At 40.4% G+C, this 288358-nt stretch overlaps 3 protein-coding genes and 17 non-coding genes across 23 annotated transcripts; 17 read left to right on the forward strand and 3 right to left on the reverse strand.

Annotated features, from left to right (window-relative positions):
* Positions 1-8190: 8190 nt before the first annotated feature.
* LOC131139141 (lysyl oxidase homolog 1) lies at positions 8191-240710 on the reverse strand. Of its 2 annotated transcripts, XM_078795859.1 has the most exons (10): positions 240691-240710; positions 217212-217320; positions 46436-46542; positions 31915-33420; positions 24329-24437; positions 22399-22536; positions 13413-13569; positions 11683-11778; positions 11403-11518; positions 8191-9094 (listed from the first exon to the last, which is right to left on the reverse strand). In XM_078795859.1, exons 4-10 carry the CDS (start codon positions 33005-33007, stop codon positions 9088-9090), a joined length of 1716 nt encoding a protein of 571 aa, XP_078651985.1. In that variant the 5' UTR covers positions 33008-33420; positions 46436-46542; positions 217212-217320; positions 240691-240710; the 3' UTR covers positions 8191-9087. The 2 variants fall into 2 exon arrangements, with proteins under 2 accessions (XP_078651985.1, XP_057944427.2); XM_058088444.2 differs by lacking the exons at positions 31915-33420; positions 217212-217320; positions 240691-240710 and adding an exon at positions 59983-60184.
* Positions 145842-145913, reverse strand: trnaw-cca (transfer RNA tryptophan (anticodon CCA)). Its single transcript has one exon. It is a non-coding gene; the product is annotated as a tRNA-Trp (tRNA).
* Positions 146083-146154, reverse strand: trnaw-cca (transfer RNA tryptophan (anticodon CCA)). The gene has a single exon. It is a non-coding gene; the product is annotated as a tRNA-Trp (tRNA).
* trnaw-cca (transfer RNA tryptophan (anticodon CCA)) lies at positions 146959-147030 on the forward strand. Its single transcript has one exon. It is a non-coding gene; the product is annotated as a tRNA-Trp (tRNA).
* trnaw-cca (transfer RNA tryptophan (anticodon CCA)) lies at positions 147527-147598 on the forward strand. The gene has a single exon. It is a non-coding gene; the product is annotated as a tRNA-Trp (tRNA).
* On the forward strand, positions 149174-149245 carry trnaw-cca (transfer RNA tryptophan (anticodon CCA)). The gene has a single exon. It is a non-coding gene; the product is annotated as a tRNA-Trp (tRNA).
* On the forward strand, positions 149996-150067 carry trnaw-cca (transfer RNA tryptophan (anticodon CCA)). Its single transcript has one exon. It is a non-coding gene; the product is annotated as a tRNA-Trp (tRNA).
* trnaw-cca (transfer RNA tryptophan (anticodon CCA)) lies at positions 150199-150270 on the forward strand. The gene has a single exon. It is a non-coding gene; the product is annotated as a tRNA-Trp (tRNA).
* trnaw-cca (transfer RNA tryptophan (anticodon CCA)) lies at positions 150383-150454 on the forward strand. The gene has a single exon. It is a non-coding gene; the product is annotated as a tRNA-Trp (tRNA).
* trnaw-cca (transfer RNA tryptophan (anticodon CCA)) lies at positions 151033-151104 on the forward strand. Its single transcript has one exon. It is a non-coding gene; the product is annotated as a tRNA-Trp (tRNA).
* trnaw-cca (transfer RNA tryptophan (anticodon CCA)) lies at positions 151592-151663 on the forward strand. The gene has a single exon. It is a non-coding gene; the product is annotated as a tRNA-Trp (tRNA).
* On the forward strand, positions 152414-152485 carry trnaw-cca (transfer RNA tryptophan (anticodon CCA)). The gene has a single exon. It is a non-coding gene; the product is annotated as a tRNA-Trp (tRNA).
* Positions 152617-152688, forward strand: trnaw-cca (transfer RNA tryptophan (anticodon CCA)). Its single transcript has one exon. It is a non-coding gene; the product is annotated as a tRNA-Trp (tRNA).
* Positions 152861-152932, forward strand: trnaw-cca (transfer RNA tryptophan (anticodon CCA)). The gene has a single exon. It is a non-coding gene; the product is annotated as a tRNA-Trp (tRNA).
* trnaw-cca (transfer RNA tryptophan (anticodon CCA)) lies at positions 153064-153135 on the forward strand. Its single transcript has one exon. It is a non-coding gene; the product is annotated as a tRNA-Trp (tRNA).
* Positions 154873-154944, forward strand: trnaw-cca (transfer RNA tryptophan (anticodon CCA)). Its single transcript has one exon. It is a non-coding gene; the product is annotated as a tRNA-Trp (tRNA).
* On the forward strand, positions 155074-155145 carry trnaw-cca (transfer RNA tryptophan (anticodon CCA)). Its single transcript has one exon. It is a non-coding gene; the product is annotated as a tRNA-Trp (tRNA).
* trnaw-cca (transfer RNA tryptophan (anticodon CCA)) lies at positions 155331-155402 on the forward strand. Its single transcript has one exon. It is a non-coding gene; the product is annotated as a tRNA-Trp (tRNA).
* On the forward strand, positions 157808-239451 carry insyn1 (inhibitory synaptic factor 1). Its single transcript, XM_078795862.1, has 2 exons — positions 157808-158859; positions 238081-239451. Exons 1-2 carry the CDS (start codon positions 158716-158718, stop codon positions 238885-238887), a joined length of 951 nt encoding a protein of 316 aa, XP_078651988.1. The 5' UTR covers positions 157808-158715; the 3' UTR covers positions 238888-239451.
* A 34980-nt stretch (positions 240711-275690) lies between the features above and the next one.
* On the forward strand, positions 275691-280615 carry LOC131139143 (homeodomain-interacting protein kinase 1-like). 3 transcript variants are annotated; one of them, XM_078795639.1, is made up of 8 exons: positions 275691-276505; positions 276569-276760; positions 277081-277262; positions 277495-277618; positions 278913-279023; positions 279119-279205; positions 279298-279461; positions 279536-279701. In XM_078795639.1, exons 1-8 carry the CDS (start codon positions 276179-276181, stop codon positions 279552-279554), a joined length of 1206 nt encoding a protein of 401 aa, XP_078651765.1. In that variant the 5' UTR covers positions 275691-276178; the 3' UTR covers positions 279555-279701. The 3 variants fall into 3 exon arrangements, 2 of the variants coding, with proteins under 2 accessions (XP_078651765.1, XP_057944432.2); XM_058088449.2 differs by lacking the exon at positions 279298-279461 and adding an exon at positions 279903-280615 and having other exon boundaries at positions 275692-276505; positions 279536-279729; XR_009132194.2 differs by having other exon boundaries at positions 279119-279461; positions 279536-279677.
* The last annotated feature ends 7743 nt before the right edge of the window (positions 280616-288358 follow it).

Here is a 288358-nt window from a genome sequence, read left to right on the forward strand (position 1 = left end):
CTACTTCCCAGGGGCCACATGTGGCCCACTTAGCGTTTGAATCCGGCCAGTTGCTTTTTAAGTATTTCTACTTTTAACATACATCTGGCAACATGACTTAGATGACTTGGATGTCTTATTTAGTAAAAAAAACAAACAAAACTGTAAAATTAAATGACATTTTGGCCCATTTTGGTTTGGTGACATAGCATAGCGTTGCGTTGCGACCCCAGGATGCAGGGTTGAGGACCCGAATGCAGGTAAAACTCGCTTTAATGGTGATGCAAAACGACAAAGAAATGACAATGATCCAACAACAGATGAGCACACACCTGAACTAAATAGACGGGGGTGGAATTAGGAACAGGTGCGTGAGATACGAAAAGCAGGAAACTGGAAACAAGGCAAGACAGGAAGTGAAACAAAAAATAAGAGCATAAACGGAAAACTAAATGAACTGTCACCGGTGCTAACTCTTGCATCGTGACATAGTTTGATGTCTGATGTTTAAAGTGCTCCTGAAAAAAGTAACAGTACAGTGAAATTGGAATTAATTTTATACGTATGTTTTATACGTATGTTTCAAATGTAGTTACTGCCACTTTGCGGACTCCATTTTTAAAAAAAATACATAAGGTGGTTGCCTACAGCCACAGCTGTTATTGCCAATGTTTATATGCGACTCTGCAGTATTTTTAACTGCAGAAAACCCTAAAAAATGCAAACTCCACACAGAGATGGCCGAGGGTGGGATTGAACTCGGGTCTCTTAGCTGCGAGACCAGCATGCTAACCACTCGTCCAACGTGCAGACCTCATTGTAAACAGTACAGTGAAATTGGAATTAATTTTATACCAATGTTTTATGAGTATGTTTTAAATGTAGTTACTGCCACTTTGCGGACTCCATTAAAAAAAATACATAAGGTGGTTGCCTACAGCCACAGCTGTTATTGCCAATGTTTACATGAGACTCTGTAGTATTTTTATAAAAATACTATTGGCAGTATTTTTATAAAAATACTACAGAATACCCCCAAAAATGCAAACTCCACACAGAGATGGCTGAGGGTGGAATTGAACCCGGGTCCCCTAGCTGTGAGGCCAGCATGCTAACCACTCATCCACCGAGCAGGCCTCATTGTAAACAGTACAGTGAAATTTGAATTAATGTTATATGTATGTTTTATAAGTATGTTTCAAATGTAGTTACTGCCACTTTGCGGACCCCACTTAAAAAAATACATAAGGTGGTTTACTACAGCCACAACTGTTATTGCCAATGTTTATATGAGACTGCTGTATTTTTACTGCAGAATACTGCAGAAAACCCCCAAAAAATGCAAACTCCACACAGAGATTGTCGAGGGAGGGATTGAACTCGGGTCTCCTAGCTGTGAGGCCAGCATGCTAACCACTCATCCACCGTGTAGACCTCATTGTAAACAGTACAGTGAAATTGGAATCAATGTTATACCTGTTTTATAAGTATGTTTCAAATGTAGTGACTGCCACTTTGTGGACTCCATTTTAAAAAAATACATAAGGTGGTTGACTACAGCCACAGCTGCTATTGCCAATGTTTATATGAGACTCTGTAGCATTTTTATAAAAATACTGCAGAATACTGCAGAAAACCCCCAAAAATGCAAACTCCACACAGAGATGGCCAAGGGTGGAATTGAACCCGGGTCTTTTAGCTGTGAGGCCTTTACATGTGCATACTGGTAAAAAAAAAAACCAAACAAACAAGGGTCTCCCAGCTGTCTGGAAGGGGGTTGTGATGTTTTGTCATCGACCCCCGAGGGGACGGATGGAGGTTTCTGCCGCCAGCTTGTGATATCCGATGAGCATCGTCTCGTTGTTGGCGGCACAGGAAACGATGACAGTGAGAAGATGAAATATATTACCGTGGAGGGGTTGTGGTACCAGGTTGGAGTTGACTTCTCCTTCCACCTTCTCCCATTGGTGGTGGTGGTGGTGGGAGGAGGGTAGCGAGGTTCACACTCACAACATATTATCCCGTCATAAATATCCTTTAACTGGACGGCAAGGTGTTATGAGGATTTATAGCTCGGTTGTTGCAACCATGCCGACTAGAGGACATCATTTGCATACTCCATAAAATTGGGAATTGAGTTGAAAGAAAGTGTCTTCTTCGTTATCCCTTTGCCCTGCAAGGATGAGTTTATTCCTAAAGAAAATGAAGATTCACTCTTTGCGTCTTTATTTGTATAATTGGGTCGCAAAGCAGAGCTGCATGCAGCCAGAAAGATAAATTACCTGTGGCCTTGGTACTGATCCACACAGTCTCCACACAGTGGGCTCCTGTAGAAACCAGACCTCATGTCTGGAGGTGCGCTTTTTTTTTTTTGGCAGACACTCATTTTGCATAAAATTCAATTATCCTCACATAAACCTGCTGAAGTAGAGAAACAATGGAGGGTTGAAGTTGTGTTTCGAGTCAAGCGAGAGAGAGTCTCACGCTATGGAGGACTGTTGAGATTTAAAATACACCGTTGATGCTCCAGCGTCTCTCCATTGATGCGCAGACAGGTAGACCACTTCTGGGACACTTGGGCGGGTTTTTTTTAATACTTTCAGAGAGGTCGTGTTTCCACTTCAGCATGCGTGGCGGCGCTATTGACGAGATTCAACATCACATATTTTAATGAAGTCGGCGATGAGTGCATATGAGGGAGTCTTATGATTCGAGAATCTGGAGGAGGCTTTCGTTGAGGTAGCTACACTTTCTGACCAATAAGCAAAAAAAAAACAAAAACTGGAGGTATATGACAGGACACTTGACTGTTTTCAAGGGCCTACTGCAAAAACACTATAGTCATATAGCATCCATCAGTAAATGGCAGACCTTGGTCTGGATCTGGACACATGATGGCCCTTTACGGACTTAAATATATTCATATAGGGTCAGGAAAAAGGATCTGACACATTTGTAGCTTAAATAAAACGCAAATAAAGTAAAGACACAAAAAAGTGTTTTTGTTTTTGAAAAGTACATTTCGGCTGCACGGTGTTTGAGTGGTTACCGCGCAGACCTCACAGCTAGGAGACATGAGTTCAATTCCACCCTCGGTCATCTCTGTGTGGAGTTTGCATGTTTTCTCCGAGTACTCCGGTTTCCTTATTGCCACATTCCAAAAACATGCTAATTGTCCATCGGTATGAATGTGAGTGTGAATGGTTGTTTGTCTATACCAGCCCTGTGATTGGCTAGCGACCAGTCCATGGTGTACCCTGCCTCTCGCCTGAAGACAGCTGGGATAAGTGGGAGAAAATGAATGAATGAATGAATTATCAGCGAGCAAATCGATTAAGTCATTTTTTTTTGTAATCCGGCAAACTCGCACAGTCAATTAAAAACTGCTATCTATGATAAGCAGTAGAAAATGAATGAATGAATGAAGTACATATAATGCTATTTTACTTTGTTTTTTGTTTCTTTTTCAGTGGCTGCCATGAATCGGACTGGTTAGCATCGCACTTTTATTTTAGAAACGTTTATCAAAACAAACGAATCCGTAACTGCAACACAATGAGCGTTCCGTTTGCACTTCAATCTCGGTAAACATGATCCCGTACCAGCTGGAAACAACATCTTGTTATGTGTTACCAACTTCAGAGCTACTGGATTTGCATTGAAACAGAAATCAACCGGCCGACCTCGAAAATTTTTTAAAATAAAAACACTTCTTTGCTTTATTTTACTTTTATTTAACCTAGAAATGTGTTATATCATTTTGCCTGACCCTGTATAATCATGCTTGTGGACTTATGGCAGCAACAATTTACTCAAGGTGACAGCAAACGCAAAGACGTCACTCAAAATGAAACAATTATATTTGAAGACCTCTGTCATGTTTGCTGACCTGGTAAACCTTCAAACAACTAAAATGATGCATAAAACCAACAATAACCTTCTACCCCCAAAACGGTATACCATTATGGAATAAATAAACGTTTGCTTTGTTACTTAAAGGAAGAGGAATATGGTCATTACATGTTTTTGCAGGACTACCGGTGTGGTGGGAAAAATGGCTGTTAGTAATTCCAGACTGTCCCTGTATGCACACTCTATAATGCTACACATACAACAGTATACCATTATGGAATAAATAAACTTTTGGTTTGTTACTTAAAGGAGAGGAATGTGGTCATTACATGTTTTTGCACGACTACCGGTGTGGTGGGAAAAATGGCTGTTAGTAATTCCAGACTGTCCCTGTATGCACACTCTATAATGCTACACAGACAACAGTATACCATTATGGAATAAATAAACTTTTGCTTTGTTACTTAAAGGAAGAGGAATATGGTCATTACATGTTTTTGCAGGACTACCAGTGTGGTGGGAAATGGCGGTTAGTAATTCCAGACTGTCCCTGTATGCACACTCTATAATGCTACACAGACAACAGTATACCATTATGGAATAAATAAACGTTTGCTTTGTTACTTAAAGGAAGAGGAATGTGGTCATTACATGTTTTTGCAGGACTACCAGTGTGGTGGGAAAAATGGCTGTTAGTAATTCCAGACTGTCCCTGTATGCACACTCTATAATGCTACACAGACAACAGTATACCATTATGGAATAAATAAACTTTTGCTTTGTTACTTAAAGGAAGAGGAATATGGTCATTACATGTTTTTGCAGGACTACCAGTGTGGTGGGAAATGGCTGTTAGTAATTCCAGACTGTCCCTGTATGCACACTCTATAATGCTACACAGACAACAGTAATTTGTTCCATTAAATAAACAAAATAAACACAGTTAGGACACTGATAAATTGTTTATTTTAAGGCATCGGGCTTCAGCAATTTTGTCAACTCGTCCAGCTGCATACTGGCCCATTTTTCTTTTAGAAAAATTTGAAATTAATTTTCCTCATATTTTAGCAATAAATTTAAGAAACAAAAAAAATATGGGGAGCTGGCTCTTTTTAGTGAGCCGATGCAAAAAAAAAGAACTGGCTCCTTTAAAAAAGCTGAGATTCCCGTCACTGCTGTATTTATATAAACGTACACATGACAGGAACGCTCTGCTATTTTTAAGTATACTGGGAAAAACGCTTGTCAAAGATCTTCTATATGACAGGAGCAAGCTGCACTGGGATGTTTGGTATGTAAGATTTTATGATGGCAGTTTTTTTTTTTTTGTCTGATGGTGATGTGTCAACGTCTTACATTCTCTTGCATCACCCGGGCTAAGCGTTGATTGACAGCGGATCTTTTTCCAAGTAACAGGTGTCTTCCTCTTGTTTTTTTTTTTTTTTTTTTCACCAGAATTCCCAGGCAAGATTGTGACGTCCCAGTGGCGAGGATGCTTGGAAGATCTAATCAGTCTTGCTTCACTTCTCTTGATCTGTTTTCTCGATTATGCTGCAAGCTTGCAGCTGCAAAACGCTTGTTACTTTGCTTTACGTACGGATGGTCGCCGTTGGTTATATATATATATACTCTATGTATCACGTTGGAAATATCGGGGAAACACTGACTTCCAGTGAGAGGCGTGGTACACCCTGAACTGGTGACAAGGTTGCAATGTTTTTCGAATGAAGTCATAATATGATTTGCATATGATTTTGCACTTTTTGGTGTTTTCCAGCCTGGCTGTCATATTCTTCTGGTGTATAACCATTGCACTTTTGTTCATGAAGTCTTCTATGAACAGTAGAAAGTTCTTTCTGCAACTTGGTGCTGATGACAGTAACTGTTGTTTTAGGATTATTCTTTACAGCTCTCACAGCTCCCGATGTTTTCTTTGTTCTACCACAGGGGGGTTCACACTTTTTCCACAGAGGTCCACATACTCAGAAATGAAAGGAGCCATTCTGATGTTTTGTAAAGCAACAGATATGCTAAGAAGTTGTGTGTATTTCAAGAAAAAACCCAACCCAATTTTTCCCCAAAAATGATTTAATGCTGTACATTTTCAAGCAAAATATTTCTGGTAAAGAAGCATTCATCAGTGAAATGGCAGTTGATGTTTGCAAAATACAAGGATGAAGAGTCTTGAACCAGTCATGATGTGCTATACATAAAATTAAAATTAAAATTAAAATTAAAATTAAAATTAAAATTAAAATTAAAATTAAAATTAAAATTAAAATTAAAATTAAAATTAAAATTAAAATTAAAATTAAAATTAAAATTAAAAAATAAATTAAAAAAACCTAAATTGTAATTTGGAAAGCAGGAAGTGAACAAATGTAACAGTTACTGATTGTAAAAGTACCAGATGGAGGGGTAGGATTTAATAAGCTTTGCTTCTTCCTACTCCTTTTGGACATGTGGAACTGTGAACTGATTATGGGATGCATTCAATTGTAATCTGATGCATGTTCAAATGAAATAAAACCATTACCAAATTATCACAGCAAAGAACAGAACTAGAGTTGGGCGTCCATCTGTCCCCTGCTTCGTCAATTGTTGCCTTCTCCATCGTTGCCCCCACCCTCTGGAACTCTTTGCCCCATTCACTCCGCGCTTGCCCCGACCTTCCCACCTTCAAAAAACAACTAAAAACCCTAAAAAAAACTGTTTAAATCCATTTTTAATGTCTAATCTAACCTTTTATACCTGACTGCTGTGCCCCGCTTTTAGTCTTGTTTTTAGCTCTGAATAAATGTATGGATGTTGTATTTTAATGCATCTTTTACTCAACTCTATTTTTTTTTCACTGTAAAGCGTCTTTGAGTACTCTCAAAAGTGCTATACAAATAAAATATATTATTATTATGATTTATTATCAAACTGTACTGTTTTGGAAAAGAAAACAAAAAACTTACATAGCTCGGCTACAATGAACATCCAGCAGCAACACAAATTTTTGGCATGACTACTATGTTGATGAAAAATATACTGAACCAAGTCGACCATCCACCTCGAGGGAATGTGATTTATTCAGTTTTGCACCTTTTGTTTTCATATGAAACCAGCGTATATTTATTCAGTGTGAATCTCCACAGCACATGCAGTCCTACCAGTGTCGCACATGAACACAGTAGCTACTATACTTGCTGCAAGGACACAACTGTCTATTTATTTATTGCAGTGTCTTCTTTCCATGAAAATTATGAACAGGATTGGTGACAAAGAATTGGTTGCACGGCGGTCGAGTGGTTAGCGCACAGACCTCACAGCTAGAGTTTGCATGTTCTCCCCGTGCATGCGTGGGTTTTCTGCGGGTACTCCGTTTTCCGGTTTTCTGCAGTATTTGCAGCTGTGGCTGTAGGCAACCACCTTATGTATTTTTTTTTAAATGGAGTCCGCAAAGTGTCAGTAACTACATTTGAAACATACTTATAAAACATACGTATAAAATTAATTCAAATTTCACTGTACTGTTTACAATGAGGTCTGCACGGTGTACGAGTGGTTAGCATGCTGGCCTCACAGCTAAGAGACCTGAGTTCAATTCCACCCTCAGCCATCTCTGTGTGGAGTTTGCATTTTTGGGGTTTACTGCAGTATTTTGCAGTATTTTTATAAAAATACTACAGAGTCTCATATAAACATTGGCAATAACAGCTGTGGCTGGAGGCAACCACCTTATGTATTTTTTTTTTTAAATGGAGTCTGCAAAGTGTCAGTAACTACATTTGAAACATACTTATAAAACATACGTATAAAATGATTTCCAATTTCACTGTACTGTTTACAATGAGCTCTGCACGGTGTACGAGTGGTTAGCATGCTGGCCTCACAGCTAAGAGACCCGAGTTCAATCCCACCCTCGGCCATCTCTGTGTGGAGTTTGCATGTTCTCCCCGTGCATGCGTGGGTTTTTCTCCGGGTACTCCGGTTTCCTCCCACATTCCAAAAACATGCTAGGTTAATTAGCGACTCCAAATTGTCCATAGGTATGAATGTGAGTGTGAATGGTTGTTTGTCTATATGTGCCCTGTGATTGGCTGGCCACCAGTCCAGGGTGTACCCCGCCTCCCGCCCTGAGGACAGCTGGGATAGGCTCCAGCACCCTCATGAGGATAAGCGGTAGAGAATGAATGAATGAATGAATGAATGAATGAATGGATGGATGGATGGATGAATGAATGAATGACGTGCCCCCAATCCCGTACTGAATGGCTTTTCCCAGCCTACAAACTCCATGTACTCTACATGTACCCTCCAATCTCATGAGATACACAAATTTGCATTGACAAAGATGATCCTGGATTTGGTTTTCATAGTCAACTTTTAATATAGTTACATGAATTAGGTCTAAAAATGAGCATTATTATCTTTGTAAAAGCACAACACTTTACATTGTACATATTAAATCGTCTAAACCGTCATTTGGAGAGGTAGGTGCACATCTGTGTTTGGTATTCTGCGTTTATTTCATTTCAGCCCCAACAGCACATCAATTCTGATAACCAATAAAATAATACACACAGATTAGCGCGACTTCACAAATGACATTACAACAGGCAAAAAAAAATAATCCATCATGCGTCAGTGGAATATTTGCTTATACATTCTTCAAAAAAAAGGCATAGATGACGTATGTGCCATCTGACCAGTGTTGGTAGTTGAAGAAGACAGTGTAAAGGTACAGCTTACATACTTTCATAATTAGAATAATAATAATGAGCCTGGTTTACAAGAGAGCACCTTGAGTTGAGTTTCTATTTAAAAAAAAATGGGATGTTCACATAATAACGATGAAGAGAACATTTTTAATCTGGGCTTTTTGAAAGCTTGTCAAACATTCACACAGCCTTCCCAAAAAGGAGTGAAAGCACTGCAATATGCATGCCAGGCCAGTAGTTGGCGATGCCACTTTAGAAAGAAACAATATGACTGTGCAGTTCATTCATTTTTTTTTTTTTTGGAAATAACAGCACACAAAATGCATTTGACGATACGATGCGTTCACGTTATAACCCCTATTCCCAATTGCATCAGTGCCAGTGGATCCCACTTCTTTCACCACGTGGGAATGTAAAACAGCACAATAATTTTTTTTTTTTGCAAAAGACAAACATAACAACTATTGTGAGCCAACGAGTTCCATGCACATTCCAGTGGAAGAGCAGTCAGGGTCACTCTAGTGTGGTTAGTTGGTCTTCCAGTGCTTCATCAAGACCTGTAACGTAAACAGAACAAAATAATATTAATAATGATCTTGTGACTACAATGATGGAGGGGGTGTTCTGTGAAACGAGCTGTATTGAGTGAAAAGACAGACATGTTCAGCAAAGGTTGCCGGCTCTCTTTTAAAGCAGCTGTATCGCCATGGTAACTAAGGCTAAGCTAGGACTAGGCTATGTCCAGGCTTTCATCTTCAAATGGGCTAATAGTCTCAAAAAATGCTGTCAATTATTATCGACAATAATTTGTCAGACAATTATCGTCTCGGTTGCACGGCGGTTGAGTGGTTAGCGCAGAGACTTCACAGCTGGTTTCCTCCCACATTCCAAAAACATGCTAGGTTAATTGGCGACTCCAAAATTGTCCATAGGTATGAATGTGAGTGTGAATGGTTGTTTGTCTATATGTGCCCTGTGATTGGCTGGCGACCAGTCCAGGGTGTACCCCGCCTCTCGCCCGAAGACAGCTGGGATAGGCTCCAGCACCCCCTGCGACTCTTGTGAGGAAAAAGCGGTAGAAAATGAATGAATGAATTTGTCAGACAATTATCGTCTAGGTTGCACAGCGGTCGAGTGGTTAGCGCACAGACCTCACAGCCAGAGTTTGCATGTTCTCCCCGTGCATGCGTGGGTTTTTCTCCGGGTACTCCGGTTTCCTCCCACATTCCAAAAACATGCTAGGTTAATTGGCGACTCCAAAATTGTCCATAGGTATGAATGTGAGTGTGAATGGTTGTTTGTCTATATGTGCCCTGTGATTGGCTGGCGACCAGTCCAGGGTGTACCCTGCAGGGATAGGCTCCAGCACCCCCCGCGGCCCTCGTGACTATAAGCGGTAGAAAATGAATGAATGAACGAATTATCATCTATTTTTTTTTTTTGCGTTTTTTTGTAATCCGGCAAACTCGCACAGTCAATAAAAACTGCTAACTGCTAGCAAGAAAATTGTTAGGTTTTCATGATATCGGATGCAAGGTTGCAGATTTCTGAGGTCACATCGGTGCATAACTTCAGTGGTGTTTTCTAATTAACTTTTTATTGATTTGATGGGTAATTGGTGACATGAATATTCATGATGTGAAATTATGCAAATAATTAGAAACACATTGTGTGTAGTAGCGTGGACGTGATTACGATATAGATGGGCTCGATTTAAGTGGATCGTTTGGCATAAAGAAACTGCTCAGACTGTCATAATGGAGGTCACGCCCCTGACATCTGCTTTTATAATTTTTTTAGATCTCATTTTCCCGACAAAGCGAGCATTTCGAACCATTTTTCCTTGCTGAAATCCTTTTGCGTGCATATTCCTTCTTTTTGCACGAGGCGTCTTCTCCACTTGTTAATAGAGCTTGAGGAAAGTTCAACACCTCTGCATCTCTCAAATGTGAAAAGTTTCAGAGCCCATTAATCTTAATTGAAGAATGAGAGCATAATTTGTTAAATCATCAAATAGTTTGGCCGAGAAGCCATTAAGTTCGCTAATAAGTCGTAAGTAATTTGATACACTTTGATGCTCTTCATGGAGCTGCATTTAAAAAAAAAAAAAAAGCTCCTCTGTCTGCCAATTCATTGGGAAGAACATGACGTAAAACCTAATTTTCCAGGCCACAACATTAGGTACACCTGCAAAATTGGGACGTGCATAATAAATGATTAGTTGGTGATGATCCCATCTTGTATGGTGATGTTGTAGTATAGATATTTGGAGATGTTTAAACTATTTATACTGGTTTCCGATCGCGGCTCTCATGTGTTGTGTACAATATATATATAGTTCATATTCAAACAGCTAAAATAATGCATAAGGTTAAAAATAACCAATTACCTAAAAATGTCAAAATGACAAAAATAAAATCAAATTTTTTTTTTTTTTTTTTTACAAAAATTACACACAAAAAAACCTTAAACTATATTAGGAAAGCAGGAAGTGAACAAATGTAACAGTTACTGATTGTAAAAGTACCAGATGGAGGGGTAGGATTTAATAAGCTTTGCTTCTTCCTACTCCTTTTGGACATGTGGAACTGTGAACTGATTATGGGATGTACTCAATTGTAATCTGATGCATGTTCAAATGATAATAAAACCATTACCATTAACATTACAAAATTCATGTCCGCCCAGGTGGTACCAAACGCACCGCTTGCCACTGCTGGGATTGGATTTAGCCAAATAAAAAATATGAGCTGTACAAAAAATGATGTCAATACAAACGTAATAATAAAAGTGTATGAACTATAAAACCAAATAAACAAAAAAAAAACACCAAAATGCAGGTGATCAATCCCGGGTTTGACTTACTGTGTTATCTTGCATTTGGTGGTTGTCACAAAACGTCCCGTGTAGTGAATGTTACACCTGACCACGTTGTTGGTGAAATCCGATTCCATCACCAGGAATTTGGGGTTGACCTGGAGCTGAAGACACAAAACAGAAAATGATATTTCTGATATTGATATTTGCATTATGAGCCATATTATGAGCGTAAACATTGCAATAGCAATGCTTTATTGTATCTGGCGTTGCCTCTTTTCAGCATAGCTTTGGGAAACAAACTACTATGAGCATGTTAAGTTTGTACCTTCAGTATGTAGTTTCCAGGCTGGATGTCTGTGATATCGATCCATTGGCAGTCAATATCAGCATTGTAAGTATCATAGCAGCCTGGGCTCAGACCCTGAAAAACACATATTAAGTAAATTAGTGAATTAGTACTGTTACTGTGTATATTTACTTAGGTTTTACACAGTGCAAGTACATTTTTTTATCATAGCAGCAAAAAATGGTTATGCTCAGATCAGCATCAGATATATGGCAAATGTTATGGCTGATTAAGATTACAATTAGATTGCAGCCCATGTACACACACATACACACACACACGCATGTTTACACAAACAACACACCCACAGTGAATTAAAAAACACCCGTGGGAAATCAAACTTACAATGAAAGCACAAACCTGTGACATTTAACTCATTCAATAGCAAAGATGTATTCAAACACGTTTTTATAATCCCAAATGCCCGATCCCATCAACGTATTTATACGTCTTTTATGGGTTTTTCTTGCGCAAAAGGCAAAAATAGGTAGTGTTGTAACTCTACACTAACACATTAACGCTTCAGAGCACTTTTAAAATGGCCACAAGGTGGCAGAAGTGCATTTGATAAGAGCTCCGCATGGATCATGTTAACGGAGAAAAGTCCAAAAAATGTGTTTCTAATTATTTGCATAATTTCACATCATGAATATTCATGTCACCAATTACCCATCAAATCAATACAAAGTTAATTAAAAAAACACCACTGAAGTTATGCACCGATGTGACCTCAGAAATCTGCAACCTTGCATCCGATATCATGAAAATCGAACAATTTTCTTGCTGAGCAAAGATAGCAGTTTTTATTGACTGTGCGAGTTTGCCGGATTACAAAAAAAAATGACTTAATCGATTCGCTTGATTTGCTAGACGATAATTCATTAATTCATTCATTTTCTACCGCTTATCCTCACGAGGGTGCTGGAGCCTATCTCAGCTGTCTTCAAGGTGGGAGGCGGTGACTGGTCACCAGCCAATCACAGGGCACATATAGACAAACAACCATTCACACTCACATTCATACCCATGGACAAATTGGAGTCGCCAATTAACCTAGCATGTTTTGGGAATGTGGGAGGAAACGTGTAAACTTCATACAGAGATGCCCGAGGGTGGAATCGAACTTTGGCCTCCTAGCTGTGAGGCCTGCACGCTAACCACTCGATCGTTCCAAAAGTGAAAATTGCAATTCGTTAATGATGTTATATTTGTAAATAAATTCTTATTTTGATGTAAAACAACCTGTAATTTGTGTTGTGTACATTGTTATACTTTTTTTTTGACATTTGAGCTGTCACAAAAACAATTAAATCGTGTCAAAATGAAAGTTATACTTATTATATATAATTTCACAAAAAGTTTTTCCTCACTTTTTTTTTGGCTGGGAACTGATATTTTCCTGAAATCTACCTAATTTTAATCCCCCTCAGTCAGATCGACTTGAAAATTCTCACACAGTTCTGGACTGTGCTATACATATCACTATATTGACATTGTCATATCACCTCGTACTTTGGTACGTGACAAAAAAAAAAAAAAAATATATTAGGAAAGCAGGAAGTGAACAAATGTAAGAGTATTATTAGTATCCGTGCTTTTTTTGCTCAATTTTCGCTATTTAAATATATTTCTGTTTTAACATGCTGCGGGCCAATAATAAAGGAGTCATGGGCAACAACAACAACAACAACAATAATTTTCTGTGTTACCTGAGTATGTGAGCTACATGCGTAGCGTTTCAGATGTCCAAAGTCGCACGTGGTGTCCTCCAGACAAAAACTGGCCTTGTGTCCTTCTGCGACCTTGCGTCCTGAGCTGACCTCTAACAGGTCATAGTGGCTGAACTCATCCATACTGTGATAGTGCCTGCGGGAGGACACACACACACACACATTAAAAAAAAAAGAGGTCTGACTTAGCAACAAGTCAAACAAACACTGTTGTGCATGTGAGCGAGTTAAGACGTTAAGCTTGTTCCAGCACACTCTGCGATGTTGTTCATACTGTATATTCAGCCCCATGAACTCATGTGTTAGTGTTTATGTGCGTAATGGCATGCCGTGACTGCACACATGAACGGGATCTTTCACAACCGGCGGAGGCAAATTAATGACACATTGCTGATGGAGGACATTAACACGTTAGGTACTGAATAAATCAGGTGGAGAGGTTTGCATGTGTGGGGGCTTGTGTGTTTTTTTGCGGGATTAATATGGATATGCTTGAGTGGTGCTATGGATGTATTTGCAAGGTTACTTTTTGTGTGTATTTGCACAACTCTGGCAGCTCATGATAGCTGGGATGCACGTGGCTGCTACTGACCGCTTGAACCCAACAACAGTTGGATTTCTTGCCTGGGCCTGTCTCTCTCGACCATACAGTCCCAGCAGGACATGCTAACATGCCATGGACGTTACATGTCACCATTGCGATGACACCTTATACAAGAAAACATATTCCAAATTGGCCACAATTTTTAAATTGAGTGAATTGAGGAAATCCAACAAAAGACTTGTGGAAGAGGTGCAGATTCTGGAAGATCTAGAAAGCTTTCAGTGTGAGTTATTGTGTGGAGCTGCTCTGTAGGAGTCCAGGATTCAATACAAAGTCTTGAAAATGAGTATAATAGGTCCACTTTAACTAAGAGTGCAGTATAAAAGCACAATTCCTGCCCTAGATCCGGATTTGGATCTGGATCAAACTACACGTACATACACATATTTTTTTTCCCCCAATCACATCTTTTTCGATGAATGCCAATTCTTAATTGTCCATCGGTATGAATGTAAGTATGAATGATTTTTGTCAATATGTGCCCTGTGATTGGCTGGCGACCAGTCCAGTACCCCCCACCCCATTCCAACCAAAGTCAGCTGGGATAGGCTCCAGCATAACCCCACAACCTTCAAAGTGGTTCCATGCGCCGGACAGCTGCTGCAACAATCAGTTTGGCTAACAAAATAATGTTTGCACAAACTGTCTCAGGGAAGGAAACCGTCCCAGGGAAGCTCATCTGCATGCTTAGTAAATTTTATCAAAATATGTTGCCAATGTTTAGAATTATGTCCTTGCTGATAAGGGTGAAGGTTTACGATCTAGGTCATGATCAAAGGATCATTTGTCACTTGAACTTTCATCTACATCACCATACAACCTTTTGAGTTCTGCTCATGTTAGAAAAATGATCTGATCCCAGTCCAGATTCGGGGTCTAGTTCTGGATCAAATGTTTTTCCTTCGGTCATACGGAACCTACAGTTAAATTGATTCCTTAAAATGCTCTGACGAGACAAAAGTAAACCTTTTTGGGAGGTGTGTGTCCAATTTCAGACAAAGAACATACACCAACAGTAAAATATGGTGGTGGTAGTGTAATGGTCTGGGGTTTTTATGCTGCTTCAGGACCTGGAAGACTTGCTGTGATAAATAAAACCATGAATTCTGCTGTTTACCAAAAATCCGTCCATCTTTTCCTAACCTTAGTTTTGTATGATCTGGGTTTTGACAGACCCTACAGTGGTGTGAAAAAGTGCTTGTCCCCTTCCTGATTTCTTGTTTGTTAAATTGATTCCTTAAAATGCTCTGATGAGACAAAAGTAGACCTTTTTGGAAGGTATGTGTCCAATTCCATCTGGTGTAAAAAAGTAACACTGCGTTTCAGACAAAGAACATACACCAATAGTAAAATATGGTGGTGGTAGTGTAATAGTCTGGGGCTGTTTTGCTGCTTCAGGACCTGGAAGACTTGCTGTGATAAATAGAACCATGAATTCTGCTGTTTACTAAAAATCCGTCCATCTTTTCCTAACGTAAAAAAGTAACACTGTATTTCAGACAAAGAAAATACACCAACAGTAAAATATGGTGGCGGTAGTGTAATGGTCTGAGGTTTTTATGCTTGCTGTGATAAATAGAACCATGAATTCTGCTTTTTACCAAAAATCCGTCCATCTTTTCCTAACTTCAGTTTTGTATGATCTGGTTTTTGACGGACCCTTTGGAACGGATTCAACAAAAACTGATGATCAAGGCAATTTATGTTGACAGTTAATGAGACTAATACTACTTCCTAATGTATACACAGCACATATTCACATGATGTTATACTTTATTATACTGTATATTTAGTCAAGGTCGTTTACCCAAAAACATGTTTATTACACTAAGTAGGAGCAATAAAATGTATATTTATTTGCATCCAGCAAATTAAAGTGAGGTCAGTTGTAAGGATCCTTTATAGTCGAACAAACACCCACTGTGCAAAATATTGCTTTTTATTTTACGTGAATGGTCGTTAAAGATTGACTTGGAAAAGCAAAAGTGGCTACTTTCCACTCATGGAGAAACATCAGTGGTGGCCATTTCCTACAGTCATTCTTTCCATGGCGACCAATTAGTAGCGACAAACGTGCTCTTTGTTATCGGAACATGATCAGCAAATGCATGCATCCTTTTGTTTTCTATTTGCAGCCATGTTGAATTTATGGCGCATTGCTGAAATGTATTCTATTGCATGTGTGTCACCAAACAAACATTGTACAATTCGTGTGTGTGAGAGAATGAGTGCAGGCAGCATGGGATAAAAAACATGGATTGGGACTTTGCCTGAAGGGGTCCCCTGCCTGCCTGCTCAGATTCCTGGATCTCCTCTCTCTCTCCCACTATGTAAGCTCCGGAGAATGTCGTGTTGGAAGGACACCGAGCGGATTTAGCAAGAATAGCTCGTAATCATAATATACAAATCATTCAAATCCCTCATTCTTAGTCATGAGTATTTTTTTTTTCCCATGAGTGTTGAAACTAGCGTGGCTTCACGACAGCCTCACACATCACAGCTCGGGATTGTGGAAAAAAAGCCAGAAAATACAGGAGGTGCTTTGACCGTTTGCCAGCGACCTCCATGCACTGGAAGTAGGATATGAAGACATACTGTACCGTATGTCCTAACATCTGTACTAACAACAGCATTGAACTTTGACATCGGATGTCATACAGTATATTTGCAGAATGTGATGGAAGAAAGTTACATTCAATGGGCAATAAAAAAAGAATGCAGTTTTGGTTTTTTTTTTTAGCCCCTGGGCTCACCTTACCATAGCTTTTTATTGAAAAGACTATTATTGACGTTTGTCTATATGAGCCTTGTGGCCGATTGTAGAATTGAACTCGGGTCTCCTAGCTGTGAGGCCTGCGTGCTAACCACTCGACCACCGTGCAGCCTATTTACGATCATAGTATTCATAAACATTTTGAGGATACCTACTACAGAGAAGCTAAAAGGCAACGTGTATTTTTTACAAGGTAAACCCTGACAAAGTGTTACAAAAGCAGGGGTGTCCAAAGTGCGGCCCATGGCTGGACAATGGCTGTTTTTATTGGTCCGTGGCACTTTATAGAAGTAAAATTAGCAAAAATCACAAGCACAAAATCCATAATGTAACATGAAAAAGTTAAGGAATATGATAATACGAATAACTGATAATAACACAAAGCCTTGTCTTTCTTGTGCAATCTGGGCTAGGCTTCGAACCCTTGTCCATCGATGCTTACCTACTAATTACTATCATATCAAGATACTGATCAGACGGCAGGATTATTGCAGGAGGCTGGCCACAATAAAAGGCTGCCCCAAAATGAGTAGTTTTATCACACATAACAATGCCACGGGTTTAGCAAGTGATGAAGTAGCATGCAATATAGCTCGGCAATAGCTTGGCGTTGTACTTGGGTACTTGCGTATTTGGGTAAGCGGTTTGCTGATGTCAGCGTTCCAGCGGCCCACGGGGGTGACGGGATTATGATATTTGCAGCCGTATGTTATGGTCTACAAAGACAGGTTTTTATTGATGCTATTTTGATGCTAACATGCTAACATCAATAGCTCGCAATTGCTTGGCGTTGTATGGCGTATTTGGGTAAACGGTTTGCTGATGTCAGCGTCCCAGCGGCCCACAGGGGTGATGAAATTATGGTATTTGCAGGCGAACGTTATGGTCAACAAAGAGGTTTTTATTGATACTATTTTGATGCTAACATGCTAACATCAATAGTTTGGCAATTGCTTGGCGTTGTACGGCGTATTTGGGTAAACGGTTTGCTGATGTCAGCGTTCCAGTGGCCCACGGGGGTGATGGAATTATGGTATTTGCAGGCGTATGTTATGGTAAAAAAATCGTTTTTATTGATGCTATTTTGATGCTAACATGCTAACATCAATAGCTTGGCAATAGCTTGGCGTTGTACGGCGTATTTGGGTATGCGGTTTGCTGATGTCAGCGTCCCAGCGGCCCACGGGGGTGATGGGATTATGGTATTTGCAGGCGAATGTTATGGTCAACAAAGAGGTTTTTATTGATGCTATTTTGATGCTAACATGCTAACATCAATAGCTCGCAATTGCTTGGCGTTGTATGGCGTATTTGGGTAAGCGGTTTGCTGATGTCAGCGTTCCAGCGGACCACAGGGGTGATGAAATTATGGTATTTGCAGGCGAATGTTATGGTCAACAAAGAGGTTTTTATTGATGCTATTTTGATGCTAACATGCTAACATCATTAGCTCGGCAATAGCTTGGCGTTGTACGGCGTATTTGGGTAAGCGGTTTGCTGATGTCAGCGTTCCAGCGGCCCGTGGGGGTGATGGAATTATGGCATTTGCAGGTGTATCTTATGGACAACATCAACTGTTTTTTATTGATGCTATTTTGATGCTAACATGCTAACATCAATAGCTCGCAATTGCTTGGCGTTGTATGGCGTATTTGGGTAAACGGTTTGCTGATGTCAGCGTCCCAGCGGCCCACGGGGGTGATGAAATTATGGTATTTGCAGGTGAATGTTATGGTCAACAAAGAGGTTTTTATTGATGCTATTTTGTTGCTAACATGCTAACATCATTAGCTCGGCAATAGCTTGGCGGTGTACGGCGTATTTGGGTAAGCGGTTTGCTAATGACAGCGTTCCAGTGGCCCACGTGGGTGATGGGATTTTGGTATTTGCAGGCGTATTTTATGGTCAAAAAAGACGGGTTTTTATTGATGCTAACATGCTAACATCAATAGCTCGGCAATAGCTTGGCGTTGTATGGCGTATTTGGGTAAACGGTTTGCTGATGTCAGCGTTCCAGCGGCCCACGTTGGTGATGGAATTATGGTATTTGCAGGCGTATGTTATGGTCAACAAAAACTGGATTTTATTGATGCTATTTTGATGCTAGCATGCTAACATCAATAACTCGGCAATAGCTTGGCGTTGTACGCCGTATTTGGGTAAGCGGTTTGTTTAGTGATGGGATTATGGTATTTGCAGGCGAATGTTATGGTCAACAAAGAGGTTTTTATTGATGCTATTTTGTTGCTAACATGCTAACATCATTAGCTCGGCAATAGCTTGGCGTTGTACGCCGTATTTGGGTAAGCGGTTTGTTTGGTGATGGGATTATGGTATTTGCAGGCGTATGTTATGGTCAACAAAGACAGGTTTTTATTGATGCTATTTTGATGCTAACATGCTAACATCAATAATACAAACCACTAAAGCAGTGAATGTGGGATTGCCATAGCAATAAAACCACACAAACTGCTGGTGTAGTATTAAAAAAAAAGTACTTTTAAGCTGTTACAAAAAAAAACAACCCCACCATGTGAAACTAAGACTGTATATTCATTTAAATATATAAATGTAGTATTCCGCTGGGAAAGACGTGAGCCTGTGTGGTGAAAAGCCAAGTTGTCAACCACAGAGCTTATTGAGTAGAAATGTAGGGCAGCGGAGTTGATAGTGAGAATCCAGCCTAGAGATTTTCCTCCCTTAAAGAGATTTCTTTATAAGCAAACACTTTGCCCCAGTAACCCATATTCATGGCATCGCACTTGAAGCGGTTATGTGATCGGGTGTCACGGATTGACAGCAAATAAAAAAAATAAGAAAAAAAATGGATTGATTTGTCAACTCCGAGTACACAGTCACTGGAAATGATTGCCCTGGCTTCCTGCCTTCTGGGATCTGCTGTGTCAATGTCGACTGATGTCTGAATAAAAAAAAAAACAAAACACTGCCAATCTCCTAATGGGCGCTCGCATTCCTTCTAGATGAGGATATTCAGGTGCAGAGGGGGGGGGGGCTTGGCACGCTTGGACGGTGGGCACGCTCGCTAAGACAACATCCCATCTATGTGGAATATAACGTCATAAAACAAAGAGCAATAAGACGGAGAATTCACACGGAATTCTTGAGTGACATTCAATTTGTTCCACTAGTGCCTTTTCCCCGAGCCAAGTCAAATATTTCAACAGGGAGAGAAGTAAGGATGCCAATAACATATCTTTGGAGGACACGGAATACAGGAATCTGACCTGTGCTATCCTGTTTGTACGAGACTCACCTCACTTCATACATTTCTTGTCAAAACAAGAACTCTATTGATGTTGAATCAACCTAAGATGATTGAGGTAACTGGGTTCAAAGTCTTTGAACTCTCTGGGGATGTTGCTCATTTCAAGGAAATAGTTATATTTTTGTAGAATATATATATTTATATTTTGGTAGTAAGGTAGTCACTATTCTACAATGAATACAGAGCTATTATTGAATGGGTGAAACCTATATGAGATAATAACAGAGATTGGTAGTGCAAATCTTATAATGCATCAAATATCCACCAGACGCCATGTTTGTTTATTTTTCCAATGTATATTTTGTATTAATACTGAGTAAATCAAGAAAATCCTTTGCATACAATGCATATTTAGTAGTAATTATGTCCATCTTTAGTAAGTTCTATCAATGCCTTAAGTAGCATTCGCTAGATTGCGAAACATTGAAGGGGAATGTGCTGTTTTTACATTGTGCATTTTATATTTAATACAGAGAAAAAAAATATCATCTCAGTATTTTTATGTACACTAATTCCTCATTATTACGGTTAAGTATTCCTTATTTATAAATTAAATATTTTCATAGTTCGTAGAGCAAAGAAAACCTTTAATACAGTTTTAAATATTATTAGAGCCCTCTAGATATGAAATAACAACCCTATAGTCACCTGTACACTCCAATTAACTAATAGTAGACATTGATTCATTCATTTTCTACCGCTTACCCTCACGAGGGTCGCTGGAGCCTATCCCAGCTGTCTTCGGGCGAGAGGCGGGGTACACCCTGGACTGGTGGCCAGCCAATCACAGGGCACATATAGACAAACAACCATTCACACTCACATTCATACCTATGGACAATTTGGAGTCGTCAATTAACCTAGCATGTTTTTGGAATGTGGGAGGAAACCGGACCACCCGGAGAGAAAACGGAGAAAATATGCAAACTCCACACAGAGATGGACCGAGGCTGGAATCCAACTTGGGTCACCTAGCTGTGTGGCCTAACAACTCGTCCACCGTGCAGCCCGATAGTAGACATAATACAGGAAAATAAGCTATTGCAGACATATGTAAATAAAACCGTTTGTGTATGTTGCTATAAATAGGCCAAGGCTGGAATCGAACTTGGGTCTTCTAGCTGCATGGCCTAACCACTCGAACACCGTGCAGCCCAATAGTAGACATAATACAGGAAAATAAGCTATTGCAGACATATGTAAATAAAACTGTTTGTGTATGTTGCTATAAATAGGCCGAGGCTGGAATCGAACTTGGGTCTCCTAGCTGCATGGCCTAACCACTCGAACACCGTGCAGCCCGATAGTAGACATAATACAGGAAAATAAGCTATTGCAGACATATGTAATTAAAACTGTTTGTGTATGTTGCTATAAATAGGCCGAGGATGGAATCGAACTTGGGTCTCCTCGCTGTGTGGCCTAACCACTCGACCATCGTGCAGCCCGATAGTAGACATAATACAGGAAAATAAGCTATTGCAGACATATGTAATTAAAACTGTTTGTGTATGTTGCTATAAATAGGCCGAGGCTGGAATCGAACTTGGGTCTCCTCGCTGTGTGGCCTAACTACTCGACCACTGTGCAGCCCGATAGTAGACATAATACAGGAAAATAAGCTATTGCAGACATATGTAAATAAAACTGTTTGTTATGTTGCTATAAATATCCGGTGCTAGTGGACCTGAGTTTGGTTAGCTTGTGAAGAAAGTAGCTTGTTATGAAATATTGTACCTATTGTGAGAAAAAATCCTGTTGTTTCAGCGTTCAAGTCTGGTGCTTGTGTGTCTCACCGAACATTACAGCAACATTACTGACACCTAGTGACCACAGCAGAATACTACGTATAGCCACAGCATTTTTTGAATAAATCTTCTGAATGCCTTATAGTCCTATTTTAGTTCATGTAGTCATTTTTATGGTTGAAAATGCTTAAATTTGCCCCCCAAAAATGTAAAATTTGCTTTAAAATGCATATTCTCTGACGAATTATAGGAAGTATTTAAAGAAGTGACATTACTACCGTCCTGTGTGATTCCCCAGAACCGCCATTTCCCCATTAAAGTTGCACTGCACATTTCAGAGTAAAATTAACCTAGCAAACTCCACACAGAGATGGCCGAGAGTGGGATTGAACGCGGGTTTCCAAGCTGTGAGGTCTGCGCGCTAACCACTCGGTCACCGTGCAGACCACGACAACCATGTAAAATCAAATTGTTTCTTATATTAACTTTATGAAATGACCAAGATTTGTTGTTCAATCGTTCATGTAAACAAGTGTTGTCTATGAAATGCTTACTGGTGACAGCTGTGCCACTCCCAGGTATGATGTGGCCTGTTGGGCATGAAGTCAGCAGCCCCCCTGTTCTTCACCCTCTGTGGGAAGCGCAGCAGGACTCGCGTGTCATAGTCCTTGGTCTCTGGGTCATAGGCGGAGCTGAATGGTGGACACATAAAAAAAAAAATGTTATGTTTGATTCCTATAACAATGCAGAACAAAGATTAGACGGAAAGATTTCTGGTAAATAATTCATCCGACAGATTACAACCATCTAGTTGGTGTTGAGAGGCAACCCGCCGATATACATGTGTTACGGGATTCACTTCTGTGCGAAAGAAGGAGGCGCTAACATCGAGCTAGCGCTGCTGACTGAAGATCCGAGCCATTCATCTTGCGCCGGCTTGTTGACATTGGCGTGTACGGCAAATTACAGCGGCCCATCTGGCGGTGATTGCTGCAAACTCAGACAGGATATGAAAGGGCTTTGAGGGATGGCTGTACGCTTGTGAGGAGACCATCGGGAGGGAGGAAGCAACGCCAGCGTGGGGACGACGCACTCGGTGACAAGTCAGTCAAAGGACCTCGGACCCTGGGGTTCCGAACATACAAATAAACTACAAACTCTAATGTTGAAAACTGTGTCATCTGTTTTTGTATTAGGTTAGTTTGACCAGATGGCTCTTTTTACCCATCCCTGGACAACATGGACCTCCATCGTCCTTTTGAAGGGAAACGCACCCAAAATCATGATGGCACCTCCTCTATTGTACAATATGGGAAAAAAAACTGAGCTGGGATCTCCTTGTCATGCCAGTCATAACCTTGGAAGCCATCAAGACCATAACGGTTACATTTTTTCTTTCTTCAGTCTCATGTTTGAGGCTCTTCTTCAAATTCCCAATGGACAATCTTTGTGGTGTTGTAGGGGACAAAGACTTTGAAGACGTTTTTTGTTTTAAAAACCCTTCTCTTGCTGATGTCATCTGATGGTTATTGGACTGCACTCGGCACCAGTAACAACCTTCGTTTGGCCTATGGACGGTCCTGTGTGATTTTGTTCTGTTCCATAGCTCTCAGGATCTTTGAAGACGTTTCAAATGACTACGTCCAACCTCGGCAAATTCCACGGTGCGAGAGACCTCTTCATGACCCTTTTTTTTTTGACCTATTCGATTTATAATCCTGAGCGACTTATAGCCTAAAAAACATTCTATGTTGTATGACTGATATATTCATATGTAAGCAAAGTTTACACTGAATAGAGATTCTGAGTCGTAGCAATTTTTTTTTTGTTTGGTTCAGTTCAAACAAAATTTGGGACCAACAAAAATCATCACTTCCTCGGTTTGCATGTATTTTTTCGCTGTTCTGTAGCTTGAATTTGTGCACTCATGTACTCATTCATGCACACTACATGTCAATCAGTACTACTATATGAAGACTCCTGTTGGGTCATGATGTCACGGTTGATATCAGTCATTGAACACAGCAACAAAGATTACATTCAAGTTCACGTAGATAGTCTGCATGTATTCTTCCGCTGTTCTGCGACTCGCAATTCCGTTAATTGCAGACTGTTCATGCAACCACGAGGCGGTACAACTGATTGGTTGTGATGCCATAATAAACATCCACACCAGTTTACCTATTTAGCACATAGCACCCCGTGAGTATTTATGAATTCATTAAATTTAGGTCCACACATTAGTATAATTATTTGATTTAGTCCAAAAGTTCAGAAACATGGACCTATTAAGATCGTTATCCTCCGTAATCTGTTGTTTTGGTGTTGTTGTCTTGCTAAAGGTCAACGGTGCATTAAAGTTAAATGTCAGTTTGCAATATAAATGCTTGGGCAGTCTGTGAGCATCGTTGTTTCCCCCTCCCCCACACCCAAAATCAAAACAAGTTTGACTCTTAAAAGCTTAATAAGAATTGATAACAATACCTTGAAAGGCATTTCTCCTCAGCAGCACAGCGAAGTGAGTACATGCGAGCTCTCTGGATGTACGTAGAAGCCTGGACGTAGTTTGGATCGGGAACCAGGTCTGGTAAACCTGATAAAGACAGAAAGAAATGATGTGTATACAATAATAATTATAAATACTCTATATGGTTCTACATGACAAAAACATCAAATCCATCAAATCTTGACAAAAAAAGGTCATAACGTCCTAAAATCTGAACAACCATTGAAAACTCAAGTTCAGTCAACCAAAATGTCCCCAAGAGCGCAGCAACGACTCATCCAAGGGGTCACAAAAGACCCCACAATAACATCCAAATGACCAAATTGGGTATATTTACTAATATTTATGAAACTAATATTAAGACCGGGGCTGCTCGGTGGTCATGTGGCTGTGTCTCCTCACAGCTAGGAGACCAGGGTTCAATCCCACCCTCGGTCATCTGTGTGTGGAGTTTACATGTTCTCCCCGTGCATGTGTGGGTTTTCTCCGGGTAATATTAACCATAATAATATGCTAGGCTAATTGGCGACTCTGAATTGTCCATAGGTATGAATGTGAGTGTGAATGGTTGTTTGTCTACATGTACCCCGCCTCTCGCCCGAAGACAGCACCCCCCGCAACCCTCAATTAAGTTAACATTAATATTTTCAAAGGTTTGTGTCTCCCATCCAGCGTAAAAAACGAACGCCAAAGTTAGAAAAAGAACACCATACCAATGGTACAATATGGCGGTGGTAGTGTGATGATCTGTTTTTTTCTGCTTCAGGACCTGAAAGACTTCCTGTGAGGAATTGATCCATGAATTGTCCTGTCTACCAACAAAATCCTGAAGGCGAATTAGTCTTATTTATATTGTTTAATCGGAGTGTAAACGTTAAAAATAATATGCAGAAGGTTGTAAGCAGGTTTTCTATGCTTTTCTATAAAACAGTATTTCATTCACGGATAAGGAATCCTACTTTGCGGAAATTCACTTAAATTCACAGTTGGTTCTGGAACCAATTAACCGGGATAAACGAGGGAGTACTGTATTTACATTTTTTAGTAGAATTCCAATCAAAATGGAGGTCGAACCGTTACCATATCAAAATAGGTACAACGATGTTATCTAACACTGATCATCTTTATAATATTTCTGCTATCCACCCCTACAATATCGCATCATCAATTTTTAATTCCCTGGCATTTATAGAAGCACAAATATACGACATAAGGGGCAAACCGTGACGATGTCGGCAGTTCAAAAATGGGTTGCGGTGCAGAAAGCCGTCGGCCACTAATTACTGTGCATTCCAGATGATTATCACGCTTTTCTAATGAGCTGCACCGAAGGCCTTTTTAGACTAGGAGTGACTTTAGGGTGATGGTGCCAAAGGGTCACACTTGCGTAAAAAATCGCCCAAACCAGAACAAAATATCACACACATTCAGCCTCTAACTAACTCGAGCTTGTTATTATTTTTTTATTATTAGGGAAATGCGTTATGCAGATGATGCTATGCTGTCTTGGCTAATTTGATGTTGATCTTCCCTGACTTGCATTTAAATATGAACCTGCCACTTGAGGTTAACCTTTAATAAAGTGTGCCTAGCTTGATGAGTTCTATCTTTGGGGGATACGTTTCAGCTTGGAAACATATAAGCTGTTATTGGAGGGCTTATTGGCATTCAGACGGTGTTGGTCATACTTAACTTACACAAGAGCTGAGAAGAATGGACGTGATGGAAGAAAAACAACAGCAATCTCACACTGCTGCTGTTGTGTTTTTTTTTAACTCGTTCAACACCAAAGACGTGCTTATAAACCCGAAGGGACGATCCCAACAACATATTTGTACATCGTTTATATTTTTATGCAAAGATGCATCCTCCGTGAATCACCAACTTATCGTGGTGGAGGCGTTTGAGTGCCCGAGTGATGCGAGGAGCTATGTTGTCTGGGGTTATATGATCCTGGTAGGGTCTCCCATGGCAAACAGGTCCTAGGTGACGGGCCAGACCAAGAGTAATTCCAAAGACCCTTATGAAGAAACGCAAAAGGAAAGACTGCACCTTGCCAGGACGTGGGGTACTGGGGCCTCACCCTGGAGTCAGGCTCGAGGGAGAGGCTCCCCGTGGGGACCGACCGGGTCCCAGCCCGAAGAAGCCACAAGGGATCTCCTTGTTGCATTGCATTTTGGGTGACAGTAAATGGTAATGGCAATGGTTTTATTTCATTTGAACATGCATCAGATTACAATTGAACGCATCACATTATCAGTTCACAGTTCCACATGTCCAAAAGGAGTAGGAAGAAGCAAAGCTTATCAAATCCTACCCCTCCATCTGGTACTTTTACAATCAGTAACTGTTACATTTGTTCACTTCCTGCTTTCTCAATATATTTTAATTGTTTTTTTTTAACTTTTTTTTTATCCTGTACCACAGTACAAGGTGATATGACCATCCAATGACATAATGGGTACCATAGTAAGTGTCAATATAGTGATATATATAGCACATCATGACTGGTTCAAGACTCTTTTTGTGGGTTTGTGGGTGTGTTGCTTATTTCAGGCAACTTGACCCTAGCCAGCGATTGGGCACACATTGACAAGCAACCATTCACACTCACCTTCACACCTAGTATGGAACAATTTATGGTAATGGTAATGGTTTTATTATCATTTGAACATGCATCAGATTACAATTGAATGCATCCCATAATCAGTTCACAGTTCCACATGTCCAAAAAGGAGTAGGAAGAAGCAAAGCTTATTAAATCCTACCCCTCCATTTGGTACTTTTACAATCAGTAACTGTTACATTTGTTCACTTCCTGCTATCCATAATACAGTTTAAGTTCAAGTAAAGGGCCTGGGCGACCTGGTCTTCGGCAACCAAATATGGTTCTTGGGACTAACCTCGACCCACAGTTTAGGTTCTTGAACCAAACTCCTTGATAGGGGCTGGACTTTGTTCTCCTCTGGAGTTGCTGCGAGGGAAAGGCGGCAAGATGGTATGGGAACGGGGGCCTGCTGACCTCGACTGATAATGTATCCGTACAGTGGAAGGAATACTTTGAGGCCCTCCTAATCCCTTCCATACCTTCCATAGAGGAAGCAGGATACAAACAAGGACAGTTCCATCACCTTGGCTGAGGCATCTGCGGTGGTAAAAATGCTCTTCAGTGGCAAAGCTCCAGGAGTGGACGACTTTCACCCTGAATTCCTCAAGGCTGTGTCAGGAACAGTACCTTTGGATTGGCACCCAAGGGTTTTTGGGTGTTGGTCCCCCTTTTTAAGAAGGGTGACCGGAGGGTCTTGTTTTTCTATTATTGATGATTTTCACACATTTGGAACTGGGTTGCACGGTGGTTGAGTGGTTAGCATGTTGGCCACGCAGTCAGGAGACCTGTGTTCGATTCCTTTAAACTTTTTTTTTCTCTTATCATATCAGACATGCCATGATGGACTCCACCCAGTGTGACGGTAATGTCATGTCGCGTCTCGTCAATGTAACCTTACTGATGCTGAGTGATATTATAATATTTGTGGATTTATACGTATATCACGTATACTCATGTTAGAGTGAGGGATCGATGTTTAAACCACAATTTTCAGCTATTTATTTTAAAATCTGCAAATTTGTGCGTTAAGGTTGCATTGCGGATATGCAGGGATGCATTTTACACAGAATTGCCCCAACATTGTTTATGGAAACCGTTTATGGGATGTTGAAAACGTAATGTTTGCTCAGTGTTTCACATCCAGGTGAGTCTTGCCATCATGACACAGTCTAAATAAAGGCTTTAGGTTCCTGGCTCCTATACAAACACCTCATCCCAGTGCTCCCTCTCTGAGGCAGATGTAGTAGGACAGGGCCACACTTGGGGCAGACCATGTAAACATTGTAAGAGCTGTGTGAGACCACAGCAGTTTTTTTTTTGTCTCTCTCTCTCTCGTTCTTGCTCTTCTACTCAGGAAGACTTTGTTCTCTAATCTTTTCAAATGAGAAATTGGGTCTCTCTTATAGGGATAAAGTGTTTGGAGAGACTAAAAGCTGATCGGCTCGCAACAGCATGTGACAAAGCCACATATTACGCTCTAAGTGGGACACGCTTTGGAGAACTTGGATCTCGCCGGGCGTTTTATACCAGTGAAGTAGTATAAAAAAAAAAAAAAAAAAAAAAAGGACACGCAGGCTGCCTTTAAGATAATTTCAAGCTTGAGACTGCATGAGCTGCGGAGGGAGAGACACATCCGAATATTTCACATTTATTGAGGTCAAAATAAAGACGAAGAAAAAGTGACTCGTAGTTTTAGTTCGGCTTTTTCATGATATGTCTCCGTGTTAGTTATCGTTGGTTATTGTTTATTGAGCAGTTGGCATAGGATCGGAATTTACGTACAAAAACAAATGGAACATAATTTGTTTTGGATTCTGATTAATTTTTTTTCCACTGAATATTAAGCGTAAAATAACATTTAACCTTTGTGATTATTGGAACATAATTCAAAATTAAATTATTACCACTAGGAAAAAAAATTCTATTATTATTTGTAACAGAAATTTAAATATGAATTTTGTATTATTTTTCTTTATTTTATATATATTAATTATAAACTGTATCATTTAATTTTTTACTGAAACGCAAAAATGGTGATTATTTAAACATGTAAAAAAATACTATGACCATTAAGATCCAAAATAATGTTTTATGATTTGGAAAAAAAATGCTTATTGTTGTTGTTATAGAATTGTAATTATTAATATTCGTGCAAAGGAATTTCATTTATTTGTGTGTTTTTGCACAACCTAACACAATTCAAAATGAAATTATTACCACTGTGAAAAAAATTCCATTATTATTTGTAACAGAAATTTAAATATTAATTTTGTATTATTTTCTTTATTTTATATATATTATTTATAAACTGTATCATTTAATTTTTTACTGAAACGCAAAAATGGTGATTATTTAAACATGTAAAAAAATACTATGACTATTAGGATCCAAAATAATGTTTTATTATTTGGAAACATTTTTTTTTATTATTTATATTTCTATACATTCATTGTATTTAATTGTGTTTTTGCTGTGAAAAGGAGGCATAAAAAATATCAGGAGTCAATAGCATGAAATTTTGTGATTATTTCAAATAAAAACATTACTATCATCATTACATTACAGTATAATATTGTAATGCTTATTACTTTATAGTAAATATTTACAGTAATATTTACAGTATGTAGACTGATTATGATTGTCATTAGTATTATTCCCCCGTAAAATAAACATTAACATGGTATCAGCCATGATGTAATTTAGATGATTAGTAGATAATTAGTAGTTTTCCTCTGTACTACCAGGCTACGACTAATGAGTGAAATAACTTAACACGCTTTGCAGCGGTCTTTTAATGAATTAATCAGTGCCAATTATCGTCTAATTATTCTTTTGTCATGATGGCCGGCGGCTTTGTTTATGAATATTAGAGGAAGGCCATGTTGCAGTGTGGTGCAAAGTGTGTATTTATTGTCATACACACACTTTTTAAACACGTCTTTGCCACAAGCCGTGCTTTTTTAAAAAAAATTCCATTCATAGATAAAGTAAGGCCACCAATAAACTGTCATCTACCGCTTAAATAAATGGATAAGCAGTACTCAATGCAACAATATGTTATCGTTTGACCCTAAAGTAAAATCAGATGAAAATACATTATCAGCAAATATTGCGTTGCTCTAAAATATTATAGGTAGTTGTAGGTATAGGTAGTATTTTTTGCTACAGCTATTATCATCATTGTTAATAGTTCTAATGCCCATGTCCTGTACACTATAGTCTACAGCAGGGGTCTCAAACACACGGCCCGCGGGCCAAATGTGGCCCGCAGGACACTAGTTTGAGGCCCCCGCCTTGATATGAAAGTTTAATCTGAGTGCGGCCCGCGCAAGTTTGATATGGATGCTGTATGGTATCATGTACCCAGAAAAAATTATTACGTTTGATTCATGTTCATGTTAAAGGTTAAATAACTGTTAATAGTTATCCTCCCTATCCGTGTGGAAGTGGTAAGTTTTTGGCTATTTAAGTTCAAAGGAAATAACTTGAAGGCTACCGTTTAGGTCGCTAGCTCTCTAGCTCTCATGTGTCTCAAGACCCTGCAGTTGCGCAATATGTTGTAAATAAAAAGAGTATAAATGTGACTATAGTCGTGTTTTGTCATGTCTACAGGGCTCTAATAATGCTTTGTTCATTTTAATCTGAAAAAAATAATTTTTCTACCCACCAATTATATGTGGTTTCTTAAGTTTTTATTATTTGCCGTTTTATTATTATTATTATATTTATTTATTTATTACTGATTGATTGATTTTCTTTATTCTTGATTTGTTTATTTATTTTTCATCTTATTTTGTGTAGAAAAATAAAAAGTAAGATATTTGAGAACAGTGGAATTTTTCTTGTAGAAAATCGGAACCAAAGCAAAGTTTATTCATTTTTCTGTTTTTAATAAATGCGTTTTTTTTTGTTTGTTTTTTTGTAATACCTAATGCGGCCCAGTCTCACCCAGACCCTAGCTCCAGTGGCCCCCAAGTAAATTGAGTTTGAGACCCCTGGTCTACAGTTTACGGCACACTAAAACAAAAAGTTAAACCAGCATTATTAAGTCTGAGAAGCTTGTTTTCATTGTCTTAAAACAGCCCAAAGGCAGGAAAAACATTGGAAATATTACTTTGTATGCATCAAGTGTTTTTGGTTTTTTTTTGGTAGATACGTATGTATACTCGCAGGGCTCGCTTGAGAGCTTGTGAAAAACAAGTTTATTGAAGTACTTGTTTTGGTACACATATTATATTAATTTCGACACATTTTTGACACATTTTGATAAGCTTTGTTTCGTCCTACTCCTTTTCAGACATGCTGAATGATGCTCATTGAAACTTGTGATGTACGTCAATGCGACTTGTTCAGCATGTTCGAAATAAACTCCACCATAACTCTACCTCGGAGACTCCTAAAGGGGGTACTTTCCATATTTCCCTCCCTTTACGGGAGTGCTGAATCGCTGTACAACGCTCCCCTCCTTTTTGCCTCTGCTTTCCAAGCTTGTTTACTCTTTCCAGTCCCCAAGTGCCAGAGGGAGTCCGCCCCCCGTTCCCCCCTTCTCGCCAGACCCAATGAGGTCACCCTCGCTGTTACCAAACTGCACGTGAAAAGCACAGAATCCCCCCACTCATGTGCAAAGACAGTGCTTCTTGTGTGCTGGGCTTTCTCAATGGTCCAGTTTTTTTTTTTTAAAACAGCACAAGAAGCAATTGGGTGACTTTTACATTGATTGCTCAAGACATCTGATAAACCTGCTGGATTCTGCATGCAAACTCCTACAAGGAATCATTATGATCTTCTCAAAGACAGAAATTCCCCCCAGTGGCTGCAAGTGAAGTCTTTCTGACTATGTGAAATATTTAAAAAGTCTTCTTCAAACACCCATCTCTCCCCCCGAGAGATCTATTCCAACTTCCTGAACAAAATGTGTACACTTTCCACCCGAAGCAAAAATAAAGCTTACTTTACCTCCTCTATCTTGTTGGTACACGCTCCCGACGTTGCTTTGCTCGATGGCAGAGTTGGGAGAGTTTCTTCCAGATGGGATGGGCTGAAAGAAGGGTGGCTGGGGTCTTCCAAATGGTGGGAACTGCTCATACTGAGGGCTGTGTACGGGTAGTTGACCGGCGCCTGGTCCAGACAGGTCCACGGTGGCGTCTGGTACAGAGGCAGCGGCGGCGGCGGCGGCGGACTCCTCGTTATAGAGACTGTGAGTGTATCTGCGATCAAGGCCGTCTGAGAAGGGCGGTTGTGCAGGACGGGGCGCCGCAGCAGGGTTGGACCCATAACCATAAGATTGATAGAATTGGTAGCTGTCATCTGTGAATTCAGAGGGAGAACCTGGGAGGACAGGAGCTCCACCTGGGAGTATGGCGGCACCTCCTGGGAATACAGGGGTGCCACCTGTGTAACCCCCTCCAGTGTACCCCAATCCGCCGGCATATGCTCCACCGCCGTAACTGCCACCAGGAACTGGCTGAAAGGGCGGCTCGTAACTCCGGTATGGTTCCTCTACATAACCGGGGTCAAACGGTACTGGTTGGTAGACAGGCTGCTGAGGGATGGGATACTGAGGATATGATGGGATGTTGTATGGAGATGATGGATACGAAGATGATGAGGATGTGGATTGCCTTACTCGGGTACCGGAGGATCCCTGAAAGGAGGTTCCACCTGTTCCCCCTGCGGTTCGTCTCCAGTTTTCAGGCACTTGCCCAAAACCGAAAGGATGCCTGGCCTGCCCTCGGATCGTCTCCGAGGATCCCCTCGAGGGCGCTTGCCTGCGCACGTTTCCCCCTTGAGTCCTACGGGGCGACTGAGGGCGAGTGTCCGCCACCACTATTGTGTGATCGCGGTCCTGGGCGGCGGTCCCAGCTGGAACATATTCAGATCCACTATTGAGCAGGCTGAACACACGGCCGTTGTTCTCCCATTGGATCACCTGCCTCCACGGAGTAGCCGAGCCATCCTGCCTTGGGGTCCGACGACTCTGGGTCGAGCGCTGGGCTTGTCCTGATCCGGCTAGCATGAACACGAAACTAACCACAATGACAGGCAACATAATGACTCCCCCTGAAAAAGCTTCTTCCAAGTCAAAACACCTGAAGCTCTGTCAAAAAAAACATCCCCTGGACTTCGCCTGTTGGTTGACTTGAAGTGATGCAGGGATTCTGCTCGGGTGCATCTGTAGTTCTTCCTTAGACAGCAATAGACGGTGAATCCAGTGCTACCTAAAGATGTGGTGCTCTGTTTAGCGTCGGCTGGTTGGCCTGTCAGTTCCTGTGCACTGCACTCCACTCCACTCTCCTGCAAGTTTCCTGATTGCTTACAATGAGCTGTGAAAAAAATCTCCAAAGTTTTTTTTTTTTTCTTCTTCTTAAGGCGAGGTCCCACATGGCCCTAGTGCTAGTGATGTTTCCTGGCCTGCAGCAGCCAGCCAGCCCTCTGTGAGGCCTCCAGAATCAACATTACCATCTGCAAAGGCATGCAGACATACAGTAAAATACACCTCATTGTGATACACTCACTTTTTAAACACGTCTTTGCCACAAACCGTGCTTTAAAAAAAAAATCAATTCATATAAAGATAAAGTAAGGCCACCAATAAACTGTCATCTACCGCCTAAATAAATGGATAAGCAGTACTCAAAGCAACAATATGTTATCGTTTGACCCTAAAGTAAAATCAGATGAAAATACATTATCAGCAAATATTGCGTTGCTCTAAAATAGCAACCCCAATAGTATTTTTTGCTAGCATCACAGCTATAATCATCATCGTTAATAGTTCTAATGCCCATGTCCTGTACGCTATAGTCTACAGCAGGGGTCTCAAACACGCGGCCCGCGGGCCAAATGTGGCCCGCAGGACACTAGTTTGAGGCCCCCGCCTTGATATGAAAGTTTAATGCTAGTGCCGCCCGCGCAAGTTTGATATGGATGCTGTATGGTATCATGTACCCAGAAAAAATTATTACGTTTGATTAATGTTCATGTTAAAGGTTAAATAACTGTTAATAGTTATCCTCCCTATCCGTGTGGAAGTGGTAAGTTTTTGGCTATTTGAGTTCAAAGGAAATAACTCAAAGGCTACCGTTTAGGTCGCTAGCTCTCTAGTTTGCGAGTTAGCATGTGTCTCAAGACCCTGCAGTTGCGCAATATGTTGTAAATAAAAAGAGTATAAATGTGACTATAGTCGTGTTTTGTCATGTCTACAGGGCTCTAATAATGATTTGTTCATTTTAATCTGGAAAAAATAATTTGTCTACCCACCAACTATATGTTTTTATTATTTGTTGTTTTATTATTATTATAATATTTATTTATTACTGATTGATTGATTTTCTTTATTCTTGATTTGTTTATTTATTTTTCATCTTATTTTGTGTAGAAAAATAAAAAGTAAGATGTTTGAGAACAGTGGAATTTTTATCAGAGCTTTTCTTGTAGAAAATTGGAACCAAAGCAAAGTTTATTCATTTTTCTGTTTTTAATAAATGCGTTTTTTTTTTTTTTTTTTGAAAACCTGATGCGGCCCAGTCTCACCCAGACCCTAGCTCCAGTGGCCCCCAAGTAAATTAAGTTTTTATTATTTGCCGTTTTATTATTATTATAATATTTATTTATTACTGATTGTTTATTACTGTCTTACAATGAGCTGTGAAAAAATCTCCCAAGTTTTTTTTTTTTTTCTTCTTAAGGCGAGGTCCCACATGGCCCTAGTGCTAGTGATGTTTCCTGGCCTGCAGCAGCCAGCCAGCCAGCCCTCTGTGAGGCCTCCAGAATCAACATTACCATCTGCAAAGGCATGCAGACATACTGTAAAATACACCTCACTTGTAACTTCTTAAATACTTTTCTCATGGTTCTGTACACAGATACGCCATATGTGAGCAACAGGTGTGCCTACGGATGGTTATGCTGTTGCTTTACCTTTTAAACCTTCGCAAAATGATAATAATCGCAAGCAGATGTGAAGCGTCTTAATTGGTAACAGCAGCATTCGGTCATAGAGAGTAACTATACTTACACAAGAGTTGGAACACATTGCTAACATCATGGAAACAAGGAATGAGGTAGAAGTCAAAGAATGAGTGAGGAATGAGGGTCATACATGTGCACGGAATTCTTCAAAAGGCTTGGATGCTCATGTCACATGTTCAAGGTTTTAGGATAAAGTGCTTGAAAGTGTTTGAAATTGCAACTACTCACTAACAAAGGACACATTATGGAAGCGGACACGTCAAGCATGTTTTTCATTAACTTCTTTCTTCGCAAGACACATCATAAAAAGTAAATATATATAAACACACATTTGGAAGTGACATGCATTAGTGGGGAGTTGCCTAATCACCTCTTTTTGCCTCCCGCTCAAAAAACAAACAAACCATAGACGTATGAATATATTGTTGGGATCAGCGCTTGGGATTATATAAAGTATAAATACATTTTTGGTATTGAATGTCGTAAATTTCATAAAAAAAATATATTTTTCATTTTTTATTTTATATTTTTTAAAGTAAATTTCATTTTTACATTTATTCTTAAAGTGACTTTTTCCACTTAACATGCATTAAATTCATTAATTTATTCATTTTCTACCGCTTATCCTCACGAGGGTCACAGGGGTGTTGGAGCCTATCCCAGCTGTCTTCGGGCAAGAGGCGGGGTACACCCTGGACTGGTCGCCAGCCAATCACAGGGCACATATAGACAACCATTCACACTCACATTCATACCTATGGACAATTTGGAGTCGCCAATTAACCGGAGCATCCGTAGAAAACCACATGCATTAAATATGACTTTTAATTATATTGTTTTAAATCTAAATTCATTTAAGTTTGTTTAAGTTTAAATATTTATCGGAATAAATCAACAGCCCATTTTGTGTTTTTTTTCAAATATATTTGATATTAAAATTAGATAACACATTAATGTATTAATAATTGATACCTACAAATTCTTAATGCTTAATAATCTATAAAATAAATAATAGTGTTTAGTTAATGTTGATCTCTGGCAGAAATTATGTCATAACTACATGCGTCCCGGGCAGTGCTGGAGCCTATCCCAGCTGTCTTCGAGCGAGAGGCGGGGTACACCTTGGACTGGTCGCCAGCCAATCACAGGGCACATATAGACAAACAACCATTCACACTCACATTCATACCTATGGACAATTTGGAGCCAATTAGCCTAGCATATTATTATGGTTAATATTATTATATAGAAACTAGACTATGACTAGCTCAGGCCCCACGGCTAGGAGACCTGAGTTCAATTCCACCCTCGGCCATCTCTGTGTGGAGTTTGCATGTTCTCCCCGTGCATGCGTGGGTCCCACATTCCAAAAACATGCTAGGTTAATTGGCGACTCCAAATTGTCCATAGGTATGAATGTGAGTGTGAATGGTTGTTTGTCTATATGTGCCCTGTGATTGGCTGGCGACCAGTCCAGTGTGTACCCCGCTGGGATAGGCTCCAGCACCCCCGTGACCTTTGTGAGGATAAGCGGTAGAAAATGAATGAATGAATGAATAGACTACGACTAGTTCTAGTCATAGTAGAATGTGTGGTATCAAGTTTAAATCCACTCTTAAGATGTAGTTTTATCAAAGTTAAGGATATGCAAATAGGATATAAACCACCTCCAAGAGTGTTTGAACTCAGATTAGTAGAACTTGTAGTTAAATTGATATGATATTCTTTTCTCCACCCTGATAACAATGTAGCTTATGAACATGTTAAAAATCTCCTCCCACCTCCTGACACACACACACACAATTCATTCCCTCGCCGCTTGTAGCACAAAAGACGTGCATGATCTCCTGGGCTAAGCAGCGTGCACCGTGAGAGCGCTATCAAAGCAGCGTTGCACTCCAAGAACCTTCATTTGCAATGTTCAGAGAAAGAGACAAGTCATTAGGAAACACGCTCACGTGGGAATGGAAGCCGCCTTCATGCTAAAGTGCACTACAACACACACCATCATGTACTCCACGACCCCCCAACCCCCCCTTGTGTTATCAAAATCAGCACTTTGGAAGGTGTTTTCCTTGGAAGCGGACTGCATAGCCACTGACCTCGGTGATGTCACAGCACAGCCAAGAAAGGGCAACATTCCACCAGGCCTGCAGCACTCAACGTTCTCTTTGTTTCCCGTAAAACACAACCCATAGAAACATCACCTTTAATTTATTTAGACAAACAACCATTCACACTCACATTCATACCTATGGACAATTTGGAGTCGCCAATTAACCTAGCATGTTTTTGGAATGTGGGAGGAAACCGGAGTACCCGGAGAAAACCCACGCATGCACGGGGGAGAACATGCAAACTCCACACAGAGATGGCCGAGGGTGGAATCGAACTCGGGTTGCATCATAATTACTCAACTAAATGAAAACCCAACATTTTCAACATTCATTCATTCATTAATTTTCTACCGCTTTTCCTCACGAGGGTCGCGGGGGGTGCTGGAGCCTATCCCAGCTGTCTTCGGGCGAGAGGCGGGGTACACCCTGGACTGGTCGCCAGCCAATCACAGGGCACATATAGACAAACAACCATTCACACTCACATTTGGAGTCAACTCAACAATTTGGAGTTGCCAATAAACCTAGCATGTTTTTTGGAATGTGGGAGGAAACCGGAGTACCTGGAGAAAACCCACACATGCACGGGGAGAACACGCAAACTCCACACAGAGATGGCCGAGTGTGGAATCGAACCCTAGTCTCCTAGCTGTGAGGTCTGTGCGCTAACCACTCGACCGCCGTGCCGCCCACCTTTAATTCTTGCAGCAAAAAGCATGCACGGCATCGGCATTCCTCGCTAGCAGGCCATTATCGTGCCAGTCTGAAATAATGCGACATTGAGCCAGGAGTTGACCGCCGGTAGCCAAGGGAATGAGGGATCATTATGAAGATAATGTTACCGCTAGCAGAAACACTTGTCACTTGTTGTCAAAGTATTCCATTACACCCTCCGATTGTTTTGAATTCTGAACAACAGCATTCCGAATAGTTTAGTCCAGTGTTTTTCAACGGCACATTTTTTTACATTTTGGAAAACAGTCTATAGGAGGAACGAGCTAGGTGTTGCCACACGGACCGATATTACATTGCTCTGCTAGTCTTTACGCCACAGACACTCGACAGTAGCCATGTTTTTACATGAGGAGTTTTTCTCTTTCCGAATGACTTTTCCGGAAAAAATGGTATACATGGAAAGGAATATTCCAATCTCTTGTCTACATGCGTCGCTATAATCAACCAGAATAGTCAATGGGGCATGCCCAGTAAAACGTAAACACCAACATCACGTGATACCGACTTCCCCGAGTTGTTCTTTCACTTAGAGACTTATGGACTTGTGAATGGCGTATAGAAGGGTTTAGATTCTGTTCCACAGATGGCGCTAATGCACACGAAAGCTGCTTGCCAACCGCCAATAAACAACAGAAGAAGAAAAACACCACGAAGAAGAACGCAGTCTGACAACTTTCCGCTTGAGCGGGTACAAGATACCTCAATCGAATTCGGGAAAGGAATATTCCACACCTGGGAATCCGATTATATGGTGATGGCGATGGAGATGGCGCTAATGCACACGAAAGCTGCTTGCCAACCGCCAATAAAGTACAGAAGAAGAAGAAGAACGCACCCTGACAACTTTCTGTTTGAGCAGCTACAAGATATCTCAATCGGATTGGGGAAAGGAATATTCCACCCCTGTTAATCCGATTCGGATTGGCACTATTCTTTTTCGGAATGAGGCGTATACAAAGGTTACATTCTTTCCGTTTGAGCAAATAAGCCAAATGCAATTGGAATATTTGGGTCCACGTATACATGGCTATTGACATAATATTTGCAAATGATGATTAATAAATGTTAATTATGAAAAGTGATATTGGATAATTCCTCACGGCACACCTGACAATTTCGTGCCACGGCACAGTGGTTGAAAATCACTGGTTTAGTCACGTTAAGAACGCAAAAGAGTGTCTCTAAACTTTTGACTGGCGCTATAAATATTGATGCATCGTCATTAACATTCATCAAGGTGTTTTTGAAGACTTTCCTTCAGAGGGATTTACATCAAGATTTAAGTGCATGTCAAAGCCTTGTTTTCACTTTCAGTTTGGCAGCTAATGATGCACTTTTTTTTTTGGTGATGTAGCTCAAGGCTTGTTTTGGCCCTCCACGCTTAATTACAGATTGATCCCAAAGGATTTTCTTCTGCTAAAGAAATGGCTCGAAGAGAGATTCAGATTCGTCTTGAAATGCTGTCACTGGAACATTCCAGTAAGATTAGTGCAAGGAGGTTGTGAAGAAGAGGTTGCTTGTTTTTGTGTGTTGCTGCAGTATGCGTCGTTACAATGCGTGCCCTGAAAGAAGACTTTTTTTTTAATGTGAGTGACTGTGCAGAATGGGATGTAAGCCCAGGGAGGGAACACGCTTTAGATGTACAGTCGATGGGAATGATTGGCACATCTGAAGTCCAATGAGGTTGTACAACTTGGAATTCAAAAGTCTGAAAGACTTTTAAGATGGCTTAAACGGCAATTATCGGCTTACTGTGTATCCTAAAAGGGTTCATTCTGGGAGTGGGTTTTGCCTTTTTGCATAGTTTTTTTTGTAATACTTTTTCCAAAAGTACTGTGTGTTAAAAGTAAATAAAAACAGGAAGCATCAGCACATTACTCATCATCAAAGTTAGCAGTTCTTCATTTTTTTTTTTGTAATAACTCCTCCAAAAGTATATTAGAAAATAATACTGTCCTGTTGTCCCTCGTTTAAAGTGGTTTATTTGTTCCAAGCCTGACCACAATAAATACATTTTCGCAATACAGGTCCCAATTTTAATAAATGGAATATTTGTTTTATATTTTTTAAATATTAAAAAAATCATTTTTTTAATATTTTATTGTAATAACTCCTCCAAAGGTATATTAGAAAATGATACCGTTGTCCCTCGTTTAAAGTGGTTTATTTGTTCCATGCCTGACCGCAATAAATACATTTTCGCGATACAAGTCACAATTTAATAAATTGAATATTTTTTAAATATTTTTTAAAATATTAAAAAATAATAATATGTTTTTTATATTTTATTGTAATAACTCCTCCAAAAGTGTATTATAAAATAATACCGTCGTCCCTCGTTTAAAGTGGTTTATTTGTTCCAGGCCTGACGCAATAAATACATTTTCGCGATACAGGACACAATGTTAATAAATTGAATATTTTTAAAATATTTAAAAAATATTTAAAAAATATTTTTTAAATATTTTTTAAATATTTTTTAAATATTTTTTAAATATTTTTTAAATATTTTTTAAATATATTAAATATATTAAAAAAGCAGTCATGCGACTCCAACTGAGTCGTTCAGTGTCTGCACCGCACATGTTTTACGGAACAAGTTTACGAAATAACTTCAGATACAAACTAAAACAGAGGCGAGCTAAAGAAAACTTCATAAAGTGGAGGCATTGTGACAAAGCCAGCTTCCCAACTTCTTGCTGCCACATCATGTCACCATCTGTTTCGGTTCCAGTCGGACCTTCTGTCGGACCTTCTGTCGGACCGCAAACCAAAGATCTGCTGTTATTTTTTGGTCTACAGATTAATACGCGGAATGTCGGGATCTGTTTCCGTCGCTCTGCTGCCGCCTTTCTGCTTTTCGTTGCAGTGCACTGCCCTTGCCCGCCTGTGCGGACCCACCTGCGCACACCTGCCTGCAATCACTCATCTGTGGTATTTAAGCCGGGGGCGTGGACTTGTTCGATGCCAGATCATTGCTCCATGCACATCTGTATCATTCGCTGTGCTCTTGTGTTATACGTATTGCTGGCCATTCTATTTTCTTGTATTTTTTCCACCTTACTCGGCTGTATAATTAAAACTCAACACCGCTTTTTTTTGTTTACCTTAAGATTACCACATATAATATTCTGTATTGTTATTTGATTGTATTTTCCCACCTTTTTCACTGTCACTGCGAATCACTGCATGAACACACCATCCTGTCGCACATGTCAATTTCTCTCCTACGCACACTAAAAACACACTATTAAATACTTCATAATGGAACAATGTCACTACAGTTCACACAAATGTGTGTTTTCAAACACTCAGCGTTAGTGCTTCCTCCTCATGTACAGCCAACTTTCATTGAAAGATTGCCATGGCTGAATATTCAATATTTGGGTCATGTTTCTTTCCCCATTATTAAACATTAAGTAATCCTGCGGCTTTGTTGTTGAGGTGCATTGATGTGAGCCACAATGGAGGTAATAAACAGGTCAGGTGAACCCATGGAGAAAAAATAAGACAAAATAAAAATGAGATGAAAGTTTTGTGTGGCAATGGCAGCCAAGTGTTATTATTTCATTGTTAAGCCCTTAAAGGTGAAAGAATAATGACATGATACCCTGCCTCACCTGACCTAAACACTACTGTCAATCATTCTCACTTCAACAGATGTAAATAAACAGGTAAATATTGAAAATGTTGGGATTTCATTAATTATGATGCAGCCCGAGTTCGATTCCACCCTCGGTTATCTCTGTGTGGAGTTTGCATGTTCTCCCCGTGCATGCGTGGGTTTTCTCCGGGTACTCCGGTTTACTCCCACATTCCAAAAACATGCTAGGTTAATTGGTGACTCCAAATTGTCCATAGGTATGAATGTGAGTGTGAATGGTTGTTTGTCTATATGTGCCCTGTGATTGGCTGGCAACCAGTCCAGGGTGTACCCCGCCTCTCGCCCAAAGACAGCTGGGATAGGCTCCAGCAACCCCACAACCCTCGTGAGGAAAAAGCGGTAGAAAATGAATGAATGAATGAATGTTGAAAATGTTGGGTTTTCATTTAGCTGAGTAATTGTGATGCAACCCGAGTTCGATTCCACCCTCGGTTATCTCTGTGTGGACTTTGCATGTTCTCCCCGTGCATGCATGGATTTTTTTCGGGTACTCCGGTTTCCTCCCACATTCCAAAAACATGCTAGGTTAATTGGCGACTCCAAATTGTCCATAGGTATGAATGTGAGTGTGAATGGTTGTTTGTCTATATGTGCCCTGTGCACCCCAAAATGAATGAATGAATGAATGTGTTGAGTTGTGGACTCCTATACAGAGATCTAGAAATCTTTCTAGAGCTTCCAGAATCTGCACCTACCTGCTAATAAAAACCTACCTACTAAGGTCTATTTCTGACAGAGGAGAAAAATGTCTAAACAAAGTTTGTCTATATGTGCCCTGTGATTGGCTGGCGACCAGTCCAGGGTGTTCCCCCGCCTCTCGCCCGAAGACAGCTGGGATAGGCTCCAGCACCAGATAAGCGGTAGAAAATGAATGAATGAATGGTTAATTTGATACAGGTTACATGTGCCTTACAGTTAACAATGTAATGTAAATGTAGTAATAAATGTAATAAAAAATGTAACTTTCAGCACTATGTTAAAATGCTGCTTAAACCGCTGCATCAGTTTAGCCCCGGAATGTAATATTTCCACTGCCATTAATTTCGTATGGAGAAAATTCCTTTTGAAATCCAAAAACCAGCATTCCAGAATGGATGTATTGGACCTTTGGGGTCGCATTATAATGGAAACAATGATTCCGCCTTCACAGTGAACTTTTGCCATCATAAATGTTTCAAATCGCACATAAAGCATAGTTTATTATTGTCATTATTTCCAAAAGTATGGATACGCTTTTTCATTAAATAGAATGCAAACATTTCTCCAACCTTCTGACGAGTACTGTAAATACAATGATGGTTTTATATTAAGAGCACTGTAGTGTAGGATATGGCAACAAGATGTTTAAAGTGTATATTGTGTTTAATTCCCATCTCCACTGAGTTTTCCTTCTCTTTGAGAATCCAGCTGATTCCAGTAAAAATCCGAAAGGCGCATCCAAAACAATCTCATGGGAACAATCAGGACAATCTTGGCTCAATCAGGGTGGGTCTCAGAGGCACTATTTAAATGACCCGATGTTAGGTTACTGTATAAAGCACAAAAGGTTGGGGGAGGTTGTATTTTGCAATAATGCATACTTGCAGAGTTTTTTTCTTACAGGTTCCCAGCATTCCCAGCTTTTATTTCCTTTCTGCTTTACTGGCGCTCCCCAGAGTTTGAAGTCAAACATTTACACACATCCGTAGTCCTTGCTTGAAAGCGTTTTGTGTTTATGTGTGTTCTTGTTAACTCATTCAATCCCAGCTATTTTTAAAACACCGTTCATCTCGGTACTGGACATTTTTGATGACTTTTGACTGATTTTTCAAGGCACTCTGAATATTGTGTTCCTGGGTTATATTGACATGGTATACAGCAAAACTTGTTCCCAAAGTATTCCAAAGTTAATTCATTCATTCATTCATTTTCTACCGCTTATCCTCTTGAGTGTTGCGGGGATGCTGGAGCCTATCCCAGCTGTCTTCGGACGAGAGGCGGGGTACACCCTGGACTGGTCTCCAGCCACTCACAGGGCACATATAGACAAACAACCATTCACACTCACATTTATACCTATGGACAATTTGGAGTTGCCAATTAACCTAGCATGTTTTTGGAACGTGGGAGGAAACCGGAGTATCCTCAGAAAATCCACGCATGGAGAACATGCAAACTCCACACAGAGATGGCCGAGGGTGGAATTGAACTCGGGTCTCCTAGCTGTGAGACCTGCGCGCTAACCACTCGTCGCCGTGCAGCCCTTTTCAATCATACACGAGCAAAAGAGAATTCAACCACTGTACAATAAAACTAAAATAAAGTAACATTTCGCCAGCCAATCACAGGGCACATATAGACAAACAACCATTCACACTCACATTCATACCTATGGACAATTTGGAGTCGCCAATTAACCTAGCATGTTTTTGGAAGGAAATGTTTATGGGAAGAAACCGGAGTACCGGGAGAACATGCAAATTCAACACAGAGATGGCAGAGGGTGGAATTGAACTTGGGTCTCCTAGCTGTGAGGCCTGCGCGCTAACCACTCAGCAGCCCATATTCCAAAGTATCATTGCGTATTCTCTTCAACACAAGACTCTGTGCCTTTTCACTTCCTGGTTGCTGTGCAGACTATATTTCTATGAGAAAGTTACAGGCGGAGTTTAAAACGGTACCAAACATGCTCCCTTGTATTGTGGAGTTTCATCATCACATCTTCTTGCCTCTATCCTCATGTTCATTTGGTGATTTAGTCACTTTTTGTCTCTTTTTTTCCCCTATTTTTACATTTTACAACAATATATGCAAATTAGACCATGATGTCATCAAGCAACTTCTCGTACTTTTCTTACTGAAAACTTGGCAACAGAAATGACAAATATGTAAGCGAAATGTGTTATATAAAATATAAAAACAACAGAAGTATTCATCACAGCTAACAGCCTAATCAAGTCCTTACTTTAAAGACGTATTCATTACTTCACAGCCGTTAGTTCCATGACAAAAATACCAGTTTTAACGCTAAGCCAACCACACCAAAGTTCGCACAAAGAATCTTTTTAAGTTTTTGGTCCGGCACAGCTTACCAAACCACAAGTGTGAAGGCAGCCTTAGTTATCGCAGCAGTGAGAGTGCAGGTGTCTGATGTCTCTCCTTGAATGAAAATAAAATTAATGGAAAGCAGGTGAGGACTTCAAAGAGTGTCGGACGTGAGCTGAATGGCCCAATGTGTTTGCAGTCACCACTTTTTTTGCCAGCGCCGCCGTCGTATTCGCCGCTATGGAAGTAATAACTGGCTATATCTGAGGGAAAGTGAGTAAAGCAGATGAAAGAGGAAATAACGGGTGGCGTCCGTCGGGGGTGCCAACAGACATTACAAGGTCGCAGGGCTTTGTGGTTGGTGTCATTGCCACACGTCTCCTTTTATAACAAGCTTTGTTGAGACAAATGATGACTTAATCTTTTTTTTTTTTTTTTTAAACCAGAAATTTTTTTTTGTGAGAACTCCGAATATGATGTCCTTGAATACACCATAATTGGTTATGATGTATTGCTTTATGTGTTTATAATGTAGCTATGGTGTTTTTAATGCAATAACCTAGATGTCTGGAATATTCTTCTTCTTACTTTCTTTCATTGCTTTTTAAAGGCAGATAGGGTAAAACATTCAGTATTATTAAAACCAGGCAGCCAAGACAACTATAAAGTGGTATTATTGTGAAAACAAAGTCATAATTTTAGCTGAAAAACAGCGAGAAAGCACATTAAACAAGCCAATGGTTGTTGTTAGCATATGTATATAGCATATGCAGTGTAGACCCAAACAATATATAGTATCTTGCGGAAAACAATAACGTTTTATATTATTTATACATGCAAACCCAAAGGTGCGTCCAAACAACCTCTCCCCACACGAGTCAGAGCTTTTCTTCCCATCACTCACACAGTCACATTAATATCTGATTTGTATCCACATGTTGATCTGACCAGGCAGCCAATACAACTATAAAGTGGTATTATTGTGAAAATAAAGTCACAATTTTAGCTGAAAAACAACGAGAAAGCACATTAAACAAGCCATTGGTTGTTGTTAGCATATGTATATAGCATAGCAAATATAGCATATGCAGTGTAGACCCAAACAATATATAGTATCTTTCTTGCGGAAAACAATAAAGTTTTATATTATTTATACATGCAAACCCAAATCTGCCTCCAAACAACCTCTCCCCGCACGAGTCGGAGCTTTTCTTCCCATCACTCACACAGTCACATTAATATCTGATTTGTATCCACATGTTGATCTGATTTGAGGTTTTCTGTATTTCTCCTGCTGTGATGCATATCCGAATCATCCCTCCTCGTCACGCAAAGCCCCAGATGGACCTTTCGATACGGCAACGTTCCCATCCCTGGTACATTCTCGCAGGGACATTAATTTGCTCATCTAATCTGTCAGCGTGAGCACGAGGTCACAACCCGTAACCCTTCATTCAGACGCAAACTTCAGACGCCGGGGCTAATTTGAGCTCGCCTCCATTACGACGTGAGCCCTTTGGCGCAGACGGCTCAACCTCGAGGGAAGGACAATGAGGCAACACGCAATCTAAATCGGAGATTATAATGCAAACAGCCCTGCGGGGCTCACTAATGGCTAAGGTGAACCTGAGATGCAGCTCCAACTCCGCTTTGGAATATCAATTAGGTCTCTCAGGGACACGGGCTACGGAAGGAAGCGACTGGCATATACAAGCGCCTGCCGCTCGTCTGCGGGCACCCACTTATGCACGCCACCGACTGCTGCCTGGCAGGCGCCGCGCGGAAAAGAAACAAGGGAAAGTCAAGACGGGTTCAGGTGGTGTGGGTGGGACCGAGGGAAAAAATCCATTCTTATGCGTTTCCTAAAGACAAAAAAAAAAAAAAAGCAGTCTTTTAAATTTGTCAGAGCATTTCTTTCATTTTGCTCCAGAATTCTCAAAAGCTAGTCTCTGGAGAGTCCACTCACTCCACAGATGTGTGCTGTTGTCTTGAAGTGGCCTTCCCCCTTTGTCCTCCAGTTCTCCACTCACTCCTCCCCACTTTGCAATGTTCTCCAGACAACGCAACAAGGTCCTGGTAATGAGATACAGAGCAAAGACAAAGGACAACATTGAAAAATCATCTCACACCTCCGCTTGATATTGTTCAAGGAGAAAGAGCCGTCTTACTCCATCTTCCGTATGAACACAAAAGCAGGAACAAACAAATCAGCATTCATAATATTACACACAAACACCGGAAATAAAGCGAGGATTAAATAAGATCTTCTTATTCCGACTCCTTTTTGGAGATGTTGAATTGTACAAGTGAAAAAAAAGTGATGTTCTTCAAAGTAACTTTGTTAAGTATGTTCAAAATAAACTAAAGCATTATCATTATCACTGGCCAGATGTGTGCCGTGTGTGTGTGTTGAGAGACACAACGTAATTATTCTTCTAATGTGGGCTTTGTGTTTGATCAAGGGATCTCAAAATTCAGGAAGGCTAATTTTCTGATTATAGCCTATTATGCGTGAATAGCCATCATAATGTCATTCAAATGACTCTGTTATGCACCGTAACGGATGCCCAATCATTTTTAGAGTGCTTCTCGCTTTGCATGCTAATTGAAATTACACCAAAGAGTAAACCAGTAATTGCGCAATGGGATTTCTGGGAAGGCGGGATTGTGTCTTTGATGAAAATTGGGGGTGCACTGAGCATCCAAATATCAATATTGGCTCATATTTACCTCTATGGCTGCCATCAAACTCATTAAGCAAGACAAAAATGTGCACCTCGGAAATGTTATGGAGATAACTTGAGGATTGCTAAAAGAGTGGTCAAGGCTGTTTTAGTAAAATCGAAAAAGTCGTATAAACGCTGTTCATGCATTAATTAAAGAATTTAATTCAAATTGTAATTCAGCAGTAAGATTTAGTGAGCGATGAGTATATCCACTTAGCGTTTTTCTTTGACATTCTGTTTGTTTGGACCACACATACACCCATAATAAAGACATTGGGATTTTTGGTGTCAGTGAATAGGTGCTGGTATGAGTGGTGCCGGAGTTCAATTCCACCCTCAGCCATCTCTGTGTGGAGTATGCATGTTCATGCGTGGGTTTTCTCTGCGTACTCCGGTTTCCTCCCACATTCCAAAAATACGCTAAGTTAATTGCCGACTCCAAATTGTCCATAGGTATGAATGTGAGTGTGAATGGTTGTTTGTCTATATATGCCCTGTGATTGGCTGGCCACCAGTCCAGGGTGCACCCTGCCTCTCGCCCGAAGACAGCCAGGATAGGCTCCTCCTATAGCACCCCCTGCGACCCTAGTGAGGATAAGCGGAAGAAAATGACTGACTGACTGAATAGGTGCTTTTGCAGGGCACACATCAGTTCATGCTCAAAGACTAGGTGGGACAGACACCAGTCAGACTAGGATAAATAGATTGGATCTTGCACCGGACTCTCAAACTAGAGCTATCTATCTTAGACAACTTAAACAGTCCAGTTGCGATCGATTGAATGCCCTGAGAATACACTGACCTTGATGTAAGACAATATTAAACCCACTACAGGACCTATTATGCCTTTTCCGCTTTCTGACCTATAAATATTGTTATAATGTTGTATTTTTGTGTTAAAACATGGCAAAGTTTCAGATAATGAGATTTGCGCAGTTGAAAGTGAGCCCTGAAAGAAGTTTTGGATGGCTCTGAATGCTCGGTTTCAATAAGTTTTTTCAAACACAGACTCACTGTGACATCACAGTGAGCCAGACATCCTAATATGGGCATTCCTGGATATGCTTATATATATGCTTGCCCTCCCTCCCGCTCTGCTGCACTGTTTGACTGCTCTGATTTCACTGTGTTAGCACTGAGGTAGCGCTAATGGCTTCCAGGAAATATTTGTTCAAGTTTGAAGGAAATGACCTATCAGAGCTGAGTGGGCGTGGCTGGGGCTCGGTCGTTGGTGGAATGAATTAAAACAGATTGTTTTGGAAATCTAAGGAACTACAGCTGGAATAAGTGCAGATTCTGAAAGATCTAGAAAGCGTTCTGTTCGGGTTATTGTTTGTAGCTGCTCTATAGGAGTCCACAACTCAATACAAAGGGTCAAAAAATGAACATAATTGGTTGCCATTAAGACTTTCTTTATGTCCATGACCTCAATTGACTAAAGTATAGATATTTTTATTTGAAAATCAATTTTAGATTATGAAGGCGGTATCTGAAATATCGATATTTCTGTAAGCCACACATCACTGAAGGAAATGACCAATCACAGCTGAGTGGGCGTGGCTGGGGGTGGGCTGTTGGTGGAATAAATTAAAACGGACCATTTTGGAAATCTAAGGAAATACAGTTGGAATAAGTGCAGATTCTGGAAGATCTAGAAAGTGTTCTGTTCGGGTTATTGTTTGTAGCTGCTCTATAGGAGTCCACAACTCAATACAAAGGGTCGAAAAATGAACATAATTGGTTGCCTTTAAGACTTTCTTTACGTTCATGACCTCAATTGACTGACGTATTGATATTTTGATTTGAAAATCAATTTTAGATTATGAAGGCGGTATCGGAAATATCAATATTTCAGTATCAATCCACACATCACTAATCTTGCATGCTTCTCAGCAGCCATAGTGACAATAAGAGAGGAAAGCTCACACTTTCACTCATTAGCTCTTCTGATGTGTCACATGACCGTTATTCCCCCTTACAAGACGTTCTTTATTTTCTGCCCCCCCCCATCAGAACCGCCTCCCTTCTTAGCCAGACAGAGTGATGAATCTGATACGCCAGCGAGTCAGATTACATTATGCAGTTCTCACAGATAAGAGAATAGCGAAACAACTATTTTCTTTGGCCTTATCTCCTCCGAGAGGCTGTGTTTCTAAAAGGGGAACCAGCCTCCCCGGCCAGATTTCATTAGTCATTCTGATGCGAGGCCTTCAGTGCTGATTAGACTTTATGGGCTGGGAGATTTCACACCGCCACTCCATACTTGCACCTTCTTATTCTTTCCTCAAGGTTATATATATATACACACAATAAAATATATACAAATGCACATCCAGCATATATATTACACAAAGAGCATGTTAATTGTTTGGTTCAGGTGCCGCATGTGGAGGATCTTACACTTTAAAGGGTTGAGATATTTTTGGATGGGGCTGCGACTGTGTGAATTTAAGCTCCTTTGCTGCTAACCTAACTGCACTGCCCCCCCCCCGCCCCCACCCCATAGGGGTTAGAGACCTTTCATGTTTATGACTATTGCAAAGAAGGAACAGTTCTGCTAAAAAGGGAACCATTATTCACAGTTTCCATGCACTGAAAAGAACATCTATAGAACATGTGGACTCCATGTGACTGGATGACATGATGTCTCCTTTACATATAGAGTGGGACGTCCTCAACGCTCCTATGTCAAAATATAAAATAAAGTTTTTCTATCTGAAAACGCATTTTTACCATTAAATATAAACAATCAGTTACAGTGGCTTCTGTTATAAAACCTTCACAACCATTTCAACAAACATTCTTAACTGTCTAATAATCGATGTATTATATTGATAAATACAATTCAGCCAAAGTAAAATTCCAAACCCTTCAACAACATGTAATAGAGCAAAATGCAAGCAGGAATAAGGAGAGATTTGTTTAAATATTTTAACATTTAAGAAGAAAATATTTAAAAAAATAGACAGAATAAATAAAGCTAATAAAACTAAAATAAAACCAAACTACTCACCATCATTTCAAATGTGACCCTGAAAAAATAGGGTTGGGTTATAGCAATAATAATAATAATAATAATAATAATAATAATAATAATAATAATAATAATAATAATAATAATAATAATAATAATAATAATAATAATAATAATAATAATAATAATAATAATATGTATTATTATAATGATTATATCAAATATATTTTCCCTGAAAACTATTATTATTAGTGAATTAATAATTTTTATTATTATTATTAATTAAATAGTATTATTACTAATTTGTGGAAAAAATATGATAATATACAATATTGTATTACAATACATTTAATGAAATATATATAGTATTTTATCTTAAGTAAGTATCCATATTTATGTGTGGGAAAATTCTAGCAATATTTAAAAATATATTTTAAATTGCAATTAGGTGGAAATGTGTTTTTTTTCCAATTCTGTGTGCCTTGAAAAATCAGTCAAAATCATCAAAAGTGTTAATATGGCCATTTCATTTTCTCCCTTTTTTAATTATGTGTGTGTGCTTTCTCCAGAACTAAAGGCAATAGTATTGTTTACAAATAATACCACCTTGGTTTTTACAGATGCCATTGATATACTAATTGACCAGTTTTGGTCCCGGTACTGACCCCTGGGGTACTCCACGTGTAATTTGTGTTCTTATCTTTTAAAGCAATTCAAAGCCATTCAACATAGGTACTTCCAGTGTACTGCAGCCATACGCCATACACAGTGTAAATTTTTCCATTGCTCTTACATGTGCAGCTTCACAGTCATATACTGTAGCGTCATAAAGCTAAACACCGCTTCTGTCCAAACAGTCTCCTGAGCAGCTGTATGGAATCTGGAAGCTTCATTGCCTTGCTCCAAAGCACTCCGGTAGTAAATTGAATGCACTGAGGAGGGTGATTCGCAATGTAGAGTGTCATAAATAATTCACAAACACATGCTAGCCCTGCCTCAGTGGAATGATAGTGGTGATGGTTTCTTTCTGCAATACGCTTCGATATGTGTGAGACGATAGGCAATGTAAGTTTAAACACAATACCTCAAACGCCACACGAAATGATTTGCATATTTCCTATCCTGGGGATATCGACAGGCATAATACTAATAATAGTAATAATAATAATACCAATCCATTTTATTTGTTTCGCACCTTTCAAGGTACTCAAAGACGCTTTACTGTAAAATCTAAATAACAAACAGAGCAAAAAATTACATTAACACACAACAACTAAAAACAAAGCACAGCAGTCAAATATAAAAAAAATGTCTGAATAGAAAAAAGGAGTAGAAAAAAGCAGAGTTTAATTAATCTAACCTTTTCTCCATGTCTCAGCAATTACTGGGAGTTTACATTTTTTGCATTAAAGATGCTAAAACCAATCCAGTAGGTCAATATGTGAAGTTATACAACATTACGAAGCTATAACAAAACAGCTTAGCCTTGTGTTTTAGTCAGCCAAACCAATTAGTGTTATATGTTGTAATATAGCTCATTAAAAATGGATTGTACAGTACACAGTGGTCCCTTGTTACATCCCAGTTCAAACATTCGCAAATTCACTCTCTTGCATTAAAAAAAAAAAGTATTAACTCATTAAATCCCAGACATTTTTCGAAAACCCTTCAGTTGCGGCCATTTCAGACGATTTTACCGACACCAAAAAATTGGACTTTGTTTTGACATTTTTCTCTAGACCTTAGGTAGGTTTTTATTAGCAGATACTAGGTGCAGATTCTGGAAGCTCTAGAAAGATTTCTATACAGGTGTGTATAGGAGTCCACAACTCAACACATTCATTCATTCATTTTGGGGTGCTGGAGCCTATCCCAGCTGTCTTCAGGCGAGGGGCGGGGTACACCCTGGACTGGTGGCCAGCCAATCACAGGGCACATATAGACAAACAACCATTCACACTCACATTCATACCTATGGACAATTTGGAGTCGCCAATTAACCTAGCATGTTTTTGGAATGTGGGAGGAAACCGGAGTACCCGGAGAAAACCCACGCATGTACGGGGAGAACATGCAAACTCCTCACAGAGATGGAATCGAACTCGGGTCTCCTAGCTGTGTGGCCTGTACGCTAACCACTCGACGCCAAATTAATACATTCATTCATTCATTTTCTACCGCTTTTTCCTTACAAGAGTCGTGGAGGGGTACTCAAGCCTATCCCAGCTGTCTTCAGGCGAGAGGCGGGGTACACCCAGGACTGGTGGCCAGCCAATCACAGGGCACATATAGACAAACAACCATTCACACTCACATTCATACCTATGGACAATTTGGAGTCGCCAATTAACCTAGCATGTTTTTGGAATGTGGGAGGAAACCGGAGTACCCGGAGAAAACCCTTGCATGCACGGGGAGAACATGCAAACTCCTCACAGAGATGGAATCGAACTCGGGTCTCCTAGCTGTGTGGCCTGTGCGCTAACCACTCGACCGCCAAATCAATACAAAGGACCGAAAAATTTGCATAATAGGTCCCCTTTAACACTGCATGGAGTCATGGAGTTGGCCAACATGGGTTTTCATCCCAATTTGGATGTTTTTGGCTTCTTTGTCCTTTTCCCCTCCACTTTATTTGAAACACTTTCTTAAGTTTGGAAATAAATTATAAACTAGTTTGCTTGGTAGCTCGCTACCATTTGGACATAAACCTCGGCTGGATAGAAAGCAATGTTGAATAACAAAAATAAAATAAATGAACGTTCTTTCTGCAATATTATACCCATGGCTCTTTCATCCTCTCTTAAAACACCCTAACTGACAAGACCGTCAACAAACTGCTGCCCCCATGTGGCTCTCTGTAAGGACACTCTAACAGCTTTTCATCCCCATTTTGCAGGTTTAACGACGGATTCAAAGCACAATGGAACCGAGAGTGAATAATTATAATAGCGACAATTTCTTAGTGGGGAATAAATATCATAATAATCCCTTTAAGTGTGATTCAGTTTGATGGCGTCACCTGCCATTTGGGATTATCGTAACAATCTCACAGGCAATAGAATCACTGCTATTATTCTTACTTTAAAACACAGATAATGGAAAGCCTCTTGACTGTGGCGGTTGGAAATTATAGTTAAGTCCAAATAAAACAGTGTGGCTTTCACACACATATGACATTTACCATTTAGGAATCAAACGCTGTATATCTTATAGAGAATATGTTCGTTTTCAGGAACTCAAAAATATTTGGACATTTGTCATCATTTATTTAATGTATTTTGCTTCTTTTTCTTCCCATCATTGCAATGTATGAGGGCGTTTTAGGGACAACATGAAAAAAAAATTTTGAGAATAAAGTAGTACAATTCCGAGAAAAAATTGCAAATTTCAGAGTAAAAAGTCTAAATATTACCATTGGGTCACACAAGTAGTTGTCTCAGGAAATATCTGTTACAATGAAGTATTAAAATAATCTGAAATTTCGAGAATATACTACACAAATACATACATTTACGAGAACAACTTGTAACTTTATATTACAGGCATTATCTGAGACAGCTATGAAAATGGGGGACTTATGTGACCTTTGGCCTTGGGCATGTGGAGAAGGCAGAGTCAGGAAGGAGGAAGCGAGAAGGGCTAACATGCTAATCTATTTGTGTGCCACTGCGCCGCTTTGCTGCCACGTTATAAATAAAAACTGAATTTTTTTTTACCATTATTACTATTACATTTTTTATCCTAAATTTAAGACTTTATTCACAACTTTTTTGGTCTGTTTAAATTTACGATGTCATTCTCGTAATATTATTACTTTTTGGGGGGGGACGGGGGGATTTACAGCTTTTTTCTTGTAAATGTGCAACTTTATGCTGCCACGTTATAAATAAAAACTGAAATTTTTTGACTATTATTACTATTGTAATATCACAAATTTTTTATCCTAAATTTAAGACTTTATTCACAACTTTTTTGGTCTGTTTAAATTTACGATGTAATTCTCGTAATATTGTTACCTTTTTTTGGGGGGGGGTGGGATTTACAGCTTTTCTCTTGTAAATGTGCAACTTTATTCTCAAAACCACAACATCATATTCATGCACTTTTACATCAATTTTCTACCAAATAGTGTAATATCATAATATTTGTTTAGATGTTTTCTATCACAATCTAGCTTCCTTTTTTTCCTGTGGTTTGCATTATATTGTAAATGCACAGATTTTAGTGCTAAAAATGTACTTTTACTTACAGTGTGACATTTCTGAATAATTTTGCCTCTCCAATTTTATGTGACATCTTGTAAATATATGTAAACATTCCATATGGGAGAAAGAGTTCCTGCTTCAGCATTTCTCAACAGGTTTATATTTTATTGTGTTTGAGCACGCCGCCTTGGCAAGCATAATAACACCTGGAACGCTGACTTGGGATCTGCTTTGCCAGACTTTTTCTCTCTCTAAACTATTAAGTCCTAGTGAGAATTAAAAAGTAGTTTCCTTGCATTTTTTTTTTTTTCATTAAAGCCATCAGGATAAACACACGAGCCATTCTGGCATTCGAACGGAGTTAAATAATTGGCTTTTTACTAATTTAATCAAAGCGACTGGTGCACATTAGACACTTAATGAGACTGAATCATATGATCAGCTTAGAGGAAAAAAAATGTGTTGCAAGTTGCAGCATAGTACAACACTGGTTTACTTACAAGTTGTTCTAATGTCAAAAAAATATTTACCATACATATAAGGGATATGTACAATAAAAAAATGTACAAGCAAAGCTAGCATAGCATTGTGGAGCCAGCGATTGGAAGAGTCAATGTTTAAATAGTAGTATGCCTCCTTGATAGAGTTGTCTTGTTTATTCTGCTTGGTTATTGCCAACTTGCGCCCCCGTGTGGTGTAAAGATGAATAGGAAAGCAGTTTTTTTTACTACTACTACTTACTACTGTTACTTTTTTTAAAAGTATATGCATACATCAATTTTCTACATGGCTTATCCTGTTGAAAGTATGTGTATATTCCACAGCAAATTTTCCAGGTCCCTAAGCAGCAAAACAGCCCAGACCATCACACTACCACCACCACATTTTACTGTTCTTTTACTTTTACGTTACTTTTATGTAATAATATATTATATAAAAATAATATATTATTAATATTATATTATCATTATATATACAATATATATAATATTATATATTATTATTATTATTATTATATAATAATATATTGTTAATATTATTGTTATATTATCATTATATATAATATATAATATTATATAATAATATTATTATTATATAATATAACAATAATAATAATTATATATTATTGTTATAATAATAATAATAATAATAATAATAATAATAATAATAATAATAATAATAAATTATATGTAATAATATTATATATTATGTTTTATGTATTTATGATGTAAATAAGAAATTGACTGGCATCCCTAATATAGATACACACATATACTGAGTGTTGTTGTACTAGTAATCATATTATAGTGTAACTTTATGTAACTTTTACTGAGTAGTGTTAGTGCAAGTGTACCACCTCTATGGTACTTCTGTCGCTGCATGGCGATACAGTAAGTTGCTTTCCCGGTTCTATGGTCTTCATCATACAAAAAAGCCACAGTTGTGGATTTAATCTGACAGACAGCCATTGATCGGAAGTCTCACGAGATTTGCCCAAGTCTCGTGTGAAGCCATGCATGTCTTTGGTCTTATTCCAAATTGAATGACTTCCACTTTAATGAGGACTCCAATGCGGGGATGATTAATTATTCCAGTCAGGGAGCACTACTCGGTTTCTTTATCAAGTTCCCTCCTCTGACTGCACCTCTTTCTCTCTTTCTCTCTACTACTTTGAGCCCTGAGTAGCTGGATTCTCCTTTTTTCCCTTGCAAGATAAGCAGACAGCTCTGCTAGATTACAAACTCAGGATTTGTCCACTGCACAAAAAAAAAGAAAGAAATATATAAATAAAAACACAAGGCTCCTCATGCCACTGTTGAAAATGTCACCCCGGCGCTGCAATAAATCACACAGGCTTGCTTGTGATGTGTTTACTTATTACAGTGGGCTGCATCGCTGTTTCTGTATGCGCTTATTTATTTGCACACTACTGTTTTTCCACAAGATATTCACCTTCACCCTTACCCTTTGAACAGAATAGTGTATTAAACCTTAAAAATTACTTCATAAAACCTCACTTGTCTCTCATGACAAAAATGTCGGCTTCATAAAAACGACTGTTAAAATATATTAATAATAATAATAAATAATACATCCTATTTTATGTAAATTTAAATTTTATATATTTTATGTAGGCCATTATTTCAAAAATAGCATATTTTTGTATTACTATTTTTCTTTATTATTAGCATATTAGCTCTTAAACCCGCCCACAAACGTTCAGCAAATACAAAATATGAGCAAGTGAGACGTCTCACACTAACATGTTTTTGTTTGTTTGTTAGTTTATTTACAATACTGGTCTTAAATCTGTACTTTGTATCTGTACTAAAAAAAACCTTAAACTGTATTATGGAAAGCAGGAAGTGAACAAATGTAACAGTTACTGATTGTAAAAGTACCAGATGGAGGTGTAGGATTTAATAAGCTTTGCTTCTTCCTACTCCTTTTGGACATGTGGAACTGTGAACTGATTATGGGATGCACTCAATTGTAATCTGATGCATGTTCAAATGAAATTAAACCATTACCATTAAATGTTTGTGAGTAAAAAGCCTATTTAGGAACTTTCAGAAAGGATTATTATTAAAGAATTGCCTCAATGCACCTTTCCTTCATGAAATGTACAAATGAAAATACCTAAAACATAAGGCGATAGTCATACAAAATTTCATCCAAATTGTAAACCTAATGTCATTTCATTTTTCTTTTAAAACACATTGAAATACATAGAAATTAATCATCATATTACAGTAAATATTATTTTATTACAATACTTAAACTATTTCCACAGTTTTTGAATGTTTAATGCGATTTGTCCTACTTTTTCGACGGTCATTGAACGCACCGACGCAGGGCTGTATGGATGTATTTGGATGTATTTTACCCCCTTTTTCTTTCACCTCGTACTTGCTCCCGGATGCTGATACTATGTGGGAATGCATAAAGGTAAGATTTGATGACTTTGAAAAAAACCTCACTTGTTTGTCTTTCATGAAAAAAATGTCGGCTTCCTAAAAACTACAGTTTATATATAATAATAATAATAATACATTATATTTGTATAGCACTTTTCAAAATACTCAAAGACACTTTACAGAAGAATGGAGTCAGATCGTGGAGGGCTTTGTAGGTGATGAGAAAAATTTTGAAGTGAATGCGTTGGGGAATGGGAAGCCAGTGGAGGTTTTGGAGGATTATATATATGATTATATGAGTATTTATATATGATTATATAGTAATATTTTCATTCTGTTAAAACCTTAAATATACGGTATTCCCTCGCTGTTGCAGTTCGAACATCGCTACATCACTCTATTGCATTTTTTAATAAAAATTAATAAATTGACAAACTTTTTTAAGGCTAATTTAAGCAACAGAAATGACAACGCTAAATAAACTACTGAAAACTGAAGGGCACAAAATGTCCCTGGTTTCGCTTCCATCCAGACTTAAAATAGAGAATTCCCTGCCAGCGGCAGTGAAACTAACAAATTAGCAACAGAAATCAAAGACAACACACAGCGGAAAAACAGCAAGAGAAAGGCGCTCTTCATGTCACGACATGGAAGCTCTCGGATGAGGAACAAAAAACACAGTGTAGTACAAAACGACGTCCCCGAAAACAGCACACTAACTTTTGAAGCTCTTTGCTAGTTAGACGTGGAAGTGTCTAATATCAAGGATTTTGCACGGATGCATGAGAAAAGCTGAAAATCCCTAACTAACTGTGCCGCAGAGTTTTTTTTTTTTGTTTTTTTTTTTTTACAAAAGAACTTCGTCTTCAGCCGTGGCTCGCTCGGTAATAACAAGCGAAATGGGACTTTGAGTTTCCCAAAGTATTGTCGGAATGATTTGTGCTTCGAGGTTTTTTGCGGGCGTTACAGTGAGGCCCGCCACGGGAAGCCAACGTGGAAGTGACAGCAGTTTGATGAGAGCAACAGCAGGCAATTACAGTTCAGGAACTCAGCGGGGAATTGGAGGCTGTAACCTTTTGTAAGGACAGAGCCATCTCTGGGGTGTGGGGGAGGGGGGGGGGGATGACAGCGCAATTCTTCATGTTGTTGTTTGTTCTCTCTTTTATCTTTTCTTCTTTTTGTTACGGCTACTGGCTAATTAATGCCCTATATACTTGTCGGGGACCCGATGCGTTGATGCCATTTGTGAGCTTTAGGGCATTTTATCTTGATTGACACTGTGGCGTTATCATCAGTCTCAATGCTCAAAAATATGCATTTGTATTGATATAATATATGTGTATTAGGGCTGTCAATCGATTAAATTTAAATTTAATTAATCACGATTAATCGCAATTTTTTTGCCCATAGTTAACTCACAATTAATCGCAGTTAATCGCAGATGGAAATAAGTTTTTATCTATATAAGTATCGAAAATCTCCACTTGATAAACGATTCGATGTGCAACTACAACGATAATTACATCAAATTTTATATAAATTAAAATGTTATGTATTTTATTTAGGCCATTATTTTCAAAAAATATACAATACAGTCAGCAAGCATATTTTTGTATTACTATTTTTCTTTATTATTAGCATACTAGCTTTTAAACTCGCCCACAAACGTTCAGCAAATACAAAATATGAGCAAGTGAGATGTCTCACACTAACATGTTTTTGTTTGTTTGTGTCAGTTTATTTACGATACTGGTCTTAAATTTGTACTTGGGTACGAGGTGCATTATTGAAAAAAAAAAACTTAAACTGTATTATGGAAAGCAGGAAGTGAACAAATGTAACAGTTACTGATTCTAAAAGTACCAGATGGAGGGGTAGGATTTAATAAGCTTTGCTTCTTCCTACTCCTTTTGGACAAGTGGAATTGTGAACTGATTATAGGATGCACTCAATTGTAATCTGATGCATGTTCAAATGAAATAAAACCATTACCATTAAATGTTTGAGTAAAAAGCCTATTTAGGAACATTCAGAGAGGATTATTACTAAAGAATTGCCTCAATGCACCTTTCCTTCATGAAATGTACAAATGAAAATACTTACAACATATAGTATAGATAGTCATATAAAATTTCATCCAAATTGCAAACCTAATGTCATTTCATTTTTCTTTTAAAACACATTGAAATACATAGAAATTAATCATTATATTACAGTAAATATTATTTTATTACAATACTTAAACTATTTGCACAGTTTTTGAATGTTTAATGCGATTTGCGATTTGTCCTACTTTTTCGACGGTCATTGAACGCATCGACGCACCGTTCTCCGATGCAAAGAGGGCTGTATGGATGTAGTTGGATGTATTTTACCCCTTTTTCTTTCACCTCATACTTGCTCCCGAATGCTGATACTATGTGGGAATGCATAAAGGTAAGATTTGATGACTTTGCGAGCTAATGTGCATCATTGTGGTACGTCGATGCTAAATCGCTAACGCTAGCAAAACACTGGACTTCAGCCACGGTCATCACATTGACAGCCCGTCAATAGCAGCTGTAACTTCAATTTAGCTGGCAGTTCAATGCAAAAATCGGCACAGAGATGTAAAAATGTGAAAAACACTGGTTAGTTGGGCCACTATTACGCCAAGGTAGCATTGTATATAACAATAAAAACAATACCTGCACTGCTCCAGTCTCTGGCAGGTCATGTAATCCGTGATAAGTCAAACACAGCGACAGTACATACAAATAACTTAAATAAGAGCCATCTAACAGGGCTTTGAAGCTAACTTTACTGATCTAAATACTATTTTCTTTCTCCATTTCCCATCAATATATGTTCCAACTACAGAGTTACCGTGCTTCGACCAAACTACGGAGGGGGCCGAGGGTCAAACAGGAGGAGTGCATCAAAAAAATTGCTGTTAAAGGGAACTTCCGTTAACTTTGACAGCCCTCATGTGTATATAATATGCACACTTTTCTCCCCAGTCCAATGTCCACTCACTCGTGTATTTGCCCAAATAAATATAATAAAAAAAAAATGTCCATCCACACATTCACTGGCTTTCATGTGTTATATTGGTATGCAAAGTTGATTGAGTTTGACACCCCTGCTGTAGGTGCACTTTCACCTCTTTGCATTAGTCGGAAATAATCGACAACAACCAGCATTGGCCAGAGCACTTGCAACCGTTTGACGAGTGGCAACCTGCATTATTATTATTATTATCATTATCTACGGTCCATTTCCTCAGGAGAGAAAGTGGAGAGCCCAGAGAAAATAAGGGTGAGTGCAGTGCTTTTCGGTCTCTCTAATGACTAACAATTGTCCTTAGAAAAGTGGACCGCCATGCACCCCTGGTTATATGATGACTATTTATGTGTCATCTACTAAAAGTGATTTAAACGTGAAAAGAAAGAATATCTTTATATGCCTTAAAAACATGGAGCTTGTCATATCTACTTCTGCAATTTCCAGGACACATTGGCACAAAGTCCGTTTACATGCAGTCAGATAATCCTATCATAACATGGCCATATAAAGATAGTTCATTAATTCATTCATTTTCTACCGCTTATCGTCACGAAGGTCGCGGGGGTGCTGGAGCCTATCCCAGCTGTCTTCGGGCGAGAGGCGGGGTACACAATCACAGGGCACATATAGACAAACAACCATTCACACTCACATTCATACCTGTGGACAATTTGGAGTCGCCAATTAACCTAGCATGTTTTTGGGATGTTGGAGGAAACCCATGGGGAGAACATGCAAACTCTACACAGAGATTGGCCGAGGGTGGAATCGAACTCAGGTCTCCTAGCTGTGAGGCCTGCGGGCTAACCACTTGTTCACCGTGCAGCCATCATATAAACATCAATTACAGAAAATGCTTATATTCTGGGTCTAAAAACTTGAATATCACCCCTGGATTCCTCGTTTTCCAACGTGCGCGCTATGGGCAGAGATGGCTGAGGGTGGAATCGAACTCGGGTTTCCTAGCTGTAAGGCCTGCGGCCTAACCACTCGGTCACCGTGCAGCCGTCATATGAACATAAATTACAGAAAATGCTCATATTCTTGTTTTTAAAAATTTGAATGTCACCCCTGGATTCCTCGTTTTCCAACCTGAATATTGGGTCATGGGATATTCCGATCGAAAGGAACATTTGATGGTTTTGATATTAAAAGTCATGTGTTTGTGTTTGGAGGTTCCACTGTTGTTCATTCATTCGTTCATTTTCTACCGCTTATCCTCACAAGGGTCGCAGGGGTTGCTGGAGCCTATCCCAGCTGTCTTTGGGTGAGAGACGGGGAACACCCTGGACTGGTTGCCAGCCAATCACAGGGCTCATATAGACAAACAACCATTCACACTCACATTCATACCTATGGTATATTTGAGGTCGTCAATTAACCTAGCATGTTTTTGGAATGTGGGATTAAACCGGAGTACCCGGAAAAAAACTCACGCATGCACGGGGAGAACACGCAAACGCCACACAGAGATGGCATTGAACCCAGGTCTCCTAGCTGTGATGTCTGCGCGCTAACCACTCGTCCGCCGTGCAGCCTTCCACTGTTTGTTTTGTGTGAGAGTACCGTGTAAAATAACACCTGGCACTTTGCTCAGTGAGGTGAATGGATTCCAATATGTGTCACAACAATAAGCCAACCCTCATTTTTCAACCCAGCCATGCCTATCAATTTGATCATGCCTCCCCCCGCATTGCCACTTCACAATTCATGGCCTTTACATATATTTCAAAAGGACGGGTCAGCAGTTTCTATTCATGCGCCTTCCCCTGTGTGGACTCTTCCCACACGATGATGATGATGATGTAGTGGAACTAGAATTTGAGCCCGGCCTACTTGTGTGTCTCAGCAAGATATCACAATAGCTGCTGTGTAGAAACCCGCCTTTTTTTTTTTTTTTTTTTTATTGACGGCGCCTTGTCAAGAGGAAGGTCACGTGTGTGCGAAAGCTAGACAAATTACATCCCAGCATAGACAAAAGCAGAAAACCTGGATTTGTCTCCCATGACTAATGATAGCAGCCTGATGGCGGATCACTCATGTCATCGTTGTTTCATTGTTCCAAAAAAGGCCTGAACGTTACTTCCCCTCCATCACCTTCTTTGAGTGGTCATTAGTGGGAGCTAAAATCCACCTCCTTATCCAAGCCCTTTCTCCCATGTCCACCAGTAGATGGCGTGGGCATTCCTACTGCTACTGTCGGAAGAAGTGCTTGGAAGCTGGGGGGACTGGCTCTTCGCCTTCTCCCACTGTCTTCATAATGATGGCTTACATAAGAGTGCAGTATCTCTCAGCAGGCTCTCCATAAGAAATGATTCTTTAGATCTCAGCCCAAAGCTCCGTACTTATTTTTGCTCTTTGTTATTGTGCAGCACTGCCACCATCTTTCTTTTCCGCCCTTCCGGTGACGGCTTTGATCAGCGACCTAATTGATGAGCAGTTGATGAATGCAAATAACACGTAAGTTATGCAAACGATGTCTAGGCTCTGTTAGGGGGATCTTGTTGGTAGGACATTAGAAAAAAAAAAAAGCTGTAAATTAGAGTTGAGATGCGGGATGAGGGGTTACGCCCTCGTTGGAGTGGTGTAATGAATCTCCCCTTTAAGCAGGCACTGACATTTCCAGCCGAGTATTACAACCAAAGATCATCTATACTCGCAAAGGGATGGACATTCATGGTGGCCGAGCGTTAGGAAATCAAAGAGATGTGCTGCGTTAATAAGACTTGACTCTAATGTATAAATTGCCTTTGCTAAATTCTATTCATGTGAAACGATAAGCTATGCAAGCAGACTGAAGTAGCAAAGGATAAAGGTCAAATAAGCATATTATTAGCCTTGCTTTTTTACAGAACTTTTAGCATGTCAGACTATGCATGTCAGATGCTAATAATAATAAGAATGATTAGTATTATTCATTGATCCATGAATTTTCTGCCGCTTATCCTCACGAGCCAATCACAGGGCACATATAGTCAAACAACCATTCACACTCACATTCATACTTATGGATAATTTGGAGTCGCTAATTAACCTAGCATGTTTTTGGAATGTGGGAGGAAACCGGAGTACCCGCAGAAAACCCACGCATGAACGGGGAGAACATGCAAACTCCACACAGAAATGGCCGAGGGTGGAATTGAACTCGGGTCTCTTAGCTGTGAGGCCTGCGCGCTAACCACTCGTTAGGACAGCTGATTATTATTAGTATTATTAAAATATAATGCATTTCCTATAATGCCCATCATCCACGATTCTTATGAACACATGTCGTTCTCTTTTCGGTGTCTTATAAAGACATAAAGACAAATTGTCATATAGAGGATCTTTGAGAAGCATTTTTGCAGCAGGTCCTTACAAACACAGAACAAAACTGTCAAATAGAGGATCAGGATGACTTACCTTTTTTCACAGTCAGTTCACAGTTGTTTCTGTCATATAGAGGATCTTTGACTTGCCGTTTTTCACAGTCGGGTTACAGTTGCTCCTCTGGAATAGAGGATCTTTGAGAAGCATTTTTGCAGCAGGTCCCAACAAACGCAGAACAATCCTGTAATATAGAGGATCTTTGACTTGCCGTTTTTCACAGTCGGTTCGCAGTTGCTCCCGTTATATAGAGGATCTTTGACTTGCCGTTTTTCACAGTCGGTTCGCAGTTGCTCCCGTCATATAGAGGATCTTTGACTTGCCGTTTTTCACAGTCGGTTCGCAGTTGCTCCCGTCATATAGAGGATCTTTGACTTGCCGTTTTTTCACAGTCGGTTCGCAGTTGCTCCCGTCATATAGAGGATCTTTGACTTGCCGTTTTTTACAGTCGGTGCGCAGTTGCTCCCGTCATATAGAGGATCTTTGACTTGCCGTTTTTTACAGTCGGTTCGCAGTTGCTCCCGTCATATAGAGGATCTTTGACATGCCATTTTGGAGTACCCGGAGAAAACCCACACATGCACGGGGAGAACATGCAAACTCCACACAGAGATGGCCGAGGGTGGAATTGAACTCGGGTCTCCTAGCTGTGAGGCCTGCGTGCTAACCACTTTTCCGTTGTGCAGCTGATTATTATTAGTATTACTAAAATATAATGCATTTCTTATAATGCCCATCATCCACGATTCTTATGAACACATGTCGTTCTCCTTTCTGTGTCTTATAAAGACATAAAAACAAATGGCTCCCTCCAAAAACTTCCAATAAGATTTAATGGTGTTATATCCATGCAACAGGGTACATTCATGTAATACCTGCTGTGTTCTAGTTCTTTTGAGCATGACTGGAACAACACATTGAAAAATACTCCAATAACTCTCTATTTAGTTCTATAAAGTCCACGCGGCTTTATAGGCCAACAAGTGTTTCCAATGACCTTTTTACATCTTCAGAGCGTACAGGAGAGGTAAGGACATATGTAAACTTGAATTCCAACCTCTTTTTTTTGTACAACATTTTTCAGCCAGCGTCTTGTGTCAGTAGGTGGTAAAGTTGCACCAGGACACTGTAAAACGCCTCTGAGGTAAAATGCAACGTGTGACATTCTGAACAGCGTTAAACATTTGTGCCCTCCAAAGTAGTCAGATTACATGCTATTTGAGCTTGTCGGCTTGATGCATTCTGACACATTCAGGCCGACAGGGTCACCTCTTGGAAAGCGTGGTATTTTTGACCCCCTACATGCTCCAAAGCTGAGAAATCAACAACAAAAAAAGAGCAGGGCGCTACTTGAGGATATATACTTGAGATGTTGGACTTGCTATTTGTGAAAGTAAATGGTTAGAAACATGTTTAGTCGGGATGAGCGAGTACAACATCTGGATCAAAAGCAGTTCATCCATTGAAAGTATCTCTAGCTGTATCTGACATAATTGTTCTACTGTAAATATGAAATTGACATGGTTTGATCAAAAGTTGCTATATTTGTCGTTTATTATTCATCTATATGTGTACTGTGTTACTTTTTAGCATAAGTTTTTCTTTACTTACTTTATGGGTGTCCATGCATCCATGCTGTGTTTTCATAATACTATCAGTAAATGACCTCTGCTATAAACAGAGGTTGGGTGCAGGCATCCACAGTGGTGCACACAAACTGGGATGAGGAGGTAAGCTCCAGCGGCAAGCCTCTGGTGAGGAGATTGATTACACAAAAATGCATGATCAAGGAAACACTTCATCGCCTTCTGTTTAAAGCGTGCCGTGTGAGAATTAGGAGCGGAGTTGAAAAGTTGTAGTAGACTTGTAGGTTTGTATCCAGATGGGCAGATATTGTACTCTAGTTTGAGTTATATGAGTTTTTTGAGCTAATAGACTAAATCTCCAGGTTTAATAATAATTTAATATTCCCCCATAATAAGCCAATGGCTGCACGGTGTTTGAGTGGTTTGCATGCAGGCTTCACAGCTAGGAGACCCGAGTTCAATTCCACCCCCGGCTATCTCTGTGCGTAGTCTGCATGCATGGGTTTTCTACGGATACTCCGGTTTCCTCCCACATTCCAAAAACATGCTAGATTAATTGGCGACTCCAAATTGTCCATAGGTATGAATGTGAGTGTGAATGGTTGTTTGTCTATATGTGCCCTGTGATTGGCTGGCGACCAGTCCAGGGTGTAGTCTGCCTCTTGCTTGAAGACAGCTGGGATAGGCTCCAGCACCGCCTGCAACCCTTGTGAGGATAAGCGGTAGAAAATGAATGAATGAATAATGTCAGAACAAACAAATCCATCAACTGAGTAGTTTTATTTCATTTTAGTTTTATTTAGGTTCATTAAAAAGCTTATGGTATGAATGTGAGTGTGAATGGTTGTTTGTCTATATGTGGCCTGTAATTGGCTGGCCAGGGTGTACCCAGCCTCTCGCCGAAAGACAACTGGGATAGGCTCCAGCCCTCCCTGTGACCCTCGTGAGGATAAGCAGTAGAAAATGAATGAATAAGCCAATGTACCCTAAAAAATAAGTCAAATTGCTATGACACAATACTTAAATCTGATCAGAGTGCAGTTCACGATTATTCTGTTCCCTACTTACAATGTGAGTTCAATGACTATGAAGCATGACTGCTTTTCTGGGATCAAAACAAATGATAATTTTTGCATAGTAAATATTGATCGGGAGAGATGCCTTCAAATGAAAGGGGTAAACTGGGACGTTAGAGCTAGACAAATCTGTTTGGAAGAAATGTTAATGGCTAAATATATGATGGTGCCAATACACAAATAGTGTTGTTGGTTTTTTTTTTTGCTTCTTCCCATCCACTCAGACAGAGTGGAGGGATTTGTTCCAGACAAAAGAGTAATTTGCGATTTGAGAGAACACTACACAAAAAGAAGGAAGTCTCATTTCCAGGCTGCTCAACTTAACATAGACATAAAGAGTACAAGTAGACATAAAACACAATCATATAATCCTTCATGTCAAACATGATGCAGTTGAATCGGGTGTGGCCTTAACTTCTCCAGGGCTGCTGTTCCTTTAATGACGGAAAACAATCAAAGGAACAACATGAATGTGCTTCACTCAGCCATTCCCGAGTCCTCGGGGGGCTCATGACTCCAAACTTGCACCATCAAGAGTAGATGTGGTTTAATTAAACATTGCAAGCAATGTCACGGACCACAGGGGCCGCCACTGCTGGGTTCAAATCACTACTCCCTTCAGTAAACCTAATTTAAGGACAGTGTTCCAGAATATGGTGCGAAAAGATGCTGAGAATGCTGTTGTCATGGTTACATGTCATTCGGTTTGCAGATGACTTGAGTTCAGTATCGCTGGAATGGTATCGTAGTTCTGAATGGAGGAATTTGAACTAAATCAGTGGCTTGAGTAGACATGCACCATGACATATTCGTAGCTATTGCATGCAATCCGTCAATCACAGTCAGGGACTCTCCAATGGGACTCCATTTTTTCGTTTTTTGTACACTGTTTCTGTTAGCGTACAGCCAATGTCCGATCCAAGTTCAAAGAATGCACATAAATCGATAAACAACTTTATGAGATGCCCGATCAAATGTTCTGCCTCTGATTCACCATTTTGGGGGGGTTCTGCGTAAAAGAGGCTACTTTGCAAAATAATACCACTTGTCTATGGGATTTTGGTAACCAAGGACACACAGATCATTCTGATACTCCCCCCTTGACAGTGTCAGAAGGATTTAAGTTTTGTTTGGAGGACTTTGGACCTTGAAACCATAAATCCACTTGAAAAAAAAACATTCCGAGTGTCCACAAAAAGTCCATGAAAAGACAGTTAAGGTTGAGTCCACAGTCATGCTAGCCACATTCCAGTCCAGTTCATTATCAAACGATCATTAGAGCCAGTTCAGCCAAGCAGAAAATGGGATGTTCAGCTTTTTTAAGTCGGTTTCGAGAGGAGATTGCATTTGCATTGAGATGTCATAGAAAAACTCACTTCATTCATCAAAAGCCATCATCTATTCCAGCCTGTAGACTTCCAACAGTATATAATGAATGTATTACTCTTGCTGCAGTAGACTGGACTCGTGTAGTATTTTGACACTAAGTTGCAAGATATCTATAGTAATAATAATATTAATACACCTATATGCTGCACAATATGTGCCCAGGAATTTAAAAAAAAATGCCAGAATCGAAACAAGATGATTAAAATGAACAGCTTGTATTCTGAGAGAGAACATTATTTATCCTGGAGATGGTAATCTTCAGTGACCTTTGACTGCTCATTCCTTTTAGTCACACCTTCCCTCACAGCAGCACAAAACGCAGCTTCATTGATTTGCCCAGTCAATGAAGAAAAAGATGGAGGGTGGTGAAGGGAAAAGGCAGAAGAACAGTTACAAATCAAGGTGCTTTGAAGTAAATGCATGCAAAAAGACAATCATTCAAATTTTACTTTTGGTTTTACTGCTGTCATTAATTGATGATAATGTACAAAGATTAAAAAACAAAATCTGTGATTGGAAGAAAAAAAATCCAACAAATAGCATGTATCTTCCAAATTTGTGATTGGGGGCAAAACATCCAATAAAAATCATGTATCCCAAAATTTGTGTAAGGAAAATTTGGGAGGGGAAAAACATTTTGGAGATACATGCTTTTGAATTTGTGATTGTGGAAAAAAATCCAACCAAAATCTCAAATGTGAATGGGGTTGAGGGAGAATCCAACAAAATCCCAGAGCATTTCCAAAATTAGTGATTGTGGAAAATACAATTAAAAAACATGTACAGTATCTCCACAATTTGGGATTGGGAAAAAAATCTAACAGAAAGACATCCATCCATCCATCCATTTTTAATGCCGCTTATCCTCACTCGGGTTGTGGGTATGCTGGAGCCTATCCCAGCTGTCTTCGGGCGAGAGGCGGGGTACACCCTCGACTGATCGCCAGCAAAGAAAAACATTCATTCATTCATTCATTCATTTTCTACCGCTTTTTCCTCACAAGGCTCGCGGGGGTGCTGGAGCCTATCCCAGCTGTCTTGGGGCGAGCGCATGCACGTTCAAACTCCACACAGAGATGGCCGAGGGTGGAATTGAACCCTGGTCTCCTAGCTGTGAGGTCTGCGTGCTAACCACTTGACCGCCGTGCTGCAAAGAAAAACATGTATAACCCAAATCATTCATTCATTCATTCATTTTCTACCGCTTTTTCCTCACGAGGGTCGCGGGGGGTGCTGGAGCCTATCCCAGCTGTCTTCGGGCGAGAGGCGGGGTACACCCTGGACTGATCGCCAGCCAATCACAGTAACCCAAATCAGTGAGGAAAAATTCAACAAAATTAATGTATCTTAAAAAAATGTCCAACAAAAAAAAAATCCAAAATCCATCTAAATTGGGTGATTTGTAAAAAATAAATAAATAAAAGAAACAATGATGTACAGTACATGTTTTTTTTTTTTTGACAGCAAAGCCCTGTGGCGACCAGTCCAGGGTGTACCCCGCCTCTCGCCCGAAGACAGCTGGGATAGGCTCCAGCACCCCCCGCGACCCTTGTGAGGAAAAAGCGGTAGAAAATGAATGAATGAATGAATGGTTAATTGATTAATAGTTAAAAATTAATTAATTCATTTTCTAGCGCTTATCCTCATGAGGGTCGCGGAGGTGCTGGAGCCTATCCCCGCTGTCTTTGGGCGAGAGGTGGGGTACACCCTGGACTGGTCGCCGGCCAATCACAGGGACAAACATAGACAAACAACCATTCACACTCACATTCAATGCAATAGTTAAATATAATAAATAAAATACAAGCAATAGTGTTCAATTTTCATCACAAAAAAAAAGCACATGTGGGCTGGAAATTGCTCCCGGGCCACATATTAGCCACCACTACCATAGCTGATGGTTATTACATGCCTTTAAGGTTCCCTCTCATGATTCTGGTTGAGTAAAGCTAACAGGACATCAGCCTATGTCCATCTTTACCATGTGATTAATAAGACCCACATTAGGTTATGGAGCACAATTTGACTTCTCTAATATGACTGGAGGTCCCGTTAGAGACAGGGCTAGATAGGGCTAATCTTTACACGGCTCTCCATCTCCATCATGGTGCCTCCTCTGAAGCCCGGGGGAGAGACGCTAGCTTGCCTCGTCCCTCCCCTTACCCCTCCAGTGACATCCCCATTAGAGCAATCCTGCTGATAAATGCCTTGCAGATTACAAAAAAAGGCTGCTTTCATTTCAACATGCTTCTTCTTAGGCCTGCATTTAAAGATTGGCCAAGCCTCCAACCACCCACCCCCTTTTAAATCAAACCCCCAAACTAACACCACTGCACAGTGACTATGAATTATGTATCAGGTTCATCAAGGCTTCTCACTGATTGATGTCTTGGATGCAGGTTCCTTTAACTTAAAACATGGCAGAGCCAAGGTACAGGAGCTCATTCGTCTCATTAAGGCTGCATTTACGTTTCCATTCTCATTTCGAGGCTAAAGTACACCCCTCACATCAGAAACTATTAGATTATATCTTGTCAAGGTGCAACACTGTAGAAATGAAACCTGGATGTTCTTTACAAAAGTCAGAGTATTGCTTGTATCGCAGTAAAAATGTACTATCCACTGCAAAAACACCTAAGAGTCAAGCATGGTGGTGGTCGTGTCATGATCTGGGGCTGCATGAGTGGTGCCGGCACTAAGAATCTGGGGGAAACATGAATTCATGTGACGTTGCACAGTCGAAATTGTGTAACATAAGTTTCCATATGTAAGAAAATGTATAATGTATATCTTTAAAGATCCTTTGACATCTCTCCTCCTGAAGGGCACTTGAGGGTCACATCATGACGTGACGATACGGGACATAAATAATCTCACGGAATGCATCACCAACGCCGTTACAAACGTAACTTCAATTGTGCTAATGCAAGTTCATCAACATTAGATAACATACCGTAAATTCCGGTGTATAAGCCACGCCCACTGAATTTAGATGAACAGCCAGTATAAGCCACACTTGTCCACGTCATAAAATTGCATATTGTGGCAAGCATGAGTCCGTGAGGACCAGGCATCTTTTTGACAGGAGTCATTGGAGAACAAGCAGCATAGTAAATTGTGGATGGGGCTGCAATGCTGTGTCTGTCCACCAGAGGGAGACAGAGGATCCCACAGGGAGGCTGACGTCATTACAGTCCCCCAATGAAAGCGTTGGGAAAATGTTAAATGTGTTTTTTTTTATTTAAACTCATATGGGTCTATGTTTGTATATTTATTAATATACCTTTTGAGTGTTTAGTTGCCATGTGATGACTTTAGTGTTATTTGTAAGATGATCCCATAGGGAGGCTGACGACATTACAGTCCCCCAATAAAAGCGTTGGGAAAATGTTAAATGTGTTTTTTTTAATTTAAACTCATATGGGTCTATGTTTGTATATTTATCAGATATACCTTTTGAGTGTTTAGTTGCCGTGTGATGACTTTAGTGTTATTTGTAAGATGATCCCATAGGGAGGCTGACGCCATACAGTCCCCCAATGAAAGCGTTGGGAAAATGTTAAATGTGTTTTTTTTAATTTAAACTCATATGGGTCTATGTTTGTATATTTGTCAGATATACCTTTTGAGTGTTTAGTTGCCGTGTGATGACTTTAGTGTTATTTGTAAGATGATCCCATAGGGAGGCTGACGACATTACAGTCCCCCAATGAAAGCGTTGGGAAAATGTTAAATGTGTTTTTTTATTTAAACTCATATTGGTGTATCTTTGTATATTCATCAGATATACCTTTTGAGTGTTTAGTTGCCGTGTGATGACTTTAGTGTTATTTGTAAGATGATCCCATAGGGAGGCTGACGACATTACAGTCCCCCAATGAAAGCATTGGGAAAATGTTAAATGTGTTTTTTTATTTAAACTCATATTGGTCTATCTTTGTATATTTATCAGATATACCTTTTGAGTGTTTAGTTGCCGTGTGATGACTTTAGTGTTATTTGTAAGATGATCCCATAGGGAGGCTGACGACATTACAGTCCCCCAATGAAAGCGTTGGGAAAATGTTAAATGTGTGTTTTTTAAATGTGTGCTCGGCTTCACGATGTCACGATACTAGAAATTCCCTCAACAAACCGTGGCTCTCCACAGTGCTGGCAGCACTTATGCAGCCCCAGACTATGATGCTGCGATTGCTCTATTCAGAGGTAGATAAGTCGAAAAAAAAACAAAGGAGGAAAATGACGTTGTCATAGCTTTGCAAAAGAACCGATTTGTGGTTTTTTTGTCAGCAAATCAACCTCATTTGATCATTCATTGCTTGGGACTGTTTGGTCTATGCAACAACAGCATGGCACTCATGAACAGTTCCTCCTGACAAAATAAAAACATCACATTCAGAGGCAAAAGTGTGATTGTGCGCTGTGGCGAGATTACAAAGGTGATAATAGACCCGTGGGCTCACTGCGTACACACACTCAAACAATCATGGCACCCGCGAATGCAATGCAATATCCATGCAAATTTTGAAGGCACACTTACACAAAAACATATCCATTTTTTTTCCTCACTGTGATTGTGAAAATTCGGCTTCCTCTTTTTAACCCTTTGATTTATTTACGGTATATATTTGATTTATTTATATACTTATATATGTCTGTGTTTTTCTTTGAATGTACTTTGTGTGCATTCACCAGAATGTGCAGGAATGAGCTCTCCTGTTCTGGTTGAGTTTATATATTGGTTAGTTATAGTACTTTGTTACACTAAAAAAACACTGATCATTATGGAATTTTGGCACATGTACATAGCAAGAATCTGGTCTATTTTGGTGTAGACCGGAATAAAAACATGGATATAGGACATTACTGAATTACTGAATGATGTATGTGAGTGACAGGAAACGCCGTCCTATATTTAGGTCAGTGCGTTATTTTCTGCAATCACGAAATATCAACCACAGCTTTTTTTGGAGCTCCTTGAAGCTGCAGTCATCAGAAAATAAGGATTAATGTGACATTTTCACACTTTTTATTACTGTACTATATACATAGTGGAACCCTGGTTAGCATACGCCTTGGTTAATGTTAAATTTATGCCCAAATTTGGCCTTGGTTTGCATACATTTTCCTGTTGGAATACAATATCACAAACGTCTTGTTGTGTTATTAATACACTGCATAAGTGCAACTGTGTTCTTTATGTATTTTTTTTAACTCTTTCTAATACATGGAAAAAGAAAATGGAAGTCATCACCGTCACCAGTCTATGATGTCATCACTGGTTGACTGATTTCAATGCAGGAATGAAAGTGATAAATAAACATTTGATGTTACTTTTACCTTCAATGACGATATGATTGTTGCCAAAAACGCAATGTGGCAGCGAGTCAACACGAACACCACCTTCGTGTTTTGCCATGAGTTATTTTTTGAATGCACTCACCACCTTTATCCAATCCGGGAACATACTACTTTCTGTGGCTGCATTCTGGGTTATTTTACAGCTGTGATAAAAAAAAATTAAAGCAGAGATAAAGATGTGACACTTCTGAGTTTAAGAAATAACTCATGGCAAAACATAAAGGTGGTGTTGCTACATCATGTTTTTGGAAAGAATTACATCTTCAGTGAAGATAAAAATTTGTTTATGGCTTTAATCAATTTTATTTGTTTTCTGCTTGTCAAACTACAATTGTAAAACTAAAAATGTGTTGATTTTGAATTGGATTTATATTTTGCATCCATTTTGGTTAGAAACTGACCTTTTGGAATGGATTAATTGAGTTAACCAATGTTTCGCTGTGCTTCAAAGATGGTATAGTTCCATATAAACTGTACATCCAGCATACAGTAAAATCTGTTAGGTGTTTTCCAACTGTGGAAAATAGAATTTGTGTTTGCTTATTTCATAACAACCCCTTGAGACCTGGCAGTGCACCTTCATATCATTTTTCATCATGAATTCATTTGAACGTTTCCACTTTTTCCACGGAAATCCTGAGTGTTAATGCCGTGCACACAGCAATCTTTCTACCTAGGCGGAGGTCTGCGCTCTACTGAGTGCTTTTCCAGTTCATTCATTTGGCGTCTTGTCCTTTCGCCTCATGCGGCCCCGAATTCAGATGCTTTCGATAGCAGACACATTTGGGTTGCACGTGCTCCACGCACCAACCCCCCCACTCGGACAACACCATTAATCTCCCTTATCAGCATCACCGGGGTGTCTCTAGCCCTTGAATTGTGTGTTCTGCATTGACGTAGCTTTACACAAAGGATGCTAAATAAACACATTGCTCCCTCCAGACTTGGCCTTTAGTGCAGACTTACAACCTTTTCCTTGCCAAAGAGACAAAAAAAAAAGCGTGGGCCATCACTCTCCAAGTGGCATTGACCATTTTGTGATTGTTCACTCCGTCAAAGTGTTCTCGGTCCCCGACACCCGACAGCTTGACAATTTTGTAATTGCATTGTGTGATAAAAAGCTAATTAAGTTATAGAAGATGGCTTATCTGTTTTATTTTCTTCACAACTATCCAGGGGATGACCTCGATAAGATCAGTTAAAGGCTGCTGGCTGCTGTTTTTTTTTTTTTTTTTTATCCTTTCCGCACATGCTCTGCGTTAATGGGAGACACTGATAACTCCTGTGGATGGAGATGAGAAAGGGCTCCTTGATGGCAGTAAGCATTTACACAAGATACAAAGATACAGGTCGGGGATGAAAGACACAGAGCGCCAGAGGGAATCACCCACCAATAAAGCTGGAGTTCTTGTCATCCTATAAACAACTGATAAGACTCGCAAGCCTAATGAGCGGATTTAGTTTACTGACACTTGGAAAATGCGGGTTGACTTGTGTCTTATGAGAGGAGACAATATGCTCACGCTTGCCAATTTGCACCATAAGCGACGCAAAATGAGTTTGTGAAGTCCCTGAGGCAGGACGGCATAGAACTAAAGCGGCACGTGCTGACAAAAGAGCGGATTTATCAAGCTGAGTAAGAGTGTGGTCCTCGAGTGAAGTCAAAATGCAAATATACAAGCATGATTTTCACCCCCCCCCCCCCCCCCCACCACCACCAACAACTTTTTGTCGTGAGCCCACGGATGGATGCGCACGTTGCCTGAATCAATTTTGACAAATAAAACTGCTGTTTGCAGCACAATTTATTAGACGCGGCAATGACGACAATAGCGGAGAAGAAGCACGACTTGGGCTAAGGTGAAATAGAGACACAGAAGAAATGGGCTGATTTGGCAGCTGCAGGTCTTGAATCATGCACAAAGCAGAGACACCTGAATGGAAATACAGCTTGTATTGCGGGTCTTCTATTTGAGGCTCACTGTGGCAGAGATAATGGCCCGACCGGCTGTATTTGTACAAGAAATTGACTGATTGATTTTTTTGCTTTCTCTTCTAATGGCAACATTAGGAATGACTAAAACAACTGAAAAATTACATGTGGTTCATTATGATACTTCACTAATTACATTTTAGGTTGTTAGTAGGTGCAGGAACATAGATGATTGTAATAATAATCAAGGATTGGATTTATGCAGGGGCTTTTTTTCTGGAGACCCAAGTCTGAAATCCATTATCAATGCACTCCGCAGTTAGACCCTGACAATAGAATTCAGTATTCTTGTTCCTGGTCAGTTCATCTGGCTCAATTATAACTTCCCCCAAGACCATCCATCCGCTTATCCAGAGTCTGGTCTTTGGGTTGGCAGCCTAAGCTGAGAAGCCCAGACTTCCATCTCCCCAACTATTTCGTCCACTTCCTCCCACTGAATCTTGAGGTGTTCCCTGTCTATTTGAGAGACTAGGTCTCTCCAACGTGTCCTGGGTCTTGGTTGGATGTGCTCTGAACGCCGCCCAAGACAGGGGTTTGGTAGGCATCCTGACCTCTCTATGCAAAGGAGCAGCAGTTCTACGCTGGGTCTCTCCTGGATGAGAGGGCTTCCCACCTTATCTCGAATGGAGAGCCTAGCCACCGACGAAAGAAGCTCTTCTTTGCTACCGATACCCATGGTCTTTTGTCTGCAGTCTGTAAGACCAAAAACCAAAAGTGAGCAGCTGCACTTGCTGGCTCAATTATAACTTCCCCCAAGACCATCCATCCGTTCATCCAGGGTCTGGTCTTTGGGTCAGCAGAGTAAGCAGAGAAGTCCAGACTTCCATCTCCCCGACTATTTCGTCCACTTCCTCCCACTGGATCTTGAGGTGTTCCCTGTCCATTTGAGAGATTAGGTCTCTCCAACGTGTCCTGGGTCTTCTCAAGGCCCACCGGTTGGATGTGATCTGAACACCTCCCAAGACAGGGATTCGGTAGGCACCCTGACCTCATATGGCTCCTCTCAATGCAAAGGAGCAGCAGTTCTACGTTGGGTTTCTTCTGGATGAGAGGGCTTCTCACCTTATCTCGAAGGGAGAGCCTAGCCACCTACCTAGGTCCGCTTATCCAGGGTCTGGTCTTTGGGTCAGCAGAGTAAGCAGAGAAGTCCAGACTTCCATCTCCCTGACTATTTCGTCCACTTCCTCCCACTGGATCTTGAAGTGTTCCCTGTCCATTTGAGAGACTAGGTCTCTCCAACGTGCCCTGGGTCTTGGTTGGATGTGCTCTGAACACTGCCCAAAACAGGGGTTTGGTAGGCATCCTGACCTCATATGGCTCCTCTCAATGCAAAGGAGCAGCAGTTCTACGCTGGGTTTCTCCTGGATGAGAGGGCTTCTCACCTTATCTCGAATGAAGAGCGTAGCCACCTACGAAAGAAGGTCTTCTTTGCTACCGATACCCATGGTCCTTTGTCTGCAGTCCGTAAGGCCAAAAACCAAAAACAAGCACCTGCACTTGCTGTCTCATCTGGCTCAATTATAACTTCCCCCAAGACCATCCATCCGCTTATCCAGAGTCTGGTCTTTGGGTCGGCAGCCTAAGCTGAGAAGCCCAGACTTCCATCTCCCCGACTATTTCGTCCACTTCCTCCCACTGGATCTTGAGGTGTTCCCTGTCTATTTGAGAGACTAGGTCTCTCCAACGTGTCCTGGGTTTTCTCAAGGCCCACCGGTTGGATGTGATCTGAACACTGCCCAAGAGAGGGGTTCGGTAGGCATCCTCCTCTCAATGCAAAGGAGCAGCAGTTCTACGCTGCGTTTCTCCTGGATGAGAGGGCTTCTCACCTTATCTCGAAGGGAGAGCCTAGCCACCTACGAAAGAAGCTCTTCTTTGCTACCGATACCCATGGTCTTATGTCTGTAGTCTGTAAGACCAAAAACCAAAAACGACCTGCACTTGCAGCTATGTAGGGTGTAGGGTGCTTGAACAAATGATACAGTTGGTTGTACACACAAAATCATATGAACAGGTTCCCAAAATATATTTCTTTAGTTGGATTCAATCATTGATGTTCCATAGGTAAAACACAACACGGCCTTTTGAGTCTGTTATGAAACCATAAAGACGACAGCGAGTCTTAGGAAAACAAACCTGCCGTATGTTCTCACCGCCTTCCATGTAAATTAGATTATACAGGGCTAATGTAATTCAAGTCGAAAAATCCGCCATTGTTTTGCTTTAATAGGATGCAACTGAATCAAAAAGTCCTTGGCAACTGCACTCACGATGAATGAGTGCGCTAATATGCTGCAATGTGCTTTCATATTTCTAGTTCTCTGCTCGTGTCACGGCTACTTTTCAGAGGAGAATTTGACAGTGCCCTCGCCATGCATTACCTAAATGAACGGTTATCCCAGCCCTCACAGAGGTCTTGTTTGCTTTTCAATAATTCAACACGTTCCCTGTTGCAAAATTTCAACACCATGCACATCACGTCTACCTTGGCTTTGCTTTCTTCTGCGCTGGTGCCGAGGGGAAAAGATTGTACATTGACCCATGATGTGGCGGACTCTTATCAGTAGAAATTTGGTTTTAGGGGCTGGTGTCTCATCCAGCAGATGGCACTGTGGTGAAAAATATGTATTTCATGTGTCGTACACATTAGTCATTGATTTATTTTCTACCCTCCTCCGTCTGTGATTTACAGAAGCAATTGAATGTAGTTCACTTTAATTTGTAAGATAACGTGCCGCCCTATTTAAATGGATAAATTATTAGGGGTGTCATAAGATCTTGTGAGATTAAAAAAATTAATCACACAATAAACGAAAATGAACTTAGAATAGGTTTAGAACTCATAAATTGGAAGCAATTTCTTTCTCTTGTGTCCCGTGCAGTGATACCATAGCCTGTGCATCAATGTTGTGCAATCTAAGGTAAACAGGGTCTAACGGGTTCTAATTATGGTTCAAAACATATTTAGAAGGTCATAAGCAGATTTTCTAATCTCTATCAACAAAAATATTCTGTTTAATAAAATGTAATCCTTCTTTGCGGATATTCACTTACCAGTTAACCGCAATAAACAAAGGTAAACTAAGCACTGTCTAATTTTTCTGCACCAAAGATGGAACAATCCAAACCAAACAAACTCCATTTTGTTTGTTTTACGAACAAAATGAAGAGCAAAACGAGGTAGACCTTTTTATGGCGAAAACCAAAAACAGACCCCAGAAAGAAGACTCATCACGGACCAAAAATAAAAAAGGCCATTCCTAAAATGAAAGATGACATCCTTGGCTCCTTCCAACCTGCTGTTAATAATGGTTCAAAACATATTTAGAAGGTCATAAGCAGATTTTCTATGCTCTCACAACAAAAATACTCTGTTTATTAAAATTTAATCCTACTTTGCGGATATTCACTTACCAGTTAACCACGATAAACAAAGGTAAACAAAGGACTGTAGCATTTTTCTGCACCAAAGGTGGAACAATCGAAACCAAACGAACTTAATTTTGTTTGTTTACGAACAAAATGACGAGCAAAACGAGGTAGACCTTGTATGGCGAAACAAACCAAAAACAAACCCCAGGAAGAAGACTCATCACGGACCAAAAATAAAAAAGGCCATTCCCAAAATGAAAGATGACATCCTTGGCTCCTTCCAACCTGCTGTTAATAATGGTTCAAAACATATTTAGAAGGTCATAAGCAGATTTTCTATGCTCTCGCAACAAAAGTATTCTGTTTATTAAAATTTAATCCTATTTTGCGGATATTCACTTACCAGTTAACCGTGATAAACAAAGGACTGTAGCATTTTTCTGCACCAAAAGAGGGACAATCGAAACCAAACAAACTTCATTTTGTTTGTTTACGAACAAAATGAAGAGCAAAACGAGGTAGACCTTTTATGGCGAAAACCAAAAACAGACCCCAGGAAGAAGACTCACGGACCAAAAATAAAAAAGGCCATTCCTAAAATGAAAGATGACATCCTTGGCTCCTTCCAACCTGCTGTTGCCCCCCCCAAAAAAGAAACTTTTAGACCCGTTTCTAATTGACTCAACCTCTCCAAGGATTGCAGTTGTATGTTATCTACTATCTGCCCTACATTCAGCACAATTCACCTTCAGCCTCATCACACAGCTCATTCAAGGACCGCATGTTCGTCTCTTTTATGCTGAAACTTGCTCGGCATAGATAATCCATCACAATGAACAAGGTTCTACAATCAAATACCGTGGAAAACTCAAAAAGGATTAAATTGACCGAGTTCATGCACCCTAGTGGTTGATTTCACTTTATACTTACCAGTGTGTTATTATGTATTATGTATTAGTAGCATGAGGAAATTTTGATCTGTGCTTGTTAGCAGCAGAAAAACAACACAAGTGATTTCTATGTCGCTTCATGGATGGTGTACAGCAGGGGTGGCCAAATATTTTGACTCGTGGGCCGCATTGAGTTAACAAAATTGTGCGGGGGGCCAGAACATATATTTAACACACACACTATTTTATGCTTATATTTTTTTCTTGAATTATTTGTCTAATTTTATCTGTAAAAGTGTTATACTATCAGCTGTATGTTCTCTCTCTTTGTTGTTTTTTTTTTTTTACTAAATAAGACCTCCGACTTGCAAGTCATGTTGCCGGATTGTATGTTAAAAGTAGAAATACTTAGAAAGCAACTGGCGGGCCGGATTCAAAAGCTTGGTGAGCCGCATGTGGCCCCCAGGCCATAGTTTCCCCACCCCTAGTGTAAGAGCTTTTGCTTTTGTTTTGGTTTTTTGGACTGTGTTGCTATTGGAGGTGTAGTCAATGATCACACAATTTAAAATTGTATTGAAAAATATATACAATATATTTGGTGGGCGACACGGTGGTCGAGTGGTTAGCGCGCAGAACTCACAGCTAGGAGAAGATGGACTAAGAGCCAAGAATAAAAGTACACAGGATACAGCAGTTTCCGCACCCTTTTAAAAAGTGAAAGTTAAGCTTGTGTAGAAGTGAGAGTTACGCTTGTGTGACTATCTATTGTGTGTCTGCTTCAACCAGTATTTTTCCATGCAAAAATTGGGATTCAAAAATGTTCTTCGTGACCTAACTCTGTTAATACTTAAATGAAGTAATTCGGTATTTATCTTGGAAGCAAATAACTCACTGGTCCTGGCATTGATCAGTGTCTCCACTGGTCTCCAACCATTCCCAAGTGTCACCAATAAAATTGTTTTAAATTGCATTGAAAAATATATATAATATATTTAGTAGGCGGCACGGTGGTCGAGTGGTTAGCGCGCAGAACTCACAGCTAGGAGAAGCTGGACTAAGAGCCAAGAATAAAAGTACGCAGGGTACAGCAGTTTCCGCACCCTTTTAAAAAGTGAAAGTTAAGCTTGTGTAGAAGTGAGAGTTACGCTTGTGTGACTATCTATTGTGTGTCTGCTTCAACCAGTATTTTTCCATGCAAAAATTGGGATTCAAAAATGTTCTTTGTGACCTAACTCTGTTAATACTTAAATGAAGTAATTCGGTATTTATCTTGGAAGCAAAAAACTCACTGGTCCTGGCATTGATGAGTGTCTCCAATGGTCTCCAACCATTCCCAAGTGTCACCAATAAAATTGTTTTAAATTGCATTGAAAAATATATATAATATATTTAGTGGGCGGCACGGTGGTCGAGTGGGTAGCGCGCAGAACTCACAGCTAGGAGAAGCTGGACTAAGAGCCAAGAATAAAAGTACGCAGGGTACAGCAGTTTCCGCACCCTTTTAAAAAGTGAAAGTTAAGCTTGTGTAGAAGTGAGAGTTACGCTTGTGTGACTATCTATTGTGTGTCTGCTTCAACCAGTAGTTTTCCATGCAAAAATTGGGATTCAAAAATGTTCTTCGTGACCTAACTCTGTTAATACTTAAATGAAGTAATTCGGTATTTATCTTGGAAGCAAAAAACTCACTGGTCCTGGCATTGATGAGTGTCTCCAATGGTCTCCAACCATTCCCAAATGTCACCAATAAAATTGTTTTAAATTGCATTGAAAAATATATATAATATATTTAGTGGGCGGCACGGTGGTCGAGTGGTTAGCGCGCAGAACTCACAGCTAGGAGAAGATGGACTAAGAGCCAAGAATAAAAGTACACAGAGTACAGCAGTTTCCGCACCCTTTTAAAAAGTGAAAGTTAAGCTTGTGTAGAAGTGAGAGTTACGCTTGTGTGACTATCTATTGTGTGTCTGCTTCAACCAGTATTTTTCCATGCAAAAATTGGGATTCATAAATGTTCTTCCTGACCTAACTCTGTTAATACTTAAATGAAGTAATTTGGTATTTATCTTGGAAGCAAATAACTCACTGGTCCTGGCATTGATGAGTGTCTCCACTGGTCTCCAACCATTCCCAAGTGTCACCAATAAAATTGTTTTAAATTGCATTGAAAAATATATATAATATATTTAGTGGGCGGCACGGTGGTCGAGTGGTTAGCGCGCAGAACTCACAGCTAGGAGAAGCTGGACTAAGAGCCAAGAATAAAAGTACACAGGGTACAGCAGTTTCCGCACCCTTTTAAAAAGTGAAAGTTAAGCTTGTGTGACTATCTATTGTGTGTCTGCTTCAACCAGTATTTTTCCATGCAGAAATTGGGATTCATAAATGTTCTTCCTGACCTAACTCTGTTAATACCTAAATGAAATAATAATGAATAAAAGTACACAGCGTACAGCAGTTTCCGCAACCTTTTAAAAAGTGAAAGTTAATCTTGTGTACAAGTGAGAGTTACGCTTGTGTGACTATCTATTGTGTGTCTGCTTCAACCAGTATTTTTCCATGCAAAAATTGGGATTCATTGGTCTCCAACCATTCCCAAGTGTCACCAATAAAATACAATGTTGTGTGAAAAAGTCAATAAACTCCTTTTTTTCCCCCCCTCATTTCTTCTAAAATACCCATGCTGTTCATATTTTTGACTTCAGCGCACAGATTACCATCACATTTACAAATATTATTGCCGTCAGAGCTCCTAAATCCAAGAGAAAGCAGCTTAAGTAAAGACCCCACAAAGACACAAGCGTGTCTCTCGCGGAAAAAGCAGATTCGTTCTTAAGTGGCTTGTCGGTTTAGAAAGAATTTGAAACGTTTTTAATGAGCGAATTAATCCCGGACAGGCGTCACATTACCCATTCATAGTCACATTAGACACGAACTAGCAATGATACGGGATGCCGAGCATCACTACAAATGCCAAGCAGCAACATTCATAGACAGTATTTACACTGATTGTTTTGGCCGGAGGTCCATAAAAACTTGAAAGACAAGCGTGTTTGAGTGAGTGCTTTGGCCTTAAGCATTTACGGAGATAGCGATCACATCAGATAAATTACAACAATTGCATTCTGTGTTTTCCTTCCATCAATTTTGCTAATAGCTGGCGAGCTTGACAAATACTATTTTTTTCTTGAAGCGTATGCAAGTAAAAGATAAGTAAAAAGATATGTAACGGTGTGTTTTCCATGCTGTAGCCTCATGGGTGCTGAGCCTTGAATATTCCACTGACAGAGTGCTTGTTGAAATATTTAAAAGATAATTCATGAAAAAGCACAAGTATGGGCCCTTGCGGGAATGAAAGTGATTATATCTGTCTCCCTTTTTTTTTTTTTTTTTTTTTTTTACTTCCTGCAGACATAACTATACAGTGTGTGCGTGTGTTGTTGTGATGGAGAAAAAGTCATCAAACTGTGACTTATTGCTCATAAAATGTGATCTAGAGACACATTTATAGCTTTATTATTTATCAGTGTCATTATTATTTTTTAGGAGATTTGCTAATAATTTAAAAGTTACTCTGTGTAAAAAATTCATATTAGTTTGGTATGATAATATATCAAGTAGGGATGAGTGAGTCCACCACTATCTGTTTCTGTATCTGTTCACCAATCCAAATTATCTGAATCCTCAGTACTCATTGTGGGTGGAGCATACACCGGAAGTGGGTGTGGTTTAATTATAAATGGAAATGGACATTATTTGAAGTCTGAAATTGATATGGATTGATGGATTGATTGAAGTTGCTATAACTATTTTGAGACAAATAGTACCGTATTTGTCTCAAAAGCACCGCGTTCAGTACTACAAGAAAGTTTTCCAAGTTGCTTTGTATTACCAGCCGAAGCAAGCAGTCGAAAAAAATGTACTGTGCAAGTGTACCTAATGTTGTGGCCAACATTACTAGTACTAGTACTAGTACTAGTACTAGTATTAGTACTGTTACCACTGTCTGTGTACTCTGTGTACTCATTCATTCATTTTTTTCACCGCTTATCACTTGTTGGGGCCTATCCCAGCTGTCTTCGGGTGACAGCTACACTCTGGACTGGTGGCCAGCCAATCACAGGGCACATATAGACAAACAACCATTCACACTCACATTCATACCTATGGACAATTTGGAGTCGCCAATTAACCTAGCATGTTTTTGGAATGTGGGAGGAAACCGGAGTACCTGGAGAAAACCCACGCATGCATGGGGAGAACATGATGGCAGAGGGTGGAATTGAACTCGGGTTTCCGGGCTGTGGGGCCCGTGTGCTAAACACTCGCCGTCATTGCTTATTGATTCATTTTCTACCACTTTTCCTCACAAGGGTCGCGGGGGTTGTTGGAGCCTATCCCAGCTGTATTCGGGCGAGAGGCGGGGTACACCCTGGATTGGTCGCCAGCCAATCACAGAGCACATATAGACAAACAACCATTCACACTCACATTCATACCTATGGACAATTTGGAGTCGCCAATTAACCTAGCATGTTTTTGGAATGTGGGAGGAAACCGGAGTACCCGGAGAAAACCCATGCATGCACGGGGAGAACATGCAAACTCCACACAGAGATGGCCGAGGGTGGAATTGAACTTGGGTCTGCTAGCTGTGAGGCCTGTGTGTTAACCACTCGGCTGTGTTAAAATGAACAAAATAAGACAATAAGACACTGTGGGAATAAGACAAAAGTCAGATTGTTGCAATGTATTAGTAACACGACAAGACGCGTGCCATATCGTTCTCTAACCGAGAAATGTATGCAAACAGGGGCAAAATTGTGTTATGACTGTACTGTACTGTACTGTACTGGGTGTCTAACATGCCTCCAGCCCAGGGTGTGGTTGTGTTAAACAATATCATAAACAATATCAGTTTTGGCTGAAGTATCATCAGAGGGTGATTAAAAGAACATAACAGTGCTGAATAGCTGCTCCAAAGTGTGTGTGTGTGTGTGTGTGGGGGGGGGGTATCTACAGTATTACCTCCAGCTCCCCTCATTAGTCTTTGTGTTAGTCTTTGTGTGCGTGTAGCAGGAGTTTTCACTCTAACAAAGCTTCCATCAGCAGGACTCGCCTGGAAGACCTTCTCTTGCAGAAATTTTTAACTGCCCAACAGGCTAATTACTTCTTTGGCACATTGCCCCCCCCCCACACACACACCCCCATATACACACCCTCCCTATAACAGGCAGAGTCAGAGCGTGTGTCTTCAGCAAGACGACCTCCTGACACGCAGCATCACAGACAGCCAGCACACATCGGTGTATTGATCACATGTGGTAAAACCCCATCACAGTGTGAACTGACTTTTAACATGTGACAAGACCTGGGGGGGTCGCGGGGGGGGGGGGGTCAATTAAAAATGCATGCTGTGTTGCTAACACAGGGGGTCGGGAGGGGTGAATTCACAGCAGCAGTAAAGGGAGAAAAGGTAAACATTGAGACTACGTTCGGTAGTTAGTTCGAACCCAAAAAAATAAATAATTAAAAGATGCACACTTTGGTGCCGTTCGTGTTGCGTTCATGCTGGTATTTTTTGTCACGGGACTAAAACCTGCACAGTAAAGAACATCTGCATAATGTAAGAACTCGATTGGGAAGCTTACATAACATAACTATAGCATTTCAAACCAAAATATCATCTGTTTGGTTGAATAGTTGGAATATTTTTTCATATTCTGTTATATTTACGGTAGAAAATGAATGAATGAATGAAAAAACTCAAAGGCAGTTTACAATGGAGAAAACCGCTAAACCCCTAAAACTGCTGTCATTGGTTTCTCTCAGGTTTTCACTTATTTGGAGCATCAAAATGGTTCTAAACATACAGTATATGTGTATATTTCACCTACACACACACCCACACAGTATGCCAATTTCTTTTTGAGCATATATTCCAGATTGATACAGGTATTGGATTTCTGGACGTTCTATATCGGCCACATTGACACTGCATAGGAAATGTGCCCTTGACAAACAGGTTCATTATTGAATGACTTAATGAAAGCCTTCCATTCAGGATAGATTTCCATCCAAGACAAATGATGTACACGTACGGCTCACTGAGAAATTGGAAAACCTAAAACGCAAACACGCAGCCACACAAATTCCTCACATCCATTGTAGTTAATGAAGCCACATAACCACAATGCTTGTAATTGCAGAGTCTTTATTTTGGCATTTAGCTCCCTGGAATGGTGACTAATGGTGTTTTCATTTCAGACACCCGAGTAAAACGAGTAAAAAGAAATAGTAAACGACAAAAGCAAAAAGTAGTTAACAGTAAATAAGGTATGAGCGTAATAACAGTTTGCTACATTCTTCAATTTAAGGTCACAGTTCAGTTCATTTTCAGTACAATTAGGGAACAAAGTACAAAATATAAAACTGCTAAGCTTTTGTGTAAGTAGGCAATTTTCTAAAGAATGCAATTCTCAAATAATAATTATAATACTATTCATTTGGAATGTGGGAGGAAAACCAGAGTACACGGAAAAAACCCACGCATGCACGGGGAGAACATGCAAACTCCACACAGAGATGGCCGAGGGTGGAATCGAACCCTGGTCTCCTAGCTGTGAGGTGCTAACCATTTGCCACTAACCACTAACTAACTGCAGCCTGGATCATTCATTCATTCATTCATTCATTCATTCTCTACCGCTTTTCCTCACGAGGGTCGCGGGGGTGCTGGAGCCTATCCCAGCTGTCTCCGGGCGAGAGAGGCGGGGTACACCCTGGACTGGTGGCCAGCCAATCACAGGGCACATATAGACAAACAACCATTCACACTCACATTCATACCTATGGACAATTTGGAGTCGCCAATTAACCTAGCATGTTTTTGGAATGTGGGAGGAAAACCGGAGTACCCGGAAAAAATCACAAAGTGAACTCTCTCCAAGACACGGCAGAAACAGACGTGTACGTATCTGCACATGCTAGCATATTAAGGCCAGCAAAATTAAGGAAGTCTTTCTAATGGATTGGGAAAAAAAGACACCAAAAGATGCCAAAAACTTACCACTTCCACACTGAATAGAGGATAATTTTTTTCACTACATCACGTCGCACCGGCCATTGTTGACTCCATGCTGTGTAAAAGTAATGTCATTCATGTGTCATCAATGTATGGCTAGTAACTACAATGCTACATACTTTATGATGCATGAAAGTTATTTTTCTTTTGGTCTATAAAGGGACTTTTTTCCCAGAAAATGTCTTCTTTTGGTTTGATCTACTGCATTTTTTTTTTTTTTTTTAGCTCCAAAGACCCTTATTTTTGTTAAATATATGTTTCCTTTAGATCATAAACAGGGTTTTGTTCCCTTAATGTCTTCTTTCGGCCATTCAAAGTTCTTCCTTATGTATGTTTTTAAAAAACCTTTCCTTGTTTGACCAATAAATTTCACTTTACTCATTTATGATCAAAGACGTATTATACTTTTACTTTATACTATACTTTCAACCCGACCGCTCATTCCCCAAAACGTATTTATACATGTTTTTTTATTTTTTATTTTTTGTGCAAGAGGCACAAAGAGGTGATGATGTAACTCCACAATAGAAGAAATCATGTTTGTGCAGATTTAAGCCATGGCAAAGTTGCTTATAAGAGCTCGGCATGCAAAAAGTGCCAATACCGAGAGGGACGGCTTTTAAAAAATGGCTGGGAGTGAATGAGTCAAAGGTAGCATCTTATATTATACATACTGCATATTTCCATATATAATTCACGTCTGATTATTAGTAACAGGACCAGCAAAACTATGAAGAAAAATGCAACTTATACTTCGGGAAAAATGGTACTTAATTACTAAAGTAATTCTCCATTTTATTGTATATTACACTTGGCTCCAAAATACCATTCATAATTTTATGTCATCCTAAAAATGATTTCATAATCTGTAATATAGCCAGCCATTTTTTACATTACTTGACCGCATTTTTTCATGCATACATTATCCTCGAGGACGTATTTTTTTTTTGACCACCAACAATAGCCGTGAGGTGAAGGAATCCTGCTGAATCCTATAATTTATTCACCATTGTGATGAAAATGGGATGCCATTACATATTTATATTTTTATGACAATGGGATGAATGGTTGCATTAAAAGATAAAAGTTACCAAGCAAAGAATAGAATACAAAAGAGAACTACAAGCTTAGTTCCAGAAATATGAAGTATAATTTATTTCATTAGGCAAGCAGTGACCTGCGATACTATTCTTCGACTGGGAACGCTTTCTCCTGCTATTGTGGCAAAGCATTGTGGGATTTTTCTCTACTGTTACACAGAGCAGTAAATGCATCAAAGGTGGGATAAAAAGTACAGAATGTCCAATCTGACAATGTATTTTTTTTTTGTTTGTGCATCAGTCCCTCTCCACAAAAATACTAAGAGGGTGTAATTAGAGACTGAATATACTGTATAAAAAAATGATGCAATTTTCTGCAATGTGTCTTTTATTTACTGAGAGCCTTTGAGAGAAAAAAAAATGTCAGATTCCTTTAATCTCCAACTTTATATTGTGTTAAAAAAGTCTTCATTTGGAGATATGTTATGCGTTGGTTATTGCGCTAGCTCATCTTTTTCATTGCCACTTTTCTTGAAAATGATCCCTATCTTGTCTACTTCACCTCCATAATTCTAAAACATGCTTTAATGAGAGAACATAAGACGATAAAGTCATAGATGAGAGGAAGCGGGCGATTTTACACGGCGTAGTCATTGTCGCCGTGTTATATTGTCATCATCATCATTTGACGATTCACTTATCTTTTTTCTTCCGTCGCACAGATGAGCAACATTGACTGCTTGATCACCAGCGCTCTCATCATTGCTGATTGCTGTGAAAAATAATTCTTGTACGACACATTCATTTGAAGTCTGCGCCTGTAAATTTTGTAGAACTACATTCCAAATGAACTGAAATTTAGTACGTTATAATTGAAAAAGTTACTTATTACTACCCTACAAATGTACTTATTATATATCCAAGTAGCAAGCTCAAGTTCAATTGTACTGTTTTTAGTAACACCTTACAATAAAGTACACAAAATTACAGTAGTGAATGACGAAGGAACCTACCTAACCCTACCGCTACTCATTAATTCCTCATTAGTTCATTATTTTCACAGTAACTACTCTAAATGTATTTGCGTCCATTCTGACTCTAACAACATACCTTTTTTAGGTTGCTGTGTTGGTTTCCGTTTCTCCGTCCATAAGGGAGGGTCACAAGATTAAAACATCTTTCAGGAACTAGGCCCGAGATGATGATAAATTAATAATTAATACAATATAATCAATTAAAAATAATAATTAATCCATTTCAGCACTTCTGTACATTTGTTCTATAGAACAAGAGCATGGACGCAGTGAGCCCTTTTGTCAGTCATACAGTTACTTTGTCTCAGTGGGTAGAGGCGGGGCCACTAGCATCCGCACACAGAGTGCAGAAGAGTGTATGTAGTAGAAATTAAACGAGTAGATATATTTTCATTGTACTTTTCTTCAAAGTAATAAGAAACGTCATTAACTCATCTCGGCTGCACGGCGGTCGAGTGGTTAGCGCGTAGACCTCACAGCTAGGAGACCAGGGTTCAATTCCACCCTCTGCAATCTCTGTGTGGAGTTTGCATGTTCTCCCCGTGCATGCGTGGGTTTACTCCGGGTACTCCGGTTTCCTCCCACATTCCAAAAACATGCTAGGTTAATTAGCGACTCCAAATTGTCCATAGGTATGAATGTGAGTGTGAATGGTTGTTTGTCTATATGTGCCCTGTGATTGGCTGGCGACCAGTCCAGGGTGTACCCCTCCTCTCGCCCGAAGACAGCTGGGACCTGGTGACCCTCGTGAGGAAAAGCGGTAGAAAATGAATGAATGATTAACTCATCTAGTCAAGTGTCTTGTGACACCCCAACTGAGCGCCATCGGCCATCGCCAAAAGAGAAGTGTTTTTGTTTACTTACGGTACTTTGTAGATTTTAATTTATTATTATTATTATTATTATTCCCATAGATTCAGTTCTTATAGCACAGTGTATTTTCAGTCTAATAGCTTCTAATAGAAAGCCTTCCTGACACACTCACATAGCACAATCAGAGTTGCTCCGATAGTACTTGAACCAGCGGCTTTGCATAAGTTTCACAGATCAGATTGTTTTATTGTGATATCATCGATAAAACTTTTGCTCTAATACTGTTTCGCAAGTTAGTCTGCCATTTCCACCATGTTGTCTTGTTTGTTTCCGGAGCATTTGCTAAGTTTCATTACAAAGTAGCACATTAAACAAATGGCTATGTGCCCTGTGCCATCAATATGCCTGTATTGATCTTGACAGAAACTCTACGCCTTTGTGGTGGTCGCCGCCGTCACCTTGAGTCATGCTTGGAGATGGGCCAGACTACTTGTAGCCAATTTGCGTCACACTAAGAGCACACAGTGTTTTCTTAATAGGATTGTCAACGTGCGAGGCTAGAATAGGGTCCATCGAAACACTGTGCTTTTTTTTTTTTTTTTTTTTTTTTCCTCCTCCAAACTGCTTGTTACTCTTAGAAAGTACCCAAGTAGGTCCTAATGTCTTCACTTATCAGCGGTAAAGTAGAAGCTTGCACCATACAGAGTGAAACGCATTCATTAGTCCTCCCTATTTGCCTGCATTTCCGCCATATGACACAATAAAAAATTCAGTCCCTTGCAGGAGGGTTCATCAAATCTGAACATTTTCCAATCTGGGTCATCTACATTGCTAGTGTATGAAATACAGTAACCTCACATACACATACAAACATCACGTTTAATGATCAGAAGTTGTTTTGTTCCTGCAGCACGACACAGATAAACAAACTTTATCACTGACTGTGAATTAGGTCGTTTTCATAAAGCATGTCTTAACGCTATTGAAGGAATGTCAGTCCAGAATGCAGAGTGATAGTAGACGAAAAAAAACACATTCCCCCCCCTGAGACAGGAATACAAGATTTGTTGAATTAAATCATAAAAGTGCCTAGAACACATCTGCTTTTATCTGATTCTTCGGCCTACATTCCAAAAACGACCAATGGAATAAGATTGTATATAATGGAGTAAACACAATTCATCGGACGGTTTTCTATCTGCTTTTGTTTTACTTTGTAAACAGACCTTACTGACTTATTACTTATTTATAATACGAGGAAAATTCTATTTAGAAATGCATTTTTTTTTTTTTTTGGCAGAGCTTATGTAGGCTTGACCTAAGGCAAAATATCCGAGCATACGTAGACAAACACGGCATCCTGTGACATTTTGTCTGAGGGTGTAAGTTTGTGTGCTTCTGCTTCACTGTCACCGGGGTGCATTACTTATTTACGCAAAGGCAAACGTTAAATAAGAGCGGTGGGGGTGTGGAGAGGGGGGGGGGGGTGGTTGGTTGGGGGTGAATGGGCAACTGCAACCACAAGTCAACAAACAGTGTTTTTCCAAAAACATGATTAAATACAGCACATAACGTCAACGCTTGAAACGAGTGTACGCTCGAGTGAACAGGTGGTAAAGTAGGGAGGTGTTCTTCTTCTTCTTGCTTCCATGACGTACTTTGCTAGCAGGTTCAAAGACCCAACTGGTGACGCCATGTGTTTCAAAGGAAACAGATGGCTTGCACAGGCCAGCGCTATTATCGTTAGCGGTGACATGGGCCGCGGTACAAAGCGAGCAAAGCATTTGAAACTACAATGGCAAATCTCCACCAAGGCCAAACTAATCCTAATTTAGATCAAACGGCGCACCTTGATGAATAGCCATGGTAACCATACTCAAGCGGCATCGAACTTATCTACACTTTTGTCCAGGGCTCACTCGTGAAATTCTGTGTGAAAAACTCTCTCGACTAATTAAAAGACAGCATAGTATGTCGATCCATTGGTCGCTTTTGTATAACCTCGGTTAGCATCATTGAACTCTAACCAAATCAATGACCATAAGAAATCCTGACAATCCAATTAATCCGTTCTGCGTACCCAAAAATGTTAACACACAAAAAATAATTCTTACAATGATAGTTTTACATCCATCCATCCATTTTCTATAGCATTTTTTCCTCACTTGGGTAGCGGGGGCATGCTGGAGCCTATCCCAGCCAACATATAGTTGGTGGGTAGACAAATTATTTTTTTCAGATTAAAATGAACAAAGCATTATTAGAGCCCTGTAGACATGACAAAACACGACTATAGTCACATTTATACTCTTTTTATTTACAACATATTGCGCAACTGCAGGGTCTTGAGACACATGCTAACTCGCAAACTAGAGCGCTAGCGACCTAAACGGTAGCCTCCAAGTTATTTCGTTTAAACTTAAAAAGCCAAAAACTTACCACTTCCACACGGATAGGGAGGATAACTATTAACAGTTATTTAACCTTATTTAACATGAACATTAATCAAACGTAATAATTTTTTCTGGGTACATGATACCATACAGCATCCATATCAAACTTGCGCCGGGCCGCACTAACATTAAACTTTCATATCAAGGCGGGGGCCTCAAACTAGTGTCCTGCGGACCACATTTGGCCCGCGGGCCGCATGTTTGAGACCCCTGCTTTAGATCATAAACAGAGTTTTGTTGCCTCATTGTCTTCTTTTGGCCATTCAAAGTTCTTCCTTATGGATGTTTTTTTAAGACCCAACATGGTGAGGCTGTGTTTCAGTTTTGTGCTGCCAAAATCTGGAAAGAGTCTTTCAGACAATCCTGAACTTTAGCAACGGCAAAACACTTTAATTCAACTATTCATATGACAACTGAATTTGCACTATGTATTATAGAATGATGTATGGAATTTTATGTCATGATTTTAGAAAGATTTGATCATTTTATGAAATGATTTGACCCTTTTTTTTCTGTAAAGTACTTTGAATTACCTTCTGTAGTATTGGTACTCGAGAAATAAACGCGCTGTAACTTGCCTAAAAGGTAGGAGTGTTCATATCTCGATGGCTCAAAGAATGTAAAAAATGCTATCAAACTATGAAAATATTAGATTTTAATGAACTGCAATGAACAAGAGATTACTGTACTTCATATATTTTCCATGCTTGTGGTGTGATCCATCGGGGATTGGGTACAAGGCCTCACTGAACAGCCACGTTTACCCACTTCTTAACACAAGTGTGTAGGGAGGAGCCTATTGATCACAACACTCAAGACATCATTCCCGACCCTTAGTCCCTACTTAACCTATCTTGAATTGATGTTAAAACCGCAGTTTATTGCATTGTTATCCTTTCCTCTTTTTACTGAGCACTGGGCCTGGATAAATAAGCAAACACTTTGCCACTGCTTTTATTTTAAGGATTTCAAGAAGAATGGGTACACAGTAGTTGACCCTTTTGTTGTGTAATCTGTAAACGCAGCGTCAGGGCAAAATGGTTGCAAAAATATAAATGGATAATGGCATCTCGATCCTCAGAGTGCACCCCAAAACAAATTCGATTAATTTAGTCATTACAATGTCTTGTTTCTTTATATTGTATTTGGTCCTTAATGCAGAGTTCTGTGTATCGACTCAACAAAGCAATAAAGTACTGCGCTTTGTACATGACACGTCTACATCCTCCTGAGATTATGTGCTACCATCTTTTCCTACCTTGTTGCAGTAGTGACATTTGTAGCCGCGGGGATAATATTGCTGTTGTACTTTCTGCGACAGAACTAAAGTAGGCGATTTGGGCTTCGTCAGACTCAAGGACTATCAAAACCTACAGTATTATGTAATATCAATGTTAAATATATGATGAAGTCACGGGCCACCAAATCTCGACCACTACGCTATAAAATAATGTGAACGTCTCCAGGACTAAAATAAATGGTATTCTGGTCGAATACACTGTTGTCATGACAAATTTGTCAAGTCTTGACCATTTCCTTGGTAGGGTTCTCGAAGAAAACCTCCCATTCGGATTTCATTATCTGAGTCGACATTTAATCCCCCCCCCCCCCTCGCGCTGCGACTTACATTTCTCTTCAGGTCACTTTTTCTTGCACTCTATCTCAGGGTTCATCTCATTGATCGTGTACCTGAATGCAACACTCCTTGGTCGCTGATGCTGGCTTGAAACAAGATTTACATATTTTGGCCTTAACTGAGCATTTTCAGAAAACGCATTCAATGATGCTGTAGTGTTCAATACCGGTCACTAGGTGTCAGTAAAAGTTACTGTAATGCTCTGTGTCATACGCAAAAATTATCAAGATACACAACAAGATAAAACTCTTAGCCCATGACATCACTTCCTGTCTGCTTGCCACACGATCACATTTACACACATTTTCTCATATGTATTACCCAATATTTAATATATTGGGTAATAAAAGTGACTATAGGGGTCTTGTGTCATGTTTAGAGGGCTCTAATAATGTTAAAAATAGATTTAGATGGTTGGAAACTATCAATATTCATTCATTCATTATCTATACTGCTTATCTTCACCAGGGTTGCGTGTATGATGGAGCCTATCCCAGCTGCCTTATTGATTTGTAAATAAGAAATCCTACTTTGTGGAAATTCACTTATCACAGGTCTGAAATCAATTAACTACGATAAACGAGGGATTACTGTATTAGGATCGAGTGTATTTATTGGTGAAGAGCACAACTACCTACAGTCACTCCTGGTTTAAACATTGCTCCCTCACTCTGTTGAGGTTTTTAACAAATTATTTATGATCGCTGTTTCGGTTTCGGTTGAGCATGGCCTGTTCGTTCATTTAAAAAATATATTGAAAGACAATTTATATGTAGTATACTGGTCAATAAGCTTCAGTAATGTTACATTGATGAGACATTATATAACTTCCAATATGGAGTCAACCATGGATTAAAATTCTGACATGGTTTCCTCACATTTTGTGTGGAAGTGGTATCATTTTAGCTTCTTACTTTGTCCTTCTTCCCTACTCTGTGCTTTGGTGAACATTTTCTATTTATTAATATTGAATCCTACTTTGTGGAAATTCACATATCGTGGTCAGGTCCGGAACCGATTAGGTGATAAACGAGGGACGACTGTACTTTCTGAGGGATATGTCGACACATTACAGGTGCCCCCCTGTTCATTTAATTGAAACGAGTGGTTGGAAGATTAGATGATTTGGATAATAACAATCTCAAAAGTAATGAAAGTAATAAAAATAAAATTGTCTTGTGACCCGTTCCGGGCACCGCCCCTCAGTTTGGCTAACCCTGGCCTCCATACAAAGGTGCATATTGAACTTGCTGTCTTTTTTTTGACACAAAGCTACAAGATGAGAGGGCCGAACTATCAGATAAACATTAATCTAAAAGACAGAGCACTTTTAAGACTTTAGCCACTCAGACATGACGTGCAAGAGATGGAAGATTTATATTTTCTTCTATCGAGTGACAGTTGGATTTATGTCAGTGAAAAGGACCGAACGCATCATTCATTCAGCAGCGCCGCATGCATATAATCAGTTTTGTTGCTCATTGAAACGTCCTCTCTCTCTCTCCCAGATCATCACGACAGGCCACAAAAATGGAAACCCTTCACTCCCGCTACTTCATAAATATGCTAGAAACGGAGAATGGGAGTTTCTTGTGCAGGAGTTTGATTCCGCCTGGCTGTATTAAAATAATCAATCTCATTACAAGCCTTCCATTTGCACCGACAAAGAATGAGAGGAGAGAGAGAGAGCGAGAGAAGAAGAAAAAAAAAAAAACATCAATGGGATTTTGAAAATATATTTACAGAGACCGAGGCAGGGAGCGTATCTACAAATATTGGATTTTGCAGTGAGGAGAGCAAATGGGTAAGGGCAACAGAACACACTGGGAAAACAATGACAGAGCGAGAGCAAAGGGAAAAAAAAAAAAATCTGATAAATAAGAAATGAAATAAGTCAGATATCACTGGAGAAAGTATGCAGAGAACACACTGCACGCTGCAAAAGTGGCTCAACAAAATAGGCTGCTCTCCAACTTTCTGCTGGCTATGCTTTGCTCTCAGAGTCAGTACTTCAAAGTAAAACAGTCGGAAAGGTCTTGTGTCTAAGTACTTTGTACCTAAAATTTTATCGTTTTTTTTTTTTTTTTATGAGTTCAGGTTAAAAATTGGAAGTGACTAACATTTGTCATCCATTCATCCATTTTTTATACTGCTTATCCTCACTAGGGTGACAGCTGGAGCCTATCCAAGCTGTCTTTGCCAGCCAATCACAGGGCACATATAGACAAACAACCATTCACACTCACATTCATAGGTTACACAGCATGGAGTCAATGATGGCCGATGCGACGTGATGTAGTGCAAAAAGTTATCCTCAATTCAGTGTGGAAGTGGTAAATTTTTGGGGGGCATCTTTGTCTTTCTTTCCTAATCCATTAGAAAGACTTCATTAATTTTGCTGGCCTTAATATACTAGCATGTACAATATGCCTCGGGCATCTCTGTGTGGAGTTTCCATGTTCTCCCCGTGCATGCGTGGGTTTTCTCCGGGTACTCCGGTTTCCTCCCACATTCCAAAAACATGCTAGGTTAATTGGCGACTCCAAATTGTCCATAGGTTACACAGCATAGAGTCAACGAAGGCCGGTGCGACGTGGTGTAGTGCAAAAAGTTATCCTCCATTCAGTGTGGAAGTGGTAAATTTTTGGGGGGCATCTTTGTCTTTCTTTCCTAATCCATTAGAAAGACTTCATTAATTTTGCTGGCCTTAATATACGAGCATGTACAATACGCCTTGGGCATCTCTGTGTGGAGTTTGCATGTTCTCCCCGTGCATGCGTGGGTTTTCTCCGGGTACTCCGGTTTCCTCCCACATTCCAAAAACATGCTAGGTTAATTGGCGACTCCAAATTGTCCATAGGTTACACAGCATAGAGTCAACGAAGGCCGGTGCGACGTGATGTAGTGCAAAAAGTTATCCTCCATTCAGTGTGGAAGTGGTAATTTTTGGGGGGAATCGTTGTCTTTCTTTCCCAATCCATTAGAAAGACTTCAGTAATTTTGCTGGCCTTGCTATCTCACAACAAGCTAGGCTAATTGGCGACTCCAAATTGTCCATAGGTATGAATTTGAGTATGAATGTTTATTTGTCTATATGTGCCCTGTGATTGGATGGCGACCAGTCCAGGGTGTACCCCGCCTCCCGCCCGAAGACAGCTGGGATAGGCTCCAGCACCCCTGCGACCCTTGTAAGGATAAGTGGTAGAAAATGAATGAATGAGGATACTGGAGTATTATTAGTGTTATTCTAACCTTCTTGATCAGTCAATGATCTTCTGTTCCAATATTGTATTTTTCCCAAATAAGTGTGTTTCAAAAGGATTACAATATTAGTCTCTTGTTGCAAATGAAATATTTTGACACTTAAATGGCTCCTAAAGCGGGTCAATGTCGAAAGCTGCAACACACACTGTAGAACTGTATGTTTCTAAAATGGTCTTGATATGTAGGACAGTAGCAATTAGTGGCACAGCGGAGTCCTGGGCCAATATGGCAGGTAAAGAGTCCCTTTGCCCACAAATTTGAAGCAGTAATTATGTATAATTGTCTTTTTTTTTTTTTTTTTTTTTTGGTGGCCTCTCAGCTGCTCTAAGCACCTTGTTCCTCTCAAACGAGTCCTGTGAGACTCACCTTCAGTTTCCCCGCTCAGCAACTTTCACACCGCACACCCTCTGATGGTCCGCTCCGACTCATTATCAACCTGTGTGGGCTTCACATTGTGCTGCCTCTGCAGCTGATCCACATGTCATCACTTGACTTTGATTACATTTACAAACTGTTGTATGCGATTATGATGAATGTGTGGGCATGCTGCACCTTTTATTGCTAGTTTTGTAGCCACTCTTTCACACAGATATTAAAGGAAATAACAACAATAGAGCCATAACAGAAGGGGGTGGGGGTATTGCTGGAACGCTCCCACGGCGACACAGCATCCTTCAATCATATAATTGGATGGTTCTGGTGTGATGTATCAGATGGCGGTGGCTTTCAACACAATAGAGAAGTTATATCCCCGGTCTCTATATCCGGCATTGCAGAATACCCTTTCATACAGGCAATATCCCACCTCTGTTACAGCGCTAATACTACCTCTGAAAGTGAAGTATTACCAGACTATTGCTTTTCTTTAGCTTTTCTTTTCTTCCTCGTTGTTTGGACTACGTGTTTATCAGAGAAGTAGTCAATGACAACACATTTTAATATTGTACTGTATAATAATAATAATAATAATAATAATAATAATAATAATTATTATTATTATTATTATTATTATTATTATTATTATATTATAATAATAATAATAATAATAATAATAATAATAATAATAATAATAATAATAATAATAATAATAATAATAATTATTATTATTATTATTATTATTATTATTATTATTATTATTATTATTATTATTATTATTATCATCATCATTATTATTACTATTATTATTATTATAACAATAATAATAATAATAATTGTTATTAATATTATTATTAATATTTATTTAATTTCATAATTATAATATTTATTAACAATAATAATTTTTATTAGTATTATTATTACTATTAGTCGTAGTAGTAGTATTATTAGTTAAAATTAGTTAATTATTATTAATACTAATAATACTACTACTAATAGTTTTTAATTATATTATTATATTATATTATTATTAGTAGTAGTAGTAGTATTAATAATAACTAATTTTGACTACTACTACTACTACTATACTACTACTACTACTACTACTAATTATTGTTTGTTTAATAATTATAATATTTAATAATAATAATAATTATTATTATTATTAAATATTATTATTATTATTAACAATAATAATAATAATTATTATTATTATTAGTCGTAGTAGTAGTAGTAGTATTATTAGTTAAAATTAGTTAATTATTATTAATACTAATAATACTACTAATAATACTACTAATCGTTTTTAATAATAATAATAATAATAATAATAATAATAATAATAATAATAATTATTATTATTATTATTATTATTATTATTATTATTATTATTATTATTAGTAGTAGTAGTAGTAGTAGTAGTAGTATAGTAGTAGTAGTAGTAGTAGTAGTAGCATTAATAATAACTAATTTTAACTACTACTACTACTACTATACTACTACTACTTGTACGAATTTGGAAGCTTTTTCCAACAATAAGTAATAGATGTTTAAAAAATTTATATTATTATTTTTTTATTTTTATATTATTTTTTAATAACAATAATAATAATAATTAGCAGTAGTTGTAGTAGTAGTAGTAGTATAGTAGTAGTAGTAGTAGTAGTAGTAGTTAAAATTAGTTATTATTAATACTACTACTACTACTACTACTATACTAGTAGTAGTTAAAATTAGTTATTATTAATACTACTACTACTACTACTACTACTACTATACTACTACTACTACTAATTATTATTATTATTGTTATTAAAAAATAATACAAAAATAAAAAAAAATAATATAAATGTTTTAAACTTCTATTACTTATTGTTGGAAAAAACTTCCAAATTCGTACAAGTCGGACCTGGACCATCGTTCTGGAACAGACCTGAAAGCTATACTATAAATAGAAGCGAATTTGAGATACATGGCCTCTGCAGGCAGGGAACATGCTACATTCATGTCATGGTGGCAATATTAATGCACTTCATTCACAGCTGTGTTACTAAAAGCCCTGACCACTCATCCACACTTAACAATGTAGCTTAGTAAACATTCCACTGCACCATAACGAGGGAATGGCACTTGAACCAGGCTTCATCCACTTTCACGTCGTGTACACTCATCGTGTTTCCTGTGCTCGCTCCAAGGAAGACTTAACACACCTGGGAAGTCTTCTGCCCCTTAATGGGATTGATATGTCACCTGAGACTTGTAGCAATTTGCTGAGTAAATGCTTTGCCAGATTGTCTATTTGTTGCTTTACTCTCCCATTTGGCTTCCCCCGAGGTGATGTCTCACACGCACAGAACTTGCATTTCAAACAAGTTTCTTTTCCGTGACACACCTACTGGAGAAAAAAAAAAAAAAAAAAAAACATCACTCCTTTCGTAGGCGATGTTTTTTGGAGATGGGCATGTCAAGACTCATAGATACATTAATCACTTTTTTTTTTTTTTTTACAAAGTTTGTGCACTTTTTAATAGAATTGTAGTCACGCAGCATGCAGCGACACACGGAATATTTGGCAGTTAAATAATGTGCATTGTCAGTCTGATGACAAATGCGTAGTATATCACAAACTGGTTTTTGTCTATTGCTAAATCTCATGACTTCCTTACACTAAGCCATTACTCCAGCGATTCCCTTTCCTCCTCATGGCCTGCTTTTCCTGCTTTGTCCGTGTGCTCCGTCCACAACTTCCATACTGATGTACTAGAGCAAATTCATTGACTTGGTTAACCATCCTTCATTGGTTCAAGAACATGGAATATGGAGAATTAGTCCATTCATTCATTCATTCATTCATTCATTTTCTACCGCTTATCCTCATGAGGGTCACGGGGAGTGCTGAAGCCTATCCCAGCTGTCTTCGTGCGAGAGGCGGGGTACACCCTGGACTGGTTGCCAGCCAATCACAGGGCACATATAGACAAACAACCATTCACACTCACATTCATACCTATGGACAATTTGGAGTCGCCAATTAACCTAGCATGTTTTTGGAATGTGGGAGGAAAATCGGAATACCCGGAGAAAACCCACGCATGCACAGTGGAATTGAACTCGGGTATTCTAGCTGTGAGACCTACGCGCTAAACACTCATCCGCCGTGCAGCCTGGTCCGTAGTTAATAATGGGAAAAATGGCAAACGTCGAAGTGCAATTTGGAGTCGCCAATTAACCTAGCATGTTTTTGGAATGTGGGAGGAAACCGGAGAAAACCCACGTATGCACGGGGAAAACATGCAAACTCCACACAGAGATGGCCGAGGGTAGGATTGAACCCTGGTCTCCTAACTGTGAGGCTTGCACGCTAACCACTCGACCGCTGTGCAGCCGAGAAGTAGTCCAAATCCTCCTAAATAGTTTCAGCTCAAATGAAAGGAAAAGTATACAAAACTGCGATGAGGCCGGCAATGTTGTTTGGGGTGTAGCAGAGATGCGGATGCTGAGGTTCACATTGGGAGTGACCAGGATGGATAGGATCAGGAACAAGTTAAAAAGTTAGTCAGAGAGGCCAGAGTGAGATGATTCGAACATGTCCAGTGGAGAGATAGTGAATATATTGGTAGAAGGATGCTGTGTTTATGAGGCGTAGAAGAAGACCAAAGAGGAGTGAAGGAGGACATGAGGGTAGTTGGTGTGAGAGAGACAGGGTTGGATGGAGGACATTAATTTGCTGTGGCGACTCCTGAAGGGAAAAGCTGTAAGAGAAAGAAGTCCCCTCTCCGTGAATCACCACCTTATCATGGTGGAAGGGTTTGAGTGCCCGAGTGATCCGAGGAGCTATGTTGTCTGGGGCTATATGTCCCTGGTAGGGTCTCCCAAGGTAAACAGGTCCGAGGTGACGGGACAGACCAAGATTTATTCAGAAGACCCATATGAACAAGAACAAGCGGAGGAACCGTACCTTGCCCGGATGTGGGGTACCGGGGCCTCACCCTAGAGCCAGGCCCGGGGGAGGGGCTCGCAGGCGAGTGCCTGGTGGTCGGGCCTTCACCCGTGGAGCCCGGCCGGGCCCAGCCCGAAGAAGCCACACGGGATCTCCCCCTCGCAGACCCCCCACCTACGGGGGCAAGCATAAGGGTCCGGTGCTTTGTGTGTTGGGTGGCGGTCAAGGGCGGGTGCGTAGGCGACCTGGTCTTCGGCGGCCAAATCTGGCTCTTGGGACATGGAATCCCGGACGCCTCCCTGGTGAGGTGTTCCAGGCATGCCCAGCCGGGAAAAGGCCCCGGGGAAGACCAAGGACACGCTGGAGGGACTATGTCTCACAGCTGGGAATGCCTTGGTGTCCTCCCGGTGGAGCTGGAGGAGGTGGCCGGGGACCGGGAAGTCTGGGCTTCCCTACTAAGACTGCTGCCCCCGCGACCCGGACCCGGATAAGCGTAGGAAAATGGATGGATGGAAAGAAGTCCAAATCCTCCTAAAGATACAAACATATGGTTCTGTCATAACACAGCGACAATATTCTTGTTCACTCATAGCAGAGGAAGTACAGCAAAGAAGTCCAAAGTCCCAGAGTTACGGCAGAGCTGGATCCCTGTGGTGTGAACATCGATTTTGTTCCACCCTTGTGCCACCTTGTGATCCTCCAGGTGGATGCCCCAGGTTTTTTTTTTTTTTTTCCCCTCAATGGTTCAGACTTTCTTTCATGCCATCTGTGCGTGGATACCGGACATGGCTGTCAAGCAGGGCACAGAGGAGACACGGCTCTGATACCCGCTTTCTGAAAGGATTAAAAGCTTTTTTTTTTTTTTTTGCAAACAAACCTTGGGCTACAGCACAAACAGATGTGACCTCGGCATTGACAATTGAGCCTGTCATGGATTTGCCTTTTTTCATCACCGTCAAAGACCATTAAAAAAAAAAAAAATCTGGTAGGAGGTTTTACGATATCAAGTGCCAACATTTCCCAAAAGGCTCTGTGTTAATACTTGTATGCTTCCTTTCAGCACATCGCCAATGGAAGATGACAACCGTGTATGTCTTAATTCCATTTTTGTTTTTTAGCATAACAAATGCTGAAATATAGTATTTTATGAACTTCACCGCAAAGGCTTTGTAGAACGCTATACAAACGTATACTTTAAAACATTAAAGCAGACTATTAAGGGAAATCCATGGTGGACCAACTATGGTTACACCAAGTACCATCTAGGAAATATTCATTCATTTTCTACCGCTTGTCCTCACAAGAATCGTGGGGGCTGCTGGAGCCTATCCCAGCTGTCTTCGGGCAAGAGGCGGGGTACACCCTGGACAAAACCATTCACACTCACATTCATACCTATGGACAATTTGGAGTCGCCAATTAACCTAGCATGTTTTTGGAATGTGGGAGGAAACCGGAGTACCCGGAGAAATCCTACGCATGCACAGGGAGAACATGCAAACTCCCTACAGAGACACCCGAGCGGAGAATCGAACCCAGATATCCTAGCTGTGTGGCCTGCTCGAATATGCAAACTCCATACAGAGATGCCCGAGTGGGGAATCGAACCCAGGTCTCCTAGCTGTGTGGCCTTCTCGAACATGCAAACTCCACACAGAGACGCCCGAGCGGGGAATCAAACCCAGATAACCTTGCTGTGTGGCCTGCTCGAACATGCAAACTCCACACAGAGATGGCTGAGCAGGGAATCGAACCCAGGTCTCCTAGCTGTGTGGCCACTCACCCACCGTGCAGCCCATTTTTGAAATTATTTTTAAATTCAGGAATGTTGCTTAAAGGGTTAAGGGTTAACAGTTCAGTTGGTGTACCCCGCCTCTCGCCTGAAGACAGCTGGGATAGGCTCCAGCACCCCCGCAACCCTCGTGAGGATAAGCGGTAGAAAATGAATGAATGAATGTTTACCTACACACTTTTAATTGTCCACAAAGAGTCAAAGTCAAAATTGCGATATAGTGGAAATACAAACAGCAACGGCATACACGCAAACACACGTCTCACAAAAAAAAAGGAAAAATCTCCTTTGGCAGCGTCACCCTCGGCTGTCATTTTCTTTAATCCAACAATAACACTACGCGCCCTCACGTTTCCGTTGCATCTCATATTAAGAAGAAGAAACGGGATGGCCGCCAGCTACTTATGTTTCTTGCATCCAGAGATCAGCTTGAGTCGCACTAATCTGGTAGAAATCAAAGATTAGCATTTTGGAGAGAGAAGTTTGCATTTGCCTCAGAGACCGCTGACTCAGATTTTACCCCCGGGGAGGGGGGGGCTTCCAGTGACAAATCTGTCTGGCACATTTCATATATTCCACCCTGTAAAGATTAAAAAAATAATAATAATAACATTTGAACTGAGGATGTGCGTTTGCGCTGATGTCTGCCAGAACTGAATTGATGGGGACACCGCCGATTTGGGAACGGGGGGGGGGGGGGGGGGGTATGACCGATGAAACAATTGACTGTGAGCTGAATATTTCAAGGTAATGAAAATCCTTCTTTATGGCAGAACATTTCAACGCTACTTAATCAACCACAACAAATCCCTCTGGTTTGCTTTTTCCGTAGAAAAATAAGATTAATCACTACTCAAAAAAAAAAAAAATGCTGGCATTGGCTCGATAGGTTGAAGTCACAGCCTTCTTTGACCTAGATTGCATTATTCCGAAATTCTGCTGATTTTCTAGCGCCAGGTAATTAAGTACGACCCCCCCTCAACTTGCCCCATGTGGGTCTCCGATGGTTTTCGGAGATGGCTGCTGAGTCAGACGAGGTGGCACTATGTGGCTCGCTGACATCTAGAAGCACATCTTTAGTTGTGTGTGTGCCAGAGGCCCAAGCTCATTAGCCGAATTACAGAGATCAAACAGAGAGGCCGAGCAGCGGAAGAAAAAGAATCCGCTGCCCCCCCCCCACCCCACCCCAAACCCCCCACCCCCTCTGCAAGAGGATGTGATGAAAGGCAGACATTTAGCAAAGTGGGGGCGGCAGAAGACATTGAGTTGAAACTCTTGAGTTTGAAGGGCGTGTGCTTTGATACTTTGGCTGTTTTAAATGAGGAACATGTAGCGCTTTGATGGGACCCACGGGGGCCCCTGTCAAGCACAACCCCGCCAAAAATAAATAAATAAATAAAAAATCAGCACGGTTCATCGCTCTGTGGTTTCACTTCCTGCTGCTGAGGAAAGATATTTGGGTTGGGTGCATTGTCGCAAGGAAGGGGGGCGTTGGCGGGGCTTTGGCCTGCTGGGCCCTGAGATGGTAAATTGGTTCAAGGGATGTGGAACCCCTACCTCGTTGTTGGTGACAGGAGCTGCGGAAGATGGAGCAGCACCAACGTGATTGAGTTGGACTCGCCTCTATGCGCATCAATGAGTCAAATTCTTCCCGGGACCTCGGCTCTTTCCAGGGTTTGCCCGTGTAAAAGGCAGTGGGGCAGGCAGGGGGGCTCAGGCGTGTTGAGTTACTACCTTAGAAAGCTCGGACAAAACTTTCAGACAATACAAGACTATCCTTTTTGGGAGTACATAATGGTTTTGTCGGGGAATTTCTATCCGCCGTGACGTATTGTTTAGCGTTGTTAGGGCTAGCTTTAACTAGCATTAGTTGTTTCATTCATTCATTGATTTTCTACAGCTTTTTCCTCACAAGGGTCGCGGGGTGCTGGAGCCTATCACACCCTGGACTGGTTGCCAGCCAATCACAGGGCACATACGTATAGACAAACAACCATTCACACTCACATTCATACCTTTGGACAAGGCCAGCAAAATTAAGGAAGTCTTCCTAATGGATTGGGAAAGAAAGACAAAGATACCCAAAAAAATATGTACCACTTCCACACTGAATGGAGGATAGTTTTTGTCACTACATCACGTCGCACTGGCCATCGTTGACTCCATGCTGTGTAAAGGTGATGTCATTCATGTGTGTCGCCAATAAACCGAGCATGTTTTTGGAATGTGGGAGGAAACCGGAGTACCCGGAGAAAACCCACGCATGCACTGGGAGAACATACAAACTCCACACAGAGATGGCCGAGGGTGGAATTGAACCCTGGTCTCCTAGCTGTGAGGTCTGCGCGCTAACCACTCGACCGCCGTGCCGCCCCAGCTCTGAAAACAGAGACAACACAAATGTGACATGGAAGGGTTTGTTTCATAGACAGTCCCGGCGACCAGTGGAGATACTTCTGAAAACAAATTAGTTTTTGTTACAAAAAAAAAATTGTCGTATCAATTTTTGTTAATTCTTTCCAAAACCTTCGAGTGTACAGCAATTTTTCTCATAGAAAAAGTTTCTTTATCAAAGTCATGGTAATTTAGCAGTCATATTCATTGAAAAAAGCACAATGACAATAGCCACGTATACATGGACCCAAATATTCCAATTGCAATCGGTTTATTTGCTCAAACGGAAAGAATTTAACCTTTCCAAAAGAAAAGTGCTAATCCGAATGAACATATAATTGGATTCACAGGGGTGGAATATTCCTTTCCCCAATCCGATTGAGGTATTTTGTACCCGCTCAAACGTTCTTCAGTTTTAAAAATGGAGGCGAGCAATCGGCACTGGACTGCTGCGGAAAGTTTGTTTTTGTTTCAAACTAAATTTCAAGACTGGACGAACAAAAAACTGGGAATATGGAGTTATTCCAACAAGTGAAAGAAAAACTCAGGGAAGTCGGTGTCACGTGATGTTGATGTTTATGTTTTACTGCGAATGCCCCATTGACTATTCTGGTTGATTATAGCGGCGCATGTAGACAAGAGATTGGAATATTCCTTTACATGTATACTATTGTTTTCAGAAAAGTCATTCGGAAAGATTCCATTGTTTTTCCATTGTGAGTTGTTTGGGCACTTGATTCCACAAGGTGATAAAAGACAAGGCAAATGGTCAAAAACCGAATCATACGAGATTTTCATGATTTTAAAACCAAGGTTTGGTTAGTTGCACATTTTCAATACACCATTCTGGAGCACAATTATGGTTTGAAACAATGAACAGAACTCTGTTGAAATGTAAGAGCATTCCCAGAGCATCATCAGTATTGGCGAAGAGGCTTTCTCAAGCAGCAGGGTGTGGACAGCGGCGGGTTTAGAGCAGGATTCCATTAGGGCAATATGGTGATACAGACCTCTGGGATGAGGTGGAGAGCACACCGGACTGCATCATCACTTGTGGGGTTGACAGCTGCATCTTACCACTATGGATACGTCTTTAATCAAGTCAGCCCCTTGCTTTTAGAAACTCAATTGATGAGATAATGGGGTCTCTGGCTAAGTGACTCTTTTAAAGTACCCCCCACCCCCCCAACACGGAAGGTGAAATTGCCTCATGATAGCAGTTATAGAGTTTGTGATGCGTAGTAACCATAAAATCAATTCATATATGTTTTCACGGAAAATGTGCAAGCTCATCTTCATGGAATTGTCTATTAAAATGCAGCATTAAGGGGATGGGCATAGTTTAGTGATATAGTTCCGATTTCCATACTTGTGTGCAAATGGATGTAACAAAGAAAGTACATGATAACGGCACTTTTGACCTTGAATTCCCGATATTTAGTTAGAATTTATGTCGATCAAACATTTCATATAGTTAATTGTATATTTTAAGCATTATATTTAGTGTATTGTTCTCCCTTTTAGAAGCAATAATGCCGGAGTGTGTTCTTGTTTTGCCACTTTTGGTAACTTTTTGCCCCTTTTTCACTACATAATACCAAATGTTAATACAATTTATGACATGAAATCATTGCATGAAACATGAAATGCATTAAAAAATTGACAAAAATAAGCTTTTTTGTCTTTGATTTCAGTAGAACTTTGATTTGGATGTTTTTAGGTAAAAAAAAAAAGTACGCAAAAACAGTGTCTTGGTTTGCATACATTTTCTTGGTTTGCATACATTTTCTGGTATCTTGCGTTAATACATACATACAATCAGTTAGCCTGTAGGAAACAGTGTAAATCAAATTAACCCAGGGGTGGGCAAACTACGGGCCGGGGGCCACATACGGCCCACCAAGTCGCCATTTTTTTTTTTTTTTTAATATTTCAACTTTTAACATACAAATTGGCAACATGACTTGCAAGTCGGATGTCTTATTTAGTAAAAAAAAAACAAAAAAACAACAAAACTGTAAAATTTTATTACATAGTTTGATGTGGTTTGATGTTTAAAGTGCGCCTGAAAAAAGGGACATGAGAACATACAGCTGATAGTAGAACACTTTTACAGATAAAATTAGACAAATAATTCAAGGAAAAATTATAATCATAAATTAGTGTTTGAGTTAAACAATTTTGTTAACTCAATGCGGCCCACGAGTCAAAATATTTGCCCACCCCTGAATTAACCTGTACCAGACACCCACAAATATGAAAAAAAAGAGAATAACTATAGTTCTACATATACAGAAAACAATGTGATATAATTAGAAATGACAAATGAAATGCATAATTTGTTTGGAAGGCGACTGAGACCTACTTTGTATTTTTGAGTTCTGTCTTGAATTTGTTAGACATTATGATTCCACCTGTTAGATTTCAGTCCATTAGCTGAGTGCATTTTCAGTCTAATTACTTCTCATCGGGGCCTTCAGGATAAACACACTCATCCTCCATAACACAACTTATGTGCACGACACTCATAGATAACCCTTGGAAATGTACTGAGAGGAGAAGATAGTAAACAGAAAGCTGTCAGCCAGTCTCCTCACCAAAACTTTCACTTTCATGGCACACAAGCTTAAGTGTCGCCTTTTTAGAGAGGCGCGGCAACTGCGAAAAATATTTAATTCGAACTTCTTTTGTCAATCTTCCTGGTTCCTGATAAGAGTAAACAAATACATGTTACATTGTGTGATGATTGACGACCAGGAAGAAAAGCTAAAGCGTTTTACAAATCCAATAGTGTTTCTCACTTTTGTGTATTACTACTAGTAGTGTAGTACTCAATATAAAAATACACGGACAGTGACAGCGTTTTGGTGTCCCGATTCATACAATACAGGACAAACTGACTTATTTGTTACATCAAATATTCTACAAAAAAAAAATAAAATTGGGGCTAAATTTATATGAAAACCAAGGCGTTCAAAAACCGAGGTTTGATTTTATTTTATCTGATTTAGATTTTCACTTTTTGTATGCATGCAGTTCATTGTATGTCACAGACACTCATTTTCTTGAACTCCCTTTTGTGGTAATTAGACTTGTATCGCCAGTTTTGTCCAGAATGTACTGTTTAAAAGTGGGATACATGCAAAATGTAGTATTTGAGTAGTGATAGTAAACGCCACAGTGCTCGCCCCCACTGTAAATCCAGATTCGTTTCACACATACAGTAACTAGGTCACACATCAGAGCTGCAAACCAGGCGCACTGAGTCAGCATCGTTTTCAAAATGACCAGAGACTTCCCGACCAATCACAGCACACCAAATCAATCTTGACATAAAAAAAAATGAAACTCACAGCCCGTCATCCCTCATGCCTATTACCGTTAATAAGATACACATGACACATTATTCCGACAAACCCAGACGAAGATTACAGTATAAACAAAGTTTTAAACACCGCTGCCATTGTTCAAACACTCCTTTTGCATATTTCACACAGTCATGCATAGTTATTCAAATACGGATGCGAAGGAAATGCAAATGGAACCACCATGCTTCCGCACCTGAGGCGACGAAGCCGTACTCTGTTTCAACAAAGCGGAACTGCTTGCGCTCCCCTGTGAATTTATTGCAGCTTCCGACAGCACTGGTAATATACAGTCATCCGTATTGTACTCAAAGCAGCAGGGTTGCAATAATGTTTTGGTGCTTTGTTGTTGACACAATATTAACCTCTGCTGGCATATTAAAACATTCAAATAATAATAATAAAAAAAAGTGGAACAATATTCATGTGTTTGCTCATAAGTGAAACGCAAATATGGCCCTTTAAGAGTGCTGTCATATGACATGATGCCTGTCCCTTAATACCCAAAGTGCACCCATTTTGGTGGGTGTTTCTCCTCTCTTTTATTTTTAATTAATTTTAATTTTAATTTTAATTTTAATTTTAATTTTAATTTTAATTTTAATTTTAATTTTAATTTTAATTTTAATTTTAATTTTAATTTTAATTTTAATTTTAATTTTAATTTTAATTTTAATTTTAATTCATTTTCTACCGCTTTTCCTCACGAGGTCACGGGAGCCTATTCCAGCTGTCTTTGGGCGAGAGGCGGTGTACACCCTGGACTGGTTGCCAGCCGATCACAGGGCACATATAGACAAACAACCATTCACACTCACATTCATACCTATGGACAATTTGGAGTCGCCAATTAACCTAGCATGTTTTTGGAATGTGGGAGGAAACCGGAATACCCGGAGAAAACCCTACGCAAGCACGGGGAGAACATGAAAACTCCACACAGAGATGGCCGAGGGTGGAATCGAACCCTGATCCTCCTAGCTGTGAGGTCTGTGCGCTAACCACTAGAATTTTAATTTTAATTTTAATTTTAATTTTAATTTTAATTTTAATTTTAATTTTAATTTTAATTTTAATTTTAATTTTAATTTTAATTTTAATTTTAATTTTAATTTTAATTTTAATTTTAGTACTGATGGCTTTTTTTTCTGTGACATTTCCTTCAGAAAAACCTGCGTTACACTTTTTAAACGTGATGAAATGCAACTTATTCACTACCAAGTTTTACGTTTTTTTCAACCCCACTGCTCGCTCCCAAAGGCATATTATAATTTTTACGCTGAGTTGATGATGCAACAATACAGAAGGCAGCACGTTTTGGTGCAGTTTTAAGCTGAAAAAAGGACCAAAAGTTGGCAGAAGAGCATTTTATAATAGCACGGCGTGCAACTTTCACATTGAAATACAGGAACCAGGAAGTGAAAAGGCATCAGGTTTAACGCACACACATGCACACACACATTTTGAGTTGTAAATGTGAAAATCGTCATTCATTATTTCGACATTTTTGCTAAATTTGTGTCAAAGTGAAAGTTATGCTTGTGTGCCTTTTCACACTTTTTTTTCCCCCTTTTTTTGGTGAGAACCTGGGCCGGTTCTACGCATGCACATATTGGGGGGCAGTCAGAAATATAAATTCACACTCACATTCATACCTATGGACAATTTGGAGTCGCCAATTAACCTAGCATGTTTTTGGAATGTGGGAGGAAACCGGAGTACCCGGAGAAAACCCACGCATGCACGGGGAGAACATGCAAACTCCACACAGAGATCGCCGAGAGTGGAATTGAACTCGGGTCTCCTAGCTCTAAGGTCTGTGTGCTAACCAATTTTTCTGCCGTACAGCCCACTGATAAAATGAAATATTTAAATAAAATGGTACATTCCAATTTCAATCTTTAAATGTATACTTTCACAGACGCCAATTCATGACACTGTGAATATGCTGAGCCACTGATCCTATGTAAATGGCGACCACCAAAGATGGTGCGTATAAAAGGGCTTTCGATTACCAGCGCTTGATGGCCGCTGTTCAGCTATATGCAAATATCATTCCTTGAGCTCTTGAGCATGGAATAAAAAAACGTATGCATGGTGAAATGTATGCATGGTCCAATGACTGTGGAAAACATGATTAATGGTATCCTTCCTGGGACATTTTCTGGCGGAAATGGTATCGGGAAATGTTTCATTTTTTAACATTTTAGGGAGTAAGGGAACATGCATAATGAGATAATATTCATATAATGTCATAGAGCCTTTGTTACTTTACAACACGGGAAACTACTACCAAGAGTACATGCATGCAGAATATTAATATGGAGTTTGGACTACAAATTTTGGACTACAGTTTTGAGAAACTGGGTTTTGTTCTGTACTGACAATATTAGAAAACCATATACTGTTCTAAAATTGTCATCTAGAAATATACCCAATATAAAATCAGTTTGCTATTGATTCCAGGATCTTACAGAACACAAAGTTATTAGATAGTTATAGAAATTAAAATTGCCGAACATAAGTTCTTAAGAGTCGTTGTACCAAAGTTTGCCCCCAATAAGTCACTTCTTGTAAACTTTGAAATGGTTTATTCGACACCAATGATAACTTTTTTTGTAGATATCCTTAGATCCTTGCTACGTACGTACGGTAAAAGCTATTTTTAAGTACACTTCAAAGATTACTTCCTTCAAAAGACTTCTTACAGCCATCAATTTCGTTTTTTTTTTTATCCAATACTGATGTTTTTCTATCACACTTGTGTTTTTAATACTTTAGTAGACATCCTCATAATACATTTGTCGACATTTGTTGTCATTATCAGCATTCAATGATTATACAGTATCTTCTTGACATTTTTTTTTATTATTATTTTCCGCATTAAAACCCCAAGGTAAAGCAGAGCAATTGCTGTCCTCCACACTTAATCCCTTCAATCCGGGCAAGGGGAGTTGATGGGATGTCAAGGGTGGGGGGGGGAGGGGATGAACAGAGCTGTGACAGGTGAAAGAGGCTGAGGCAGGAAGAACTATTCTGCCAATCAAGTTAAGTTGAAGAAACCTCAATCTCTCGCCGTTTTAATGAATGGAACCCGGTGTCCCATTTTCGAGGACGAGTGTGGAAACTGCACTTGGCAATTGTCTCGTACATTAAAAGACAATGAGAATAGAAGAAGAAGAAGATGGAGAAGGGGACATTTCGCCCTGCCTTTCATGACTCGATGCGGTGGGTTTTTGCTTCAGATCCGAGATAAGCAAAGGAAATAATGAATGAAGTCTTCTATGAAGAACAAGGTTGAGTTTAAGCTGACAATGTCTATTCACACGAGGAGCAATAACCCGACAATGTGTTTTTTTTTGTCATGGCGACATGATCTCCCTCCGTCGTACATTTTCTCTGTAATGCCTTGAATGATTTTGATTGTTTCTTTTGAAATTGAGACAAAATGGGGTGCTGCAACCAGAGGCGATGCAAGTAGTTTTTTGGTCTAAAGCGGCGCTTCTCATCTACTTTAACTAAAGGACCCAGCATCACCTCTTAATGGCTGAGTTCTGACACCAATTGCGGATATTTTTTGAACTCAAATAGGTCCCACCTACCAATGAAGAATTGCTAGTCACCGATAGCTTTGAAAAAGGAGTTCAGAACAGTCAAAGAGAGATTTGTCTGTTCCAATAAAAATAATATTTATTTTTACTTGGATTGGTGTTGGCGGCAAGGTGGACGAGTGGTTAGCGCGCAGACCTCACAGCTAGAAGACCAGGGTTCAAGTCCACCCACATCTCTGTGTGGAGTTTGCATGTTCTCCCCGTGCATGCGTGGGTTTTCTCCGGGTACTCCGGTTTCCTCCCACATTCCAAAAACATGCTAGGTTAATTGGCGACTCCAAATTGTCCATAGGTATGAATGTGAGTGTGAATGGTTGTTTGTCTATATGTGCCCTGTGATTGGCTGGCAACCAGTCCAGGGTGTACCGCACCTCTCACCCGAAGACAGCTGGGATAGGCTCCAGCACCCCCGTGACCCTCGTGAAAATAGTAGAAAATGAATGAATGAATGAATGATTGATGAAGAGGCTGCACGGTGTTTGAGTGGTTAGCGTGCAGGCCTCACAGCTGGGAGACCCGAGTTCAATTCCACTACTCCGGTTTCCTCCCACATTCCAAAAACATGCTAGGTTAATTGACGACTCCAAATTGTCCATAGGTATGAATGAGAGTGTGAATGGTTGTTTGTCTATATGTGCCCTGTGATTGACTGGCGACCAGTCCAGGGTGTACCCCGCCTCTCGCCTGAAGACAGCTGGGATAGGCTCCAGCACCCCCGCGACCCTCATGAGGAAAAGCAGTAGAAAATGAATGAATGAATGATTGATGAAGAGGCTGCACGGTGGTTGAGTGGTTAGCGTGCAGGCCTCACAGCTGGGAGACCCGAGTTCAATTCCACTACTCCGGTTTCCTCCCACATTCCAAAAACATGCTAGGTTAATTGGCGAGTCCAAATTGTCCATAGGTATGAATGTGAGTGTGAATGGTTGTTTGTCTATATGTGCCCTGTGATTGGCTGGCAACAAACACCCAAAGACAGCTGGGATAGGCTCCAGCATCCCCCACGTGAGGAAAAAGCGGTAGAAAACGAATTAATGAATGAATGGTGTTAGAACCTGTGATGGCTGGCGACCAGTCCAGGGTGTACCCCGCCTCTCGCCAGAAGACAGCTGGGATAGGCTCCAGCACCACCACGATCCTTGTGAGGATAAGCGGTAGAAAATGAATGAATGAATGAATTGTGTTAGAACTTCTTGAACTAACTACCATTAAACACCAAAAAATGCTGACTAGCAAGTTAGTGTTTTGCAAGTCTCATGTAAGTCAAAGTCAAGTCTCAAGTCATGACAAGACAAGTCAAGTCAAGTCAAATTAGGTCCTCACAAAAACATAAGCCAAAGGTGTCCCCGGCTTGTTTTTCTTTTAATTGGTTCTACATTCAAGAAATAAAATGAATAAAAAAAAACAGTTTTTTTTTTATTCTAAAGAGGCTGTAATGTTGATACCAAAAAATAATCAAATATATTGTCTATAAATATATTTATTAATTTCTTTTTTGTTGTTGTTTCAGCCTGTTTACAAAATAAAAAATAAAAAATAAAAACATTTAAAATATAAAATTGGCCCCGGCAGATTTTCAGTGCGCAGGCCTTGGTGGAAAATGTTTGGACAGTTTTGTGTAAAATCCCATTTCAACAATTTATATCAATTTAACAAATACAATGGAGCCATTGTGATTTTTACGCCTAACCCTGACCAGATAGCTGCTGTTTGCACTAAGACCAGAACATTCATCAAACCAGTAGTTTCCACGATGCTAATACCTCAGTGACATAACCAGGCCGCAATTATCTCCACTATGCAGCTCGTTCAGCACCACCGTATGATGTCATACGCAATATGACCACATGTGGCGATCAATCATCCGACCGCCCTCCAGGGCTTCTCGGGTGCAGGAACTGGGAGTGAGGCTCACTTAGATAGATAATGAACAGAGGCTACGACCTGATGGTTCCGCCTGGTCTCACTCTGTCACCTTTCCCACTTTAGCTGGAAAAGTCACTTCCCATGGGCACTGCATTGCTCTAGTGGTTTCTGCCCTGAAAATGTTTGCCACTTTAACACCATGAAAACTATCCCTACTGGGTTCGGTCTAGGGTTTGTTCTTTCCGTGCATGCCTGGGTTTTCCACGGGTACTCCGGTTTCCTCCCATATTCCAAAAACATGCTAGGTTAATTGCCGACTCCAAATTGTATATGTCATGCAGTATGGAGCATTCTAGTTACTTGTCATACATTCAGTGTGGAAGTGGTACATATTTTTTTTGGCATCTTTGTATTTCTTTCTCCATTATCCATTAAAAATACTTTTTTTTTTTTAAATTTTGCTGGCCTTAAATACTAGCATGTACATTATGCCTCGGGCATCTCTGTGTGGAGTTTGCATGTTCTCCCCGTGCATGTGTGGGTTTTTTCCAGGTACTCCGGTTTCCTCCCACATTCCAAAAACATGCTAGGTTAATTGGCGACTCCAAATTGTATATGTCATGCAGTATGTAGCATTCTAGTTACTTGTCATACATTTATGACACATGAATGACATCACCTTTACACAGCATGGAGTCAACGATGGCCAGTGCGACGTGATGTAGTGAAAAAAACTATCCTCCATTCAGTGTGGAAGTGGTACATATTTTTTTTGGGCATCTTTGTCTTTCTTTCCCAATCCATTAGGAAGACTTCCTTAATTTTGCTGGCATTAATATACTAGCATGTACAATATGCCTTGGGCATCTCTGTGTGGAGTTTGCATGTTCTCCCCGTGCATGCGTGGGTTTTCTCCGGGTACTCCGGTTTCCTCCCACATTCCAAAAACATGCTAGGTTAATTGGCGACTCCAAATTGTCCATAGGTATGAATGTGAGTGTGAATGGTTGTTTGTGTATATGTGCTCTGTGATTGGCTGGCGACCAGTCCAGGGTTTACCCTGCCTCTCGCCTAAAGACAGCTGGGATAGGCTCCAGCACCCCCGTGACCCTTGTGAAGATAAACGGTAGAAAATGAATGAATGAATGAATGAATTTTTGGAATGTGGGAGGAAACCGGAGTACCCGGAGAAAATCAGGCACATGCAAACTCCACACAGAGCGGAGAATCGAACCCTCGGCATACCCAGTCTGCTGTAAGCAGGTCCAAAGGGGTCTGCACCCCACTATTTAAGAAGCACTGCCTTAATATAAATGCAAAAAACGAACACAAACACATATTTTTTTCTATATTTTGCATCCAACAACACAGACTGGTGTATATTAGTCATATCATATTAAACCCGATTTGTCATGCATCCACGAATAATAAAGAAATAACACTTGAATAGAGTATGGTGGCTCAGGCCACGTACGTCATATTTTCAATTTCGACCAATGGGAGGACAAATCGCCTGAGAGGTTGGATTAGGGTTTTGAGTCACGACTGGAATAACAAAAAACAACAAAAAAAAAAACTGTTGTTGCTTTGTAATTGTCTCGTCTATATTTACATGTTTTAAAAACAAGACGCTTTTCTGTTCGGTTCTGGCACGAGTATCGCTCTCCTTTTGAGTCAGCCCTGGTGTTAAATATTCATGACTTCTTCGGGAGGAAAAGCAGCATTTAGGTCCAATGAGAAGTAAGCGAAAAGGCACGGATTAGCAGAGGTGACAGGCCTGATGAATACAAACATTTAGGAGATTATGTTTTTTGATTGGGAGAATGCTTTGCAGGCAGATTTATTCCACGCATCGGCTCCAGTGATTACATTACCATCCTCCTCATCACCCATATGGAATTCTGACATGCCTTATACACTGGCTCCCCGGTGGTGGAGTCTCGCTCAGTTTTTTTCCACGACGGAGAGGGAATTGATCCACAAGGTGACACCCGGTATAAGAACTGTCAATAGAAGGTCACACGCTTTTCCACTGTCGAGCATACAGAGTATTCGCTAAGCCGCGGCTGTGCTGCATCGATCAATCTTATATGAGAAGGTTTGGAAACATCCAAATGAATCCTCGTGCAGCTTTGAAATATTTGTTTTGTATCAAAGAAGAACACGTAGCACGATGAAATGACATTCCCTAAAAACCCGCCGACTGGTCATTTGTTGACTTGGACGATATAAATCTCCGGCGGGACACCGTGAGAAGACTAATAAGAGGTGATCACTTTCATGTGACAGGAATAACATCTTCAAGAAACACTCAAATTTCTTTTTGATGTTTCCCTGTCAGCGTCGGCCCACGAACAAAGAAGAGGAAAGAGGAAAAACTTCAAGAGATGAATTTCTGGTTCTTAGTGTTTAACTTTGATCTGCTTTATTTGATGTGCACTACAGAAAGAATACGTTCGGTGTTCCCTTTCTTATTCTTTTTTTTTTGTGATATCAAATGTGTCCTGTTGTATACAAGAGATTGACAAGTCGAGACGAGTGTTGTGTACGGTTTGTCTCGATTCCCGCGGAATGAAGCGCTTCTGTTGAAAGATGCAAAAACGCAGTGGCCTGACTTGATGCTGAATGCTTTGTTTTGGTAGTAGGGACGCGGTATTGATTTATTGATTGTTATGGAAACAACACTATAGCGAGGCAAGGTAATAATGCCATTGTATGAATAATACAATTGTTTTGCTGGTGAGAACACAACCTAATACTGTGACATTTTGGAAAAAAATCTATGCAATTTGGTAGGAACGATGCTGGGGTGGCTGTGGTTGGACGCTTTGAGGCACGATTTCTTTTTTTTTTTTTTTAGCATGTTTTTTACACTTAAATATTTCGGACCATCAAATAAATGTAAATATTAGTCAATTACAACACAAATCATAACAAAATGCAGTTTTTTAAAACACAAAGTCAATCCAGAAAGTCAAAAAGAATTGGTTGGGGGGCGGGGGTTAGGGTGTCAATCATTCATTCATTCATTCATTTTCTACCGCTTTTTCCTCACGAGGGGTGCTGGAGCCTATCCCAGCTGTCTTTGGGCGAGAGGCGGGGTACACATCACAGGGCACATATAGACAAACAACCATTCACACTCACATTCATACCTATGGACAATTTGGAGTCCCCAATTAACCTAGCATGCACGGGGAGAACATGCAAACTCCACACAGAGATGGCCGAGGGTGGAATTGAACCCTGGTCTCCTAGCTGTGAGGTCTGCGTGCTTACCACTCGTCCGCCGTGCAGCCCGGATGTCAATCAATCCGAGCAAAATTAAAATGAACAAAGCATTATTAGAGCCCTGTAGACATGACAAAACACGACTATAGTCACATTTATACTCTTTTTATTTACAACATATTGCGCAACTGCAAGGTCTTGAGACACATGCTAACTCGCAAACTAGAGAGCTAGCGACCTAAACGGCAGCCTTCAAGTTATTTCCTTTAAACTTAAATAGCCAAAAACTTACCACTTCCACACGGATAGGGAGGATAACTATTAACAGTTATTTAACCTTTAACATGAACATTAATCAAATGTAATAATTTTTTCTGGGTACATGATACCATACAGCATCCATATCAAACTTGCGTGGGGGCCTCAAACTCGTGTCCTGCGGGCCACATTTGGCCCGCGGGCCGCGTGTTTGAGACCCCTGACGTACCATAAAACGGGGTTATAAGGGACAGCGGGGTAATAAGGGACAGTGGGAAAATGTTTTTTGAATGATTTGTTCAAGAATGCAGAATTTCATTTAAAACATTGTCCCCAAAACTGTCCCTTGTTACCCCGAAAATTACCCCGCCTTCCCTTATAACCCCGTTTTACGGTACGTCGGACTGTAAATCCTAGTAATTTCTTGGACTGCGACCCAACATATCATTGGCGCAAGGCGGCTCAATGCGCTTTCCTGCCGAGAGTTGCATCCGGCATCAAATTCTACTTTCCATGCAAACAGTAACTTTATTAGGAGGAAGTGGAAATCTCTCTTCCGGTCATGAACTTCTCCAAGTTTGATGTCAGCAAATAATGTTGGCCACTTGGTTGGGTCAGGCATGACACAATTTCAATTTTTTTTTCGACACAAGAACATTCCGTAGCGGTTTTTATCACTTTGTTGTGGTGTCTTGTCGTCACTATTTAAATGTCAGTGATTCCTCCTGTCAGTGTCTGTGATTTAAACCAAGGAAGTCAATAACGCATGCATACATAGCATCGCTGTATTCTATTTGTGTAGGTCATTGGAAGGGACCATTTCAGCACAGAGTCTTTATTGTCATTGCTGTTGTATTATTTAGAGGCCCGAGGTGCTTCTGTGCTTTTTATAAGGCTCACCTAATAAGATTACTTTGACACTGTTTGCCCTGTGAGCAGACTTTGATGCAGTGCAAATTATTTTTTTTTTATTTCGCCAGGCCAGTCTCAGAGCCTTACCTCGCTGATTGGTGAAGTGCTCTTTAATTGGTTTAAACTTTGCTCCCAGCGCTCGGGGATCAGCATGCTTAATTTCGGCGAAAGGTCAGTATCAATATAAATCTGATGCTTGCTTAGGGAGGGAAGGCAAGAGGCGTGGAAATATAATGCGCCATTCCTATCCTGGTAGAGGTAGTGACCACCGGGAGCAGGGGAACGGGAGGTGACCTTGGTAACATCAAACCAACAGAGAAGATTAGAAATTGAAGCCCACCCTCTTGTCAGGTGTTTATTGCATGTGACCTCTGCTAGATGAGGTCATATTTTCATATCATGGCAAAGCCAACTCCTCGATTGTGAATGGTTGCAGTGTATTCAAGAAGAGTGCAATGAAATGAGCCAACGGGAAGACGTTGGATGAGGCTTTTCTTCACACTGCAGGTATGCTCCTATGCAGTGGTTACCAAATTTTTTGGACCATGGACCGACTGAGTTCCAAAAAGCCTCCGGGGTCTGTCTGGTCTGTTCCTGGTCTGGTTCCTACATTCATTCAATAATTTTCTACCGCTTTTCCTCACGAGGGTCGCAGGGGGTGCTGGAGCCTATCCGAGCTGTCTTCGGGCGAGAGGCGGAAGACTACACCCTGGACTGGTCGCCAGCCAAGTCTTTAACTTGCAAGTATTTAACACTTCGAACATCAAGATATTGTTAAGTTTTGCGGATCCAGTTTATTTTCCTTTAGTAAGTGTGGCTCTTTTGATAGGAAAGGTTGCCGACCCCTGGTTTAGCACATCCAGGGCTAGCATGTCTTCTTCATTCATGTTCCTACAACACATGTTGCCAGCGCCGGAGGGAGAATAATTTGCTCAATACATCAGTCTGGTTGACTGTAGTTTGCCAGATTGTTACGCCAAGTTATCAACAAACTCTTTGTTTACCAATTGGAAATAAGGCGGCAAAACATCAACTGATCCAAACCGAAGAACGCAAACTACAAGTTTGAAAGCTTCCTAAGTGAAAAGAGTGAAATGACGAACGGGATCAAAGTAAAAGAGACCGCAAAAGATTGCAGTGCGGAACAAGAGTGATTTGAAAGAGTATCAACTCTGTGGGGGGACGTCCTTATTTCATCAGAACCTCTCTTGTGTGAGTGTTACGAGAAGCCGGGCACGAGAGGCCGCGGTACTCTGGACACCACGGGGGGTCGTCCACAGCTACATACTTGCCCCACAGGACTTCACTCAGCTAAATGGAGATATGAACAGCATTGCTGATTACATGTCTAATACGTTCTATGGCTCATCACTCTCTGATGTCCACATGGACTATTGACACAAACACACAAACACACACACAAACACACACACTCTGACACATAAGCATGCAATTTTTCTGTCACACACACCCGCACACATTGCAGCATCATGACCCAGAAGCGTTTGATCCATCAAGGGATTATGGCGACTGTCTATTAGATGGACAGTAAAGCTCTGTGATACCAGAGAGAAAATTCGAAGTCTAAAACAACAGCTACCGACATCGATATTTGTATGTCTACCTCTTCTACTCCTGAACTGCCGCACACGAAAAAATGAAAATATTTCTAAACATCCACCCTTTATTGTATTGCTTGTGCTATTATTTACACCACATAGTGGCCCTGTTATTAAACTCCATAGTTTGGCCCCATGAGTTAAATTGACTTACTCTATATGACACTTTTGTATTTCATGAGTGATGGTCGTGGTGAACCGAGGTTCAAGTTGAATACTGTATCTCACTCTGTATAATTGCCATCACCATGGTAACTGCAGACTCATTCCACTTTTACATTATAGTCTAGTATTATTTTTCTTTTAGGTGACGAGTGAATGTCTCACCTTAGCCCTAAATGTGGGGTAATAACTATCTTCAATCTTCACTCGCTAAATGTACTGCAAAAAAAGGCTAGTAAGGATAATTCATAATGCCGCCTACAAAAAAAAACATACTAACTCCTTATTTCTAAAATCACAAATACTTCAACTTGCTGATATAGTTCATCTTCAAACAGCTAAAATAATGCATAAGGCTAAAATAACCAATTACTTAAAAATGGCATCCAATACTTCTCTATAAGAGAGGAGAAATATGATCTCAGGGAAGAACTACATTTGAAACACTTATATGCTAGGACTACGTTAAAAAGCCATAGCATTTCAGTATGTGGAATCAAACTATGGAATGGATTGAGTAAGACCCTCAAACAATGCACAACGATGAGCCAATTCAAGAAACAATACAAGCAGTTGATGTTTGCTAAATACAAGGATGAAGAGTCTTGAACCAGTCATGATGTGCTATATATATCACTATATTGACACTTACTATGGTACCCATTATGTCATTGGATGGTCATATCACCTCATACTTTGGTATGTGAGGAAAAAATTAAATTAAATTAAATTAAATTAAATTAAATTAAATTAAATTAAATTAAATTAAATTAAATTAAATTAAATTAAATTAAATTAAATTAAATTAAATTAAATTAAATTAAAAAAATATATTAGGAAAGCAGGAAGTGAAAAAATGTAACAGTTACTGATCGTAAAAGTACCAAATGGAGTGGTAGGACTTAATAAGCTTTGCTTCTTCCTACTCCTTTTGGACATGTGGAACTGTGAACTGATTATGTGATGCATTCAATTGTAATCTGATGCATGTTCAAATTACCATTATGCTCTGGCAACAAAAAATTACATTTATTAATTCTAAATCTTATTTTGCAGAATTTCATTTATCACCGTCGGGTGAGGAACCAATTACGTACAATAAACAGCTTTGTGATAACTCCTTACCAATGATCACCGACACTATTCATAAAATGACTAATTTGGGTTATAGGCATTATCGTTCCTAAATGATTGTATCTATCGCTGCATTTTCTGATATTAAATCTCATAAACAACTGATGAGAATGTGTGCTTGTTTGTGTACTACAATTATGACAATATTTTCTTTGTCAGGATGAATAACCACAATAATCTGGTCCTGTGGTCCCAATCCCTTTTTGGCTGTGTTTCTTGGCTGCGGCACTGCGATATATAGCAAGTGATTTGTTTTTGTTTTTATTATGTTTTCTGTTTTTTATTATTATTATTATTATTTAACAGACTCATATCTCATTTCAGCCAGGACGTCTTCTGTCATTTTAATGAGGCTTGCCATGCATAATGAGGTGTCGAGGCCTATGTTGTACTTTTTGTGGTGGGGGGGGGGGGGGGGGGGGGGCAATTGTAGCTGAAGCTAATGTTTTTGTAATGTTTCTGCCATAATAAGCTTGAAGCCAAAAATACAGCTATTATTCTCAACACGCCGTCTGCTATGTTATTTAGTTCACAGCAACCCGAGCATGAGTGTGAGTTAGAGTGAGTTCAAGTGCAGAATTGACGGTGTTTAAACATTGTCAGTGCTGGGTCTGCACATCCAGTTATTCACTTATTTTGTAACTTTTGACAGCTAGTAGCACGGCTGTAGGAAAATAGGACTCAGTAGCACTTGGGTTGAAATATTTAAAATGCCTTAGATCAAATGTAGGCACTGTTATGCCAAACATGGGACACACAAGTGGGATAAAAATGTAGGCTGTAACTGTTTTTTGCCATGTTAATAATAATAGTAAATAAATGTATTTATTTAAAAAATTTTTGGACATGCAGGAACTGAAACTCAAACTCAATATTTGGCATCGTTTAACTCAAGAATACAACATTTACCGTATTTTCCGGATTATAAGCCGCACTTTTTTTTCATTGGTTGGCTGTTCCTGCTACTTACACTCCAGAGCGACTTATAAATTAAAAAAACAAACAAAAAACAACAATATATATTTTTAGTTTTTGTTTTTTTGTTTTTTTTTTTATTTATAAGTCGCTCTGGAGTATAAGTAGCAGGAACAGCCACGGCGGTCGAGTGGTTAGCACGCAGACCTCACAGCTAGGAGACCAGGGTTCAATTCCACCCTTCACATGTTCTCCCCGTGCATGCGTGGGTTTTCTCCGGGTACTCCGGTTTCCTCCCAGTCCAGGGTGTACCCCGCCTCTCGCCCGAAGACAGCTGGGATAGGCTCCAGCACCCCTGCGACCCTCGTGAGGAACAGCGGCAGAAAATGAATATATATATAATTTAATATATATATAAGTCGCTCTGAAGTATAAGTTGCAGGAACAGCCAACCTATGAAAAAAAGTATTATATATATATATATATATATATATATATATATATATTCGCTTTGACAGCCACAAGAGGGCACTCAGACTTTCACACCAATTCAATATTCAATTCAATATATAAACAATAGACGTTAGCTTACAAAGTCAATAATCTGCAGACTACAATCCGCAAATCGTGAAATTTGCAACTGAAAACAGTAATCGAGCAGCATCGAGAAAGTTTGCAGTAAGTGAGAAAGTTGTTAGGGACTGACGTAAAGCCGAGGCTACTCTAAATGTTAGAACTTACCTTCCAAGATGACGTAATGTCTGTTTTGGTGAACTATTTTGTAAAATAAATTACCCACAAAAAATGCAACTTATACTCCAGTGCGACTTATATAGTCCAGAAAATACGGTAACTACATTTATAAGTCAGAAAAGTGGAAAAAGCATAATAGATCCCGTAACTAATATGCTGTCCAAAAAGGACAACATGACGTCAGTAATGGGGGAACTTTAGCCACAGTACATTCCCACCTCCACCACAGCACAACTCCTCTGGGCGGCTTTCAGCAGCGATCAATACAACACTTGTCAAAACAGTAGTGAAAAACATCCATGGAGATATTCTCCCATCTCGTTATTTCTTCATGACATCAGACAACTTAATACATTCTAAATACATACTCCAAACCGCCCTTGTCTTTATAGTAACTAATCTAAATTCATTATTGTATCTCAGCACAAATCAATTGAATTGGGACCCGCAAAGATGAGCAAAATTTGACCTTTCAACATGAAGGCATCAGGCGAGAGTCTTCTTTCCGCAGCCTCGCGCCGACGACTCCCCGACCATTTAATGCGTCGCTCTCAAGCAGTCAGTAAGCCCAAGAGACAGCTGTGTTATGTTATGTTCTCTTCAGCTGACTGGACCTTAGCCTTAAACCATCTGCAGTAGTTATTCCGAACTAATGGCCACAGAAGAAATTAGCTTATCACCCAGCGCTTTGCCTCTTGGTACCTTGCCTGATGAGCGCTTCATGAAGGCATGAAGGAGACTGGGAATAGAAAAGGCAGTTTGTTACAACCCTTGCTCATAAACAGATTGGTGTGCAGAAGTGTTTGCACAAGGAACCCCGTGCATGTTTTTTTTTTTTTCACTGCTCATTTCATTTACGTTTGTCATTTATTTACATTTACTGATAGTGCTGACTTTTGCCCCATTTTCACTCCACTTTATTGTCTTTTTAAATGCTTTCCAATGGCAACACCAAGTACAATTGAAATGCCTGGTAAGCAATGTATTAATGGCTGGTTGACTGTAAAAGACGTTTATGTCAGCCCCCTTTAAAGCTTTATAAGACATAGTAGTGTTATAAATTATTATTAAACATTTAGATTGAGTCTTAAGTGCATTTTCAGTGTAACAACTTCTTAACACACACATGCCCACATGGCGCAATAAGAGTTGCACAGCACTTGCAGATAAAACATGGAAAAATACTGTAAGACGCAATAAATGCATTCATTTATTCATTCATTTTCTACCGATTATCCTCACAAGGATCGCAGGGGGTGCTGGAGCCTATCCCAGCTGTCTTCGGCCAAGAGGCGGGGTACACCCTGGACTGGTCGCCAGCCAATCACATATAGACAAACAACCATTCACACTCACATTCATACCTATGGACAATTTGGAGTCGCCAATTAACCTATAATAAATACTAAATAAAACTATAATAAAGTAAAATGTTAGCCTATCCCAGCTTTCTCTGGGCGAGAGTCGCCAGCCAATCACAGAGCACATATTAACAAACAACCATTCACACTCACATTCATACCTATGGACAATTTGGAGTCGCTAATTAACCTAGCGTGTTTTTGGAATGTGGGAGGAAACCGGAAACATGCAAACTCCACACAGAGATGGCCGAGGGTGGGATTGAACTCGGGTCTACTAGCTGTGAGGTCTGCACGCTAACCACTCGATCACCGTGCAGCCTTGTTAGTCAACCAATCTTGATCAAATTTAACAGACATTTGCTTGTCGGCCCCCTGATGTTGTGTACCAAATTTTGTGGTGATACCAGGTAACACAAAACTACAGTGGGTGTTTTTCTTATGAGCATTGAGGTGTGTGAGAGTCAATCCGACGGTTACATTTTTGGGGCTATGTTAACAGACGTTATGTGTTGTATTTGTCAGAAAATAATATCCCAAGCAGCACTGTTTTAGCCGGGATAGGCTCCAGCACCCATGCGACCCTAGAAAAGCGTTAGAAAAGGAAAGATATGATATGATATGAGTTTTGGTTATTAGTTCTAAGGAAAACGTGAAACCGATGGTTCATTTTTCTGTCTATCTTGGGTGGTTTCAGAGTTAGGGAGTGGGTCAAAAGGCTGGTTGTTATGACAATAATGTAATAAGATTGTCATGTCAATCTCCGGACAATTAAACCAGTCATTCTGCAGCTTCTTTAATGACTACAAAAGAACTATGTTACAATTTAAGGTTATATAGATATAAACGTTCCGGGGTGCCACCTGATTTTCTATTCAGCAGGACGTTATGCTAATCATCTTATTATTGTTAACGTTTTTAAAGCCCTGGGAAATAATACATGTAATGAGCGGCATGCACGGTCAACAAAAGCGGATGCTTTGTTCCATTTTAAAAGGCGCTATTCAGCCGAGCTGTTTAAAGAAGCATTGGTAGGGTACCTCGGGGGCTTGGCAGTGGGCATTATCTGCAGCACAGGAATCCATCTGGCACGGGTTGATTTTAGAAAAGACAGGACAACCACTCCCTCGCAGCAACATAGTACAGTATATGGTGTCCACAATCAGTTCCCCTGTGGGGCGAAACAATGCCTATGTTTCTATACTGATAAGCCGCAACACAAACATTGCTTACTTGTTTGTTAAAGTCACATTGACTAACATGTATGAGCTTTTTTTCTCAGGAGATTTTTCCATTGGCAACACGGGAAACATGGCAGCCCACCCGGAGGGAATGCATTTAAATGAGGCGGACACATCTGTGTCTGCTTGGACACGGAGAGTTGATCTTGCTACAAGCCATAGACCCCAAGACCGGGATGATGATGAGCTTGTGAGGTTTGTGTTCAGCTCGGCCGGTTCCTCTTCAACTTCAATCAGATTCTCTGTTGGAGGAAAATCATTTGCATCTCATACCCCCCCCCCCCCCCCCCACCACCACCACCACCAGCTAAGTCTTCTTTTTTATTAAAGTATTTTCAGGTGTGTTTGACCTTAGAGGGGACTCAATCTGATCTGGAATAGACCGAAGTGTTCAACCTTTGAGGACACACGATACAAAATCGGCCGTTTTTTTTTTATAATTATTCTTAAATTGAGAAGTTATACCAATTAAACTTGGGACAGACAGGTTTGTGGAGACATTTTCACAATTACTGATTAGAACCATGCAGTCATGAATGTATGACTCTTCTACTCCTGAACCTCAACACACAAAAGAGTGAAACTTAGCTAAAACAGTGGCCTGCTAACCACTCGATTACCGTGCAGCCTTGTACCTTTCATTCAATCATTCATTTTCTACCGCTTATCCTCACAAGGGTCTCGGGGGTGCTGGAGCCTATCCCAGCTGTCTTTGGGCCGCCAGGCAATCACAGGGCACATATGGACAAACAACCATTCACACTCACATTCATACCTATGGACAATTTGGAGTCCCCAATTAACCTAGCATGTTTTTGGAATGTGGGAGGAAACCGGAAAACCCACGCATGCACGGGGAGAACATGCAAACTCCACACAGAGATGGCCGAGGGTAGAATTGAACTCGGGTCTCCTAGCTGTGAGGCCTGCACGCTAACCACCCGTTCACCGTGCAGCCCTTTTCAATCATACACAAGCAAAAGAAAATTCAACCACTGTACAATAAAACTAAAATAAAGTAAAATTTTAGCCTATTTCCTGTTGTTTTCAGGTGAGAGGCTGGGTACACCCTGGACTGGTGGCCAGCCAATCACAGGGCACATATAGACAAACAACCATTCACACTCACATTCATACCTATGGACAATTTGGAGTCGCTAATTAACCTAGCATGTTTTTGGAATGTGGGAGGAAACCGGAGTACCCGGAAAAAAACTCACGCATGCACGGGGAGAACATGCAAACTCCACACAGAGATGGCCGAGGGTGGAATTGAACTCGGGTCTCCTAGCTGTGAGGCCTGCACGCTAACCACTCGTTCGCCGTGCAACCCTTTTCAATCATACACAAGCAAAAGAAATTTCAACCACTGTACAATAAAACTAAAATAAAGTAAAATTTTAGCCTATTTCCTGTTGTTTTCAGATGAGAGGCTGGGTACACCCTGGACTGGTCGCCAGCCAATCACAGGGCACATATACACAAACAACCATTCACACTCACATTCATACCTATGGACAATTTGGAGTCGCTAATTAACCTAGCATGTTTTTGGAATGTGGGAGGAAACCAGAGTACCCGGAAAAAAACTCACGCATACACAAGGAGAACATGCAAACTCCACACAGACATGACCGAGGGTGGAATCGAACCCGTGTCTCCTAGCTGTGAGGCATGCATACTAACCACTTAACCGCCGTGCAGCCTCGTACCTTTCAGATCTCCATAAAAAAAGCACTACACCAGGCAGGAATTCCACTTTTTTCCCCCTTTCAAATATGAAAAAAATGACAAATTTGCTATTTTATACTAAACAGACAAATGAGGTAAACAGACAGCGAGACAATCAGTTAGATAGACAAGCTCACCGGGACGCTACAGATGGGTGTGCAAGATGAATAGCTGGAGAGAATCCGTGGGCATTTCCAAATGGTGGTTGTGTTTGAGGACGCTTATATCCATGAGTGACAGTCAAGTGGAGGTGTCAGTGAAAAATGAGTTAATCCCAGTCAAATATAAAACTTGGCTATTACCTCAAGTAGCGACACTACTTGATTGTGCACATTTGTCATTGCATCTGACAAGAGTTTAAATAAATATGCCGTTTCCACCAACAATTTGACTCAATACCAGCTTTTTTCGGGAACCATTTTTTTATGCTCACTGATTGGTCACGGCAATAACAACCCCCGTCTCTCTCTAAGGTAAACCACTTTAAATAGCCTCAAAGTTCCCCAAACTTTGTTGTGCTGTGTGTAATTTTAGCAGCATCCTCCCCCAGAACTCTGTCACTTTGTGTTTGGAGGTTTGGCTGAGTAAATGTGTCCCCCCACATGGACAGGGATGATATAGTTAGTCCTCCTAAGGCACAGCCAACCAGGGAATAGAGAGATGGGTAAAGGACATTGTCTGTTATTTGGTCTGTGAGCCTTTAAGGGCTCCTCTCCTCCGCACCAAGTCCAAGCATCCCTTAGCCTATCCGGCTTGTGCGAGACGTGCTTTGTTTTGGTGCCTCGGGGAGCCTCGCCACTGTTGGAGCTCACCAAAAGTTTATGAAGTCATCCCAAACTCGCTACGTGTCTGGATGTCTCCGAGTCTCAGGCGATATCTCAGCACAGGCGTCCACCGAGGGGGGCCTGGGGCTGCTTACCGTTTACTTTCACCGCCCAATCCCATTGCAGCTCTTCTATCAATAGCCACGTATACATGGACCCAAATATTCCAATTCCATTCAGGTTATTTGCTCAAACGGAAAGAATCTAACCTTTGTATACACCTCATTCCCAAAGAAAAGTGCCAATCCGAATGAATATATAATCGCATTCACAGTATAGGGAATATTCCTTTCCCCAATCCGAGGTATTTTGTACACACTCAATCGGAAAGTTGTCAGACTGCGTTCTTCTTTGTGGTGTTTTTCTTCTTCTGTTGTTTATTGGCGGTTGGCAAGCAGCTTTCGTGTGCATTACCGCCATCTGAAATTGTCAACGAAATGTCGTTGCCTGGCTCCCATATTAAAAAAATAAAAAATAAAAAATAAAAAATAAAAAATAAAAAATAAAAAATAAAAAATAAAAAATAAAAAATAAAAAATAAAAAATAAAAAATAAAAAATAAAAAATAAAAAATAAAAAATAAAAAATAAAAAATAAAAAATAAAAAATAATGTGTAGAATAAATAGATTACATCAAATATGAACAATGTACAGCGTAAACCATAATTTGTACAAATAATTTAAATAATTTAGAATAAATAATAATTTCGAGTGGAACAGAATCTAAACCCTTCTATACGCCATTCACAAGTCCAGTTTTATTAAAAAAGAAAATACATATCTATATAAAACATGTGCCGAGCTTAATTATAAAATATTAGCAAGATTGAACTTTATCTTTTCCTGTTTCCGGGTGCGTTCTTTCAGCGAATGCTCAGATATGACGTAACACGCAGCTCAAGACGTTCTTCAATTTAATAAAATGGAGGCAAGCAATCGGCACTGGACTGCTGCGGAAAGTTTGTTTTTGATTCAAACTAAATTTCAAGACTGGACGAACGGAAATATGGGAATACGGAGTTATTCCAACAAGTGAAAGAAAAACTCAAGGAAGTCGGTATCACGTGATGTTGGTGTTTACGTTTTACTGCGCATGCAACCATTGACTATTCTGGTTGATTATAGCGACGCATGTAAACATGCGATTGGAATATTCCTTTCCATGTATACCGTTGCTTTCGGAAAGGTCATTCGGAAAGATAAAAACTCCTCATGTAAACGTGGCTAGTGTGCATCTTTCCGTCTTTACACTCTGCATGGCTCAAATTAAGTATCTCATAAAACTTCCACTTAAATTGTCCTTAAAGCATATGCAAATGTTTGCGGATTCTGCCATTTAACTCTGCATCAGCAATTCCCCTGCTTTCTAGTTAGTATGCACTAGGCTTTAAAAGCGCACAATCTCACTCTATTGAGCAAGTACAAATTCAACGTCAAATCCCATTACAACACAGGAAACAAACAAACGTCTGCATCCTTATCGGCTTCATTTACTGCAATCCCCCTCTTGTGTTATGTCACCTTTTATTGAGCACTCACATTAAATTGTACCAGTTTGAGGACTGCATTTTCCCTTGATTACTTTTCTGACCTGTTTTTTTTTTTTTTGTTTTTAAATCTCAAATTTAATCTGTTGACCAATCCATCATGCTTTAGTGTAGTAGGGGCTCGAATAAATCCAATAAGTGTCATTGAAATGCACACAAGCCAGTCAGATTGTTTGGGAGTTGTTGACTTTTTGTGGTTAGTATATAGGAAGCAATTTGGTTTTCTGGGTCCGGATTGGCTCCACATGGTCCCTATGCTGACTCCAGTGGTTGTGAACATCTGCATTAACAGATAAAAATTACTATTAATATGAAAACTTGCACGATCCAGATTTTTTGGTAAAATTTGATCTTTTTATGTAGTCATTTGGTGCAAAAAGGACACAATTCGCAAGTGGAGGTAAACGTTGCTTCAATTTGTGCCCTTCTTGGCATATTTGTGCCAATTTCAAGGATTTTGTGCAAAGGAATCAACATTTTTTTTAACCCAAATGATACATTCATTCACTCATTTTCTAGAAATGCAAGGGGAGAACATGCAAACTCCACACAAATAAGCTTTTTAATGAACCTAAATAAAACTAAAATGAAATAAAACTACTCAGTTGATGGATTTGTTCGTTCTGACATTAGTCATTCATTCATTCATTTTCTAACTCTTATCCACACGAGGGTCGCGGGGGTGCTGGAGCCTATCCCATCTGTCTTCGAGCAAGAGGCGGGGTACACCCTGGACTGGTCGCCAGCCAATCACAGGGCACATATAGACAAACAACCATTCACACTCACATTCATACCTATGGACAATTTGGAGTCGCCAATTAACCTAGCATGTTTTTGGAATGTGGGAGGAAACCGGAGTACCCGGAAAAAACCCACACATGCACGGGGACAACATGCAAACTCCACACAGATAAGCTTTTTTAATGAACCTAAATAAAACTAAAATGAAATAAAACTACTGAGTTGATGGATTTGTTCGTTTTGATATTATTCATTCATTCATTTTCTAATGCTTATCCTCACGAAGGTCGCGGGGGTGCTGCTGGAGCCTATCCTATCTGTCTTCGAGCAAGAGGCGGGGTACACCCTGGACTGGTCGCCAGCCAATCACGGGGCACATATAGACAAACAACCATTCACACTCACATTCATACCTATGGACAATTTGGAGTCGCCAATTAACCTAGCATGTTTTTGGAATGTGGGAGGAAACCGGAGTACCCGGAAAAAACCCACACATGCACGGGGACAACATGCAAACTCCACACAGATAAGCTTTTTTAATGAACCTAAATAAAACTAAAATGAAATAAAACTACTCAGTTGATGGATTTGTTCGTTTTGATATTATTCATTCATTCATTTTCTACTTCTGCTTATCCTCATAAGGGTCGCGGGGGTGCTGGAGCCTATCCCAGCTGTCTTCGGGCGAGAGGTTGGGTACACCCTGAATTTATATCTACATACAAATTAGGCTGAGTAAAATTTGTGACAAAAAAAAAACCACAAATGAGCAAAATTAAAACTTCAGTGTTAGCATCGAGAAAATAAATATAAGCAAAATAACATGAAGAAATGCAATCATTATTATCATTATTTCACTGATATTGAAAACATGATCCATCCATATGGTAATTTGCATATGTTTACTGGTGTTTATCAGGAAAAAAAAACACTCTTTGGCATGGATTCTTTCATTAAATCCAACAGCAGTAAGAAGAATTCCCTTCCACGATTCAACAGATATACATTGATCGTCATGTAGGTCTACACACAAAATATATGTGCAAATGTATGAGAGACGCTGATGGACTTGTCTATTTGTTTGTGGCTCTGCAACTACTTTGCATGGTGACTCAATTCCAAGGCTGTTAGAGCACACAGGGCTGTCCTTGGCTGTCACGTCTCATCATTGGCCATTCAGTGAGAGTTCAGCTGAGCAGGGGGCAGTGTTTGAGCAATGCAATGGTGCCAGGGGGAGGCGGTGCGGTATGTGTGTGTGTGTATATATTGGAGTGGGGGTATTCTCTGCAGCGGAGTGACAGATGATGGCAATGACTGACTCCACCTTATCAGGGCTTGGCCGTAGCAGGCTTCGGGGTGGGGTGGGGGGGTGGGGGGTCTGGGCTCGAGAGGGTAACTAAAAAGTGCGTTTGTTTTGCGGGTATTCGCACTCCGGCACACAAGGAGCAGGCAAATGCATACTTGCAAAAAAATGTACACACATGCAAGAAACAACAGCAGCCTCCTCCCATGTGAACATGCGCCCACTGTCAGACAATCACCGTGTTGTCTCCCTATTGATATTCCTCGCAGCTGTGGCCTTCATGCACTTCCAAGTCATCATGGGCTGCCTGCAGCAACCATGCATAATGGAACTCTGTACCACTTCACTCCTCCCTCTCTTTCCTTTAACCCCGCAGAAAAGAATTGAGTGTTTCTTAATGTGTGAGCAAGGAAACAGCTACTTTTAAAAAATTCAAAGTCAGTCACAGAAGTGTACCGGGGTAGCAGAATAACCTCAACTAAGACCACCTTGGTGTTACTAAGGAAAAAGCTTATTATGCAGTTGCAATCACTGGTATGGTAAAATATAATGAATATATATATATATATATATGATAAAAAAAATATGTATAAAAATTAGGGCTGTCAATTGAGTAAAATATCTGATTGTGATTAATCACATTTGTCCATGTTAACTCAGAATTAATCACATTTAAACATAGATACAAATATGTTTTTATTGATAATAAGTTTGGGAAATCAATGATATTTACATCCATTCATTCATTTTCTACAGCTTATCCTCACGAGGGTCGCGGGGGGGTTGCTGGAGCCTATCCCAGCTGTCTTCGGGCAAGAGGTGGGGTACACCCTTGGACTGGTCGTCCAATTTTATGTTAAAGGATATCAATTTCGGGCCATTATTTAAAACAATAGAGTTATTTTAAATATGACTCAAACTTTGACAGCCTTAATAAAAATAAATACAAATATTACTAGCACTCACTGATATGGTAAAAATATAATAAACTAAATAATAATAAATAAATAATAATAAATAATAAATAAATAAATTTAATGAATAAATATGATTATAAGTATATATGATTAAAATATGTATAAAAATTAGGGCATTCAATCGATTAAAATATTGGTCCGTGATTAATTGCATTTGTCCATAGTTAACTCAGAATTAATCACATTTAAATGCAGATAGAAGTTTTTATCTATAGTAAGTTGGGGAAATCTCTTTGTGGTAAACAACAATATTTACATCCAATTTTATGTAAAAGGATCTAAATTTCGGGCCATTATTTAAAACAATAAAGTTATTTTAAATACGACTCGAACTTTGACAGCCTTAATATTAATAAATACAAATATTACTAGCACTCACTGGTATGGTAAAAATACAATAAATAAAATAATAATAAATAAATAATAACAAATAATACATAAATAAATAAATTAAGTAAATAAATATGAATATATATATATGTTTTTTTTAAATATGTATAAAAATTAGGGCTGTAAATCGATTTAAAAATCTGGTTGTGATTAATCGCATTTGTCCATAGTTAACTCGGAATTAATCACATTTAATCACAGCTAAAAATACGTTTTTATCTATACTAACTAGGGGAAATCTCTTTACATCCAATTTTATGTAAAAAGGATATCAATTTTGGGCCATTATTTAAAACAATAAAGTTATTTTAAATACGAATCAAATGTTGACAGCCTAAATAAAAATAAATACAAATATTACTAGTTAATTTTAGATTTTTTTTTAAATATGACAACATAACTTTAAATGCATATGTACAAAAATAATAAAACCTCTACCCCTGAAAGGTGCCTTTCACCTTCTGCAACTGAGTACTTAAACCCAATAGAGCATATGATGTAGATTCATAGTAGACCGCTTTCATTTTTTACAAAGCCCAACCTAATCTTCTCTTTTATTTCTTTTTTGTCCAAATGGTCGTATTCAGCAGGTTTTTCCTCCATGCTCCTCTTGCTCCTTATCATTCTGCACATTATTTACGGCCTCATTAGCTCCACGCATGGAGACACTCGTGTCTTCTTCCATGCATTTAAGTAGTTTACATGGCAAATCCAGAAAGACAACACACCCTGAGCGGCTTTTTCCTCACTCCGGTTACCTGCTGAGCTTGTTAGCCTCGCAGACGTGTGACGAAAAGAGAGCAAGACACAGCAGATGCCACGCTGCCTGTAAAAGAATGGCATGAAAGCACTTTTTTTTTTCTTCCCCTACCACCTCCTTTCATTCAAAATCTGCTAGCATTGCATTTCTTCAAAGCGTGAAAAGGGGATCTTCAACAACCTTTGTATAACTTTGAAAGTAAATGAACAATGTTTGACTTCCCCTCATGTTGCGTGCGCCCCCCCGCAATTCCCTGCTGACTTTTTTTTTTCCCGCATCTCTGACGTTGTTGTTTGAACTACACACTGTAAATGTGTGTTTTTGTTTTCGTATGCCTGCCACCGCGGACATTTACATCGAGCTCCTGAAAGCAGAACAGCCTGTCCGCCATGCTGTCACCCAGCTGGCAGTGCAAAACAGATATTTATGGTAAAACTGAGATTTATTTATGCATTTTTACTAACATGTAGACATAGTACATAGTATAGAATGGACAAAACAGTTCATTCAGATTTGCTCAATTTGCACATTTTGGGATACATTTTCCCCATATAGGAAAAGAATGTGAATAATTTCAGAGTACATCTTAGTATTTCTTATCCAGGCCACAGGCAGCTGCAGTGCACTATGGGAGTTAGGAAATGCTCACTGCCGTGACTCCTTCCACATATTATTAGTTCATTGCTTTTCTTTTAGCACGGCGGTCAAGTGGTTAGCACGCAGACCTCACAGCTAGGAGACCGAAGTTCGATTCCACCCTCCGCCATCTCTGTGTGGAGCTTGCATGTTCTCCCCGTGCATGCGTGCGTTTTCTCTGGGTACTTGTTTGTCTATATGTGCCCTGTGATTGGCTGGCGACCAGTCCAGGGTGCACCCCGCCTCTCGCCCGGAGACAGCTGGGATAGACTCCAGTAAGCCCCGCGACCCTCGTGAGGATAAGCGTTGGAAAATGAATGAATGAATAATGTCAGAACGAACAAATCCATCAACTGAGTATTTTTATTTCATTTTAGTTTTATTTAGGTTCATTAAAAAGCCTATACACAAAGTTATTCAGTATGCTTAAAACCAGCAACGTAATGTTTGTGTTTGAATACATTCAATAGTACTTACTGTGGATAGCCTCACAGCTAGGAGACCGGAGTTCAATTCCACCCTCTGTGTGGAGTTTGCATGTTCTCCCCGTGCATGCGTGGGTTTTCTCCGAGTACTTCATTTTCCTCCCACATTCCAAAAACATGCTAGGTTAATTGGCGACTCCAAATTGTCCATAGGTATGAATGTGAGTGTGAATGGTTGTTTGTCTATATGTGCCCTGTGATTGGCTGGCCACCAGTCCAGGGTGTACCCCGCCTCTCGCTTGAAGTCAGCTGGGATAGACTCCAGCACCGCCTGCAACCCTTGTGAGGATAAGCGTTAGAAAATGAATGAATGAATAATGTCGGAACGAACAAATCCATCAACTGAGTAGTTTTATTTCATTTTAGTTTTATTTAGGTTCATTAAAAAGCTTATCTGTTTGGATAAGCTTCTCCCCATGTTCTCCCGTGCATGTGTGGGTTTAATTGCCCTGTGATTGGCTGGCGACCAGTCCAGGGTGTACGCCGCCTCTCGCCCGAAGACAGCTGGGATAGGCTCCAGCACCCCCTGCGACACTTGTGAGGAAAAGCGGTAGAAAATGAATGAATGAATGAATTAATGTTTTTGTTTTTTGTTCAAAGTAGAGGCATATTTTTTTTTCAGAAAATGTAGTTTCAACAATAAACTGTACTACTTCAGGGGCATATGACTCTGGAGGTTCTACTTTCTTTGCCTATTTATGAGACAATCAGCCCGGTTTTATAGACCACCATCTTTCAGGCCGTAAACACCGGTAAGTGTTACCCGGAGGCACATTTAGATGCAAGATTCATGCCACGCTATCATATATGGGAAAAAATAATTTATTAATCATCTGTGTTGGTGATGGCTTTGCACCGACAGTACCTATGTGATATTCATATTCATATAAACCATACATATATTCATTACAGGTGTATTAGTTTTACTTGATTAAAGCTCAGCACAAGATTACAATTTCACAACAGTGGCTACTAACCTGCCCCCGAATCAAGTCCTCATTTTCAGGTGCACGGCCGCGTGGCATAATATATTTTGTATTCTGGAATTCACCCCCCCCCCCCCGCGCTTGTGTGGTTCTCAGGGACGTACATGGCTGACTGGCTCCTGGGGGCGAGACAGATGGAGACTGCTGGCCAGCCTGACACATGTTGAAAGACTGTGATGAGTCAGTGACGAGAGGTGGGTGGAATGAAGGCCCACAGCGCTCTTTCCATGTGTCTATGTTGATGAGAGCATGGGAGGATTGGAAGGTGCTATAGCGTACGTGTTGTTAATTGAAACGGGGCTTGGATAGCACCCCAGCGGTACGGTTGTGTATATAACTAAACCCTGAAATAGCTCCAAAAAAATGTCATTTAAACGATCAATTTCATGCATTTTCTAAACGTGTCGTCTTCCAAACTATGGCGCACACTTCCATAGCCCAAAGCAATAAGTGCCAAGTGTGCATTGGGGTCGAGCTGAATAATTTAGCCTCGGATCAGAGGACATTTTCATACTTCTATTGGCACATTTATCTGCGCAATCCTCCCATCTCCTCTCTTGCCCCCCAAATGCAACTTCCTTCTTAGAATCCTATAAATATCAGAATCCACTGATGACTTTTCTTTAGGAACATGGAAAGAAACTCTTGAATTTGAGAGTTCTGTGTGATGGGGATTGTTATGATGCTTTAGGGCTGTCCACATGAATATGGATATTTTTTTTTTTTAAATATGCGTTTTGGTTGCTGTGACAGAAGATGTAACAATCATGTGACCTAGTTTCTACCCTAGATACAGTAAGTACAGAAAACCCACGCATGCACGGGGAGAACATGCAAACTCCACACAGATAAGCTTTTTAATGAACCTAAATAAAACTAAAATGAAACAAAACTACTCAGTTGAAGGATTTGTTTGTTCTGACATTCATTCTTTCATTCATTTTCTACCGTTTATCCTCACAAGGGTTGCGGGCGGTGCTGGAGCCTATCCCAGCTGACTTTGAGCAGTAATGGTTTTATTTCATTTGAACATGCATCAGATTACAATTGAATGCATCACATAATCAGTTCACAGTTCCACATGTCCAAAAGGAGTAGGAAGAAGCAAAGCTTATTAAATCCTACCCCTCCATCTGGTACTTTCACAATCAGGAACTGTAACATTTGTTCACTTCCTGCTTTCCTAATTAATTTTAATTTTAATTTTAATTTTAATTTTAATTTTAATTTTAATTTTAATTTTAATTTTAATTTTAATTTTAATTTTAATTTTAATTTTAATTTTAATTTTAATTTTAATTTTAATTTTAATTTTAATTTTAATTTTTTTTGTCATGTACTGAAGTACGAGGTGATATGACCATACAATGACATAATATAGTGATATGTATAGCACGCCATGTACTGTTTATGTATTTGAACCTGTGTGGAGTAGAGAAAATCCAAAAGAAATTCAAACTGATTCTTGTTTTGAAAAAATCATTGAATATGTCTGCTGTTGGATGTCCTTCTTGCAAAAAGAACAGTTGAAATAAATAATGAAAAACCCATAATTAATACGACCTTCATGCCCATGATGAGTTGAGAGATTGCCAAAGGTCTGAACTGGTTGTCCTTCCAGTGAAGGCACCTTAACACATGGCTCCCTTCCAAACATTCAGGCTCTGGTTGGAACTTTTCGGAATTCTCTGTGTACCACAACAACACTAGGAGTTGCATAGAAAAATAGTGACTGACTTGCTTTACTACAAATTTCCCCACTGAGGGACGAATAAAGGCATATCTTAATCTTACAATTGATGCATTTATTTTTTTCCAAATCAGGATAGAATATTCCTATCCAGCAGTTTTAAATCCATAGCGTTAGACATTTGTGAGTTCCTATGTCCACTCTGCCTCGGGGTTCAGAATTTCATGATGTCATTAACACGGTAAATAATTCATAATTTAATTCATTTTCATAGAGTGACAGCTTTTACCGTGGCTTTTAGAGAAGATTCCTATCCGGCAACCAGGGACCGATATTTGCATTAAAGACTCTATGACAGGCAGCATCTTAATGGCCATTATGCAAATAGTCTATGAGGGTAATTAATTAAATATATGACCGGGACTTGACGGGAATGACTTTCAGTGCATCTGCATGTAGTTTAATGTGTTTCTGCTGCTTGTGTCAGAGAAGCATCACCATCTGAAAACTAGTTAGTGGTATGAAGACTGGCTCTACACTCCTGCTATTCGTCATCTACAAAAGTATTATACTCCCGTCTGCAAAGTAGTTGACTGGCGCTGCACCCCGTCACTGATACCGTATGTAGATGACACGCGGGTCAAGAGCAGCACTCTGAGAACAAAAAATGTACATATTCTAGACAGAGAAGACTGATGGTTTGAAAGGGGACTGAAGGAGACCATCTACGTCAAAGTTGAGAAACCATCTATGAACAGAAGAAGAGGTCTGAGATACAATGTTCTCCTTCCATACCTTCCTGAAGATCCAATCAATTAGCATCTAACAGAAAACCAAAGCACAGCCTTCTTGGTTTCAGGCGTGTTCAGGACCATGATTACGTCCGAATGGAATGCTAACGACTGTCGTTGGCAGTCTCAGCCATTTCTTTCATTCATTTTCTATCGCTTATTCTCATGAGGGTCGTGGGGGTGCTGGAGCCTATCCCAGCTGTCTTCGGGCGAGAGGCGGGGTACACCCTGGACTGGTCGCCAGCCAATCACAGGGCACATATAGACAAACAACCATTCACACTCACATTCATACCTATGGACAATTTAGAGTCGCTAATTAACCTAGCATGTTTTTGGAATGTGGGAGGAAACCGGAGTACCCGGAGAAAACCCATGCATGCACGGGCAGAACATGCAAACTCCACACAGAGATGGCTGAAGGTGGAATTGAACTCGGGTCTCCTAGCTGGGAGGCCTGCACGCTAAACACCCGTCCGCAGTGCAGCCCTTTTCAATCATACACGAGCAAAAGAAAATTCACTCACTGTACAATAAAACTAAAATAAAGTAAAAGTTTAGCCTATCCCAGCTGTCTTCGGGCGAGAGGCGGGGTACCCCTCTACTGGTTGCCAGCCAATCACAGGGCACATATAGACAAACAACCATTCACACTCACATTCATACCTATGGATAATTTGGAGTCGCCAATTAAGCTAGCATGTTTTTGGAATGTGGGAGGAAAACAGAGTACCCGAAGAAAACCCACTCATGCACGGGGAGAACATGCAAACTCCACACTGAGATGGCTGAGGGTGGAATTGAACTCGGGTCTCCTAGCTGTGAGGCCTGCGCGCTAACCACTCGCCCACCATGCAGCCCTTTTCAATCATACACGAGCAAAAGAAAATTCAACCACTGTACAATAAAACTAAAATAAAGTAAAATTTTAATGCACTATTTTATGTCTATTTACTATTCTCATGTCTCATTTTTCAGGAGCACTTTAAACATCAGACAAAAACTATGAATTTTAATTTTACAGTTTTGTTGCATTTTTTGTTTTTTTACTGAATAAAAAAACATCTGACTTGAAAGTCATGTTGCCAGCTTGTATGCTAAAAGTTGAATACTTGAAAGCAACTGGCAGGCCGGATTCAAACGCTTGGTGGGCCGCATGTGGCCCCCGGGTCGGTGTTTGCCCACCCCTGGTTTAGTTGATGACAGAGCTTCAGTCTAGTGAGATATGCAGAGGTAACTTCAGGTTTTTGGATTTTTCTCATGATTTTTCCATGCGTGTTTATCTGCTAGTTTCTTTTCTTTACACTGTAAACACACAAGAAGACATTTTTGGTGTATGGATTATGATGTGTATCTATTACACTACATTACACCAACAAATGTAAATCAACCTAACAAAATGTGGAACGGAAACAAGGAGAAAAGATGGGATGCAAGCACATCACAGATGACCCATATTGGTGCAACTTGTTATGGATTCAGAAAGAGGCTGCTGCGCTTGTTAGTGCACGGCTGGGTGGCGTTGGGAGATGCAGTTATCTGTCGCGGCTAAAGCCCTCTGCAATTCTATTACGCTTGTTTATAGCGCTTGGCAAACGGCACACTTAGAGATACTTTGGCTTTTTCCGAAAGGGTCGAACGGGGAAGAACAGAGAGGACATCCCGAGCAAAGTGAGGAGATTGGAAGTTGCAGATTAAACCGAGGATGACTGTCAAACTACAAGTACATGCAGTGCAATGGTTCATAAACACTATGGGATTAAACGATACGACGGATTATGTTTTATAATCTTTCTATGAATTCAAACCCTCACGTAGTTTGAAAGAAAGGATTTGCAAAACAAAAATAGTTCCGACAGCGTCTCCGACGCTTTCCCTGTTTAAGAGATGCAAAGTAAAAGAACAGTTACTTTCATGCAAAACAAACATTTTTGTTGTGTTGTTTATGTTGTGGTTGCACGGCGGTCGAGTGGTTAGCGCTTTCCCTGTTTAAGAAATGCAAAGTAAAAGAACAGTTACTTTCATGCAAAACAAACATTTTTGTTGGGTTGTTTATGTTGTTGCATCATTGTTTAGACCAGGGGTCTCAAACAATTTACCTGGGGGCCACTGGAGCTAGGGTCTGGGTGAGGCTGAAAAAAACCACACATTTATTAAAAAATTGTAAAAATGTAAAATTGTAAAAATTTAAAAATGTAAAAATTTAAAAATTTAAAAATTTGAAAATTTAAAAATTTAAAAATTTAAAAATTTAAAAATTTAAAAATTTAAAAATTTAAAAATTTAAAAATTTAAAAATTTAAAAATTTAAAACATTCCACTGTTCTTAAACATCTTAATTTTTATTTACTACACAAAATAAGCTGAAAAAAATAAATAAACAAATAAAAAATAAAGAAAATAAATCAGTAATAAATAAATAAAATAATAACAAAGCAGCATATAAGAAAAACTTAAGAAAACACATATATGGATAGAGAATTTTTTTCAGATTCAACAGTATTAACAGTTATTTAACCTTTACCATGAACATTAATGAAACGAAACCATTTTACCCAATTAGCAAGTTAGCATCGTTACATCTAGGAGCAGCGTCGTCCTGTCATTAAACTTTCATATCAAGGTGGTTTAGACATTTGGTTTAATATATATATATATATATATATATATACACATATATATATATACGTATATATAATCCAAAATTTGTGTCAAAGTGAAAGTTATGCCTTTTTTCTCCCTTTTCTCTTTTTTTTGTTGAGATCTGATATTTTTCAGGAACTTACCAATACTACTGCTGATTACTAAAGAACGGAATAAGGTAGAAACTAACTTTTTTCTGATGAAAGATGAGAGTCTATTCTCTCTTTTGTGCCTGGAAAAAATAGTCAAAATCCTGAAAAATCGCAGCTATGCTGGGAAGGACTTTTTGAAAAATGGCTGCATTTGAATGAGTTAACGAATACCGTATTTTCTGGACGATAAATCTCTCCGGAGTAAAAGTCGCACAAGGCCAAAAATGCATAATTAGGTAGGAAAAAACATACATAAGTCGCACTGGAGTATAAGTCGCATTTTTTGCAGGTAATTTATTTTACAAACTACTTAACCAAAACAGACATTACGTCATCTTGGAAGGCAAATTCTAACAATAAAAGAATAAAAAACAGGCTGAATAGGTGTAAGATATGCTAACACAATGGTTATTCAGCTACATGAAAAATAATCATAAACAGAAAAGGTGTCCAGTGTTTATGTAACATAAACAGTTTTTTTTCATTTATAAGTCGCTCTGGAGTATAAGTCGCAGGAACAGCCAACCTATGAAAAAAAGTGTGACTTATAGTCCGGAAAATACGATATTTACGAGGCATTACCGTATATAAATAAATGAAGGACTCAAAGTAATAACAATTTTACACCAGGATAAATTATAAGTGACAGTCTGTGTCCTGAAAGCATGTTAAATTAAATAAAACAAAACCACAATTGAATTGAATATGGCCTTCTATTTAATACATTTTATATCCCTGAAAGCTTTTAATTTCTTTTGGCATCGTTTTCCTTTCTGATCAAAATCTTTGACATAATATACATACAGTACATTGCCACGGCCTATATTTCACACCGCCGTCGTCTGTTTTCGCATTCATCTGCGGCTCATTGCATAAGCATAATCAAGGCTAATGAGTCAATAAATTCAACAAAATAAATGTGCCAACAAGATTTGGAATAAAACATAGATTTTCAGTCCTTCAAAAAAAACAAATTAACACCACCAGCTAGTGGATTAATGGAAAAATATTGATGCATTCACACTTCATATTCCTTTTATTATTTTTAATCTGCATCCTCACAGATGGAGATGCTGACGCGCAGTCAAGTGCGACTATGATGACATCATAGCAAAAATAAGTAGAACACGTTTAAAAAAAAAAAAAAACAGCATGGCTTGATGCTGATAGGCTGTGATGGACGTGTGGGAGTAGTAACTACCAGTCTAGTGCACCAAAGTGTGCACTAGAGTGTTTGCCATATTTGACGTGACACACTTTTAATGAGCAATCACGACTTCCCGTGTATGAAAAAGTACAGATGGAGCAATTCACAGGGGGAAAGGGTTGCGGTGCTACAGTGTAGATCACGTAAGCGTGTCAGTTTGGGAGGCGACAGCCTTCAAACCAGGATTTTGGTTTGTGGCCATTTCATCAACAGACCTTTCCTGTCATACAGATAGGATGCCACAAATGTGTTATATTCATAAAAAATAATGAGACTAAGCAGTATTCACTGAAAGGGAATTTCTTTTACAGTCTGCAGGTTTTAATAAAAATAAAAATAAAAATAAAAATAAAAATAAAAATAAAAATAAAAATAAAAATAAAAATAAAAATAAAAATAAAAATAAAAATAAAAATAAAAATAAAAATAAAATAAAATAAAATAAAAATAAAAATAAAAATAAAAATAAAAATAAAAATAAAAATAAAAATAAAAATAAAAATAAAAATAAAAATAAAAATAAAAATATATAAACTATATTTGGAAAGCAGGAAGTGAACAAATGTAACAGTTACTGATTGTAAAAGTACCAGATAGAGGGGTAGGATTTAATAAGCTTTGCTTCTTCCTACTCCTTTTGGACATGTGGAACTGTGAACTGATTATGTGATGCACTCAATTGTAATCTGATGCATGTTCAAAAGAAATAAAACCATTACCATTATCATAAATATCTTACAACAGGCACAATAATCCTAATAATAATCTCTGTTGCGGTTGTTACCCACCCAAGGCTAAAACTCAACTCTGAACACCCAATGTAACTTCCTGTCCACCATCGAGTCTGCGCGAGCAAAGCAGGAAGTTAATACAAAATAACAGCACCAAAACAGAAAATAAAGCCCAAAAGGGGGACATAAACAAGGGAACCTACACAGGGCGTGACACTATATTGTGTAATACAAATGTAAAGATGCACGGTGGAAGAGTGGTTAGTGTGCAGACCTCACAGGTAGGAGACAAGGGTTCAATCCCACTTTCGGCCATCTCTGTGTGGCGTTTACATGTTCTCTGGGTGCTCCGGTTTCCTCCCACATTCCAAAAACATGCTAGGTTAATTAGCGACTCCAAATTGTCCATAGGTATGAATGTGAGTGTGAATGGTTGTTTGTCTATATGTGCCCTGTGATTGGCTGGCCACCAGTCCAGGGTTTACCCCGCAGCTGGGATAGGCTCCAGCACCCCCGGCGACCCTCGTTAGGATAAGCGGTACAAAACGAATAAATGAATGGACTACGTCTGGCCTAAGGTGAAACAGGTAGTTGGGGTTAAAGGTCACCATAATTATTGCTTTCCGTCACTGCCAGGGAGTGATTGCTTTTTGCACCTCATCAAAAATACATTGTGTTGTGTATGCTTCAAAGTTATCTCCAACAGGTCAATAAGAAAATGCCCTCCAGAACTCTCAACGACCTCCAGCAGCAATTAGAATTTGGGAAACCCTCATTAGTGCCCTTTTGTGATATGCAATGACATTCTCCCAGAGGAGATACTGTAATTTGTCACACACTTTTGGAGGGCCTCAACCTTTGACTTCTTTCCTTCAGTAATTGTAAAGTTTAGTTTAACTTTTTTAATGTTGAAAAACCCGAAAAGGAAAAAAAAAAACATGGGTACTTGCATAGCTCTTATGACCTTCTATACAGTTTTTTTTATTGCTTTTGGTGGTTTTTGTTGTTAAAAAAAAAGATGTGGTACAACCATTGGTTAGAATGCTTAAAAAGTGACCTTTTTTTTGCCTTTTAAGTTGAAATGGGGGCGGCACGGCGGTCTAGTGGTTAGCGTGCAGACCTCACAGCTATGAGACCATGGTTCAATTCCACCCTCGGCCATCTCTGTGTGGAGTTTGCATGTTCTCCCCGTGCATGCGTGCGTTTTCTCCGGGTACTCCGGTTTCCTCCCACATTCCAAAAACATGCTAGGTTAATTGGCGACTCCAAATTGTCCATAGGTATGAATGTGAGTGTGAATGGTTGTTTGTCTATGTATATGTGCCCTGTGATTGGCTGGCGACCAGTCCAGGGTGTACCCCGCCTCTCGCCCGAAGACAGCTGGGATAGGCTCCAGCACCCCCTTGTGAGGATAAGCGGTAGAAAATGAATGAATGTCACATTTACAGTATTCTGATTAAAACACACCATTTAAATTCAACAACTGTAAGCAATCACTATTACTGCGGTTTACATGCACATGCTTTATTCTTAAAATAGGATCATAAATTACCGGGTCCGGCATTGATCCACAATCAGACAGCTCGACCGTTGAATGATTTCATCTGGACAAAAAACAAATATGACACGAGGCCCACTCTTCATGATGAGACCACAGAACCTCCCAGGCTGCAAAAACATGACCATAATTCCAGTGCTGGTGAGGAAAGTAAATGAGAAATCAATCAAACACTTAAGCCTCATTTCATTGTGCAAGAGCGCTGATCCATCACCGGGTGTTACGGTCAGAGGCGGCTTCGACTCGAGTGCATGCTTTAAAAAAAAAAACAAAAAAAAAAACGCAAACACACGTGGGATTGGGACTGAAATATTAAAAGGTCAGCCGAGAGGCAAAGAGGGAAAGACGGGTGTCGCTAACGAGCCGGAGCTGTCTGTCTTTTTCTGTTTGTCCATGTGAAACAACGGTGTCTATGTCTGGCCATGCAACATGCACACGCCAGCTGTGCCGTTGCCTCGTAAATCACTCACATCAGTTGAGTCAACATTGGTAAGATCGTGGATTACCATGTCAAACATCAAAAATAGCACGTTAATGGTGGTAACAAATTTATTTCATTACTTACGTTGAATTTGTTGGCATAATTAACGCATAGCAACATGGCAAGAAACACGCACAGTGTAGCATCGCTTTAGAGTCTAACGCTATTTTATAACTTTATTCCAACCGGAACACATCAACAGCAGTGCAATTATGTACATACATATATACACATCTCTACTCCCTATGTGCTGGGAACACGTCCTCATTGTCGCGAGATGACCGCGAGATGCATTCAGGGACACTCCGAACATCACAACAACGTTTTTATTATGCGTGTATGTCTGATCTAAATGAACAGAAATACATTAATTCATTCATTTTCTACCGCTTTTCCTCACGAGGGTTGCTGGAGCCTATCCCAGCTGTCTTCAGGCGAGAGGCGGGGTACACCCTGGACTGGTTGCCAGCCAATCACAGGGCACATATAGACAAACAACCATTCACACTCACATTCATCACATTGGAACGCGGGCTAACCACTTGATCGCCATGCCGCCTTATTTTATTTTATTTACTTTTGTGACCCCGACGTGATTTGAACACGCAGCCTTCTGATCTGGAGTCAGACGCGCTACCATTGCGCCACAGGGTCCTGTTGGGCCTGGTATGCTTTTGTGACCCCGACGTGTCCCACACACGCAAATTTAATCTGAAAATTTTGACTTAATTTTTGTAAAGTTGGGATTTGCAGTTAATTTTCTTGTCAGATTATATTTTGAGAATGTACCACAGGCCAATCCTTGCATAAAACTTCACTTTTGTGACCCTGACGTGATTCGAACACGCAGCCTTCTGATCTGGAGTCAGACGCGCTACCATTGCGCCACAGGGTCCTGGTGTCGTCTCCTCTACGTCTACCACTTATCCTGGGGGTGCTGGAGCCTATCCCAGCTGTCTTCGAGAGAGAGGCGGGGTACACCCTAGACTGGTCGCCAGCCAATCACAGGTCACATATAGACAAACAACCATTCACACTCACATTCATACCTATGGACAATTTGGAGTCGCCAATTAACCTAGCATGTTTTTGGAATGTGGGAGGAAACCGGAGTACCCGCAGAAAACCCACGCATGCACGGGGAGAACATGCAAACTCCACACAGAGATGGTCTCCTAGCTGTGAGGTCTGCATGCTAACCACTCGTCCGCCGTGCAGCCCAACAGAAATACAAAGAGTGGATATTTTATCATTCACTTTAGAACTCTGAATTAGGAAGTACAATTTGCTGCATTTAAGTATGCACAAAAAATCCCAGAAAATACACTCAAAACATGTGAATTCAAAGGAAATGATGTGGCTTTGAATGCAACCCCTCATTGCTCATAATAACACCACCAAAGTGTGATTCAAAGGTTCTGCTAGCATTAGAGATGTGGGAGCTATTAACATACACATCTTGTTCTGTCTTTTAGTATCTTTCTTTCACATGACACGAAAAACAAGAATTAGATGGAACAAAAAAAAACACCACACTTCTTAGTTATTAATGTCACTTTCAGAGGACCATATCCTTTAACATGTTCAAGGATACTGAATGAAAAGAACTGCAACATTACCAAAATTAAGTCGCAATATTCAGATGAAATTTGTGTGTTTGGGATACGTCGGGGTCATAAAAGTACGGGGAGTGCAACAGGACCCTGTGGCGCAATGGTAGCGCGTCTGACTCCAGATCAGAAGGATGCGTGTTCGAATCACGTCGGGGTCACAAAAGTACAGTTTTATGCTTGGCGACCAGTCCAGGGTGTACCCCGTCTCTCGCCCAAAGGCAGCTGGGATAGGCTCCAGCACCCCTGCGACCCACGTGAGGATAAGCGGTAGAAAATGAATGAATGAATTTGCTGCATTTAAGTATGCACAAAAAATCCCTGGAAACATGTGAATTCAAAGGAATTGATGTGTCTTTGAATGCAACACCTCATTGCTCATAAGAACACCGCGAAAGTGTGATTCAAAGGTTCTGCTAGCATTAGCGATGTGGGGGCTATTAACATACACATCTTGTCCTGTCTTTTATGACACGAAAAACAAGAATTAAAGGATCATATCCTTTAACATGCTCAAGGATACTGAATCAACCTGGGAGTGTTTTTGGGCATCTGCAACTGCAAATAGCAACTTTACCAAAATTAAGTCACAATATTCAGATGAAATTTGTGTGTTCGGGACACGTCGGGGTCACAAAAGTATGGCGCGCCCACCAGGACCCTGTGGCGCGATGGTAGCGCGTCTGACTCCAGATCAGAAGGATGCGTGTTCGAATCACGTCGGGGTCACAAAAGTACAGTTTTATGCTTGGCGACCAGTCCAGGGTATACCCTGCCTCTCGCCCAAAGGCAGCTGGGATAGGCTCCAGCACCCCTGCGACCCACGTGAGGATAAGCGGTAGAAAATCAATTAATGAATGAATTTGCTGCATTTAAGTATACACAAAAAATCCCGGAAAATACACGCAAAACATGTGAATTCAAAGGAAATGATGTGGCTTTGAATGCAACCCCTCATTGCTCATAATAACACCACCAAAGTGTGAGTCAAAGGTTCTGCTAGCATTAGCGAAGTGGGAGCTATTAACATACACATCTTGTCCTGTCTTTAAGTATCTTTCTTTCACATGACACGAAAAACAGGAATTAAAGGATCATATCCTTTAACATGCTCAAGGATACTGAATCAACCTGGGAGTGTTTTTGGGCATCTGCAACTGCAAATAGCAATTTTACCAAAATTAAGTCACAATATTCAGATTAAATTTGTGTGTTCGGGACACATTGGGGTCACAAAAGTATGGGTGATTCAAAGGTTCTGCTAGCATTAGCGATGTGGGAGCTATTAACATACACATCTTGTCCTGTCTTTAAGTATCTTTCTTTCACATGACACGAAAAACAAGAATTAAAGGAGCATATCCTTTAACATGCTCAAGGATAATGAATCAACCTGGGAGTGTTTTTGGGCATCTGCAACTGCAAATAGCAACTTTACCAAAATTAAGTCACAATATTCAAATGAAATTTGTGTGTTCGGGACACATCAGGGTCACAAAAGTATGGGTGATTCAAAGGTTCTGCTAGCATTAGCGATGTGGGAGCTATTAAAATACACATCTTGTCCTGTCTTTAAGTATCTTTCTTTCACATGACACGAAAAACAGGAATTAAAGGATCATATCCTTTAACATGCTCAAGGATACTGAATCAACCTGGGAGTGTTTTTGGGCATCTGCAACTGCAAATAGCAACTTTACCAAAATTAAGTCACAATATTCAGATTAAATTTGTGTGTTCGGGACACATTGGGGTCACAAAAGTATGGGTGATTCAAAGGTTCTGCTAGCATTAGCAATGTGGGAGCTATTAACATACACATCTTGTCCTGTCTTTAAGTATCTTTCTTTCACATTACACGAAAAACAAGAATTAAAGGAGCATATCCTTTAACATGCTCAAGGATAATGAATCAACCTGGGAGTGTTTTTGGGCATCTGCAACTGCAAATAGCAACTTTACCAAAATTAAGTCACAATATTCAAATGAAATTTGTGTGTTCGGGGCACATTGGGGTCACAAAAGTATGGGTGATTCAAAGGTTCTGCGAGCATTAGCGATGTGGGAGCTATTAAAATACACATCTTGTCCTGTCTTTAAGTATCTTTCTTTCACATGACACGAAAAACAAGAATTAAAGGAGCATATCCTTTAACATGCTCAAGGATACTGAATCAACCTGGGAGTGTTTTTGGGCATCTGCAACTGCAAATAGCAACTTTACCAAAATTAAGTCACAATATTCAGATGAAATTTGTGTGTTCGGGACACGTCGGGGTCACAAAAGTATGGGGCACCCAACAGGACCCTGTGGCGCAATGGTAGCGCGTCTGACTCCAGATCAGAAGGATGCGTGTTCGAATCACGTCGGGGTCACAAAAGTACAGTTTTATGCTTGGTAACCAGTCCAGGGTGTACCCCGTCTCTCGCCCGAAGACTGCTGGGATAGACTCCATCACCCCCTCGACCCTTGTGAGGATAAGCGGTAGAAAATGAATGAATGAATAACCACCTCCTCATCGTCGTTACAATATGATCTTTGTCCTTAATGATGTGTTCAGGACACCAAAAGAGCAGCCAATATCTGTGGCCGTTTGTCCTCTCTCTGAGCTTTTTATGATGTTCCCCTTTCACCACACCACTTCCATGGGTGATGGCTTTACATAATAAAGTGCAAAATGTTAACTAGTTCACAGTCTTGTATTTATGGACTAAAATTAAGTTTTATGGTAACGCGTTCATCACTACAAAACATCATAACACGGACCACCTATAACATGGGACCTGTAAAAGCAAGGGCCAGGATGTGGAATTGCTGAGGATTCTAATTTCAGTGTTGATGGATGTGAATCAGCTGATAAACACACACTTCTGTTCAGGAATCGTGCCTTGGGTCTCGTCACAGTCTTTTGAGCAATAAAAGTAATCAAGAAGATTGAGTATTAAGGCAATGGGTAAAAAATTGATGAATTGCTTGAGGAAATATTTTTCTGACGTATTCCACAAGTAGTCTAGTAGTATTGCATTGTATATATTTTGGGCTTTGCAATCAATAGGGGTTAATTTAAACAATTCAATTTGACTCAATTGAAGTGCTTATGTTGGGGTCACAAAGGTGACCAACATGACCCTGTGGCGCAATGGTAGCGCGTCTGACTCCAGATCAGAAGGTTGCGTGTTCGAGTCACGTCGGGGTCACAAAAGTGTAGTTTTATGCTAGGGGTGGCCTGTGGCAAATAGCAACTTTACAAAAATGCCGTCAAAATATTCAGATGACATTTGCCTTTGCAGGTCACGTCGGGGTCACAAAAGTGTATGAGGAACACCAGGACCCTGTGGCGCAATGGTAGCGCGTCTGACTCCAGATCAGAAGGTTGCGTGTTCGAGTCACGTCAGGGTCACAAAAGTGTAGTTTTATGCTAGGGGTGGCCTGTGGCAAATAGCAACTTTTCTCAGATGAAATTTGCGTGTGCGAGACAAGTCGGGGTCACAAAAGTGTACTCAGATCAGCAGGACCCTGTGGCGCAATGGTAGCGCGTCTGACTCCAGATCAGAAGGTTGCGTGTTCAAATCACGTCAGGGTCACAAAAGTGTAGTTTTATGCTAGGGGTGGCCTGTGGTACATTCTCAGAATGTAATCTACAAGAGAAAAAGAACACTTCAAATAGAACCTTTACAAAAATGAATTGAAAATATTCAGATTAAATTTGCTTTTCCGAATCACGTCGGGGTCACAAAAGTGTACTATGAACAACAGGACCCCAGAACAAAAAATCCCAGAAAATACACTCAAAACATGTGAATTCAAAGGAAATGATGTGGCTTTGAATGCAACCCCTCATTGCTCATAATAACACCGCCAAAGTGTGATTCAAAGGTTCTGCTAGCATTAGAGATGTGGGAGCTATTAACATACACATCTTGTTCTGTCTTTTAGTATCTTTCTTTCACATGACACGAAAAACAAGAATTAGATGGAACAAAAAAAAACCCACCACACTTCTTAGTTATTAATGTCACTTTCAGAGGAGCATATCCTTTAACATGTTCAAGGATACTGAATGAAAACAACTGCAACATTACCAAAATTAAGTCGCAATATTCAGATGAAATTTGTGTGTTTGGGACACGTCGGGGTCATAAAAGTACGGGGAGCGCAACAGGACCCTGTGGCGCAATGGTAGCGCGTCTGACTCCAGATCTGAAGGATGCGTGTTCGAATCACGTCGGGGTCACAAAAGTGCAGTTTTATGCTTGGCGACCAGTCCAGGGTATACCCTGCCTCTCGCCCAAAGGCAGCTGGGATAGGCTCCAGCACCCCTGCGACCCACGTGAGGATAAGCGGTAGAAAATGAATGAATGAATTTGCTGCATTTAAGTATGCACAAAAAATCCCTGGAAACATGTGAATTCAAAGGAATTGATGTGTCTTTGAATGCAACACCTCATTGCTCATAAGAACACCGCCAAAGTGTGATTCAAAGGTCACATCTTGTACACATCTTGTCCTGTCTTTAAGTATCTTTCTTTCACATGACACGAAAAACAAGAATTAAAGGATCATATCCTTTAACATGCTCAAGGATACTGAATCAACCTGGGAGTGTTTTTGGGCATCTGCAACTGCAAATAGCAACTTTACCAAAATTAAGTCACAATATTCAGATGAAATTTGTGTGTTCGGGACACGTCGGGGTCACAAAAGTATGGGGCACCCAACAGGACCCTGTGGCGCAATGGTAGCGCGTCTGACTCCAGATCAGAAGGATGCGTGTTTGAATCACGTCGGGGTCACAAAAGTACAGTTTTATGCTTGGTAACCAGTCCAGGGTGTACCCCGTCTCTCGCCCGAAGACTGCTGGGATAGACTCCATCACCCCCTCGACCCTCGTGAAGATAAGCGGTAGAAAATGAATGAATGAATAACCACCTCCTCATCGTCGTTACAATATGATCTTTGTCCTTAATGATGTGTTCAGGACACCAAAAGAGCAGCCAATATCTGTGGCCGTTTGTCCTCTCTCTGAGCTTTTTATGATGTTCCCCTTTCACCACACCACTTCCATGGGTGATGGCTTTACATAATAAAGTGCAAAATGTTAACTAGTTCACAGTCTTGTATTTATGGACTAAAATTAAGTTTTATGGTAACGCGTTCATCACTACAAAACATCATAACACGGACCACCTATAACATGGGACCTGTAAAAGCAAGGGCCAGGATGTGGAATTGCTGAGGATTCTAATTTCAGTGTTGATGGATGTGAATCAGCTGATAAACACACACTTCTGTTCAGGAATCGTGCCTTGGGTCTCGTCACAGTCTTTTGAGCAATAAAAGTAATCAAGAAGATTGAGTATTAAGGCAATGGGTAAAAAATTGATGAATTGCTTGAGGAAATATTTTTCTGACGTATTCCACAAGTAGTCTAGTAGTATTGCATTGTATATATTTTGGGCATTGCAATCAATAGGGGTTAATTTAAACAATTCAATTTGACTCAATTGAAGTGCTTATGTTGGGGTCACAAAGGTGACCAACATGACCCTGTGGCGCAATGGTAGCGCGTCTGACTCCAGATCAGAAGGTTGCGTGTTCGAGTCACGTCGGGGTCACAAAAGTGTAGTTTTATGCTAGGGGTGGCCTGTGGCAAATAGCAACTTTACAAAAATGCCGTCAAAATATTCAGATGACATTTGCCTTTGCAGGTCACGTCGGGGTCACAAAAGTGTATGAGGAACACCAGGACCCTGTGGCGCAATGGTAGCGCGTCTGACTCCAGATCAGAAGGTTGCGTGTTCGAGTCACGTCAGGGTCACAAAAGTGTAGTTTTATGCTAGGGGTGGCCTGTGGTACATTCTCAGAATGTAATCTACAAGAGAAAAAGAACACTTCAAATAGAACCTTTACAAAAATGAATTGAAAATATTCAGATTAAATTTGCTTTTCCGAATCACGTCGGGGTCACAAAAGTGTACTATGAACAACAGGACCCTGTGGCGCAATGGTAGCGCGTCTGACTCCAGATCAGAAGGTTGCGTGTTCGAGTCACGTCGGGGTCACAAAAGTGTAGTTTTATGCTAGGGGTGGCCTGTGGTAAATAGCAACTTTACAAAAATGCCGTCAAATTATTCAGATGAAATTTGCCTGTGCGGGTCACGTCCGGGTCACAAAAGTGTACTCAGATCAGCAGGACCCTGTGGCGCAATGGTAGCGCGTCTGACTCCAGATCGGAAGGTTGCGTGTTCAAATCACGTCAGGGTCACAAAAGTGTAGTGTTATGCTAGGGGTGGCCTGCGGGACAAGTCGGGGTCACAAACTAAAAACAACTGCAAATAGCAACTTGACAAAAATCGTCAAAACAAAAACAGAAATTGTTGATCCGTGCTTTATTTAATCAGCAGAGCTTATTTGTAGGTAGACTCTGCAAGCAATAACCCCCTCCTGTTATTTAGCCTTATATCAATGTGCTCCCCCACCTTTTGGGTGAGTCCAATCTTGTTTTTTACGTGTCCAGTCTGCGTGGTATTTACACTAATGTGCGTCAGTATTTTAAGCAGTTTGTTTTAAGGCCCAACTAAAATTACATTCAATAAAAAGGCTCCATAAACAGTGTGGCACAGGCAGGAATATGAAATGCTAGCAATATTATTCTGGACCCACTCCAGTTTCCTTGTAAAAAAAAAAAAACAGTCGGTATGACCTTAACTTAAAAAAATATATTTTATGGGATGAAATAATCAATTTCTTCTCCCCATGAAGGCGTCACTGACATGGAGCTATCTGTGCCGTGCACCTGGGTCTTTCCACTGGGTGGTCATTTAGTAGTGAACATACTCCATTTGGGATAGCTCTATTAAATATACCTTGGATTTACCAAGAAAAATTGGGAAAAAAGGTGTTTTTCAATGTCGGGCAAAAAGAAAATGACGGTATAAAAGTCTGCCGCAAAGAACATAGCCTCCTCATTTTTGCGGACGTGCTGTTTCTTCTTGAGAGTCACATGAGCATCCTGTCAGCAATGCTGATCCAAGTACGTGTGAAAGCGACATAAAGATGCGGACATTTTGTCTTCAACAAATAAAAAAAAAACATAGATCACACATTTACATGTGTTTAACTAACACAACCTTGAATAGGAGTCATTAATGTTTTATTTTTTTTCAGAGGCATAGCTTGATTATTTATTAATCAAAGGATATTTAATTTACTGGGAAAATATTCCCCCAATTAGCCTTACAGCATCAGCATAACATCTGCGATTCTAGGACACCAGACCAACTAATCTGCATTGAAAATCCATGTAACCTGAATCCCACTTTACAATTATGCAGAGGAATGCACTGAGCCTGCGGCTGTTCTGCCACGTTATCTAACAAAACATAACAAAATAAATCACTGGTGCGTATGGCTCAAGAAGTTAGAAATTTAAACACAGTGAAATCTCCAAAACGAAAAGTGAAAAGTTGGAAATATGGCTCAAAACCTGTTGTTCAATGTAATATATATATACATACAGTATATTATAGTTATATAGATATATTAAGCATTATATTTATATAGTTATATATTTTATGTATTATATTACATTATATATTAATCATTTTCAGGCCTAAAAATTGCCACATGAACTAAAATATAAGTATAAGGCATTCAGAAGACGCATTCAAAGACGTGATGATACTGTATGTGCAGAGGTGGGAGAAAGTCAGTGTTTTGCAAGTAAGTCTCAAGTCTTTAACCTAAGTCTCGAGTCGAGTCTCAAGTCATGTTTAGACTAGTCCCAAGTCATAGGCTTTCCTCCCACATTCCAAAAACATGCTAGGTTAATTGGCGACTCCAAATTGTCCATAGGTATGAATGTGAGTGTGAATGGTTGTTTGTCTATATGTGCCTTGTGATTGGCTGGCAACCAGTCCAGGGTGTACAAAGTCCACATTTTTAGATGAAATTTGCGTGTGCGGGACACGTTGGGGTCACAAAAGTGCAGTGGGGTAAGCAGGATCCTGTGGTGCAATGGTAGTGCGTCTGACTCCAGATCAGAAGGTTGCGTGTTCGAGTCACGTCGGGGTCACAAAAGTGTAGTTTTATGCTAAGGGTGGCCTGTGGCAATAGCAACTTTACAAAAATGAAGTCAAAATATTCAGATGAAATTTCTGTGTGCAGGTCACGTCGGGGTCACAAAAGTGTACTAGATCAGTAGGACCCTGTGGCGCAATGGTAGCGCGTCTGACTCCAGATCAGAAGGTTGCGTGTTCGAGTCACGTCGGGGTCACAAAAGTGTAGTTTTATGCTAGGCTGAACTGTGGCACATTATGAAAATATAATCTGACAAGAAAACTAAAAACCACTGCAAATTGCAACTTTACAAAAATTAAGTCAAATGAAGTCACAATATTCAAATGAATTTTTTCGTGTGCAGGTCACTTCGGGGTCACAAAAGTGTAGAGCGAACACCAGGACCCTGTGGCGCAATGGTAGCGCGTCTGACTCCAGATCAGAAGGCTGCGTGTTCAAATCACGTCAGGGTCACGAAAGTGAAGTTTTATGCTAGGTGTGGCCTGTGGTACAAACTCAAAATAAAATCTGACAAGAAAAAAAATGTCCATAGGTATGAATGTGAGTGTGAATGGTTGTTTGTCTATATGTGCCCTGTGATTGGCTGGCCACCAGTCCAGGGCGTACCCCTGCCTCTCACTCAAAGACAGCTGGGATGAATGACTTCAAGAGACATAAGCCACAACCTAGTTTGTTCTTAAACCCGACTGGACGTTAATAGATGCATTCCATGTGGCAGATTCTGTGGGAATTCTGTGAATTCCAAAGCCATCAAAATTGCGACTCAAGTCCAGCTCACATGAGTGAGACTTGAGTCCAGGTCGCTGATATGTAGTAATCTATACTGATCACTTGTTCGGAATGTTACTATAATCTTTCCTGAGACACACAAGCACCAGACTTGATCGGCGGAACATCAGGCTTTTATTGAAGGTTTTTGATGACATCACAATGGGCACAATGATCACTACCACAGTGAGTCCAACCCTCGCTAATTGCCGGAATTGCGAGCCAAGCTCTCACACCGGTCATACAGGAAATGAACAGCTTGAATTAGCTGGTCCGATACCCCATATTCCCGAAGTACAGAATTCCCCGGCGAACACAAAAGTCCACAAAACACATGTAGACTGGTTGGGCAAACTCACATGTACCCCCAAGCTTAAACCAATACAGTTGCTCTAAAATGGTGCCGTCCCCCCACAATGCATTGCACCATCACATACAAGTGTATTACAAGATTTCGTCTTTGAGAGTAATGGCAGCCTAAACAAACCAGACAGTATTTTGGAAGTGTGCAAACAGATGCCAAGGTTAAACTTTCTAAAAAATTTTGGATGTTAACCAAAAACCAGGGCGGATGATAACTGAGGTACTACTTTCGATTTATAGATATGCGAATACAGTTTCAGTTGATTACCTCCCAAATGACTTTGGAAGACATTCGGAATGCCAACTTCCTAATCAGTAGGCCAAGTTCCTTCTCTTTACCGACTCCCAGGTGAGGAAAAAAAAAAACAACCTTGCCTTCCATATTAACGATGCAACATCCCTGTATTTTAGGGGCACCCTTATCCCCCTTTGAGACACCCCGCCTGGCGGTGTAGGACGACTTCATCCGAAGAGATAACACGCTCGATAAAACTTTGACGACAGGTAGCAAGCAAAGGGAGGGACGCCGGTGAAAGAAAAAGACAAGAAAAAGGGATGGAGGAGGAGGAGGAGGGATGGATGGATGGATGGCTGTGCCTTTAAAGCGGGAGGCTCCTCCTCCGCTGAGTGGAACAGAAGAGCCGAGTGGTGCTGGCAAAGGAGTCTGAGCCACATGATAAACTCTGGCATCAGCTCGTCTTCATCCGGCAGTCAGGGAGGACACAGCGAGGGTGCAAAGGGGGGGTAGAGAGACTGTAGAAAAGAGCAAGAGCGACAGAAGGCGGTGAGAGAGATAGAGAGAGGAGGGGGTTCTTGAGGGGGGGTCAAAACGATGAGACGAGGCAGATAGACGAAGAAGAAAAAGAGAGAGGAGAACCTGTCATCTTGCACACTGCCTTTTTTTTTTTTTTCTTCCTTCCCCGCAGCTCAAGCCCAGTCTGTCGGCTGCCTGGCGGCGGGGATGACGGGTGGCTCGTTTTCAAGGCGCGCGGTTATCTGAGCGATGCTCGTGGCGGCGTTGACAGAATCGGAGGCGGCATCTTCGGCCACTTTCCTCAGTGGAGCAGCCTCCTCTACTGTTCTCCTTCTGATGAGCCTCAGAGTGAAAGACCCCCGCTGATAGAGGCTTCTTCTCTGTCAAGACAGTAAGTAAGGGGAGGGAGAGAACTCCTGTGTGTGTGTGTGTGTGTGTATCAAAAAGTGTGTGAGTCAGAGGACTTGTATAGCAATAATGTGCATGGAGCTCTGAGCTCAGCAACTGCAAAGTGATGCACAGACAAGGTGAGTCCATATGTTTGATTCCAAGTGTTTTCTAACCCCCCCCCCCTCCCCTCCAAGCTTCCAGTGCTAAGACAGGAAAAGCAGGTCAAAGGATGAGAACTATAAGAAAATAAGTCGTTGCTTTTCTGTCCAGGTGCCATGTGCGATTGGCCAGCACGCCCCTCGGCAGTGGCATCGCCTCGGATTTGGCGAGAAGCGCTTCCTCTTTCTCGTTCTCCTGCGCTCCTCCGGGAATCTTTTACAGGATTTATCTCATCCTGCTGGATGGCGGCGAGCTCTCTGCTTCCGAGTCCGCAGAGAAAAGCCATGGATAAGAAGTAAAATAATTATCCAATCACGGCACAGGGAGGCAGACCGGGTTCCCTTAGCAACAACTGAGGGAGAAGTCGTTTTCTGTTTTTGCTTGTTTTTTTTTTTTTTTTTTTTTTAATAGTGGGGGCACACCCCGGTGTGGACTGCCAGGGGGGGGGGGGGGGTCAAAGGTTGTGTGAGTAGTGCCGACCGAATTTCAGGAAGAGTTTCTGCTTTTCAAGTGTAACCGTGTCTGAACGACGCAATGATTTTCAACCACGAGTCACGTTTTGCTGGCTTAGAAATCAATTCATCCTGAGCCCACGCCACCTGGAATAAATCCTTCTTTGGGGGTGGGGAGGGGTGGGGGTTGGATTCTCTAGGAAAAGACATCCACCTGTCTCCCTATGAGAGAGAGAACGAGAGAGAGACGGCATTATTGAGTTTTCACCAGTAAAGAAAATGGATCCTTGATTTTGATCTCGGATGTCTTTGTTTTTTTTTTTTTTGGAATACTCGTTTTTTTCATATCTACATAATAATATAGAAGAACAATTGTGGGTGCCGGATAACACTTTCTAAGGTAGAATGACACAGTTTTATAATGTTCTACAAGTGGAAGAGGGCTCAAACCGGAGTCCAAGTATAGAAAGATGTTTTAAATAGCTTCTCCTTGAAAACAATTCTAGTTGTACACGCTGACACATGAGATGAGTTGGCTCAGCGCGATTATGTAAGATTTTCATTCCAGCCACGGCACATGTTTTTTTTTTTTGTGCCTCTTTCTTTTTTTTCCCATGGATTTACTGTGTTTGATTTCCCTCGTGCTCGCTTTCCAACCGTTTTCGAACGGACGTCTTGGATGCCAGCGAGTGACCCTGAGGCGAGGAAAGGCGTTTTGGTCGTCTGGGTGCTTTTAAGATGTTGAGGTCTCCCTGCGTGGCCGGGGCCCCTGTTCGGATCAGTAGCACTGAGGCTCTTCGTAGCCAAAGACATGGACCCCGACTCGGCTCCCCCACGCCCTCAGCCTGTTGGCCACTGGCCCCACGTCACCTTGTGAAGGATGTCCCTCAGCAGAGCTCCGGCCCGGGACACCTCTGAGACCCCCAGCCCGAGAGAACGCATCCGCAGCCACATGAAGATGGTGATTGACCAGCTGGAAGGAATCCTCAGAGAGCTGAAGGATGTGGCCAAGGAACTCCGGGAGGTGAGTTTAAAAAGGAAGTCAACATGTCTGAAAATCCTTCCCCTTGTACCATGTTCTTCCCGTGACCATTTTCCAATCGATGTGGAGTAAAAAAATTTACTAATCAATACCTTATGTGGCGATGAAAGAAAAAAATATATAAATAAATTCATAAATGCATTAAAGAAACAGCAAAAGAGCAGCACTCACATCCACACCAAACAAGCTCAGGGTTCCAAGTGGGTGTGCTACCAAGGAAGAGTTCATTTAATTAAGCGTAACATTCTCCTCACAGTGTGGAGATTCTGATTAAGATTTGAATGCGGGAGCTGATTTTTTTTTTTTTTTTCTCCTTGTGCAGCAGGAGGATATTGTTGATTAGTACCGCAGTGAGGGTGTCTTCTCATCCCATCAAACAAGAGGCAATTACGAGTACTCCTCATGTGTTCTGTTGGAGGGCTTGAGGGCGGTAAACTCCAAGTAAAGCTTGACTGTAAAAAAAAAAAAAAAAAAAAAAGGCTTAGATAAGATCCAACACTTTAGCAACACCGCAACAGTTATGTAACCGTTTTGTTCAGGATCAACAAGATTCCTGTAGTTTTGCACCTGCGTTGCAGAAATTTGTGTGTGTGTGTGTGTTTCAATGTCAAGGATGTTTGAAAGAGACTCAGCAAAGAAAAGATGTGTTATCGCTATTATGCGCTGATAAAAATGTGACTCAAACTAATGGGCGTGAGGTGGAAGAAAAATGTGTCTCGGACTGATAATCGGGAGCACATCTGTCCAGGAGAGTACACAATGGCCCTCGTCATCTCTTTGGGATCTTCTCCCTAAGCTATGAGCTTGTCTTTGCACAGCTCCTCCTAAAGAAAGAGATAACAGCAGGCAGAGAGACAGAGACAAATGGACGCTCGGCTATACCCATCCCATGCCCTTCCAATTATTAGCCTCCCACCTGTTTCCAGGGAAGCGGAGGGAGGGACCGTCTTTTTGTACTTGAGATATGGTCCTCTGGTCTGGACCAATAATGGCTGCAAACCAAAATCATCTTCTAAGTGGAATACCATGGTTACTTTTTATTCATTCATTCATTTTTGTACCGCTTTTCCTCACGAGTGTCGCGGGGGGTGCTGGAGCCTATCCCAGCTGTATTCAGGCGAGAGGCGGGGACGCCAGCCAATCACAGGGCACATATAGACAAACAACCATTCACACTCACATTCATACCTATGGACAATTTGGAGTCGGCAATTAACCTAGCATGTTTTTGGAATATGGGAGGAAACCGGAGTACCCGGAGAAAACCCACGCATGCACGGGGAGAACATGCAAACTCCACACAGATAAGCTTTTTAATGAACCTAAGTAAAACTAAAATGAAACAAAACTACTCGGTTGATGGATTTGTTTGTTCTGATATTATTCATTCATTTATTTTCGCTTATCCTCACAAGGGTTGCGGGCTGTGCTGGAGCCTATCCCAGCTGACTTCAAGCGAGAGGCGGGGTACACCCTGGACTGGTCGCCAGCCAATCACAGGGCACATATAGACAAACAACCATTCACACTCCTACTCAACATGCAAACTCCACACAGAGATGGCCGAAGGTGGAATTGAACCCTTGTCTCCTAGCTGTGAGGTCTGCGTGCTAACCACTGGACGGCCGTGCAGCACTTTTTATATTTTACTACATTTAACACATGATCAAATGAATTGTACTAACACCCTGCGGTTCGTCATAACCAGACCAATCATAACAAGTATGAATACACCCGTAAACGTGCCGGTTCACGTTGGACACTAAATGCAACACAAGCTCTTAAATGTTGTCCCTTTCTGACTCTCACCTCCGGTCGTTCACGATTATCCATTTTGCAAGGGCACAAACAGCAAACCTCCTTTAAAAGTGGGACGAAGCGGCCGTGATTGACGATTATGGGACTGCAGCAAGTGGAGTAATGCCGCCTGGAGATATTTATGAACAAACACGTGCCTTGTGCCACTGCCAGTGCCAACGTCTATTACCATTACCATCGTCCCAGGGCCCATTAAGGGAGCTCTGCACTCCAACGTAACTTTGAAGGAATATCTCCATCTCCAACTGGGGGGAGGGTTGTATCAGATACTGTGTTGCCTGTATCAATATCTCGCAATTAACTGGCCGTGCGATTGTCAGCTCCAGCGAGAGGAAACACAGAGTCACATTTGGATGCCAGGATGCTTAGTGTTGCATAAAATCTCCCATTCTTGGCCCACGTGAAAGAAACAACATAATAGATAACAACTGTCATATAAATAAATGATGAATCACCAAGTGAAAGTGGTGGAAATAAATAACTCAGCAAGAGGAGCAGTAATTACTGATTATCTATCAACCACACGGTCTTTTGGGAACTGGACCAAACTTTGGTGCTTTCAGGAGTCAAAAGATGGCATTCCAGATCACATGACTACTGTGAAAGGCATTTTCCGGTATCCCATTTTATTACGGTGACCATATGTTTATCAAAACAGGACACTTGGTCCGGCAATGCATCAAATGATGCTCAAAGTTTACTTCAAGTACACTTCAAGTACAATGATTGATGATTCCAAAAACAGAACAGCTTGTTAGGTTTTGGAATGCAATCAATACTTTGGGGGATCAATACTCAATATGAATGTTTTGTAAGAACTTGGGAACTTGAACCGCCATTGTTCTCTCAGAACCACCAGAACTGGATGTGTCTGGGAATGGTCTGGGTTTTGGTAATGGTAATGGTAATGGTTTTGTTTCATTTGAACATGCATCAGATTACAATTGAATGCATCACATAATCAGTTCACAGTTCCACATGTCCAAAAGGAGTAGGAAGAAGCAAAGCTTATTAAATCCTACCCCAACTGTTACATTTGTTCACTTCCTGCTTTCCTAATATAGTTTAAGTTTTATTGTTTATTTTTTATTTTATTTTATTTTTGTCACGTACCAAAGTACTAGTATTATGTCAATTCAATGACATAATGTGTACCATAGTAAGTGTCAATATAGTGATATGTATAGCACATCATGACTGGTTCAAGACTCTTCATCCTTGTATTTAGCAAACATCAACTGCTTGTATTGTTTCTTGAATTGGCTCATCGTTGTGCATTGTTTGAGTTCCTTACTCAATCCATTCCATAGTTTGATTCCACATACTGAAATGCTATGGCTTTTTAACGTAGTCCTAGCATATAAGTGTTTCAAATGTAGTTCTTCCCTGAGATCATATTTCTCCTCTCTTGTAGAGAAGTATTGGATGACGTTTTTAGGTAATTGGTTATTTTTAGCTTTATGCATTATTTTAGCTGTTTGAACATGAACTATATCAGCAAGTTTAAGTATTTGTGATTTTAGAAATAAGGAGTTAGTATGTTCTCTGTAGGCGGCATTATGAATTATCCTTACTGACCTTTTTTGCAGTACATTTTGTGAGTGAATATTGCTTATATAGTTATTACCCTATATTTCAACGCAATAAGTAAGATATGGTAGAACCAGAGAGCAATGATTTGGTCACCCGAATTTACACGATCATGGCAATTTTGAACACTTGCACAATTCACCATGTCCGAAAAGTAATAGGTGGAAGCAGAGCTTATTTAATGCTACTCCTTCTGAGTAGTATTTGATAGTTTGTTCATTTCCTTTGTTTACGTAACAGCCTGGTTGAGCTAGCTCTGCGGTCCGTCCTGGACTCAAAGTAAAATCTGCAGAATGAGAATCGAGAGCGCTAGCCGTCAAGTTAAAAGCTTGCACTGTCACTTCAACTTCCAGTATGACTGTTCAGGTTCAGGGAGTGAGGTTTACCGACGTACAACGGCAAAACCACAGAGGCTGGTACCGGTTACATTTAATGTGCAATTTTAGAAGCTGGAAGGAAAGTGCTTAGACAAATGCAGAAAATCCCCAACCCTGGTAATATTGTCAGAACTCAGCAATCTACTGCATAACATTAATCAGTCATTTCATATTCCAGCCTTCAATCAGACCATTTAGTCAGAGCGACAACGGCAATGAAAGTTTCGATGTTATTTTTTTCTCATCACCGCTTCTAAATGTTCATTATGCTTTCAAACTTTTGCAACTTTCATTCCACTAACATAAGCCAAGGTAAATCGCTTTATTTAGTAAGTCTTCATAGCTATGTCAGAACAGAAAACTGTTCACTAGAAAGGCAAAGGTCAAAGACGTCCGCCAAGTCGTGAGTCTGCATATCAGGACAGAGCAGTCCTGGCAAAAGAGCTGTTTAAATGTTTCATGTATAAAAGTAAAAATATGAAAGAACATGACGGTCCTGCCAAATCTCAAGGGGTGTTCGGAAATAAGCAAAAGCCGTACCACCTTTTGGATGGGGGTAAATTTCCATATAGAGAATCTACAAAAAAATAACGTATTCTCACCAAAGTACTGTATTTTCCAGACTATAAGTCACACTTTTTTTCATAGGTTGGCTGTTCCTGCGACTTATACTCCAGAGCGAGAAAAATATTTATGTTACATAAACACTGGACACCTTTTCTGTTCATGTTTATTTTTTGTGTAGCTGAATAACCATTGTGTTAGCATATCTTACACCTATTCAGCCTGTTCTGACGTAATGTCTGTTTTGGTCAAGTAGCTTGTAAAATAAATTACCTGCAAAAAATGCGACTTATACTCCAGTGCGACTTATGTATGTTTTTTTCTACCTAATTATGCATTTTTGGCCTTGTGTGACTTATACTCCGGAGCGACTTCCAGAGTCCAGAAAATACGGTAAATATGAATTCGTCCTTGCTTCAAACCTCTCCAACAAAACTATGTGAAGTCGTAATTGATGTGTGCGATTCATGCACTTCAAGATGTTCGACCATCTGCATCTCAGGTTGATGGTTCCAAATGACTGAGTTACAATTTCTTTCCATATTTTCATTCGGATGTACACCAAAATTTACCAGTCAATGTATTTTCCTAGCCTCACCTCAGGTTGTGAGCTTTGGGTAGTGACCAAAACGGAAAAATCACTGGTTGTTCCATAGTCAGTTTTCCAAAATCAGTTTGACTGGACTCTTAGAGACAGATTGAGAAGTTTTGATATCCGGGTATCTGATATCCTTCCATTGGAAGGAGCCAAATGAGGTGGCTTCAGCAAACACCTCCCTGGGGAAATGTTCAGGGCATATCTGACTCGAGGAAGACCCAGGACAGGAGAAACTATGCATCTCAACCACCCTGGGAGGAGCTGGATGAACCAGCCGGGGAGAGGAGAGTCTGGGCTTGTCTGCTAAGGCTGCTGCCCCTTCAACCTGACCCCCAGATAAGAGTGATAGATGGAAAGATGGGTGCACCAAAATTGAATCTTGCTTTGCAACATATGTGCACAATTTCATTCAAATCTGTGGTGTAGTTTTTGTGTAATGCTGCTAAACAACACCTGCAATTGTGCTAATATTTCAGAATGCCAAACATTCATCTCCCAACACAAAGCGCCAAAAGAAGGTAGCATTGGATCGAGTGATGCACAATAGATTAGAACTCGGGTCGGGCCATAGTCCCAATGAGAAAAAGAGAAGAAGCACTTTGAATTTCATCATTCTCCCTTTTAGCCAGACCTTGACCTCACCCCATTCTTCTATCCCAGGGGGGATTTTCTGTCCTCGTAATTGCTAAGGAAAGTCTGAAAGAAGGTCAAGCAAAAGGGGTCTTGTTTTCTTGTTTTTGCCAGAATTCATCTGCCTCATTAATGCAACAACCTGTGCCAAATGCACGGCCTAATTTCCGCCAAAGTTCAACTGCAGAGTTTAATGCTCTGCAAGCGGCGCTCTGTGGTGAACCTACCGGAAATATCTGCTATGAAACATTAATCATTTGTCTGCCCCGGTCGCCTGATGATGGGAAGGCTGCCACATATTCACAACATCCTTCACTTCACCATTGCAATAATTGTTTTAACCATGTATGGTACTGTAATTCTGAGGATGATGCATTTGTGTGTGATGCATGGTCACATCACCTAGAGCTACTTAGGATATGACCGAGTCAAAATGATCACACATTTCTTTGACACAGGCGTATACAACTGCAATAAGTACTGCAAAATAGTGGTGGGCTAAACCGTTCATTTGAGTGAACCGGATCATTGCGGTTCATTCAGTAAAAAGATCCGTTCATTTCGTATATTTTGTTCATTTCGGTCAATTGGTCGTTTTGAGTCAGTCCATTCACTCATGCTCACGTTCGTTCCGACTCAACTGTGCAACAACTAGTGCTTTGTCGGTCATGAACAAATGGCCAACGAGTGTCGGTCAATTTGTTGGTCTCTGTCGAAGTCAAGTTTGTGAAAGTGAAAGTTAAGCTTGTGTGAGTGAGAACAATGGAAGTCAGACACGCCTATTGTGTGTCTGCCCCCATCAGTTATATGTAACAGTTATGTATCTCTGATTGTGCTATGTGAGTGTGTATGTCATAGTGATGGGCAAAACCGGATCATTCTGGTATACTCAGTAAAAAGATCCGTTCATTTCGGTCATTAGCCTGTGATCTCCCCCTGTGCATAGACCTGGTCAGCCGTTTCGAGTCAGTTTGTTAACTCATGTTCACGTTCGTTCCGACTCAACAGCGCAACAACTAGTGCTTTGTCGGTCATGAACAAACGGCCAACGAGTGTCGGTCAATTTGTTGTCTCTGTCGAAGTCAAGTTTGTGAAAGTGAAAGTTAAGCTTGTGTGAGTGAGAACAATGGAAGTCAGACACACCTATTGTGTGTCTGCCCCCATCAGTTATATGTAACAGTTCTCTGATTGTGCTATGTGAGTGTGTATGTCATAGTGATGGGCAAAACCGGATCATGCCGGTATATTCAGTAAAAAGATCCGTTCATTTCGGTCATTAGCCTGTGATTTCCACCTGTGCATAGACCTGGTCAGCCGTGTCGAGTCAGTCCGTTCAGTCCGTCATGTTCACGACTAGTGGTGTGTCGGTCATTAACGAACGGGTCAAAAGAACTACTTCTTTTTTGTGAACGGAATGAACGACGTCACCGACAGTGTCGGTCAGTCTCTCGGTCTTGGCCTTTCAGTCCGCTAACCTACAGTATCTTCCTAATATTGCACAGTTTATTATGACTGTTGCTAGAGTGCTGAATTCTTTCATAAAGCCACAGTAGCATCCAAGCCAATAACATAATAGCCTCTTGAATTAAATAGGATGCTGCCCCGGCACAAAAAAAAAAAAAAAAACACTGACTGACTGGCAGGACGATGTCAACTGTATAGATATAATCTAGTTTGTCCTATTTTATGAGATGGCTGTTGAAAACTACAATACATCTTTTGACATTATCAAACTATTGGCAACAAACATGGTTCCAGACTCCAAAGCTTGTTGAGTGAAACAATGTAAAATAAGCCACCGATTCACAGAGATGCATTCAATGCATTGTACAAAACATCCAGTGTAACTTTCAGGTATTCTGCTTAATCATCGCAAAATTTTGTAGAGATTTCTATGGGACTGATATTCTCATATCAGCAAGATTGGTTGAAAAACACGACCGACATCAAGGAAAACGTCTTTGGCAACCTAGCAAATAATTGCTCAGTGACTATTTGTCTAATGATTATAAACCTTCGAGGATATCTGTATTCCATGTGTGCTGCAATGTCTTCCAAAGCATTTGGCCGTAACCCAAACGTGTTAATACATGTACTTTATATCGGACGTATTACTTACTCAGACATTTTGTTATTGCGCTGTCTGGCCGCGCTACACTGCAAGTAAATCTCATGTCCTGGAAATGTGAAACGCAGTGTGAAAGTTTTCCGGCAAGGTTGTCATTAAAAGTCTATCAGGGTGACATACAGCCCGTCATACTTGTGAATCGCATGACAGTCTTTGTGACAAGTCCAATGAGAAGGACATAAAGGAAGGACATTGGATGGTAATACCCCGATAAACCGCTCCATTTGTAATAATCACAGTGGCAGGGGAGGCGACTCCAGAGGAAATCGCTCATTTAGTTGCCGCATCAACCTTGGACAGAGGATAAACAAGAAACATTGAACGTTAAGCACCCTCTGACATTTCAAATGTTGCTAAAACTAACTTTCACAGAATAGATGGCTTCCAAAGGGAAGACAATACTCTTTTATCAGACACTAGCAGGCTGGCAAATTGAAAGAATGTAATAAAGCACTGAGGGGAAAGTCAAGATATGCAAGATGAAGCACTATAAAAAAATTAAAAAATCTCGGGAAGGAAACAGGGATGATGAACTGTTATTATGGCCATTATGCAGAAGCATACTATGAGCGGGCGATGGAGCACATCTGTGTTCGGAGCAAGACAAATGAACAGAGGAAAGGCAATCAGGACTCCTCAAATACAATAAAGCTCCAGAATGAGACAGGTCAAAAGACGATAAAAGAAAGAGCAATTATCAATGGCAGAATACAGCACATTTGAGGACATTGCCCTCTTGACAGTGGGCCCCGGGATAGATGGGCGGGTAGTTTTCTGAATAGTCGTCATTACCAAAGACCCTGCTGCTTTATTAATGAGAATGGCCGCCGTGCAGCTTTAGGATTATTTCATTAATCTTTGGAACTGTGTCATGAATCAAACAACAGACATCATTTTTCATCTGTGGGCAGCCACAGATGAAGCCACACCCACCCCTCATATTATAGTACAGTGGAACGGGACTGCCTTGTTTGCTTTTCAAAAGATTTATTCCAGTAGGAAATAATGGCATTTGAAGAACTGGCATGCCTTCAGTAACATTTTAACATTAAAATCTGATTTGTTTTGGCCTAGTATGGTTCAAAAAGGTGGAACTGAACTCAACCTGGACATGCTATGCTAACCAAATCTATTTGGTTACAGTGCTGGATGTTTATCATCAGTGCAAGAGCTCAGAATGTTAGTACACAGAGTCTATCTCGCGGTTGCCACACCCTTCTCGAGAGTCAAAGTCAAGTTTGTGAAAGTGAAAGTTAAGCTTGTGTGAGTGAGAACAATGGAAGTCAGACACATCTATTGTTTGTCTGCCCCCATCAGTTATATGTAACAGTTGTGTATCTCTGATTGTGCTATGTGAGTGTGTATCCCTGATTGTGCTATGTGAGTGTGTATGTCATAGTGATGGGCAAAACCGGATCATTACGGTTCATTCAGTGAAAAGATCCGTTCATTTCGGTCATTGGCCTGTGATCTCCCCCTGTGCATAGACCCGGTTAGCCGTGTCGAGTTAGTCTGTTCACTCATGTTCACGACTAGTGGTGTGTCGGTCATGAACGAACGGGTCAAAAGAGCTAGTTTTCTTTGTGAACGGATTCAACGACGTCACCGACAGGGTCGGTCTATCTCTCCGTCTCGGTCTTTCAGTCAGCTAACCCCACCCACCAACTGACTCTCCAGCCAATCAAAAAAAAGCATTTGCAACTGAACAGACTGAACGGGTATTTTAGGGGCTGTGACCTTGTTCATTCCGTTCACAAACTAGTTCTTTTGACCCGTTCGGTCATGACGAACACACTACTAGTACGTCAAGCTATTACTAGCCAAATAGAAATTAACCAAAAGTCTAAATATGCCAAATTTTGCTTGCTCATGCACAAACACATGCAGACACTCAACAATAAGTACTCACAAGTACAAGAATACAGCATATTGATTATGCATTGGGTTTGTATTTTTCGACTGTTTGCCGAGAACAATTAGCACATAACCAGTTGTTTCACAAGAGAGTAGGTGTGGTCAGGTCAGAAGGAATATTTGTCCTGTAGACAAACTGGAGATTTCAGGAGTTTATGCTGAAATAAAACATACTATCATGTCCCTGAAATGAGCAGAATAGACAATTTTTTTTTTATAACAGCCACCTTTCATAGTAGAAATGATCAGAAGGCTTGAAATAAGCCACACAGCCAGGAAAGTTTGGGAATATTGTGTGGTATTATGAAGTGATGTCTTTGGGCAAGAAGCGGGGTACACCCCGGACTGGTCGCCAGCCATTCACAGGGCACATATAGACAAACAACCATTCACACTCACATTCATACAGATGGACAATTTGGAGTCGCCAATTAACCTAGCATGTTTTTGGAATGTGGGAGGAAACCGGAGTACCCGGAGAAAACCCACGCATGCACGGGGAGAACATGCAAACTCCACACAGAGATGGCCGAGGGTGGAATTGAACCCTGGTCTCCTAGCTGTGAGGTCTGTGCGCTAACCACTCGTCCGCCGTGCAGCCTTGTTTTATTAATTACAATTAAAAAACACACAAACCAATTGGTACCTGTTAGCTTTTATCTGGATATTTACATTTTAAAAAGGAAACTGCTGTGAAAATGATGGTGGTCTTTCATGTTTCATGAGGTACGCTTAACCCTGCATTGTTTGAAGCCCAGTGTAAAAGCCATCCAAACAGCTGGCCCAGGATCAGTCAGCTCGCGCCTCCTCCTGCTTGAGAATGACACCAGCTAGACACATTTCTACATTTAGGTGTTCCCCGCTGAAGCTAACACGCTCGGCGCTCAACCAAATTTGTTCTGAACCCAGAAATAGCCCCGGGAAGACCAATATCAAAGAGCCACTTTCTTTCTTCAGGGGGACTCTTCACCCCCCCCCCCCCCCACTCACTCTGCTGATGTGGCTGCTGAGCGGGGCAGAGAGCAGAAAAGTGACTCACCATGAAGGGCTTTCTTGTGGCTACATTCAACATTATTAATAAGGACAGTAACAAAAATGCCCCGTCATGTTGTAGGTCATCTTGAGAAGACATTTGGGTATGCTTATACAACTTTGTGAAGTTGGAGACGTTTGTAAATTGGATGATTTATTTCACGTCTGTACAAATATGACAAAATACAAAAAGGCTGTTATTTCCAAAATAGTTAATTTTTTTTTTTTTAACGTCAATAGTTTTGAGTGCATGAAGAAAGTGGACAAGAAAATTAAAACTCCTGAGTCACTCACACTGTACACACAACACACAAAAGTCATACAAAACAAGAGACTTTCCCATGTTCAAGAATACCATCCGTGAGGGTCGCCGCATTTCGCCAACATGGAGAGGGCACACGGCCAATGTTAATTAATCCACTGAGTGACTTACGGTGTCTAATTTCAATTTCACTTTCACATTTACACACTGCCACGAGACGAGGCCGCCTCACTGGTTTGGGAATCATAATAGAGATTAGACTTAAATAGTTAATTAAAAAGTGCGAAAATAGCAACACAACTACGTATTACTACGCAAGTGAGGTAACATATTCATCCACCATGTGCACATATCAAATTCTCTTTTCTTTTTGTACATCATTAATAATTAATGACAGTGCGTATGTAACACGAAACAGAATCGCTGTAAACCGGGGACCACACAAAGAGGTGATGATGCAACTCTACAATACAAGAGCGCATGTTTGGTGCAGTTTTAAGCAGAAAAAAAACTGTCACAAGGTGGCAGAATCTCTCCCATTGACATAAATGTTCCACAGCAAAGCAACCAGTAAGTGATAAGGCATCTTTTCACGCATTGACGGGGAATTTTAATATGTGCACACATGCAGTTCATTTGCAAATATGGACCAATATACATCATTTATGGTGTTCATGTAAAATAACATTTTTTGTGTTGTTTATGTTGTGGCATCATTGTTTAGACATTTTGGCGAAATATATATGGTTAGATTTCATGTCAAAGTGAAAGTTATGCACGAAATGTGTCTTTTTTTTCCTCCCTTTTTTGCTGAGAACTGATAATTTGCTGAAACTTTACTACCTTCAACTGATAATTACTACAGAACGGAAAAAGGTAGAAAGAAACTTTTATTTTCTGATGAAAGAAGAGAGTCTAATCTTTGTTACATGCCATTTCTAAACAAAATTCTGTGTGCTTTGAAAAATCAGTCAAAACCATCAAAAATGGCCGGGACTGAAAGGGGAAGGCTTTTGAAATAATGCACAAAACAGCAGCAACAGAACCAATGTTGTAATATCAGTAAGGGTGGTGACGTCAAATGCAGGACTTAACTGACTGCTGGACATAGTTTCACAGGAAAACATAGGATGTCTTAGGGCGAGAGGTGGGGTACACCCTGGACTAGTCGCCGGCCAGTCACAGGGCACATATAGACAAACAACCATTCACACTCACATTCATACCTATGGATAATTTGGAGTCGCCAATTAACCTAGCATGTTTTTGGAATGTGTGAGGAAGTACCCGAAGAAAACCCACGCATGCACGGGGAGAACATGCAAACTCCACACAGAGATGGCCGAAGGTGGAATTGAACTCTAGTTTTCTAGCTGTGAGGCCTGCGCGCTATACTACTCGACCGCCGTGCAGCCCAGTGGAAATCAGTTATGTTAATTTTTGCATGATCCATAACCTTGTGCCTTGTGCAAATTGCACCTTTTTGCCAAATTAAAACTGTGTAGCCAAACAACAAGGCAGGTTAAATAGCCAAGGTGCCCACGCCTATTACAAGAATAATAGAAACGATAACTCCACTAGCATGAACTGAAGGGTAAACGCAAATCAATTTACAGTCTATTTACAGTGCACCGCTCACATGTACTGACTATAAGTGAGTGAAAGAAAGAGTGAGATTGCTGCCGCTGAAATTGTTTTCTCCTTGCAGCACGGTCCCGAGCTTTATTCCCCAGTGACACCTATCTACCTACCTGAGTATATGGAACATACCGTGACTTGTGTACTGTTCCATTTTTCCCATCTCCGTCAAACTCGAGAGAATATAGGTCAGAGATCGTTAACTGAGTGCATATTAATGCTTAGACGCCATATGCACTCAGTGTCAAACAATATGCCAGTTTCAGGCAGCCATATTGAATTGTAGACTGCCCTTGTTAACGCAGTGGCTGTAATTTTCCCATAGGAAATAATGTGTAAAGTGAATTTATTTGTTTTTGGAATGTGGGAGGAAACCGGAGTACCCGGAGAAAACCCACGCATGCATGGGGAGAACATGCAAACTCCACACAGAGATGGCCGAGGGTGGAATTGAACCCTAGTCTCCTAGCTGTGAGCTGTAAACCTTTTTCTATCATTAACTGCACAGGTAATGTATTAAGTAACAATTTTAACTGTCTTTATCGAAAGACGTTAACTACTGTAAGATAAAACTAAAATAAAGCAAAACTACTCCCCGTCTGAAGACACCTTACAGTCACTTTTACGCTAGTGATTAGCCACTGGTTTCCATTGAACTTTCTAGAGGGGAATAATTTATCAACTACACGTCACTGGAGTAGAACAGTATTGTCCTTGTAATAAACGTAAAATAAAGCAAAAGTACTCACCCTTTGAAGATGGCTTACAGACACGTAATGAAAAGTGAAAGCAAAACTACTCCCCGTCAGGCAATGTATTAAGTAACAATTTTAACTGTATCGAAAGACGTTAACTACTGTAAGATAAAACTAAAATAAAGCAAAACTACTCCCCATCTGAAGACACCTTACAGTCACTTCTACGCTAGTGATTAGCCACTGGTTTACATGGAACTTTCTAGAGGGGAAAAATTTATCAACTACATGTCACTGGAGTAGAACAGTATTGTCCTTGTAATAAACGTAAAATAAAGCAAAAGTACTCACGCTTTGAAGATGGCTTACAGACACGTAATGAAAAGTGCAAGCAAAACTACGTCCCGTCAGGCAATGTATTATGTAACAATTTTAACTGTCTGTATCGAAAGACGTTAACTACTGTAAGATAAAACTAAAATAAAGCAAAACTACTCCCCATCTGAAGACACCTTACAGTCACTTCTACGCTAGTGATTAGCCACTGGTTTCCTTGGAACTTTCTAGAGGGGAATAATTTATCAACTACACGTCACTGGAGTGGAACAGTATTGTCCTTGTAATAAACGTAAAATAAAGCAAAAGTACTCACCCTTTGAAGATGGCTTACAGACACGTAATGAAAAGTGAAAGCAAAACTACTCCCCGTCAGGCAATGTATTAAGTAACAATTTTAACTGTCTGTATCGAAAGACATTAAATACTGTAAGATAAAACTAAAATAAAGCAAAACTACTCCTCGTCTGAAGACACCTTACAGTCACTTCTACACTAGTGATTAGCCACTGGTTTCCTTGGAACTTTCTAGAGGGGAATAATTTATCAACTACACGTCACTGGAGTGGAACAGTATTGTCCTTGTAATAAACGTAAAATAAAGCAAAAGTACTCACCCATTGAAGATGGCTTACAGACACGTAATGAAAAGTGAAAGCGAAACTACTCCCCGTCAGGCAATGTATTAAGTAACAATTTTAACTGAATCGAAAGACGTTAAATACTGTAAGATAAAACTAAAATAAAGCAAAACTACTCCCCGTCTGAAGACACCTTACAGTCACTTTTACGCTAGTGATTAGCCACTGGTTTCCATGGAACTTTCTAGAGGGGAATAATTTATCAACTACACGTCACTGGAGTGGAACAGTATAGTCCTTGTAATAAACGTAAAATAAAGCAAAAGTACTCACCCTTTGAAGATGGCTTACAGACACGTAATAAAGAGTGAAAGCAAAACTACTTCCCGTCAGGCAATGTATTATGTAACAATTTTAAATGTATCGAAAGACGTTAACTACTGTAAGATAAAACTAAAATAAAGCAAAACTACTCCCCGTCTGAAGACACCTTACAGTCACTTTTACGCTAGTGATTAGCCACTGGTTTCCATGGAACTTTCTAGAGGGGAATAATTTATCAACTACACATCACTGGAGTGGAACAGTATAGTCCTTGTAATAAACGTAAAATAAAGCAAAAGTACTCACCCTTTGAAGATGGCTTACAGACACGTAATGAAGAGTGAAAGCAAAACTACTTCCCGTCAGGCAATGTATTATGGAACAATTTTAACTGTCTGTATCGAAAGACGTTAACTACTGTAAGATAAAACTAAAATAAAGCAAAACTACTCCCCATCTGAAGACACCTTACAGTCACTTCTACACTAGTGATTAGCCACTGGTTTCCTTGGAACTTTCTAGAGGGGAATAATTTATCAACTACACGTCACTGGAGTGGAACAGTATAGTCCTTGTAATAAACGTAAAATAAAGCAAAAGTACTCAGCCTTTGAAGATGGCTTACAGACACGTAATGAAAAGTGCAAGCAAAACTACTTCCCGTCAGGCAATGTATTATGGAACAATTTTAACTGTCTGTATCGAAAGACGTTAACTACTGTAAGATAAAACTAAAATAAAGCAAAACTACTCCCCATCTGAAGACACCTTACAGTCACTTCTACACTAGTGATTAGCCACTGGTTTCCTTGGAACTTTCTAGAGGGGAATAATTTATCAACTACACGTCACTGGAGTGGAACAGTATTGTCCTTGTAATAAACGTAAAATAAAGCAAAAGTACTCACCCTTTGAAGATGGCTTACAGACACGTAATGAAAAGTGCAAGCAACACTACTTCCCGTCAGGCAATGTATTATGTAACAATTTTAACTGTCTGTATCGAAAGACGTTAACTACTGTAAGATAAAACTAAAATAAAGCAAAACTACTCCTCGTCTGAAGACACCTTACAGTCACTTTTACGCTAGTGATTAGCCACTGGTTTACATGGAACTTTCTAGAGGGGAAAAATTTATCAACTACACGTCACTGGAGTAGAACAGTATTGTCCTTGTAATAAACGTAAAATAAAGCAAAAGTACTCACGCTTTGAAGATGGCTTACAGACACGTAATGAAAAGTGCAAGCAAAACTACTTCCCGTCAGGCAATGTATTATGTAACAATTTTAACTGTCTTTATCGAAAGATGTTAACTACTGTAAGATAAAACTAAAATAAAGCAAAACTACTCCCCGTCTGAAGACACCTTACAGTCACTTTTACGCTAGTGATTAGCCACTGGTATCCATGGAACTTTCTAGTGGGGAATAATTTATCAACTACACGTCACTGGAGTGGAACAGTATTGTCCTTGTAATAAACGTAAAATAAAGCAAAAGTACTCACCCATTGAAGATGGCTTACAGACACGTAATGAAAAGTGAAAGCAAAACTACTCCCCGTCAGGCAATGTATTAAGTAACAATTTTAACTGTATCGAAAGACGTTAAATACTGTAAGATAAAACTAAAATAAAGCAAAACTACTCCCCGTCTGAAGACACCTTACAGTCACTTTTACGCTAGTGATTAGCCACTGGTTTCCATGGAACTTTCTAGAGGGGAATAATTTATCAACTACACGTCACTGGAGTAGAACAGTATTGTCCTTGTAATAAACGTAAAATAAAGCAAAAGTACTCACCCATTGAAGATGGCTTACAGACACTTAATGAAAAGTGAAAGCAAAACTACTCCCCGTCAGGCAATGTATTAAGTAACAATTTTAACTGAATCGAAAGACGTTAAATACTGTAAGATAAAACTAAAATAAAGCAAAACTACTCCCCGTCTGAAGACACCTTACAGTCACTTCTACACTAGTGATTAGCCACTGGTTTCCTTGGAACTTTCTAGAGGGGAATAATTTATCAACTACACGTCACTGGAGTGGAACAGTATTGTCCTTGTAATAAACGTAAAATAAAGCAAAAGTACTCACCCTTTGAAGATGGCTTACAGACACGTAATGAAAAGTGCAAGCAACACTACTTCCCATCAGGCAATGTATTATGTAACAATTTTAACTGTCTGTATCGAAAGACGTTAACTACTGTAAGATAAAACTAAAATAAAGCAAAACTACTCCTCGTCTGAAGACACCTTACAGTCACTTTTACGCTAGTGATTAGCCACTGGTTTCCATGGAACTTTCTAGAGGGGAATAATTTATCAACTACACATCACTGGAGTGGAACAGTATTGTCCTTGTAATAAACGTAAAATAAAGCAAAAGTACTCACCCTTTGAAGATGGCTTACAGACACGTAATGAAAAGTGCAAGCAAAACTACTCCCCATCAGGCAATGTATTAAGTAACAATTTTAACTGTATCGAAAGACGTTAAATACTGTAAGATAAAACTAAAATAAAGCAAAACTACTCCCCGTCTGAAGACACCTTACAGTCACTTCTACGCTAGTGATTAGCCACTGGTTTCCATGGAACTTTCTAGAGGGGAAAAATTTATCAACTACACGTCACTGGAGTGGAACAGTATTGTCCTTGTAATAAACGTAAAATAAAGCAAAAGTACTCAGCCTTTGAAGATGGCTTACAGACACGTAATGAAAAGTGCAAGCAACACTACTTCCCGTCAGGCAATGTATTATGTAACAATTTTAACTGTCTGTATCGAAAGACGTTAACTACTGTAAGATAAAACTAAAATAAAGCAAAACTACTCCCCGTCTGAAGACACCTTACAGTCACTTCTACACTAGTGATTAGCCACTGGTTTCCTTGGAACTTTCTAGAGGGGAATAATTTATCAACTACACATCACTGGAGTGGAACAGTATAGTCCTTGTAATAAACGTAAAATAAAGCAAAAGTACTCAGCCTTTGAAGATGGCTTACAGACACGTAATGAAAAGTGCAAGCAAAACTACTCCCCGTCTGAAGAAACCTGACTGTCACTATTATGCTAGTCATTAGCCACTGGTTTCCATGGAACTTTCTAGAGAGGAACAATTTATCAACTACACGTAAATGTACAATAAATGTAAAATAAAGCAAAAGTACTCACCCTTTGAAGATGGCTTACAGACACATCATGAAAAGCAATAGACAGTATAGTTGTGCCGTTTGTGGTCATTCTCATGCTAGTTGTTAGCCGCTATGCTAATCATGCTAGCATTTGCTAGCAATTGATTAATTTGGGTTCAATGGTTATCATCACATATTCTGGAAACACAAGGCGTGTTGTTTTGTGTGACTTTTGAATGATATTTACCCAGAACATGTTGTTTGGTCTGTGTTTTTGGACGTTCCTCTTAAGTAGTGTTTTTGTGCAGTTCTATTGACACTGAAATGGCAGCAAAAATAACTCTTTGGGTGAGAGAGAGACAGAGAAAGAAATCATTTTAATTAAATGCCAAACAGAACGTGTGATTCGGGGCAGGAATGGAGGTGCAGAGATGGCAGGGTATTTTGTATGCAGCGAAGAAAATACATGAGGCTTAAGGTGCCTTGTTCTTGTTTTGTTTTTTTTTTCTCGAAAAAAAAAGAGAACTCCGCTGGAGGCGCGACACCAACTTTAATTTAGGAATTTAATTTCCCGCACACAAATGGGGTCAGCCGAGAAGGAACAAATTGACAAGACACAGCAGGCAGGTACTTGTCATTTCTTCCAAATGACTTTTAATGAGAAGCAAACCCTTTGGCCCAGTTTTTATGTTGTGGCTGAAGAGTACTTTTCATCTGCATGTGGCCGTGTTAAGCGTTGAGCGCCGGCTGCCCCCACTGAGCGCTTGCAACCTTCTACGCTCTGCTGATCCGAAGTGGCAAAACACAACGGCATGGGACAAAATCGTTAAATGATGTTAGTGAATTAGAGGGTAGAAAAACGCAGTCATGGGAAGTATTAACGATTCTCATCAAATGTATAAGCGGAACCTTTTGTTCTGAAGGGGGCTAACCCAGGGGTCAGCAACCCACGGCTCCCGAGCCATACTCTTCAGCCTCTTTGTAGTGGCTCCCTTTGTAGTACTCAAGTATTTTTTTAACACCCGAATGGGGAAAATACGCATCTTGGCTGAGTTCTGACTTGTGATTGGATGAGCTTGAGGAACGCAGTAAAGTAACCATGAATCCCCCCCCCCCCCCCCCCCCCGGCTTACATTTATGCTTCACATGTGGCGAGAAACAGCAATTTGTTGCATTCTGCTGTTAAAACTGGTAAAATTAAAGAGTCAAACCTTCAAAAGGTTTATGAGATATGACAGTTACTATGGTACCGATTATGTCATTGTATGGTCATATCACCTCATACTTCGGTATGTGACAAAAATAAAATAAAAAAAATTAAAATTAAAAAACAAAAAAATCCAAAAATAAAAAAAAACTATATTAGGAAAGCAGGAAGTGAACAAATGTAACAGTGGAGGGGTAGGATTTAATAAACTTTGTTTCTTCCTACTCATTTTGGACATGTGGAACTGTGAACTGATTATGTGATGCATGTTCAAATGAAATAAAACCATTACCATTACCAAGATATTGTTTTTAAATTATATATTCTGGCTCCAGCCTATTTTTCTTCAGTGAGTGTGGGGGTAAAATGGCTCTTTTGATAGTAAAGGTTGCCGACCCCTGAGCTAACCAGTCACAAAACAACTCATTAGTGGCCACTCTTCATGCTAAATGAGATGATGTTTGATGGAAAGATGTCAGGACACTGCAGATGATAAATGGTGGATCTTTTCTAGTTTGACATACGGAAGATGGCTTCATAGTTGGCCTCCCTTTCGAAAATGTGGACATCGTTGTCCTCAAAGGAATAGCCCTTCGTTTTGAATGCAAATGAGCTGATAACTCTGCGTCCGTAGTATCTGCTCCCCTATGCTGTGCCATGCGTTTGTATTAGTCTCTCCAATGTAGAGGTCACTCCACTCGGTACTAGAATGCATCGCATGAACTTCGTTGCTGAGTTTGCTTATCAGGATTTCGTCCTTGGGGTGAACCATGCTTTTCTCTGAGGTTGTTTGTGGATTTGAAATGTAGGTAGTGTTTGGAGAAAATACTTCCGAGTTTCTCAGACAAACTAGCCACGTATGGGACCATCACGTTTCCTTTCCTGTTTATATTCTCAGGCTCAAGTGTTTTGGTCCTTGTTCTCCCGGTGGATTTGACAAAGGCCCAGTTAGGATAACCACAGTTAGAAAGAATATTTCTGATATGTGGTGTATGCTCCTTCTGTCCTCCATTGGTGGGGATGTTCTCTACTCTGCTCTCAAGGGTCCTGATAACCCATAGCTTTTATTCTAGTGGGCGATGGGGGACATAGAGCAGGTACTGGTCTCTGTGGGTAGGTCTACAGACCTCAGTATCGAGGATTCCCCACGGACATAAATGCGGAAATTTGTTCATTCATTCATTTTCTACCGCTTTTCCTCACAAGGGTCGCAGGGGGTGCTGGAGCCTATCCCAGCTGTCTTTGGGCAAGAGGCAGGGTACACCCTGGACTGGTCGCCAGCCAATCAGAGGGCACATATAGACAAACAACCATTCACACTCACATTCATACCTATGGACAATTTGGAGTCGCCAATTAACCTAGCATGTTTTTGGAATGTGGGAGGAAACCGGAGTACCCGGAGAAAACACACTCATGCACGGGGGTGGAATTGAACTCCGGTGTCTTAGCTGTGATGCCTGCACACTAACCACTTGTCCGCCGTGCAACCTAGTTTGTAGTTCATTCATTCATTCATTTTCTACCGCTTATCCCCACAAGGGTTGTGGGGGTGCTGGAGCCTATACCAGCCGTCTTCGGGCTAGAGGCGGGGTACACCCTGGACTGGTCGCCAGCCAATCACAGGGCACATATACGTAGACAAACAACCATTCACACTCACATTCATACCTATGGAAAATTTGGAGTCGCCAATTAACCTAGCATGTTTTTGGAATGTGGGAGGAAACCAGAATACCCGTAGAAAACCCACGCATGCACGGTGGAATTGAACTCGGGTATTCTAGCTGTGAGGCCTGCGCACTAAACACTCATCCGCCGTGCAGTCTAGTCCGTAGTTGATAATGGGAAAAATGGCAAACGTCAAAGTGCAATTTGGAGTCGCCAATTAACCTAGCGTGTTTTTGGAATGTGGGAGGAAACCGGAGTACCCGGAGTAAACCCACCCACGCATGCACGGGGAGAACATGCAAACTCCACACAGAGATGGCCGAGGGTGGAATTGAACCGTGGTCTCCTAACTGTGAGGCTTGCACGCTAACCACTCGACTAAATGAGGAAATGCCACACCTAAAATTTTTTTGGACAAAAGACGAAACATCCTCAACAAACAAGAATCCTTTCAGTACTAGTACATTACCTGTACAGTATAGTTTTTATTACTGCAGCAGTTTGACCTTGGTTGTGGGTCTTTTCAGTATTTCATATGCTGTAACAGAATGTTCTGTATTTTTCCACATAATCAGGTGGAAAGCTTATAACATTTTGGAAGGAGATCAGTTTAAGATGTTTTTTTTTTTCATCCCATTAGCCCCAGCCAGCATCTATACTCACTGTCCGCCTTGTAGTTTCAAATTGATTCCGGCTTGGATGCAGCTAATTTTTTCTAGTGCAAATCCATCACATTGACCTGATCGACTAACAGATAAGATGATACAACTATAAGTCACTACTGCTACAGTATAAACAGGGGAATATACACAATGCTCTATATATCTGATCTTTCTATCTATTTTGCCTTTAACGTGTTTATTCAGCGCTTACCTTGATAATCACTCTTGAAAGCAGTGTGACGGTGATAAACAAAAAGGTTAAGAGAGCTTTGGGGGTGGCTAACCTTGAGAACTGTGAAGAAAGTATAACTGTGATGCATTCCCCCGTGATGCCTGTTCCATACCTCTGCTTTGTGGAGATTCTTTTTTTAGGATGCAGCCCCAGCATATTGACCAACCCATCATGCTTGTAAGACCCACTGGGCCTCCCTCTAGGAACCGTGTACTCAGCATAGACTATAATGAGGCCTCTGGTTTTGACCTCTGCTGAGGTAAACACTTCAAAAATAAAAAATATAGAATTCGTCTTGCTTATTGAGCAAGTTATAGATAGGAATTTTAACATGATGCCGTGTATATCTTTGGATCAGTTGCTGCAGTTGTGTTTGTTAGTTTTAGCTTATATCAATACAAAGAAGCATAAGCATCCGATCTGGACTCATTATGCAATTTGCTCCATCCGTGACACCCAAAGTCAGTTTTCTCTGATTAGCATCATACCTGAATAGCTGGAAGAGGTGTACCTGTACTATTGTTCATGCACAAGCACCTTACCTTTACCACCACCACAACAGAAATAAAACTAAAATACCACAAAGTAAAACCCCAGGATATGTTTGGTCATGCAAACGCCCATACAACACCGTCAACGATATACCATCTTGCACAACAGAAATAAAAAGGCTCAGAATCCACAAACTCAAAGTCCAAAGTAGGTTCACTCATGCACGAGCACCTTACCTGTACCAACATAAATAAAACTAAAATACCACAAAGTAAAAACCCCAGGATATGTTTGGTCATGCAGATGTCCATACAAAACCGTCAACGATAGTACCATCTTGCACAACAGAAATAAAAAGGCTCGGAATCTACAAACTCAAAGCCCAAAGTAGGTTCACTCATGCAAGAGCAGCTTACCCGTACCACCACCACCTTACACAACATAAATAAAACTAAAATACCACAAAATCAAACCCCAGGATATGTTTGGGCATGCAGACGTCCATACAACACCGTCAACGAAATACCATCTTGCACATCAGAAATAAAATGGCTCAGAATCTACAAACTCAAAGCCCAAAGTAGGTTTACTCATGCACGAGCACCTTACCTGTATCAACAGAAATAAAACTAAAACACCACAAAATCAAACCCCAGGATATGTTTGGTCATGCAGATGTCCATACAAAACCGTCAACGATAGTACCATCTTGCACAACAGAAATAAAAAGGCTCAGAATCTACAAACTCAAAGCCCAAAGTAGGTTCACTCATGCAAGAGCAGCTTACCCGTACCACCACCACCTTATACAACATAAATAAAACTAAAATACCACAAAATCAAACCCCAGGATATGTTTGGTCATGCAGACATCCATACAACACCGTCAACGAAATACCATCTTGCACATCAGAAATAAAAAGGCTCAGAATCTACAAACTCAAAGCCCAAAGTAGGTTTACTCATGCACGAGCACCTTACCTGTATCAACAGAAATAAAACTAAAACACCACAAAATCAAACCCCAGGATATGTTTGGGCATGCAGACGTCCATACAAAACCGTCAACGATAGTACCATCTTGCACAACAGAATAAAAAGGCTCAGAATCTACAAACTCAAAGCCCAAAGTAGGTTCACTCATGCACGAGCACCTTACCTGTATCAACAGAAATAAAACTAAAATACCACAAAATCAAACCCCAGGATATGTTTGGTCATGCAGACGTCCATACAACACCGTCAACGATAGTACCATCTTGCACAACAGAAATAAAAAGGCTCAGAATCTACAATCTCAAAGCCCAAAGTAGGTTCACTCATGCATGAGCACTTTACCTGTATCAAAATAAATAAAACTAAAATACCACAAAATCAAACCCCAGGATATGTTTGGTCATGCAGACGTCCATACAATACCGTCAACGATATACCGTCTTGCACATCAGAAATAAAAACGAAGACTCAGAATCTACAAATCCAAAGTAGGTTCACTCGTGCACGAGCACATGAAAGCATGCAACATAGGCGTGTCATATGATTAATGCAGTCGTTTCACCTGCCAATAAATGGTAACTGCCTTACACAACAAGAATTAACAGAAAGACGAACAGAGTCAAACCCCAAGACGCTACATTCGCTCATCACGACGTGTCATATAATTCATTATTAATTAACCGTCTTTTCTCCTTTAACCACACTCAGCGTTTTATTATGAAGTCATGGCACATGCAAACGTGCTGGAGTCCGAATGAGTGCATCTCAGCACATATTGACCAAGCCATCATGCTTGTAAGACCCGCTGGGCTTCCCTCTGGTTTGGACTATAATGAGCCCTTTAGTTTTGACCTCTTGGGATGGTTATAGATAGGAATTTCAACTTTATACACTACATGTTCTGCCATTGGAATACCTTAATTATGTTGCAATTGTTGCTTGTTTGTGGTAATGGTAATGGTTTTATTTCATTTGAACATGCATCAGATTACAATTGAATGCATCACATAATCAGTTCACAGTTCCAAAAGGAGTAGGAAGAAGCAAAGCTTATTAAATCCTACCCCTCCATCTGGTACTTTTACAATCAGTAACTGTTACATTTGTTCACTTCCTGCTTTCCTAATATAGTTTTTTGTTTTTGTTTTTTTTTTGAACATTTTTTTTTTGTCCTGTACTGAAGTACGAGGTGATATGACCATCCAATGACATAATGGGTACCATAGTAACTGTCAATATGTATAGCACATCATGACTGGTTCAAGAGTCTTTTTGTGGGTTTGTGGGTGTGTTGTTTTGGCTGTGAATAAAACCAGTATGCTACAGTTCATTCATTCATTTTCTACCGCTTATCCAAACAAAGGTCGCGGGGATGCTGGAGCCTATCCCAGCTGTCTTGGGGCGAGAGGCGGGGTACACCCTGGACTGGTGGCCAGCCAATCACAGGACACATACGTATAGACAAACAACCATTCACACTCACATTCATACCAATGGACAATTTGGAGTCGCCAATTAACCTAGCATGTTTTTGGAATGTGGGAGGAAACCGGAGAAAACCCACGCTTGCACGAGAGTGGAATTGAACTCGGTCTCCTAGCTGTGAGGCCTGCGCGCTAGCCACTCGTTCGCCATGCAGCCAAGGCCGTAGTTAATAATGGGAAAAATGGCAAACGTCAAAGTGCACAAGGAGCCTCCGAGAATAGCTACATCATTTTCATTGTGTCAAAGCATACTGTACGCGGAGGGACAGCCCACTCGCCATTAGGCTGTCAGACGCTTTAAAGCAGGTGTGGATACTCGCCACTTGCTCCAATTACAAATACAAATGTGATCTGATTTGCACCAATTCACCACCAATTCTCGAGTGGGCCAGCTTTTTCTTGCTACAATCTTTGCAAGTGTCTCATACTGAGGGATCATCTGGGGGCTTTTTTTTTTTTGGGTCCTTTCTTTTATTTTTAGCTGTAGTCTGTGATGCATCATAAATCAACCCAGTTATGGAAAAAGAAGGCTGGACGCATTTAACGTGCAGAAAAAGAGAATGTGCACCAAATCTGCATCCCGTGGTATTTAAAAAATGTTCAAAAGGGATTTCGATATTGTATTCACGGCATTTCCAACATACAGTCATGTGAATAAAATGAGGACACCCCAGAAATAAACACTCCATTTGTGATCGCTTACATATAATACAGCTATGCTCACAGACAATGACTGGCTCCAGCATCCTCCTGCGACCTTAATGACGATAAGCGGTATAGAAAATGGATGATAATAAATATTACATTTTTTTATATTGCAGTATTTGTCTCATTTTGCACAGTGTTTATTTGTGAATTGCATCTAGTGCAGGGGTGGCCGCATTGATTTAACAAAATTGACGGGGGCCAGACTATATATTTTACACGTAACAGTCCACCTGGAATTATTGTATTTGTAAAAGTGTCATGCAATCTGCTATATGTGCACTTTGAGATCATTGATTTGATGTGAAGTGCATTACAAATAATACTAGTAATAATAATAATAACGATTATATATATATATATATAATACAACAATAATAATAATGTTATTATTATTATATTATATATATTATATTAAATATAATACAATAATATTATTAATAATAATAATTATTACTATAAAATATTAATAATACAGTATTATGTAATAATAATTATACAAAAATATAATAATAATAATAATAATAATTGTTATGTGATTATAAAATATTATAATATTAATATTAGAAAATATTAATATTATTTTCATTATTATAAAATATTTTAATATAGTACTGTATAATAATAATAATAATAATAATAATAATAATAATAATAATAATTATTATTATTATTATTATTATTGTTATTGTTATTGTTATTGTTATTGTTATTGTTATTGTTATTGTTAAATTATATTATTAAATTATTATATTATTAAATTATAATTATTAAATAATAATTATTATTGTTATTTATTTTATTATTTTTTTTCGTAATTATACACATCAAATAATGAAATTTAACGATTTAAATGTTAAGTTTAAATGAAATACTTTGCAAAGAACAAGTGGGCCGTATTCACAAACGTGGCGGGCTGGATATGGCCTCCGGGCCGTAGTTTACCCACCCCTGATCTAGTGGCATCCCAGTAAAAGAAGCATAATGTGTATATTCATTACACAGGACATTGAGGGAAGATCCACTGCCAATATTGGTAATGCAGTGTTGGACTATATCAGTACATCAGATATCGATAAGAAAGCCAATATGGAGCATCTGTAGTCATAATACATGTAAAATAATATTTTGACAGTGATAGGCACTAGTACTCTCCACACTTGAGCAAATAGGTGACTATACAAGGAACCTCTATCTAGTAACTGAGTTACATCATTACATCATCATAAATGACATCATGCATTACATTCATGTTATACCAAGAAATTATGCATGCTGAGGTTTTTCCTCATCCCTGCTTGCATCCGGCGTATACGCCGCGGAGCATGCTAATGTTTAAAAGACAGATAAACAAGAAAATGTCGGTAATTGTCTTTTTCAACTCAGTGAACATTTGCATGTTTCATTATGAAGAATGAATATAGCCTCATGTTTTGATGATTGGAGCAGATCTTATTACAGCAAACTTAAATATGCAATGATTCCTTAAAGAAGTTGTCAGCAGTATAGATTAGTGTTCCCGCTGGTAATAAGTACAACACTCCCTCCCACCACAACTATAGTTTAGTTGCAAAACAATGCTGAGGACAAAAAAAAAAAAAAAAGACAGATTGCCATGAAAAAGTCATTTTATCAGGGACAATCAATTCTGGCACATCTGCGCAGGTCGGGCCGTCTTTATTAAGTCTCGGTTTATTGATTGTGTTGGAGATCAGGCAGAAAAAGTGGCAATTAAAAGCCAGAGTCATTGAAATAGGAGTGATGCAAGGCTCCTTTATGAAGACTGTTGAAAGTAGTAATCAGGACCCGGGTTATTTTGTACAATAATAGGGTTGTGACAAGGCTGAAAAGACGATATCTGTAACTAAGGCTAACAAGGTTTGAATGCAACATACAGTATGAGGCAAAGTGGAGTGGAAATGTTATATAATGTGAAAATAACGCGCATTAAATGGGTGAGTACAACTAAATGATGTATTTTGCAAGGAAATATCGGAGCAGCTGGAGCGTTATTTAACACCGCCATACAGTACCAATTTGCAACAGATGCTCGGGAAAAAGAATTCAGTTCTTAATTCAAACAACAAAATTGAATCGGCTCATCAAATGTGCTTGTGATGAACATCCACACGTTCAGCTGGCGGAATAATCGTGGCTTTTTTCTCATGCAAGCGTTAAGTGTGTGGAAAAGTTAGTCTTATAATTATATTCAATGAATTTAAATACTTAAATAGCATCATATGTGTCATCTAATGTAAACATAAGGAGTTTTTCCTTACCGCTGTTGCCAAAGTGCATTCTCATGCAGGGTTGAGTTTAACGTATAGTATTAGGGGTTCACCTTGACATATACTACATATACATGTACTTGTTTTGATTCATAATTTGAATGGATAGAGCTTTGTCCGACCAGTAGCAGGTCTCCGGGAAGACCCAGGGCACATTTGAGAGACTATATTTCTGGGGATGCCTTGGGATGGTCAGGGAGCTGCACGTTGGACGCTGCTCGGGCAACCACAACCTGATGTCGGATAAGTGAAAAAAAATGAATGGAATACTTTTATTTTATTTTATTTTATTTTATTTTATTTTATTTTATTTTATTTTATTTTATTTTATTTTATTTTATTTTCATTCATTCATTTTCTACCGCTTTTTCCTCACAAGGGTCGCGGGGGTGCTGGAGCCTATCCCAGCTGTCTTCGGGCGAGAGGCGGGGTACACCCTGGACTGGTCACCAGCCAATCACAGGGCACATATAGACAAACAACCATTCACACTCACATTCATCACATTGGAATGCGGGCTAACCACTCGACTGCCTTTTTTATTTTATTTTATTTTATTTTATTTTATTTTATTTTATTTTATTTTATTTTATTTTATTTTATTTTATTTTATTTTATTTTATTTTATTTTATTTTATTTTATTTTCATTCATTCATTTTCTACCGCTTTTTCCTCACAAGGGTCGCGGGGGTGCTGGAGCCTATCCCAGCTGTCTTCGGGCGAGAGGCGGGGTACACCCTGGACTTATTTTTAGAGCTTGTAGAGGGCAAAAAAAATGATGAGTATACTGCAAACTTTTCTTAATTCATTTAAGCTTGCAAAATGCATCATTTACAGTATTTTGACGCTGACTATCCGAGGACGATCATTCAGGTGTCAAATTTGCAATCATCCCATTATTATGACTGTAAAAGATGACGCTTGTGTGTCAGGAGTATTGGGCTAATGCCGGACTAATGCACCTTGATTTGCGAGACCTCAAGAAATGCCAAAACATTAGATTCTCCTCCTGATATTTGTCTCTAATCCACCTAATTAATAATAAGGCAGAGATTTATTTCACATTTAAATGTCATTCATTAGCTCTCTCTCCACGAGGAGCCTTTAAGGCTGAATATCTGAACAGGGTGTTTGCTTTGGTTTGGGGCTAATCATCATAGTCGGTTATTAGTGGGTGAATATTTATACTCACATTTTATGGAAGTCTGTTTATTGTTCAGCGTAGGCATGCTCATGGATTATATGCACGGTGTTAGGGATGTCCTATTTCTAGCTGAAAACCGATATAGTCCAACTCTCAATTTCCAATATCAATACACATATAGACAAACAACCATTCACACTCACATTCATACCTATGGACAATTTGGAGTCGCCAGTTAACCTAGCATGTTTTTGGAATGTGGGGGGAAACCGGAGTACCCGGAGAAAACCCACAATCTAGGAAGCAAATGCAAACTCCACACAGAGATGGCCTAGAGTGGAATCGAACTCAGGTCTCCTACATGTGAGCCCTGCACGCTAACCACTTGGTCATCATGCAGCCTATTCATTCATTCATTCATTTTCTACCGCTTTTCCTCACGAGGGTCGCAGGGGTGCTTGAGCCTATCCCAGCTGTCTTCGGGCGAGAGGCGGGGTACACCCTGGACTGGTCGCCAGCCAATCACAGGGCACATATAGACAAACAACCATTCACACTCACATTCATATCTATGGACAATTTGGAGTCGCCAATTAACCTAGCATGTTTTTGGAATGTGGGAGGAAACCATTGATTTGAATTGATTGATTGAACTCGGGTCTCTTAGCTGTGAGGTCTGCGCGCTAACCACTCAACCGCCGTGCAGCCCAGATCTTTCGTTCGTTATTCATGCATTTTCTAACGCTTATCCTCACGAGGTTTGTGGGGAGTGCTGGAGCCTATCCCAGCTGTCTTCGGGCGAGAGGCGGGGTACACCCTGGACTGGTGGCCAGCCAATCACAGGGCACATATATGGGTTGTATTCAACATGATCGGGAAAAAAAAAATCTGATACTGATACTAATACTGACAATTACTGTACACTGAATCCACTTGATTGAGTTGGCAGCTTTAAGTTTCTTGAGTTTTGGCAACACAGCACTCAGAACCTCGAAGCCCATTTCCAAGTGCGAGGACCTCCACTTTTATCCATCATACCGGACTTTTAGTGCTTCTGAAACCGTGACATTTTTCACAACATTGTATACCTTGAAACCGAAAAAACGGTTCATTGAATAGAAACATCGTCTTAATGTTTGTACTTTTCCTCGTCGGCACTCTACGGCACCACCGGTTACTAAACTGTCATCACAATGTACAAACCGTTTGCAGTAACAGACCGCACGTGGCTCAAAACGGCGTTCTCCCAGCATGGCAATTTACGCTCTTTACTCCTACTGTAAATGAATTATCAGAGGGGTTTGAGGGAAGAGCATAATCTCCTCAGCAGCTGCAGCCACAAGGCGATTGTGTACGTATAGTAAATAACAAGCACAAAACAACCACGAGTTAGTAGTGGATTCAATGCATCATTGATGTCATTAAAAGCATCGCGTTGATTGACCAAAACCTGTCGGATTGTTTCAGGAGTGCTTGTTTTTGCTGGTGTTGTTGGTCTACGGTATCATGAGTTTATTCAATAATGCTCACAGTCAATTGATTCTGGTCATGGAGTCATGCAGTTGACTCACCACGTGGATTGTTGCACAAATCCACCTGGGGAAAAAGCAAGTAATGGTCATGGTAATGGTTTTATTAAATGAATGCATCCCATAATCAGTTCACAGTTCCACATGTCCAAAAGGAGTAGGAAGAAGCAAAGCTTATTAAATCCTACCCCTCCACCTGGTACTTTTATAATCAGTAAATGTTACATTTGTTCACTTCCTGCTTTCCTAATTTTTATTTTTATTTTTATTTTTATTTTTATTTTTATTTTTATTTTTATTTTTATTTTTATTTTTATTTTTATTTTTATTTTTATTTTTATTTTTATTTTTATTTTTATTTTTATTTTTATTTTTATTTTTATTTTTATTTTTATTTTTATTTTTATTTTTATTTTTATTTTTATTTTTATTCATTCATAAGATACCAATCAGATGTAAAAATATAGAGTAAAATTTCATCGTGCAGAGTCCTTGGCGAGCATCCACTGTCTCAGTCAGGGGGAAGAAGTGAAAAACATCAGACAACCTTCTTTACTCTAATTTTGATGGAAAAAAATGTTGACTCAATGCTGTGCAATACAACTGTTGCTATGGTAACGTCTCTTTGCTACAGTACAGTAAAGCTGTAATCACTGCAGCTTACCTGCAACTAAACCACTCGTCCACATGTGTGTACATTTAAAACTGAAAGCTACACTGAAAGTAAATACTGGTGGCTTTTATTTACTGAAGTGCAGAGTACCAGGCATGTACTAGTATAGTAAGATGTGGTAGAGGCATTTATTTACATATACTAACGCATGTATTAATATATGTACATTGATGCTCATGCATATATGACATCTCTCACTGCTTTATTTCATATGTGTCAAAAAAAAATAATAATCTGTTTTATTAGTTTTTTTCCAAGTATACCACTAGGACACCGTGCAGCTAAATTTATAAAATATATAATTTAAAATACATTCATTGTATGTACTACTCCAATATTGTGTGCTCTCTTCTTATTTTTTTTCCAGTACCTAATTTATTTTGTGTCAATTTTCAGAACTAATAATTATTTATTTATTGTAGTTAATTGGTTTCAGAACCGACTGTGATGAAATAAAGTATGATTCCTTCTCTATGAATGCAGTATTGTCATAGTTGAAGCACAGTAAACCTGCGTACAACCTTCTGACGTCAGTTTTTAACATTATTAGAGCCCTCTAGACATGAAATAACACCCCTATAGTCACCTTTGCTCTCATATTAGTAGAAATAATAACATAAAATTAACCTTTTAAGACATAAATAAGACTTGTGTGTTGCTGTGAATGTGTTCTGGTGCTTGGGGAGCGAAGGGAAAGGATGGAAGTGACGTCGGGGATTCAGAGTTGAGTTTTAGCTTGCCGTGGGTTATGGCTGCAACAGTAGCCCACGTTAGGGATTATTGTGCCTGTTGTGAAATAATTCAAACCTGCCATTAAAGTAAAGTAAAGTAACCTTACTGATACCTTGTGGCCAGTGGAGAATACTACATATCATCACAGCATCCTTTGAATGTGTCTTCTGAATGCCTTCTATCTGAACTTTAGTTCAATTTGCCTATGTAATGCTTGAAAATGCTTAATTTAAACAGTTTCTTTTTTACTAATGATAAGTCGTATTTAACCATGAAATATCATGATTTGGCTGCACGGTGATGGAGTGGTTAGCGCGCAAGCCTCACAGCTAGGAGACCCGAGTTCAATTCCACGCTCGGCCATCTCTTTTTGCATGTTCTCCCTGTGGGTTTTCTCCGGGTACTCCGGTTTCCTCCCACATTCCAAAAACATGCTAGGTTAATTGGCGACTCCAAATTGTCCATAGGTATGAATGTGAGTGTGAATGGTTGTTTGTCTATATGTGCCCTATGATTGGCTGGCCACCAGTCCGGGGTGTACCCCGCCTCTTGCCTGAAGACAGCTGGGATAGGCTCCAAGAATCCATAAGTGGTAGAAAATGAATGAAAGAATGAATAAATATTATTTTTTAATTATATATTTTTAAAAACTGCGAGAACTGTAAAATTTCTAATGTAGTTTTATGTTTCAACAGTTAAAAACTATTGGACTTTTACACTACATTGACAGACAATAAAGATTTTTTTCTATTCTATTCGTGAACCGGCAGTCATTGGAAAATACGTCAAACAATGCAGAGTAAAGACAGAATGAATTATTATTATTATTAAGACTCGCAGCTAAAAGCAGATAAGGACAGTCGGTGTCAATAAAATGTTTTGCTGTTTTTTTTCATCACCTGTGTAGATGTCACTTTATGGAGAAGGATGAGACTCGAGACGTTTATGCAAAATAGATTATACAGCAAGGTCTACAAGGGTGAAAAATGTAATTAGACTTTTTTTTGGTCTTCTCAAGGATATTAACTGGGGATGGGACGCAAGGTTGATGTGGGTTGCAGCAATCTACACACTGTGCTGCAGGTTCTGATTAGTGCAGGGGGAAAATCCAGACGATAATTATGCAAAGAGCAGATTGAAAAAAAAAAATAATTTACTTATGAGCATTAGCACATTCGCAAAAGTTAATAACCCTTCATCTTGGCCAACATTGTGCCAATCATTCTGACCTTGATGGATCTTTTGCTCTCTTTTTGTTTTTCAGGATGCTTGTTGTCAGATGACTCCAATTTCTCTGATGTATAATAGCAGCTGTGGGCAAAACATATCCACTGATGAATGGCCTCTTGCTGAGCATTGAGCATCCAATCTTAAGTGAATGCATGTGGGAGTGCTGTGGCGAGTTGTTCCTCTTGTCGGACCCTTGTATGACTATTAAAAATTGATTTGATTGAGAGCCTCGGATTGCTCACAGCTGAGGAATAACCGCTGACCGCTTAGCTCGTTTTATGTGCCTCTATTTCACCGCCGCGTGTGCAACATTACGGTGCAGACGATAACTGGGAGGAATGCGCTTTATTAAAGCCGAAGGAATCAGCCAAACAATTGAAGACTCTGCAGATCCATATCTGTATGTTTTTATATTAATTGAAGAGCATAATGGCATTTGGACAGCGTTGGTTCACTTGACTGGATTCAGCACACAAGGCATAATAAGGCATTTGCAAATTTTATGTAAAAGCAAAATTAAATAAAACAAAAAAAAAGCAAAAATAATACAAATGATACACTCCCTAAGAATATTATTTTCAAAACTGGAGCAAGCTGCTGCTTTTTGTGTAGATGTTGCCGGTTTGATTCCCAGTCAGGGCCCCCACACCCAGTCATTGGAGATGTTCCCGATCCTGGATGTTGTTATGGTGTGTTTTCTCAAGCTGCTATGCCTCACACTGTTAAAAAACATCGCTTTTTTTTTGTATCCCGTTGCTATGATAAATTAGCCGTCTGCTGCATCCGCCGCCACACACACAGGTGGCGGTTTTATTTGGATTATGTTCAGGATTTTAACAGTATTTCAGATATCAACATGTGTCAAGTAGAGTATCTGTTCAGGATAGTGGTGTGTCAGTCATGAACAAACGGGTCAAAAGAACTACTTCTTTTTTATGAACGCAATGAACAAGGTCGCCGCCCCTAAAATACCCGTTCAGTTTGTTCAGTTGCAAATGTTTTTTTTTTTTTGATTGGCTGGTAAGTCAGTTCATCGTTCCTTTTGCAGGGCGGGACTATCTGCTTGTTTCTGGTGGTGTGTCCGTCAAATTGACTTGACACTCGTCGGCTGTTCATTCATGACCGACACAGCACTATTTTTATTATTGTTTTTAATGCGTCTCAAGATCGTAAAAACCATTAAAACATTATATTTTTTGTTATTCGTACTATAATTTATAATCGCAGTGTTGGGTAGGGGTCGTAACCCCGGGTCGGGGAGCTGAGGCGATCGGATCTGGAGGGCAGTCATAATACTTCAGATTTCAAGGTACGTCATCACGTGTTGTTGCGTTGTTGAGTCGGAGTGAACGTGAACATGAGTGAACGGACTGACTCGACATGTCTGACCGGGTCCTTGCACAGGGGGAGATCACGGGCTAACGATCAACTGACCGGAATTACTGAAATGACCGAAATGACTGAAATGACTGAAATGAACGAAACGAATGAAATGAACAAAACGAACAAAACGAACAAAACGAACGAAATGAACGAAATGAACGAAATGAACGAAATGAACAAAATGAACGAAATGAACGAAATGAACGAAATGAACGAAATGAACTGATCTTTTTACTGAATGAACCGGAATGATCCGGTTCACTGAACGGTTTTGCCCATCACTAGTTCAGGACTGTGTGTAAAAAATAAAACATAAAAATAAAAATGTGTGTAAAAAATAAAACTCCCCATAAATTTCTATTTGCCATCAAAAATACGGGTTTGGTTGAAAAACAAAACATCTGATCAAATGAAATCATAGTCTAAGATAAGTCAATTTCAAGTCAGGGAGGTCAGTGAATAACGTGATGATCAATTGACCGAAATGAACGAAATGAATGAAATGACCGAAATGACCGAAATGACCAAAATGACCGAAATGACCGAAATGACCGAAATGACCGAAATGAACTGATCTTTTTACTGAATGAACCAGAATCATCCAGTTCACTGAAATGAGCGCTTTTTCCCACCACTAGTTCAGGACTGTGTGTAAAAAATAAAAAAATAAAAACTCCCCATAAAATTCTATTTGCCATCAAGAATACGAGTTTGGTTGAAAAAAAAAAAACATCTGATCAAATGAAATCATAGTCTAAGGTAAGTCAATTCCAAGTCAGGGAGGTCAGTGAATAACGTGATGATCAATTGACCGAAATGACCGAAATGAACGAAATGACTGAAATGACCAAAATGAACGAAATGAACGAAATGAACGAAATGAACGAAATGAATGAAATGAACGAAATGAACGAAATGAACAAAATGAACTGATATTTTTACTGAATGAACCGGAATAATCCGGTTCACTGAAATGAGCGCTTTTTAAGTCAATTTCAAGTCAGGGAGGTCAGTGAATAACATGATGATCAATTGACCGAAATGAACGAAATGACTGAAATGACCAAAATGAACGAAATGAACGAAATGAACGAAATGAACAAAATGAACGAAATGAATGAAATGAATGAAATGAACGAAATGAACAAAATGAACTGATATTTTTACTGAATGAACCGGAATAATCCGGTTCACTGAAATGAGCGCTTTTTAAGTCAATTTCAAGTCAAGGAGGTCAGTGAATAACATGATGATCAATTGACCAAAATGAACGAAATGAACGAAATGAACTGATCTTTTTACTGAATGAACCGGAATGATCCGGTTCACTGAAAATTTCCCACCACTAGTTCAGGACTGTGTGTAAAAAAAAAAAAAAAAAAACTCGGTTGGTTGAAAACAAAACATCTGATCAAATGAAACCATAGTCTAAGATAAGTCAATTCCAAGTCAGGGAGGTCAGTGAATAACGTGATGATCACTAAAAAAGCATTGCCCAATGGCTGAGATATATTCTGTATTAAAACCCAACAACATAAATCATAGATGCCATGATGCAGTTTGGACTTTATGACCAACTCTGTGTCCATCCGTGACTTGCCAAAAGGCTGAAGGAACTACAATATGTTTACACCGTGTCCTTGTTTGGCATCTAAGCCATTGACATGGATAAAAACGCAGAAGGGAAAGAGAGCTTCTTCTTTTTTTAGCTGCAACGTTGACCTCCGGAGTGCTTATCAAAGTTATCACAATCACAACTCCTTGAATCAGCTCTTCTTCTTTGGGTGCCTGGAAAAGAGGGCAGCGTTGATGGAATGGTCTGCACACTGTCATGACTTTGAGAGGCAGATGAGGGCGAGGCTTCACCGGTCATTCGCTGTTGGGTTTGTGTCGGGCTTTGTGTCGGGCTTTGTGCTTTTGTCAGCATAAAAACAAAGTAGGATAAGGGGTGTTTCCGGGATGTTTTATGTATATTATTGTATGGATTTAATGTACAGCAACACTGCTCCGAATGACATCACTACAAAATCTGGTAGACACTTTTGGGGGACTGACTGAAGACAAATTTGACCAAGATTAGTTCGAAAAACATGAAGCAAAACGTTTTTGCAGAGACACGGGAGTGACTTAGCAACACAAGGCATTGAACATTTGTCCATGTAAGCTAATGTATGCTAGTATGCTAACATGTCGTTTTGTCGAGAAAAAACATGTTCTCTTTCCCCACACAAAAACGTAGCAAAACCCAACACTGGGGCTGCACGGCGGACAAGTGGTTAGCGCGCAGACCTCACAGCTAGGAGACCCAAGTTCAATCCCACCCTCAGCCATCTGTGTGTGGAGTTTGAATGTTCTCCCCGTTCATGTGTGGGTTTTCACATTCCAAATCCATGCTAGGTTAATTGGCGACTCCAAATTGTCCATAGGTATGAATGTGAGTGTGAATGGTTGTTTGTCTATATGTGCCCTGTGATTGGCTGGCCACCAGTCCAAGGTGTACCCCACCTCTCGCCCGAAGACAGCTGGGATAGACTCCAGCACCCTCCGTGACCCTCATGAGGATAAGCGTTAGAAAATGAATGAATGAATAATGTCAGAATGGACAAATCCATCAACTGAGTAGTTTTATTTCATTTTAGTTTTATTTAGGTTCATTAAAAAAGCTCTTCACTCACTTTTTGGTACATGTGTGACAACACACATTCCTTAAATGCTACATGTCTGACAAACAAAGCATCAAACAAAGAAAGAGTAATTTTCTTTTGTTTTAGTTTTATTTTCACTCACTTTTTGACACTTGTCTGCTTTCCTTGTAAGGATAAGCGGTAGAAAATGAATGAATGAATGAACCCATTGTGTCAGTACCTGATCAGTAACAGTAGCGATGTCACCTGCTTTTGCTGTGATGCATTTTGGGATTTTTACAGCGAAAAAAGTCTAAATCAATTAAATCAGACAATTATTCAGAAAAGTCACGTAATATTTTTATGCCTAAGCCAAATCGTACCTTAACCCCACAGTGGCCAAGGCGTATAATCTAATTATTTTCCAACACTGATTCTTAACGGGGGTTGCTAAATATTCACCATACCAGCATTCATCGTATCATAGGGCGACTTTTACGGTCATTTGGCATGGAATACGTGCTCCTCCACAGGCGGACACAGAGAGAAAATGAAATAAAAGAGAGACACTGAGAGAAGACATATCTCTCCGCATGCAGACAAGCGTTGATTTTCAGGGCTAGGTCCCGAGTGCAGAGTGCCGGAGGGAGGTACGCTTCTCTTCGGGGTGACTGAGCCACAGGGTCAGCAGTTCATCCCATAATTCTATAGCTGAGAGCCGGACGCAGATGCACGACAATCCAGAACTGGGTCTAGCTATTTACCACCTGTCACTTTGGCATCTGTGTTGGGAGCTGACAAGAGCCGAGCACGCTTGCTAGACCGTAAATTCGAGGGTTCACATCTGAGCGCTAAGTTGCCCTCATCCATCTGTGTGCACACATTCGCAACTAGCATGTTTTTATATTTCACAATCCTGGTTTCTTTGCCCCGATGAAGGGTCAACTTCATTTTTCTTGTGCCAATATTGCTTTGTAGAGTCTTCTGTATCTTAAAAAAACCAAAACAATGAAGAACCACGAAATGGGCTGTCTTAACTGTCTTAACAGGATGTCATATTACTGTTCTCCTTGGTGTTGTGGAGATTTCTTTTTATTTAGTGTGTGTGTGTGTGTGTTTTTGTTTTTTACTTGTTAAGGATATGTAAAACAAGCAAGTGCAGAAAATGACAATGATAGAGGAAATATTATTATACCAGTAATACCAGTTATACCAATAATATTATTATATTATTAAATATTATTTTATTTTTGTCGCATATTAGTATTATTATTATTATTATTATTATTAAAAATAATAATAAAATAAAATATTTCCTCTACCATTGTCATTTTCTGCACTTGCTTGTTTGTGTTTTTTACTTATTAAGGATATGTAAAACAAGCAAGTGTAGAAAATGACAATGGTAGAGGAAATAATTTATATTTTTGTAGCATATGTAATTTATTCCTTTTATTATAATAATATTTATAATAATTAATATAATTATGTTTATATTTATTTTTATACTATAATTAATATATTTAATATTATTAACAATAATAATATTTATAATAATAATAATAATAAAGGAATAAATTACATATCCTTAATAAGTAAAAAACACAAATACATACACACATTATTATGATTGTTATTATTATTATTATTAATAATAATAATAATAAAAATAATAATTTGAATATTTAAATTATTTTAAAAATAGATAAAAATATTTTTAAAAGACAAAAATGTATTATAAAAACATATTTATCTATTTAGAAAAAATATTAAATGCGTTGTACAATATTAAAAAATGTGTATTGTTATCGAGTTCAGAAAACAATGAATGAAAATTATTCAGAAGACATTTAAACATTCATTACATTATGTTTTTAATGATTGTATTATACAATTTTTTTTACATTTTTCTAAATTTTCATATATTTTTTCAGTATTCTACTTACAGCATCTGAATAATAGTAAGTGTAGTATAGGACAATAATAGAAAAAAAAATGTTTTAACCTTTGACAAGTGACTTTAAATTACATCTATCATCCAATGAATACCTGTCATAATAATCAGTAAATCAATTCACCGCAAGATAAGTAAAAACAAGCTAATTTTTCCGGTATGTTTTCCTCCTCTCTTTACCGAACTGGCTAGATGACAAGAGGTTTCACTCTGTAAATCCGTCTCAAAACCTTGGCAGTTGATTCTATAGTAAATTGAACGGAGCGAGTGAAACCTCCTGTCAGTCATTCAGTCTCTTTGCTACGCGCTAGCTAGTGCAGTACTTGCTATCTGTGCATGCTAGCTAGCTGCGCAATTCACTTAAGATTGGATGCGTAATTTATTATGTTTGTTTATTATGTTTGGTTCATGTATTCAATTTAACAACTCTTGACACTCCTGAGCTTTTGATATGTCGGACTTAAATTATTTTAAATTATTAAATTATTATTACATATATTATCTTTCCAGGCCCACTAATACATCTCTATATTAATAAATCCGATATTATAATCTATAATGAAATGTCATTTTAGTAATATACAGTAGTAACCAAGTCCGCCTCGTTTACAGGTTTTAAATAAAGATGAAAATAATGTAAAAAAAAAAAACAGAGCGTGCTTATATTTGTACTATGACATGCATGAGGGTGACGGTTATACTCTTTATGCACATTATTCAAATTTTCCCACACACTAACATCCCCATAAGCCTCTGAATACATTTCTGGACAAGTGTCACATAAATGAAAACTTCACTTTCCTTTCTTATTAAAAGATTTCTCTCAGATCAGGACACCCTCGCTCGCCCGTCTCTCTTTTTGCCTGCAAGCAAGTCCCACAGTGATTTGTATGCATAGCTAAGTTTCCATTATATTGGCCCATTTTGATTCCTTCCCCCCCCTAAAAAGAGGGGATCTCATCCTCACTGAGCTTCACTTCTTAGTCAACTCTGTTTAGTTTAGAAACTGACACAAAGTGTTGAATAGAAGTTTAATAGCATTGATAAACTTTGTATCGGGCGGCTCTTTCCAGAATGGAGCGGATTTGGGATGAGAGACATATCATTTACTGGACTTTTTAACTCTTTTTTTTGTGTTTGGTGCTCAAATTTGACAGATAGTTTGACTCCATAAAAGAGCTCGGAGCGGGTTTTATATAATAGAGTATAAGGGGGTAGAATATTGTCATCAGAAATACTACAGTCTCCAACTTTGCTGCAGGGTTTTCCTACTGCACTAAATACAAGCTTGTCTCAGTATCTTGTGGTACTATTTTGGTTGCCTTAAATCGATGGATGGACTCTGGCGGTTTAACGGCCTCAAACTCAAATGACACTAGCCTCGTTTACATGAGGAGTTTTTCCTCTTTCCAAATGATTTTTGGATGGATGGATGGAAAGGAATATTCCAATCTCTTGTCTACATGCGCCGCTATAATCAACCAGAATAGTCATAATGGGGCATGCCCAGTAAAACGTAAACATCAACATCACGTGATACCGACTTCCCGGAATTTTTCTTTCACTTGTTGGAATAACTCCGTATTGACAGTTTTTTTGTTCATCCAGTCTTGAAATTTAGTTCGGATCAAAAACAAACTTTCAGTGCCGATTTCTCGACGATTGCCGATTTCCGATTGCTCGTCTCTATTTTTAAAACTCGAGCTGCGTGTTACGTCATATCTGAGCATTTATCAAATTCAATCTTGCTAATATTTTATAATTAAACTCGGGAATTTTTTTTTCTTTTTAAATAAAAACTGGACAAAACTGGTAATGCACACCGAAAGCTGCTTGCCAACCGTCAATAAACAACAGAAGAAGAACAACACGACAAAGAAGAACGCAGTCTGATAATTTTCCGTTTGAGCGGGTACAAGATACCTCAATCGGATTGGGGAAAGGAATATTCCACCCCTGGGAATCCGATTATATACTCATTCGGATTGGCCAAAATCTTCATGTTTTGCTCCCCTTTGACAGCAGCATGCCTGGATGGTCAAATCCGTAAATTACGAAATATTTACATTAATAATGTAGCATTCTTTGTACTTTGGAAGACGCTCTGAAGATGGATATCATATGGTTGTCATTTCAGTAAGTAACTTATTGGGATTTCTTGTACTCTGCCATTGCATATACTGTGTGAAAAAGTGGTATAGCAAAATAACCGATGCATAGATGGAACATCAGATGATAAAGTGTTGCATCATTTTTAAGGCGTCGGGTTGACTCGAGTTCACCTCGACTCAAACTTTCCTTTAACCAAACTTAATATTTTCACTGGCAAGCTTGAATTCTTGTAATCTTGAAAGAACTTGTTGCTCAGATATTCATGTTGACGGTCCCTAAGTCGCACCCCTTCGTCACAGGTGGCCTGCTTGCTGACTGCAGGGTACCTCGACTTTGGGTATTAGGAAGGAGTTCAATGAGGCACTAGCTGCTGGTGGCCGGGACCGATGCGCAGTACAAACGCTGCACCATGCTGAGCGCCGGTCTCAGCACTGCTCAAGCTCACTTTAAAGCCTACACAGAGGCCAAGGTTATTTTTTATTGTCGGTTATTGTAATGACTTACAAAGTACAGCTGTTGTACTTCATTTCCCAACTAATGTGCCCTCAAACTAACATGTGACATAGTGTATTAATTGCCCTCATTAGTTCACAAGTTTATAGGCTTTGTTACAGAATCTGTTGCCTTCTAGGGGTTTGTTCATGCAAGCTCCAGCAGGGTGACAGGTTACTGGGTTCCTTAATTACCGTTTGTCTTGTCTGTTTAAACATTATTTCGTTTTTTTTTTATGTGAATATAGCGGAATGGCTTTGAAAGCACTATTTTTAAAGGAGACCTATTATGCTTTTTCCACTTTTTTGACCTATAAATGTAGTTACAATGTTATATTCTTGTGTTAAACAATGGCAGAGTTTGAGATAATTCGGTTTGCGTATTTGGAAGTGATCCCTGAAAGAAGTTTGGAATGGGTCAAAACGCTCTGTATCAAAAGGCGTGGTAAAGCTGCCCCTTTGTGATGTCACAGAGGGACGGACTTCCTTATGTATAAACTCTCTACTCTCCCCCAAGCGTAAAAATCTGTGAACGGCATTTCACACCGCTAAATGCTAAAGCTTTTTTCTTGACAAACTTTGAACAGGCCTCACAGCTAGGAGACCCGAGTTCAATTCCATCTCCGTGGGGAGTGCATGTTCATGTTCTCCCCGTGCATGCATGGGTTTTCTCTGGGTACTCCGGTTTCCTCCCACATTCCAAAAACATGCTAGGTTAATTAGCGACTCCAAATTGTCCATAGGTATGAATGTGAGTGTGAATGGTTGTTTGTCTATATGTGCCCTGTGATTGGCTGGTGACCAGTCCAGGGTGTACCCCATCTCTCGCCCGAAGACAGCTGGGATAGGCTCCAGCACCCCCCGCAACCCTTGTGAGGATAAGCAGTAGAATGAATATGCGAATAGAATAAATGAATGAACTTCGGACTGTCCAGTCTCTAATTCCGGATCGGATTCGGGATCCAACACATATGGCTGTATGTTAAAAGCGGACATTTAAAAAAATAAATCACTGTTTATTATCAACTCCTGTACCGTTTATCAAGTCTTATAAAGTTGGCGGCACAAACTGGAACTCTTTCTATTCACTGGCAGTTTGACCAACCACAGCGGAGTGGGTGTGTCATGGGTGGAATACATTAAAACAGAGTTTTTTTGCAGGAACCAACGAAATCTAAAGAAATACAAGTGAATAGGTGCAGATTCTGGAAGCACTGCAACACCTTTCTGTGTTGGTTATTGCGTGTAGCTGCTCTATAGGAGTCCCCAACTAAAAATGAGCATAAAGGTCCCCCTTTAAGGCTGCGTCAGATGTTTCCAAACTGGCTGGGTATCAATCTGAGAGCCAGTGCAGTAAAGTCAACAAGAATCAAATCTCAGCACCATTTATCTTCAATTATTCCAAATCCTTTTGATACATGAAGATTTATTCATTGGGTTTCTATTCAAAGTACGTCTTTCAGTCTTTGCGTCCTTGATGTCGGATTGACAATTAAAAGAGAGAACCGACTCAAAGGCAGGAAGAGAAACTGAGGTAACATTTGTCGCTCTGCTCACCCAAACCCGCCTTCTTCCACTCTCCTCCTTTCAAGCCGCATTGTCAAAAGAAGCGCGTCGGTGCTTCCGTGCCTCGGAAACTGCCGGAATAATTGTCGGACTTTGCGGGAGGTGGCGTGTGCTCACAGTATTAAGGGGAAACTACAGAAAGAAACAATTTAGCGTAGCAGTTTAATTTAGAAATCTCATTTACTTGACGGAAAAGCACTCCAGCGAGCCGCGGCTGCCGACCGCACCGCAGCAGGTCTAAACAGCTCTTGATAGCGAGACTCCATTTTGGAGCAGGAGCGAAATGTTGTGATGATAAACTCACTGTGAACTTTTGTGACAGCCACTGGCTGTATTTTCTATCCATTTTATACTTTATTGGATTTCCCTCCTTCATCTACTATTGCTGCATTTAGCGGTGATGATGTGCGGCAAGAGAAGGAAAAAAAATTGTCTTTTTTTTGTTTTTAATCCACCACACACGGTGCCAGTGTCACTGAAATGATTGATGTGAAGGTTGGCCAGCTTTATCAGATCAATGCAAAGATTTGGACACTCTGATTGAGTTGTGTTTGTGACATGATTTGACTAAAAGCTACTGTCACACTGTTTGTGTGGTCACCGGTGCTTCTCTACTTTAGTTTTACCACTGACAAAAGCAGGTACTAGCAGGTGCTATTTCTTTTTTATTTCCAGGACTGAGTCCCCAGTCTCCATCTAACTGCAGCACTCCGTTTTTTTTCATTCATTTTTTACCGCTTATCCTCACGAGGGTTGCGGTGCTGGAGCCTATCCCAGCTGTCTTCGGGTGAGAGGCGGGGTACACCCTGGACCGGTCGCCAGCCAATCACAGGGCTGCCAAGGTGCTGCAATGCTGAAGAGCCCAAGAGCCCAGAAGGGAGGCTGACGTCATTGCAGCTCCCTCAGGCAGATACAATAAAAGATTTGTATTTTTTTCCATTGTAAACTCACATTGGTACATTCATTCATTTTTTACCGCTTATCCTCACAAGGTTTGCGGTGCTGGAGCCTATCCCAGCTGTCTTCGGGTGAGAGGCGGGGTACACCCTGGACTGGTCGCCAGCCAATCACAGGGCTGCCAAGGTGCTGCAATGCTGCCTGAGTAGCACAAGAGCCCAGAGGGAGGCTGACGTCATTGCAGCTCCCTCAGGCAGATACAATAAAAGATTTGTATTTTTTTCCATTGTAAACTCATATTGGTACATTCATTCATTTTTTACCGCTTATCCTCATGAAGGCTGCTGGGGTGCAGGAGCCCACCCCAGCTGTCTTGGGTCGAAAGGTGGGGTACACCCTGGACTGGTCGCCAGCCAATCACAGGGCACATATAGACAAACAACCATTCACACTCACATTCATACCTATGGACAATTTGGAGTCGCCAATTAACCTAGTATGTTTTTGGAATGTGGGAGGAAACCGGAGTACCCGGAGAAAACCCACGTATACACGGGGAGAACATGCAAACTCCACACAGAGATGCCCTCAGTCTCCTCTTGGATAAAATGTGTCTCCTTAAGGTCGGTTTGTGGTACTGGATCTACCCTTGGTTTGGGGTACACAACACAGGCTTTGTCTTCAACCTTTGGTCGTATAGCATTGTATGAACATGTTCCAAACTACTACGACTCTAGCACTAGAGTCAGACCCGGGTCATTTTTTATAAAGTTTGACATCAGAAAAAGGAAGAAATGTAAGGAAACCGGACAGTACTTCTTTGTGGAAGCAATACCACTACTGTACGTAGTAACAGCTATTCATTTTTAACTATATCTGACGCTGAGCTAGCTAAGATCAACGAGGTCAAATCATTTCATGATCTTTTTTTTTTTGCGCTTCTCCCCAGTTCCAATTTTCAACCAATCTTCTTCAGAATTCCCAGGGATTAATGTTTTATCTTGGGCCCAGATGGCGAAGTTATCTAAGGTCAAAAGTCACATGGCCAGGATCATGTTCCTTCACACGATCAGGGATTATTATTCTCTGGCTGTATCAAAGCAGGGATCATTTCGCCGGATATCCAACACAAAATGGGTTCAATGGTCATATCAGGGGTTGTGTTGATTTTGACCAATCTTTAACCGTTCTTTGTCAGCGAGGAATCTTGTTTTTTCTTCCTGCTGTTGAGTGATCGTGATCATAAATCTAAATGGAACTAAAATAATGGAAGACACGTTTCAAACACTGAGAATTTAAAGATGTTATGTATTATGCTTTAAATAGTTTTTATCACTGTCATAGAAGCGGCTCATGTTCTGTCATACCCGACAAGTCAATACTGACTCACCTTTGGACGATAATAGTAGGGTTTGATGCCCTGACAAAAGCAGGTACTACCAGGTGCTATTTCTTTCTTATTTCCAGGACTGAGTCCCCAGTCTCCATTTAACTGCAGCACTCCGTTTTTTGCTGCCCTCAGTCTCATTCATTCCATTCATTCATTCAATTCATTCAATTCATTCAATTCATTCAATTCATTCAATTCATTCAATTCACCTGTAAAAAAAAATAATCACACAATCAATACTTGATATGCATTTGCACGAAATTACATTTTACCAGTTCGACCTCACCAATGAATTTGTCCCAGTGGTTGGTGGCCCCCTGTTTTAATGACTTTAGGAATTTGCTTTGTAATATTCTATATATTATAACTGTCATACAATGGTGAAAAAGTGAGTGAAAATAAAACTAAAACAAAAGAAAATTACTCTTTCTTTGTTTGATGCTAGTCAGACATGTAACATTTAAGGAATATGTGCTGTCATACATGTACAAAAAAGTGAGTGAAAAGCTTTTTAATGAACCTAAATAAAACTAAAATGAAGTAAAACTACTCAGTTGATGGATTTGAATGAATAATTCATTCATTCATTTTCTCACGCTTATCCTCACGAGGGTGCTGGAGCCTATCCCAGTTGTCTTCGGGGTACACCCTGGACTGGTCGTCAGCCAATCACAGGGCACATATAGAAAAACCATTCTACCTACATACTTATGAACAATTTGGAGTCGCCAATTAACCATACATGTACAAAAAAGTGAGTGAAAAGCTTTTTAATTAACCTAAATAAAACTAAAATTAAATAAAACTACTCAGTTGATGGATTTGAATGAAGAATTCATCCATTAATTTTCTAATGCTTATCCTCACGAGGTTTCTGGAGCCTATCCCAGCTGTCTTCGGGGTACACCCTGGACTGGTCGTCAGCCAATCACAGGGCACATATAGAAAAACCATTCTACCTACATACCTATGAACAATTTGGAGTTGCCAATTAACCTAGCATGTTTTTGGAATGTGGGAGGAAACTGGAATACCCGGAGAAAACCTACGCATGCACGGGAAGAACATGCAAACTCCACACAGAGATGGCCAAGGGTGGAATCGAACCCAGGTCTCTGAGCTGTGCGGCCTGTGCGCTAACCACTCATCCGCCGTGCAGCCCCCATTCCGACATTAGTGGTAGTTAAATGTACAGCTGAAGATTTTCAAATCAAGTCAACATATCAAGGCTTTTGAGATCTTTTGCTTTGCATTTTTTATTCCTGCCCCCTGATTAAAGCACCTCTGCAAACACCACACAAGTTGAAACGTATGACTGATGTTTGCATCCAAGAGTTGGATCCTGGCGATACAGTTCTAAGGCCGTGTTGGTTTCAAATGTGAGCCTAAAGCATCTTGCCAGCAGCACTGTGGCATGTCATTAGAAGCACGTGTCAAGTCCAGACACAGGACTTTTTACTCAAGTGCCAAAATCACGGCACCGAGGCAGAATAAAACCCCACAAATCTCCGTCCCTCTACAAGAAAAGAGCGGTTTGGGTCCAGTCAGCTCTGTTCCCGAGTTGGAAGGGCGAGCCCTTTTCCTTTTTTTCCCCTTCCTGCTGGATAAATTTAAACCAAAGTCCTCTGTGCTGTAAATAGAATACTAATCAGGCCAGTGCAAAGTCAGTCGTAGCTTGCAAGAATCCGCCTCTTTCCTACCGCATTACCACGTTTTCCAGCTTTCAGGACACAGCACCCAAAAACTTCTTCCACCATTCTAAAGCTGCATTTGACACACCCAAGGCATTTTGTGACAGATTGAAGTCCGTTAATGCAATGCAGGTTTTCACCAAGCGTGACCGGTAAATTAATACAGCATGCACGCCTTTTAACTTTAGGCTCTCTGCAAGCATTACTTGGAATTCATTGCCCTTCTTACCTACGTCGGACTTCCCTCTATTCTACATTTGGAGAGTGAATACATTTGAAGCCCCAATCCATCATTTGTTTGGCTATATACAGTAAATTATTGAGCGGAGGCAGTGTTCACATACATAATTAAAGACTTGTGCCTTTTAGATGGAAAAATCTGCATTTTGTGCCTCTCAATCAATCACATTGCGGAACATTTTGAGGCGTTATATTTATAAAGATTGCTCATGTGGACCGAGCTTACTGAATGAGTAAACAGTGTTGCTAAATATTTCAGTCAAGTATTGACTGCCATAATCTTGTTTTTATTTTTTTTTTCCTAATATGCTCAACATTATTAAAACAGTTGTGCATGAAATATTTGAAGCAATATTTATAAGATTTTCTCTTGAAAATAGTCAATGTTTATATCAAGACACGATGCTGTAATATATGCACACACAAATACCGCTGGTTAGATAATTGATATCCATAAAAAAAAACAAGCAAATTATAATAAATGACTTTTTCCAAGAAAAACAATGTTTCTCCATTAAAGATTAATAGAAATGTAATGAATCCATTCCATGGTCAAATTGTCGCTGTCATTAAAGTTGTATTAACAATGTTTTTCAGCATGTTTAACTGTGTAAAGCTAAGTTGAAGGCTGTATTGTTAAAGTCACCCTTTGTGATGCATGTCAGACATTTGGATTTAAAGGAAGTGTCGTAACGAGGCAGGCTGACATTGTGCACAATGCATTTTTATAATTTTAGGTATAATAGAAGTTTAAAATGAAGTCAAAGGCAATATAATTTCATTCAGTAAAACTAAAATGAAACAAAATTACTCATCATTTGACGATGCGTGTATCGTTTAAGGAAGATGTATCTTTTTAACCAGTCAAGGAGAAAGTGAACAACTTTCTTCATTTCTGTACTACTGCTTGTCCTAATTAATGCCAACCCTTAATAAAATTAAAATAAAAGTACTCATCCTTTAATGGCATATGCCTTTAAGAAAATCAACTTTTTGCATCATGCTGTTTTTAACCATCATACAAGTGTAAAAAAAATGTAATAAAACTAAAAGTATGCATTATTTTCATGTGCCAAACATGCTGCGTTTAATGACTTTGTGCTTTTTAACTCATTCAATAGAAAATATTTATATATACTATTTTTTAAACTTGAACGCTCGTTGCCGAAAACATATTTCACATTTTTTCACGCTAAAGGCAAAAAGAGATGATAACGCAGATGATGCAGGTTTCAGCCACAGGATGGCAGCACTGCATTTTATAAGAGCTTGGCATGGAGTTTTTACATGTAGTAACACACTCAAGGAGGATGTGGAAGAGCATTGGAGGAGTGTAGCATTCAGAAGGTTAGGAATTGTTGGGAAAATTTAACACAGGCACACACATAGTTTAGTTCCAAATATCCATCCATCCATTTTCTATGCCGCTTATCCTCACTACGGTTGCCTTGTGTGCCAAAGTGCCAAAGGAAGTATGTGAGCAGTCGTACAATAAACCTAAATCCAACTGTCGGCTATTCTCTGTAGCCTTTCTTCCTGGTTCTTTGAACTGTGATGCCATCGAAAAAGTAGTCAATGATGACAAAATTTACAAGGTTTTCAAATTGTAAGAAAAAAATAAAAGCAAAATATTTGGTAACAATGTATATTTGGTCCATCAGTCATATGTACCTGCTGCTCAACTCTGATTGTGCTATGTGAGTGTTGGCCTGCTATGAGAATCTACGAGACTGAATATAAGGGTGCTATAATAATACCTAATAATACCTAATAATAATACCTACCTACCTACCTAACACTGGAGATCAGCGGTGGGCAAACTACGGCCCGGGGGCCACATACAGCCCACCAAGTGATTGAATCCGGCCCGCCAGTTGCTTTCTAAGTATTTCAACTTTTAACATGACTTGCAAGTCGGATATTTTATTTAGTTTAAAAAAACTGTAAAATTAAATTACATTGGTCGGATGTTTAAATTGCTCTTATAAAGGGACATGAGAACATTCATTTTCTACCACTTATCCTCACGGGTTGCAGGGGGTGCTGGAGCCTATCCCAGCTGTCTTCAGGCAAGAGGCAGGGTACACCCTTGACTGGTCGCCAGCCAATCACAGGGCACATATAGACAAACAACCATTCACACTCACATTCATACCTATGGATAATTTGGAGTCGCCAATTAACCTAGCATGTTTTTGGAATGTGGGAGGAAACCGGAGTACCCGCAAAAAACCCACGCATGCACGGGGAGAACATGCAAATTCCACACAGAGATGGCTGAGGGTGGAATTGAACCCTCATCTCTTAGCTGTGAGGTCTGCGCGCTAACCACTGGACCGCCGTACTGCCCCACATGAGAACATACAACACTTAAAATTAGAAAAAAAAAAAAAAATCAAGGAAAATGATAAGCATAACATAGTGTGTTTTTAAATATATGTTCTGATCCCCCGGACAATTTTGTTAACTCAATGCGGCCCACAAGTCCAAATATTTGCCCACCCCTGCTGTAGACGGAAGTGCCACCACTGGTACCCTTCTGGTATTATGGTGGCATCCAGCAAAAATTCAAAGAAAAAGCAAAACACACTTGTAGAATTAAACCTTCAGATGCTGACCAGATTTGGCAAGGTCTGGTGTAACATTCAGGATGGAAACGCTGAAGGTTAAAGGTTCCGCTGTTATTCCTTTGTGTTGCTTTCAACATGTTCGTCTGACTGAGCATAATGACACTGAGTCATCTTGTGCTCTTTTTCTGGAAAATAAAAAAAAGGGGGTCAAATGCCAAATAAAAGTGATGCTAACGTAAGAAATAGTTGCAACCAGGTCAAAGCGAGTGATTATATAGGACACTGCCATGCATGTATATTTAGTATGCTGTGTCATTCCTGGTCAAAGTGGATCAGATCTGACTTAGCACCATAGTTATTGGAGCCTGTACGTATTCTGTTATTTTATCTATTCCGTTGTTGGAGCACCCCCGTCCCCGAGTCAATAGAGACACTTCACTCCGGGGTCTAAAGTCTGCCAAATCGTCCCCCACGTGTCAGCACTGTACTTGTTTTGGCCTTGGTGGACAGCGAAAGAGGGGGCGAGGAAGGTTAGGATAAAAAGGGGAGATGCGAGGACAGGGGATACGTGGGGAGGAGAGAGTCAAGGTGCTTTATCATCTCCCCTGACAACTACACAGCCGGGGAAGCGGAGTGCATGTCCACTTACAATGTGCAACCTTATCCCAGCCGGCTGCCAGGCTAGCGGTCACCTCGCAGACGTCTGGCCAAGTCCATCTATTAACCCACAACAGCTGGCCACTTTCCAGTACCATCGACTGGGCTTTTAATTGCGTTCTTCGGGAAAAAGATGCACCAGGGGGGGATTTGCTGTACAATTACATTTACATTTTGATTATTTACAGTGAAACAACACAATATCAACAAAACATTACACAACACATTTTGACCAATCATGTTGCTTAGTAGAAAAAAGATGAGAAAAAAACAATGGCCAGCGGAGCCGGAACATTCATTCATTAATTTACCGCTTATCCTCACGAGGGTCGCAAGGGGGTGCTGGAGCCTATCCCAGCTGTCTTCGGGCGAGAGGCGGGGTACACCCTGGACTGGTCGCCACCCAATCACAGGGCTGCTAAGGTGCTGTATTGCTGCCTGAGGAGCACAAGAGCCCAGAGGGAGGCTGACGTCATTGCAGCTCCCTCAGGCAGATGCAATAAAATATTTGTATTTTTTTCAATTGTAAACTCATATTGGTACATTCATTCATTTTCTACCACTTATCCTCATGAGGGGTGCAGGAGCCTACCTCAGCTGTCTTGGGGCGAAAGGCGGGGTACACCCTGGACTGGTCGCCAGCCAATCACAGGGCACATATAGACAAACAACCATTCACACTCACATTCATACCTATGGACAATTTGGAGTCGCTAATTAACCTAGCATGTTTTTGGAATATAGACACACAGAAATGGCCGAGGGTGGGATTTAATTCGGGTCTCCTAGCTGTGAGGTATGCATGCTAAACACTCGTCCACCGTGCAGCCCCAAGTGTAAACATGATGTTCCTCAATTGATATTACTATTACACCTTAAGATTGAGTCTATTTGTGATTTTTCAGTCTGGTAGCTTCTTATCGACGTCTTCTTGACACACACACTCACATAGCACAACTCGAGTTGCACTACGCTTACAGACCAGCTATGGAAAAATACTGGGAGACACACAATAGATGACGCTAACTCTCACTCCTACACAAACTAAACTTTCACACTGTTATATACACTTTGTGTACTTCCATTCTGGGCTCTTCCCTCCATTGTCTGCATTGATGATAGAGTCGGGCGCTGTAACCAAGTATATTACTCTTATTTTTTAACCCCATTTGAACTCCCATTATAATGTGTGATTGACTACTTCTTACATAGGAACGCAGTCCGAAGAACTGTGAGGAAAAAAAGCTACTTTGTTAAACTTATACCATGACCGTTACCATTAGCCCGGATGACAACTTGCAACCATTACAGTTGTAATACGGAGAAATATATTTTCCCTTTAATAACAACTTCGACCCATTCCAACATATCAGCCGTCAGAATGCATCTACATAATACAACAAAACTAATTTCCTGAGAAGATGGAAATAGTCACACAGCCTTTTGTCCTGAATACGGCATAATCATCCAGGATTTATGTTGTGGGGGCTTGTATCAAATTAATTGTGCATGGGGTGAGAGGATATCGCATCCAAATGGATGCCGTTGTTGCCGAGGCTTGGAATTTTCCAAGGTTTGTCAAAAAGCCTCACACACTGCAATTACATTTTGTCACATGGGACTACGGCCTTACGACTCCGAGCTCGGGGATTTGATGTTTCCTCTTCATGCGGCCGTCGTTAAGTGTGGAAATGTATGCAATTAGTGCATTGGGGGTTGAGGGTGCGAATCTTCAGTAGGATTTCAGACAAACATTACCTCAAAAGTATCAGTATTATAATTGGAGTATTGATTTTAGAGCACGAAGAGCTGGCATTCGGTTTCGATCCGCACATCATTACTCCCCAGAGCTTTTCTTCCAGTCAATCACACACATACATACACCAATGACCTGGAGAGATGCAACAGCCGCAACACAGAGGTCCGTTGGGAACCAAAGTGTGTCGTGTGTCTCAATTAGCAAGTCAGTAAACAACAGAGGAGGAATTATGATTCTAATTTTGGGATAATGGTGATCAATGAAGCGGAGTCAACAAACTGTATCATGCAACTCGGGAGCTTTTGGTTGACTTCTGAATTGCACAACTGCATAGCATTATCTGTGAAGAACCAGCAGAGAAAAGCCATTTGAGAAGAATGACCAGGTCAACGTAAAAATGAAAAATGAGGACCGGTTGACAGCAAACCTGATCTCAATCCTTTTTTTTTTTTTTAAATCCAGACATGGGAGGTGAACACTAACTGACAATAGCTTGAGGGTCCAGGGTGCTATATGGAGTAAATAGCAAAGCGAGAAGAGAGGAGAAATAAATATAACGTGTCACCTAGTGGTATAGGAACGTGCCAGGTTGGATCTGTCAGAACTTAGATGAGATTTAGAGAGGGGAGCGCCCCTCTTTCAAACAATGGTGTCCACCCACTGCGACTCTTACATCATTAGCCGCAATCACCAATGCGTTAAAAGTCAAGGTCACATAAGAGTGGATGATGTCAGAGATGTAGGAACATGTATATCATAGAAGGCTTATTGTCAGCCTATAAATAAAACTGCATAACTTTCAGGTTGCACGACGGTAAAGTGGTTAGCATGCAGACCTCACAGCTAGGAGACCCGAGTTCGATCTCCGGGCACTCCGGTTTCCTCCCACATTCCAAAAACATGCTAGGTTAATTGGCGACTCTAAATTGTCCATAGGTATGAATGTGAGTGTGAATGGTTGTTTGTCTATATGTGCCCTGTGATTGGCTGGCAACCAGTCCAGGGTGTACCCCGACTCTCGCCTGAAGACAACTGGGATAGGCTGCAGCACCTCCGCAACCCTCATGAGGATAAGCGGTAGAAAATGACTGAATGTACCAATATGAGTTTACAATGGAAAAAAATACAAATCTTTTAAAGTTTTCCCATAATGCATTGCATCTGCCTGAGGGAGCTGCAATGACGTCAGCCTCCCTCTGGGCTCTTGTGCTCCTCAGGCAGCATTGCAGCACCTTGGCAGCCCTGTCATTGGCTGGCGGCCAGTCCAGTGTGTACCCCGCTTGGGTACAACTGGGATAGGCTCCAGCACACCTCGCAACCCACGTGAGGATAAGCAGTAGAAAATGAATGAATGAATGAATGAACTTTAAGGTTAGATAATTTCCCATTAAAGCAGCCAAATAAAATCTGCTTCTTCCTACTCTTTTTTTTGCATCATTTGTATCTTGATTTGTACAAATATAAATGTGACGTTCTTTGACGTTAAACTCAATTTTCATGCTTTTCCATTGGCAAAACCAGGTACTACTTCTAGTACCTGATCAGTCTGGGTTTTCCATCCATCCATTTTTTATACCACTTATCCTCACTAGGGTCAGAGGAGTATGCTGGAGCCTATTCCAGCTGACTTTGGAGGCGGGGTACGCTGGACTGGTCGCCAACCAATCACAGCAGTCTGGGTTTTAAGGAAGCTAAACAACTATTACCTTGTTAGACCTGATAAACTGCCCAATCTGCCCTCAGTCGCCGGGATGTTAAGCACTGAGCTGATACTCCATTGGCGATGCACTCGGGTAAAAATGACAAAAATTCATAGTCAACATTATAGAGTTCTCCACACACCACCAGTCTCCTCTCGGATAAAATGTGTCTCCTTTGAAAAGTCAATACAAGAGATCACAGCTGCAACTAACGATTATTTTCTTAGTCGATTAATCTGAAGCTTGTTGTTTGCACTAATCAAGTAATCGGTTAGGCCCCAGGCAGACTAAATCAATATGAACCAAACACACAAACAGTTAGTGGTTTTCGTCCATAATATATCAGAAAGAGGCAAACATGTCCATTACTGTTTTCCAAAGTCAAAACTGATGTGTGAATGTCTTGTTTTGCAGCCAACACAAATATAATAGCTCTGCTTTCATGGAGGACGAGGGAAATTAAAAAAAAACAAATTTCAGAGGCTGAAATCAGGACATTTAGTTTGATTTAATATTCATTCGTTTTCTACCGCTTATCCTCATGAGGGTCGCAGGGGGGTGCTGGAGCCTATCCCAGCTGTCTTCAGGCGAGAGGCGGGGTACACCCTGGACTGGTCGCCAGCCAATCACAGGGCACATATAGACAAACAACCATTCACACTCACATTCATACCTATGGACAATTTGGAGTCGCCAATTAACCTAGCATGTTTTAGGAATGTCGGAGGAAACTGGAGAAGACCCATGCAACCATGGCCGAGGGTGGAATTGAGCTCGGGTCTCCTAGCTGTGAGGCATGCGTGCTAACCACTCGTCCACCGTGACACAGTTACACAGTGACATTTAGTTTGTTCATTCATTCATTTTCTACCGCTTTTCCTCACGAGGGTCGCGGGGGTGCTGGAGCCTATCCCAGCTGTCTTTGGGCGAGCGGCGGGGTACACCCTGGACTGGTCACCAGCCAATCACAGGGCACATATAGACAAACAACCATTCACACTCACATTCATACCTATGGACAATTTGGAGTTGTCAATTAACCTAGCATGTTTTTGGAATGTGTGAGGAAACCGGAGTACCCGGAGAAAACCCACGCATGCACGGGGAGAACATGCAAACTCCACACAGAGATGGCCGAGGGTGGAATTGAACCCCGGTCTCTTAGCTGTGAGGTACCTACTTATTATAAATAAAAACTTTTTTCCATCTGCGATTAATTGTGAGTTAACTATGGCCGGAAATGTGATTAATCGCGATCAAATATTTTAATCGATTGACAACGTTCTTCAATTTTGCCAGTTTTTGGAATGTGGAATTGAACTTGGGTCTCCTAGCTGTGAGGCGTGTGTGCTAACCACTCATCCACCGTGCAGCCCACATTTAGTTCGTAACAAAAAAAAGATAGTTGTTGATTATTAGATAATAGTTGATTCATTGATTAATTTTTGCAGATCTACTAATTTGGAACAAGCAAGGCAAGTGACATCGGAATTCGTCTTTTTGGCTGATTAGCTGAATGCGGTGTGTACGTTACGAGTGTGTATGACACTTTGTTTATATTTGAGTATGACAACAGGAAAAAAAAAAGCACGCGTGATTGATGCGTGCGTGGGCTTCGTGAGTATCTGCTGGATGATATGAGATGGTATAGAGAGGGAGTGCATTTGTGGGTGATTACAGTGGGTGTGTGTTCCCGTCTGAGCGCATGTTGTTGTGTTGTTGTCCTCCCACGGCCGATTGATTAGATACCAAACGCTGCCGGCCAGGCCCTGCTGTGGATTTTTCTGCTCACATCACTCGTGACTGTCGGCAGGGTAGCTCTTCTCAAATAAAGCAACATTAGCCCAGTCATGTTTGCCTCCGAAAAAACATGAGCCTGAAATGATGAAGTTGTGCTGCCTCCCTTACGCTGTTATATTTATATTACACGCACCACCCACCAGGCAGCCCATGCACAGTTTATAGCCTCTTTCTCATGGAGATACTGCAAAAAAACAGAGTTGTAGCAGTAGATCAGACATTTATTTGCTTGCGCCTTTCAAGCAGAACCAGTGAAGTGAAGGGGTAGCATTAAATAAGCTCTGCTTCTTCCTACTCCTTGTTGAATGTAAACATGCAATGTTTTTCATGTTTGTCTCAATCAGACTCCATCTAAAGGTGTAATAATAATAATAATAATATATAACATTTTCCGGGCTGAACGGTGGACGAGTGGTTAGTGCGCAGACCTCACAGCTAGGAGACCCAAGTTCAATTCCATAGGTGTAATAGTAATATCCTATGTGACATTGAGGAATATCATGTTTACACTTGGGGCTGCATAGCGGTCGAGTGGTTAGCGCGCAGACCTCACAGCTAGGAGATCCAAGTTCGATTCCACCCTCGGCCATCTCTGTGTGGAGTTTGCATGTTCTCCCCGTGCATGCCGGGTACTCCGGTTTCCTCCCACATTCCAAAAACATGCTAGGTTAATTAGCGACTCCAAATTGTCCATAGGTATGAATGTGAGTGTGAATGGTTGTTTGTCTATATGTGCCCTGCGATTAGCTGGCGACCAGTCCGGGTTGTACCCCGCCTCTCGCCAAAAGACAGCTGGGATAGGCTCCAGTATGTCAGCGACCCTTATGAGGATAGAAAATGGATGGATGAATTAAAGACGGCGTATCCTCAAATAGCACGATTGCTTTTCCCAATAATCCTGAACACTTTCCTCCGGATCTTCGAGTTATGCACCATGTCGGAACCATGAAGTAAAAAGAACCAGAGTACAAGTGGGTTGGTGTCACCTGACGTGGCCCTCATGGGTGGACACCATTCCCAAGGAGCCTGAGTGCTTTTCTCTCGAGCTCTGATCGCATCAATAGGTTTTCTCATATATGGCCCAAACCAAGGCAAGTAGAGCCAAGCGTCACTAGTGTTGACCTGTTATATCACACACATCACCAAACATATAAAAGGTACATAATTTACCTGCTAAGTACAACAATACAGCTGAAATGCTGTTTTGGTAAGTGTTAGTATGTACACAGACACAATTCTGCATGTTCTTCCTGGTTGGCTAACTTACTTTCCAACCCTGTAAATTTTGTCCCACACTATATAAATATACTGACTGTTCTATTACCCACCACTGTCCCCGTCCTCGTCGGCTCTTGAACTTCTATCAGGCGCTCTTCCTTCAGGCTGCAGCAGGACTGTTATCTCCCCATCCAGCCCTTCTGTCATCAATCACAGCTTAGCTCCCATGAAAGGTCTCAAAAAAAAAAAACAGTGGCCAACTGAGGACTCCCACTTATATGGGGCCTGTGAGCTGCATTTACGCATGAACACCGATCCCATGGATTATTAATGCCACGGCTGCTCAAATGTTTCCTGGAAAAGTGCAGAATTTGCGCAGGAAGCTTTCATCAGAAGCTGTAAACATTGGTTGTTGCATCATGCAGACCAAGGAAATGATTTGTTGGCTGGCTGTACATATAAAATGCAAATTTCTACCAAGCAGAACAACTCAGTATGACATCTGTTTGCATTTTTGCAGGGTAGGGGACCAAAAAAAAAATCATGGTTATTTTACTTACTGCAGTAGTACAGTGTGATATAGCAGTGGTAGGTTTTTGTATGACTTTTAAAGATAATGTAATTCCCGGAATATAGAGCATACTAGTATAATTGCCGCATCCAATAAATTTAAAGAGAAAAAAATAATTGCACATACAGTATATAAGCCTGTCACAGATATCCACGTCATAACATAGTTATGACTTTGTCAGTCTATCTTTTACCTTTGTTGCCTCAATCTTGGCGACTTCCGTCTCCAGGGAAATTAGACCTTTAGCTTGAGTTGTCTTCTTCATTATGCAGTAGTCCAGCCTTTCGAAACACGTCAGTTGGTGTAGCGTCCGAGACTACAGTCACTTTTTGACAATACAAAATCTCACAAACTCTTTCTAGCTCTAAATGCCAGGCGACACACCCCAAATACCTTCGCCACCAATGTAGTATCTGAGATGTAAAGCCTCCAACGTCACTCATCAACCTACGCTAAATCAACTGTTACAATAGTAAGCAGACCAAACAGAAACTGTAGTAATTCTACACTTGATCCAACGTACTTAAGATCTGTCAGATAAAAACACGATCGCGATATAAGACTTCAAAAGGTGATATCAGCGTCCACTTCACTACTCCCTGAAGCTGCACTGTATGGGAGGTGTAGTTTTTGCCATAAATTAGCACTGAACAAGCCACATGACAAAAAAGTAGTTTCTTATTGTTATAGACTTATTTAAGCTTTTTGTCTATGGAATTTTACATTGTAGATTTATGTTGGTTTTATGTTGTAGCAGTTCAGTGCAATTTTTATAGCATAAAATGTTTTACTTGTTTTTCTGTTTTAGACTACGTCCAAACTAAACACCGTTTAAAATTTGGCACTAGTGGGCGGTGTACTGTATATACACGGAGGTCGAAAAATACCCGTTAGCTTGGCACAGTCAGGATGATAATAACACACCTGCCCACCACTTTGGCATGTTAATAGTGTCTTTGGTTCTAGGCACTGTTATAGTGGCTTTCAATTTGTCAGACTGGCTCTAGAATAAATTGTTGATTACTCACTTAAGTGGAAAGTATTTTCCTCCTCTCTAAGATCACTTGGTCTTGTCTTTTCTTGGAGCGAGGTAGCACCTCTCCACACACCAGCATGTTTCCCGGCCAACGCTGCTCCCTATAATCACACGAAACACACAAATGAAGTGACATGTTCTGCACCATTAATCAAAAAGGGGACATGTATTTTCTGCATATTTCCTGAAATAAGCAAGCAATCAATATGTTTATGAGTTTTTCAGTAATAACTCAATATGTAATTATTAAGATGCTGATGCATGCACATTGGTTAATTGTTTTCATGATAGCATGACTGGTGAAATCCATCCTAAAAAGAGGTTGGGGGGGTGGTGGGGTGGTGGGGGGGGGCTTTTATAGCTTCTCACTGGAGAACTGTGCCAGCACATCTGGTTTCTGATGATTTCATTTAATCAATGTTTGTCTTTTTACACAGAATAAAGCATTGCAATATGTATAAAAGGGGAAGAATACATTTTATACCATACATCAGACGTCTAAAAATTTGGTCTACTTGTTTTAAGACACAATCTTCATGATCAACTTGGGACATGAGAATACTGCGGTGTCGAGATAAGATGCTACACTAAGATATCAATTATCGCATTGAACCCCCCCCACACACACACACAAAAGACAACCCCTGCTTTTCCAGAACCAGTTTTGGAAAAAATATTTTTATGACCGCATTCCCCACATTTGCCTTTGTTTTTTGCTTGCTAACAACCTTTGAGACACTTTTTTTTTAGCTGCATCATTCCACTGGTATGTGTAAGTGACAGGAAGAAAAGCTCCTGTCATTTTACTTGGATGAATATTTTAGCTTATCAATTGAAAAAATACTGTCTTAAAGGGGACCTATTATGCTCATTTTCGCCCCTTTGAATTGAGTTGTGGACTACTAAAGAGCAGCTACACACAATTACCCACACAGATCTTCCAGAATCTGCACCTACTCCTATTCAAATGACACAAATGGGCTGTTTAATTAAATTATCAATTCATTCATTATTTAAATTACTTATTTGAAATTATTTATTTTTTTATGATTACATTTTGGAGGAATTATTGTGAAACATATGTTTTGGTTTTTATACACAGTCTCAGTTATTGTACAGCCAAATTGAGGTTCCAGTATACAATTTCCAGTTACCCATTTTCTTTGCTGCTTGTCTTCACTAAGGTCTTGGGGTATGCTGGAGCCTATCCCAGCTGACTTGGGGCGAGAGGGACGGTACACCCTGGACTGTTCGCCAATCAATTGTAGCACTGTTTAATAAAAAAAAAAAGTATTTTCAAAACAACTCAAAGTGGAATCATCATTACAGTTAACAAATATGTTCATTACTTGTATTGTTTTTCGACCACCCTGGAATGGATTGGGGTTCTTCTGTATTTTTCAAACGGAATCAATTGCATTACAACCATTAACAATAGCAGACATTTCCTGTAGTATTCATTAATTTAACTGATAGTTATTGGTGCTAACATGCATATTAAGAGCTTTTAACCACAGTAATTGGGGCTAGACAGAACATACGCCATCATTTGACACTTTCAAGAGTTCCCACAGCAGTGAGAGCGTAGTCGCTGTGGACCTTATCAAAATGCAGCAAATGCCTAACAAGCTTGCAAATGCACGTCTCTATTAGGCCTCTCAATATCGTTCCCCGGCCGGCTGGGGGGGGGGGGGGACGCTTGTTCGATGGCATAATACCGATGATGACAATTCAGTCGCCACCTCTCTGAGATGAGACTCTAATCACTTTATTGATAACCCTGATAGCCCATTGCGGTTCACGGCTGATATCCCACATCACTTCATATTCTGTGGGTGTGAAATTTGGTGACGTTATCGCCCCTCGTCGGCCAATACGAGACGTTTTGTCCTCATGTTGTGTTTCACAGCTCATCTTACATTAGCACAGCCGAAAATAGCCCTAATGGGACTTCAAATGATGACAAACGTTATTGGCGGCCTCGCCTATCTCTGGCAAAAAAAAAAAACTGTTGAAAGATGTTATCCAAACAATGATGGCGAGATGCGTTGACGTCTGTCACCCTGATGATGGATTGCCCCTAGCAGATTCTTCAGGTAGATTTTTGCGGTTGCTGTTTTACAAGATGCAGCGTGGGGGTGGTGGACGGTAGAGTGTCTATAAATAGCAGAGCCGGGTGATGGCGAGAGAGGTATGATGGAGGCAGGTACGTGTGGCACAGCCAGATGGTGTCTTGTGGGGGAATGTCTCCCGGTGATTTTGTTTGCAAATAGGTCTCAGTTTAAAAAAAAAAAAAAATCTCTCAATCCCACTGCCATACATGATGAAGGTGTAGCAGACGCAAGGATGTTCACACAAAGAGAGTGGAAACGACGCACGGTGACAGGTTTTGTCATTCATTGAGGCGGCCGCCCTACAGGGTGTCACATACAGAAACAGCAGAAAGCAATGACAAATTGTTTTTGGAAGAGGGAGACAAGCAGGAGAGTATGTCCTGTCAATATGACTCGTCTCCTCTGCAGAGAGAACAATTTGATAGTTTCCACATTTCTTGTCAGTTCCCTAAAAGCTTTTAAAAAGTGCCGCAATGCCAAAACACGTATTTTAGGTTCAATCTAACCAGTTCCCTTAACCATGTGATGGTCTGGATAGGTTCCAAAAATAGCCTGCAACAAATGAAATTTGCAAAGTAGCAATATTTTAACGCTGTAAAATCCCTCAAAATACACATTATACACTTTTCTCAGACAGGCTTTAACATGTCCTCACAATTCTTGTTTAAACACCGTCAAAGTTAAAATTCCGTTTTAATTTTAATGAACAAACTACTTAGTTGGACACAAGAAACTCCTGACTCACTGACTGCACATCTTTGCCATTCGGCTGTGGAGTTTTTGTGTCCTTGTCGTAATAATCTATAATAAATAATAAAATAATCTATAATAATAAATAATAATATATTATTAATAATAATTAAAATCTAATAATAAAAACTAGCTGTTTGCTAGCTATCCATCATATAGTTAGCCATGACCACAACAGGAAGACGGTTTACAGTCAATCAGGACACACAAGACTACAACACTCCACTTCCCACAATGCAATTCTTCTTAAAGGGCCATGCTTGGACTGTAACAGAATTCTAACACTGTAAAATTGTTTTTAAAAAGCACTAAAATTGCATTTTAAAATTCAATGAATTAGTGAATCTGCAAAAAATATGAACTGCAATGGAGTGAGGGAACACTGTACACATTTTTTTTTTACCTTTATGGTACCTTTATGGGACCCTAATGCTATCCGATAAGTCGTCAGTGATCACACAATTTGAAATGCTTTCAAATTGTATTAAAAAAAAGAGCTGTACTGTTATCATCAATGCGGAAGATCAAGCGAGCCCAGAATGAAGGCATACAAAGTCAATGTCTACGTATGTCACACTGCAGGTCGATTCCGATTTTTTTGCACATTGTAACCTGTATGTGATATTTTCATGTCAGTGTGAACAGCACAATTCATTTTTTTTTCAAATGCGACTGAAGCCTCATTTGTATGTGGATATAAATCCCATATGTAGCATGTGATGCGACTACAGTATTGAAAAGTCAGTATGAAATGACTTTTAAATAGTGTCAGTGAAGCGTATCACAGTTCCTGCCACACACACACGCTCTTCGGAAGAGATGTCATAGCAAGTTCTCAACAAACAAATCTGTTTACTATCTTTTCCATGGTTTATCTGGGAGTGTTGCACACATTTTAGTTGTGCTGTGTGAGTGTGTGTCACGAAAGCCTTCTGTGAGAAGCTATTAGACTGAATCTAAAAGACTAATATCTAACAGGGCTGTGTCAGGGCGGCACGGCGGTCGAGTGGTTAGTGCGCAGAACTCACAGCTCGGGTTCAATCCCACCCTCGGCCATCTCTGTGTGGAGTTTGCATGTTCTCCCCGTGCATGCGTGGGTACTCCGGTTTCCTCCGACATTCCAAAAACATGCTAGGTTGTCCATAGGTGTGAATGGTTGTTTGTCTATATGTGCCCCGTGATTGGCTAGCCAATCAGGGTGTATCCCGCCTTGGAAAAAATACAAATCTTTTAAAGTTTTCCCATAATGCATTGCATCTGCCTTTTGGAGCTGCAATGACGTCAGCCTCCCTTCTGGGCTCTTGTGCTCCTCAGGCAGCATTGCAGCACCTTGGCAGCCCTGTGATTGGCTGCCGACTAGTCCAGGGTGTATCCCGCCTCTCGCCCGAAGACAGCTGGGATAGGCTCCAGCACACCCTTGTGAGGAAAAGTGGTAGAAAATGAATGAATGAAATCAGTCGTGGCATCCCACAGGGGTCCTTGCTTGGACCACTACTGTTAAAAGTCTTTACATGATAAAATACATTTTTTTGTTAGTTATCGGGCTACTTACTGGTTCCGATTGGAAGAAGTAAGCAGGTTTGTTTTTTTTTTTTGTGGAATTGTACTTGTACCTATGTTTACAGGCATGGAGTACATGTGAAACATAGATGATACGCCCAAACAGAGATTCAAACCCTTAATCCCCTGACTGTAAGGCCAACATGCAGCCCCCTTTAAAAACCTCTCAAAGACATTTATGTGAAAATGACGCCCTGGAATCCACATCGCCAGGCCTACGCATCATTGCCTTTGTGTTGTGAGCTCACTGATGCACCTCATATATCCTTTCAAGAAATCTGTCCACATGAATCTGCGTCTCAGCCCAAATCGCCCTTCTTTAATATGCAGCCCATCATCCTTTACTGATGCTGTGATTCATGAGGAGTAGCGGTGGTGAAAACATCTTATGACAGCCACTACTGAGAGCAGATCACAAAGAAAAGATGAGATAACGCAGCAATACATGCGGTCTACTACTACTGTTACCTTTAAGTAGCAGCAAGGGTTAAAGTAAAAATGTTTATCTTTTTTTTTTTTCTCACTTGCAATATCTCCCAATTCATTTAAAATCAGGTTATATATATATTTTTTTGTAAGCAATGATATATGGCTCCACACAAGAAAAGAAAATTGGAGCACACTCCCATTAAGATAAGCACTGCAGCCTGGAGGAAACCTAGAAATGCCAGTGGCATATTGATTGCTTGGCCTGTATTAATAGAAGGGCCAGTCGCTGCTCTCTCAGCCTGGACTTCTTATCCCAAAGTCACGGCCCAGCAGCGATCCTAATGAAAACAAGCCCCAAAGCAAAAAAAAAAAAAAAAAAAAAAAACAATTAAAAGAAAGTCCATTTTGGGGTAGATTTGTGTGAAATTGTAGCTGAATGTTGCCAGGTAACACATGAAAACCCCCCACAAACCAAAACCCCATCCGAACGCCATCGAAGCAGGTGCGATGATTATTTATTAACTTTAACTGCTGCTCAGTCATCACACGTAGTCGTCAATATCGGCTAATTAGCATCATCAAGTATGAGTTACTGCGAGAGAGGGAGCGATAACCGCAGCGGCTCCACAGCACAAAACTACTTTGCTAAACTTGTTTTCATCAGCCTCCTGGAATTTTAAAACACTTTTACGCTTTGCTGCTTTCCATCCGAGCTGACGCGACAGATGTTTGCGCCACAAATTCATCTGGGGGGGGAGAGAGCCAATACTTTGGAAAAAGGGGGAAAACTTTCCCAAAAAAAACTTTTAACTTGTGATTGGATTATATTCTATCTCTTAATCTAGGATAGTCGACTTCGGTGCTTTTAGTTCCCAGGAGGAGGATGAGGACGGTGATGAATGACTTCTCTGGTAGGCTACTGTTTTCCTAGCCATGTTATATGCACTGTTCGATGCTGCTTGGATAAAAAGACACAGAAACATGTTGGGGAATTAAAGTAGGCTCAAAGGTTGTTAGCAAGGAGTGGTTATGACGCTAATTGTAACATCATGCTGATCAATGAAGCATCAAAACATCGGACTGTTGCGCATTATCGTTGTTGCAATGTTCACGTTTTTTGGGACCGCATTGGTATCGGGAAAATTGTATTAAAAAATAAATAACCATTATATTCGGTTACATCATTGACTCATTCATCAATGAGGAAGAGCTAGCAAAATGACTATATAGCAGTCACTATGCCCCTCATGAAAGTGAAAGTTAAGCTTATGTGAGGGACAGAGAGAAAATGCATCTGTTGTGTGGACACCCGTTGTCCCAATATTTTTCCATGAGTCATATCTAAGTGTTGCACACCTCTGATTGTGCTACGTGAGAATTTGTGTCAAGAAGGTCAAGACTGCATTGAGCTAATAGACTCAATCTCAAGGTGTAATAATAATAATAATAATACATATAACATTTTCCAGGCTGCACAGCGGTGGTCTGTAAAAGCGTAGTGCAACTCGAGTTGTGCTATGTGAGTGTGTGTGTCAAGACGATGTCAATAAAAAGCTACCAGACTGAAAATTTACCGAGGTAAAAGACTCAATCTTAAGATGTAATAGTAATATCCAATGTTACATTGAGGAACATCATGTTTACATCATGTGGTTAGCGCGCAGACCTCACAGCTACGAGTTCGATTCCACCCTCGGCCATCTCTGTGTGGAGTTTGCATGTTCTCCCCGTGCATGCCGGGTGCTCCGGTTTCCTCCCACATTCCAAAAACATGCTAGGTTAATTGGCGACTCCAAATTGTCCATAGGTATGAATGTGAGTGTGAATGGTTGTTTGTCTATATGTGCCCTGTGATTGGCTGGCCACCAGTCCAGGGTGTACCCCGCCTCTCGCCTAAAGACAGCTGGGATAGGCTCCAGCACCCCCTGCGACCCTCGTGAGGAAAAGCGGTAGAAAACGAATGAACGAATGAATGAATGTTGTTTTGTTGGGGCTGCACGGCTGACAAGTGGTTAGCACATAGGCGTCACAGCTAGGAGATCCAAGTTCGATTCCACCCTCGGTCATCTCTGTGTGGAGTTTGCATGTTCTCCCCTGTGCAAGCGTGGGTTTTCTCCGGGTTCTCCGGTTTCCTCCCAAATTCCGAAAACATGCTAGGTTAATTAGCGACTCCAAATTGTCCATAGGTATGAATGTGAGTGTGAATGGTTGTTTGTCTATATGTGCCCTGTGATTGGCTGGCCACCAGTCCAGGGTGTACCCCGCCTCTCGCCCGAAGACAGCTCCTGAGGATAAGCGGTAGAAAATGAAATAAATGAATAACATTTTCCTTTGGGAAGTCTGGGAAGTATCATGTCCACAGCACAGTCATAGAAGCCATAGCTTGAATCGGGATTAGTGACTTCTCCATGGTAACCCTAGCCTTGGATAATGTCTATAAATAGAACTGTCTTTTTGGCTTTTGGCTGGGAGGGGTGTCGGGGGCTGCTAATGAAAAATTTTTTTGCTGAGTGTTTGCAGTTTCACCCTCACTCGTAAAAAGTTCCCGCCAATCTCACCTTCTGCTATCTACACATAATCCTTCCTTCTGGAAAAAAAACAAAAAAAAAAACACCAACAAATCAAAAGACGGATATTTAGATGCATTATAGATTGACATCATAATTATTCCTTTTATTTTACAATTCCTTAAGCATGATTACACTCAAGGGTGTCCTTCCTAGCTCACTTCTTATTTTCACGACTGTCATGCATCACGACATTGACATTAATGAGAGCAAAGCACACCCTTGAGTGTAATATCGGGATTTTACAGCACTTACCGACCGCTCCAAAAAACGAAATAAACAAATTCATGTAATGGGTCAGCACACACACACACATACACACACATGTAGAGACACAAAAGAATGAATTAATACCAGCGGTGTTATCTGTTTCTCTTTGGCTGCATGGCAAACAATCAGTCACCCTCAGCAGACCTCCATGTAATGAAAGCAGCTTTACTACGCTGCTAAATCGCTCGACCTTTAGTGACGACCTGGAAAACACAGACGTTATCTAGTCTGTGTCGAGTCAGCTAACCAACCTGCACTAATGTCTCACATACTGTCGGGCTTTTCCCAGAACAGAATAAAAAGCATGTCGATACGGAAAACTGCTTCACCGGCTCAATCTGGTAGACTTTTGCTACCATGCTTTTCCGACTTCAAATGGGTTTTTAACGTAAAAATACTTGTTGTTTGCTTCTCACACTACTGATTTGTCATGGCTACATATTATCTATGAGTTATCAAATAGTTATTAGTATTAATAATGATTTTTTTTTCTTCTTTATTTCGAACATGAAAAACATCCAAAGCACAACAAACCAACCAAAATCAATACAAATAAAAATACCTATGTATATATAAACGTACACATGTTCGAAAGGGAGTGGGAAGAAGTCAAGACTTATCTAGCCCCAACCCCCCTAACCACCCAGATTCCAACCTCATCCCAACAAAACATATATCATTCCTTGTCTACACAGAATATAACTACAGCCTGATCTGCCTAGCACACAGCAACATTATTCTATGCCTGTTGACGGAAATATTGTTAGTTCCGATCAATGGGTCAAAAAAATCAATGCACCTACGAATATAAAAATACGGTAAAAATACGGCAAGATACTACATGTTATCGTCAATGTACATGCATGATCACAGCATGTATATAAAATTATAAAACATTTTTTAGAGGGCTTTGTAGTCAAAATAGGTTTGTCCCAATGACGTGCATTGTTAGCTAGCTCATATTAACTAAGATACAACTATTCAACGAATCGGCATCCCAATGAGAGCGTACATTGTAAGTTTTGTGTTTTGTGTGTGTTTCACTACAGCCTGATCTGCCTAGCGCACAGCAACATTATTCTATGCCTGTAGACGGAAGTAATGTTAGTTCCGAATAATGGGTCAAAAAAATCAATGCGCCTATGAATATAAAAATACTGTAAAAATACAGCAAGATACTACATGTTATCGTCAATGTACATACATGATCACAGCATGTATATAAAATTATAAAAAAAATTTTTAGAGGGCTTGGTAGTCAAAATAGGTTTGTCCCAATGACTTGCATTGTTAGCTAGCTCATATTAACTAAGATACAGCTATTCAACCAATCGGCATCCCAATGAGAGCGTACATTGTAAGTTTTGTGTTTTGTGTGTGTTTCACTACAACCTGATCTGCCTAGCGCACAGCAACATTATTCTATGCCTGTTGACGGAAGTAACGTTAGTTCCGAATAATGGGTCAAAAAAATCAATGCGCCTACGAATATAAAAATACTGTAAAAATACAGCAAGGTACTACATGTTATCGTCAATGTACATACATGATCACAGCATGTATATAAAATTATAAAACATTTTTTTAAAGGGCTTGGTAGTCAAAATAGGTTTGTCCCAATGACATGCATTGTTAGCTAGGTCATATTAACTAGTTTTCTGTCGTCATAATGCACAGAAAAGGGAAAGAAATATGTGTTCATGTTTCATATAAGGATTGTGAATTATAGGTAAAAATAAATCAAAAATGTGCAATTCCCCTTTAAGTTTAAATATTTTTTCCCCCACAGTGTTAAGGACTAGGATGAAAGATTGGATTTGGCAATTTTCTTTTCTTTTCCCAGTGCAGGTCCGCTCCGTTTACCCACATAATCACCCGTACATTTTATACCGTGACAAACCGCAATCACTTTAGACCTTGCTGGCTTTATTGGAAAACATCCTGTTGTTAAAGGAGGCTGCGCTCGCACAATAAAAAAAAAAAAAAAAAAAAAAAGTCAGTGTGGACTGGCGGGTTCACCTTTTCCCTCCTGGCATGTGACCTTACAATACTCTGGTCTAATCTCAGGGCTATTTCAGCTTGACTGAGGAGCTCCGTAGCGTGACATTATCAAGTTTTTTTTACTATTTCCTGGTCACTCAGTGAAGGATTTGAGCCTCTATTCTTCTATTTAAACACATGGGATGTGGTGAAGGGATGGGATTAAATAAGCTCTGCTTCTTCCTTCTCCTTTTTCGGACAATTATTAAAGTGGTTAAACATTTTTGAAACAATAAAACCTCTCCGGAAAAACGGTGTTAACCTTCTAAACTTGCCGAGCCGCCAATACGGTGGCTTTAATGACTCAAGAAGGCCACCATTTCCTAAAGCTCCCGGAAGGGATAAACGAGGCCCATTAAGTGGTGAAATTCCTAATGATGCTTCTGATTAGTGACTTGTCCTCACAGGCATCACAGCTCCGTTTAACACTATGAGGCCCGACATGAAAACGGCATCAGACGTGCGCCTAATGAAGTTTAGGGCTTATAAAGCCTTCCATGACAGGATAATTAGAGCAAAAGCTTGCAGTCAACACTTCAAAAGAACACCTCAGCAGCCACCCCATCCACCCACCCCCGCTCATCTGCATGGGACCAATCAAGATGACCTGACCTAAATCAGAGCCAAGACTTAATAGCTGACGTCTGGCACCTTCACAGGGACTGGATGTCGCCAGTGTTTTATGTTTTTGTTTTTTTTGTTTGTTTTTTTTTCGGGGGGGGGGGGGGGGGCTCTAGCATTTTTAAACCATCTCCCTCAAACTTTCACAGACTTTTCAATGAAAACAACAACCTATTTATTTGAAAGGTAACCACTCCGAGAGTGTCAACATAGCGGAACTTTAAAGGGGAAGTCAGTTTTATGATGCTGGTTGACTTCCAAGTTGTTCTAATTTCAAACTGTTGCCATCATAAAAAATGTCCAGCAACGTTTAAACTGCTTTTAATAGCTTTTAAACCAATAGGACTTAAGCTCTTTGTGTAGAGCGACACTGACATCTTATGGCACTAGCAGTGCTTTAACTGTTATACCCTCTCTGTACAAAATAAAGACAGTATGCTGGTATGCACATTCATACCTATGGACAATTTTTTAGCATGTTTTTGGAATGTGGGAGGAAACTGGAATACCCGGAAAAAAAACATGCATGCACGGGGAGAACATGCAAACTCCACACAGAGATAGCCGAGGGTGGAATTGAACTCGGGTCTCCTAGCTGTGAGGCCTGCGCGCAAACCACTCGACCGTCGTGCAGCCCCTTATTAATATATTAATGTTATTTAATATTAAATTGTTTTCAGATTCTGAAAAAGACAGGCCATGTTATTCATTGCTGTCTTCTATTTGGATATTTATTCTGTGCATCCCAATTCCAATATTCCGGTGATCCCTACTTTAGAATTGTCTTTTGAAGTGGGAATTAAAATATAATTAGTCTGTTACCAAGAATTAATTAAAGGTTCAGTTAAACAGTTTGTAGTCTACACTAAATCTTATACGTGATTATGACACAAATCCTTTTCATTTGTGGTTGTCTTTTCCCCGGAAAACAAACACTGAGGACATTTTGTAGTTCCTGTGAGCAATACGAATCCCGGGACATCAGCTTATTCCTCGCGGTCGGTCCAAACGCTCCCAAAATGCAGTTGGAAGAGAAGGTGTTAAAGAAAGTGGGCTATGTGTTTATGGCAACAAGTCAACTATGATAAATGAGCTTGCAGGAGGTGACGAGATAAATCATGACGGATGGTGCTTCCCGATCTCCTGACTGTGTGGCCAACATGCTAACCACTTGACCGCCGTGCAGCCCTCTTTGCACATGTTGATGATGATTTACATGATAGGAAATGATTTGAGAATGAACTACAGTAAAGTCTCGTTATATCGATATAACCGGACTATCCATATATCCGATCCTGCGCCGAACTGCATTAAAAGTGGGCAATAATGCGCTCGACATTGTTCTATAGTATAGAACAATGTCTTTATAATTATATCATAAAAGACTAGAAATTTGCCGGGAAATGAAAATAGTATCGTAATAAGTAGTAATTCGTTATAACCGATATCGATATAACGAGACTTTACTGTATTTGCAAACAGTATGTGTTCCAAGTGCACGTGATGCTGTTTTGACGGTAAGCCGAATCCGGTGCAGGTGCAGGACCGCGTCATGTGACACCACCAGGAGGAAATAATAACACTTAAGAAGTGTTTGAATGGCCCCGGCGAACACATTCCCCAGGAACAAAACAAAAGCCGACGCTAGACCCCGGATGCTTTATAATTAACAAGCGAGCGGCTGCAGAAGAATCCTCTCGGCCCGACTCTGAAACTGAGTGGTGGAGGAGGAGAACAGATGGTCCGATGCCACACGTAATGAAGCGATCCGCTGGAAGTTCACTCATATATACGCCATTTCAGACCAATCCATGAGGGCGTTACGTTTCATTTATTCCGGCAACTCACATCTGATTTATTTACATATGTAATGCTCGTTGAGTGCGTGTAATTGGCCGATAAATACCGATATATTCAAGACTAAGTCCTAACTTGGGACATATTGAGGATCATCTGCATGTGAATATTGTTTATGTTTATTATTACATGACTATGGTTATAGTCACACACATGCACAGCAGCCTTTGCTAATGCTAAGCACCGGCGGTGTCATTTCTAGCCAGGTGCAAACAGTCCCTTTAATGAAAAGACATTAAAGTGCCATTTCAATTTGAGGTAGTGCAAAATAACACACTTAACCACCACGCAAAAGTTTCATGATCAGTTCAGTAACAATATGTTTTTATCCACACATCCTTTTTCTATGCCACTTGCGTCACAGGGGTAAGCTGGAGCCTATCCCAGCTGAGTTCGGGAGAAGAAGAGGTGGGGTACACCTTGACACAAATGCCGAAATTCCAAAACTGATTTGGACAAGAGAATACTATTTGTTTTTTTTTACAGCAGTGCTTCTCAACCAGTGGGGTGTGTACCCCACTGGAGGGTAGGTTGGGTGGGGTACTATCAGTAGCCACGTTTACATGAGTTTTTATCTTTCCGAATGACCTTTCCGAAAACAATGGTATACATGGAAAAGGAATATTCCAATCTCTTGTCTACATGCGCCGCTATAATCAACCAGAATAGTCAATGGGGCATGCCCAGTAAAACGTAAGCATCAACATCACGTGATACCGACTTCATCGAGTTTTTCTTTCACTTGTTGGAATAACTCCATATTGCCAGTTTTCCGTTGGTCCAGTCTTGAAATTTAGTTTGGAACAAAAAAAAAAAACGTTCCGTTTTTGGCAGTCCAGTGCCGATTGCTCGCCTCCATTTTTAAAACTGAAGAACGTCTTGATCTGCGTGTTACGTCATATCTGAGCATGCGCTGAAAGAACGCACCCGGGATAAATTTAAACAGGAAAAGATCAAATTCAATATTCCTATTATTTTAACTAAACTCGGGACATGTTTTATATAGATATATATTTTCTTTTTTAATAAAACTGGACTTGTGAATGGCGTATAGAAGGGTTTAGATTCTGTTCCACAGATGGCGCTAATGCACACGAAAGATGCTTGCCAACCGCCAATAAACAACAGAAGAAGAAAAACACAGGATACCTCAATCCGATTGAGGAAAGGAATATTCCACCCCTGTGAATCCGATTATATATTCATTCGGATTGGCATTTTTCTTTCGGAATGAGGTGTATACAAAGGTTACATTCTTTTTGTTTGAGCAAATAAACCGAATGCAATTGGAATATTTGGGTCCATGTATACGTGGCTAGTTTCTCAATAGTATTTCAAATCTGTGCATTATGAAAAAAAATTTCACAACAAGAATAAGATGGCTAGTTTGGGTACCGTTAATGTTGACATAGCCGTAAACGTGCTCGGTCCCACACTGTGGTCAATCTGTGTTTTCCCCAGCATGGCTTCACAGCTTTGCAACATGACTGGCACAGCTCAGCCCACAACAAATCTGGCCTAGCAGCAAAAAAAAAAAAAAGTGCCACAAATGGAAAAAAGCTAAAAGAACTAAATCCTTCTATAATGTTCTCCAGCACTTTTCCAAATGATACGAACAGAGGGCTGCTCGGGTGTGAGTAGGTTCCCACTCGTGATAAATAAATCATGATACCAGGTGGAGCTGAATATTAGAGAGAAGAACTCTTGTAATGATGGACCACATGGAATCCATTTCCCAAAACGCCACTCTACACGCTCTGTGAAGAGTTTTTACATTACTGACCGTCAATGTCTTGCGTCCAAGTGTCCCGTCGCCCGCCGTCTGTGAAGCCTTTGGTGTGTCAGAGATGAGGCTCTGAGTGGCCTCTTTTATTCTGACCCTCAATTACACAGCCCAATCATCTCTGACAGGTGTCGAGGTAGAGTAATAAACCCTTGGCTGATGCCTGTCGAGGCCGCCTCTCCATTAAAGCGCCTCCGAGAGCGGCGAAATGACCCGACAGTGTGTTGATCAGGTGCTGTGACCACGGTTGACTCTTGGCTGCTGAAGGTAAAAAAAATGGACCACATGTGCTTAAAGGTGTAACGGGACATGGACCGTATGCCTGATCCGATTTTTGCAATATGGTGGAAAGGGGTTCAGTGATCCCTCGCTACGACACGTTGGGAATTTCACAGCTTCACAATTACTTAAAATATCTATTGTTGGGGCTGCACGGTGGTTGAGTGGTTAGCGCACAGGCCTTACAGCTAGAAGACCCGAGTTCGATGTTCTACCCGTGCATGCGTGGGTTTTCTCCGGGTACTCCGGTTTCCTCCCACATTCCAAAAACATGCTAGGTTAATTGGCGACTCCAAATTGTCCATAGGTATGAATGTGAGTGTGAATGGTTGTTTGTCTATATGTGCCCTGTGATTGGCTGGCGACCAGTCCAGGGTCTACCCCGCCTCTGGGATAGGCTCCAGCACCCCCTGCGACCCTCATTAGGACAAGCGGTAGAAAATGAATGAACAAATAAATGAATGTTGTTTTGTTGGGGCTGCACGGCGGACGAGTGGTTAGCACACAGGCCTCACAGCTAGGAGACCAGAATACGATTCCACCCTTGGTCATCTCTGTGTGGAGTTTGCATGTTCTCCCCGTGCGTGCGTGGGTTTTCTCCGGGTACTCCGGTTTCCTCCCACATTCCAAAAACATGCTAGGTCCAAATTGTCCATAGGTATGAATGTGAGTGTGAATGGTTGTTTGTCTATATGTGCCCTGTGATTGGCTGGCCACCAGTCCAGGGTGTACCCCGCCTCTCGAGGTAGAAAATGAATGAATGTTGTTTTGTTCTAGAATACAGCCTATTAGTAGGCCAAACATCTATATATATTTACGCAAATAGTACATATTTTGATTGACGTGTGTCCATGTTTCATATAAGGATTGTAGATAATGGGCAGACCCCCCCAAAGTGCAGTTTTCCTTTAAATGATAAAACTGAGGTATGTACTGAACCATGATTATGGCATCCCATTACACCCCTACAAGGCATACACACACAAAAAAAGGAACTCTTGCATGTTTACTGCTTGGATTTTAATGACAAATCCCGCATATAGAATAGTGAGTATTGTCGTCATTAAAGTTAAAAAAAAAGTCATAAAAAGATGATTGACTGCCATTCTTTTACTATATTGCTTAACTGTGTTGCAAATGAAGTCTCTTCAGTCACCAGGAAATGCTGCCAATGCTTCATAAACTTTATCGAGTGATGGCTTCATAAAGTCCACAGGGAATAGACACCCCCTTTCTTCCAGCCTCCAGCTGCACACCGAGAATTTAACATTGGGAGTAAACAAAACAAATGACGATTCAAGTCGACACTGCGGTAGGGGACATTTTCACCATGAGGCACCCTTCACTCCGCATGGGATAGACGGCTGGAGGCACAGACATTCACAATATTCGGGATTTCAGAGAAAAAACAAAGCGTTGATTGGACAGCTGTGTCACAATTCCGACTATTCCGGCAAAATCCATGCTAATATTTGTAAGGTCTGACATCATCGTTAATGCAAACGTAATCGGTAATCCCTTTGAGTTCCACCGATGTCTACAAGCTTGTAGTTGCTTCTAGAGCGATATTGGCGCTAATGTCAACAAACCTGAAGTCCTTTAGCCTTGTTCTGATAAAACCACTGCTATGGCAACATCAATACTAATTTCTTTGGGGACTACCATTGTTGTTTACAAGCTCGCAATAGCTTCTCTGTTTGGTTCAGTACTGGAAAAACTGCTGCTATGGCGACATCGACAATATTTTCTTTGTAGTCCAAACAGATGAGAGTATCATCTTTTTTTTTGGTATATACCAGGGGTGGGCAAACTTTTTGACTCGCGGGCCGCATTGATATGACAAAATTTACGGGGGGGGGGGGGGGGGGGGCAGCCTATATATTTTACACGTAACAGTCCACCTGGTATTATTGTATCTGTAAAATTGTCATGCAATCCGCTATTATTATTTATTATTTTATATTTATATTTAAATATTTTAAAAATAATAAAATATTATAATAATTACAATAAAATTAACATAATTATTATTATATTATTATTGTGTAAAATATGCAAATATAACAATAATATTATATATAATTAATATAATAATTAGCATGAATATAATAATTATAATAATTATAATAGTTCTAATAATAATTATAATAATCTAATAATAATAATCTAATAATAATTATAATAATCTAATAATAATAATCTAATAATAATCTAATAATAATGTAATAATAATCTAATAATTATTATTATTATTATTATGTGCTTGTGTCCCTTTTTTCAGGAGCACTTTGTAAACAACAGACCATGTCAAAAAACGAAATTGATAAAACCATCAAAAGGTTGGCTCAGGCCATGATGCCAGGTTGTATGTTGAGTTTAAATGAAATACTTTGGAAAGATTGGGCGGGCCGTATTCAAACACTTGGCGGGCCGGATGTGGCCCCCGGGCCGTAGTTTGCCCACCCCTGGTATATACCATGTCTATATAGCCCGAGAACGCAATATTCTGTGTGCCTTGAAAAATCAGTCAAAATCATGTAAAAAATCATGTCATAGTTAACGTGTTATGTACTCCCACGTAGTATCAGCATTCAGGAATAAGTATGAGGTGAAAGAAAAAGGGGTAAAATACATCCAAATACATCACATACAGCCCTCTTTGCATCGGTGCGTTCAATGACCGTCAAAAAAGTAGGACAAATCGCAAATCACATTAAACATTCAAAACTGTGGAAATAGTTAGATTATTGTAATAAAATAATATTTACTGTAATATAATCATTAATTTCTATGTATTTAAATGTGTTATAAAACAGAAATGAAATGACATTAGGTTTGCAATTCGGATGAAATGTTTTATGACTATTTCTCTTTTAGGTCTTTCCATTCGTACATTTCATGAAGGAAAAGTGCATTGAGGCAATTCTTTAATAATAATCTTCTCTGAATGTTCCTAAATGGGCTTTTTACTCACAAACATTTAGAATTTAAAACCAGTATCGTAAATAAACAAATCTTATTTTGAGCAAAAATATGTTACTGTGAGACGTCTCACTTGCTCATATTTTGTATTTGCTGAACATTTGTAGGCGAGTTTAAGAGCTAATATGCTAATAATAAAACAAAACAGTCATACAAATATGCTTGCTGACTGTATTGTATATTTTTTTTAATAATGGCCCAATGTTCTCAAATTGATATCCCTTTACATAAAATTTGATGTAATTATCGTATAATTTGGAGTCGCCAATTAACCTAGCATGTTTTTGGAATGTGGGAGGAAACCGGAGTACCCGGAGAAAACCCACACATGCACGGCGAGAACATGCAAACTCCACACAGAGATGGCCGAGGGAGGAATTGAACCCTGTTCTCCAAGTTGTGAGGTGTTTGCACTAACCACTTGACCGCCGTGCAGCATACCAACTTAATATTGAATATTTTGTTATGACTCTGATGCAGCCATTTTATAGGATTCCTGTGAAAAAGGTTCCATATTTTACATAGCTGACATAGCTATCTCCATCTTGCCTAGTGGAAACCCAATGCATGTTGACTTTACCAGAAGAGCTCTCCTTTGTTCACCTGCTAAGCTTATGAAGTAAAAGCATTTCATTTATTACTACCTGAGAGTTAACCTGTGCCTTTGTCATCATTGGATGTTTGATGACTTTAGAGGTCTTAAAGCTGGATTTGCACTGGTCCGCCGCATGCACACAACAAGCTTCTCCATACTTGACATTTCAGCGCCTTCAATCAGCGTTTGGCGAGCTTGACAACAATCCATCGGCAAATGAAAACACTCCGCGTTGATGTGGTCGTAAATTATGCATTCAGTAATTAAATCAAGTGTTATTGTTTGTTTTTTTACTGCAACAAAGTTTAGTGAAATCTGTTCACTTCATAATTTGAGCAGAGTTGCTGAAAAAAAACATTGCCTTGTTTGAGGCCCATAAAAACAGGCCCATATTTATTCATTCATTTTCTATGCTTATCCTCACAAAGGTCGCGGGCGTGCTGGAGCCTATCCCAGCTGTCTTCGGGCAAAAGGCGGGGTACACCCTGGACTGGTCGCCAGCCAATCACAGGGCACATATAGACAAACAACCATTCACACTCACATTCATACCTATGGACAATTTGGAGTCGCCAATTAACCTAGCATGTTTTTGGAATGTGGGAGTACCCGGAGAAAACCCACGCATGCACGGGGAGAACATCCTCCACACAGAGATGGCCAAGGGTGGAATCGAACTCGAACAGGCCCATATTTGTGGCATAAAACCAGACAGGTTCCAATGAGTTTTACTTTGAAATCACCCTTGTGGTATTCCCATTAACTTCCTGTCTGGCTCATTCCAACTGCAGCCTTCTGTGATGACGAGCATCCATTGAGTAGATAAAGTAAACAGCTGGGCGTGGTTTGGATGTGGAGACACAAGCGTCAACAACGGTTGTCCCCACCCTGATCCGTGATTTTTGATACCATTACTGTACAAAATCAATACAATTACAAACTTGCAAACAAGATATTTGTTTTGATGTTCCCATGGAAGCATTTTCATCAGAACTGGATGATATTGACAAGCGCCGTTAGCACCTTGGCAGCAGTTCTGAATCTGAATTGGAAAAACAAGATACTGTAAGTCGCTGCATGCTTGTAAACAACAATGGCGGTCCTTGAAGAGATTAGCAAGGATGTAGCAGTTTTATCGGGGCTGGACAACATCAAGATGTGACAACAAGTTTTGTAAACGACAATAGTGGACCTTGAAGACATCAGTGTTGCTATTGCACTAGCAGCAGTTTTGTCAGAACAGCATTCGATCTGGAGACTACAAGCTTGATAACACTGATACAGTACAAAGCCGTTTGTAGGCATGTTGCCTTAGCAGCACTTTTACCAGGATAGGACAACATAAAGACAAAATTACAAGTTTACGGTATAAACAAAAATGGTGGTTCCAGAAAAGATGTCAAAACAGAAGTTTTATCAGAACTGGACCGTAAGCGTAACCACCAGTTTTAAAACAATAATGCTGGTCATTGATGAGATTAGCACTGATGTCATGGTTTTAGCAGAACTGGCAAAATCAAAGAGCGCTGTCAATCGATTAAAATGTTTGATTGTGATTGATCACATTTCCGGTCATAGTTAACTCACAATTAATCACATTTAATCACAGACGGAAATAGGTTTTTTTTTTTATCTATAATAAGTGGGTACCTCACAGCTAGGAGACCAGGGTTCAAATTGTCCATAGGTATGAATGTGAGTGTGAATGGTTGTTTGTCTACATGTGCCCTGTGATTGGCTGGCCACCAGTCTTAGCCTGAAGACAGCTGGGATAGGCTCCAGCACCCCCGACCCTCGTGAGGAAAAGCGGTAGAAAATGAATGAATGAATGAATCCTATAACAACTGCATACCATACATTCATTCATTTTCAGGGTCGGGGGTGCTGGAGCCTATCCCAGCTGTCTTCAGGCGAAGACTGGTGGCCAGCCAATCACAGGGCACATATAGACAAAAAAAAGTGACTTTCTTGACCTGTGATTGGCTGGCGACTAGTCCAGGGTGTACCCCGCCTTTCGTCCGAAGACAGCTGGGATAGGCTCCAGCATCCCCGCGACCCTTGTGAGGAAAAGTGGTAGAAAATGAATGAATGAATGGTATGCAGTCATTATAGGATGGATTCATTCATTCATTTTCAACCGCTTTTCCTCACGAGGGTTGGGGGTGCTGGAGCCTATCCCAGCTGTCTTCAAGCGAAGACTTGTGGCCAGCCAATCACAGGGCACATATAGACAAAAAAAAGTGACTTTCTTGCCCTGTGATTGGCTGGCGACCAGTCCAGGGTGTACTCTGCTTTTCATCTGAAGACAGCTGGGATAGGCTCCAGCACCCCCGACCCTCGTGCGGAAAAGCGGTAGAAAATGAATGAATGGTATGCAGTCATTATAGGATTCATTCATTCATTTTCTACCGCTTATGCTCACAAGGGTCGAGGGGGTGCTGGAGCCTATCCCAGCTGTCTTCGAGCGAAAGGCGGGGTACACTCTGGACTGGTCGCCAGCCAATCACAGGGCAAAAAAGTCACTTTTTTAAACCTATATCACAAAACTGAGATGTAGTTTTTTTTCTTGAAATCTACACTTTTTGATCAAAATGTTAACAGCAGTGGTCATCATTAATAACTGATGGAAGGACGGATCATATCGATCTGGGTCGGGCCGTCGTGCATGAGCAATCATGCCAGACAGGGTGAAGCGTGGTACAAATTGGCCGTTGCAGGGATTTTCTTGTTTTTATTTTTATTTTTTATTTTTTGCAGGGATTTTCAAAGTGTGGCACCGTGAGCAGAGAACATAAAACAGTTGGAGGCTCCCAGAAAAATGATTTTCTGGAGCATATTTGTACAGTTTTTTGCTCACCACAGATTCTTAATAATGTCTAATAATAATAAAATAATAATCTCTCATTGCAGGAAGTAGTTTAGCCTTTAAACATTACTTGAGTTAGCTTAGCATGTTCTTTGAAACCACCTGGAAATACGTTCTTCATTTGACGCCTATCCTGTTTCTCTCGCAGGTGGTGGGTCAGATCGACAAACTGACGTCGGACTTTGACTTCGACCTGGAGCAAGATGATTGGACGGTGGCGACAGCCAGCAGCACGTCCAGCAGCGAGCGTGGCCTCGGGGAAGCATTCCGCCTGGACTTCCTCAACGCTGACGTGCTGTCCGACAGCTGGGAGTTCTGCAGCTACCTTGAGGCCGCCGGCGCTTGCGCCCGCGTGTCCGTGGAACCGGCTATGGGCTACCCCAGGCCGCAGCCAGGTCGTGGGACCATACCCACCCAGACCCCGACCCCGCCTCCCAGCGCCACCGCCTCCGTTTACTCCCAAATGAACGGCGGGCTCCCGATCCCGAATGGACCTCGCATTATCACTCCAGATTCATCCAGCGAGGAAGCGAGCAGCTCCACACACTCCCACAAGACGAGGGAGAGGGTCCGCTTCAGCGATAAAATTCTCTACCACGCCTTGTGTTGCGATGACGACGACGACGACGATGAAGAGCAAGAAGACCTAAGAGACGACAAAAGCGGCTGCGCCACGCCCGACAGCGATGGCGAGCAGAGCCTCCTAGCTGAGCCGATCGCCCCTAAACGTTCTTCCTCCGAGCACTCGCTACTCCATAACTGCCTTGACCCTTCTTACGTCCCCCCATCGGCGAGAAGCATGATGGGAGCGCACACGTTACCCAGGAAAGGCCTCCTGAACCCCGGCTGCCGCAAAAAACTGCTCCGAAACAGCAGCACGCAAACTGTGTCGGATAAGAGCACCCAAACTGTACTGCCCTATATTCCAAACAAACAGAAAGCAAAGGAGCACTGAGCCAGCCCTCCATTTATCATACGTCTCACCACCAAGGACTGTGCATTATTTAATATTAAATACATAGCTAATAGATTAATACACAAATAAATCAATTACTAAATAAATAAATGATATATGGGAAAAAATGACTTGCCTTTGTAAACTCATTCCAAGAGTGATTTTGGTTTGGATTCCTGACGTCTAAAGCAATCGTTTGGACTTTTTAGGTGTTAAAAGCGCTGCTTTTTCCTCGTTATGCAGCATGGGAAACATGAAACAAAAGAGCGTGTTGTTTTTTAATGTGCCTTTAAAAAGCTTCATGTACACTTTTTTTTTTTTTTTTCCCATACACCCACATCCACACGTTTTCCACATCAAACAAGTCCCACAACAACAAACAGCATTTTATTGTAGCGTGGAAAAACTCAAATGTCACATTTTTCTATGTTTCAAATAATGTTTTCCCATGGGGGGGAAAAAATGTAAAGAGAATTAATCTGTCGCCGACTTTCAACCTTTGTTGCTTTGTGTTTTAAGCAACACTTTGACTTTTTTTAAATGTCATACAAACAAAGATAAGTTAAAGTTAAAAAACTGCTCACCCTTTAAAGACACCTTTCGGGACCAAGATGGGTTGCCGAGGGACGCTGCTCCCCTACTTGCATTCTATAATGGCTACCAGACTTAAGAAATAATTCTGGTAATAATTAGATTCAATATTGAATAAATTGAAGTGGTTAGCGCGCAGGCCTCACAGCTAGGAGACCCGAGTTCAATTCCACCTCCGGCCAGCTCTAAGTGGAGTTTGCATGTTCTCCCTGTGCATGTGTGGGTTTTCAACGGGTACTCCGGTTTCCTCCCACATTCCAAAAACATGCTAGGTTAATTGGCCACTCCAAATTGTCCATAGGTATGAATGTGAGTGTGAATGGTTGTTTGTCTATATGTGCCCTGTGATTGGCTGGCGACCAGTCCAGGGTGTACCCCGCCTCTCCCTCGAAGACAGCTGGGATAGGCTCCAGCACCACCACGACCCTCGTGAGGAAAAAGCGGTAGAAAATGAATAAATGAATGAAGGATTTATTTAACACAGAGGGCTGCACGATGGACAAGTGGTTAGCGCGCAGACCTCACAGCTAGGAGACCAGGGTTCAATTCCACCCTCGGCCATCTCTGTGTGGAGTTTGCATGTTCTCCCCGTGCATGCGTGGGTTTTCTCCGGGTACTCCGGTTTCCTCCCACATTCCAAAATCCGACTCCAAATTGTCCATAGGTATGAATGTGAGTGTGAATGGTTGTTTGTCTACTATATGTGCCCTGTGATTGGCTGGCGACCAATCCAGGGTGTACCCCGCCTCTTGCCCGAAGACAGCTGGGATAGGCTCCAGCACCCCTGCGTCTCTCGGTAGAAAATAAATGAAAACTACTAAATTATTTAAATACTGTACCACTCCTTCTTCGGGCAGGAGCCAATCACGAGCAAGCATGTCAACCCATTTGAAATCGCAATAGGTCGACAACTCTTTTCTTATACAGCAACTATTTGCATTACTATGAATCAGTTTGTTAATGTTTAGATAATTAGATTCAGCCCTATGTTGCAGTAAATTCAACTTCCTGTTCTATGGTTATAACCACACATTGTCATATCCAGTGTAATAAGAAGTTAACTGCAAAAGAGTACAAAATATACCAAAAATGGAACATTCACTTTCATTTTGGTGACAGGCGCAGGCACTGTAAACTAAATGTACACTTTGCAGTATACATTTAGTTACTCTTGTTCTAGCAACTCAATAAAACTAAAGTAAAATGACTCACCCTTTGAAGACACCTGATAATGAAGGGGTATCTTAAGGGTGCTTGCTTGCAGAGCAATACCTCTTCTTTTGTTGTAGGCTCTTCCATTTCCTGTTTTATGGTTATCATCACACCATCTAACCAGTGTAAAAAAAATTACGTTAATGTTAATTACTGTATAGTAAAACTTTATTAAGTTTACTCACCTTAAACATTGTTGACATTTGTCTTCCTCTTTTATTCCTTTTACGGTCAACTTAGCCGTCGTTCTATGGTTATCATCACAGTTTTTCCTCCTTGTCCTAAAAAGTACGCCTTTGTGGTGGCATCCTACAAAAAAAAGCACAAGCTTTTGTGGAGTCAATCATTCAGATTCTCAGTGAACCGATGCCTCACATTGTTTTCTTTTGCAGAAAAAAAATGTAGAGAAGAAAGAAGTCTTTTAACAAAATGTGACATTTCCTGTTCCTTTTTTCCTGCGGTGCCATTAAGCTTGCTGTCGCTGAGCTGGTAAAAAAAAAAAAAAAAAAAAAAGAAAACCTGCTGTTAAGGATTTTTCTGTCCATTGAGTGGCCCAGTGGGGAATATGAGTCAGTAGAACAGTGTTTATTCAGAGGACTAATGCCAATAGCCATTCCTGATCGATATGTTCCAAGGAGGGTACGGCCAGAGCGCTCTCCACTGAGCATGTACGCCACTCTCCTGGGAAGTGGGAACAAAAAACTCACAGTCAGACCTATCTGCTCACACTGAAAGAAAGTACTGTGGCCCTACATGACTGACATTTGCACAAAGATGTTTTTTTTTTTTTTTTTAGCAATAATCCACCTTGGGGGATCGGCTTTGTACTACTTCTTCTATCCCGACAACACGCTCATTTCCTGTTGAGTTTGAAAAGTACAAGTTTGAGAGAAAAAAACTCGCCGACACCTAGGAAGATGACCTTTTTATAGTAGCCTTGAGAGTAACCGCAAGTGAGTGGTAGGCTGTTCTATGGTTATAACCGCACATTGTCATATCCAGTGTAATATGAAGTTAACTGCAAAACAGTACAAAATATACCAAAAATGGAACATTCACCTTTCATTTTGGTCACAGGCGCAGACACTGTACACTTAATGTACACTTTGCAGTATACATTTAGTTACTCTTGTTATAGCAACTCAATAAAACTAAAGTAAAATGACTCACCCCTAATAATGAAGGGGTATCTTAAGGGTGCTTGCTTGCAGAGCAATACCTTTTCTGTTGTTGTAGGCTCTTCCATTTCCTGTTCTATGGTTATCATCACACCATCTAACCAGTGTAAAAAAAAATTAAAAAAACGTTAATTGCTGTACAGTAAAACTTTATTCAGTTTACTCACCTTTAACATTGTTGACATTTGTCTTCCTCTTTTATTCCTTTTTACGGTCAACATAGCCGTCGTTCTATGGTTATCATCACAGTTTTCCTCCTTGTTCTAACAAGTACGCCTTTGTGGTGGCATCCTACAAAAAAAAAAGCACAAGCTTTTGTGGAGTCAATCATTCAGATTCACATTGTTTTCTTTTGCATTAAAATATAATGCAGACCTACCAACATGTACACATTTTTAGTACTCAACCTGCAATTTGACTCTTGCATACGCTTGTATGCTCTCCATTTTGTTGCATTTCCCTAGTTTCAGTTTCAAGGTCAGTCTGTACAGCGCAGATGAATATGAATAAATATGATCCGTTTCTCTAGTTCTGATATACAGTAGTTGACGTGAGAACAATGGCACGCTCTCATTGGTAATATTTAATTTTAAAAATCCAGCAAACGTATAAATCAATGTTCGTTAACGTGCGGTTGATGAGGTCAAAATGTGGCATTTAGGTTAGGGTATCAATAAAAATCAAATCCAGCGTTGCGGCAGGAGACAGTTGTTCAATAGCCATTAGCGGGCCGCTGTTATTTGCAAAAGTGAAACCATGGCGCTGCTATAGCGTGCGGATTTCTTGTGTATTATTATTGTAATTTGTGTCAAATCAACAATGTTGATTGCCATGACAATATTTGCTAATCAGCATCAAAAGTTGAAACTGGGTTTCTTTTCAGCACCAACCACGGCAGCACCTTTTATTATTAGAATCATTTATTTATTGTTTTGTTTTGTGTTTTTTTTTTCAGTTCATCCCAACCTGTGTGGAAAACGGAGGCATTGGACTGAAAGCAATACCCCCCCCCCTACCCCCCGCCCCCCCCCCCCGCCCCCGCAACAGCGGCTGCCATTTCCCAGCTAGATTGTGGACCAAAGAGGTCATCACAGTCATTAGCATAAATAAACAATGGCGGGGCTGCCACCACATAGGCGAAGCATCAATTACGTCAAAAACAAACTAAAACCCTCATTGTGATGCCCAAACAACCTCCAGACACCACTGTTCCACAGCACTGTGTTTTTTTTTCTTTTTTTTTTCCGCCTTCCTCCCTGCTAGAAGATTTTAAAAGTCATCTGCGCTATGAATCACAAATATAGCAGTCACATTTTGAAACATTTGGGAGAAGCGGTGCCTCTTTTGCCAAATGGCTCATTATTCATGTCCTTTAGGGTGAAGCTGCTCTGTCCTCGCTTCTCATTTTGTGCAGTGGAGCTGCCATCAAGCAAGAAATAACGCACATGCTACATGCTTGTGCAAAATACTGGATGTTGTGCAGGTATGCACTCTGAGGGTATCGCATTACGACAACCTTCATTTGGTTCCGAGCTGGGCCTTCAGTGGACACTTAAGCAACTGAGCCCACATCATAATAACACAACTATAACATCACAATTACATAAACCATCAATAATATACAAAACGCAATATAATAATGTGTAACATCATTACAGTCCTCGCTACATCCTGGTTTTGAACATTGTTCCCTCAAGTTCCCTCACTCTATCGTTGTTTTTCAAAAATTAATTAACAATTGATCACTGTTTAATGGCTGAATATGGCCTATTATTAGTCAAAAAATATTGAAAGACAAGTTATATGTAGTATTCTGGCCACTAGATGTCAGTAATGTTACATTAATGAGACATGGCACGACATTACCGTCACACTGCATGGGTTTCTCCAAAAACATCTCCAATTTGGTGTGGAAGTGGTAGGTTTTTGGCTTGTTACTTTGTCCTACTCCATTTCAAACCCTTTAGTTAGCTGGTTGGTGAGCTCGGTAGCAAGCTAGGATTGAAGCGATGAACATTTCTTGTGTGTCATAAACGAAAAAAAATAGGAGTTAAAAGTGTAGTATTATTTCTTGTCTACAGGGCTCTAATAATGGCAAAAATTGTATTTAGGTCAGAAAGGTTTTCTATACTCTTGCAAAAAAAAAAACACTATTTCACGGAATTCACTTAATGTGGTCAGGTCTGCAAACTATTAACAGTGATAAACGAGGGATGACTGTATTACTAAAGCAACAAACCAAGCTAATCATTACATTCTAATACTTTGTCTTTAAACATATCCAATCCTCTACACTACAACATAATCTGGAGCATATATATATATCATATACATGTGTGTTTATATAGTGCATCAGTGCATTTTCATCAAATTCCGCATAGAAGGCCTTCTTGACACTCACATAGCACAATCAAACTTGCACAACACTTAGATATGATTCATAGAATACTGGGACAAGACGCTAACACACACCATGTGCATTGTTTTCTATCTCTCTCACACAAACTTAACTTTCACTTTATCTTTCTTGAGGGGCGTGGCACCTGCCTTATATGCTCTTTTTGCTTTCCTTCTGGGCTCTTTCCTCGATCTTCCTCCATGTTGATAAGAGTCCAGCGCTGTAATCAAATAAAAAATATTATTAAAATATATTATTTATTTCTTAATACAGTTTGAAAACCTTGAACATTTCTGATCATTCATGATTTATCAGATAGCAACCAGGAAGAAAAGCTAAAAAGAAGCAATAGACTTTATACTTTATAATAACATATTATACAGTATGTACATACTATTATCAACCTACAGTAAATGAAATTTTTTGCATCAAAAATATTTTTTGACAACAAAAAATCTGAATTTTCAGGGTCATGAGTATTGAACACGTAAATGTGCGGATACACAGTATAGATTATATGATGCTGGTTGTATGGTGTTCTATATGGTGCGCTATGGTGCGCTATAGTTTTGTTAGGTTGACAGACCGATGTAAAAAAAAAAAAAAAAAAGGTGAGTATGACACAAAAACCGCCCCTTGCCACCCTTCACATGTAATTACCACACTTCACTCACACTGCCTGCCTCCATCAGGGCTGGAGATGACAGATGTGTGTTTGCGCTGCTGATTGGTGCTGGTCCATGAAGCAGAGAGCTCAATGCAGTCCCACTGATTACTATGGATTGGCGGGGGCTACCTAAGGTTGATTTGTTCCATCTTTTGGACCATTTATATCCTGCCGCTACAAGAGCAAACTATCCCAGTCGTTCTATCGGCTGTTAAAGCTTCCTGCTGGCACCCATTTGAATGTTCCCATTGATGCCCCTACGATATGTCAAAACATATAATGTAAAAAAAAAATCTTCATGGCACACCTTTTGTTTACACATGCACAGATGCCTTCAAGATCTATACCCTACTTTTTTTTTTTTTTCAACAGCGCCTCTCTGCACCTGAGGGATGATCCGGACAAGGCCGCGTCAGCCATCAGTCACCATTGGATTGGACCTGGGGAGTGATTAATGAAGAGGCATGCACCAGCCGCAGATAAGATTAGACCTTCACTGGTGATGAAGGACGGGGGTCTATGTGTCTGTGGAGGTGGTATTCCTTTTCCTGGGACAAAAAACACAGCCTGCGTACGAGCACTTGCCACGCTTTAATTAAAGTTAATGAGAAGAGCTGTCACTTTCAGGTGCATCACGAGAGAAAAGGCAAAGCGAAGAACAGGGAAATGGGATCAAATACAGTCACTCAAATCCTGTTCTTCTTCGACCTTTGATTGATTCCCATTTAGATTATTTCCATTACAAATTGTCAACCATTCATTCATTCATTTTCTACCGCTTTTTCCTCACGAGGGTCGCAGGGGGTGCTGGAGCCTATCCCAGCTGTCTTTGGGTGAGAGGCGGGGTACACCCTGGACTGGTCGCCAGTCAATCACAGGGCACATATAGACAAACAACCATTCACACTCACGGGGAGAACATGCAAACTCCACACAGAGATGGCCGAGGGCGGAACCGAACCCTGGTCATCTCGCTGTGAGGTCTGCGCGGTAACCACTAGTCCGCCGTGCCGCCCAATTGTCAACCAATTTCTTGTTAATTTTAATGTGTGGTAGCACTATAAGTATATTACCCGAAGAATACAATGAACACAATACATGCAATGCCTTAAAGCATGTTTTTTTTTTTTTGCTGTATAATTCCATAGCTATTTTGGTTATTATAGTCCAAAGTCATCAAAATTTGTGACTTGAGACCAAATCGCGTGATTCGATTTAGTTAGTGAACAGGAACATATTTCCACCAAACATTGCATAATGATGCAGATCTGCTATCTATTGTGGTATTCTAGTTTTTTCAAGTAACATTTTATTTTAATTTATCAGCAAATAATATAAAAATGCATGTATTTACCATACAGTATGTGTATAAACTGCTGATTCAATTTATTGGTTCCTGTCTTGTTTCTGCTCTGCTGAGTACCGTCCTAATTTTTTTTTTTTTCATAAAAACATCATCTTTACAGTAGAGACGTAATAGGACGAACGTCATTGCCAAAGAATATTACTACTGCGGTATAACCTTGTTGCAGTTGTTTGCACACAATTGTGGTGTGTAATAATGACATGCTCAGCTGAGCGGGGAACACTCCCAACCATAATTGAATCCTCCCGAAAAGCGCACAATTACATGAAACATCGTCGACACGCAGGCATAAAAAAAATAAAAAATAAAAATACAGACACAAGCTAGCGGCGAAGGCAAAGAGTCAATTAGACGACGGTACTGTTGAATGGATTTGTGTTCAATAGGATAGAAATGTGTGCTCCAGCTAATTTGGACATATAAAAAAAAAATGAAAAAAAAAAAACAGCTGCAGGCTCCGCTTTGGCAGCCTGTCAGCACGTCAACATTTTCCAGGTAAAAGGCCAAGGAGGCAAGAGAAGCGCTGACGGTTAAAAAAGACCGACCAACAAATAAAGAGTGAATGATAATCAGACAGGTGCAAGTCCCCAAGTGACCCTTATTTCACCTTACAAAGGGGTTCCCCCCATCACTCATATTTACTACTTTGTACCATGTGACGTGCACGCCGTACTACTCGACTACACACTGACTGTAATGAAGTTCGCACTGCAGCTCACCGCTGACGACTTCATCACACGCTGACATTTTGCAAGGACAAGCATAAGAGTTGTCACTTTAAAGGCGGATGTTTTATATACATTATTATAACACACCCACAAAAATACTGTGGTGAATCCAAAGTACCGTCAAGGCCTAGAGCATTAAAAATGTCTGAATGGTACATTCAAGGTGCATAAAGCATTTATTGTATGCATATTGTTAGATTTTAGTATTATCTAATATCTCAGTGCACTTGCATACGATCGATAGTAAATATTATTTAACTTTCATTTTCACACAAACTTAACTTTCACTTTCTAAACTGCTACTATATAGACTCTGTACGCCGCCTTGATATGAAGGTTTAATTTGTTTAATTTGTTTTTTGATTTGCTTATTTATTTTTCCCATCTTATTTTGTGTTGAAAAATAAAAAATTAACATTGAACATTTATTTAATAATTTAATAATAAATAAAAATTCATTTGGAATATTTACCCAGAGAGACACACTATAAACCTTGCAATCCTACCTACCCTCGGTGTTCCCAGCGTCACTTGTTAGATCCGAAGAGTGAGCCATGAGGCACTTTTTTTCAGTCCAGTCAAAAGCTGTAGTGATTCTACCCTTGATGAAACTTACTTAAGATTTGTCAGATCAAAACGCAATCACTGCATAACACTCCAAAATATGATATTGCCATTTTAATATTCCAATTCTCTACATCCACAATCTGTACTCTAAGCATCATGGGAACTGTAGTTCTGTTTGTTTGTTTTTGTGTTTGGTTCCTTCATTTGTTTACTTACTTTATATTGTTTGTTCACTTCGTTCAGTCCGTTACTTTGCTTGATTTTAGCTTTTTTGTGTTTGTTTGTTAGTTAACTAGTTTAGGTGATTATTTTTTAGTTTGTTCATTGAGTTATTTAATTAGTTGGCTAGTTGATTGTTTTGCTTCTTGTAAGCTTGGTATGTTTGTTTTTAATTTGTTTGGTCATTTAGATTTGAATTCATTTGTCGGTTAGGTTGCTGCTACCTTTGTCCTACATTCGTTTGTCGTTAGTTATGTCGGTGTGTTTTTAGCTGATTTGTTAGCCAGTTAGTTTGTTCGTTTGCAGTTTGCTTGTCAATTAGTTTGCAAGTTAGGATGCAAGTGGGTACTTTGTTTGCTTCTGTCTGAACCTCCCAACATGAATTTTTTGCAACCTGTGTGTTGGATCATACGTTAGGATTATGTTGTATTTTGTTCGTACGATTCTACAAGTCCGCTATTTTTTTCCCCGATACATGATGGCAGCAATCGATGTCAAATGGCGGCAATTAGTCACATGTCAGGCTGGCTTTGTGCTCACTCAGTGGCTTGATGACAAAGTCACTCAGAAGCGTGTCAACAGAAGAATAGTCATTAAGTCAGGTGCTTGAATAAAACAAACAAAAACAAAGGAATCCATTAATTAAGGATGCATAGAAATTAATTTGACTCCGTAAAGAAAATCACTCGTATGTATAAAATGTGTTGCTTTATGAGTTGAAAGTTTTTTGTCTTGTTGTCTTTGATGAATCATCATCTTGGTTGTGCTTTCCACCGGAGGTACCGCTGTAAGCATTGATCCTACCAATGGGTATGCCAATGCCAAAAGGCATATTGCTTTGTTGCTCTAACAGAGGCATTAAGGCAAGCTTAGCATGGGATGTATTATGGTTGGTGGTATGCCAAGACACATCACCAACGAGCATCAACGCTTTTCAATTCAAATTGATCCTATGGCAGCAAAAAGGCCTGTAATGTAGCTGGGCTAAAAGGCAATCAGGCCATACATTTAAGTTATGGCGTCTTGGCCTTGTCCAAGTGGTCAATCAATGTTCTCTTTTGCTTGTGTTCTCAGTGCATCAGCATGGGCTATAAAGCCTAGAAGGCTGTTAAATAGGCATACGGGCCGTTTGCTGGCCTGTTGTCAGCCAATCTGGACTTACTGGCAGCCGCAGTGTCGTCTTGGGACTTTAGGGGGGATGTCAAGTGTAAATCTCCCACATGACAGGACCATTCAGCATGTTCATTAAAGCCATACAAGAGCAGGAAATGAACATCTGACTGGCATCGCATCTCCTGGAGGTAAAAAGGTAATGTGTCCGTTGGTTCTCTGTGGGAACTTCTGTCAGTCCATTCACGTACAAACAATGTCATCAACTGTCTGTTCATTCACAAAAAACAGCAGGCCATGACAACTGAATTTGAACAAAGTAGGATGCTATTTTTTTAGGTAGAGCATAGAAAAATACAATTATTAACATTATTAGAGGGCCGCACGACGGTCTAGTGGTTAGCGCGCAGACCTCACAGCCAGGAGACCAGGGTTCAATTCCACCCTCGGCCATCTCTGTGTGGAGTTTGCATGTTCTCCCTGTGCAAGCGTGGGAACCCGTTTCTTCCCACATTCCAAAACATACATATAACATTAATTCAAATTTCACTGTACTGTTTACAATGAGGTCTGCATGGTGGACGAGTGGTTAGCATGCTGACCTCACAGCTAGGAGACCCAAGTTCAATTCCACCCTCGGCCATCTCTGTGTGGAGTTTGCATTTTGGGGGAGTTTTCTGCAGTATACTGCAGTATTTTTATAAAAATACTACAGAGTCTCATATAAACATTGGCAATAACAGCTGTGGCTGTAGGCGACCACCTTATGTATTTTTTAAAAAAATGGAGTCCACAGACTGGCAGTAACTACATACAAAAATTTATTCCAATTTCACTGTACTGTTTACAAAGAGGTCTGCACGGTGAGGGAGTGGTTTGCATGCTAGCCTCATATCTAGGAGACCCGAGTTCAATCCCACCATCTCTGTGTAGAGTTTGCATGTTCTCCCCGTGCATGTGTGGGTTTTCTCCGGGTACTCCGGTTTCCTCCCACATTCCAAAAACATGCTAGGTTAATTGGCGACTCCAAATTGTCCATAGGTATGAATGTGAGTGTGAATGGTTGTTTGTCAAAATATTAATATTAATATTAATATTAATATTAATATTAATATTAATATTAATATTAATATTAATATTAATATTAATATTAATATTAATATTAATATTAATATTAATATTAATATTAATATTAATATTAATATTAATATTAATATTAATATTAATATTAATATTAATATTAATATTAATATTAATATTACTGAATTTAGAGTTAGATGCGTATGTTGGTTAAACCAAAACCCTTAATAATTACTCCATATCTGACACAATGCGCGAATCCGCCGCCGTGACTCTGCTGCTCCACGTGCCGACAGCCACAGGCCTAATCGTATTGTAATTAAAAGCACAGCGCTGTGGGCACTGACAGCCAAACTGTCAGACAACAAGTGTGCTTGCTGCACACTTTAATGAGAGGACACACAAATTGTAGTACAAGCACACAGTGTTGAGTCTTACATCCACAAACAGTACTGATAGGATTCATGGTTGTTGTGGCCTATTGAACAGCTAAAACTGTGGGATTACCGGATCTCAAGACCGGGAGGGTTTCATAAAGACTCATAATGATGTAAGCATCTGGCTTTCTATTCAAACACACAAACATCATGTTAACATCTGTCTGTAAAACCACATACACACATAATGTAAGCATCTGGCTTTTCTATTCACATCCGTACATATTGTTATATTGATCTGTCCATTTACACACACAAGTAATATAAACATTCATTCATTCATTTTCTACCGCTTTTTCCTCACGAGGGTCGCGGGGGTGCTGGAGCCTATCCAAGCTGTCTTCGGGCGAGAGGCGGGGTACACCCTGGACTGGTCGCCAGCCAATCACAGGGCACATATAGACAAACAACCATTCACACTCACATTGATACCTATGGACAATTTGGAGTCACCAATTAGCCTAGCATGTTTTTGGAATGTGGGAGGAAACCGGAGTACCCGGAGAAAACCCACGCATGCACGGGGAGAACAGTGCATCCACCGTGCAGCCTTCGGTGTTAAATAATTATTTAAAAAAATTCCTGGATCCAGATAGTGATCCGGATCACCAATCACTTCTTCCATATAGCATTTCCGACAATTCCTGAAAATGTCACAGATTTCCAGAGCTTTTCAAGTTACTTTGAACACAAACAAACAGACAAACAAACGGATAAACACCGGCAAAAAATGGTAACAACTGTGTGTCCATTCACATACAGACCTAATGTACATTTCTGTGGATTTTGAATGCATGCTAGGTCAAACCAATCCTCTTTGGTTTACAATCTATCTTGCTCACTGTTCTACTACAGGGCACCACACAGTCATAAATACTTTTTCTTTATTGCTGCAGCTGCCCATTTAGTCGTTCGCTCAATCATCCACCCAAGAAGAGGTAGCGGGTTGAGAAAAGGAGACCCTTTCTCCAGTCATTAGCGACTCCACGCCGGAGGTAGCCAGACGCCATCATGCAGTTGTGTTTTGGTTTTTTTTTTTCTTCTTTTACAGACTGTAAGAAAGACACTTGGCAGACTAGAAGAATACATTTCTGCTTAATTAATCCCATTCCTTACTTTGGGTGTTTAAAAGCAATGGTCTGTTTAACAACTTTCAGCAATACTAAACGGGTAATTAGTCACCACCGCATCATTTTTCATACTTTTTATGGACGTGGTCAGGCAGGGGTGGGGGATGGATGAGCATCCTACTGTTGGCCATATTTTAACGAGATTGGATAAAGTTATTTAAAGGTAAATGCTTGTAAACATCAACCAATGTTTTGATTTACCACGGGTGTGTTGTTTGGGTCGACACACCATTGATTGTCATATTTGGATGATGTCTGGCGTCTGGCAACATAAATTCATGCAGACCTCAGCCAGTGTTCATTATTTGATAGTCTGCGCTATTAATAATTTGCTTGATTTACCGTGGGTGCGTTGCTTCAGCAGACGTGTGAGAAAATGCCATTGATTGTCACATTTGGATAATGTGTGGCTTTCAGTAAACAAACAAACATAAATTGCTGCTGATGTCGGCCATTGTTTTCATGATTTTATGGTCACTGCCGAGCCTTTCAGATTTACTACGGGTGTGTTGTTTCGGTAGACATATTGATACGTCATTAATATATTTGGTATTTGGATGATGTTCATATTTTAACACCAATATTAGAAACTCAAACTTTGTTTACATTATATAATATTCTATGCCACTGCAAGCTTTCCAAGATTAAATTTTCTCTGGGTGTATTCTTTGAGTATGTATGTTTAACAAAATTTTCTGAGAGAAGTTGAAATACTACAAAAATACAATTTGAAGTTTTGCCACACAGTCAGGATTGAAGGTATTGAAGATACTTTGGATCCTGCACCAACTCCTCAGACTAGTATTGTCCTATCTAGTCAGACTGGTGTTTGTGCATCTAGTCATTGAGCATGAACTGATAAAACATCTTCGAACCCCGGGCTCATACTGAATCCTGAACCCTAAGTCAACATATTATGAGAATGGAGATGTAATTTACAAGAAAATCATGACGCTGAATCAGGTTCCTTAGCTGAAAATCCCGAGTTCCCGATCTGTCTATGGAACATGTATATGGCATTATGACAAAATGGTGACTATATTGACAGTATTGATTGGGGTGTCCCAAATGGACAGAATTTCTAGGCGCAGCCAAGGTGTTGAGGGAGTCTGGTTCAGGGGCCTTCGAATCTCATCTCTGCTATTTGCAGATGATGTGGTGCTTATGGCCTCTTCGGGCTGTGACCTTCAGCGTTTACAGGGGCGATTTGCATCTGAGTATGAAGCGTCTGGGATGAGACTCAGTACCTCCATGGTTCTCAGTCGAAAAAAGAGTGGAGTGCTCTCTCTGGGTTGGGAATGAGGTCCTGCCCCAGGTGGAGGAGTTTAAGTATCTCGGGGTCTTGTTCACGAGTGAGGGAAGATGGGAGCGTGAGGTCGACAGACGGATCGGCGCAGCCTCTGCAGTAAGGTGGTTGCTGTACCGGACCGCCGTGGTGAAAAGAGAGCTGAGCCGGAAGGCAAAGCTCTCAATTTACCGGTCGATCTATGTTCCCACCCTCACCTATGGTCATGAGCTTTGGGTCATGATCGAAAGAATGAGATTGCGGATACAGGCGGCTGAAATGAGTTTCCTCCATATGGTAGCTGGACTCACCCTAAGAGATAGGGTGAGGAGCTCAGCCATAGAGTAGAACCTTCACATCGAGAGGAGTCAGTTATGGCTTGGGCATCTAGTCCGGATGCCTCCTGGACGCCTCCCTAGTGATGTGTTCCGGGCATGCCCAGCCGGGAAAAGACCCCGGGGCAGACCTAGGACACACTGAAGGGATTATGTCTCACAGCTGGCTTGGGAACGCCTTGGCGTCCTCCTGGTGGAGCTGAAGGAGGTGGCCGGGGACCGGGAAGTCTGGGCTTCCCTACTGAGACTGCTGTCCCTGCGACCCAGACCCGGATAAGCGGAGGAAAATGGATCCGGATTGGGGTGTGCTAACACTAGGCAATTACTACCAAATACCGTATATCCAATTTGTTAAGGTCTAATTTGGATCTGGGGATACATAGCTGTGATTCCATGAGATGTTTTGACTTTGTGCACCGAGGGTAGTATGGAGGGATAAATAAAGTGTTTTGGTCCAATATGGATTAAAAACAAAAAGGAAGAAGGAGTCTGGGCTGAGTCCACTGAGACACACAGCGTGTGCCAGAGGTTTTCTAATCAGCCAATGCTAAAGCACAATGGTTGTGACATTTATTCAAATGCGCGGCTGATGGGGAATCATTAAAATGCTGAGCGCTCCCATTGCCCAGGTGTAAATATGAATCCACTAATGCGTCTGTGTTTTCTAAATAAGCACAGCTGTTCGCAAAACCCGGGCCAGGTTTTTGCATTTGAAAAGAACGCATTGCTGAGGGGTGGGGGGGGTTCATGGGAAAAAGAATGGGGTTTAAAATAGCCCGACAATAGCTTTTATAAAGCGCGCCGCGAACTGCACACAAGAGCAGAAGCTAAAGATAAAATCAATTCATCTAAAGGGCAGCCTCATGCCGACGCCATCGCTCCCATTCAAGTTGTTTTTCCATTCAATGCATTAGCATAAATCCAAAACCCCTAATATGGCGAATTGTTGGGAACTCCACCTGCCAGAAATCATTTCAGCCAATATAGCAACAAATGTAAAATCAATTTCAACACATCATCCTGCAACAAGCTCAGGCTGCAGCCAGGATCCTTTGCTATTAAACCTACTAATGCTGAGGTCATCCTTGAGCCAATCATGCAACAGACTCCTCCATCATGGAAAGTAACACCCCCCATCTCCCGACACACTTTATATGCGACACCTTGCTGCAGTTACGCTAACGTTAGTCCTTCCTCGATGTTCCTGCTCCATTTCAATTTGTCTTTTTACTCTCCATGGAATTTGTCTACAAATCCGAGGGCCGTGACCAGCTGTGTGAAGCAGTAAACGCCACAGATGGCGCAATGGCAAAGAAGCATCAAGCTCACCGCACTCATTAATGTTTACACACCCTCACAGGCCTTTGACCAGGAAGCCACACAGGTGGGAGGGGCAGTAACAAGCAAACTGTGGCAGAACACGCTTTGTCATATGAGGGGAAAACAAGTGTAAAAACGGAAGATTACGACCCTTAGAAACTCAACCTTTGCTTTGAAAGAAAATAACTATGGCTGCACGGTGTCAGAGTGGTTAGCACGCAGGCCTCACAGCGAGGAGACCTGAGTTCAATTCCACCCTTGACCCTGTCTGTGCAGAGTTTGCATGTTCTCCCTGTGCATGCGTGGGTTTTCTCCGGGTACTCCGGTTTCCTCCCACATTCCAAAAACATTGGATAAAAACCAGTCCAGGGTGTACCTCGACTCTCGCCCAAAGACAGCTGGGATTTTACTTAATTTTACTTTATTATAGTTTTATTTAGTTTTTATTATAGGTTAATTGGCGACTCCAAATTGTCCATAGGTATGAATGTGAGTGTGAATGGTTGTTTGCCTATATGTGCCCTGTAATTTGAGTAGGATATGAGGTACCTAAACAGATGAGTACTGACAATGTCCCATTAATTAGTTATTGATGAAACCTATAGAGTTCTGTTTTGTCCATTGTGATTGTCTCAGTACAAGTATAGAGTAACAATGACGACCCAAGGTGCCATAAATTGATTAAGTACTAGTCAAAAATAACAAGTAAATAGAATGCATTGTAATAAAAAGGAATTAGTGGTACTTAAGCGAACTTCCAAGTGCTGAGCACTGGAATATGAGCAACGCACGAGGCTCTGTGGCTTCATGAGGTTTCTTGGGAAGCGTGGCGAAATTCATACACTAGGAATCCATGCGTAAAATGATCATGTCAGAACGAGCCTGCAGCTGTTAATCTGCAAGGTGAGCGAGCACATGTTGTAATGAACGGCTAATGGAGCAGAGTTAAGGAATTAAGCAACATACATTTAAATATTCTGTGTGCTATTCTGATTCTGAGCACCTTTCAAGTTGAGTGTCCCGCCCTTCCCAAACATATGATCTCTTTGAGCGAGTGCCCAAATTCATGTATGAATAAATAACACTTTTTGGAAAAATGTCAGAGCCCCCCCCCCTGTCTGTCTGACTGCTGTTTACTGCTGCTGCTGCTGTGTTTGTTGTTAATCCTCTTGCATTTAATTAACATAACAATATTATTAATGTCTCATGTTTATATCCATTATCATCTCTTTAAATCCCTTTAGCAGCCGAGAAGTGTGTCTAATCGCCAGAGAACGGGGCTGTGATTTGTGCTCAACCAGACCTGTTGTTTATTCACCTCAACAAACTACTCACCTACCGTGCGTCTGTCAATCAAAATATGAGCAAAAAATACTGGAAAAAAACTCAGTGAAACATGTTTTTACATGATTAAAGCAGAAATATGAAAAATTAAAGTTGGGAAAAAATATTTTTCGACAATAAAGTGAAAATGTTATGTGGAAAAAATATGTTTCAAAGAAATAAATCAGACGTTTTACTGTAATAAATAACCTGACATAAAAGTTATCATGAACTGCCAAGACAATTATGTAATTTTCGGAGGAAAAAGATGTAATTTTACAAGAATAAATGTAAAATCTTATAACAATACAGTGATACATCGTTAATCTCAGTTAATTGGTTCCAGACCCCCACCATGATTAGGGATTATCCATCCATTTTCTATGCTGCATCCCTCCGGTAATGGGAGTGTGCTGGGGCCTATCCCAGCTGAGAGGCGGGGTACATCCTGGACTGGCTGCCAGCCAATCACAGGGCACATATAAACAAACAACCATTCACACTCACTTTCATACTTACGGACAATTTGGAGTCGGCAATTAACCTAGCATGTTTTTGGAATGTGTGAGGAAACCGTAATACCAGAAGAAACATGCAAAAGATGCCCAAGTGGATATTTGAACCCAGGTCTTCCCGATCTCCTGACTGTGTGGCCAACATGTTGCTAGTATACGTATTTATTTTATATAAAAATTACACAATATTACACAATTATACCTTTGACCATAGCTCTTCGGGTCAACTTGTTCAGATAAGCCTCCATGAAATCCTGTTTCCTTGCTTGCTTGCTTTGACATAGAATAATCCCTCAATGGTGCACACATTAATTTGACCTCTGACCCCCCCTCAACTGGGCCCCGCTGCGGCGTGTGAGGCTCTCACTTGTGTCGTGAAGCAACACCACAGGGGACCAATCACAGTGGACTTTTATCGATGCAGAGCGATGCCATCCATAGCAATGAGATCAGGCCCCCAAGAGAAGCGACATGTCGGCTTCTGATGGCAACTTTAAGTATGTGTGAGGAGTCCTAATGAATTCCGCAGCTGCCTGTGCATCTCCTGATAGACTATACTCATATAGATACTCATATATATGTATATATGTATGTGCGACTCGGGCAAGGCTCCAGGAATGCAGCTATATGCATAATCGGCCTTCAAACAGCTTTGTAACCTGCATATATCACAGGATTACAACCTGACTATAAGTTCACATCAGGTCTATTCATCAGGTGCTGTGATGCGTGACGTGATTTTCAGTGTCAGCACAACGTGTACAAAACACTAAATCAGATATGCTAGGTGTGTGTAAGTGTGTATGTGAAGGGAATGCTCATGCCGGGAAGCAGACGCTGATATTAAATTGCAGGAGGAATATGATTACGATTGATTACATGCCGTTATGTGTGTGAGTGTTTATGGTGTTTATTTAGAAAGACTTGGAAAAGCATTAAAACTAGTAGCAAAACTCGTAGGGTGACTCTTCCCGATGCGTTCCCTCCTTGTGTTGTTTTCCCTTCATTTTAAAGTCCTATATGTCATTATTGATAATATGATTACAGATCTCGAAAGGCGAGGCCGAAACCAGACCCGACCAACTCCTGTGCACCCAAATGAGGAAAAATGAGGTACTGGTGGGCTGCAAACAAGTTCTGTTCCTGGACTGTGATGTAAATCGAGTTTTAATTTAAATTGGAACTTATACCTAAAGAAACTCACACAGTCGTTGCAGCAACATTAGCACTCGCAAGAAGTATCCTGGCTGGTCCAAGCTCGTGTACCATTCATTCATTCATTTTCTACCGCTTTTTCCTCACGAGGGTCGCGGGGGTGCTGGAGCCTATCCCAGCTGTCTTCGGGCGAGAGGCGGCGTACACCCTGGACTGGTGGCCAGCCAATCACAGGGCACATATAGACAAACAACCATTCACACTCACATTCACATTCATACCGATGGACAATTTGGAGTGGCCAATTAACCTAGCATGTTTTTGGAATGTGGGAGGAAACCGGAGTACCCGGAGAAAACCCACGCCGGCATGGGGAGAACATGCAAACTTTACACAGAGATGGCCGAGGGTGGAATTGAACCTTGGTCTCCTGTCTGCGCGCTAACCACTAGACCGCCGTGCCGCCCGCAGAGAATATTAAAGCTTTTAATTATCAGGTCAAATTATGACATAATTCTACTAAAAGTCCTGTTATTTGACTTATTGCAAATGCTCTCGACAGCATTATTGATACTTGCCACGACTTCCTTCCCACCGTCAAATAGCTTTGTGCTGGAATGATAGCGCCAATTAAATTATTTAGCATCTCAATAGACTGTCCAAAAGTGCATTAACAGATGGAGGCCCGCAGTGACGCTGACAATATTCTCATATTGCAGGGTTCACTGGCTTCATCTAACATTTACTCATGCACCATTGAGTGAAATTAGCCGGAGCTACACAGTGGACTCCGTGCATAGTCAGGAGCAGCTCTCCAATAAGTCGATAGTGGGTATTGTATTACACGCTTTTGCAATGATGAGCAGTACCGAAAAGGATGAGACGGCCTGAAATGCTGCATACCTCGGAGGATCGGCAGGGAAATCTGCAGTATAATAAAAAAAACACACAAAAAAAAAAAACAATGTGGAGTTGAACATCAGAGCAAATGTCATTGAACACAGCATTGCTCACCTTATTCCCAAGGACAGGGAGGGGCAAAGTTATGGGGAAACAGGGCTGTTGTTAAATCTGGTAAACGGGGGAAAGACAACTGGTTAACAATACATGCTATGAAATATTGACTCATATGTCGGCTAACACTCTACTAACTGTCAAAAGCGGTACGGCGGTCTAGTGGTTAGCGCGCAGACCTCACAACTAGGAGACCAGGGTTCAATTCCACCCTCGGCCATCTCTGTGTGGAGTTTGCATGTTCTCCCCGTGCATGTGTGGGTTTTCTCCAGGTACTCCGGTTTCCTCCCACATTCCAAAAACATGCTAGGTTTATTGGCGACACACATGAATGACATCACCTTTACACAGCATGGAGTCAACGATGGCCAGTGCGATGTGATGTAGTGAAAAAAACTATCCTCCATTCAGTGTGGAAGTGGTACATATTTTTTTTGGGTATCTTTGTCTTTCTTTCCCAATCCATTAGGAAGACTTTGTTAATTTTGCTGGCCTTAAATAATAGCATGTACAATATGCTTCGAGCATCTCTGTGTGGAGTTTTGCATGTTCTCCCCGTACATGCGTGGGTTTTCTCCGGGTACTTCGGTTTTCTCCCACATTCCAAAAACATGCTAGGTTAATTGGCGACTCCAAATTGTTCATAGGTATGAATGTGAGTGTGAATGGTTGTTTGTCTATATGTGCCCTGTGATTGGCTGGCGACCAGTCCAGGGTGTACCCTCCCTCTCGCCCCAAGACAGCTGGGATAGGCTCCAGCACCCCCCCCCTCTAATTTCATAGAAAATGAATTAATGAATGAATAATTTCCACAACATACAGACTGGCTAGGCTAAAAAAAAACAGGTTAAATTACATTTTATTTATTACATTTTAATTATTACATTTCCCTCTCTTCTCTGACCTTTTCTCTCCCAGACATTATTTTACTAGGCACTAGCAACATTGTTTCACTTCACTCTTCCGCAACTGCCGACTGACAGGCTGCAGTTAAAAAGCATTGTGAAGGCCGTAGTGGACCAAACTATTTAATGTAGCTATGAGGGGGTGGTCAATCAATATGGAAGTTGACATCTCGTCAATGTGCGTATTTGTTAAATCTAATATTTTTCAAAATCACAACCAGATAGCAAAGTGATTTACCTATTTACTGTGGCCCCTGTCACTCATGGGCCTTTGAAATCGTTCTAACTCCCCCCCCCCTTTTAAAGTGCCCCCGCTCATGGTACCAGGCTGGACTAGGCAGTGAGGCTTAATTAAATCCTTAATTATTCAATTGACCCCGCAGCTGGTGATCAGTGGCAATGAAGCATGAAGAGGGTGTTTTATTAAAACCTGTTATCCTAAATTATATAAGCAATGTCAACTCAAATGAGCATTAGCCCGGCGTGTGCGTTATGATAATTAGAACAGCACCTAAGTACACATCTTATTAAAAATCACAGTTGAGTACTAGAGTACTACACTGTGTAAACTCCAGAGCCCCATACAGCTGAATAAATATGAGTGCCAAACAGTGGTAATGGCCTCGATCCAGGACCCGCCAACATGAATCCAGCATCTCAATGTGGATTACGATGAGCTTGTTGGAGAAACACTCACCTTTTTCTACTACTCGTTGGTTTTACGATAAAAATCACGTTAAAAAGCAACACGGGAGAACAACTGTTATCCAAAAGGAGACTGAGGGTAGCAGGAAAGCAGACTGCTCAAATGTAATACTGTGGTATTCAGTGCTAAAACATAAGTAGCAGCTAACATTAGCATGCGTGGTTTTGTGGTTTTGGCAGTTTTAGCTGTGCATCCTCAATTGTATACGTTGTAAACAACATTAGAAAAGAATGACAACTTCTTTAAAAACCTCTTTTAAAAACTAATAACGATAATGATGGAGTATGATACTAGGGTATTAATAGCTAACAAACAATAGCAGGCTAAGCTAACATTAGCATTTGTTGCATTACTTCTTGGCACAACAGTACACTCTAAAAAGTGTTACATTCATCTTACACTTAAAACGATATAAAGTTATTAACTTGATTGTGAAAACCCTTTATTTTGCATTTACAGAGATCCAGTTTGATTTATACTGAACTAAATATACGAATCCAAAGGACCCCAAAAAAACGTTTTTGATTTCCTGGTTTCCTGATTTGGTTTGAGTCAAATATGACTTTGGCATGTCAGCACATGGCACCTTTAACATGTTCTAAAAAGATTTGTAAATATGTAAAGCAGTTGCTGATAATTAAAGTTTTAGTGCTTTGTGTTGTTAAAATTGCAAAGAATAGGCCAATTTAAGCTAGCGAGCAAATTTTGATGCTAGCACTGAGTCTTATTATTGTTTATCATGTCATCTATATTAGGTAATAGGAGTATAAAGATGACTTTAGGCGTGTTATTTCATGATTACAGGACTCCAATAATGTTAAAACAATGTTTTTAGAAGGTTATAAACAGAATTTCTGTGATTTAACTACCAAAATTGAATTAATTAATATTGAATGCGGGCAGCACGGCGGTCGAGTGGTTAGCGCGCAGACCTCACAGCTAGGAGATCATGATCTCTGTGTGGAGTTTGCATGTTCTCCCCGTGTATATGTGGGTTTTATCCTGGTACTCTGGTTTCCACATTCCAAAAACATGCTCGGTTGATTGGCGACTCCAAATTGTCCATAGGAATGAATGTGAGTGTGAATGGTTGTTTGTCTATATGTGCCCTGTGATTGGCTGGTGACCAGTCCAGGGTGTACCCCGCCTCTCACCCAAAAACTGCTGGGATAGGCTCCAGCACCCCTACGACCCTCGTGAGGAAAAAGCGGTAGAAAATGAATGAATATTGAATCCTAGTGTCACTTATCACGGTTGGGGTTGGAACCACTTAACCGCGATAAACAAGAAACAACTGTATTATATAATAGCAGTCTAGTAAATATTCACTTTGCCGGAGTTGCATTATAAGCGTAAAACGCCAGAGGAATATGCAAATGAACTACAAATGACCGCTGTTATATCTCACTCCACTTAAAAACCGCACTGTGTAAATGTACCCATTGGAGGAGGATGTTTATCCCTCCTGATGGGCGTCCTTGTGTCCCAGCCTGGTGTCTCAGCTTCTGTTTAGAGACCCGGGAGCTGTTTTCTCTCTTTTTTTATTATTATTTTTTGTTTGTTTGATTGTTCTCTATCATCTCACAGGCAGGGCTCACCCTGAGAGGCCATCAGTTCTGTCAAATAAAAACTTTTATCTCTTAATTCTTCCAGGGGACTTAAACCTTTAAGACTCCAAACGCAGTAGTAAAAGTGCCCCTCCTGTACCTCCCCACCCAGCTTAGTTTATTTTACGAGTCCTCCTTGGGTTTACAACAGTGTAAACAAAGCTAAAACAGCGCCCTGCTGGATTTTTTTTCAGCCAAATATAGATGGGATTTAGAGGAGACATTGATTATTGCAATTATTGCAGCAATGTTCTCCTGATGGAGGTGACGGCATCACAGGGACCTGAGCACTGATGAAGGCCAGATGTCTCCTTCAAACATGAGCCAATAAGTGCCATATTTACTTGTATCATTAGCTGTAATTAACTTCCCACCGGCACGGTAACGACACCCCCCACCCCCCAGTGAAAAAGTTAGAACTCATCAACGGATTGGCTCATGCTATGGGATGGGATTTCAAGTCATTTGCATTTTAAATCTTCAGGAGAAAAAAATACTTTAATACATCATAACATACGATGGCAATTCCCAGACACGAATTATGCAAATATGCCCCCTAGTGGATGTGAGCAGCATAAGATTTGATTAAGTGCTTTTGAGGCATTAAAATTCATTTTTAAATCACAAGCTGCATTTGTGTGATAGCATTCAGACGGCGATACAATCTCTCAGCATTTCCAAACAAACTGTTAATTCTAATTGTGTGATACCTCCTTTACTTCAGAACGACTAACGGTTTAAATACTGTGACACTCATACAATAACAGTCTGACTTTCAAAGAATACTAAACTCATCACACAGCAAATTAACACTCAAAATGTGTGGCCAAAAATATATAAACAAGTAACAATATGAGTTTAAAATAAAAATATATATATATGTTTTAGCTTTCCCGTAATGCATTGTGTCTGAGCAAAGCACCCATTGGTGCCTGCCAGGGCACTGCATTGATGTCAGTCTCCTTCTGGGCTCTGAGCTCTGGTGGACAGAGACATTGCCGCGCCATCCAGCCGCCCATTGTCCTCCAATTAAATGCTTTGCATGTTTAGGTATAAAATTTTGTGACATCATGTCTCTCAGTATTCATGTTTTTAAGCACAATAGAAATAGTGTGAATGTTTACATCCCGGTATTCACATACGTTACTTTTGACATGGTACATAATTAGTGTGAGCGTAGTGTGAATGCTATGCGGCATGTACTGTACATAAAACCTGTTTTTGATGCACATTAGAGTCAGAGTTAATGGCTGCCTGTCAGTTTTCATACTTCAAGCGTTTTGCCATACATTTGTATGAATGCCTGTCTCACAATGTATTTTCAAGCACAAAAAAGAAATAGAGCGAGCGCTCATCTTGCAGCATTTACACAGCAGAATAAGGATTGCGGGTCTCAGCAGGAACACAATTCTTTAACAATAGCGTTTGTGTGAATGCTTGTTTCTCAGCATTAACGTAAATGATTTCTGATCACGACAGAATGAAGTTCAATAATTGTCTCTGAGCATTCACACTAAACATTTCTAAGAAATGTCTCAGCATTAAAATACTATTATATTTGCCAAGCAACAGCATTACTGAGAACGCTTGACTCTCAGCATTCACATGTTCAATGCTTTTCAATGCACAACAGCATTAGAGTGAGCGCTATTCCCCCTGCATGCATGCAGTGCGATGAAATTTCCCCAGCATTAAGTCCTGGCACATTGCCTTGGGAAAGGCATGTTATCACATGAATATTTAAAGTCTTCAGCTTTCTTCCACCTCCTCTTTTAAAAGAGCCTGCAGGACGTTGAAGTTAACTGTTTCTATAAAATGCTCAAACCTGCTGTCTTTGTTAAATGTCTTCAATTGCAGCTATTAAAATTTACACATCCTCCATTACCAAAAAGGTCGCTAGGCTGTAGCGTTGCGTTAATCCGCGACAACAGATGTGAAGTCACAATGACAGAGATACAGCATGTTGAGGAAGCGTTAAGATGAAATAGTGGTGCAAACAAACAAAAATGCATTTCCCTTTTTTTTTATCCAGAATTTGGACACCATCATACACAATCCCATGACACAACATAGAAGAGCAGTTTCTTCGGGACCGGAGTCAGTAGTTCATTTGCATCTTATAAAGAAGGGACATTCCTTTGAGGACAACAATGTCCAAATTCTGTATGGGGGTAAGCAGGGGGGGCGGGGGGGTTGAAAGAGGTGTGAAAGGAGGCAGTAAAGTCAAACTAGAACGTTTGTGCCATCACCAATAATGCGATCACAACAATGTCCTAAAATATCTCCCCCAAAGATCTCATTCCACAGTAAGAGTGGCTACTCACAAGCTGTTTTGCCACCAGCCAGGAGAACAACCTATAACGGAGGATGCGCATTCATCAATCACAGTTGTGTTACATTGTACTTTTGGAGAATTATCAACACGTATGAGTGAGGTGGTACTCATAGATGATAGATGATAAAAAGGCTCTGGGTGTACACAGGGCAAGAAAAGTTTGGAAACACTTTATCTGAGATAAACACAAAAACTATTTTCTTTGTTTTCAGTTTGAGGCACGATGTAACCATTCCCCATCTATCCTTTCTTAAAAGTGTGGACATTTACCTCCAGGAACCAGGAAGTAGCCTGCAACAAATGCTGTGTGGAGTTGCATGCCCTGATGAGTGCCAGTCTCGTTGTCGCTGCAGCTGTTTCGTGTTGTGTTGTGTCATATTCTCCCCCTCGTTGGACCCCGCAGCTCGGCCGAGGGATGAGTGGCAGCCTTGGAAGCAGACCTGAGTGGCGTGAGCTGGCACGTGAACACAGTAGTAGTTGGCGAGCCTGCAGAGACACAACAGCAACACTGGAGAACATTAATAACACCACTCTAACTGGGCAGATGAGAGTCGCACACACACTTGGAAAAGTGGCACTCTGGCAGGGAGAGCTAATGCTTGGAGTTGATGAGCCGGTGAGGAGGAGGAGGGACACATGCCAGGATGCCAGGTACACACACACACACACATATTGGCAGGCAAGGAGGAGACACAAGAGGAAACAAGGTAACACAAGGTAGAAACAGGCATTATCGCACTGTGGCCTTTTCTATCTCTGAGGTGCTTTGTGTTGCTTTCTATGTTTGTGTGTATCACTGCCGACAAAGTGGTTTTATATATTCATTCATTCATTCATTCATTCATTTCCCACCGCTTATCCTCCTGAGGTTCGCAGGGGGTGCTGTCTTCGGGCGATAGGCGGGGTACACCCTAGACTGGTGGCCATCCCATCACAGGGCACATATAGACAAACAACCATTCACACTCACATTCATACCTATGGACAATTTGGAGTCGCCAATTGGAATGTGGGGGGGAAACCGGAGTACCCGGAGAAAACCCATGCATTCACAGGGAGAACATGTAAACTCCACACAGAATTGAACACGGATCTCCTAGCTGTGAGGCCTGCGCACGAACCAACCGTCCGCCGTGCAGCCCTTTTCAATCATACATGAGCAAAACAGAATTCAACCACTGTACAATAAAAAAAAAATAAAGTAAAATTTTAGCCTATCCTAGCTGTCTTCGGGCGAGAGGCGGGGTACACCCTGAACTGGTCGCCAGCCAATCACAGGGCACATATAGACAAACAACCATTCACACTCACATTCATACCTATGGACAATTTGGAGTCGCCAGTTAACCTAGCATGTTTTTGGAATGTGGGAGGAAACCGGAATACCCGGAGAAAACCCACGCATGCACGGGGAGAACATGCAAACTCCACACAGAGATGGCCGAGGGTGGAATTGAACTCGGGTCTCCTAGCTGTGAGATCTGCTCGCTAACCACTCGTCCGCCGTGCAGCCTGGTTTTATTTATAATATTTTTTAAAAATGCACATGTTCATCATAGTTTCAAGTAATTGTGCGTGTCCAAGCATAGCTTTGACTTCCTCTTAGGGAACTGAGCAAATAAACAAGCAAATAAATAAATAAATAAAACATCAGACTTTCCAATAATTAATGTTGGATTCTACCACAAGAAAGCCCAAGTGAAATCCACTTTCCAGCAATAAAACACAAAGAGAATCTTCTACTTCAAAATAACTTGATTATAATATGATATGTGGCTGCCTGTTAAAGGGAATTCCCTCCTGGACATACATGCTAAATAAGATTAATTATATCCCTCTTGAGGAATAACATCCATCACGATTGGGCTTAGAGTTACAAGAAGGAATTGTGAGAGATGTTGTTACCAAGCTCAAATGACAGTTAATGAAATAAAGTCAGGAGTCTCACAATTGCGAATGCACTACAATACTGTTTCTCAAACATTGGTCCGAGTACCACTGGTGGTACACGGTCTCCATCTAGTGGCACTCAGGAACACCAGGGATGTTTTCAATAAAAATAAAACAATATTTCAGAGGAATACATATTAAATAAATAGATATGTAATAAAGTGGACGTTTTATGCTCATTTTCGGCCCTTTGTATGGAGTTGTGGACTCCTATGAAGCAGCTACACGATATGAAGCTTTCTAGATCTTCCAGAATTTGCACCACTTTGTGCAGAGTTTCCATGGATTTCCTGCTTCCCATCCAATTTATTCCACCCACGGCCCACATCCAGGCATGCCCACTCTGCTGTGATTGGTCACACTTTCATTGCAGCCATACAACATATAATAATTGCAAGTAAAAAAAGACTATTTTGGGAACTTGCCCCCTGTGATAAACGAAGGAACACTGTATTGCATGGATACATTTAAGGATTTGTGCATTTAATTCATTTTATTTACACACTCTATGCTGGTAAAATGAGTGTAAATAAACAAAAACAGATATCATAGGCCCCTACTTAATGATATATTTTTTGAAGTTGTGAAGTAAAATAATTAGCCAATTATGTTTGAAGCATTTTGGTGCTTGATTGCTTGTCTATGCAATCACACAGTTGGGACAGGTTCTTTTGGCGATGGCCCATGTGTTATCTTGAGGGAAGTAAGACTCCCTCCTCCAAAAGAGGCCAGCATAATAACAGCATCAGAGCGGTATTTATCACATAAAATAACTGTGCCCCCCTCCTGACACGAGAGCAGACTTTATCCCTCCAAGCCATCTGCACAAGAGAGAGCACTGTGCACCTACTGACCATAAAAATCCAGCATTCACCCGAGCATGTAATATAAGACTCCCAACCATGGAAGGGATTATGTATTCTGGACGGGCTCACGCAGAGTTCTTCTGGAGATTTAGCGCCGATCTTCAAGAGGAACCTGAGCAAATAATACACACACTCCATCAAGCCATTATCATTGGACCACACAGGGAGGTGTAGCTCCACATTTCATATTAAAGGGAAAATCAATAGTTTGCCCGCAGGAGGGTTACAGGCCCTAATAGTACTGTAGCAGCGCTTTATCACTGCATCGCTGCTTGTCTCTCTTACGTCACCTTCCAACTTTTTTCGTTTTTCGTTACATTCCCGAGCAGCGATGAGCGCCTTGCATTTAAAGATGTCCAATCACTGTCCACTTTATTAGCTACACCTGCACAATGAAAAGTGTCTACATTTTTCACAATTACAAATCAAACCAGATGATGCGGGTGAATTCTGAAAAGCTGAAGCACAACTGAAACACTTTGAAAAAGGTACAAAAATCCAAATTTGGAATGAAAAATTGAGCTCTTTGGAAGCTGAAGCTTGACTGAAATGCTGTGGAAATTTGCTAATATACATAATGGAAGTAAGAGTACATTGGTAGTTTGAGTTAGTTGAGTTAGTTAGTTGTCTTTCTACGTTCATATTATATTCTATGTTCATATGTATTTTATATGTGTGTTTTGGTACATCTAGCTATTTTCATGCTGGAAAATGCTCAGCAAAGTTTGCTTATTTACATAATTTTACTTCAACTACAACTCTCAGAATGAAGCAGTTGGTATTGTTTATATTTCATTAAACATTCTGAGTTTGCATGGAGTGGAAGTATTTAATTTGAGCACATTATCCACCCACGTTAGTTGAAAGAGTTTATATATGTGTGTGGCTCATTAGCATTGAGGATGCTTTCCAGGTAGGAAATGACCCTCTTTCCCTACTGTCACACACAACGTCACACACAGTAGGCCCATGTCTTTCGTATTCACAGTCTGTCCCTTAGAAAACGGTTGTCATGGAAATGATTTTGCCGAGCCGGGACCTGCACCAATTAACTATACATCGACCTTGAAGATCCAAACCGAGATGACAATCATATGAAAGGGGAAGTGATAAATGAATCACAATGGCAGCATGGCGGAAAATAAAGAATGGCAAACAGGGCTTATTCATACTACCGTGAAGAATACTTTTGGAGAGCAGAATAATAACAAAAGCAGCCTGAGGATTGTTCTTCTATGGAGTTTCCCTGATATACTTTCTTTTATTTATTTTTGCAATATGCAATCCAAACTGACAGATCAATATGGCAGATTTGTGTTTAGAAATGTTGTGGATGAAATAGTGAAAATCCTACTTTGAGTTAAAGCTCCAAAATTAGTTACATAGCTTAAATCCTGTTTCAACGCCACTGTAATATAAGAAAGGTTCATGCAACCAACCATCCATTCTCCTCCGCTTATCAGGGTCCGGGTCGCCGGGGCAACAGTCTCAGTAGGGAAACCCAGACTTCCCGGTCCCCGGCCACCTCCTCCAGCTCCACCGGGAGGACATCATGGCGTTCCCAGGCCAGCTGTGAGACATAATCCCTCCAGCGTGTCCTTGGTCTGCCCCGGGGCCTTCTCCCAGCTGGGCATGCCCGGAACACATCACTAGGGAGGCGTTTGGAAAGATGAATGGCCCCATCTGAAATGTCATTTAGGCCAAAGCTGTCATCACGGTCTCCTTTTTCCACAATATTTGACACTAAACCAGCAGCGCCTCTGCTGGTTGCATTCAAATCGTGCCTCTGTGCCTTAGTGCCTTACTCAACAATCAAACGCACACAATCGTTAATTTGTCTTTTTTGTCCTCTCAATCACTGAGATACATACATTCCAGGCGGGCCACGGACCCCCGTTGAGAGGAGAACACCAATGGCTATCAGCACCGACCAAAAAGAATCTGTTAGCCTCGTCGCTCATACTAAAGTCATTGTGCCATGTTCCTCTGGCTCTCTGCGGATCTCTAAGACAACACAAGGAGTGCTATTTAATGCCCCATAAAATTCTGACATCACCTTTCCACGGTAGAGAAGGACACACTCAATTTGATGGGCTAATTGTGTGTGGCATAATTAATCAATGTCTCTTGAACGGCAAATTCCCCTGTGCGCGCTCCCAGTGCCACGTGAATGCTGTTGAAAGCACAAGGGTAATTGAGGGCCAAGCTGAGAGACTGTATAGAACACCCACCCCACCACCACCCACCCCCCATTCCTCCTATTGTGTTTCTAGCTTTTATTATGATTCCACCGCAATCATCCTCTGGTGAATGTGGTGTCCATGGAAGCCCTAGAAACTAAGGCAAAATGTCATATTTGGAAGACAGATTGGGGTCACTTCCATTTCAAGTTGTCAATCAGCTTCGAAGTTCCAAAATGTAGCTACCCCTATCCATTTTCTATACTCCTTATCCTCACTAGGTATGCAGGGATGCTGGAGTCTATCCCAGCTGTCTTTGGCGACAAAGACAGTACACCGGAAACAATCAGAGGGAGTCTTATTTATGTCTTACATGGCTTATATAGTCTTCTTATGTCTATTGTTTAATACGAATGTAAAGGTGTCTATAGGGGTGTTAGTTCACAACTGGAGGGCTCTAAAAATTCTATCATAGTAATAAATCAGGCTGCACGGTGGACTAGTGGTTGGCACACAGACCTCACAGCTAGGAGACCAGGGTTCAATTCCACCCTCGGCTATCCCTGTGTGGATACTCTGTTTTTTTCCCACATTCCAAAAACATGCTAGGTTAATTGGCGACTCCAAATTGTCCATAGGTATGAATGTGAGTGTGAATGGTTGTTTGCCTATATGTGAACTGTGATTGGCTGGCAACCAGTCCAGGGTGTACCCCGCCTCTCGCCCGAAGACAGCTGGGATAGGCTCCAGCACCCCCGCGACCCTCGTGAGGAAAAAGCGGTAGAAAATGAATGAATGAATGAATGAATGAATGGCTTATAAAGTCTTATTATGTCTACTATATTGTTTAATACGAGTGTAAAGGTGTCTATAGGGGTGTTAGTTCACAACTGGAGGGCTCTAAAAATTCTATCATAGTAATAAATCAGGCTGCACGGCGGACTAGTGGTTAGCACGCAGACCTCACAGCTAGGAGACCAGGGTTCAATTCCACCCTCGGCTATCCCTGTGTGGATACTCTGTTTTTTTCCCACATTCCAAAAACATGCTAGGTTAATTGGCGACTCCAAATTGTCCATAGGTATGAATGTGAGTGTGAATGGTTGTTTGCCTATATGTGAACTGTGATTGGCTGGCAACCAGTCCAGGGTGTACCCCGCCTCTCGCCCGAAGACAGCTGGGATAGGCTCCAGCACCCCCGCGACCCTCGTGAGGAAAAAGCGGTAGAAAATGAATGAATGAATGAATGAATGGCTTATAAAGTCTTATTATGTCTACTATATTGTTTAATACGAGTGTAAAGGTGTCTATAGGGGTGTTAGTTCACAACTGGAGGGCTCTAAAAATTCTATCATAGTAATAAATCAGGCTGCACAGCGGTCTAGTGGTTAGCACGCAGACCTCACAGCTAGGAGACCAGGGTTCAATTCCACCCTCGGCTATCCCTGTGTGGATACTCCGTTTTTTCCCCACATTCCAAAAACATGCTAGGTTAATTTGCGACTCCAAATTGTCCATAGGTATGAATGTGAGTGTGAATGGTTGTTTGCCTATATGTGAACTGTGATTGGCTGGCGACCAGTCCAGGGTGTACCCCGCCTCTCGCCCGAAGACAGCTGGGATAGGCTCCAGCACCCCCGCGACCCTCGTGAGGATAAGCAGTAGAAAATGAATGAATGATAAATCACAATAATCCCTAAAATGGGTTTAAGAAGTGATGCAACAGTGTCAACCGTTGGTCTTTACTTTCAGGTCATAACCAAATAACATATGCACAGAGATAAAATATTCCTCAGGGATGTCATATCACGCATTGCTTACAAGACACCTTTGTGGCACATTTTTACACAAGGTTGAAACGACACAAGAATACGACATCGGTCTTAAAATCAGACAGCACATAATGCAAACAGAACGGCGGTGAATACTAAAGTGTCACCAGAAGTGAGGTGTCACATTACCGCAAGACTTTAGAAGAGAAATAAATGTGTTACAGCATAATGAGATAAATCGGTGTGTTAAGCACGTGAGCTAAAAATGGTTCAGCCCGGCCCGGTTGTAGTCTTCTTGTGAGCTATCAAAGTGTCATTAAAATGTTGTAAAATGGCTCTGAGCCAACCATAGAGAGGAGTGACGAAATGTGTCAGCAGAAGATTAATTCCACGCTTGCTCTTCAAGGTCCCCGCAAACCTTCCAATCATCATGAAGTCACGTTTTAGGATTAAGCCACATGCTATTTAGACCTAACATGAATCACACCTACAGCTATCTAAATGCATTATGTTTGTTTACAGTGGGTCTTTTTGCACAGCAGACACTTTTCACTGTGTGGGTAATGCTATGTAAAACAGTGTTATTACACCATGCAAATGCAGGCAAGGCTGTCAAATAATTGAGTTATTTTATACGTATATACGTATGTTATTGGACAGGAACCGTTTCTCGCTGGCAAAAAAAATGCTATAAAATGTGAAAGTGAAAGTATCTACTTTTATTTGAGCACAGTTTGTAAATGTTATTATTGTTAGGGCCCGACCAATTCATGGGACAGGGAGAGAAATCTGCTTTGAAAATTAGATTCAAAAAATGAATTTGATTTCGGGCTGCACGGCGGACGAGTGGTTAGCGCGCAGACCTCACAGCTAAAAGACCTGAGTTCAATCCCACCCTCGTCCATCTCTTTGTGGAGTTTGCATGTTCTCCCCGTACATGCGTGGGTTTTCTCCGGGTACTCCGGTTTCCTCCCACATTCCAAAAACATGCTAGGTTAATTGGCGACTCCAAATTGTCCATAGGTATGAATGTGAGTGTGAATGGTTGTTTGTCTATATGTGTTAGTTCACATCTGGAGGGCTCTAAAAATTCCATCATAATAATAAATCATACTGCACGGCGGTCTAGTGGTTAGCGCGCAGACCTCACAGCTAGGAGACCAAGGTTCAATTCCACCCTCGGCTATCCCTGTGTGGATACTCCGGTTTCCTCCCACATTCCAAAAACATGCTAGGTTAATTGGCGACTCCAAATTATCCATAGGTATGAATGTGAGTGTGAATGGTCGTTTGTCTATATGTGCCCTGTGATTGGCTGGCGACCAGTCCCGGGTGTACCACGGCTCTCGCCAAAAAAGACAGCTGGGATAAGCTCCAGCACCACTTGCGACCCTCGTGAGGATAAGCGGTAGAAAATTAATTAATTTGATTTATTTTGTGTACAGCACATACTGGAAATAATTTTTTTTCAATGCAGCACCATCTGCTGGATAAGAACAGGTATTACATCACTTGTCCCTAATGCATAATCGCCACAGTACTTGATACTCATTAATGAATGCCTACCAAATTTAACCAAGAGCATTACTTAAAACAGCAGTTTACTGTCATTGACGTCTTCCTGACTGCCGAGATACAACGGCCGTATCGTTTTCTCACCTCCTGAGTGTCCCGGCGTAATAACAGGCGATAGACGAGGAAGCCAGAACAGCCAGATGTCATTACACTATCATGTGCCGCGATAAAACATTTATGAGCTATTAGAGCGCCATGCCAGAGGTTGCTGCTGATTCTTACGAGTTGTGGGAGACACCGTTTAATGTAACCAAATACACAACAGTCTTCTGAACTTATTCAACTAACACTTGTACTATTAAAAACACATCAAACGATGACAAATGAGTTCACAGTACTATGTATGTAACACATCCCTTTCATTTTTAAGGAAATCCTACAAAAGCCATTGAAAGCTCGATACCCTGTCAAATTAGAATTTTTTGATGTCCTCTTGTGTGCAGTAGGCCGACGTTAGTAAACATCACAAAGACCTCTTAACTTTATCGCGTCAGCTTAGAGGCCAGCGGAGATAGAGTAGCTCAAGTCCCGTTTTGGAGGGATTTTTCTGTAAGAAGGTGATTTTGTTCTTTCGGTATCCATTGCATTACTTTTGGCAATTCTGCAGCTAAGACCAGATCTCATTTCAGTGTCGTGCCTGAAGAGAGAGAAGGCTTAGGGGAGATGACAGGCCTCTGTCGGAGCACCCCCCCCCCCCCTCTGCCACCCGGGCCCGTGCCAAGAAAATGAGTGTTACACAATTACACACAGTTCCGAAAAAAAAGCCCCCTTCATAATTGGATCAATTTTAGGGCCTTTAAAGCCCACCTATTGGAGATAAAGCAGCCCTAGGTGCAGATTCCATTCTCCTCTATCGGACTGCAGTTCTTTTTCATTCACACTGGCCTGAGAAAACCCAGTACCGGAATGGAGTTAGTCATTCACTTGTGCTGAGAAGATTGAATGTATCGTTCTAACAGCGTAAAACTCATCTTATGCCGACAAAGCCACCTGGGTCACTCCAGATCCACATTTTAAGACCAGTTGAAAAATTCTAAGAATTTACATTTTACACTCTTGGATCTCAAGGACGTTCCAAGCTTCAAATTGCAAAAAGAAGAAATGAGAGTGAGCAACCGCAAGTCCAGGGTGTAGTCTGCCTCCTGCCCAAATTCAGCCTGGATAGGCTCCAGCATACCCCCGCGGCATAGAAAATGCACGGAGTGAGCAATTGATTGCAAACAACCATTAAACTGAAATAAAAAAAAATTCAAAAAAGGACTCAGTAATGAGTAGCTGTGCTCGTCAAGTCAAAATGTATTGATTGATATAGCGCATTTTCAAACAAGCAGGGTTGACCATAGTGCTGCACATATACACAATAAGACAATAAATAAAACCAAGCAATAAATCAATACATATACTTAGTCTTGTAGTGACAGACCACTCAGCCCAGTGCCCTGATGAAATCATGCTCCGACGGGGAAAACAACAAATAAAAAACTGACCCCGAATGACATTAGTCCAGGGGTTAAAAGGAATATAGTAATGGTGAGAGAAGCCGTTTCAACGTCTTGTTTGGCCATTGTTTTTATTTCCGCACAAAAGACAGTTCAGGTTTTACTGGCTTTTCTGTATTTTACCGTCCTATAGCTGCCACAGACCCAGAAAAATAAAAACTTTTTTTTTTTTTTTTACATTAAATAATTGTCTTGTGTGAAATGATGTGTTAGAAAATGGGTTTGTATTTTATGCCATGTTATTTGCTGTGGAAAACAGTACAGTGGAGCCTTGGTTAGCATCATTATTCCATTCCACAAGGCCTGACTCAAACCAAAACATACACAAACTGAATCAGTGTTTACCTTAAGAAATAATGCATCTCAAATCAATCTGTTTCAGACACCCTGATGTTCACAGAAAACCCTTTTTTGTAAATAGTTTTACAAATATGGGTGACTAATATAGTTTTGCATACAGAAATGAATATTTAATATAATTTTTACCTTGAATGAAGATTTAACTGTTGACAGAAATGACAATGAGAGATCCACATGGACACCACCTTTGTGTTATGCTAGGAGTTATTTCTTGAATTCAATAGTATTTCTCACCTTCTTGATCAGAGAGTTGTGGCATACTGTAAATGTATTAGTTTACAAAAAACTATAGTGTCAAAATAAGTGACGGAGTTGGGGAATAATGGCTTCCAGTTCCGGTTTCCAAGCAAATAGGCTGCAAACAGGGATGCTTTGCATAACAACCACAGCTCGACTCACGACCTCGACTCGCGGTGTATTAATATAACATGACAGGACACCCCGTATTTTTAAATAATACGCCAAGTGGCAATATTTCTACCCAAAAATTTCAGCATAAATTAATAAGCCAACTGACATCTCACTACAACTGTGCTTATTTGACCGCCCTGTGACGACTGCACTATTACATGCCACCCAATAATTCTGAATACCAGGGGTCCTCAATTACATTTGTAAAAGGGAGAACAGAATTTGGGCCGGATAGTACCTCTTTTAATATAACCCACAGGGTTTGAATCCCCATCCACTTGTCCCCACTGCGCGAAACAGCCACTTGCAGAAGAAGTATTGCATAAATGAGCACTTTTCTGTGAGACTAAGTGGTTTCATTATTTGGGTCATGTGGCCTGCCGATTGAGGACAACTGCTGTTTACTGTATATCATTCCCATTTGTGGTTTCATTTTGAAAGTAAGAATGTTCACAGCATTTTAGTGTTCCCGCAGGTAGGCCTATCACATTGTAAAGAAATTATAGTTTGTACGTGCTTAACTTGTGGTAATTTTGGGAGGATATGTACCATCAATCCATTCATTTTCTGTACCGCTTGTCATCACTGGGGCTGCGGGTATGCTCAGCCTATCCCAGCTGTCTTCAGGCGAGAGGCGGTGTACTCCCTGGACTGGTTTAAAGTTCCCATATTGTCCAATTTCAGTATGCGGATCAAAACAAGATCCGCTGTGCCGACTCCATAAGGAAAAAGCTGAAAAAAACAAACAAAAAGTCAAATTCCAGTGTTGATAAATATGGATAGATATGATTAGTATTTAATAAATTATACTTAACATATTTTGACATATAATTCCCTTATATATAACATAACTGTTATACAATTTATTTTTACTCATCTTTCATGAATTGGTACCAAAGTCGTGACGTCACACACGTACCTTATTCATATACAGTAATGACCTAAAATCCTTGCGCAAGTAAGAACGCCACTGTTGGGCTGTAATTTATATAAACAGTAATTAGCGATTGTTTTAGCGCAATTTTTTACCACAATTTAAATCAAGTAAGGCCTGTTTACGTGCTAGCCAGCGCCTGTTTACATGCTAGCTAGCGGGTGTGTATTAGCAACATGCTAATCGCAATTAAAGCGATAGAGAGGCTAGCTAACCCCGCCTGATGCGTTATTAAAGAGGACCCCGACCCTCATAGACTTAACGCCATTGTTGCGTAAATTCGTGGATTATTTGTCAAAAAAGAGACAACCCACGGTACGTGTAACTTTCAAAACACTTACTCTCGAGGTTCGTCACAGACAGTTAGCAAAGGAGAAGCCCGACTACGAGTGTTACGTCATGCGTGCTCAGGTGGACAGAGAGCGGGGAGTAGGGTGGACTTTGAGGACCCTGCTGGACACACCTTCCCGTGTCCTTTACGATTATAATACGTGGCGGTACGAACCATGGTGTCATAAAGCATCTAAAAGATAAAGCTACACCCACGGTATATTTACTAGAATGCGTCTTCTACGGGTGGAGAACCTCCGAGGCGAGTTGACTGGGGCGTCCATGTCCTCGTCAGAAGAGCCGGGCGTACAGTCGGACCACCACCTCCACCACCACCACCCGGTCCCGCAAAGGATGGACTCCTCTGGCTCCGAGGACAATCAGTTTTCTCCCGGAGCCCGAATTCACTCCAAATCATCCGGCTACGACGTGCTTTCAGTTCTGGGACGAGGCGCCTTCGGTAATGTTGTCAAATGCCGGAAGACTACTGACAACAAGACGGTGGCGGTGAAGACCATCAAGAACCACGGTACTTCAGCAAAACGGGCCATATATGAGGTAAGAGACCTCCAATTATTGATAATTATCCAGAACATCATCTAACAGAAACTGTCTTTATAGATTCTGGCCCTCCTTAAGATAAAAAAGATGGATGCTGACAAATGCCACCTTGTGCAATGGAACAGCATCTTCAGCATCACTGGGCATGTTTGTATTGAATTTGAGCTTCTGGACAAAAGTCTCTATGACTTAATTAAAGAACGGAATTTTAGACCTCTGCAGCTGAAGGAGATCAGGCCGATTGTCCATCAGGTACGTTGCCATTAATCACTAAGTTAATGTTTTGAAAATACTGCTTTAAATGGGCTGTATTATGGCCTGATGTATTGTAGTTTGAATCTCTGAACTTGTATGTTTTTTTTCCACAAACCCTGCCTAAGTCCCACATCCTGAAAACATGCCTGTTCCAAATTGACTCCAAATTGTCCATGTGAATGTGCGTGTGACAGTTTTGTCTATATGTGCCCTGTGATTGACAGGCGACTGGTCCATGGTGTACTCACCCAGGACCAGAATAAGAACAAGTGGTATACAATATGGATGGATGGATGTTTCTTTTTTTTTTACTCCAGTTAGCAGACACTCTGAACCATCTGAAGGCTTCTCAGATCATTCACGCAGACCTCAAACTGGAGAACGTTATGCTGGTCAACCATGTGCAGCAGCCCTACAAGCTCAAAGTCATCGATTTTGGCCTGGCTGCTCAGGTTTCCACCGCCAAACAGGGTTCGCTCATTCAGACGCTCCCGTATCGGTGAGTTACTACGTCAGGGTTGCACACAGTCCGGCCCCTGACAGCAACTTATTTTTTTGTTGATCCAAAGCATGTTAAAATCCTAAACTTGAATTTCAAATAACGATTTTGGCATATTGTGGTAGCTAAATAAGCTAAGCAAGTTGTTGTATTGCATACATAGGTGATCACAATGTAATTAAATGTAGCCTTCACAAAAAAATTATAATGACTATTGATCTTCTCTTTCCAGGTCTCCAGAGGTCCTGCTTGGTGCCCCCTTCACAGAAGCCATAGACATCTGGTCCGTAGGCTGCATCGCAGCTTTTTTATACACAGGCACTCTGCTCTACCCTGGCAAAAGTGAATACGACATGGTAAGTAAGTATACATTTATCTTTTTCCACATTTTCCCATGTGAAATGATGGAATACATAGATGTAATCATTTTTTTCCATCAACACCAATAAATTATTAACTGCTACAAGTCATTTTAAAGTCAAATTTACCTCTGTTATTTAGATGCGCAGTTTATCAGGGTTAGTTGATTCCTGGCCCAACCATGATGAATGATTTAATTCATTTAGCATTATTAAAGCCCTCAAGACATGAAATAGTCTTTGGTCACCTTTATAAATTATTAACTGCTACAAGTCATTTTAAAGTCAATTTTTCCTGTTTTTATTGATAAAGGTATAATAATAGTACCTTGTTATTTAGGTGTGCAGTTTATCAGGGTTAATTCCTAGCCCAACCACGATGAATTTGATTTGATTCATTTAGCATTATTAAAGCCCTCAAGACATGAAATAGCACCCCTATAGTCACCTTTACACTCCTATTATGAGACATAAATGTCCCATAAAAGTATTGTGCTATGTGTTATGATACATTAGTTTCAGTGTTGGGGGAGCCAAGTGGGGTGGATATCGGGGGTTCGGAGTGAGTTTTAGCTTGGTGTGGGTAGCTTTTAGCTTGTGTTAGGGATCATCGTTTCGAACGTGAATAAAATCCTGTTGTTCCGCCGATCAAGTCTGGTGCTTGTGTGTCTCACCGAACTGTACAGTAAAATACCGACACCCAGTGACCAGCTTATACTTTGAATGCCTTTTATTTGTATTTTAGTTCACGTCGCCATTTTTATACTTGAATGAATGCTTAATTTAGGCAACAAATGTAAGATTTGTTGACATATGTAGATTGTTTGACCAAGGCCGTATTCATCCGTATTCATCCAAAAGAGTATGATTTATTAATATATTTTTGAAAAATCATGATAGTGAAGCCGCGAAATTCAGGGGGCCAATTTGGCAGAACGTCTTCAGTGATGAATGACAAAGCTATAATTTGAAGGTAAGTAGCCTCACATATTTTGACACAAATTACGTAAAACACAAAATACTGTACTTAAATGTTGATAACAGGTGCCGATGGGTTTTTGAATTCCCGTCTGCTGCTCACGTTCTTAAACACCCCTTGTTGAGGCCGTCCTCTTTTCACCAAAAATACACTGAAAGCCAAGGAAGAAGCAATATTACTGACTGACCTGAGATCTGGTGTGACTTGGGAGTTTGGCATAATGAAAATTTGAGCTAATTTACTGTCACTCTGTTGAGAATTATTCTGCATGTCAGTGGTACATAACTAGCTGACTAGTTGTGTTTTTTGCAGATCAGGTTCATTGTGGAGACTCAAGGTCAGCCTCCGGATAACGTACTAGAAGCTGGACTACAGACGAGCTGCTTTTTCCAGATGGAACGCAACTTTGCCTGGAAGCTAAAGGTACGTTCCTCCCTGTGACTTTTATCTTCTAAAAAGCAAAATCAAAAGAAATGGCTGTTAAAATGTTGTCCATGGCTAACTGTCTCTTCATTCAGACACCAGACCAGTACCAGAAAGAGACCAGTTTGGTCCCCAAAGAGACCAGACGATTTAAGTTCCGCTCGCTTGATCGCCTTTTGCATGTAAGCACTCACTCTAAAACTTTTAATATTGACTGTATTGATCCCGATATAAGACAGTATTTTTCCTTACCTCTTATATTTGGGGTCTGGAGATTTATCCATGCAAACCATCAAGTGGCGCCAAACGACTTCTTCCCAAGAGAGTCAGCCTTTCTTCATGTCACTCAGTGACCTGGAGAGATACAGCAGCGACACAAGACACACTGGGGGAAAAGTGTCATGTTTTGGATTCAATTTGTCTTTTATCAAAAACTGGGTATTGGAAAAAGAGGGTCATCTCATATTCGGGTCAATACCAGTCTTCCAGTTTTTAATTGCCTTTTGATCCAGTTCCAGCCCGGCATCTTGAACACGCGGCACATTGCAAACAAAGCTGCCAAGACTGCAGACGTGCAGAAGTTTGTAGATCTGCTGAAGGGGATGCTGCAGCTCGATGCTTCCCAACGTATGACACCTCACCAGGTGCTGGAGCATGACTTCAGCAGCATGAGCCACTTGGACCCACTTAAAGACACCAGCTCTCAGTAAGTCGATACTGCTCTTTAATGCGGCGTTTCACCACTGCATGCGTGTCAGTGTGGTGCGATGGTTCTAATGGATGAAATCAACAGTCAATGGTCTTTGCACCCTTCTGTCAAGTAGGCTCAAGCAGGTTACGATATCCCTGTGTTGTCATAAATGTCCATCTGCGTTGCAGCGTGCAGTCCTGCTTTCACATCATGTCCGTCTGCTCCAACAAGACCATGCTGCAATCGTTCAGCGGGAAAGGATTCAACTCGTCCGCATTAGGCGAGGCACAAGACGACGAGCCATGCTGTAGCCCAGCCTCACCAGAACCGTACGAAATCATGGCCCAAGAAGAGCGGTCGGACCCGAGTTGACACCGTAAGGCCAGGGTGAACAGGGTGAGGTGACTTAGGGCCTTATGAAATCCATTTTATTTTTTCCCAAATTCCATTCTATTTTTTCCTAAATTCCGTTTTTTTGTTTTTATTACATTTATTCTTTTTACACGTATTTTATCACCATAGATTGTGTTTACTTGTGTCAATGAATAAAATGTCTGCTAAAAATAAATGCAAAAATCCTTACATTCATTGTATTTTTCAAACTTTTCATTGCTGTAGAATAGTCAACAATCATATCAGTGCTTATGGGTAAAGAATAGGGATGAGCCGGATACATTGTAGACGAGTATTCGTTATGCATAATGCATTTTTTCTGATTACGAGCATGAAACGAGTAGAGCTCATCATTATCCGTAAACGCGATGGAAAATCCTCATTAGGATTCTCCGATATTGTCCAAATAAATTTCCAATTTCAATATGAAGACCCATGTGTGTAACGTCACATACTTTTTTTGAAGGTGGCCGAGTGGTTAGCATGTAGGCCAGGAGATCAGGGAGACTTGGGTTCTATTCTGTTCGGGTATTCATCGCTGTAGTTTGCATGTTTTCAAAATTAAAACCGTGCCATGTGAACAGGCTACTTCCTTGTTCATGGATGATGATGCTATCAACTGTTGTATTCGCATGATATCAAAACAAAACAGCCTCTTCTTCGTTTGTGCTACCATTCCATACATTTTTGGGGATGTTTGGGGTTTTTCTGCATGCAAAATGTACAGTACTTGTATTTCCTCTGTCAGGATGTCTGAACACCACAAGGCCTTACTTCCATGTTGTGGTTTATCACCTCTAATACAAAGTAAATGTTATGCGCCCTCTAGCCCATTGTTAAGTGCACTTTGGCCCATCTGATAGCTAATACAGCGCCATTAAGTGGACCGATAACGTGCAGCTGTGTCATCGTCATTCTGCCTGCCCGCCTCGCCCCGGCATCCCGTCTCCCACCACCTAGCCTTTTAATCCTCCAATAAAACCCATCGTGCTCTCACTGCCACCGAGGTGTCGGCGTGTGCCGTTGGCTCCAGGAAATGAACAATCCCCTAAACACGCTTCTTGATGAATGTAGTGTTTCATCACCTTGGTGCCCATGCGTCTGATTTGTGTGCAGGGAGACTTGCACTGGAGGCTTAGCAGATGAATAGTCCATGCCTGGGAGCTGCTTAGTGCGTGGCACACATGGGACGGGGCTGGCCATGTTGCAATGCGACAGCTGGTTGACGACAACTGGTGATACATTATGCAAATGGGAGTAACTCTTCAACTTGGATTGTAGTGGTTGATCAGACTCAAGCAAGAGTTATTGCAAATATGTGGAAGTAGATGGGAGGTGGTGGTTACAAGACTGCAGCGTCATTCTACAGTAGACTTTGATGGCACAGTTTAACTTTGGTCTGTCAATCAATTGGTCTGTCCAAGTCTTTGTCTTCTTTGTCTGTTCGTCTGATGCATGAACACAGATGGACAGACAGATCGATGGATGGATGGACGCATGGAACAAACGACAGATGGACAGTCAGACAAAACGGCCAGCTGCATTCTGTTTTCCTGCCAGGCCATCCATATCTGCCTTTTGAGGGATTGTCCATCTAGTCTCTAGGTATGTGTTCTGTGTTGTAGACCGTCGTGAGGCGGGTTGGTTTTATCCTGATGATTTTATAATTGTGGGTCAATGAGTCAAACATAAGTGTAATTCGTGGGTTGGAACGTCCTTGTCAGTCAGTCCCTCTTATCAGAGTTAGAAGAAAAGTAATGTGTCATAGTCCCCTTACATTTTTATGTACAGCACAGAGTGGAAAAATATCACTCAGATTATATTAATCTAAAAATTTGAATATTACGGTATTAGAATGCAATCTAAAGATTTGAATATTTGGTAAAAATGCTGCATAAACACTCCACAGGGAAAGCAATAAGAGTGTTGTTGCTCCAAAATCACAAATTTCAAACAGGTTCCACCTTCATCCTGCCCCAATCGCTTAAAAAGGTACATCAATGAAGTAGAAGCCTCGTTCCATGTTCTCATGTGACGATGCTGAGGTCAGCACACCTGAGATGCCCACAGCAAAGCAGCAGCAGGATGTTAGGTGTAAACAAAGGATGGGTGCATGCCAATTTTATGATGAATCCATCATAAAAGGCTTCAACTGAAGTTATCAGAACAGCTTCTTTTCCCCAAGTGACTACTGATCCATCAGGTCAGGGTGTACCCCACCTTTTGCACCAAGTCACCTGGGAAGGCTCCATAACTGCTATTAATTATAAGTAAATAAGGCATCAGTTTGCATTCAGTCTCAGGGCGCCATGCACAAAATACATGACACAGGTACTCCCTTTTATATACCGAAACCTTCAGGTACATATAGTAGTTGAATTCCGGTTCCCGTGAGGCAAAACAGTAACTGGTCCACTCAAAATGTAATTAATGTTGCCACTTTTTTTCTATCTTCTGAAAGAGGAAACTTAATTCCTCTTCCACCCCCCCCCCCCCCCCCCCCCCCTTTGGTGTCCGCTTTCCGAGATTTGTGTGTAATGTTCTTGGAATGAAAAGCTGTGCCTCCGATGCATTGTTGTTTTGTATTAACTCTTGAAATACTCCCAATAAATCATCTTTGATCACTAAACAACCAACTAATTTCATTCTCAGCATGCCGTACTAATTACCGCACATTATAAATAGAATGGCTTTCTGCAAGTGATTAATTGGCTTCCATGTTGCTCCTTAGAAACAATATGCTACAGTGAAGAAAATAAGTATTTGAACACCCTGCTATTTTGCTATTTCTCCCACTTAGAAATCATGGAGGGGTCTGAAATTTTCATCGTAGGTGCATGTCCACTGTGAGAGAGATAAACTAAAAAGAAAAATCCAGAAATCACAATGCATGATTTTTTAACAATTTATTTGTGTGATACAGCTGCAAATAAGTATTTGAACACCTGTGTATCATCTAGAATTCTGACCCTGAAAGACCTGTTAGTCTGCCCATTAGAAGTCCACCTGCACTCCATGTATCATCCTGAATCAGATGCACCTGTTTGAGGTCGTTAGCTGCATAAAGACACCTGTCCACCCCATACAATCAGTAAGACTTTAACTTGTAACATGGCGAAGACCAAAGAGCTGTCCAAAGACACCAGAGACAAAATTGTACACCTCCACAAGGCTGGAAAGGGCTACGGAGCAATTACCAAGCAGCTTGGTGAAAAAAGGTCCACTGTTGGAGCTATCATTAGAAAATGGAAGAAGCTAAACATGACGGTCAATCTCAATCGGAGTGGAGCCCCATGCAAGATATCACCTCGTGGGGTCTCAATGATTCTAAGAAAGGTGAGGAATCAGCCCAGAACTACACGACAGGACTTGGTCAATGACCTGAAAAGAGCTGGGACCACCGTTTCCAAGGTTACTGTAGGTAATACACTAAGACGTCATGATGTGAAATCATGCATGGCACGAAAGGTTCCCCTGCTTAAACCAGCACATGTCAAGGCCCGTCTTAAGTTTGCATATGACCATTTGGATGATACAGAGGAGTCATGGGAGAAAGTTTTATGGTCAGATGAGACCAAAATAGAACTTTTTGGTCATAATTCCAATAAGCGTGTTTGGAGGAAGAAGAATGAAGAGTACAATCCGAAGAACACCATCCCTACTGTGAAGCATGGGGGTGGTAGCATCATGCTTTGGGGGTGTTTTTCTGCACATGGGACAGGACGAGTGCACTGCATTAAAGAGAGGATGACTGGGGCCGTGTATTGTGAGATTTTGGGGAACAACCTCCTTCCCTCTGTCAGAGCATTGAAGATGGGTCGTGGCTGGGTCTTCCAACACGACAACGACCCGAAGCACACAGCCAGGAAAACCAAGGAGTGGCTCCGTAAGAAGCATATCAAGGTTCTAGCATGGCCCAGCCAGTCTCCAGACCTGAACCCAATCGAAAATCTTTGGAGGGAGCTCAAACTCCGTGTTTCTCAGCGACAGCCCAGAAACCTGACTGATCTAGAGAAGATCTGTGTGGAGGAGTGGGCCAAGATCCCTCCTGCAGTGTGTGCAAACCTGGTGAAAAACTACAGGAAACGTTTGACCTCTGTAATAGCAAACAAAGGCTACTGTACCAAATATTAACATTCATTTTCTCAGGTGTTCAAATACTTATTTGCAGCTGTATCACACAAATAAATTGTTAAAAAATCATGCATTGTGATTTCTGGATTTTTCTTTTTAGTTTATCTCTCTCACAGTGGACATGCACCTACGATGAAAATTTCAGACCCCTCCATGATTTCTAAGTGGGAGAAATAGCAAAATAGCAGGGTGTTCAAATACTTATTTTCTTCACTGTATTACAGCAGCAAACGGGGAAGAGTCCAAATGAAATGAACATGAAAGAAAGCACATAACATGTTTTTTTTAATTGTGTGGAGGTTTTTTGTGTGTTTTTTTTTAAAAGCAAATTGGGAAAAGCTCAGATTCTAACAAAAACAGTTACTGTTGTCTATGGTTTGGCGGCTACAGAAGTGTTAGCATGAAATATTCTTACATCGATGAGGTCAAAGGTTTGAACAATGTTCCCTTTGAGTGAATTCAAATTTTAGTCTTTCTAGAGCCCAATGCATAATGAATGATAACTGAGGCAAGATGAGCTGAGGTTAAAGGTCAAATTTGTACAGTGTTACCTTAGTTAGGACTTTCCATAAGTATGAATGTGAGTGAACGATGTGCCCTGCAACTGGATGGTGATCAGTCCAGGTTGTCTCCAAGGTGACACCCAAGATGAGCTGGCATAGGCTCCAGCATACTTGCAACCCTAGTGAGGATAAAGAACATGGATGAATGGAACCTTAGCGTGCACCCTGGTTAGTTTTTTGGTTAACGTGATGTGACGTGATTGTTCCCAAAGACAAAATGTGACAACGAGATCCAAGACTGACACCACTTTGGTGTTTTGTCATGAGTACTTCTTGAATTCAGTAGTTTCATCGAATGCTTGCAACTCCCATTTTCGGTTAACGGTGTAAGAAACACCAAATACTCGAAGGTGTAAAACTGTTTTTGTTAACTTTTTTGGCTACCATCCTTTGGGTTAGAGTGTGACCTTCTGGAATAAATGACGGTAACCAAGGATCCACTGTACTTCCATTGGGCGATCCTTCCATTTATCCATCGGTGTCAGTCGGTTTGTCGAGCCTTCCATTCATCATTCATCTCTGTCCGTCTCGTTTATCCAATCCTCTATCCATGGCATGCATCCAACCGTCTCTCTATTCACCCATCTGTACCTCGCTTGATTTGCCGATCGATCCATTCACTTACCTGTACAGCCGTTAATCTTATCCTTGCATCCGTCCATCAATTCATCTTGTACTGTTTATCCCGTAGTCATCATCCATCGTTGCATCCGTCCGTTGGTCAATCCATCCCTCAGTTTACCCAGTGTCGGTCCAACCTCATTAATCATTCAACAAATATGCGCAATTATGGTAGCAAATGCAGTATTTAGTGATTAGTGATTGTATTTCTTTTGAGGGCATGGTTGGAAACAAACAAAAAAAGGTCTTGAGTGCACTGAAGTCTTTTTTCATTCTGTGACTGAAAACACAAATCGGTGATTAGGATTTTGTGAGTAACAGTTCAGAAGGGAACCTATTAAGAGTTTTGTTTGTCTTGCATAATCAAAAGTTGAGTTGCTTCATACCCATCACCATGAATTATTATTAACACCCAACAGGAAATGTTTGGTAGGCAGCATTGATAAGAGCTTCCCCAGAGTCCACAATTGTTCTCCCACTCAGTTTTACCTCCAGGATACAATCAAGGCCGCTGTTATTCTCTCTCTTTGTACCCTCGTGATTACATTTCAAACCTTTTTAAAAAGCCTCCTGTTTTTTTTTTTGTGGATGAGCCACAGCATTATGAAGTAATTTAACACTCCAGCTACTCTCTGCTTGGCATAATTATAATGTCCTGTGAGTTTCCATTCAACTCATTTGGATATGAAAATGAGAAAAATAAGCACTTTAATTAGCACTTTTTTTCCCCCCCTCAAGTTGATGGTGTACCACGTCAAGTCTCTCTGTGGTACAGTCAAAAAGTTTGCCAGCAATAAAACACAATCAGCGTGCAACGTGATCATCATTTGAGATGTTGCTGGTGGCGGTTTAAAAGCATTAGGGGCAAAGCGGTGCACTGCCCCACCAGATGGCACTATAGTGAAAAGAACGGATTACTTTCACTGAATATATCAGTGAAAGTAATCCGTTTCTGTTACTTGTTTTATATTCGACGGAGTAGGCTTTGGGCTTGGAGGTAAATTGCGGCGCAAACATGTTTAATGTTTCTTTACAAACTGACATCAGTAGCTAATAGTATGGCAGTCATTTTAGTCCTTAATGCAAGTCCTTACAAATGTTACAAAGTAGGGGTTTTATGTAAGAGTTGGGGTTTCATGTAGAGTTAGTGTTTGGTTTTGAGTTGTGGTTTTTTGTGGTTGGGGTTATTATGGTTTATGGTTAGGGTTATGGTTTATGGTTTAAAGTTCAGGCTTTGGGTTGGATTTTGAGTTGGGATTTCAAGTTAGGGTTAGGGGTTCAAATGAAGGTTATTAGGGTTTCTAGTTGGGGTTATGGGTTGGGATTTTGAGTTAGGATTTTGTAATATGGTTATCAGGGTTTGAAATTAGGGTTAGTGTCTTTGGCTGGGATTTCAAGTTGGGCGAGTTATGGTTAGGATTTTGAATTAAGAGTATTAGTTAGGGTTTGCGTCTTGGGTTTGGATTTCAAGTTAAGATTAGCGTTTCGAGTTAGGTTTACAAGGGTTTGAAGTTAGTCGGGGTTTTGGATCGGGACTTCGAGTTAGAGTTTCAGATTAGGGTTCAGATTTCAAGTAAGGTTTAGGGCTTTGGGTTGGCATTTCAGACTAGGATTTGAAATTTCGGTTAGGGTTTCAAATTACTGTTATTATGGTTTCTAGTTGGTGTTATGGGTTGGGATTTTCTTATTAGTGTTTGAGGTTAGGGTTAGTGTCTTTGGCTGGGATTTCAAGCTGGGTTTTGGGTTGGGCGAGTTAGGGTTTGTGTCTTGGGTTTGGATTTCAAGTTAAAATTAACGTTTCGAGTTAGGGTTACGAGGGTTCGAAGTTACAGTTGGGGTGGTTTGGGATTTCGAGTTACGGTTTCAAATTAGGGTTAAAGGATTTGGGTTTGGGTTTCAAGTTAGGGTATGGGTCTTGGGTTGGGATTTTGAGTTAGTGTTTCAAGTTAATGTTTCGACATAGGGATATTAAGTTTACGTGTTTAAATCAGGGTGAAGGTTTCAAGTTGGTTATCATCCAACAGTAATTTAAATATATATACTAATACTAAATATGTAGGTAAAATTTTTGTACTGTGTTTGTACAGTGAAGCACATATTGTATATTAATTCACTGAAGAGCAAGTTCTCTGCATACTGTTAAGGACAAAAATGTGGCCTCATGATCAGTCTTGCTATGAAAACGTCCAGTAAAGAAAGGCCACTAAACATTTTAGTGGGGTAGATGATGCGACTCATTAAAGCAGCATATCATTCCCCCCCTCCCACAGAGCTTGCAACGTTGCTCATAGAAACTGACAGAATATTTCATTAGAGGCCTTGAATATTTCATTTGAATGCACATCTTTGGATGCATTTCCTCTTGCCTTTCATACATTAGGAATTGAGCAGTGCCACAATTAAATGCATCTCATCTGCATATGAAGAGAGGCTCCATGAATGTGTGTTTTTGAAAAGGCGACATGTGGGCTTCTATACGTGACGTAACCGTCAACACGCACTAACACCATTTCCAACCTGGCTTCTCCTCGCCACATTTTGATGTCCTGTGGCCTGCAGACTCCCCTTCCCTTAGCCTTTTCTGCCGCTGCGTTGCCATGGCAACTCCCTGCTGCTCACACAACTTCAGAGACAGGACTTCCCTCCATAGCTATACCTTTATCTTGTAAGATATGGAACAAATGTGCTCATAATATTAGATACCACATCTATTGAGAAAGACGCTGCACAGAAGTCATGCCACCACTACCCACAGCCTCTAGGGGGCAGGATTCAGTGATATTTGGGGATTGCTATGATGTCATGCAATAACACAATCTGTTTAAAACTATTCACAATACACTTTATAAACTTTTCTTTACATTTTTTCACATTTCTTGTTTAAACACTGTCAAAGTTCAGATTGTAGTAACTGACTAGGTTGGACAAGAATG

This window comes from Doryrhamphus excisus, linkage group LG13, assembly GCF_037039965.1.
Source record: "Doryrhamphus excisus strain RoL-2023G ecotype Guam linkage group LG13, RoL_Dexc_Guam_v1.1, whole genome shotgun sequence".
Classification (NCBI taxonomy): Eukaryota; Metazoa; Chordata; class Actinopteri; order Syngnathiformes; family Syngnathidae; genus Doryrhamphus; species Doryrhamphus excisus.

What these genes read in the sequence shown, in the direction of transcription:
- LOC131139141 (XM_078795859.1), bottom strand. Translation starts at nt 33,007, where the DNA reads ATGTTGCCTGTCATTGTGGTTAGTTTCGTGTTCATGCTAGCCGGATCA. An exon ending in GTACCAACAAGATAGAGGAG is followed by an intron (nt 24,438 to 31,914) that starts GTAAAGTAAGCT and finishes TGTCTTTATCAG; the next exon opens with GTTTACCAGACCTGGTTCCC. An exon ending in GAGTGGCACAGCTGTCACCA is followed by an intron (nt 13,570 to 22,398) that starts GTAAGCATTTCA and finishes GTCCTCCCGCAG; the next exon opens with GCACTATCACAGTATGGATG.
- insyn1 (XM_078795862.1), top strand. Translation starts at nt 158,716, where the DNA reads ATGTCCCTCAGCAGAGCTCCGGCCCGGGACACCTCTGAGACCCCCAGC. An exon ending in TGGCCAAGGAACTCCGGGAG is followed by an intron (nt 158,860 to 238,080) that starts GTGAGTTTAAAA and finishes TTTCTCTCGCAG; the next exon opens with GTGGTGGGTCAGATCGACAA.
- LOC131139143 (XM_058088449.2), top strand. Translation starts at nt 276,179, where the DNA reads ATGCGTCTTCTACGGGTGGAGAACCTCCGAGGCGAGTTGACTGGGGCG. An exon ending in CGCTTGATCGCCTTTTGCAT is followed by an intron (nt 279,206 to 279,535) that starts GTAAGCACTCAC and finishes CTTTTGATCCAG; the next exon opens with TTCCAGCCCGGCATCTTGAA. An exon ending in CTTAAAGACACCAGCTCTCA is followed by an intron (nt 279,730 to 279,902) that starts GTAAGTCGATAC and finishes TCTGCGTTGCAG; the next exon opens with CGTGCAGTCCTGCTTTCACA.